Source organism: Pogonomyrmex barbatus, unplaced genomic scaffold, assembly GCF_055798465.1.
Source record: "Pogonomyrmex barbatus isolate J1 unplaced genomic scaffold, ASM5579846v1 scaffold10, whole genome shotgun sequence".
NCBI classification, from domain to species: Eukaryota; Metazoa; Arthropoda; class Insecta; order Hymenoptera; family Formicidae; genus Pogonomyrmex; species Pogonomyrmex barbatus.
This window is the reverse complement of record NW_028297099.1, coordinates 4,951,258-5,239,615: the sequence shown is the minus strand read 5'-3', so window position 1 is coordinate 5,239,615 and position 288,358 is coordinate 4,951,258. Positions and strand designations below refer to the sequence as shown.

Sequence of the window (288,358 nt, the reverse complement as noted above, 5' to 3'; positions counted from 1 at the left end):
CTTAATAATGACAGTGCTGCCGCGCGAACCTCTTTTAAATTTGAATCAAGCTGCGCGATTGAGTTGCTGCTCAGGTCCTTGATGTACCATCCCAACGGGTGCTTCGCATTAATTAAGGCGAGTTGCTCATCAATCTTATTTTCTCTTACGCCGCCGCAGTAGAAGGGAAGATTAATGTAGGTAAGACAGAAAAATGGAGAAAAACCGACGCGTATCCTTTCCGTAATTTACAGCCATAGACCAGGTCGCCGAGATGCCGCGCGTGTGCGTGGAAACGAATTTCAGATTCATGCAAATGATTTTTAAGCGACTCGTGCAAAATCTACGACTATTTGTGTTTCGGTTGGCCGCTTCGTTCGTAGCCAAGAAACGTATTTCTTCTCGTAATATTTTCGCATTACAATAAAATTAATACGCGAGGAACATCTCTGAATGTATAAATCGATGTACATATACACGCGACGTGTAGAGAAAGGTCGGCTTTAGCAGCTTATGATGACTATAATATCAGCGTATTAAGTGTGCATCAGCAAAACAGGTAGCACTTTGCTGCAACTACGCGTAGCAAATTGAATGAAAGTTTGCGCTAATGTTAAAATTATCTATTGCCATTATATTTTTTACGAGATGAGGCGTATTAGATTTCTGATATATTAAAAGGCCGCCGGCCTATCCAACCGCTCAAAAGCCAACAAAAAGTGGTACCGTAATTTATGTGGGCACATCAAAAGGATGTGAAATCGATGAATCGCGTCGACGAAAATTGCGGCTGTACTCGTATCATCGTTTAATGTATTCCATGTATATGTACATCATTCATTTTGTCTTAATGTATATTTAAAGAAGTGCCCTTCCGCACAATTTTGCACGATTCAAAATATTATGAATCCTAAAAGGACTTATTACCACTTTCATTAATTAGCTAAATTGACTTTCGAACGTACTACATGCTAAATTGGACTGCAACTGGATGTAAATATGATTGGTTTAATTACGATAATTATTATAGCATGCTCTCTATAAGCAATTGAAATCGAATTGATGCATGATATATGTATATATTACATATATTGCCATAATAATTATATATTATATTACAAATAATTAAATTTAAATACTTATTTATCGAATAAAAACTTGATATTTTAAAAATTTATAAAAATTTATTTATAAAGATTAATTTTTTATAAATTTGCGTACGTATTTGCGTGCAATATATTCTCATGTATATATTACGTGATATAAGTACGATTTAAATAGCATGCATTATGCAATTTTGGAAAATTCAACACCTTAAATTATAACGATTCGTTTACTTTGTTCTATGGGTACATATAACCAAGTCAATTTATAGACAAATGATTAATGTAGAACTATAACAGCAACATAAAGTGAATTTTGCAACATTATATACGCTTCTTTAAAATGTTAATATACGAGAGAACCGATATTGTCGTAGTATACTACAAATACGTTCTAAATGGGATAACTTTACTAGAGAGCGATATTCGTATGCGTAAATTGGCCGTATGGGATAGTGTCTTAACGGGCCAGGCGTAACATCTGATAGTTCAGTAAGTGCAACATTAGGGTTGAATATAAAGGTGGCAGTCGCCTTAGCTATGGACCTTGACAGGCAGCGAGATAATGTTCGCCGAAGGCGCGCAACGTCGTGCGTTTATCATTAAAAGCATCGAGGGGAATTTCGCAGTTTCGCAGTCGGGAGAACGAAACCGTAGACGTCTCCTATTATTCTCTATTACGTTCTATCTTATTACAGTACACTAAGAGGCTTCGCGTTTTTAAAAGGAAGCGTGTCCTCGTTTTCCGTTTTCTCGCTGTTTAACCACTCAAGAAGGAAATAGTGCCTATTCATTTTTAGGCACACCGCGGAGCCGCGCGATCAATAAACGTCTTCAGTGCGCAAGTGACTATTTAAACGCATTACTTATTTATTTGATGTGATCAAATGACAACGCGCCTTTCCCGACTTGTTATTTTGCAGACATTGTCGCTTTTCGTTATACATTACGTTCATTAATCGTTCTGTCGAAGGATATTTCACGTATAATTTACTTGTGTTACGGAGAAGTAAATTAAGAAAATTGGAAACATCACTTTGGGAAACGTCGATTATTATACGTTTTATGTAAATGAATAAAATAAATGATAAAATCGATTTTGTCATTTATTAAGTACCGTAAGTCTTGCTTATAATTAATTAATCATTTCCATTACGGGTGCTTCTATCGCAAGATTGTTCCGTTAATCGGATAAGAGAGTATAATCTGAAACCATTAGTAATTGAGATATCTATATGTACACACAATATATTGTATATAATAATTCTATTCTATACTCTCTCCTACGTATGTACATTCATTAGATTAAATCGATAGACGGAAGTGGCTTTGTTGTAAATTCATGCTCTGTGTTGCCATTGCCACAATACATCCTGAATCCAATAAATAGTACAGTGAGCAAATCATACGCAAGATTTCCTATTTGAAATAATTGTGTTAAAATCTATTCACATTGGCGGTCATACGCGAATAAAATATTTTCGATTTTACGGAACGGAGATAAATGGACCTTTTTTATTTTCATCTTATAAATCCACGAGACCCGTCGAAGCTGGCGTGAACGATGATTCCGAGGTTTTCTCGTATTCTCGTAAGCCCCGTGGCATCTTGAAATACACGTTAAAAGAGTCGCGAGATGAAAAGCGGCGTTACGGTCTTCGTTTCGTTTTTGATTGGTCAAACATAAATAAAAGGATCGCGTCTCGCACCGAGACGTCCGAGTAAACGTAACTTAATGTAACGTATCGCGAGGTCGCATTGCACTGGTGGTGTGGATAAAATATATTTTTGCAGCGGGGCTGGACCTTCACGTCAGTTACAGACGTACTTCGCCGCGATTGCAGCGCTTTTATGGACCGTTTTTACGAGCCACCTCTCTTTCTCTCGCTTTCCCCTTTTTACCGTGTACGAAACCTTCGCGTGCACACGTTGCACACGCAGTCAATTGAAACGCAAACACGATAAGCGCCGTCGATGCGCGCCCTGTGACGGATCTCAACGTAAATCGTATATACTCGCGCTGTTAAAAGCGGCGTAACATTTTTCCCGTTTTAACGCCTGCAAAATCACCCGTTCTCTACACGCCGTTCTACATTCTCGCGTATCGTTCTTTACATAAATAATCGCTCGTACGTGACCGTCGCGTATCAACTCTCGTTACAGATACTTGTAAAAACTATCACAACAGATTGTACGATCTGTCTAATGAAAAGTCTCGTTTATTAAGAACATTGTAAAACGTATCGTAGAATAAATTATATTTTACTTAAAATTTAATCGTCTTACTGATAGATGTCCTGCACGAAATATTTTTGTTTAGTACTTTAGAATTATCTTTATGATATGATACAGAAGAGGAAGAAAGGGATATATAAATGTGAATATATAAAATAAAAGGTATACTTTATCTGAAATATAAATCTGAATGTAGAAGCCATAAAAATTTATGTCTTCATATTATATATATTAATGATATATATTTTAAAGAGAAACAAAAATTTTAAAGAATATCTAATAAGATCATCGAAAATAAATAGAGATATATTAAAGTATTTTTCATAAAGATTTGCACAAAAAATTTAACATTGTTTTTATTCTTTGTGACATTAATCCATCTACAATATTATATATTTAGTATTTATGTAAATTATTTATCTATAGAAAGAATAATATTTAAACAAATAGCATTTCGATTTATGTATTACCTGTCTTTGATGTGAACTATAAAGGTATATGTATAGAAACTACAATGCCAATAGAATTGCAAGGCTGCATCGTTGTACAGTACGTGTAGCATCGTGGCAAAACGGGTACGGGGACGCACCACGCATCCGGCTTAGCCATCGTAGGAAACGTCGGTACAGCACAATCAGAATTGCGTTTCGCTATCCTTCAGGACTTACGAGATTGGCCAGGTGTGCATATGTGAGCCTATTGTGCGTGTTCACGAAGGCTGCATTCATACTATCATAAAAAAAGGAATTGCAAGCACTTCCTCTCTAAAGAGAGTTATTCCGGCAAAAGGGATTACAAAACGTGAAACACGATTGCACTAAAAAACGTAGTAGCACTGAGCAATAGGAAAACATTTGTATAATATAACAATGATATGCATGGAAGTGTTTTCTTAAGCAGTTGTTTTAGACATAATATATTTTTTATACGTTACATACACACATTTTCAACATTTTATATATATATATATATATATATATTTATACACATACATACATACATACATACATACATACATACATATATATATGTCATACATATACAAACTTGGGGCGTAAATCAGACATAAAGCATATATAGCGTATAAAATCATATGATCGTGAAACAGAGGAAAACTCTTGCGTTTCCAGGATTTCGCCTTTATCATTTAATACGAACGAAAGGTTCGGCTACGTTATGTTCGGCTACGTTCGGCTAACTCGATGAAAGCGCGAACCAACCCCACGGATTTCCTCGTTGTTATCCTTTCCTAAACAAATAGCTTTCGATCGAAAGCTCGTAATCCCTATTCACACTCCGTCGTTTACGTTGTTTTGCCTAACGGTGTGAATGTCGCTTAAAGAATCGAACGGCGAAACGTGCCTCGCGGACTGGACCTGGCGCGCGACTATAACCAGGACCTTTTATTGCCACAACGAACACAGGGAGGTTTATCCGTAACGCCAGGGTTACGTCGATGTACCGTGGATGCGCGACCGCGTCCATCTCCAGGTAATAAAATCGCGACAAACTGATTTCAATCAAAGCCGAGGGGAGAGGACTCCGGCCAGCCGGCTTTTTAAACCCTTTAAAACCCTCTCGAGCGCATCGAGCATTTTCAATCCTTTCCATGCACGGTAAATAAAAGTTCCGCAGGCATGTACACGTCGATTTCGCATGCGGTTGTGTGTCGCTCGCGTTTTGCCGGACACGCGGGGGGAAGAGGAAAGGGCATAAGTCCCCGCAAAGTCGGTTTATCGTTTTTGTTACCGCGGTCGTCTCTGTGGCTCGGACCATTTACATATTTCGAGAGTTACTCTCGCAGAAATTTGATTGCTTTCACGCACCAACGAATATTAATTCGTATTCGCTTCTCTACAGTCCGCTGATTATTCGCTTGGTTTATCGCGCCAGTATTTCTTCGGCTTGTTAAGCCCTTCTGCCCAGCGCTAATTCGTGAAGATTCTTTAACATCGTAATGCAATCATGAAGCGTGCGCAACAATACATATGAACAGTTACAACAAAAAGATCATTGTTTATATCCGGACTATCGAGATTGCGCTAATCACGATATGTAGGTCGGATATAAACGTTTAACGGAATAATCAAGAAACAAAGGGTTTCGAGTGTTTCGTTTTGTAACTAGTTCGTCGTTCGCACGAATAACGTACAACCAGTGGCGGTAACAGCGGTAACTGTTATGCCCAATTGCTCTAATTGCTCAGAAAGTTCACCGCTCGAGAGTGTTTTGGGGTCGAGCGAGGGACACGTATCGTGATTTACGTGAAGTTCCGCGCAGAAAAAAGAACTTGCCGTCTTAATTGCTCGGCGGCAACTCGCGCACGACGCGCGGAACGCGCGTGTTCGACATGATGTAATAACCGTAACTGCCTCTCCCATTAGCGGCTCAAGTTCCTCATTCAAATGGCTGCCGCTTCATATCCCGATCCAGTTTAACCCGACCTTAAGAAAGATCCTATTAGTCTCGCCCACCTGCCGCCAGCATCCGTCCCCCTTTGCGACCCGTTCCTTCGCGGGGATCATTGCGTGCGAGTTAAGCGAGTTATGTCGGTAATTCAATGCGGCGAAATTGAATGCGTCCCTCGACGCAGGAGTTAATCGACATCTCGCGAAGTGCGCTTTGTCGAGCAATTCGACGAGACGTCGACACGAATTACTCGGAGCCGAAAATTATGTCGCAATGTGTGCGCGCCGCTCGCCGGGGGATGTTTAATGCATGCGCTGCGTTTTCGCCGGATATTCCTGAATTTGAATCGACAGATGATCGACGATCAAAGAATATAATATTAAGCGGATATAATATTAAGCAACGCGCACCGTGGAAATGTCTTATAAAGTATCAGCTTTCACGAAACTAGAGGGCGAACAGCCTTTATTTTACGATCTACCCCTGTTTCTACCGGTCTAACATTTTGCGAAATATGCACTTCTTCCCTCTTTCGTTCGTACTCCTTCAACTGTTATACGTTTATATCCCTATCGTCTCAGCGATATCTATCTATTGACGATCGCGAGATCTTTTTTCCGTTCGTACCGCGTGTTCCGACTTATATCTCCCTCCGGCTCTGTCATCTAGCTCGATGAATTCGAAACGAGGGAGAAATTCGTGGATGATATCGATCTTCGCGCGCATAGTTGACGTTATTTATTTCGTGTCTTCCGCGATCACTCATTTCACGGTCCCGAGCGTCCTCGATTTTGCACGACGGAGATTGCATTTAATTAAAACGCATGGCAATGGCGCTTGTTTTCGGGGTCGCATCGGGATTAATAAGTCATACACCGTTACACAGCGTACACAGCGATGGCAATTTTACACAGTGCACTTGATTGTAAATCGTAAAGTATATTACAGAGGTCTTTCTCTCCGATAGAGCGTGGTCGCGATTATCGTTCGTTACAATGTCACGCGCCGCTCGGCAAAAAGTTTCGTAACAATAACCGTTATAAATTACTGTCACGCCTACATGTACGACTGGCTACATCCGCATGTACACGCATAGGATAGATATTTCTCTTTCTCTCTCACCAGGGATTGCAATGAAAATTATCTATTAATATCCTTTGCAAATTTTACGCAAATTTTAAAAAGCCATTCGTCTTCTTCCCCTCTGCTCCTATGATTTACAAATGTTCGAAATCAAGAATTAGCCTCAAAGTTTGCTGTCAAAATGCGTCAACGTTTTTATCGTGAAAACGCGCACAAAAACTATCTTTTTAACAACACGCGCACTTTTTTTTTTATTTTGCGAAATCCCATCCGTTCCGGCCGTAACCTTCACAGGGACGGACATTTGCGTTTAATTACAATTGCCGACCACCGCGTGTTTTTACAGAGGTGGTCCCGTTCGCGCACGCGAGTCCGAGGATTAATAAATTACAGCTCGGCGTCGGTGATGCGCCCGGCATTTTTAACGCGCCCGGGATTAATCCCGAGTAATGTCCCGCAAACTGTGTGACACGTGATCGAAAATAAAACGCCACCGGGCGTACTTTTCCTATACGCACCGGATATTTTTATGGGGTGTACACCGGGTTTTATGGTCCGTGCATCGTGAATCACTGATTCCCAGCCGAATGTCCGGAAGCCCCGCTACCTCGCTAGGAGAAACGAGCGAGCCGTTAACCCGATAGTGCCTTTAAATGCCGTCGTCACGTACGCTGGTTCAAAGCTGCTAACGAATTCTCGGCTGAAATTCGTTGCACGTGAACGGAAATGCGCGCAGCAGCTGCGGCGGGAAGCGATCGCGCATTCTTTCGGATTGCGAATGGATCTGCTTCCGCAGCCCGTCAAACGGGATCCTCTGAAATGGAAGGAACGGCTGTATATCAGCAACACTATTCTTTCCCTCGCGCATTTCGGGAAAAAATTCATCGTTTGCAAGTAACACAAGTTATCTAGGTAAAATTTATTACAAATTTTAAACATTTAAAACCTAAGAATTTTCCATTTGTCCCCATCCCCTTTTCTCTCTCTTTATCTATCTATTATCGTAATTTTTTATTTTATTCTTGCATAATACTAAATGTACAGTTATGCATGTTTGTGTAATCTTTAATTTACGTGGTTAAATATTTATTCGCATACAGCATATCGTTTGTGGATAAAACATTCATCACAATGATACCAGCGTATTGCCATTATTTGTTGCCATTATTTTTTTAAACGCAATGTCGAGAGCCGTAACGATGGGTCGAAATCGAAACATGCGGAACATTCGATTGGAATAGAAAGTTTGGTACTTAATCGCGCGATTAAATGACAGAATAATCATAATGCAATAATTGTTAAGAGCGATTTGCTTAATCGGAACATCGAGTGGGGTGGCCAAGCGCAGTACGTACATATGTGATGCCTGCGCGGAAGCCAACCGGGACAGAGTATGCCAGGTCTGGAACAGCTGGAGATTAATGGCTGGCCAAATGCGTGGAGTGTATGTTGCCGCACTTTGTGCGTCCAGGGCCTATATTGCTTCCCCGCCGCTTGCTGCTTTTACGTAGATAAATGCGAACGATATGGAAGACTCACAAGCGAACAAGCTTGCGCCGCTGTTTCCGCACGATGGGCCGTTGTAAATGAACGTGGGGAAAGAACGAGATAGTAATTTCGTTTTTTTATACGATAAAAATACGCGTCACGAAAATGAAATCTGACCGTCTCATCTTAAGCTCGATCTAACGTCCGATAACGTTAACATTAGGGCCGCGTCGGTTCCGAGCGGCTGTAAGCATAATTTGTTCGCGTTTAATATTTGATAAACAAGGATAAAGCGCATGCCATGAGCGCTTTGAGCACAAACCGGAATGTAGTTTAAATTTTATGGGGATCTGGATACGCGTGGCTTCGATGATTCTTCCTGCGAGAAGGAAAAAAACGGAAAAATATCCGATGTCTATCGAAGGTAATATTGGCCCGTCACGTCGGTAAATCTATTACGTGATGCATCTATCTCTGTGCGGAAGTAAGTTAGTGAACTGGGGCATCAGATAAACGCAAGATCGTCGGGTGGTTTAGGCGCGAAGGAAACGATGATACTCGTTATCGTTGCTCTTCTTGTTATTTTATATCGAGCCGGCCTGCGATGAACCGTACTTTTTCACACGATTCGTAAGACGATCGATCGCTTTATCAAAGCAATAACAATAGCATATTTTACAACAGAGTTTCTTTTTCCTCTTGAATGAGCAGTGTACAGCATGTTCAATGTAGATTCGCGTAGGGAATGCTTCTTTGAAGCGAGACGATCGCGCGGCGTAAATCACATATGTTTCATGCATGCGTGTCACACTGTTCCTCGACGATATCGCGCCTTATCTTCGAAAGTTCCATCAGTTCGCCGACAAGAAAAACTACTCACTTACCGTTTTCTCGAGTAGCCGCTTCTTCGCATATCTTATGCCACGTCGAGATCATTCGTGAAGCGACACTTGTCGGGGCATTATTAAAAATTCAATAAAGAACGCTCGTAAGAAAATGTAATGAGTGAGTGCCCGACGAGTGCCACGGAGTGTTTCGCTATTCGCCTTATTCACCTTCGACTTATTCATGCACCCGAGAGGGAAAGAACGAAAAGAGAGAAAAGGAGAGCAGCTGACTATCACTTGGCGGATTCTATCCTATGCAACGCGATAAAATGCATCGCGGGGGACTATGGAAGAGAATCGTGGAGAAATTTCCTAGGATCTCGTTGCATTCCGTCGCGATTGGGATCTTGCCGCGCGCATAAATGTCGCGCGTAAAACACGTGCTCTCGGTAACGACGGTTAGCGAAATTATCATTGGTTTTCGCGGTCTCGCGCCCGCCCGGGACCAATTTTGCGCGACGCTAATTGTCGACAGTCGGCAGACACGCGGGCGTTATTCCCCCTATTTAGTTACCCCGGCGAATCAATGAGACAAATTTTGAGGGTAAACACGGCACGCGGTGCGCGTTGCATTAAATCAAAATACATTATTCAAAGCGTATTATTCGCGCTCTAACTGCGAACGTGATAAAACGCGAATTCGCTTGTTGATAAAACAAGCGCGCGCGGAAACGCCGTTATGGAATCGTTCCGTGCGTTACTGTTTTCCTTTACTTGCTGTTTGTCCGTGCGTAACTGGTCAGCGTTGTTAATAACGTTGTCGTTAGCGCACCACCGTACGACATATGCAAGATTATTACGACCGTAACGATTGCTATCAGCTATTGCCACGATGTAACGTATTTCGCGGAATTTACGGGACACGTAAATGTTTCGTATCATTAGAAAGTGGAATTAGCATGCCAGCGTAGTTCCCGAACTCCAACGGCAATGCGATTTAACTTTTGAAAAGGAGGATATTAAGCTTTTACACGACAATGGCTGGTGTTCGCGCGGCGCTCTATGCAATGAGATTGTAATGTTTCAGTAAGCACAGCTTACATTCCGTCAGTTTTTCTAAAAATAGTCGGCAAATTATTATATTTTGTTTTCCTCGAGATAAAGATCGAGATAATAAGATGTAATTTAGTTAGGAAACTATATTATTAGTTACATAATGACTTAATTTCTTTTGTCAATGCGTTCTGACATGCGTTCTAGAAAAAGAATTTTCCGTCGTTTTCAGTTTTAATGTAAAAGTTAAACTTGTGAAAACGAAAGTTAGCATATTTTTATAGCATATTTTATAGCATATTTTTATATTAATGATTGTAGATAGAATAATCAAAAGTCAGGAAGTCGATAATCAAAACTCTACCATGATTGTCATGATTGTGAACTCTATCATGATTGTGAAAAACACGCAGCGACCGATTTTTTTCGCATTACAAGCGGTACTTCCGGAAGTCCATTCCGCACACTGTCGAGCATCCACGGAAGATCTCCCAGGACAATTTTGTCGGACGATAAAATCTGCAGCGGTGTAAAAGCTTATTCCCGTTCATCGCAGGGCGCAAAAATACCTCGCGAACTTCCCCCGGGAATCCGTCTTAAGGACGATCTACCGACAATTCCTTGTCAGCGCGTGCTCTGGAAATGCGGGAAAAGGGGCGCGTGCTCAAAGGGACGACAGCAAAGGGAGACTTAAAGAAAGATTGCGAATGGCGAGGGGGAGGATGGGGCGCGAGCGTAGGACCGAGAGTAGCGATATTGCTGCAGCGAAATTTTCGACGTTTGGCACGTAACTGCGTACTTTATAGAAAAAGCTTTCTACTTTACTGGCTGCTCGTACGCCGCTCGGCGGGTCTCGCACTGCTTTATTGCACATTCCGGCACTTTCCTCGTAGGTTCGGCGTGCCTGTGCATCCACCGCGGGGGTGGTTCGCGCGCCTACGGGCGGTTGCGCGGATAGAGAGAACGTGAGCGGGGGAACGTTGAAGATATAGGCGTACACCATCCGCGGCACTTATCCAAGTTTTCAAGGATACCGAACATTCGGTAATTGCGAAAGTTTTACGCCTTAAATTCCGGCTCGGCTTCACCGTCCCGCCTACTCACGTCGTCGCTGCTAAATTCTCATAGCGAGGTTTAGCTCGTAAAACGCATTTCTACCGGAGCACACGGATTACGCGGATCCTGAGGGAAGGATTACCGACAGTGATCCTGACAGTCGGTGTTGTTATTACGCTACGCGATGATGCTTCCCGCCTGCGTTTCTCCGCGCTAGATTGGTCGGGCAGTCGTATTCCTGTGATCCGCCCCGTTACTTCTACTTTATTCCCTTCGTCGTTACTTCTTTGCGTCGATGGAAATTTTTCGGCCTTGACGACGACGTCGCTTTGCGACGACTTTGCCGCTTAAGCTACTCGAGAAGTTGGCGTCGTCAATTTCTTCTCTCAAATGTTCATATTTTCGCCCTTATTTTTTTATTTTAGGACTTACTATTTACGCGAAAGATAAAGTTACACGTTGCTGACGACATAAGATGCAAGTGAAGGATTTCTTGCAAAGATCAAAGAATTTTTATGTCTAATCTAATGTATGTAAAAAATATAAAGGATGTCTCTTTTTATATTTCTGTTTTATCCTACAGTAATAAGTGAATAATTTTTAGAGTTTTATTTACGTTCGTGTCATGTGATATTTCTTAAACATTTAATTACATTATCATTCCTAGAATATCTTCTCTCCTCGCAATATCGCAATCCCAATCCATTAAGCTTTCCGAAAGGTTATTTTTTTATAGATCGAACGTCTCGGTTGCTTTTCTCTTCTGTTAATTTCGTTGACGTCCTAAGACAGGCAGGGAAGTCGCGGATCACTGAATTATGGAAGTATTCTCTAAGGCTTTCGTGGGTCGGAACGTAATTGCCGTGTCACGGCAGTAATGACGGGCGAATCGGACTTTTTGCCCGAAAATCCGACGTAGAAATGTTTCGTTCATTTTCTCTCGCATTCCGTCTCTCGTTCGAAAAACAAGTACTGAGGGTTGGCTGTGGGGAAACGAAAAAGGACGCGAAGATTGACCACTTCTGGGACATATCCCTGGCGAAGGATAGAAACTCGGTGACTGCGTCGACAAATCGCACATCACCTGCGATCGAGAGCTCTACTAACGTGGGAAATAAAACAAAGAAACGAGAGGGGTCCATGATTAAAGATGGATTCATGAAATACTTCGGTCATTGTCGTAGCAAACTTTCGTGATACTCAAATTTTTGCTGAATTTGGAAAGGATATTTCTTTGTTTTTGACAGTTTTATGTATATATATCTCGGGGAGGATTCCCCATTACATTTCGTTGTTCGATTATGCCTCCACTGAGGATAAATTATTGGCTTTAGACTCTACAAAGTTGCTTCTAGAGGGAATCCGGCAAGAAAGAATAAAAGGTACTGGAGTTATAAATACGAAGTCGTGGAAAATTGGAAAAGTTTCGACTTAGCGCGCGGTGCATCGACGGTTTCCTGCGCGACTATCGTTGATATGTCGCCGACCAATCGTTAAAGGCGATAACCGGACGGCGTTATCGCAGGAAGAAAAATTTCCATCGGTTATCGCGGTGTCCCAGCTCCCATTACTTCCAGACGGCTGCAAAAGCCGTACGTTTACTCGACCGGCCACTGATATATTTCTGCGATTTAAGTTGCCTAATTTCCGTACATATTTTATAAATTTCTATAGGTTACATCTAGTAAAGATCCACGTATCTACATGAATCCGCTATTTACTCATCTGAAATGTAAAGTTGCACAAAGTTTTCGGTAGCATTCATTGTGTTGAAGCGAATTAGGAAGATTATGCATATGCAGATAAGATTTCAAATAGCATCCCTCCTACTTTAAAGAACTTATATTCCAAAAGAATGTAAAGGCGATGAACGAGTCGCATAAATTACGACCGTAATCGATGTAAACGATTCGACGCGAGGAGCATCGCAAAACCGCATCTGCATCGAATTACGTTGTTCCATGTATAACCGTATTCTCATTTCGTCATCTGATTTATCGTCATGTTACTTTAAGCGGCGCTTTAAAATATTACATGTCGATGCCGTATTTTTGTACCGTCCATTTGTATCTGCCCGCTCTCCCGTGTAAATAATGTAAAACGAGCAAAATGTTTCGATCGGACGAAAATATGGCGGACGAAACGCATCTCGTAAACCGTTTTTGCAAGCCGTGCCCAGCTCCATTCTGCTCGATCCTTTATGAAATGTTGATGCCGGTCGTCGTAAAATCCCAGGATTGAAAACGGACGGTCTCTGTTGTGAGATAGTATGTAATGCTTGCCTTTACGCGCGAATCACATCTATTCTCATCCCGACGTGATGATCCTCTTTTGCGGATCATTAAAATATACTCGCAAACAGCTTTCATTAATTCGTGATAAATTGGTAATTGAATCCGCTCTTGCCGTCGGCCGTCGTGCTCGCTGACGTCCGATTCGTTACAGATTCATTAACGTATGAGCTTTCCTGACTCCCGTAATTGATTTACGACTGCGTCCGAATTCCACTCTCCGCATTCCATCCCAGTTATTATCGGCGCAGTTTGCAACGCGGCCATTATATCTCAACCATCGCGTCCGAAATTTCAGAAGGAACTTAGTCGTAGATAATTCGACAAGTTTGCCGTAAGGATAGCCTTAATCTGGTTGGTCCGGTGTATAGCTCTTGTCCTCGCCCGGGAAGTCGCTCTCGCATAATCTACCTAGCTCTTGCTCTCCGCTATCGTGTACACCGTGACGGCTCCGCCAAATCTTCTCGTGTCGCTAAGCCACTGATCGGAGATTGCGGCGTCGCCCATAGCTTCTGAGGCAACGCGAGGGAAGCCAATCAGAAGGAAACCGTGAATTTATTATACCGAATTCGGCGTATCCTTGTTTGGTCAGCTCTCAAGAAGCCGAAATTACTTGCATCGGCATGGGAGTGCCATTTGCACGCGCGTAAGCCACCTCGTAAGCTCCGCCGCCGAAAGCCGTCCGAACGCGATCGGTACTTCACGTCCGATCCGTTTATCGATGCGATTATATTGATCGACCGATGTGCCGAGAGAGCCGTATCGTCCATGTAGACGGAGTCCGAGTAGAAAAAAATTACACGCAGATCTGCTCTCGTCTCGAAACGAAAATGTGATCACGTGAGACTTCTAGCGACGGCATTATTCGGACACTCTGGGAAAATAGAAACGCGCTTTTTCGAATTCGAGGCTAATCCCATGTAACTCCTTTCCAGTGTCCTCCTCTCCGAATCAGGCCGCGCGCATGTGAACGTACGCGCGCGCGCACGCGAATAAGCTCGTAATTAAAATCGTACTCGGTCGTTCGCGTGTGTTTCTTCGCCGGCTGGACACGAACACGTTCTGCGAGAATTTCAGCTGACGCGGAGATATCTCTTCTCGTTACATCTATCTGGCCATCTTTCTAGATCCTCTTATCCGCCTTTCGTTTGTAAGTCGCGTCACAGCGCAGATTGTCCTTTCACAGATTCACCTATGTGACGCTTAGAGTATAATGTTGGTTTTAGATTCACAATTACGATATTACAAAATATTTTCAAAATATTTTCATACATGCATACACAAACAGTTTGAAATATAATATTAATTTCCTAATGAATGAATGTGTTATCATTATAATTAACGTAATTTTCAGGTAAACACACGTAATTTTTTCTACGTAACATATTTACGTGGAAAAAAATTTTCATTAAAAGCCAAAGTACGTGACAGAATCAAAAGTTTCCGCGGTCTTCCCTGAAAGCATGCAATTAAGTAAGCTTGCAGCGTAATAATTCGAAATGTTAGATAATATTTCCACGTATTGTGCAAAAGCTTTCTCCCTCTCTCTTTCTCTCTTTCTCTTTTGTCATTCGGGTGGCATCCAAGGATAGTATAAGGCAAAGCCCGAAACTCTACGCTCGAAATCATTCCAAGTTTCCCGTGTACTACGAAGGGTGTCGGGTAGCGGGGCAAGATTCCGATTACGTTCTACCTCGCTCGGTTCGTCGACGAGATTCCTCCGACAGTTGTAGCCCCGGGAACGTCTACGCCCTTCTCTCGTAAGTCCACGATCCCGCCTGTGGTGGACTACGTAAGGACGACTGAGAGAAAGAGCGCGAGAGACCATAAAGAGGATACTTCCTCGAGGCACGCAGACCGAATGGCGGCAAAATTCGTCTAAATTTTGGCCGTTCGCCTCGCTCAGAATCCCCATGCGTTCTCCTTGCAAGCGCGAGACGTTTACCGGAAATTGCGGATGCCGTCTTTCCTCACGGAGGAAAGCGACCGGACGCCGGTCACCGGGCACGAAACACACCGAGTTTCGCGGTGAACTTGACAGTTTACACACGCGTGCACGTGGTCGCGCATAAGCCCGCACGAGACTGCGCCCGATTCACAGGGCGCTCTGTGTGGTCGCCCGTGTCTATTCTACACAGCCGTTGCTCGAGTGCATTAATTAAATACATTCCTCCCCGGTGGCGTTTCGTGCACGTCATCCTCCGTCCGACCGAATGTCCACCACCTTTGATTGTCCACGGAGTTCCTATTGTGGCCGACGAAACTGTCTCTATGTTGTGCGAAATCTCGTGGGTGATCGCTCGGGCGCGGCGAGAATTGTTTTGATGAAGCTTGCGCCGTCCGAGTTCATTAGCGGCGCTAACTGATTTCGTACCTCCCGTGGAGGCTCCTCCGTTGGAGTGTGCCGCGAGTATGACCGGCCGGCAATTTTCGCTAATGCATTAACGCGCCGCGCAGTTTTCGGACGACTGCTATCCCGCAATCGCCGTGGGATCGCTTCGTACTCGCGTTCCTCGCGAGCCGTCGCTCGCGTGCTCTTTCGTGTCTCGCGTTCGCGTGTCCCACATTACGTACAAATTATAGGCATTACTTCTCGTGTCGGTCCACGTTTAAGATTTCCCGCCGATCGATACGGCACGTATAGTACGAGGTATCCGCGCGGCTAACATGTGATTTCTCGCAGAAACATTGCGTTTTCGCGTCCAAGATGCTATCTCGCGTCCGGAGAGTCAAAATATTTTACAAGATGAAGATAAGCGAACCGATTTCACGAATTCAACGATAAAATAGGCAAGAGGCGAGACGTATAATGAACTAACAAGACGCTAGGAACAATGAATATTTTACGGAAAATTAAATAAGGAACTGCCAGGGTTGGAAGTATAATAGACCGTATCTAAACTATTTTCGTCAAGACTTACCGTGCGAGAATACGAAGCGTTCGTTCGTCGCTTGCTATTGACTTTATATCCCCGGCAGGGAGAAAGAGAGAGAGAAGGGTGGTGGGCAATTGCTCGATACGCCATGGCGTTTAATAAATGAAAACGCACGAGTAGAGCAAGGCGAACGCGGACGAGAGGTACCGCCTTTATCTTTATTTTAGATGAAGTCGTTTCACGTGCTTCCTCTCTCCTTGCCCTCGGTCAAGCCTACGAGGGGAGTCGTGAACGTATTTGCGGCTCTTACTTACAGGACCGACACCTTTTCACGGTCGTTGGCAGACCTTGCTCTCCTGGGGCGTCGGCGGCACCGTCGTCGGTTAGGTGCATTATTAAATACGGTCAGACGATGGCAAGCGTTAACCGAGTATAACGAAATAGGCAGCGCGCGAGACATAGGCAGCGAGCGAGCGAAGTCGCTGAATATTCAGGCACAACTAGCGTCTGAACACTATATTTCAGTGCCGTCTACAGACGTTTGCTCCGTGACTATAAGTTTCCAGTTAGAAACTTTCTCGGCAGAGCATAAAACCAATTTATACTTCAACGAGAAGTCCACAAAGAAATAGCTTAAGCGCGCCACAGTGAAATCACGTTGCTGAAGCAGTCAGATCGATTTTTTACACGTTCCTCAAAGTTACATGATAAGTTGAGTGGACGATCGAGATGTCACATTTCCGGTTAAACTCGTGTAAAAGTGGTCGGTTTAAAATAAGAAAAAAAAAAAAATAGCGTGTGGGAAACGTGAGATGTAAGATATCACATATCAAGATTTTAAATTGAAGAGAATAAAGACCATAAATGCGAATAAAGTAATTATCGCGAATCATCACCGTTCGCTCTTGCGGAGGTAAAATTCCTCGGGCGTGTGAAACCCGGTCCCCCGCGTTTCTCTGACGCTTTGGGTGCGGAGAACCATTAACCTGACACGCAAGTGGCGTTTTTCGTTCTATAGGACTGTAATTAAAAATTCTTGTGTAGTTTGAAAGTGGATTCATACGGAAGTTCAGCGTGTTGGCAGACCAAAGTTCCGCGCTCGCCTGCAAATCGTGGCACTGACGGCTACTCGGCGCCATCGAACTAAATGATCATTAATTGCGAGCTCCGGGTACATTATGGGAGTTACTTGAACGACAGCCATGTCGCTAATATTAAGTTCCTTGGCAGAAGAATGCCGGTATCTCGCTCAATTATAACTTTCTGCGAAACTTGTTTATTAGTGACACGAAAAATTCAGATTTATCTTTGCCACTTTATGTTAATATATCTATTATTTGATAGTCTCGAGAAAGTTTAGCTGCATCAGAATCTTATAAAAAAATAGGACAGAAATAATATAGAAAGAATCCGATCCGTCTCTATATTAGTCTCTGTATTAATTTTATGAAAAGTTTTATCCGTTAATCTTTATCTGCTTCTGCATTATAATTCAAAAATATAAAACATAATTTAGTAGTTTTTTTTTAAAAATATTTTTCTAAACGTGTACAAACGTTTCTAAATGAAAACTATTTTTATTCGATTACATTATTTTATGTATCGAGATTATTAATGTTTATACATAAAATATGATATACAAATTGATTATGTTAACGATTTGCAATCAAACAACGTTTGATTTTTGCTTTATCTGCGATAATGATTACAAGTAATAATTAAAATTATATGACCACTATGTCTTGATACGAAATAATTTCAATTTGATACAGTAGTTGTGAGAGGTGACGATGTAGCCAAATTCAATCATACAATGTAGCATCACTTCGCCACTACGGGCTCGTTACTGTATCATCATCGTCGGTAACGAGCTCGTATCGTCATTACGTTCACTGATTCGCGAACCGTGATCCGTTGTATTGTTAGGTACGAGATATTCCGAGAGAGAAATACAGGTAATAAATAATTACTCAGTACCGTCTTTGTTATCTTGTTTGTAAGATTCGATAGGAACGCTCTTAACTACATAACGCGTAAATCTCGTTAACGATTTCAACTTGAATTAAAATGAGCTTTGAGTGCCAGAAATAGAAATATAAAATAAAACAATTAAATTCGTCGAGTAAAATAATATGGTATCTCTCTTATAACATTAACAGTTATGTTCGTTCCTCATATAATATTTTATAATAATATTTTATAATAATTGTTAAACAAAAATGTACTTGTATATTTTAAAGAAATTTATAAGAGCTATTTATGAGGCAGTAAAGAATCATTGTATTGCGCTCGTGCTTAATGGTCTGACTCTTGATTATTTCAACTTATCTTGTGTTCGGGGGGTATATTTTGGCAAGTGAACTATGAGTAAACAACATGACGTCAGTGGAACCCAAGGTTGAGCAGGTGCTGGCAAACGGGAAAGAAGAAGAAAGGGAAGGCGCGCGAGGATGCAGGAGGGAAACCCCCGGGGGTGGCTCATGCGCGGGCGCGGCTTTGCGGGTCAGAGTGCGTCGGGTATATAACCGGGCGGATGCCGTCGTCCCTTAGTCTCGCGCTTATCGTCGTCGCGGTGACCCGCTCGAGCTCGACGCCGATTGTCCGATGTCGTTACCGTGACCTGTGACATTTCGATGTGCGGTGCGTACCGATTTGTACGCCGTGTCGGTCGGCAACGCGGCCGATAGTAGACCGTAGATGGTAGATCGTCAAAAGGTGCCTGCGTTTGTTTCGTCTGAATGAACAGGGAAACGCACAGCTACCATCTCCGATGATATCACTGATTAGGAGAAATTACATTTTTACACCTGCAATCACACATTTTAGCGTCTTCGATACGAACACATGCCAGGCGCTGTCGCGTGGCGATCAAGAATCAGAGATCAATAATAAAAGATGAAGCAATTAGATAAAAAGTAGTGAATATTATCTATTTCAAACGGTCAGAATATCATGCATTTCATGTAAGATATTTTGATAAATTCGAACGAGATCGGAGATCGAATATCTCTAACTCTAAAGCCTGCTTATATTTTTTTACCACTCGGAATTCTCTCATTCCTTCATCAGAAGTCATTCAATACGGTTTGGCGCGGATGAATAAGACGAACATTAAGAAACGTTCGTCAGCTACCACTTAAACGTCGAGAACGTCCGACTTTTCATTCGAGTGTCATCTCGTCGGAGGCAAGCAGTGGGAACTAGTGGGATCGTCGGGGCATTCGATTCTGGCCAAGCGAAAGCGGAGAAAAAAATTGTCGTAATACTTGTCTAAAGATTGAATTCGACAGTGCGGGAGGTGAAGCCGGAGAAAGACGAGGAACAAGAAGAGGCGGCCAAGTGGCAGTGGCGCCAGGGGAAAGAGATAGTGGCGAGAGCAGCAGGAGGTTGGCGGGAGGTGAAGGTGCTGCCGCGGAGGATTTCAAGCCGTACCCCCGGCGAGATACGAGCTGCTTGTATAGATCTATATGCACAGTAAAATTGTGGCGACGGAGGAACCTCGGTTGCGAATATCTGGGTCATACAGCCGTCTTCTCGGCGTTGCAGCTTGTTCTCCATAATTTTGTGAAATTCCCTCGATGCGGCAAAAAAAGTGGAGACCCATCGGTGACCAAAGGAGCTCTTACCGTTAAGATTACTCGAGAGACACGACAGTATAGAACGATAGATGTAACTGCGAAAATGTAAAGTAACGATACATCGTTGCGCTTAACGTTTCGCGAAATGAACGATATGTTGAATATTAGATAAGGACACACGGAGCACGAATATCGAGCGAAATGCATAACGCTGCGATTTTTTGCGTAATTGAAAATCCGTTTGCAGAGTAGATGGATAATGGGTATCGAATACATGACCTGCTGCGGAACAAAGCCGCAACCTATAGAACCATCGCGTTAATGCCACTTATGTCTGAGAGCGGTAAGTGAGCTATAGATATATCGCGTTTTACTCCGCCGAGAGAATCCGTAATGATCCGCACGGATCAGTGATTTGCAGCTCAAGAGTGAATCGGCCCGATACCGCGCGCGATAACGAGCTGTTACATCGTTACGCGGTTACGTAAAAAGGATCCACTTGGATTCCCACGGGGACAATTGCCGAGAAAAATCCACGCGAGGGCTATTATCCGAATCGTGATCGTCTCACACGCGACAACTCGTTACTACCTTTCATCTTGAACACGCTCGAGCCAACCGACTCGATAAATAATGAACTCCCGCAGTCATTTGTCAAGCTCACCGGGGACAAACGAACGTTCGTCGGGGGTAGAGTCGTCGGCCTAAATGGGAGAGATCAACGGAAGGCACCGATTAGCACCGCGACGTTTCGTGTTTTATCGCTAGTGTGTTACACAAGAATCATGTCCCTTTGACCCGGGAGTCGAAAAGTCAACGGTGTATAAGCGATCGGTCTTTACGATTTATTACGCTCGCAAAGTGATATATCGATGAAAGGAGCACCGAGCTGGAATGCCGAGTTTCGTAATTAAAATGATGGTTAGTAGCGATCCTTTCGAAGGGACGCGGAACGCTTTTCGATCGTGAACTCTCACCGTGAGCGTTCGCCCTAGAAATGCGAGAGTCAGCTGATTCGGATCGCGATCAGTGCAGTCATACCGGGCAGTGCGATCAGTCGCGCGGGAGATAACGGTGCCCGAAAAAACGACTTGTAACTTCATGACAGTGCTCGCACTCGAGACTCGCGGACGAACGAACGTGAGGTCTTATCTCGTGCGTGGAATCGGGCAACATCGAGCAACATGAGGCGACGAAACAACGGTTCCTCCTGCTTCTGCCAGACGTCTTCGATCAAGAGAAGTGGCCGTGGCGGATGCAACGAGACTGAGGCGAACGAGCCACCGGGATGGTGCATCTACGCGGCGGTCGCGCTCGTCGCGGTCGGTTGTTATCTGAACGCGCTCGACTGCGACTTCGTGCACGACGACATACCGGCGGTAGTGAGGAACAGGGATGTGATCGGCGAGGCATCGTGGAGCAGTGTGCTCAACGACGATTTCTGGGGTACGCCAATGGAGAGCCGCAATAGTCACAAGAGCTATCGACCTTTCACCACTCTGACGTTTCGGTGAGCCAATATTTCTCTCACGTTTATCGAGCTCTTTGTTGGAGCTGTTTGTTTGAGAATTAGATAGATAGAGGATTGACTTGGTTAGGTCCTTTTTAATGCGGGAGCTTTAAAATGACGGTTAAAAGTAAAGCCATCCGCGATCGGGAATTGAATTACGTTCACGCGGAATTATTTATGATCATCGAAAGGGTTCGAAAGGATATTTCAACCGATTACATGATTCGTCCGTTTCGCTATTTTAGGTATATTTTAGGTATATTATCACGTTTTGATTTAATCGCTCTTCTCTTTTCTTCTTGCGGCTCGTTTGTCAAACCGGTCCTTTAAGACAATCCATTAAACAGAAAAGTGAATACGATTCGGTACACGGTCGTATCCGTCTGGATAAAATAAGACGGCAAGAAATTGTCTCGAGAAACGTGTCTGGTCGCCTGACGTTCCAAACACATGACACGACCACGTAGTTCGCAGCACTGGCCTCGCCGTTCTTATCGGGACATCCTGTATACATATATGTATACGTGTGTATATATATATATATATATATATATATATATACCTTCATGTATACATACATCTGTAGATACATAGCCGTATATAGGTATATCCATGCAATCGGAGATGCACCTTATGGTCGTACCACTAAGGACGGATCGGCAAGAACCGTTCTCTGACCACGACGGAAGCGACCGAGCATACGGTAGTGTGTGCAATAGCGTGTCGTGTAGAGCACACGAAACTTTCACCCTCCCTCCCTCCCTCCCGCCCGCCCTCCTGTCCATCCTCCTACCCGCTCTCTGCCCACCGATTTGATGCATGGATACCAGTTTGCCACTCCACGTGCAATACTGCATATTGGCTGGTATTGGACGATCCATCACGCCGCAAGACACCGGCACATCGCTCATCCACCCTTAACGCTCCAGATGCTGTTGCCAACTTCGACGAGGTGTGCGGGCGCGAAATGCGCGCGGCGCGCGGGCGGTTCGTTCGGGGGAAAGAGAGAGGCGCCGGGTGTAGGGCGAGGGCATAAACGCGCCTTCACGTTTCGCGCGTTATCGGAAGTGGAACGCATCCATAATCCCCGAGGCGCGGAGACGCCGGCGCCGCGGCGCGCCGCGAACAGCATTCGTCTCGTCGAGAAGACGAGACTTTAACGATCCGGATCGCCACTGACGCGCTGCGGAGCCGCCCTTATATCACGCGGGGGGCGATACCCGGCATCTCTCATTGTTGCCGCCACTCGATTCGCATGAGGAGAGGAGTGGTTTATGCGCGTGCGAAAAATGCGCCGCTTATGCTGACACGCGGTTGAAAGGATAAGCGAAGATTTATGTGTCAGCCGTTTAAGGCGAGAGTTGTCTACCGCGCGTAGATATCAGACAGTTGATATATCGTTACCTTTGTTGTTCATTTGACGTGAGAAGTGCCATATATATGTATATATATATGTGAGCAAATTACGAAGCTTTATCTTTTTTAATAATCTACCTGAGCGTTTTTATTGCGTCTGTGATAGTTACGCGAGTTACAAGAGCTGCAAGAAAGCAAAAGGGAAATCGATTTCAAATACGCTGGATTTTCTCTGTTCGTCGATAACTCGCACCGATAATTCTTTCTACGCCGGGAATCGTGCTTTGCATTCACCGATATATACGGGAAAGCTTTGGACAATTCCGCGCGTCTTTTCCGGGCGCATATATGCTCCATTTTCCATCCTTTCCGTGGCGCATCTCTTTTCATCGCCCGCTCTCTTTATTGCTACAAAACTCTGACGGCGCTCACGGTATGCCGCTTTGAGAATTCGAGTTCTCGAATGAAAATGTGCCGGGGCGACCCCAAAAGTCCAGAGTGCATTCGTGGCAGTTGACCCAACGCCTCCCGCGTGGACCGCTCTAAAGTTTCCGAGAGATTCCCGGGCATTTCCTCGAAGCAGTCATCGTATTCTGCCGTGTTGGCATATATGTATATATATATATATATATATATATATATATATATATATATATATATACTTTCATACGTTTTATCTCATCGATATCATCGCGTATACTGACTACGCCCGACCCACAGACTGATAGACGTGGGCAATCTTGTACTCAACGTGTGGCATATCATTTTGTAGATCGCATCAACAATCGTTCTCCCGTGTTTAATTCGCGTGTTTGATCGCTTTGCCGACGTTTTTGACGCGACGGGCGCTAATTGAGATGGTATCAGCCGCGCGCGGGGTGTCTTATCGCGAAGGGATATTTGGAAAGCAGTTGCCCACGGTTATTTACAGTTTCCGAGAATCGCGCGGGCACGTATTTGATAGGAAAAATGGGATTTCATGCGAGTTGTACGTATATTTCAGCTACTTCGTTTCGCCCGGAAATAATTTACGGGTGCGGTCGAGCGTGAGTCTTTGCCCCAGCGTCGAATGAATAACGCAGAAAGCTCGCCGAGCGATTCGTTTCCACATTTACGAGAAGGCGAGCTTCACGGGTTGGCGACCATGTTAGATTATTACGTCCGCAAATAGAAACGGACTGCGGAGTACGCTCCAGATAGTTTGATGGAGAAGAAAGGCTGGATAAAATCAAGTAACGCCTTATTACCTCGACTGAGAGTGCATACAGGTGTCTAATAATAATAATAATACGCAACGCTTGCTTATCGAGATTGCGCCAAAATAGATTGCTCTAATACGGGCGCCGATATTTATGAAATGCAATTAGCGTTTATTAGCGAGATACGTAAAGTATCAGAGTTAACTATCATTTCCGATTAAAACTAAGGAAATTAGGTCTAATATAAAGTCTGACGGTCTAATATAAAGTTACTAGCGTGCTTTTCTCCGAGTTAAAGTCCAGTATGCGAGAGCGATTATTGAAGCTCTGCAAACATTAAATTTACCTATCCAATTAACGCGGCACATTCATTCGCGCGATATTACGTTATTTACGTTCAGTTCAATTAAGAGAAATCTTCCTGTCCTCGGCGTGGCATAATATTCGTGCTTCTCTATTACGTTCTTTCTTCTTTAGCGGATTTACCAACGCGTCTAGTATGTACTTTGATAATACACACACCCACTCGTTCTCTCTCATCGAGATCTTTGTACTCGTACAATGACGATCGATATAATCGCGTTCGTCGCAAGTTGGAACTTATATCGTTTCTCCGGAGATTTTTCTTTGTCTCATCACTTGTGGCTAGGAATACTATGCGCTTTGCGGCGAGCTGTCGTGGCCAAAAACCGTGACGGCGAATATCCACTGATTTTTCCGCGATAGCCAACGGCTATAAAGCGCATCATCTGAATTTGATCATCTCCGTTTGGTTTGTCCGTATTGAAACACGAGCTATGAATTTTGCTATCTCTGTCGATGGTTTCTCTTTTAATCTAGATATTTTTTTTTATATCTCACTATTTATATCTCTCACTATTTATATCACTGTTTATTACGAGACATTAAATGGCGCCAATTGAGAGGATAGTATTTCCGATGAATAGCATCGGTTAATGGTTTATTTAAGATTTCCTTGTAAGCATCTATCTTTTATTGATTGGTTCACGAGGTTGTTGGCATTTTACTAGTATTAAATCACGATCAGCAGCTAAGTCCGTTATACGTTAGCTGATGATTTATGAGTTGGCCGACAGTAGCAATGGGCCACGCTTTGCGGCCGTTTCCTGTGAGGGAATAATTATTATTAAATTACTTGACCAGGACGCAACGTGGGGTGGAATCTCGTTCCACGGCGCTACTGACACGCGTGAATGATTGTGCTGCAAGCTGTAATTTAGACGTGCGATATAACTTTGTGTTGCGCAGCACCGTACGTCCCACATTCGATTATGCCGTCGTGTGATCCGTCGACTATGATATTTCATTTAGTCTTGCGATTAACTCTCATTATTGATAGAGATAGAGATTGGAATTTCACATTATCATTGTCAATATTTGATTTATAAATAATGTAGCAATGTCCACTTTTGAAGTGCGCTCAGTGCGCTCAGATAAGATATTTCTCCCTTGAACATGTGCTAAAATACGAGCACATTATCGCATCAAGACGCGAGCTGACATATGTCCATGATCTTCTTGTGTTATTTATATACTAAATAAATAAAAATTTTGCAATATTGCATAATCACTTAAATAGTAATATTAAGATGAGAAATTAAAATTTTTTTGGTAAGAAAAATCTCAATATTCTATATCGTTAGTCTTATGTTAGGACAAATTGTATTAATAATTTCTTTCTAGAATTCTTCTAGAATTATTTCTTTAGAAGCACGAAAATACGTATTGCCGAGAAAGTAATACAAATCGTATCAATAATTTTACAATTTTAAGTCAAAATTATGAATATGCAAATCTGATAATTTTTGAATAAAATTGAATAATTGAATTGAATAAAATTTGAATAAAATTCTTTAATTCTATTCTATCCAAAGTTCATGATATGAAGAATTATACGAATGATATGAATTACTCTAAAAATACAAATTTACATATACACATTATCTATTAAACCTATCTATTAATTCATACGAGAAATTTTCTAAAAAATGAAATTTTATAAATTTATAATTATTATTAATACAATTTGTCCTAACATAAGGCTAACGATATAGAATGTTGAGATTTTTCTTACCAAAAAAGTTTAATTTCTCATCTTAAATTAATATTACCATTTAAGTGATTATGCAATATATTATGCAAAATTTTTATTCATTTAGTATATAAATAACATAAGAAGATCATAGACATATGCCAGTTCGTGTCTTGATATGACAATGTGCTCGTACTTTAGCAAGTTCAAGAGAGAAATATCTTATCTGAGCGCACTTCAAAAGTGAACATTTCCACATTCAAGTGTATCGTGTTTCCTTCCGGTGTTCTTCGTTCATGATGGATAGTTTTTCCTGTTTTATTTGAGTTATTCGGGCAGGACAATTTCATGAGCGAACTCTTCAGTCCAAGTGCATTCAGGTCGTACTTACATTGTCAATGCGAAGAGGGACATTCTAGTTTCAAACGCGACGAGAATATACTATTTTATGTATCTATGAATGTTCTTTCAACTCAATCGTGGCAAAACCGAGCGCGCATTTATCTTTTATGAGATGTACCACTTCCGTGTATTGAATCGGCGAACTTTGAGTTGTTACAAGTAGGCTGCGTTACATTCAAGAAAAAGATGAGTTTCGTAAATCCTCCGAAAGAAGAAAGATCTACCATTGCATTTTTAGTTCTGTAAATTTAATAGTACATTTCTTATTATAAATTATTAGAGTCAAATTTATTTGCGCTCAGAAATATTTTTGTTGAATGTGAAGTGTTGTGGAAAAATCAGTCAAGGATCAGAAAGGCTCGTTAAAAATCATCCCACTTTCCGCAGTGAAAAGGCTTTTTATGTCATGGATATTTTATCTATTCCGATGTCTTCGGATGTCTGTATAACATCGCGTTCATTTGGCCGTGAAGCTCATTTCCAACGTAGCGAGGATTATAATATTTCCCTTCGATTAATCGTATAATCAAATGAATGCGCACCATTAAATTTTCGTCGTTTGATAAAGCATGGCATCGTGATCGAGAAATGGCGAATTAATCAGATGCGACGTACAGGTGGTAGAAAAGATAATTCGTTTCCGCATGGACGCGTCATTGGGTTGTGGCACGTCGGTAGGCTGCCCCTATATCACTGTACTACTTCGTGCTGCACAGTGATTCATCTAAAGCGTTTCGTGACTCGTGACTACCAGAAGCGTGCCGTGAGCAAGCGCTGTAAACTCGTTCACTCGATGGTGCACGTATATTAAAGAACACTTTTCCCGGTGCGCGCGCCCGAGTATGCACAGGAGAGCGTGATACTTCGTGGTTTGAACACTTTATTGCGCCACTATATAGACACGCATAATTTTCATTGGCCTCGATAGACCGCTCAAAAACGACGAATGTTCCGCCGAGTTTGAGATAATTAATTAATGATTAGTCGTCGCTCGGTCCTCTCGCCTAAGTTTTCGTTAACGCTGAATTATTACGCGCTAATCACACTATGGACTTCTTCTTTAGCTAATTGAGCGAGGCAAATAATACAATTAATTATTGAAAAAATTTCTTATAAATGTAAAGTAAATTTCGAATTTAAAACCTGTAAAAATGTGTAACTTTCTCGACATTTTTTCGTTGTTTTTTTTTTTTTTTTTTTTTGAGATTTTCGGATTATAAACTTCAATATTCATCACGGGCTATCAGCAATCTGTTTACCAATAGATTAAAAATATTTAAAAATTTATTTTATATACGAACACATAACTTATTTATTAATATCAATTATGATATGAAAATATCACATATATTAAGTATAGTGAATAGTACGCTAGTTAATTACATGTCTTTAAGATAACTCTTGCAAATTACGCCAGCTTTAAATGTGCGTGTACACACATAGCCTGACAGAGTTATGGAACGAGGTGCTTTGCAATCTCCTCCGCTAGATAGTTAATTACTTAATTACGCCGTCGTAATTAGTTCACAGTTCCAAAGTCGGGCGTGCCATAGTTACCTGATTGATGTATCACCATAACAATAAATCGCTTCCTTATACATATGTGTGAATATGAAAAACGAGAAAGAATAAAAGTTCAATATTGATTTAATATTGATAAATTTTGTAAATAATTATTTTTATTAATTTATTTATTTTTATTAATTTCTTATTTTATTTATTTATTTATCTATATGAAATTGGTATATAAACCAATTTAAGCACATAATAAATATTATTGAGCATTATTTTTTATTTGGTATATTACATTTTTACTGCAACTTTATATTATAAAAATTTTAATCAATACATAAAGCATAATTTTTCAAATATTGCATTAGGGAAAAACTTTTTAATGAAAAATTAATATGATGCAAAAAATTTGATTTATTATATATAACAACATATTTAGCACATATAATCAATCCTTTTTTATGCACGGACAAAATCAATGGTTTTATTCGCTCGAGTTATTTCCATTTCAAGGTCTTTAACTTCAAGTTTCGATTCAAAGAATTCAATTACTTGTCTTTATATAGTACAAAGATAACATCTAAGAGAGAGAGAGAGAGAGAGAGAGAGAGAGAGAGAGAGAGAGAGAGAGAGAGATCTAAGATAATACATTTCTAGATAAAATTCTCTTACACATACAAACAATTTTCTTAAAATTTATATATATATATATATATATATATATATATATATATACTCGTATATATTCAGATATAATGAAAAGAAAGCGAAGTAAATTTGAATGCAATAGTCGGCCCGAACAATACAGAAAACATTCTGATAATGAAAGAAAATTAATATTTATGTACAAATAAATGTGTGTGGTGTGTGTGTGTGTGTGTGTGTGTGTGTGTGTGTGTGTTTTACATACATACATACATACATACATACATACATACATACATACATACATATATATTTTGTAATTTTATTGCTCTTACATCTGTATGCGTTATTTTTAATAATACCATGCGCTTCTAAACGTATAAAAATAGAAAGATTTTTTGCATCCCGTCTCTCCGTATTAAGTTCAAGCTTTTTGTTTGAAGCTTTCATCATACGCAAAAGTGTCAAACTATTTTTTTATTCGCATTTTCTTTTCTTTATTCCGACATAAAGTTTGTATTTGTAATACATTAATGTCCGGAATATCAGAAAGATGTTAAATTCAGATTCGAGATAATTAATACGTTTTCACAGTAATAATGAGATATCTCATTAAATGTGTATTAAAGAGTGTATTAAATATTAATTAGAATAGACAATTAATTATTTACTGTATTGTCAATACAGTAAATAATTAACTTTCACATGAGAATTATTTTTATAATAACACTATAAAATAACACTATAAATAAAAATAATATTACGTATCATAATATATTCTGATCGTCTCTAAATCAAATGTCTCGAAAGGACTTTTTATTTTTGTTTTTAAAATTTCTGGGAATTATGATATTTGCAACCATAGACGTCAAAATGCTCATTATAATTTCAAATGCATATAACGACTCTCTCTACATAACAGCTAAAATATTGTGAAATCATTTTGCATTTCTCATTTTTTGTATTACATTTTCACGGGGAATTAATCAACGCAAATTGTTATCCATAATGATGTCCGCTGTCACATATAATTTGTGTTATAAAATTTCCAGTAACATCATCAGATGTTACTGTTAATATTAATAACTAATATTAAAATTAATTAATCTGATTAAGTTTAGTTTATATGGAAGTAATAAACCTGTATGAGAATTCGTAACGTTTTCGACGTGACGCATATCAAATTTTTTAGTATCGTCAATCTTTCTCTATTTCTTTTCCATATGATATCAAAAAACCGAGATAACTTTCGGTACAATGGAACACCCCTCAAAAGAACTGATAACGCAGCGGCCGCAAAGAATAGCAGACAACGGACAGGAAAATGTAGTGGAATGCAAAAGCAATAGTATATAACGTTCACAAGGTGAGAAAGATTCATCGGAAAAACATCGCCGAGAATTCGAGTGAAATTTATACTTGCGTCGCACAATCGCAAAAATGACATAATGCAACAATAATCCTTTGTACCGCGGTTGATCTTCACGAGACTTACTGTAATGGATCGTACTCGTTTCTATTTCCGACAATCCGGGTCGTTCCAGGGAAATTGGATTTAACGCGTGCCCTACGGCCAGTTTTCTCTTATCCGGCGTTTGTCTTTCTTTTTTTCCTTTTCCCACAGGCGCGAGCACCAGCAACGTCTCGTGATATTACTTGTATGTTGCAGTAAAGCCCAGGAGAAGCGGAATGTTATTAATCTCGGGCAATCGTAAACCGAGTAACGTAAAATATATGATAAAATATATGGCCTCTTGTCGTTATAATCCTGGTCGCGCGTCGATTCAACTTCCGCTCGGCGTTACCATTCCCGTGGTCCGCGCAATATCGAGTTGCTCGAGACGAGCTTCATTAGGTATTACAATATAACGGCCCATCTCCCGTTATTACACCGCATTTTCTAGCGTCATCCTTCGTCTTTTTTTCTGCCTTTCACGTTGACTGCCGTCGCGCGCGTAGCGGGATAACAGGGCTGTTATTAAACAGACAGCGTAACTGGGCAACGAAAGCTGCTCTCTTAGGGTTGGAAATACGATGTTCATAATAGTAGGCGTAATTATGACGGTGGCAAGAAAGATGTCGAGAAGTTTAAGAGTTACGTCGCCCTTTGGAGTTTTATTTTACACTGCTTCTAAAATTTTGGCAATAATTCTCGAACGTTAAAGATAATTTGGTAATTTCAAAGAAAAAATAATATATATATATATATATATATATATATATATATATATGATATTTTATTCTTCAATGATGAGTTGCCATTAGATTTATGAAATAAATGATTGAGTATCCTTTAAATACGTAGCTTTTTAAATATATAATTATAATAATTATATTATAGAATTTTGCTACGTGTTAAATTCATATAATCCGCTTGCACATACAATAGCAAACAACTCGCGAATAAATATTAATTTCTTTTAACGATAACTCACATAAAATGTGGACAGCGATTAATAACCAACACATCCATTACTCGTTCAATCATCTGATGCAAACTCGAATTATACGTTGTAAAATCCCACGGGAATTTGACGTTTTTTATACGAGACTATGAATATTGGGATAATCGCACATTGGATGAATTATGCTTTTCGATGAATTTATCGATGCATTTATTCTTCGACATTTCAACGTTGCTATAGAAATACGAATAGTGAGAATGATAAGTTATTGGCATAATAAACTATTAAACTTAATAAGAGGCGCTTCGTAATAAAAGTTGACCATATAATAAGATATATCCCTCACGAAATGGCTTATTGGTTGTTGATGTTTACCACCGATCGTGGTTTTCGTACACTTAGGGTAGAACAGATTGCCTTCCTTTTACCGCAAAGAGAGATCGCCAAAATATGGCACTCTCGGTAGGTTTTTTCGACCTACAGATATCGTTTCGTCCCTCGGGAAGGATATGGTCGCGGTAGGGAAATGATGGCGCTATCGAAATCGAGGATCTTCCGTTATGGAGATCGTCGGGACGTGACGGATCTGCATTTCGAATGTGACTAGTCACCGTATCCATCGACAAATGCACAACTAGCTTCCCCATCAACGTTTCCCATTATATCGAAATTGCAGCAGATTAGGTAACGTTTGTCACTTGAATTTCTCATTCATCTCTATGATCACGTTTTCAGGGTTCTACATATTTAATTATCTATTCCTTTATAAATTGACAAAAAAGTTCGCGAGTTAAATATATATATATAGTATATATATTCTGCAAGTAAAGATATTTTTTTAACTCGTGAACTTTTTTATCTGAAATATTTAAATTGTATTTTGTGTGTGTGTGTGTGTGTGTGTGTGTGTGTGTTTTAATATAAAATGCGAATTCTATTTCTTTTTTAAACTCGCAAAGTGTAGTTGCTCCGTTTCGCTTTCCTGGAATAGATATGTTAAAAATGTCGTGAGGCCGCTCGGTTTTCGATGAGAATAGGGATAGAGTTGGGGCAGCAATTTACGTTTAACCAGCGCCGGGGCGTAATCTGTTTAAACCCCCAGAACAATGTACGAAGGGCAAAACGTTATCTACGGAGCTTAGCGAGGCTCAACACTCGCAAACAGTAAAACACGAGGTGGACAGGAGGTTGGTGTTGACGACGACGTTGCCGGCAGGCAGCTTACATCTCGCCTACCTGGTTATTCCGATTGTTCCGTTATCACACGAAATTCGAGTAGAGAATTATTTGAACAGTATAGTCACTAAATCTTTTAGGCAGATCTAGAATTAAAGCCAAACATCGCTATGTACGCCTGAGATTTTTAATGACAATCTTTTCTTAAAATATAAGTTTAAATTGCCGAAATTTTTGATTCTTTGAGATAAGAAATTTTCATCTCAAATATATATTTATTTTAATATGATAAGATAGATCTTACAATCTAAATATTTCAGACAATTAAAATGTGTGAATTAAGTATCTTTTAATACCTTTTTATTAAATAAACTAATAATATTCTGGAATTTATAAATGTGTAGCATTTCTCTTTTTCTATTGGCTCTAGAAGATAATGCAATACTATATTACGATTATACTATTAATTGGAATATTTATTAAAAGTGAAACAAATTGTGAGAAAACTGTGAGAAACAAGCAGTTTCAGAATAAACGATTACGTTAGTTGTAAATACGAAACTGAATAATCAGGATTTCGTGGCATCGAAATACCTCAGATGGTTAGAGGATGAAATCGACGTGGTCAGCTGGATTAGGTCTGATTCGATTCTGGTGTAGCCACATGCCAAGATCCATTTCCTTCGCGAGGATCGGCCGTTCGCGAATTGGGCCAATATCGTCGGCGACTATTCTACTCGTAAGAAATGGAAGAGGGCCAGGAGTGTCATCGAGAATCCTCTTTAGAATTCCGATTCTCTGAGTTGATAGTGAAATGATATAAGCGCAGAGAAACTCAACCTCGTCCAACTTTCTCACATGAGGAAATCAGTATATAGGTCAATGTATATAGTTTCAATCGTTTGGAAGTTAACGCCCACCGTGACTTTTAATCATTTCAGATCATTCGATAACTTTTTACGAAGCAAATTATTTTATTAATTTGTCGATTAAATATCAGATAAATTAAAATACAGAGATATATTATAATTCTATTTTCACCCAACTGTTTCTTCAATAATGATTTAAATTCATCACATCATTATATATATATATATATATATATATATAATTGAAAGCGCATCATTCACATCGCTTACATTTCGAGTAATTAACGATAATCACTCATGCAATTAATCCTAGTAAGTTCCAATGCTGTCATGCGGCAAATCATAAGATCGAATTTCAATTTGTTGTTTCCGTAGAAATCTAGAATCGATCCGATCAACTAACACCAAATACATCGTACACAGTCTGACGTGCTTACTATCTCTCAGCACGCCACCATATCATTACATGCTGCAGATCTCGTACACACGTACATATACATAGACACTGTGCCAATGCCTAATCCAAACCGGTAATTGTTTTTGTACCCTCTGTGTCAGGCAATTATCAGCTGATCCAGAGAAGCACGCGTAATCAATTATCTTACACTGTTTCACAGTAGGCATCAAATATGCTGTACACATATACGATTGTTACATACATTTGTATAACATTTTACATTTACATAAAAAAGTCTTTGATAACGTTAATAATTAGAAATTTAATAATTAGAAACAACTTTGTAATATTGCGCCAAAATGGACATTAAAATCTATCATGGCGTTCGAATATTTGAAACTTAAAGTAATGCATCACAAAAATGAAGATAGGAAAATGAAGATAGCTGATAGAATGAATATCTTAAATGTTTAATGCGTTTCGCGCGACTTCCGCCAAAGGCGGCGACGATGCAATATTTCGTCGCACAATAACATCGTATTTACGTAAGCAAATTCCTAGACTCTCATCGAGAGAGCTTTCGAAGAAGAATTTGCATTCATTTGGAAGTAGCTTATATACCACTTGCTGGAAGGCCCGTTCCTTTTTCATGCAAATTCGAAGGACTCCGTCATCCCAGAGGGGATTTCGAACTCTCCGCGTTACAAAGTAACAGTTAACTTCCCTTTCCATATCCGTGTAACTTTCTGCCGCAACTTTAGAAATGTTAAAAATATGGACATCGCCGACGCGCTCTTTCGTTACTTTCCAGGAGCTTTGTCAACTACCGTCAGCCGTGGATTAACGCATCTTCATAGTTTATACTTAGCAAAAGTACGTTCTTCGTGGTATCCGCGTCATTATAGTCGAATTCGCATCGCGCGCAGAATTCCAAATGGGAGAAACAACAATTAACAACGTCATTCCGAATGCGCGTGATGTTATTCGAAGACACGTATTGCCTACAGTGTATTTCTGAATCCGTTTACGATCCTTTGATCATCCTGCATATGTTCAATAGATCCTCATATACCTTCTCTGAAATTTATGGATGCCGGGCTCACTAATCAATGCCAGTAAAAGTACGGGGGGAGGAATTGGAATGTCGGGGAGCGCCGAAGCGCAATCGAGTACGGCGGAATTCGCGCTCTCTAGGTAGTATACGGCTATCCACGAATCACAATGAAACCGGCAATGACGTATGACATCGTTTCCGGGTGGTCGTAAAGGGAGGTGGAGAATGAAAAGCACGCGGCGGCGATATCTGAAACGTGTTTCGCATGTACGCGAGAATAACGATCCAGCCTCGGCTTCGACTCGCGGTCGTTGCCTCGATAATTGGATGCGCGTAATTGGCCGAAATGGAGGGAAAACGGTATCCGCCGGCTATCCGTATCCGTTGTTGCGTTTGGGCTATGATGTAACATCGACACGGGCCTACGATCGTTAGACGGATATATTTAACGATCTAATACATGCATCCTGAATTTTCGCTGAGTTTTAGTATAAATATTGATACGAAGTTACTACTATACTAGTTAAGCAAATATATCCAACGCACTATTACATGTATTCTGAATTTTTCGTTATATGGGTTTAATATAAACGCGAGAAGATATTTTTCAAACTTTGATTATTATTTAAACGTTATTCGATATTGTTGATCGAAATATTATAGAGGATTAGTTTAAACGATACAACTAATTAACTCGCAGGGGATCGTTTCTGAATCGACTTATATTTTCTTCGGAAGAGATTATTCGAACGTGATCGCGGGATGTAAGCCGCCGCGGGCTTTTTACGATCGACGTATTTATGTATAGGAGGATTTAGACTACCGAACTTCGTAGATTATGCTAACGAGCTTCTGTTCCGATGTCCATGGCATCTTAACGTGTCCCACCGCATTATAAGTTCCGCAGGAAAGTTCGAACTTCGTTTAGAAACTGGGACCGTTTTGCTCGAAACGTCACACTTACCACTGTTCCTGTCGTTGCACCATTAAGAGACATTATTCCGACGTTAGCGCGCCACCCACTGACTCCGGTATCGTTATATCTATGCGCCTCAAAATTTTTCCGCCGTTAAACAAGTCGATTCGGACTCGGGCGTTGTAAAGATCCTCGTTGTACTGCGCAACGTGTCATATCGCCATTCAGACCGTCGGAAGCTCCAAGAAGACACTGGAACACACCGATGTGCTCTACATCGCCCGATCGGCGAACGTAGCCAGGATTGGAGGCGAGATTTTTCTCATATGAGAATATGTTACGCGATAAAATCAGGACGAGGAAACTTCAGGTACAGATCCTAGCTATCGATTTTCACATCGCCGGAGCTATCTTTAAACTTTCTATATTTTCATGACGTCTCTGATATTCTGATATTGCATTTATCTAGCGTTGCAGCGGAGTTATACAAGAATCTTATCCTCGCTTTTTGTCGTTTATATGTGAACGGATAAATCATCTCGACGAGCTACTTACATAGTCCTTATGTGGCGCTCGTCGATTTTTGATTACACATCCAGCACTTTGTTGTCTCCGCCATTCGCGTAATGAACGAAGTTATATAAGCTGTACTACTACGGCTGGCGTGAAAGGTTTTCCGCCTCACCGCGAGTAAACCGGCGTTTGCTGTGCACTTTTGAAAGTAAACTTTTCGCGGCGTCAACAGCTGTCGAGAAGTCCCAGTGCGAAGTAATGAATTTCGCGAAGACAGCCCGACTTCGGCTCTTAAAGCGAGCGAGGGTTGGCAATAAATCTCACAGGGCTGCCCGGCATGCATCCAACAAATCTCGGCGGCGCGCGGCAAGATTTTCCCTGCCGGCAATTCGAAAAGTGGAGTCGCGAAAAAAGCTCTCACACTCTCTTTCTCTTCGCGCACTCCCGAGCCCGCACTCAATATACCCGGATCGTACGGACGCAATTCTCTTTTCGTTTCGCTGACCGCACTCTCGAAATCCGCCTTTTTTCGGATTTTTCGTGGAAACGTGCTCTGCTGGAGAATAAATTTCCGACGTTAGAGAACTATATCGTCGATATTGCGTCGACAATGAATTCTTTCGATGCAACAATTTTGGCTTCACATAGCTGGCACATTTTTGGAAAGTTTTGGAAAATTCCTGTTGCATCGGTGCAGGCCATCCACGCTTCGGGTATGCGTTATAAATTTGATTAATAACTGAAAATTGCACGCTTAAATGTGTATCTATGATCGAGTTATATCATATGAGCCATATTAATATATTAACGATTTTTAGTTTTAATATATCTCTTTAAACTCGGTGGAAAATACAATATAATTCGTAGTCATCCTTTTTGATTTATATTGTAGCTGTGCTTTTAAAACAAAACTTTTTGATGCAAATAAATACTGCATTATTTCATAACAAACGATAATAACAAGTACTTGGCTGTCATATTAAATGACGAAAATCAAAGCATAGCAGTTATTGGTAAAAAATATAATATCGTTACAAAAGAAGTTTCATATTAATGCGAGATACGATTTCAACAAGCAGTGCGTTTAAAATCAATTTCTCTATCTCGGTCAATAATACGCAAAATTAACCTAGATTCTGGTTTAATGTACGAGGTATCGGTAACGTGCGTGTGATGCGTGCGTATATGTATGTATATATGGCGCGCTAAACGCGCGCTACAGTAATTTCTAATTTGGTAATTCGGCTCGAGAAATGATCATTTTTTTCGACCACCAGCTGTGCGAGATCGCTATTTTTCACGGTGGAAGATTTCCAGACGCCACACACGTACCGTGCACCACACTTTCATCCGGTTCTACGATGAAGAAGCGCCGCGCCGCGCCGCTCGTATCGCGCTCTCATTAGAGGACATCCCACACGTAGCCAGACACGTGTTCGCCCATATCCGAGTTTACCGAGTTAATGGCTGCATGGCCATTAAAGGTTTTCACCAAAATCAAAGAATTAGATATCCCTCCTTTTTTTCGGTATTTATGTGAACAATCATATCTTGAACTTTTGTCCTAATTATGCGGATAGAATTCACGACATAGATATCATAAGATCGATACTTTGGGGCTAATGAGCACTTAGCCGTCGAGGAAACGGCGGAGCAATTATGTTGAGATTAGGGTTGAAAAGCATAATCACAGTAGAGGCAGTTGAGAGGATAGATCACACGTCATAGCAACGAGCGACGTTTCGTGATCCCAAGTAAATCGACCGAACCGTAACCGCTGGGTCAGAGTCCTGATGGCGCCGTCGTCCTTCTGCTGGACTCTCGTACTTACTACGCCGCTCCCGCTTACGACACCTCTCATTGCCTTCCTTCTCCATGGCACCGGTGTTACCTCTAATTAAGCGAGAATTACCTACATCGTGTCGCCAGTGTCCGTTTCGCAATGTCCTTCCGCGTAGTCTGCCTCCAACTGTCACTCGCAATGCTAATTGTCGTGATTATTAACTGTGATATCCCTCGTCGATAAACGCGCTCTGATGGCATGTGGGTTCACATTATAGATATTCAAATTCCAAATGTACAAGAGTCTTTCTGCATGCCTATGCTTGGTGAGATTTAATGAGAGTTCTTTAGAGAGATAATACTCAAGCGTGACTAGTTCCCGAATAATTCTCGATTAAATGAGTCTCGAAAGCTTACAAATTTATCCACGTTGACGCAAAATAGTATGTATAATCCCATCTAATTGGAAGCACAATAAAGGCTACGAATCGCAATTTATCAACATTGCCTTTTGTACTAATAAATCTCCGTACGCGGAGTATTTTATATACAAATATCGATAAGCAAATATTTCAATTCATTCTTTATAATTAGTCGCGATATATTGATGGTGCATACGGAGATGTTAATTTAGTACAACTAAATTTGATTGATTGCAAGTACGCGTAGGATATTAATGAAAACGTTACCGTGGCAATAACAAAATTTTCCTTCTGTGTCTGAAATGCATGTAATCGATATGCATGTATACATGCACAACCGTAATACCGCACTCGTATCTCGACGTAATGTACGTATCCCTACGATAAAACATAATTATATCGCGTATAAATAACTGCGGACAGTGCGAAGGGGATGAGAGGGGTAAACATCGTATCTCTTCTTAGCGATATGCAATATACCGCTTATACAGTTATAACTTGCGCGTAAACGCTTCGACGGTTTTGTAATTTGTGGGGCCGGAGGTTGGGTTTAAGAGTTATGTCTGCCGTTGTGTTGTTCCAGTAAGTGCTGGGGCGCTGGAATTGCCGCGTAAAGGATTTAATCCTATTTCAGATCGAGTACATTAACGGGCGCGGCTGTCCTCGCTCTCTATCACACGCACTCGATTTTCTTTATTAAAGCGCGCTTTATCCGCGAGATTTTACGCCGCGCCTAACACAATGCGCTTAACGCGTTGCGAAACAAAGAGCTCGGCAGGTTGTAGCGTTGATACTTGAAGAGACAACGATATTAGTTAGCGGCTATTAAAGCACACTCCACACTTTTTTTGTCAGAACATTACGCTTCATCTTTCTGGACAAGCTGATAATCTTCCATGTATGGCGCGACCGAGGCGAGAACGTCATTTTCACCGTTATGGTTTTTAATATTTCGTGAAAGATAAAATTTTCGGCGGTGATGCGTTAGCTTTTAATCAAAGCCGGCGCAGGTGGTTGTGAATGCGAAGGTGAATGCTCCGGCGGAAGGAATATTATTATTATGTGAGCGTAAGGTGTGATACGTCGAGCGCATTAGCGGAACTGCTTGCTGCCTCTCGTTAACCGTTGCCCGTTACCTGCTCTTTATTAACGCACACTTTACACCATCGTATTTACGAAGGTTGTCCTTTCGCCTTAATTCGAAATATTACGTAATCCCGTTGAGAAACGGCGAGGTGGAAATTATTTATACCCGACAGCGCCATCCCGACGTACTCGAGGAATAATGCGTTCGGGGCGTTTTTAGGTACTACTTGCAGAGCGCATCGTCCTGCGAATTGATATATTACGCTGAATCGTTTTACCGCTTGGGTTTTATCTATGGTAGCGCACTGCAAAACATTTTCTCGCATTAATACAGCCCTCGAACGAAGAATCATCTCCAATTTCGCGGCGGGCGCCAGTATTCTTAACGATTTCCTAAATAGTACATTTAAATAGCATTTTAAGAAGCTACACTCTTAATATTGAATTGTGTACTATCTCTAAATTCGAGATATTAATTTCTAAATGAAAATGATATTTCAAATAGGATAAGAAATATTTTATCGATAGGAAATATTTTTAGTGATATAAGATAATACAAGATATGTGCATGAGATAATAATAAATATAACGATTCAACTGAAAATATCACTTTTATGAACTGATGGTCTTTCTTTTATGAGGTAAAATGTACTGGTTTTACAATATAGTGTTAGTACTTGTTATTGATTATTTCTAAAATAAAGTCTAATCGAGAATAATAGTGCTGCGTGCGCTGTCATAAATAACATATGTTATTATAATTTAATACATCTCGTGCTCGTGCAATTTATATTTTTTCCACAATAGAGAACTTTTTATTTCAAATTACATTTTCTCTTTTATTTTTATGTCCCTTGTCATTATGTAAGATTTTTATTTCAGTGTATACCTTTAATTTTTGACGATACAAAGTTAAACATATTACAGAACTTTATCCATATTTCGATACTGAAAAGAGACATTCTATGAAATAAGAAAATGATTTACGTTGATGCATTTTATTTGATAAATCGAAAATAATCATTTTCTTCTCGTAAACGATTTTTTTTAACTTAGGGGTATGGCAAGTCTCTTTTGACTTGAATAAAATCAGACATCGATGAAAAATTCGCTATGAAATCGATTTGTAAATCGTACGTACAATTCCTTCTATATTCCCTTAACGAATCAACTCGCCGGTACGCGAGAGCTTTCCAGACTCGACATAAATCACGTTCATCACTCTTGGCGTGCGGGCGATACGTACGTGATTAAAGCTACCCGCGATCTCACATGAGGGGGACCGCATTTTGGCCGTTTATCTCAACGTGTCGTTTAAAGCGTGAAACCGGCTTAGGCGCCGCGGTGCTTTACAGTGAAAGATAAAGGGGCGCGCGTACGTGTTTTACGTCGGTGCGGGACGTCGAGTAATCATGTCGCGCTGCTACTCTCGTCACTCTTCCTCCACCTGCGCATCCTCCCCCCCCCATTGTCGCATCCCCTTCGTCCTGCGCATCCATTTTCCCGACGTTCCCATCCCCGGTGCGCGTTCGCCACCGAACGTCCCTCCCTCCCGCGATCCGCGCGGCGCCAAAAGATTATGCTTTTACCTCCGACGTCGGCCCATCCTCGGACACCGTCACAAAGGCGTAATCAGCGACGTGTTACACGCGGTAATGGGCGAAAGGAAGAAGGAAGTGACCGCCACTTTCAGTCCCGTTTCACAAAACGACGACAAAAACGATGTCCGGCCATTATCCCCGGAGGCCGAGAGAGACCGGCAGCGGTATCGTGGATGAGTTTCAGCTACGTTACGTGAGTAGAGTTCTATCGTGATTTCTTGTCTACGCGTTTCTCGCGTGCGTTCTCTATGTTATTAAAGGGCGCGTTCTCTATCCTATGCGAACCGAAAGTTTATACACGCGATGAACCTTTGTGTTTTCCTTTCCAAGAGGAATTCGCGTTCTTGTATATTTAACTACACAAGAGCTCGTTATACACGCCCGCGTGTATTATGTTAAGGATAAATAATAATTCCTCTATATGGAGAAACACGATATTTGGAAACAGAGATTCAAATCGGTATAATTCTCGACCGTAACCTGCCTGATGCCTGCAACAAATAAATGTAGAAGTTATTTTCGTACGTTTATATAAAGAGCACCGCTTTCCAATCTTTCCAAGCTGATGAAAGCTTTGATAAAAGATTTGAATGGTAAAGATATTCATGGAATATAAAGCTTTTTTTACGCGGCCTGCGAGGCACTGATTATGAAATATTATTACCAAATTATGCAGGAGGTAAAACGCCGATTTGGAAATGTGTTTCGTCCGTTTTATATTCCGTATAATTAATAATCGTCGATGCGGCGTAAAGTTTGCGATTTCACAATACGTAGGACGTATGTACAAACTCGACCGTTCCAGGATCACGTATGCACGATCGCGGTACTTGCATCATGAATAATTTCTCATTCTCGTTTGCATGCAACGAGTGAGGTTTCATAAATTATATCAGCGCACTTTTCTCTCTTTATACGGCACGGCGTAACGCGTTCGCGTTTATATGCATCATCGTGGCAACATGTGTCTACCGAAGGTACTAAAACCCATGCCCATTAAAATGGACGTGCCGGCTAAAAGGGTTCCCCGGGAACTGCTGCTCTCTCTCCTTTCCTATCTTCTCCACCTTCCGGTCCGCTAAGAGACGAATGCAGCATCCCTCCTGAAAAATGCATTCGTTCCTTCGCACACATCCGCGCGCATGTACATCCGCATTGCGTTCTGTGCCGTCTTCGTAGAATCCTATTGGATTCGTTCGTATACAGGTAGACTTTTCTCTAAGAAAGAGCATGCGCGACGAATATTCCTCGTGGATGTTCTAAATGTCTTCAACCGTGCTCGAATACCATACTCGTGCGCGACGCGAGTGTCTTCTGCGATTCTCCAAAAAAAAAAAAAAAGATTAAAAACAACACTAACCATCCGCCATAATGTGTCTCTCATCTGAATTAAAACAAAGTATATTTTTCTAACGAGATACGATATGCAGACACTGTAAAGTGCAATTGTACATAAATGCACATAATTATTTCTTGAATTTTAATTGTAACTTGTGATATTGATATTGATCCTCAAGGCAATGCAAATGTCTGTAGTCATGTTCGTTGCTTTTTCGATTAACATTAAACATTCAGAGCAATACAATGAATAAATCGATGGGTAATATGCAAAACTAGAATTAATAGCATTTAATACAAAACTATAAATTGATCGCATGGAATATTTATGATATGAATCGCAATGTATATTGAATAAATTATATGCACTTACATTACGATATACATTATCGTGCATATTGTTTTTATTTTTAAATATCTATTAATGTGTCGTTACTGTTTTTGTAATGCATATTATTAAACCGCATAAACTATTGCCATCTAATAAATATAATAATTAAATAGGGCGGAATATTGTTGCAATTATTAACGAACATATCGCGAAATAGCCAAACACGCTCATTATATATTTAACGTCATAAACGTTGCTCTTTGATAAAATGAGATACTGCAAATAGGATCGCGGAATCTATATTCTGTTTATAATCACGATGTCAGCTGTTACCGCTAATATAATAAACACATATAAAAGAATTTAATTTTCGCTCCATTTCGCGATCAGCGCGATGATAGCCAAATTGCGATATCCTCCGCGCCTTGTGTCAAACGGCACACTGGCCGGTCTAATTACAGGATTAAATTTGCCGTGAATTTCCATCTCGCGAAAATTCACGCCGCGTCCGTGATTTTTGATTACGCGCCGGTGCTGTGCGATAACGCTCGCAAAACGGGCGGGACGCAACGCCGCGCAGGTGAAATCGTTCGAAAGAATTTATTTCACCTGCACGAGTGCACATCCGCGGCTCGTTCCGCATTTATTCCGGCTATCGTACAGAGTGCGATAATCGTGCCCTATAATAACAATTGTATCGTTTCGCGTGGCATTTCGGTTATTCGTTGAATTTGCAGCATCACCACCTGCATCGATTTGCTATCGGCTGCTCATCGGCTGTCCCGGCGTAACTCAACGCGTGGAAGGTGCGAATGTGTCGGGAAAAAATATAGTTATGGGCCGATCGAGAAAATTTGGCGATTTTTTTTCTACTCACGTTCCTGCTTGCGTTTTTATAAAGCCGAACTGCACCATCGGTGCCAGCGCATACGTAATCGGAGGCGCGTCCGATTGTTTTATTTTATACCCGAAAATTCCGCGCGTTGCACTATCGCTCGAGCAAAATACAATTATGAGATGCTTCGGTGCGTACCGATGTTTAGCCCGATATTGATTCGACGCTGCCTGTTCAATCAATTCGTAATTTCGCGAGCGTTTTGCACAATTTCTCTCGTGCGCATTACGCTTCACGTAGCGCAATACCGAAAATTCTTTTGGAATCTTTGCACGGTAATGAAAAATATTTCACGGTGCCGCTTCTTGGTAGGTAACATTGTAACGCGGAAACATTGTTGACGTTGAACGAATTATTTCCGAAACAGTTTCCTCGGTCGTGTCTGACATGTCCGACCGAAAGAAACGCCCCGGGTCGAAGCCGTCACGACAACGGGGTCGAGAGGTTTTTGCGGCGACATCTAACACGAGTTTCGTGTGTTTCGCCGTGGAATGAGAATGGAGCACCGGGAGGAGTAAGACGCGAATTGGTTTTCCCGGCTCATTTTTCACGCGGACGTACACCGGAAAATAGACTGTCGCCACGCGGACCGGCCGCAATGTCGCGCACAATACTACACGTTCGTTCTATTTTGGCAAGTCACCCGTTTCAATCAAGCCTAAAGCTGAAAGGCACGCTGCGGGTGATCGTCGACGTTGGTTCTTCTGATTACGATGGTGGATAGCCACGATTAACGCGAAACGGGGGACATTGCGATTCTTTGCATGAGGAAAGTAAGAAAGACGGATAGGAAAGCGACGCGAAAAAATATGCGATCTCGGCGATTCGTACATCTGTCATTCTTGTGAATGTCCGTTGTCAGGAGTATGAAAAAGCGAGAAGATTTCGGTTCTTGCCCCGTCGGAAATAGCAGTCCGTGCGAAGAATAAAACCGGGAAAGCTTTAGACTTCTATTATATGCAAAGTATTTAATTGTTATAAGAAGCACTTTCTTTGCAAATTGTACGCTATATTTCTATGCTTCCGCATCAATTATACGTACTTTTCGTTGTGCCGCATTGCGAATGTTGCGAAACGAATGTTCAAATAATATTCTCCCGCTTGTCGATATTGTGCCACAACAGCGCTATTCTGGATTTTAATCAAGTTGAAATACATTTCAAAAGCTTCTTTCATATTTACATTGGAAATAATAATGTATTAAAAGACCGCCTTTATTCGCGCACCAGGTAAATACACCAAGTAAATTTGTATCACGAGAAAATAATGCGTTACGTGAGAAATACAGTCTGAAAACATTAAAATAACATTCACAAGCAGAGAAACAAGTGGATCGTGTATTTTTTTTATTTACACCCTTCTTCGGTAGGCACGATTTATGGTTGATTCATTCCAGCGCCCGAGAGAGAGAGAGAGAGAGAGAGAGAGAGAGAGAGAGAGAGAGAGAGAGAAAGAGAGAGCCATCCTAGCGGGTATAATTAGCCGTCTAGCATCACCAGGGCGTTGATCATCTTCGGGCGGTCACCAAAAAGGATTTTTCTGAGGGATATAGCGACCAAGCGAATAATGCGACTCCGAGGAATCGTATACCTTAGCGGGAATTGTTTCCACGGTCCGTAGCGAGAGCCGCTCCGCCCATCGTGATTCTTGGCAAGCATTGTTGATGAGAATGAACGATGAAATGGCTCGCCGTGGTCTGGCGGTCTCTGGTCGTAGTATGGAGTCGTGCGGTTGATGAATTGGCGCTGCGCAGACCCTGTGCCGCGTGTCCTCCCCTTGAAGCTCCCTTCGCCACCCATCTCCGGTTTCCCAATCCCACCGCCGATTCCTCCTCGAAACCCACCCCATCCCCGCCACTCTCTCGTTCCTCTCTTTCTTTCCTATCCTTTTCACGGACCGTCGCTATTATATCTATTCTTCTCTACCATTATAACTCTTCCGGGAATGTCCGCAGCTTCTCTCGCCCGCGTCTCTCACCGGCTCCAGACCTCCACCCCAAACTGCCTCCTTTTATAATTGTTTTCCACGATATCTCTCGATTCTTTTTAACACGATCACCTTTACGCGACCGCCAAGTTTTCCCGCATGTCTGAAGCTGCGCGCTACGCCGGATCCTAATGCGACAAACGAGCGTGGGGATAAACCTCGAGAGGGGTTGAAACAAGTGTTGGCCGGGCTTAATCCTTTACAGTGCTAATGCGTCAGGATACACAAAGACGCGCAACGGTAAATCCGCGATGAAATCTTTAGACAATTACGCGATACGACATAGCGCGTATGGTCGGTTTGGTGAAGGAGGAATAAAATATCACATGCTTTCTTGTATATAGTTTGAATATAGTTTTACATTATTGATACGAAGCAGTTAAAAAACTAATAATTATTTTATTTGCTTGTATCGATCCCCAGTTGTATATGTAACATTGTGCAAATTGCTGAGGTAAATTTATGTTTATTACGTAGTCACTACGTGATCTACGTCTAGATTACTATGTCTTAATTGCATATAACTAGTTTATTTAGATGCAATCTCTCGTTTTTGTTTAGCATCGCATTTCAGGAAGCGACACTTTAATTAACTTCTGTCGATACGCGACAGCGCATGCGTCCTTGTAAATAACGATAATGCTGATCCGAGTAATATCTGCTCGTATTCTCGTATCGTATATAATGCCGGTTCGTAGATTATTTGCCTCCTCGTGCGAGCGCTCGTTGTGTGAAACACGAGGAAATACTACGAGAATGAATTATTTGGCATACAAATCAACGCGATAGAAGATAACCAGTAATGAAACCCATTACCCAGGTGCAATATTCATTTCTCACTGGAAATAATTATTTTTCTAATTCATGCAATATTCTCTATTATTAAAAATTAAATTTAGCATTAACGAAAAATGTATGAATTATATAAAATTACAACAATATAATTACAATTTTCCATAAGCTACACAAAAAAAGGATAAAATCCAATTTTATATTCTTTAATTTGTCGGTTAAATCCTTCGGGAACATTGCCTCAAGCGAAAGAAACATTGAAAAATAAGAGGATAAAATCTGATATTATCCAATATTAAATCACTTTTGGACAGGCAAAAAATACGGGCGTAAAACAGTAGCGCTGACATTTTAATATGTCAAACTTTAGTTTACTGTACAGCAATTTTTCATTTACTTGTGAATATTTTACATCGCATTCTCGACCGTCGAGAAAAATGCATTACGCATAAATTTAGATATTCTCATTTTTATTTTTATTTAATATAATAATGCTAGAAAATAGTTCTTGTTAATTATGAACAAATAAAAAAATTATTTTATTTGAAAAGTTAAAGTCTTCATTTATTATAGCATTATACATATATTATTAGGTAATTACTAACATTATTATCGTTCGCTTATTATCTTCTTTTTTTGTAATCAAAGTTTTCCTTTTCGGAAAAATGAATATATTGTCGTTTTTGTCGAAAAATTTAATTATGGTGGATATGATAACGATTTTAGCTGCAGTGACTTTCGTATGGTATAGTTTGGCACATGTTTTACTCGACACATACACACGCGCGACCACGTTCATTACACGACGTCAAACTTGGCGCGATGACACGTTGCGATAAGTTCTGACAAATATTCACGCGCCCCCTCGGCGCATCGTGTGTATACGTGGCCATAGCCGTGATCCAAATACCACCATCAAACCAGCATCACAAGTCGTTAACGCTTCGGCGAAGGTGTTCACTAATTAAAACGTTCCCCCGTATTTGGCGAGACATTAATTTTGCGCGGCAGCTAAGCGTGAAAATTATTTGTTAAAACTCCGTTCACATTGTAAATATGGAGATATGCATCTGTCCCGCAACACATGAATACGTCTCAAAAAGATTTGCCTAATATATAACGACACGATGGGGATAGCTAGCGATAGTTAGTTCAAATTTATGATAACGGTAGAACCCATTCCTCGCTGCACGTAATTAAATGTTTTAACTCTTTTTAATTGAAATTTAGAGTTGGATGTAAAGTTTCGTATACGAAATGGCCCGAGTTTCATTATACTTTTTCTTACTTTTGGCCTTCCTAGAAACTTCTAGTTAATTATCACGCGTGCGAATCTTGCCGGCTGTGCATCGAATAATACGATAAAGCAATATTATTTACTAATTATACCAAGTTTAACGGCGTCGCCAGTTCAAAAAGTACAAACCAGACCTCATTAAGATTTTTCTTAGCAATAGTTTTGTCGTTGTAATATTATTGAAAAGTATCTTAATATACGTTTCGAAAAAATTTAGATTTTTGGAAGATATTTTAATAAAAAATTTAGAATCAATTTCTCCTCCAGTATTTATTGTATATTAATTTATAGTAATATAAAAAAATTTCTGAAAATATCTTAAAGGGATGATTGTTACTATAATTGTTCACGATTTTAAAGATACGTATTAAAGAAGCTATCGTACATGCATCTCGATGTACACACGTTATTGACGGTTGATGGGTCCGATGGCCTAAGAGGAAAATCGTGTCTGCATGTGTTAGTGACATCGAGAGCAAGCCTTTGATTTTTACGCCGGTTCATGGATGCACACAGGCATCGCCCTTGGCGCTCTTTGCAATCTTCCCTTTTTCCTCTGGCTTTTTTTCCCTTCTCGTGAATTAACCCGTATATGCAATCACGTTAACGTATCGAATTTAGCCGTTGGCCGTATCGACATTCATGGTATCCGCATTTTTATGCAGTAATAGCTGTGCTGCAGCAACGCCATGCTCGATACAGACGTTAGACTTAACGAATCGATCTTCGATAGACTGCACAATCGCCTTTGCACAATTGCAAGCGCGCAAGCCTCCAAGCGTGTGCGACGATACTTTGATTACGACTGGTTGCAATCATCCAGGGATCCATTTGAGAGACGGTGTGTCGAAACAAACAGAAAAAAGATGATAAAAGCCTCCTCTTTTATACAACTCCGACGTAGAGTACAATAGTGTCCCCGAGCATATTGTAAAAAAGTTTTATAAATAACTAAAAACTTTGGAAATAATTTTCACTGCTCCGTTTCCGCGGGCATTTAAAAATATTTCCATGTTTTTAAAAATATATGATAAGATACGATGTCCATGATCCGATACGCATGATCGTAACCTTTCCCTTCGTGAATAGGTTTGCATCGATCATAAGATTTCTGGAGAATTTGGGGTTTAAGCTCCAGGGTCTTATTTGCGATGTGAAAATATCAGACATGAGAAAATCACGTGGGTTTTCGCCGGAGATCAGTTTGCCAGGCCTAGCAGTCTTCCCCTGGCGTTTACCATAAAGGCGGCAAGGAGTCCGCGCGCCTTTTTCTTCGGCAATGGCCATCCATTTGTCAGAGATGCGTTTTACGGGCCATTCATCTGTCTGGTACTGGCGATTTATCAGACCGGGCCTCGACGTCTACAAGACTGGAAACACAGATTCCGCGAAAATCTACGAGCAGGCTTATTCCAAAATCCTGAAAACTTTGCCTGGTGAGGCAAAGTAATATTTTTTCGATGATGTTACACGTATCCACTAAAATTCAGCCAGGCGGAAATCGCCGTGCAGAAAAATCGTCCTTTCGCAAATAAACAGAAGAATAACGACAGTCAATACTTAACGCACAAGGGTGCGCGTCTGCGCGTGTGCTGAATCATTTATCAAAAACTCTGTACATTTCTTCTCGCATTCAACGTATGATGGAAGATGCGGGAAAGGGCTCCACTCATCGTTTAACGGTTCTACTGCTCGAGTGGGGCAAGCAATTCGCTTAATTGAAACTCACCTTTTTTATAATGAAGATTAATGACTGTCAGTACAACGGTCGACTGATCGATGGGCTGAACAATCCAGCTCGGAGATCGTGTTTCGAAAGTTTTGACGAAAATATCTCGTTATTGCTCGCCGCGGGAAATTTTCTCGTAGTCGACAATATCCTCGACATTAAATATTTTGCACGATTCGCCGAGTGCTATCACGAGATAGACCTGCGTATGTATCGCGATACAAAGTTATATATATATATATATATATATATCGCCATCCCATCCATTAGATGTTTGTGGAGTTTAATCGAGCCGTCGTCGAAGTCACGTAGCTCGCCGACGCTGCAGAACAGATCGTTTATTGCGATTCTCGGCACCCAGGGTGGTTATACGAGCACGTTAAGTCATCGTCTTCAATTAAGGGTAATCGGTAAATTGCTCGCCGCGCTTCCCATCCACGACGGGAACGGCCAGGCAAGATAGAGGAAGAACGTCGCGACTTTTCTCGAAGATACGGCACGAATTTTACTTCTGCTTTCGCCTGCACATTTGCATGCACTAAACCTATCTCGACGTTTACGATGCTGCGGCGCGATGATTCAGGCTAGGCGCTTGAAAAGAAGTAGGGGAAGTTCGGGTGAAGTTTGCTATAGAAAATTTTCTCCCTGGTCTAGAAGAGGATTAGATCTTTTTGCCCTTATTGATAACAGGAACGGGAAAAATTCGAGAATTATTGAGAATTTGCTTGTAATAAAAAAATGGTTTAAATCAAGAGTTTTGTTATAGTAAAATAAATAAAATTTAGAATCGCAACTGTATTTGTATAACAATTACATCTTTTGGATTACTTCCAATTTATATCAATTTTCATTTTCTTGTACATAACGTTTCGCAAATTTCGTTTTTTTGAAATAATATTTTTCTGCGATTGTATCATTTTTAAATATTTCCAATATTTGTAATTTCTTCTATTACAATTATAATATTTTGTAGAGGAACAAGTTGTTCTGAAATGTTCTATATAAGCAAATGAGATGTTTTCATTCGCATAAAAACCTTCTTTATATTTTGTTTTTATTACAAATATTATTTTATATGTGAAATTATTACATATTTATATTTATTACGAAGCCTTTCTATCGGTACTATCCACTCAACTATAAAATATATTCTCTCACTTCATGTTTTACAATATACTTGATACTGTAAAATATTTCAAATATATGTAAGTTCGCGTCTCTCGATTCCACAAAATGCAACGTTCTTTCGTCCCTTTGATACCGCGGAAATAAATCGAAATTCACTTGTGCATTCTTCTTTATTTTAGTCGATGATTCTCGCCTTTGTCTATCGACAAAGGCGACTTTCTTTTTACTTGTCGTCTGTTCTCTCACTGAAAGATCACAATCACGCAACAAAGTGTTTTTGAGACATAGTTTACTTACAGATAATAAATCCATATCTCTAAGTTATATTCATACAAAAATCAAGTTTGATTAACATTAATAATATTTATAGATTATGTAGAATTTGACATTCACATTTGTGCTAAATTTAAGATGTACGCTATAGTTGTCAGTACGTTGGACAGCACGAGAAAGAAATTACGATCATAAATGTCGCTCTGACAGCGGTGCCTCTTTTTGCTGCCGTAGCGACGAGCGATTAAGTCTTGACAGCGAAGAAAGGAAGGTGGTACCGCTACGTAAAAGGGAAATCTGGTTTATTAATATGATGAATGGTAACCACGGTGAAGTTTCTATGGGGGCGGCGTACCGTATTGTATTATTCCACGTAGTACGCCAAGGCTCTGCGTCTCTGACGAATACAAATCGTCGCTCTCTCCGTTTCCATTCGACCATCCTCTACAGCGGTTCTTGCGCGTCTTCTTTCGCGCGGGGAAAAGATGAAACCAGGTCCTTGCTACTCGGTCTTGCTCCTGGAATGTGCAAGATTTATTGCGAGTTTTTCTTGCCGGGGCGATTCGTCGTTCGCGCCGTATCACTTCGCGTCGCAGTTATCAAGCACGTTTGCGTGATTTTCGAACTTTCGCGTACGTGCGCGAGGAATCGCTCCAACATTTTTAGGTCAACATCCAGCCGAGGTGCATTCGAACGACGAATGAGCGCACCACGAAGTTCGAAATTGATTTCGAACGATGTCACATCTCGAGGGCTCGCGCGAAGTTACCCTCGTGGTCGTTAACAAATAAAAGCGTACATGGCGATGGTAGATAATAAATCATGACGATCGAGGATTCACTCTGGATAAACCACGGGACGCCATTTTTTACAAAACCACTATACTTGGAGCGACTTGCTTGCTTATTCACAGACGGTAGTTCATAATCCCTCGTAGCTTTCCGGCTCCATTAGAAGCGTTCAATCATAGATATGATCGATCGTACGTCAGCTTTTTCCGTCCGGGAGGAAAACCCGCGGCTCCGCCGCCGCATGAGGCTTTGCACTCCGATACGAAGACAGAAATACCGGGTAAGCCGATGGTTCTTTCTGGCCGCGGTAAAAGAAAGAAGAAAAGACATGCGGAAGACGGAGTAGTAAGTGGTGCTTCGCTAATGCAATAAGACCACCGAGCTCTTACCTTCGTTGCGCGGCGCAAGAGAACAGCGAGAGTTATTTCATTGGATCACTTGATCGATTACTGTCGACCAATAAAGTTGCGTCGTGTCTCATTCGAGTTAATATTTTAGTATACGATGAAACATTAATGAAAGTCAGACATCGGGCAAAAGAAGCTTCGTTGAACTTCATGTTCATCAAATTGTCACGACTTTCAAAAACCATTATATTTCATCGAGAAATGGAACATAGACATTAATATCATTTATAATTTTCATGGACGTTTCCTTTAAATATTTACGCCAATTTTAGAAATTGTATTATTGGCATAATTCCGATTCCATCTAGTATCGGTAATCGAATTTTGTAATATTCATTCTATAAACTTTCATGCTTTTCCGATTAATAGACTATTGGAAGTATTTAATAAACTCACACACTTATCTTCTCGTACAATTTTGCTTTATGATAAGCCACAGATATCTTCTTTAGCTCAGATGTGCCACATGAGCATAATATATGAGCATAATATACATAGACTATTGCGACAATAATTGCATATTGCTAAATCATACATTGTTTCATAATTTATTTTCATTGCACATCAGTCGGTAGAATTTGTGCAAATATGCTATTACAGATGCTGTTTACGACAATTATTCTCGGTAGTTTAAATATGACAACAGGTCGAGAACGCGAGTAGAATGGATTGCTTTATAAACTTTGATAGCCAGTATCAGCATGATCAACATGTTAGGAATATTTGAATAATCATTGCAATTAAAAGTCTGTCCAAAACTATGATAAAAAACGACAAAATAAACGATAAAATTAACGAGCTCATGAATTAGATTAAATGTAAACAATATTATCTCGTCTAATATGACTTTTAAATATTCTCATTTCTTCTTCTTACCATGTGGTTCTCGTAAAATATTGTTACCTAAATACAATCGTTAATAATGTCGACTTATCGTAAAGTGTAAATTGTAGGCATAACTTTTATTTCAGACTAATTTAGTTATCAGATCTAAAGTATTTACTTATCCGAAGAGTAGAAGTTTCCACCTGATATTCAACGACTCGTGAAAAATTAGTCCGTAAATCATTACTTCGTGCGGTAAACTTGTCGTGCCTAAAAGGGTCACAGGGATTCCCTGATTCGTGCGAAGAAAGTTTCCTCTTAGTGGATCGTTTGCGCCACTGGTAATAGTTCTATCAGCCAGATTTGTATTTGTAGAATCAAGTGGACAGTAATATCCCCCGCTCGATCCCGAAAACTGACAATTCTCACGAACGACGGATTAAGAGAGTAAATCGCGTTGTAACTGGGGCCGGATTCGAAAGGTAACGTACCATCAGCCCGTTTTATTAAGGGAGATTAGTAGCTGTGAAGCTTTTAGCGGGTCCGGCCTTAAGTGAAAGACGAGCAGAATGACTGCCGGGAATGATTGATCGCGTCACGCCCACCCTCGCCGTTGACCTTCTTCCGAGCGTTCTTCTCCTTACCGTCCCTTTCCCGAGCAAACCCTCAAGAAATATTCTTTGACACTGGATAAGCTCACGCTTAAAAAGTTTCTCAATCTTCTTACTTTCTTCTTTTGGACAAGCCTAAGACTTAAGAATCACATCCATATCAAAGTTGTTCAAAGTATTGATAATACACTAAAATAGCGAATAGCGCTTAACGAAGAATTGAGATTGTCTTTTTAATTCCAATCGACAAATTTAATTTTCTTCCGTTAAACCTATCACCGTTTCGTATATATTTATCATAATTATCATTTTTTGAAAAATGTATGTACTTATACACGCTATTTTTCATGAAAATCGAGGAAAAATTGTGGCATGAGAGATAAACGAGAAATATTTGAGAGAGAATTCAGTTGAAATATTCAACGAGATCGATACGAGATTTCCGTGGTTTAATAATTCTCACGCTCGCAGCAAAATGAAACTCATGATTAAAATTGATGGCAACTCGATTACCCTTAGGCTCTATCGTCAATAATTGTAGGGTAGTATAATTGCAAATTAAATTGATTGCTTCCATTGACAACAATGCACTTTCTATCAAAAACATCACAAATATTTTACAATATCAATAATCTAGAACAAGAAAAGCTAGAATAATTAATTTTAGGTTTGGTTATAAAAAAAAAATAATTTCCATCATAAAATGTTCGATCGATTTTTCTATGTTATTACATCATAACATCGAGAACGAGTGACAATATCGCAATTAAATATTCGCTATTCATCTTTTATTATGTTTTTTACTATCTAAGAAGATGATGGTGGAAGGAAGCGAACATTAATAATTAATGGCACGACGTTCGTCGTGAACGGTGACGTCGGCAGACCCTCATAATCGCTCTTTGCGGTTCCGTTTATGTACGCCTTCTATCTGTGATCGAGAGCATGGCAGGAAGCGAAAGGACTTCCCTTCGCTGAAGAGAAAAATTGCTCGTTCCTGGAAATGCCACCGTAATTTTCCATACCCTTAATCCCCACCTCCCTTCGCAAGGGCTGAGAAACTTGCAATGAACCATGACTTTGTCGACAGAATCGACGTGACGTTTCCTCGAGCTTCGGCTGTGTGATTTCTCGTTTTCTCGTTCCACAATCACATCAAAGAAGAGGAGAGGAGAGGAGAAATTTCCTGTACGCTTACACGAAAGAATGACTGTCTCATCGATTTGTCCTACGCGCAGATTTCCAATTTCGAAATTATTTCGAATTGACCTCAATATTACAAGTATAGAGAAAGGTTTGGAGTTTCAATGACACTAAACGAAACAATTTATCATCCAGAAACCTTTTATCTAAAAGCATGAAAATCTTTTAAAGATTATTTGTCATTTAATTAGCAAAAAGTTAAACTTTTTATTAAAGTATTGTTATTTGTCTACGTATAAAATTATATATTAATAATTTAATAATTCAAACTTTTAAAGTAGTTACAGCTCTCGATCCTTGTGAAAGGTCTATGGTTAAAGTTCTAAACTTCTCAGACCTTAAATCTTTATCAATAAATTCGCACATTATTTCCAATATCTTTGCAAAATAGTTTTCATTCTTGGCTGTTATTGTCAGTAATGCAAATACATCGATAAAACAAACGAAATATTTTTAGCCAGTTGAAAGTTATTGCGGCCATCTGTCGATCAAAATTCTATAGACTTAGATCTCAATCAGGACTATGTGAAACAGTATCAAGAGAATTCGATGTCATTCCTGTGGGAATATCGCCGGAATTGAGTCGTAACGATAACATATCAGACTTCCTCAAACTTGGCGAGAATTGTCGACACATTTGACATCGGAAGTCTATCTGTTCGTCCAATCTACACAGATGGAAGACGATCGCGATCCGTCTGTCGGGGGTTAGGATCGATTCACCAGGACGTGACCCAATTCATATCGCGTTACCTTTGCCGGATGAGCACGTCTCGATTCTCCGTGCAAGCAAGTGAGAATTCAGCAAGATCCGAGAAACAAACCGGTCTGAGAGCTTTCGTTATAAAAAGAGAATTGTCGTAAATTAGAAACGGAAATCCACACAAGTGCGATAAACTCGACATAAAGAACTGCTGATTATTTGCGTTGAGGAAAAACTATATATCAAAAACAGCAGAGCAATCGTGCATGATGAAAAAAACCGAGAAGACGGGCATAATAGCGCTCGTTAATCCGCGCTGTTAACCGCAAATTGAATCGTACGCATTTCTTAAGAACAACCCGTTGCGTCGTTGACACAAACAAAGCTCGCAATTTCCCTTGTCTCGTCGTTTTGCCCAAGCGCGCAACGCTGTCGCCTCGGTTAAGAAAAATAAGAAGACGATGCCGCTGCTATCCATCCTCACGGAACTAGCTTGGCTAATGAACACAAGTTTTCTGAAGTCGCTCTTCAGAATGTGCTTTTATAATAAAATCGATCAATACATACCGAGAATCTTTTAATAATACATAAATATATAAAAAAAGTCAAATACCTTTTGACTTTTTATTTTTAACAAATATATTAATTGTTAATACTATAATATTGGTATAATTTTGCTTTAAATTTGCGATACTGTAAATATGTGAAATTTACCTCACGCTAATTAACACAGGTTTGCAATAAAGAGGATCGATGATTAACGACATTCTAGTGCTATTAATGTCCTTTTGAAAGCAATAATAATTATTATGAGAATCACAGGTACCGTAATATAATTAATATATTACTACAGCTTCGTGCAATTTATGGCTATGTAAAATAACTGTGTTTTTTGTTTGCTAACAATGTAGCGTGTGTAGTGCGAGAAGTGATATTTACCGCTGCTTTGTGAAGGTAGATTTAATGTATGCATTAAATCTGCGAACATGCGAGATACAGAATAACGTAGCAGCGGTAAGTTATATGACATTTAGAGGGACAATTTACAAAGGGAGCGTTGTACTAACTGAGGTGTAAATATAAAAACTTTATTCAAGCCCCCCGTGCACGACAGACTCGTAGTATGATATTGTAAAGCTAACAAATCCGCACTTGAATGCCAATTATATTCAATGCACCGTGCACATTAAATTTTCCGTATTCAATTTATTAACAAACAAATGAACTCAAATATTTTACAGACAGATTTTCAATCTTCATATTTATTTAAATATTATAAATATTGTAAATTCAAAATCATTTTATGATGTTATGAAAAATACAAATTAAAATCCATTTGAAAATACAATAAAATACAAAAAAATTATAATATAAAATTACAAGACGAAATAACAAATTTTCGAAATTACTTACCTTATATAACAATGGGCAACAAGTAGCGGGAGCAAAATGAGTTAGCGGGATGATGATGAACTACAACAAGAAGAGTGCAGTCGATTTAGTCAAGAAAAAAGTATAAGAAGTGGGGACGAGAAAGGGGGACAGAACCGGAAGAAAAAGTAAGAAACTCTTCGAGGAAACTGTGGTGCCGATGAATCGGAGACCGCAGAAATGAAAATTCCGGCCAGCTCGTCCGTGAAACGCGGTCAACCGTCCGTGAGGAAAGAAATTACCGCGGAAAGTTTTAATCGCTAATTACGTCTTCGTCAGGCTATATACTATGCGGCTGCGGCGGTCAGGTCAGGTATACATCTTTACTTATGTGAAAGGCACTGGGCAAATTCCCTTATTTCGTGCTAGCGGTGGCGAAAATAGAGAGGTACCCAGACGGATGTCGGGTCGGGCGATGCGAAAACTTCCTAGACACGTAGGAACGATGTGTCCGTCGTTTTAGTCGTGCAGCACGGCGTAATGACGGCGTCGTGAGGGTTTACTACGTGCAAACTCGCTGCAACGAGTTGGGGTATTATAGAAAAAAGTTCGCTATATTGCGGTGCACCTCCGACGGTGCAGCGGCGGGTTTCCGCGACAGAGAATCGCGTGGCGAATTTCCGTGAGCTTATAAGCTCCAGCTGACACGCTGGACGAGACGTAACGAGAAATGTAACGACTTGCATGGGACATGCGGAAGAGTATTGCTAAGAATGTGAAAACTTACTCCATTATCTCCAATTTGTCTTAACTGAGATATATACTTGCGTCTTGAACTCGCATTTTGAAGCTAATTACTAAGCGAGTAAATAATTTCTTTTAAAACCGCTCGATATTAAAAATGTATTGATAAATAAGATAATGACATACAAGTAATAATTATTTTAATTAGAAAAATACAATAATATGCATGCTTAGAAATATATCAACAAGATATAAAAATTTCTCTGTTCTTTTTCAAGTGCGGAAGTCGAGATCGTTAAATGGTATATGTCTTCAGTTATTATCCGGTAATTTTTCATTGCAGAGTATACTTCGAGCGTAAATCGGCCGATAAATGTCCTTGCTCGTTACGAACGTATTTTATCGCGGGACAGTAATACAAGGTGCATATAGACTTAAACACGCTGTAAATTTATAGATAATTTTTCATAGATCCATTAAATCATGTCTAACGACCATGTGCTACGTTAAATGAATCGTGTGTCCGTTACTTACATTAAAGGAAAGGAAATTGTTTCTTCTCATTTTTTTTAAATACTAAAAGATAAATGAAATTTTTACGTTAATGTGTAAAATATTTAATAGGTTATTTTTCTAATTTTCTAAGAATTCTCGTAAAACTTCTAATAATAATTACAATCTACATTTAGAAATTGATTTTGAAATCTTTTAACCACTTTTTGAATCTTTTAACTTGATTGATATTGACCTATATTTAATAATGAGAGTTATCATGAAGTTGATTGCACTTAATACAAGTAATATATGAATATATCTCACAATGGTTTGATAATAGTATTGTAGTATTCTCCCTATTTTAGCAGAACATCCGTTTCCAGACAATACAAGGTACTCAAGATGAGAGTTCTCCATTGGTTCTCGCATAATGAGAATGGCCTTGTTTCGTCTCTCCACTCTGAAGGGCTTTGATAAGAACGTCTCTGGGTGTCCAACTGGACGAAGGTTCATACAATGAAAGTAGGAAAGAAAGAGATAGAAACAACATATGCCTTTGTGTTTTCTTCAGTTAACAGAATTAATTAAAAGAAAATATTGCACAAACATTGCACAAACATTTAAGCCATCTTATCGGCTTAATATAAAAACGCGTCAAATTTTAATCTTTTGTTAAAAGAAATATCAATCTTGCAAGATATTTATTTATTGATATAATGATTAAAGACACAAAAGTATTAATTGATGATTATATTAAATACTTATATATAAATTCACTTATACTTAATCTAATTTTTGAAATCACAAAAACATTTCACGATAATGCTTTATTCTAAAAAAATAATTCGTTACGGACTTTTCATGTTGTTAATTATTTATTTCAATTTATTATTTTTTCTCTATTCTTTATTAATTAAAGCAAGTTTGTCATGTTGAGATATTGTTGACAAAGAGACTAATGTATCTCTAAGAACAAATAATTTGAAAGGGAAGAAAATATTTCCTGTTTAAGGAATTGTATTGAAGTCACTTTCAAGAAGATCGATGAATTTTACTGAAGTTTTTGTTACTGCTGAAGGAAACTTTATGGTATACCACTATCGCTATTTTATATCAAATGTTGTTCACCACCATCTCCCGAGTTTGACCATTAGTCGTATTGTTTTCATCCTCAAAGTTACTTTAACTCTTATAATAAAATAGGCTTTTCTCACCGAACAAAGTTAGCATTTATTTGAACGATTTGCTTTGATTATTCCGAATATCGAAAGTTTCTTCTTTGATACGATATTTTTCGGTTAAACATATATTATAACAATGATATGCGTAATTGCATAATGCATAAAAACATGTTTTATTCTGTATGCTATTTTTTTATTTATGAAATTATATTATATTATAGTTGCTTTTTTCATTACAATTTGCTTCACAGAGAAAAATAATAACATAAAATAATAATAATTTTTAACAAGCTAAATGACATCTAAACATAAGATGTAAAATGTCATAACAATGTCTTGTCGACATTTTCATAAAACCTCTTTAAAGTGACAATGTCTTTTAATCGATTTCAAGATATGTTTTCTGGAACATTATATAATACCTCAAACGTAATATAAATAAATATCTCAAACGTAATATAAATAAAAATATAAGAAAAGAATTAGTATCTTTTTTTGTTATTTTCTATTCTTTTATAAAAAGTAAAATCAATATGTTTCTCTCTTAATTCAATATTGTATGATTTGTTGAAAGTTTTATACAGAATTTTAAAGCGTGCTTGCCTTCATCGATCAGTCATTCATTAGTTAGAAAAGTTAGAAACTTCACGAAAAATTAAGAATTTTCTAACAAATAATTCCTCAACTGTTGCCGCATTGAATAGTTCTCTATTTCGGTTAAACTTTTAATGACCTTTATTTTTATCATTTACTTATTTTTCAGCACCTTTTTCGTTCATTTTAATGTGATATTTTATAAATTTAGATATCTTGATCTAATAAATTATTATAAAATGCGATATGTCAGATAAAATACTATAAAAATTAAAAAAATAAGTTTGTTTAATACAAAAAATTTAAAATAGTTTTAAAAAAAATAGTGCATCTTATCTTCAAACTAGTAGTTTTAAGTATTTAGAAAACATGACTGAAGGAACTTTACTCCATTTAAAATTTTTTTCTCAATTTATTTTCTAAGTTCTAGGAGTTTAAAACTATTTTTTTTATATTATTGAGCAACTATTTAAACAAATTGATCTATCGACAATATACCGATATATATCCTGCCATAATTTATTTCATATTGACTTATTTTAAATCTTTTTCCATAATACAATCTATAATTTAAATTTCCGTTTCGAGATAATATTACATATTGCATTAGCTTGCGAATAAAAATATAGAAATACAACATTACAAATTATTAAACATCCACCTTGCAAAACTCATCATAGCTAATATCTAACTAAATATGGCCACAATTATGACTCTCTGCCGGATGCGGTAATAAATTCAATAATAATCCGATGCGTTGACAAAGCCGCTATCGTTGCATAAATACGGTAAGCACGGTAAAATACGAAACATTTAACATCCAATATATTGCGGTTTGTCACATTATTCGACGGATTCGCGATAGTCTGTCGTTGATGATGAATGACAATGGGATTTTTCTACGAGAAGGAAGAATTCACGATTTATTCTATAGATCGCGCGATCCATTATATTCCGACTTGAGGCTTAGCATTGTCCACTGTATTTTTAGCGGCATTCGAGCGCACGCGAAACTTATACGGAATACGAAGAGACGTCACAGCGAGCTTATTTTCTCATGGGACGAAGTTATCTGTAGACGAGAACCAGTCTGTTCCTCTTGTGAGCCTAGTTATATCTTGCCCGGAGATGTATTTCAATTCGGTCGAAGATACTGTCTCTGCTATTTCATATGGATCTCCCTTCTTCTCCTTCACCTCCTCTCCTCCTTCTTTCTCCTTTTCCTTCTTTTCTTCCGGCCTTCTCCTGGGAGATGTGGATCCCGCGAAGGATTGTGCGTGGGTTGTGCAGGGGTTGGAGGGGTGGTATACGCGAGGCACGGAGGCGTTTAGTTCGGTGCGGCACTTTATCCCTTAAATACCCAGAGGTATTCTTCCCACGGAATTGTAGGTCTCCTTCTTTCCCTCGGCTCGCTGAATGGCCCTGGATATCCTGGGAGGATAGAGAAGTTACCTCCGCGCTCTATCTCTCTTCTCTCTTTCTCTCTTTCCTTTCTACCCGTCTTTCTCGCTCTCGTGCCTTTTTTTCTCCGTTTCTGCTCGCGAAGCAATTTATACGCGCCTCCGCTTCGCAAACAGCCACCCATTACTCGACGACGATAAAGCTCCCCGAGCTTTGCGAACGCGTCCGATCTTGCATGCGCAGCCGCGAGTTTCGTATGTATTTCATGAATGTATTGCATTGCCCACGAGTTAAGAATCATAAGGAACAACTAAGAACTCATCGGTTATACGTCGGTTATATGTAATATATATATATATATATATATATAAATTCTCGCGTTTTCCCGATCTGTATTTTGCGCCAATCATAATCTCGATATTCCGAGTGTAACACATCGCATGGATCAAACGTTTAATTATACAGACGCTACTTGCGTGAACTGGTTTCCTCGATAAGAAAAAAAGCTGTATTAACGTGCAATTGAAAAATCTACTTCGCTGTACACATCTCGCTGAATCTCCACTCTCTTTCGCCGTCTCCCCCACATTTCTGCTCTTATCATGTATACTTTCCTTCTTCGTACGACATTAAGGGCACGCAAGCGAAATAGTGTAATGATACACCACGAAATCTAAGATATATCTCGAATGACGAAGTTATGGTAACGATTGGACCTTTTCTTGAGTTTTCTCGATCGCACATTCTCAGTAGTGCATTTGAAAATATAATATGTCTCAAAATATAATACGTACAATTTTTAAATATAATTTTATATAAGTTTTTATTATTATTCTTCTTGATATATATATTATAAATTTATATAGATATGAAATTCCATAGTTCATTGTGAAAAGCGTATTCTGTTGACCCACGTAAATATATATAGCTACTATTTTGTTAGCTGATTATAATTTTATAGCTCAACTCGATAAACCTGGCACCATAAACTTAAAAAAGCCCAATGTACATCGTATATGCATGCACTCATAAATCCTTATACCGTATCGTATATCCTTACGGTTTATGATTCGAAGCTTGATTGTTAAGAGATAGCTTTAAATCAAAAGTACTCGTTTCGTTCGAGACATCGTAAATAGAAGAAGATTACAAATATTCCTATATCTTTAGTAATTAAAGAGATGGAAAATTTGATTTAGGTTAACTACATCTTTATACGTAAACGAGATCTCGGATTTATTTTTTGCTTTTTAACTAATTTAATAGGATAAATATTTTCTTACGTTAGTTCTCTCATTAAAGAAGGAAAGGTTTGATTAAATTTTAATTAAAAGAGAATAAAATGTGAGACATTTATTAGATGTAGAACTGAATATATTCGCCAACTAAATTTAACATATACTTGAGTGATATATTTATAAGTGTTTAAATATTTATACAAAAAAATTGTAATTTTAAATGTTTTACACTTAATAATTTCATAACTCCTTTAACAATGTAATCCACAATGGAATATCCCTCGTAAAAAATCGTACTTAAGAATGTATTATTTACCGTTCGAGTATTTGCGTATCGACCATTTGTCGTTTTAAGGATATTCGCGCGACACCAACCGCACTGAATTCGATAATAAATCCCACGTTCCCTTCCTTTATAGCGCGCGCATCAACCACTTCAGATATAAACGCCGAGATTCTATTACGACGCTATGGCGGCGGCGCGGGGCCCTTAATTCCGCTCGCAGTTTCGCCGTACGTTATCATCGTGCCCGCCCGCCTATCCGCCGGTGCACAAAACGCGAGATCGTTCAGACGTCGTGTTTAATGCTCGGGGCAGGAGAAACCTGGAACGCGATTAATCTCAAGGCACGAGAACTCACCCGGTGCTGTGTTCCTTGCACTGCAGCGTACGAGGTTGTAACGATCGCAGCAGAGACGAGCGCATCCGATGCCGCGCCTCGCGCAGCGCGAAATTGTGGCAGCTCATCTCTCTACGTATTTCTCTCTCTCTCTCTCTCTCTCTCTTTCTCTCTCTCTCTCTTCTTGGTTATGTGTGGCTGTGTCCCACCCTTCGCGTTACTTGTATGTGAAAAAGCGAATCACCCCGTAAAGCTTCCGGCGAGCTGATTGTGTACCGGCGATAAAAAGAGCGACAATTAAAGGCGACTATAAAAGCGGCTGCGATCCGATGATCGCCCATCTATACGATGTATACGCGATATACCGTCTATAAATTTCAATGAAATTTTTACAGGTTGGACGGACGAAGGTTGGCCAAGAGAGGGAATGATTCCACAAATGCACGTCGTTTGCATTCAGCGACAATGACAAATTTAATAGCCGCGTTTCGCGGCCCGCCTGACAATTACGCTGACACCATGCATGTATGAATAACGCTATACAGTCCGGCCAGTCTGGTCATCGGACGCGATAAAAAATGATTAGCGCGCGAAGATTATATCGCGATGCGACACGGCTTTGTCATTTTCACGGGCGCGTTACGGGGTGCGCGAGCTCGCATATAAAGAGACCGTATAAATATAAAATATATGATTGCGATTATTTGTGTGTAGTCATGGACACGCGAATGCAGTTGCGAGCCACGCAGCAGTTGTGCATGCTGACACAGTTGCATGCCAATTCTTGATTAGAAAACTGCAGCTAATCTGCCTTCACCATTTTATTGCAAACTTACGCGCGCAAAATCAATCGTTGACGACCAATCGAAATTGATTTTCTATCGATCGACGCCACTTGTTTTATGCAATTGCAACAATATCGAGTTTTCCATTTACGACTACTGATTTTACACGAGTGGTTTGTACCGTTAAAACTTGAACGCAATATGACGCAGACGACCTTCGTGACGGATTAGAAGCAAATCGGATTACAACAAATCAGTGGGAGCTTATTTCCCCGAAACATCATCAATTGCCACGCTCTCCTATCGGCCGATTATTATGTCGAATTTAATCGAAGAGCCCTCGAATTTTACTGATCACAGAATTCCAGTTATTATATCCCTTGTTGATCCCGTGAAATGTATGAAATCTAATTTATCGCTTCTAAAAGGGATTAAAAATTGTATGGATAAAACCGTGCGTAATAAATTGTCTAGTAACGCGTTAGACTTTTTGCGTCTTGTTGCAAGAAGAGCTTTTTCCTTTCGTTTGAACATGGTTTAATCTGTTCCTTAACGACCTCGGCTATGGGGACACGCTCGATCGGCAGGTTAATTTGGCCGCAATGAAACCAGACCCGGCCATTTCCCAACGGATCCCAATACAAGGGATTTGGAACGAGCCGTAAGTCGGATTTTCGCTTAGCGATATCAGCTACGTCGCACACCATTGATTGGTGGCACAATTCCAAATTACCCTTTAAAACTATCCTATTGCTATCTAGAATCGTCCGTAGTGTCAATCAACAGTATCTTTTTGTTGCTTTTTTGTTTTCTATACACGTTATTTACTGAATACACAAGGAATATTTTCAAATGAACTTTTTTTTACAGTAACACGTGAAGTTGTAACAGTTGTAGCGTATGTCTTTTTTCTCACAAGTTTAATATAAAATCTATACGTTTTGTTACAATGCTAAGTAAAAATACAAATTAAGTTTTATATATAAAATAATTTAACATATTATATATATAAAATGGGAATATAGTTACTTCGATCGATAATGTAATTTTGAGGCCCAATCTGGATAGGGATGTGCGGCTTAATGATTACAAGATATTAGCTAGGTAACTGATGCATGGCCTTTCTCAGAAAGTCCTTCATCATGTTCGACGTAGGTACACCATATTTTCCAATATACAATCTGGAAAAGGAATGGGGATGGTCCGTTGATATATGGTACCATTCAAGCAGTATAAGCGGTCGTAATTCATACCATTATCAGATCCGCGTGGCTGTGTAAGCGGATCACCTATGTAAGACTGGAGAAAGTGCAGGGTTTGAGAAACAAAAGAAGACCAATAGAAGATAATTGATTGTCCATGACAGTCTCTTGCCATTCTTCGATCTTTCAGATCGCGATATCGCATGACACACATACACACACATATACACGCGCGCGCGCGCGCGCGCGCATACATGCATACATAGTCATATTTCTATTTCGAATATTAGAATCGAAAAGAAGATAAGGAAGAAAATAACGGCGGATAAAAGCTCACGTTTATAAGAATTGCAAGAAGACATAAATGTATCCCTTGAACATAAAAGCACGTCTTAGGGCGGGCAATATCTCGTGGATATCGATCGGTGTCTTCTAACGTGTCCAAATTTTTTCGTGCGCACAACAGAGATCGAAGTCCCGACGTGTCCGTGATTTATTTCGTTGGACACTTTGCCGGGAGGAACGTGACTGGAAGTACGGGTTAGCCAGTCCCTTAAATCACTGAAGCAGCACTGGAGAGTCGAAATCGGTATCTTGGCTGCTATATTCCGCGCACGATTGAGCCCGAATGGCATCCTACGATGCTCTATCATCATGCCTTTGTCTTGTGGCTGCAAACGATAGTCCCCAGCAAAGTTAGAGCTCAACATGGTCGTCGAAAAGGAAATGAGATTCGAAATACGTGCGTGATTATTAAAGAATCGTCTTTGAATATTTTATAGAAGATTAAAAGAGTTTTTTATTTTCTCTGAGAAGCGCGAAAAAGAATATCAAAATATATTATATAAAATGTTATTATAATTAATGAAAATCTCCTTTTAGCCCTTTCTATACGCTGACATATTTCTAGGTAGATTTAATAATGATAGAACTTCGTGACATACGGGCGGTGTACTTCTCTTTCGTGAAAGCGAAAGAGGATATTAACAAGACGAAAAGATGGAACAGTCTTCAGCGACATAGTAAGGAGGGGAAAGAGGGTAAACTAAGCCAGCGTGATTTAACGACATCGTTCAAGATTTTAATACCTCGTTACGAAGAGTCCGATCTTTCGACTTTTTACGATGCGACGTCTTTAGGGAAGTATGAAGTCCTTTGAAGAGGCCCAACGCTGAGCATTTCCTCGAAAAGCTCGCTCGGCGATTCATCTTTACAGTGACGGACTAAACTTCATTAGTTAATTACGTGCCGGAACTTCGCCAAGATTTTCTTTTCAGGATGCTGATCTTCGCCGTGCGACTCGTGCAACACGAGTTTCTGCGCGCGAGGCGATGTCTTCACGGGCGCGTTATTCTGGGAAAATGAGTGTCCGATTTCAGAGGTCTCTCCGTGATTAAAGCCTTTCATTTAACTGGCGCGAGAGCCGTTCGTTTCGTTCCGAAACACAAACGCAAAAGTGATAATGACGGAACGGTGGGAATAAGTATTGATCGCGCTCTGCGGCTGGCCAGTAGTTACGGGCCGGTGTGGTCAAACAGTCGTAATAGAACCGGTCGTGGTTAGCCAGTAGTAAGAGCGTACCTGCGGTCAGACAGTTAGTATCAGGTCCCGCTGTGGTCTGATACGAGCAACCGTTCTACTTCGTCATACTACTGCCGTTTTGAAACTTTTGATGGTTATATCGTCAGTGTAATTTTAGTTCGAAAATGCAAAAATGCATATTATATATGCAATCCAATTATAAAATATTTTTTTTAGAAAGAATAACTGTTATATAAAACAAATGTGTAATATTTTTCATGTGTATAGCGATATTTTATAGCTTTTCATGCTTTCAACACATATCAAATAATTTAACATCAAAATTTATAATTTATGTTATCTATTATATTTGATACAATGTAAGAATATCGAATGTATTAATACATTAATAATAATTATTATACAATAATAAGGGGCAACGGCCGTAACGATAATAATATAGTTAATTTAAAATAATTCAGATGATAATATGGGACAGAAACTGCAAAAGTCAAGTTTGTTTCTCAAGGAAGCGTCGTGTAGGAACAAAGCCGATTAAATTTAAATTGGTTAAATGAGTAATTACGACCTGGAAACACAAATGATTTTTTTACTTTGGAAGAAAGCTGTGTCATTTCTAAATGTATTAAATTAAGTTTTCTCAGTTCAGCGACAGCGACGTTTTTTTTTAGTTACATGAAAATGTTTATATTTTATTATCTTTGAATTAAGAAGTGTATTAATAAAGATTTTATATAAGTTTTATTATTTTATTATTAACAGTATTAATAGTAGTATGTACATAAGTGTATATAATTACTGGTCTATATAATATAAATATACATACATATCTCTCATTATATGAAATAAGATATTCCAAAAGCAGATATTCAAGTTAATAATTTCCGCGTTGTTTGCGCATAGATAAAGAGAGTCTGTAATTATTTTTTTTCAGTCTGTAATTATTTTTTGCTCTCTTTTGTGCGTCTGAGCGAGCTTCAATGATGACATGAATAAAAGATATGAGAGGAGAAATTCACGTAGAGTAGAAAGTTGTGCCGACGAAGACAAATTGCGTTACAGAATTCTTCAGGGGAAAAATATAAATGATTATACGCAAAGAGCGAAGAAGAATGAGGCTGGAAATAGAGACGTTTGTAATGTACGGCGATTAATCTCCGTGTTTTTTCAGATCGAAGACAGACATCAGCTGTTAAAATATTTATGTATTGTTTGTTAAATAATATCGATATACGTACAGAAATCGAAAAAGATTGCCACATTGACATAATTATTTTCATCGACTTAATTTTGCATCACCGATAGCAAAATATGTTAATGTCTGGTTATTATCCAAGTGTGATAACGTAATATCGACGCTGCAATACGACGTACTTCATTCCATAACAGGAATGCAGGCGCACGCCGCTGTGCTTGGAGAAACCAGTTAGAACAAACAAGAAGCTCCTAAGCATACAGCCCTCATACTCTGTACTTCCAGTAGTTGCGTATACCAGAAACTTGCAAACCGTGGATGCGGCAGAGAAACAATAAACTTTGTTAGTAAGTAGATATAAATGCGAAAGTGCGGTCCGCGTGTTGATTTTTAAGCGAAACTTGAGAGCGTCGATAAAATTCTTGTTTAATCAGTCATCTCGCAAAGCAAATTTGCACCGTTCGTTTTAATTTATTGGATAATAAAAAGAATGAATATACAGAATAATAACTGGTTGGATAATAACTTGTAAATATAAGTAGCTTCGCGGTGAAATCTGCGCTCTATCCTGCGATCGACGTATGCGCGCTTTTTGCTTGATCTAGAGCCAAGGAGGAGACAGGATACGCCTCCGACAACCTATGATCCTTGACACCTGGAAACGAGCCAAGCGCAGGTTCTCCGAGGGCGTCGAACTTATGCTGCCGGCAGGCTTCCAAAATTATAGCTCGACTGCGTCAGCAACTACCGTGTTTGTTTTCATCTCGATGTCGGCACGGCAATTCACATATACTCTTCTATGTTCTTTACGTCGGTCTTATTTCTTCAGTCTCGCCTGTTGTTTCGTGGTGGCGAATAATTTCTAAGCGATTAACGAAACGACTCGATGGAACAAGAATGAGAGATAATTTGATATGCGATTTTTATACGCGCGTATCAAAGGTTGATATTATGTTTGTTAACGGGCGAATATATAACATCAGTTACTTTAATCTGCTCAAAGAAAATGGCATCCCTCGGTTAGTTGCGGCGAAAAGGGAACGGTCGGAATGGTTTTCTAAAATCCGATTACTTCGGCCGACTTAAGCGGATTTTCGTGGAAACTACGTCACGCCCGCGTTTGAAATCCGCGTTGTGCTCATAAACAAAAAGGTGACAGGATTTATCTTCCGGCGTTTCTTTGTATCCGGTAACAATGAAATTTGTCTCCTTTCTTACAAGTAAGAATGATTTTGTGTAGATGTCGCAGAGTGGTCCTTTGATGCAGAAATTGCGCTCTATGCAACAAAGGCATTCTAATTTTTGCTTTACTTTATTGATTATACTTGTACCATACACACGAATTGACAATATAATAATACAGTCAGTTTATATTTATTCAATATTGCAGAAATGTCATTTAAATTAAATATGCAATGTCGTGTTTCCAAAACGTCAATTATCATTTATATCGAATATTTGAACATCTTCTAAATAAATTTAATAAATTTCTTTAATTAATTTCCGTTACTTAAAAATATACATCCGGTATTATTTTCTTTTCTTAGCTTAATTTAACGAGCTAATAGAATAGCTTGCTACCACTTGTGATCTGTTACTCATCAGTTTAACTAAAATACCGCATAATTTTTCTATATTGACTCGAGATATTTTTGGACGTGCTCCATATCAGCGACTTGTTAATATACCTAATATAGGTTCCGCTTGAATTGATTTTAGGTTGAACTACTTGATGGCGGGTTTGAGTCCCATGTGGTATCACGCCACGAACGTCGCCTTACACGCCGCCGCGTGCATCTTGGTCACCAGAGTGAGTCTCGTGGTAGCTGCACTTCGACCAGGATTCGCAGCCCTCGCCGGGCTGCTGTTCGCCGCACATCCGGTACACACGGAAGCGGTAAGTGACAAGTGACGAGATATCCCGCGAAAGATACGCGAATATTTTTATCAAATAATTTCAGTTTTTAGAACGAAAGATCGCTATCACCGCGAACGCTTTAATAGCTCGTCACTCGTTTATTATTCTTCGTAATTATTTTGCGGTTTTGTTTGTTTACCGCTAATTAATATTCAATAGCATATTCGCGAACATGTACTTACGCATTATACGGTTCACTGCACAATGGCAAATTTACCCTAAACCAAACAAAATAACAAGATTAGTAGAGTCCACTCGCTACGTAACCGCTTTGCGTGCGCGAATAGAGTCTGACTGATCCGCTTTTCCTAAGTGCATAAACGTAATTAGCCTAATCTTATTATGGCTATGATCGTGACGAACAGAATTTGAAGTGTTCGTCCGGAGAAAGGGGAGAGAGAGAGAACGTGAGAGAGAGAAAATGACTGTGCTTCAAGATAGACTTGTTTTTGCTGTAATCAACGTTAGCGCTTATCGGCCATAAGAGAAACAATTAGTTAGGACGTACGCGCACTACTTTAGGCGAATCGTAAGTTTTCTTTTGAACTGTATAAACTGGAGAAATAGTATTAAAGCTGCGAGCTGCTTCCATCAAGTATTTCTGCACGACATCAGCGAGAATGATAAACTTCGTCGTTAATAATATTACCCTACTTAACCCGCTTTACTTAAGCATATAACTATAACGCTTTGTCCGCCGTTATTGCACAAATTATGTTATTATGTATTCATGGAAATGGAAATTTATAGAGCGTTAGATTAGGAAGTTGAGAAACGGCATGAACAATGCGTCAGTGATTATAATACGTTCGGCGAATGTCGAAGTTTACGTAAGTTGAGTGGCTTTTTACATTCCAGAAGGTAATCAAGGAAATATGTAAATGTTGCGTATCGATAATTTTATATATTACCTGAAAATAATTACTTCAGAGAGTTTACGTACGATGGACTTTTATTTTTTTTCATTTTTAATCGACATTAATATTCTGGTGGAGCTCACCTTTATTCGCGGCTCGACGAATAAATCATAAAGCGATACATCATGATCAATGCGCCGTAATTTTTTACAATTATGAATAAGCAATCACGAGAAGAATGTATGGGAATCAGATTGTATAGATACGCAGATAAAGGCGAATTCCGCGTCATTAGCACGGGATCGTGCCTTTTGAGCGGAATTACTGGCGGCACACGACACTGGTTCGCAAGTCCGGTCTGCCCATTACAAGCTCGCCCTGCTTGCCGGTCACGCACTGCATCCTGTTACATCACGTGCGTGCGGTATTGCATGTATGTTACTCGTTGCGTGCACGGCCAACCCTCGTTGCCAGTGTCACTATGTATTGTGATATCATGTTCATGTCGTATACGGACGGCCAAGTCAGATAATAACGTGTGCTCGGATCAAACGCTCTGCCATCCGCCGATTATTTTTGCGCGCGGTGAAAAGTATGCAAGTATCCCGCAATCTTTTCGTGCATGTAATAAAATTCGGACAATTAATTTTTCCTACATTACTGTTGCATGTTAACATTTTTGTTTCGTTTTTAGTCGCTGCACCACCAGATAGTATCTGTAATATCTGATTTCGCGAATATTGAAATAAAAAATAATCAATGCTCTGTTTTTAGATTTGAGAATAATAGAGAGATATATATACGATAAATATAGTGAATATTCAGATATCTCGATACGCAAATTCGTTCATGCAAACTATTTTTTTATTCATATTAAATATTAAAATATGTCCACATCAATCAGTCATCATTGTGCCCTTATCGTTATAATCGGCACAAAACTTCTTGTACGGTATCGTTAAAAATTTCTACTGTATTTAAATTTATACTCTCCTGTCACGAAACGTTCATTAACTCGATATTAATAAATTATACCATACCGTGTGTGATATCACGAATATGCACAAGTATCGGAAAGCTCGTGTCTCAATTGAAAAGCCCGATACTAAATGATACGCCGCGGTATTAACCTCCGGTTTATTTGCGACTCCCGTTTTGCTCGTCACAATGTACGATCTGTTGTCATCGTAGCTCTGACGGCAATCGTTGATTCCCTGCCAATCAAATCAGTTAGTATTCTATTTGCCGAAATGATCTGTCGATGAAAGCATGACGCCAGATCCTGGATTAAGTTCTTTATTAAACCTCTGAAAGGAATCTCGCATTAATTAAGTATAACGCCATAGAAGCGTTTGGCTTTTGGTCCGATGTAAACTGGCCTGAACAAAGGACGCGTTTGTGAGGATGGAAGAAGAGGGAAGAAGAGGTTATCGGAGAGAAAGAGAGAGAGAGAGAGAGAGAGATCAAAAGGAGAGACAAGAGAGATCGCCGATCATCCTGGACTTTGTTGTTCAGTCGCCGAACGTGGAAATCTCTACGATCGATCAATTGCTATGCTCGTGTTGCTGTTCATTACATAAGCTGCATTCTACTCGTTCGTACGATCTACATGTTCGTACGATTAATTAATTAGCAGGAGACCGTCAAGTATTTGCATCGGTGAAATAACAAATTGATCTTTTTTATAATTATATACGACGAAGTTATCATTATATTCGACTGATTATTTAAAAGGTTATAATAATCTATCTTATGAATCAAAAAAAGAAATTTTAAGCTTTTGATTTTGAAGTAAAAAATGGATTTTTCCGTCTATTGAAAGTTTGTAGCAATACAGATTTTATGGATTAAAAACTGAACTAATTAAACATTATTTCCGATTCACAATATACATTGCATAATTTATGTTGATATGTATATGTTGATTTAAATATTATATATTATTACTCACAAAATACATAACAAGATTGTGATTAGATATCGAATTGATCTTCAAGAATTTAAAGAATGTTTACATGCAACCATTTGAATAATACGTTAAAGATAATAAATAATCATGTTTTCGAATTGCAACGTTGTTACGTATTTTGAGCAAAAGATTGCTCGTCCATTATTACAATTTTTTCTTATTTGTTGATATAAAACACTAAATATCTATCTGTAGCTTAATTGGGTGAGCGTTAGAAACAATGAAATATAAATTGAATTACATAATATTCTTAATGTTTAAAAATCTTACTTTATTTTAATATAATTCTAAAGTGATGAAAAACACTGTTAAAAATTTTACTCCAATAAAAAGTATTTCTGTCATCTTTTATCATTTATTACTTCAGCTCAATATGAAGTTTCTTTAAAAGATAACTAATAGAACGGAGAAAATCTCGGAAAAACATCATCTTTTCTTCAGAAGTTCATAATTGCTTTAAGACTGCTTAATCTCATCTTCCATTTCGGTATTGTATTCGAGTTATTCGATAAGATCTTACGATCTATGTATCTTACAATTCTTTCCCGTGTTCGCAATCAATCTCATATCGCTTCTGGCTATGAGTCACTCGATATCATGATTTGCACATGAAATTGGATGCATCGATTTTTCGCGATACATCCATCGATATCGGTACTTGCGATATCCGATAGGACAAGTGCCGTGGGCGAACGACAAAAGTAGTCTAGATTAGAATTGGAACATTTAGATCGTGCGATATCGCTCGGAGGTGCCTCGCAAAGCTATACCGTCCATTTTGTAAAATCGCCGTCTATCTATTCAAGTCGGAAAATGTATTCAGTCGGCTAAGTGATTCGGTTGAATATTACTTTATTATCTTACTCACACACCTTTTGTTCTTCGCGTACATAAACCTGCAAAGAAGAAGAATAATTCCTCGAAATTACAGCTATTTTATCGGATTAAAGCACACTCACTTTTTCGTACAATGGTACATGAAAGTCGCTCGATTTCACCTCGCTATTAAGCGAGCGTAACGAAACGATTTCCATAAGAGAAAGTGTGCATTAAACGGCAGAAAAACGGCATTCAAAAGAAACCACCAAGATAAAGCTTTGCTTTTACAAATAATGTCTTATATACCATTATTTACAGCACAATAATGTTCCTTCCTTCATTCGCTGTATTCTTTTTTTTTCTTTAGTATATTTTTGCGTACGTTACGTTATACGTATATAATGGCACAAATTACAAACAAAACTATTATATAACAATATATTGCTTTTCACTTTATCACGAAATTTAACTTTATCACCTGACTTTAATCAGACACGATAAAGAAAAAGCAAAAAGAACATCTAACATCGCTAACTCTTTGCACATCATGTGATAATAAGATTAATTAGTTGATGTAAATGTCGAGTTTATACCTTCGAGCATTTATGTTGTTTATTTCATGGAAAAATATAGCTAGAGGCAATTTACAGTGATAACAAAACTCAACCATTTACAGTACGGTATTCGTTTTTCGAAGGATGTTTGAAATGGAGTTTTATATTTAGAAATATGAACAGAATATTTCTTGATATTTTACTGGATAAATAGTGTAAATACATAAATCTCACCATGAGAAATGGATAAATGGCTAATATTTTTGCAACAAAGCGTATGTTTATGAAGGGCTTGTTTTAGACTCAAAACCTAGGTTTTTGCTTGACATAGAAGCTTCTGAAAACTGTTTAGTAACATTGTCTTTACTCAAAGCGTCCCTCGAATTGAAAAAGAAAAACGTGGTTCTTCCGGTGTGCGCATGTACCATCGAAAGCAAACGGGTGGGCTAAAACAAAATACGTGTTCCGTTTCACGATGCGCGGAAAAGAAGCCGCTGCCTCGAAACATTCGCGGAAGAGAAGGAGAGCAGGCAGAAATAAAGAGGAAAGACAGATCGAGCGAAATACGTCCCAAATGCTTTCTCTTTCTATTCAAAAGATCTAAAGAGCATCAACGTGCATACCGGAATGTTTTCTAGGTATTGTTGGGAAAAGGAAAGGGGGCGGAAAGCGATGCATTTCCGTTAAATCATTCGTAAAATCGTAGGTGCCTCCACGACACGATGCAATTTTCCCGATGCGAAAACGGAGGTATTTCTCCGCGTGCAACAATCCTTGTATTCCAAAAAATCAACAGAATTATCCACAAAGATATCGTTTGTCCATAAAAAGAAAAAGGTAAAAAAATTTGACATTACGGATGCGCATGAAAAATTGTAACAAATCTTATTCTTATCCTTTCTGCATATGTGTGTGTATATGCGCATGTATAATCTAAATATTATATCACAGTTAAACTATTCGTAAAAGCGGCGAAGTTAGCATCCTATTTTTAGAATTTCTACTGCTTTTAAAAGATCAATGCTGAACAAAAGATACCTTCTAAAATCCATTTTCTTCCTTCAATACATAGCGAAAATCACAAAACTTTTTCACCTTATATTGAAAACGTGTTGTTGAAAATTTCACAATTTTTTAAAACATTTAAACTTGGTCTTGAAGCTCAAAATGGACAGACCATTCAAAGCTGTACATATACACTATTGCTATAGTTTCTAAAATTTAAGAAGATTTTGATTCTCCGTCTTTCTTAATGAAGAGTAACAACTGAAAATTGTACAAGTCCCGGAAATTGTGTCCATCATTCACTGCAACATGAATATTGTATAATATAATGGATTCAAAGCGATATATATTCTGGGATAACTGTACCAAATATATATGATAGTCCGATTACTAAATTAAGGGAAGCTCAACCGATTGATAGATTAACAAAGTAATTCGCAAATCCCTATAAATTACTGATAACCATAAAATTAGCATAGTTCTTATAAATTATACATTACATCAACAATCGGCTGTCAAAATTGATTGATATATAATCTATATACACACACGCGCGCGCGCGCGCACACACACACACACACACACACACACACACACACACACACACATATATATATATATATATATATATATCATGTATCATTTGAACATACTTATTGATTTATGCATATAGTATCAGAAAATATACAAATATATGGTATATATAATAATATCGTGATAATAAACGAAAGAAAATAATAACATATGACCGAATTTTGATACGACAGCATTTTACATACGTGTATCAATGACTAAATAAATTCGAAAAGGATGAAACTAGAAAAATATTATTAGGAACAGAAAGGAGATACGATGGTAACAATGTTATTTCCGAAATATGTAATAAGAATGCAGAAAGAAACTGTAAAAATGAAACTAAGAAAATATGAAACAGCAATTTTGTCTTTCTGTGATTTAAAGTAAAAGTCAGTCGCCATATCGAAAGAATTGCAACTTGTTGAAAGTGTACGTGCAAACGGCATTGCGTGATGGTCGACGATGTCAGAGCATGACCGTAAAAATTACAACGTCGTTGAGCAGGCTCCAAGATCTTGTTGCTTGGTGATAGCCTTGCTTAGATAGCCTATTATTTTAGTTTATAAATCTTTGCATTTAATGTTATATTATCTTTTACTTTCCATTATAAAAAAATGTATATTTAAGAGTAAATAATTCATGAAATTACACTCGAAAAAAGACGCAAAATTTGTTATATTTGATTGCAACTTATTTATATGAATTTTATTTTATTTTTTTTTTTATGAATGAGATATTTGATGATTAACAAAAAATTACAAATTATACAATGTATGATATAACAAAGAATTCGATAAAAGCCATTACGTGATAGACAATTAAACAAGTTGTACGTTGCAGGAAAAAAGCATATTATTACTTATTACATACATTTTCATCATGTCACAAAAGCCATGAAATCCCAATGAGAGTAATGATAAAGGGAGAAATCGCAATATTCAAGAGCAAAATTTCAAGAGCAGAATAATTATTCCGCTGCACGCTCGAGTCTGTTAATTAAGTACGTTCACCTTCGTCCTTTCGCGGAAATCAAAAAGGTTCCGGGAGACATATTCATTATCTCGTGGACCATCGATTTCGACGCTCTTACCCAAGGGAATCCGCGGGCGTCGGTCGGCCAAGTCGGCGACGACCTGGAGTTAACAGCGCGAGTTTAAAAGTGATTTATCTCTGATTTATGGAGGGAAGAGAGCACGAGGTACGCGGAAGCCGAAAGTTTCTCGGCTTCTCGGCGACGAGGCGGAAAGAATTATCGGCCGGGCACAATGGACAGGCGGTGATATGATCGTTTACACGTCGAATCCCGCGGCCGTCCGTTCCGCACGAAGACAAAAAGAACGTCGACCGCCTTCTTCGCCTTTAGGCAAGGAAAAAGTATTGCGGCTTCTGCGAGCTCGGCGAATTTTCAGAGTAAAGCCGCTAAAAACGGAAGCGCCATCGTTGAGACGATGCAGTTGAATTTTTACGGCGGGAGAAATTCGTAATGAAAAATTTAATTCGCCGAGGAAACGGGAGTTATTCTCAACAGAATATTTTCTACAGTAAGCGTTTTACCTACTCCCCGCTACATCGCTGTTCGTTCTCCGCCGGCATTTGATATTTTTCGCTCGAAGACATTCCTCCCGACACGCCTCAGAAATAGTTCGTTCCTATATATAGTTCATGTGTGTTGTACTTTGTATTCCGCAGCTTAATGAAGAAAACTTGATGTAAATGGGCCAACGTCAATGCAAGTCCCTACGTTCTTATTGCTTTAGCGTGCGGTATAAACGCAATTTATCTAAAAGCACTTACACATTATTGGCAAGATTCCGCCTCGCTAGTTCCCCTTGGCCGCGCGTGCGTTTGCGAAATCCCGCAGTGAAATATTCATGGCGATGGTATTCGCGACTACCAGCAGCGTAATTCCGCGCACGATTCGTGGGACGTCGATTCAAAGTAGAAGAGGTAACCTCGTTTCACGCGGACGAAACTTTTCTCTCCCCGTTTCCAGCGGTGTTCCTCCCTCTTTGAGCTGACGTCGAAACGTTACAGGAAACGTGTCGCTCCGTTCCCAAAGGAGTTTCGTCGAGGTTCAGAAAATATCCGTAAGTTGGTGATGCGAGCAGAAACATTTGTCTATGATCATAGTTCGAGGCGCATGCAAAAGTGCAATTCCATACAACATACATCCGCGACGATGAACAATAAAATAAAGCAGAATAGTTTATTAAGCACAAAGACTCGCGCTTTGTATCGTTGCGATTGCGAGGCGAACGCGTTCAAAACGGCTTCGTTACACACGCACTCGCGTGTTTGCGTATGCATTTGTTGCGTCTGTTGTATGTCTTTCCGTTCCGTTCTTCTCGTCTCCTCAGTTCGACGCTAGGAACAAAAGGATATCGCTGGCGCACTGGTGTGTTTCACATCGTCATCTCTTTCGGAAACAGCCGGAAGTAGGAAGGTATCAGCTGGTTGAAGTCTGGAGCCGAGAGTTCCAAGTCTTGATTGCACGATTCATAACGCTCAGAATCCGGGCGTATCCGTCCCACCCATCCCTTAATTTTCTCCATACCGGCCTTGCCCTCAGCTGCCGCGTGATATGGCACGACGACGATCTTCACTTCCGGACGAGATAGCTCGCCCGTTACGGTCGAAACTCGAATTTGTGTCATTCGGGAGAACGAGTGAGGATTACAAATCAAGCGGAGAAACGAATGAATAATGAGTGTCGGGACCATAGCACTTATCATTTTAAATGTAATATTTTAATTTATCATTTTCAATGTACGATTTATTCGCAGCGCTAGAAATATTTCAGTAAGATGTCTGGAAGCGTATTTCCGCATTAGCGAGATACCGTTTGCCAATCCCTTCCGTTTGCAATCTCAGAAACATATTCTTTTTTAAAGATGTCGGAAGGTAGCTGAATGAAAAGTTACGAGAGCGACGGTTTAAAAAACTCCGCGTAAGGTGGAGCGCAAGCGGCGACCATGTAAGAAGCATGTCTTCCAGCTTGCTCGGATGTAACGGATTAAATTGAGGGAAAAATTGAGCCAGTCCTTATTTCAGTGTGCAATGTTTTGTAATCTGTTAAAATGGCTATATTAAAATGGGGTAATGTACTGCAGTTTAATTTTCTTTTCTCTCTTCATTTTTGCGTTACGCCCGGAGTGCCTACATTTTCATGTCTTTGTTCCGCGTTGTTTGTCAGTTCTCTTTCCGTGATGTAGAAAATTCCGCGCTCAACGTATACTCAATATACACGCTATCTACATATAGATATATGTCCTTATAGATATATATGTCCTTTGAGAGCGAAATTTGCTGAACTTTCACAAGCGTTCTGCAAACAAGATCGTAGAAACGATCATTCTCACACAAGCGTTTTCTCGCATATTTTCTAAGCACTTTTTTTTTTTAACGAAAAAACGTAGCTTGTAATAATAATAATATATATTTTTTTATCTACCTTACTGCAATAATCAAGAGAATTGATTATTGAATTCACTTCTGAAGGAATAGGAATATGAAGAGAATTTTTGCTTAAACGTAACCTTGCGAGATACGTACAATATGAATACGTCATGAATGTAATGTAGACATGCGAACTGTCATTTTCTTTGAATAGACCATAAAACAAGGCGAACGTGTCCCTTATTTGGCTTTAGAGCGTGGATGGAGACACGTGCGGCCAATTGAAGTTCCATTCCGTAAAAGTTGCTCCGGTAACTTCCTAGCGACCTCCGCTCCCGGACTCAACTCAAGGAGAAACCTCTGACGGTAATTGAGGACAAATAGAGAAAATACTTTTGATAGTGGCCGCAACGACGATCATCCCAGTACGAGCGGTTAGACGTTTCATTAAAGGATATTGCCGTTGCTCAGAAGGAAGAGGGGAAGGAAGTGAACTTCTTAAGGTTGCAGCTTGCTGGGTGAAATTTGACGACGGTGGGTTAGTGAACGAGCGAGAAAGTAACCCTCCCCTGGCAGTCTTTGCTCGAGAAATCTCCGGCACGACGTCAACGATTATTAGATCCTCGATGCGAGGATAGTACTCCGATCAGAAATGTCAAATCGGATCAAAAATTAATTGAAATCGAAGATTCCACCAAGAGATAATTGTGTCAAGTGTATCTCGATAAAAGATACGTCTTTCGATTTTTCTTGTTTACGATTATATGTCTACATTCTATTATTTGACACTGTCAAATTAATATGGCTTTCAGTAGAAATGAATCGATTTATTATTATTTGCTTTCAATTTCAGGCGTAATTATATCACTGTTTTAAATTGAAATAAAAAGAAGAATTCACTCGCAAATAAAAAAAGGAAAAGCTAAGAGAAGTCGAATGCCTGCCTCTTCTTTTCCGCCGTTTCCACTCCGTTACCCGTTCGTGCTGCCAACAGCTGACATGGAATACAGGCGAAGTTAACAAGGTTGTCAGAATATCGTTCAGAGCATTGAAAATGGAAGTACAAATGCGGAGTATCATCGCGTTTCGAATCGCAATGTAATGTATAAACGAGTTGATACATTAATATTATAAGTATTACTTATGTTATTAGAAATTATTAGGACGGGAGAGATACCAGCACTCTTTCTCATTATCGTTTCGGCATTTGTCCACTTCGTTAGTCTTTTGTAGGGCAAGTTCGGAGGGGTTTAACGAAGTCGTCGTCGCGACGGAGAAGAGAATGAAGCTAGCAGTTCGTAAGAAGCCGGGGGCTTTATTAAAGCCTCCTATAATATTAAAGAGGCCGGGAGACTACCGGCGTCTCGTACGTGCTTATACTGCACGAATATTACCGCAGTCTCCAGAACGCATTTGGAATATACCAAAACCTGTACGTTCTTGTTATACTATGAGATTATATAAAAATATGACTGCATTATTATACGGGAATATATTTCACTGTTACACAGACATATAAATTTACAGAGAAAAATTATTCTCTCTCTCAGAATATAAAAAAATGTGTTCATTATAAACACAACGTGGATAAAATATCAAAGTAATATGCGATATATGGTATATCCTAACTGTACCCGTATTTCGCAAGGTATAATAATTCAATATAAAATTCCGTAATTTAATCTTTTCGTTTTTCTAAGTGTAATACCGTGCGGTTTCTTGCTCGCCGCAATCCCAGGATTATCGACGTCCGTTCGGTATACGGGACGGTTGATCGTAAATGAAAAGCATTTTCATTCAGCCTCGCTGTTATCTACGCTATCGTACGTTATCTACTTTGCAAGCATGTTTATTGTAGTTGACTCGTTGTTACGACGCGAGGTAATCACGCTACCGTGTACGTTTTAAACGGGATGCTCCCTCTTGGATGTCGTTATACTTCACGGCAATGTTCCCCTGCGCGAGAAGCGTTTCGTCCTTCGTGCTTCAGTTACAGCACGAGAACCGAGTGACCGAGCTGTCGTTTCGTGGTTACGACGTCGTTGCCGTATCGGCGTATATTGCCAATGAAAGAGACCTCGAATCCTCGGTACGCGTCGGTTCCGCAGAAGGGATGAATTTTCCGAGTGCGGAAAGGGGCGGCAAGCCCCTCCGGGAGGATGGGTTTATCCGCAGAGCTCGGTTTCAGGCCAAATTAAACATGAAGCTGCACGATCGTTTCGACTCGCGAAACGTTTCCTTCACAGGAGATCCAGCGTCACGGATTGAACCAAGGAGCATGCGTCCTCTGCCTCGTAACGCTGTGCTCGTATCTGAACGCTTAATTTTATATCACGATTAGACCGAATATATAGTCCACAAAGTCGGAAATATTAATGTCGGCAGAAAGGGGGACAGCTATATCTTTATCTCCGTGTTCGCGAAATGCAATCGAGAGTAATTTAATGAATGTTACGTAGCCTGTACGAACGCGAGTTAACTGAATCGTACGGAACAATGGGACGTGATATTAAAATAATGGTTTGATTTACTTGCTTTCACTCGTCAAAGCAGAATATTCGCGAATCAGCTAATTAAAACAGTCATACTCATTATGCGCCCTATCACAGAATAATCTTTCGCTAATGTACAATTGATTGTGACGTTAACCCACACGGGAAACTCTGTATTACTGGAAATTTGACGCGTGTTGCACAGCGTTACGCGTCATCGTTGATACACATCACTACTTTTCTCTCCTCTTCCCATGTTGCCTGCGGTTTACCGCGTTGAATAATGATATTAATTAATTGTGGGAATATTAGTAATACGCAAGCATAGACGTGTTCAATTCGCTAAACAAAAGTGGAACTGAGTGTAAATGCAGCAATAACATTCAGAAATGCGACAACATTGAATTATTGATACAAAGCCTTACAAAGTCACGCACAGAGATGTATGTACGTGATCTAAATCTAATAACTAATAAATTTTGAAGGATAAGATAATATATGGCATTGCTAGTCAGACAGAATATTAGATGCCTTATAATTTTTAATTGAACTTATATCTATAAATTTGGAACAACTGTTTATACCGCGGACTACATGCCATTATTATTAACAGACTTCTAATGCAAAGATAATAAATTAATAAAGCGATAATCAAAAATCGATAAAAAATACGTCTTTTTTTCTCCTTATACGAAATTTAATAGATTTAATTTGATAGATTAATTTAATGGATATTATTTTCTGGACGTTTTCGGGAAATAATAATATTGAAATAACATTAACAGTTTTATAACATTTCGTATAAAATTTGCATAGATAGATACTAGTCAATTATAAATAATATATGAATAATAATCTGTATATTCAAAAATAAGAAAAAAATATAATAAGAAAAAAATTTAAAGAAAATAAGGATTTCCAACTACTTCGAAATAACGAGCGAACTTTCAAAGAAGTGCGGCGCTTCATATAATCAATTAGAACTCCAGAACGAGTGAGATGCTAATGAAAGTTAAGTATAAACTAGAGCAAACTATCGAGTTGAACGAACGCATCAACCTTCATTGGCTTATATCTATTTGTGTCATAAATCCTTTGATTCGTAGTTATTATATACAAAACATATTCACATAATAAATCACAATTTTAATATATTCTACAATATCAATAAATATCAGTAAATATGTGTCTCTATTGAGTTTTCGGAATATGGATGGAATATAGATGGAATGCGAAAAGGATTGTCAAGTGGATTGAAACAAACGGAATCTGCGACTATTTCTCTCTTTCTCTCTCTCTCCCTCCCCCCCTCTCTCTCTCTCTCAACGTATAATATAAACGATCTTATCTTTCATTTATTCACTACATCGCACATTTATTTCTTTATTATTCAACTCATCGTTTGTAGTTAGAACAAATGCTCCATTGGCCATTTTTTTTCACAATTGACCATTATCCTTTGCAATAAATCTGATATCGAGGAGACGCGTGAAGGAATCTATCGCAAAGTGGTCATCGTAATCTCTGTTATCTTAAGCAGACCCTTCGGTTATGGTCCCTTGCTTCTAGCGGATCCTGTCTCGGACTTGACGTTGACGGAGTATTGTTTCCCCGAGCAAGATTTCCTTCGGGTCCACTTGCTATAAGAGCGTGAGCGACGATATGGCAAAAAAGAACGAGATTGTAATGAAATGTCAACTCGGTGTTTATCTTCCGCGGGTTTTGTTTGAATTGTTCGATGTTTGTTCAAGTATTCGATTAAGCGTGCGATAAAAATAAAAAAAAAATTAATATCTTTTTCAAAGAGAACGTTTTAAATGTTACATTGTTAATATTACTATGCTGCCATGTTTATGCAAAACATCAGAAGTGCATCGTGTATTTTGCACATATTTCACATATTTCGTATTTGCATACAATTCACGCCAAATTTGGAAGATAAATGCTAATTGTTATTTCTCCCGGTGTTGTTTTGCTATAATTGAATGATTAATTGCATCCCCCTTTTCTCGCATCGCTGAAAGCGTATATTCATCAATGTCTCTCGTACCTATAATTACAGTTCTCAATTCAATGATAATGTCAGTAATGTCTTTGTTTCATCTTTGAATTATTTGTCGAGTACATCGAAATAGATCACTAGATAAGATATGAAATGATATGAATTTATTATAGTTAATATAATCCATTTATCTTCACGTTGCATAAGTATAAATTATTTCAAATATTTATATCAAATAAAATTAATGGTGTTTTAATTTATAATATTTAATAAATATTAAATTTGAGACTTATATCAATAGTCAGAATGTTTAGATATATTATTTTAATTTAAACTGATAGATTTAAACAGAAACTATCAGAGATTAACAAACGGAACTCTAATATGTCCGTTCAAGAAGAATTTTATATCAGAAATCCGCTGATTTCTCGTTATCCTTGCCCTGCAGTTTTTGTTTCCTTCGCAGATCGTATTTCTGCGAGTCCGTGGAATTAATTCGTTAAGAGGTGTGGTTGGCTGCCCCACCGTGATAGACGGGGTTCGTAAATTTTAGAGGTACACCTGGTACTCTAACCCAACAGGGCGGAAGGAAGGAAGGAAGAGAGATGAGTACGATGGGTAAATCCAGCTTCCGGTAGCAGGTCGGCTTCCCTGGCTGAAGTTGATCCTTGAGAATGTCGGTTATTCACTCGTGCAGGGCTGTCAATAACTTGGACAATCTTAACCCCGCCCGCACTTTCTTTTTTCTTTCGCACTTTCACATACTTGCTCGTCTTGTCCATCATCTCGTTTGTCATGAAAGAGATCTTTGGTTTGGCTTCTTCACACATCTTCCGGATCAGCCTTCTCGTTTTATACCGCTAAATCCAATATCAGGCTGTCGCTTCGTATTTTCCGTGAGAATCTAAGCGTAGCCTTCGCCTCTATTGCGCTTCTACTTTTTCCCTTTTATTCCTAAGACAAGAGCGATCTAGGCAGAAAGTTGCTTTCATATATCGTAACTTGTTGAGTGAATAAAATTTTTGAAACTAAGCTGAAGTGGGCGCTTGAATTTTTAACAAACACAGTGTATAAGTATATATATGTACATATATGTACATACATATATGTTAAAGATAAAAATATTCGTATCTAGTACTTATATATATTGCAGCAACGTCGCTCATATCTCCCTTCTTTTATTATACTTTATATCGTTTCATGTTGCAGGTGACTGGCATCGTAGGCAGAGCGGATGTTCTAGCGTGTATCTTCTTTTTGCTGTCCTTTCTTGCCTATCATGGGTAAGTTGCTTAATTTAATAATTTAAATCTTTTGATCTCTGAAACTGATTCTCAGCATTTAATCTTTTCTATTAAAATTAATATGTTTAAGCTTAATATGTTTAAGCTTAACTCATATACGAAAACATAAATGTTTGTCATTAAATTTTAATCTACATATCTCTTCGTTTATGATATTACATACAAGTATAAATTTTAAAGTTACACGAAAAAGGATTTACTACGTTTTAGCTAGGTTGGAAAAATATTCCGCATTCACGCTATTTCACATTTATATATTATCTGAAAGTTAGGATATAGTTGATATACCATACTCTGTAAATTGCGGGAACTTAGGGTCTGCGCATACGTCAAGAATGTCGGGCGACACTTAACGTCGCGACGACGCCAGCCTGACGCCAAAACAGCGACCCATTCGTTCTCATGAACATGGAGTCTCTGAAAATTATAAACTAAACTAATTTACTCTACAAACTACTATTATAGCTACGTAGGATCGTAAATATGCTCCGGGTTACTCACATCGATCTTCAACGCGAGGACTAAGAAGAATGACTCATCTGCACAAAACAATTTCAATTATGTTTCTAAAGAGACATTATTCTCGTAATATTCATTTTATAACTTTGGGGTCGTGAGTTATATGTCGTTACTTCTGGATATAAATTTAATGAATTGTGGGGAAGCTTGATTATGTAAACTCTAAGCAATTTATATAATAATCCTGCGGAAAAATTTAACACGATGAAAAATCTGTAGAAATGGATTTGATTATGAGAATGTAAAAAACTTCCGTGGAGGTTATACTCCAACATAAAGGAGCGTTTGCGGAAGACAAGAAGGTAAAACCCCTCCGTTTGTAGGGCTAGCATCGGACGGCAAATGGCTGGCGGAAGGGTAAGATGCTCGTCTTCGAACCTAGGAAATTGATTACTCTTGGCTGCCTTTGACTACTCTTTCTTCTTCGTTTCCTTCCATCTTTATCCCATCGTTCCATCGCTCTCTATATATGCTTAGATATCTTTTCTCTTTTTATACTAGTATCTTTCAGATCTATCCGCTTTCAATGCTTTCAATAATTTACGTCTCGCATTTAAATCCCTCGGCGATTAAATCGAGCGGTGATTAATTCCAATTATACATTTGGCTTATTGTCAAGACTCTCGTTCTCTCATTCTCACAATTCTCGATGGCTTTATTTCTTTGCAGAATGAGTATATTCTCTTTCGCACTTTGCCATTATTGCGACGAATTAATCTTACTTAGGAAGCTTCGATGTAAATTGTAAAAAATACTTCTATTTTGTCACAAATCTTCTACCCTTTTTACGAGTGAGTTCTCGTGGAAACTACGGTCTTGTCTCGACGGACAGTTTCACATTGATCTCGTTGTTCCTAAAATCCCGAACGACATCTTGGAACAGATCTGTCATTCAACGTAGATTGATGTACATACCAACCTACGTAAACGAATAAATCCTACATGTCTTTGGATCAGTATTCTTGGTGAGAATTGTTTCTCGATACTGACATTTCTATTCGATCCGAGGAGAGGAAAATATATTGGAAATATCATAAATATGTCATAAATATCTGTGACAGAAGGAACGTAATCATAAAATTATAAAAGTGTTTTCCACATATGGAAACTTTAAATTAATTTATTTACAATAATTTATTTTTAATAAAATGTTATACAAAAAATTTCAAATCCTAATTAAACACACATATAATTTACATATAATTTTTTTTATCATAACCCGGCTTTATATTTTGCATTTTCTTGTAAAAATGAAAGAAAATTAGCCTAACTGAATTATTCATATGTTTAAATTACAACACAAATCTATACAGTTATGATATCTAAATGAAGATATAATTATAAATACTTGAAGTGTATACTTGAATAATACTTAAAAACTTGAATCATAGAAATTGATCTATATATATATATAAAGATATAATTCAATAATTATAGAATTTCTAAATATTTGCTTCTTTTATAGCCAGCAGACAGCTTACGTATGGTCCAGCGTTTGCCTAGGTGCCCTGTCGATGCTGGCGAAGGAAACTGGCGTTACTGTTCTGGCACTAAACTTTCTTTACGATCTCTGTCGTTCCTGGCATTCAATCAAGAGGTAAGTGTTTAAGCACTTGGCATTGGAACGTGGTATATGTTCCGGGGCGGAAAAGTAAGGTTTAATGTTGTGAAGTAAACTTTAAATTGATATAGTTATCTTAATTTTAGTTACTTATAATACATCAGAAGTATAGTAGGATTAATCTGGGATATTTGTATTACGTTTGAAAAATTAGATATTAGATGAAAAAGATAGAAATTTACTCGCTCTTCGCCGAAAATCACGTACAACGACAATAAAATTATCGTGAGTTCTATGTCGCATGTCCTAGAGCGATAAATGCTTCTCGTGACGGTAGAAATGCGGCCAAAATATTTCGGCGTGCTCGAGTTCGTGTCAGAACGCAAACTCTTTTCAAATATTGACTGGGTGCACTATTAATCATAATGATACTGTACTGGTGCAATATTCAACACATTTTTTTGTATTCTCAATGGCATACGTGTAATATAATCTGTAATACAGAAAAAGTCACTGCACTACTTGGAATATATATTTTTCAGGTCTATTTCGGATTTCAAGTGGAACGATGATTCTAGATATTTTTCAAGACGTGCTGCAGCATTACTTTTTTCGGTAAGTTAAGATAAATTTAATAAAATAACTAATAAGGTTACGTCTCTATATTTATTCGTAATAACATGATAATTTACATAATTTTATTATATCACTTTTCCTGATCAATAATACGCGATAATTAAGTGAAATAAGCGCGATAATTAAGCGAATTTCCTGATCAATAATACGCGATAATTAAGCGAATATATCGTAACAAAATCTTGTGTCTCAAAATAGATTTTCAATTTACATTGTCGTAATTGTAATGTGAACTATTGAATGTAACCAATGATATTCCCAAAGGGTCAAAAAAAAAAAGAATGACTCTATGACGATATGAAATAAGCGGGTAATGGTCAAAGAGGATTGGAATCCTCTTAATGCACCATGTACATTCAGTCATGCGGAAGTTCATGGAAGTCCCATGGGGTTATCAGACGAGAGCGTCTGGCTTTGTTATTATTGTATTAACGACAATGTCTGCACTTCTGGTATCCAGAGAATTGCTGGATGTCCATGTCTATATTTATTCATTTAGATCCGCACACCCTCAACTTATCACGTAACTGGATTAACGGAAAAATCAAGCTTCACTAAGCCTCGATGACAATCAAGAGAGAGAGAGAGAGAGAGGGGGGGGAGGGAGACTGAAAAAAAACGTATTGTATTATATAATATTGATTTATCCTTTATTCAAGAAATTTATTGAAGATGAAAAGAAGAAGAGAAAAATCTTGATGAAGTGGCCGGACTGTTTGCAAATGTATACTCGCGTACTGTTATAATGTAGCTCGACCTAAAAGGGATTTTTCTAAGTGTTAAGAAAACACGATCGTCGCTCTTCTATAATCCACGGAATTAGCGCGGATCCCCTATTCCGTGTCCGCATCGTTAATTCTTAACGACCGATATTTTTTATTTTTATCGCCAGACTTGTAGTTAGACACCGATGTTTACAGCAACTCGTGCCTTAAACAAATTTAACGATCGTTACCATAGATACACTCGACGTGGAGAATTTCCCGCGGAAAATAAATAACATTCTCCCGAATTGCTATGCAACAAGACAAACTGTGCAGCAAGCGAAGCGTGGGATGAAATAGCGGCAGTTTCAAAAGATCAACAGAATGATATATGATTCACATAAATGGGTATTGTATAACGCTTGGCAATCGAAAATATGGCACGGACTTGCCATCGGCATTCACGATAATAATCAGCTTTCTCGCAATTAATTTTGTTAAGTGACGGCAATAATTAAATGATCAATTTATCTTCCTTTAGTATTCATTAAACATCAAGTTAAACCTCACATTTTAACCTGAATATATTTCAAAGAAGCAGAAAACTTGCATGGTTCAATATCGATCGAATGTTTTTTGCGTTTAATTTAGGAATTTCTTCCTTGAAACTTAATTTTCAAACAAGATTTAAAGTTTTTGGCGAATAGTAAAGCTCTTATAAATGTTCTTTTTTTGTAATAAAATTCACACAGGCGTGAAGTGTCTTGAATCTTTAAAAGAGAAGTTAAGTGGTAAATTTCATCGATAGAAGATGTGAATTTCTCGTATTTTCGGCACGAATCTATCGAGGTCATGCTGGTCGATCACGACAGCGTAGGGTGTAACCTCTAAACGGAGTTTACGAGGTGCTATTAAATTCTCGGCGCTTTACTATCGTTGATGTTCATACCCAAGAAACGCAGGCTCTTGCGGCACCGGCGCTCATCGTCTTTATTGTCGCGAATTAATTTAGATGGCGTCGTATTAAGTACCCTTGCCAGCACGGGGAAACGTTCGATAAAGATCCGAGGGTAGCACATCTCTTAGTTATGGTTGCAGTATGCATCAATTATTAAGCTGATATAATATTAATTAATTATCAAGAAATATATTTAGCGATCATAAAATGATACGTGATCGAGTAACAATTATATATTTTTAATCTTTCTAATAATTATTTTACAAAAATTAAGTTTCCTACAAATTTCTATAAAAATAATTTTGAGTTTTATAACAAAATTCCACGTTACGCAAATTTTGTATATAGTATAATTAGACAGTAAACTCAATTGTACAATTTTCCTTGGTATAGAAATTGCTAAATAATGTATTTTATCCTTAAGACGTATTGTGATAAGTCAAGGTAGCACGACCCATCACGCGGGCCAATGCGGGAATAAAGGTTGCGCATGGAAAGTATTTTAACCGAACACGATTCTGAGTTATGCTAATTTATGCCGCCGAACGAGGGAGGCGTACTTGCACACGACCTACCCGCACACAGTTATCTACATTTCCCGGATCTCTTCCACCCATGTCGTTTCCGCCAGCATCCCATGGCACTTACACGTTCTCAGGTACGTCGTTCTCGACGATGCTTCTCGGTCTTTATCGTCGAGGAAGACCACTAATATCTCTAATAATATAATATAGAATAGAATACTATACTTTAACTAGTGTTAAACGTAGTTTGTCAGATTTAAGGATTCCTTTATTCGAATAAATTGAAATAATATCATGTTTTACAAGATAACGTTTCATAGTTTATAAATAATGACAAATATACTGTTACATTCGTACATTTGGAAAAATTTAGTTTTGACATTTACAGAAAAATTAAGTAAAACCAATTTTTATTCTTGAAGAAAAATTTTAAATAATTTATAAATAAATTAATTTTAAAATACTTTCAGTTATAAAAATTCACTGTATTGAAATGTTATCCTGCTATATCGAAAGATAAGACCAAAATCAAATACCAAATACTAAAGGCGTATCAAACGGCTAACATCTAAGGTGACAAACCTTAATCAATAGGCCAATCCATTAGGTACATGTGCTGTTTACCGATTGTACATTGTTATCTGATTGACTAAATGTTTAACTCTCGTTTGTCTTACACTCCCTTAAGATACTGCGATCAAAGACAAATTATGCTCGAAGCTGTTATTACCTGCTATTACTAGATAAGAAATACATTATCACGATTGGTTTCTACTTGCGTCATTATCGCATTAATTAGTAATATTTAACTAAATATATTAAACAAAAGAATATATCTTTGTAAAGAGAAAAATCTTAATCTTGAAAGAATATAATTTTGCAAATATAATTTTGCGCAATATATTGTGATCCTTATAGTGATTTACATGACATTTTATTTTTGTAAAATACACTGATCGTTTTAATAAATTTATTAAACGATCAATAAAGTAAAACTTAGTAGTTTAAAACAAATGGTTTAATTAAAGAACACGAAAGTTGAGCTAGATATCCGTACTGAGTTTTGTTTATATAATTATGAGATAAATAACAATAATATAAAATTACGAACGATTCGATTTTATTATCAGTTCATCTTCAGTGTATTTTACAAAAATAAAATGTCATGTACATAAACCTAAAAGTAAAGATATAAAAATTGTCAGTAATTTATTATTTTATCATTAATAATAATTAATATTGTTACTGTACATGAACGTTATATCATAAGATATTGCGTGTATTTATCTACAGTTAAAAGTTTGCAACATTGAACGAAGCTGCTTCGATGTGCAATGCGATATTTCGTGCACATCAGATATTTATCGGAATTGAATTTCCGTCCCGCTGACCGTATTCCGTAGGTCAGCCGGCTTCCTCGTGGTGGCGTAATACAATATTCCAAGAGCTTTCCATCGAAGAACAAGGCCGGCATCGGTGTCGGACGTTTCGACAGAACGAGGCGTTTCGATGACGGCGTTACGTACACACGACGTGTTCGTACGACCGCTTAGGATGGACGCTATCCTCGTCTGTCGACTTCGATTCTGTAGGATATGAATACCTCGAATTGGCAGATATTGTCCGGCTCTCTAACCCTTCCAGAACCACTCACCGCCGTGTCTGTCCGCCGACAAGAATGCGAGCGAGAGAGGTACCGACGTACAAAGGCGAAGAGACAGTGAGAGGGCCAGCGACGGCCCCGGATAACTCTGGAATAAGGGATAGAGAGTGGTCTATCGGAGGATGGTACGGACGTCTATTGGGTTAGCGAGCTCTGCGGAGGACGTGACGGAAATGTGACGACGGTCCCGTGTCATCCCCTGCGCGAACGTGACGACATCTTGGCGTAGGAGAGACTGCGAAGCAACTACGTTTCGTTCTTTGCTATTCAGACCCGCGAATCGCGTTACTTAATTAAACCATTTAGGAGAACGTGACTGGTGCGTCACGTCGTCTAGTAATATTATTGTAAGACGTATTATTAGCTTCCTCGCTATGTATCTTACAAATGGTGAATAATTAAAGTGGAAAGGAAATTACGTATTACATGGCCACGACATACGAATGTGCAAAATTTTGCCTTTGCTCTCTATTAATTTTTTATCCATTATTTGATTCCTCTCTGGTTCACTTCACAGCATTGTAACAATTTCTATGGTTTTGTATTTATATCTTTACCGTCAATGAATCAATGAATTTCGATTTGGGGAAGGTTTACTTGAAAATAGTAAACTTCATTTGTTTGTTTTATTTATTTGTTTTATTTCATTCTACTGTTACATAAATATAAAAATATAATAAAAGTTTATGATTCTATCATGATAAAATATAAATATAAAACGTGAGAGTTGCGATTATAAATAAATGCAATACGTTTTAAACGAAAAAGAGGCACTTGATTTAATGCTATGATTGATATTTACACACATACATGTATATCAAAGATTTTCTATATTTTTTCTAATTACTAGCGCTGAAAATATTAAGAAAGCAAGTTAATTGGATTAGTTTAAATGTCAGATCAAACGTAGAAGTTTTCAGATTTACATCTGTTATTGTCTGAATATTTCCATAAACGTTTAAAAGAAAAATGTTTCTATATAACAATAGGAAAATTTATTGATTATTTAATGTTTGCAGTTTATCATACTTCTTGTGGTACGGCTCGCTCTACTTCATGGTACTTTGCCGAACTTCTCCGCACAGGATAATCCAGCTGCTTTTCATCCCTATTTCCACGTCAGGTGAGTATCTGTATAAATCCTTTATGTTACGCGAGTCGCGACGAGGAATCCTATTACAATGTTTCAAAACTCGCAGCGATTGAGAACGACTGGAAACTTTATACCATTGTCCCTCGTTGAGGAGTAACGTATCGCGTATACGTGAGATCAAAGTGTTGGATGACAATGGAAACAAGACGACTTTATCCTTTGATCTGATTCAGCCCGAATTCACCTCTCGTCCGGTGCTTTCAGCAGTTGGAAACATTTAAACTATTTTGATTGTTTATCTCTCGCACCTCTGCGAAGAAATGTTTTCTTAAAGTTAATCGGATATTTATCTGATTACATTTACAATTAATTAGTTTAAAATTAGTTTGAAATGTGAAAGAATAACTATTTACATGTGTATGCAGATATTTTATCAATTACGTAATCGCTATAAACTAGTATAAAAAAATAGAGAAGCAGAATACTTTTCTATACAGTCACATTTCTTAGATCTATTTCTTAATCTGTCTTTCTTGAGAAAGAGAGATTATCTTAGAAAGTAAGTTTATTAGAGTCTACATAGATATCTTTCATTTACTTCAAATACTTAAATCCAAATATTTTCTAATGCTATGTTCCGAAAAAAGCGGTAGTCGATTATCTGCCAGAGAAAGATTTCTCGATTCTCAATTCGTGCCCTGGTTAAACCGAAAGTCTCGCGTCTCGCGTTCCAACTTTTCCACTCCAATTGCCCGCTTGAAACAGATTCGCGACGCGTCTCGTTGTGTCGATTCGTACGAGTCTCACCGTCAAAGAGTTCGAGCACGATGGAACTTTTCGATGCTACTCGAAAAATCTTTCAGTTGATTTCGTCGAAAACGGCACTGGCGATACCGCAATGAGGATTTGCAGTTTTAATCCACTTGACAATCTCTCGAGACATTCTCTTTTAAGTTCTTAAAAGTTTTCTTGGTGGCGCGTTATAGGCGTTCCGAAGGAAGTTTCCGAAATTGCGACGTACGCCCACGAAAAATTTTCTAATATACGATCCGATTTTACGGCTCGCTGAACATGTCCAGTAAATCCGATTCCGCTATATCCCGTAGTTCAACGATATCGCATGACCGCCGTATCTATTACGTCTCACAAGGAAACGGACGTATCTCCTGACGTTTCACGTAGATGGAAAATGGAAATGGTCGCGCGATGTGATTCTCTCGACGCGACGCCGCAGAACTTTCGTTCATGACGAGACTACAAAATATATTCACCTCATAGTTCTTTTATGGCGAGCATTACGAGACGAAGCGGCCTTTTTCACGCTCTCGTGAAAAATTATCTTAATTACAGAAGCGCATCTTTCGAAGCAGTCATAAACCTGCAATGCAATTAGTCTCCCTGCTCTAGAAAATTAATTAGTTATACCATTACATTTTCATGATGAAAAGCCGAGTTTCTATGCGTTTCTTTCATACGTGGCCGTGCAACCCGACCGTAAGATTTCTCTTTCCAACACGACTGACGGAGGAATGCTAATTAAATATGGCAGTCTGTGCTTTTGTTTTTAATCGACGATGGAAATAGCTCTACGAAAAACAGGTAGTTACTGCTTTAAAAAGGGAAGCATTAGATAATTATATTGCGAATTTTTTTTTTTTTCGTTTAGCTCTCCTCTTTACCAATTCTGACATATAGAAACATATTGAAGCCAAGTTCTGTCCTTTCGTGAAAAATATTGCTAAATTTATTCATCTTTCTTCCCCGGTACAATCTCAGCTTTTCACCCTCTTCGCCTTCCTATAGTCGAGTGAAAGGGAGAAACGGACCAGAGGAAGAGAGGATATTAGGTGAAATACTGTCTGCTAGAAGCCGGGCGGGAATATTTTACGAGATGTATAATTTGGCTGGATGTACCGTCATTTCGCGGAATTTACGATCGCGCAAGCCTACGTCTCGGAGCAGCGTTTCGGTACGGCGTTCCACGTCGTTCAAAATTCTATCCCCCCACCGTTATTCCACCGGTCCCCGAAATATCCTCCTCGTCGGAGCGGCACATGCGGCGCATGCGGCGGCACGTGTCCTTTGGTGACACTGCAACTTGAGGAGATTTGCCGGCAAGATGTCGTAGGTCGCGCGCGTGGAGTTTCCACTCTAATGCAGTTATACGTTTACGAGGTTCCGGAAATACCGGGCGACATATTTGCGATCGCGTGTACCGCTCGGCCGCTCAGATGGTTACTCGGTTAGACCCTGCCGTAGGTGCTGCCGCGCGATTAATACGGTAATTTAAGTTTAAGCTTGTTAAGCGGGCGACTGGCGCGCGCAACTCCGCGCGAAGCGCTAATCGCCGCTAAATAGGCTGCGATATAAATCATCCCGCGCTCGCCCGTTATTAACGAGAGCCTCGCAACGTTCCGCTCGACAACGCGCAATTACAACTTTCGCTGTAACGCGGGATGTTTCATCACGCCGCTTCAATCTCTCGCTTCGCATAAGATCCGCATTTTTACAAGATTCGCGCGATGGTAATCCTTTTATCCGAACACGCTATCCAATTTTTACGAATGCATATGCAACACACGTCAATTAAAATCAAGTGAAGCAACTTTTCGCGATCTCCCAACTCTAAACTCTAACACAAGTGTCGTAATAACGATGTCGAGAAAATCTTGTTCCTCTATATTACTCGGTCATAGATTTAACATAAATCTCCTACGATGATTATGGCAATATCTTCAGACGAGTTTTAGGAGATACTCGCTGTCGGGAGTAGTAAAAGAGTATGTTAGAGATTTTCATATCAAGCTTGCAGAGCACAGGATAAATGGAATCGTTAAAGGGTCCTTCCGGTTACGACAGATTTGCGTATATATAGACCGTGCACGGTCTTCGCAATAATTAATTCTACGTCGAGTCCGTTCCATCGTACCTTGGTCTATTGCTATACCCATATGCAATAATATTATGGGTGCCGTATACGTGTCATGTTCACCATAGCCTGTGCCGGCTTTGCCGTAAAATATTAACACGTGATAGTTAGGCTGCATAAGATTTCACGACAAGTGTTACTTACGTTGTAGCGACACTTCTCTCAATGATGTCTCTGTAAAATATTCTATCCTATATCGATTTGTCTTGGAGTGTGATACAATCTGTAAAAAGTGAAAGAAGAATAAAGATATAAATAGTAAAATTAGATATGACAATAGTCAAATTCAATCTCGATTGCATATTTAGTATGATAAATTCATTGAGTTATAGATGTCATAAATAGCAGTCACGTGATATAATGATGTAATCATATTTTAATAATTTTAAAATGCAAATATATACATGTTCATTCTGTTGTGTATTATTTGGATATTTTAGCATTTCGTAGCGTGAGTAAATAGTGAACGATATTGGCGGATAATTCCTAACCATTATTATGGTAGAATTTGTATTGTACATCAAATAGAGATACGTAACATCATTATGATACGATAATGGAACTTCGTAGAGGTTACTGCAAGACCTCATTGTGTTCTTTAAATCGCCGCAAGAGTTCATTGGAATTTATGCAGCATAGTAACTTGAAACTTCTTCTTTACGTTTGTATGTTTGGAATACCCTCTGGAGATTTATAAGTTTATAAAACAGCTTACCTCTTAGGAACTGCGGGAATATCTCGGAAAACAGAAGGAATACGCTATAAATGGTTAACGTAAGTTTCCTCATAAAAAGATTGTTCCACTTTCCTCTCCGTTTGATTTCTATATCTCTTTTGTTTCTTACGGTATCGTAACGTGCACGCATAAAAAAATTTATGTGCCCCTAAAATATTATGCAACGTTTACGATAATACACATGAAAAGAGTCAAATTTATAGAAAATCCTTTGTCCCGCAAATTTGAATTACAGGCTAGAAGTCCTTGATACCTGACAGAGTGGACTTTGAACAACTTTTATCAATATCTGCTCATAGAGAAGCGTTAGAATAATCATGCGCAATTCTATTCAATCGCGTGTTTTATGCACCGAATGAATAAAGTAAATTCTCTCTTTTTTTTTTCGACATTTACTTTATTCAATGTATGAATGACAGTAAATTGTCGAAATTCGAAATATTCTTAACAATGGGCGATTGCTGTCGACTACGCTTGTAAATTTTAAATCGGGCAAGAATCATTGGACTCGCGCTACAGTCCATTGAGAGCTAGTCGAACCATGTTGCCGCGTATTGACGTGATTTTCTTCAAGGAGGATGTCGAAACTCACTTTCATATTTATGAGTCGTGTTATGCGAAAATGCAAACGTATGCAGCACCAGTCATTTACGGTGCATTGACAATCATGCATGGGCGATGGAACTTCATGCATGTGATAACGATAGAGTGTAATATAACGCCTCTCCCTCTCTCGCTTCTATTCCATCGCTGTATGTATAATAGCATGTCTTTATGACGTAATCCTTTGACCGAGAATATTGTTACGAGAAAATTTGTATCTGCGCACTCACGGCCATTTTCCTGAAAGTCCTGTTCAATCATCTTTGAAGTATTACTCTCTGTATTTTAATATCGCGTATCTCAATTTGTTCGCACAAAGTATTTTGCTGTATATTGCAAATAGCGGCCTTTGAAAAGAAGCGTCAAAATACTTTGCAATGCTTGTTATTTCGCTCTGTCTCCATGGATCCTGAAAGTCCTGTGGATGGAGAAAGTTCTGATGCGAGATAAAACGCCGAGTTATACAAAATATGATAATTCCAATTTGATCGAAGACTTCAAATCTCTTGTTAGACTGATCTAACACAATGTATAGAAGACATTTCTATCGATCGAGAGCGATGGATGGTGGAACTTATATTCATTGTTTCCCGTTCGGGATAATCCATCGGAGCGTTAAATCAGATCAGTTTTCGTGCAGACGTCTCATTGCCAAACGATTAATTCTCATTGCCAAACGATTAATTCTCATGATCGGAAATTTCCGCGGTAAATGGCGCTAAGCTCCAGCCTCTTCTGTCTCTTCTTTTTTCGTCAAAATCAAAGAAAAGTGGCTCTCCATTCGTCAATTAAAACTGACTGGAATCTATTTTGTTAAATAATGTATTTTACTTTTTATATACTTTTTATATAGTTAATAATATATCCAATATATTCAAATGGCAATAACTGGTTATCGCAGTGAACTGTAATAGTTGACGAAAAAATGCAGGGTATAAAATGCTCGAGCTTCAAAGTTATGGGAATATGTAAAACCGTTTCTCACACGTTAACCTTAAGAATAAGGCAGATTTACGGTTTGGGGCGTATTTTTGTATGCGGATATTCGCACACCACGCTCGGTTAATACCGCTAGTCAACTACGGACATATGCGCTTTTTTCTCACTGTAAGTACTTTCCCGTAGCAACTTCGTATACTCTCATTATAATTTATACCCTATTCAAGCACCTGCGCCCCTTCCCGGAATTCCACCCTCATCCTTCCCCATAAACTCGTGTTGTGAGTTCGCCGTAAAGATTGCATGATAATATACCCGACGTAGATAATTAACATCATTTATGAAACGCCTAAAACTGACGCTGCTAAGTAACTACATGAGTAAATGTTTTTCTTCCTGGTTAGCAAACAAAAATACATGTATCAAAAGAAAGATCTTCCTCTCTAAATTACGAAAAAATAACCAAGTTACTTATCAAACAGGTGAATACATGTTGTAATTAATTATGAGATAATTTTGTCTTATAAAATCTTAAACACAGTTTAAATGAATTTTCAAAACAGTGACTTTATGATTAACATAAGCATATTGGCTTTAATTATGTAGCTGTATATTGAAAACGTACGTAAACGATCACAACGTAGTTATCCTATTTTTCACAAGATCAACGAGAATATACGCGGGCAGAGAACTTTCTGGACAGTGAAAATTCTGGCATAGAGATAAAACGCCTCTGACAAAGCTACTGCGACGACACCGCTGAGTGTGCGTAATTAGTTATATCCGGAGGGTCTAGGCACTGTTCTCTAACGAATCCCCCGCGGTAGTAAATTTTATACTTCATATATGAGAACAAAGCAACAAAGATATCAAACAGCTTTTGTGACTCTTTTCCTCTTTCACTTTTCACATCAAAAAATTTGTTACTGGCGTTACCGTTAATGGCGTTACCATCATTTCCTTCAACATGTTTCTTCCTCAATGGAAATTTTCTTTCCCGCGTCTCATACGTCTTATAATTTTTTAATGCGCCTCCATTATTTAGATAAAATTTGTGTGTGAGAAATACAGACAAAGTTTATAAGCGTGTCGTCTTGGAATACAATTCTTTGCTGCATGGTCTTTCAACGAGTCACGTTTCAGCTCTTCTCAGCTCGGGCAACTATGAGACTAAACGGAAAGTACACGTCATCTGCGACGAATAAAGACAAGAGACAGGAGGAAGAGAACGTTGTCGTAAAAAGAAAATGTCGCCGCGAGTGTCGGCTGCGGAGTATCCAATTAGCCGATGCTCGAGAGACGAGTGGATATTTCGAGACTCGAGAATGTCTGTAGATATCTTGGTTTGCTTCATAGATAGGTGGCGAACTGTAGAAGCGAGTTCAATAATGGTTTCTAAGATTACCCTCGTTCTATAAGTCTTGTTTTATTTTTTTTACTTTCAATAGACGGCGAAAAAAGAAATAAAGCGGAGCCTATAAAGAATAAAGTTTAGAGTATGATAAAAGCATCCTTGACATTAAAGGATCCACCCATCATTTGGACTACTGCGCTTTTTCGTGAAGTGTTACAGTTTATTATGCGCGAGAAAACTACTTGATTTCACTTCGTTGGTTCTCAATAGTTTCGTTCTTTCTCTATTCCTCGTTGTCGCGATTGTCGCGACTTTACTCAAAACTTTTTTACTCCTACATACAATGAAGAAAATGTTGATGATCGTGTAGATTAGTATATCGTAAAAAACTAGCAAATCTGTCGTTGACGAAAGAACCGTTTTATCTAAGAGTTAAACGTTTGAGAATGACGTTAAATCTATTGCTCACGGGTGTGTACAGATGTGTATACCTATCGAGTAAACGTCGAACTTTACATGCTCCGACGAAATTAGATCTCGTTTGATGTCGCTTACGTGAACAATCTTCAGGAAGCATCGACGTGATACACATGAGATGTAAGTCATTCATCGTGCAGCTTTCACGTACGCGCACATCTGTACGAGTTGCGCAATGACGTTAAATTATCCATTAACCACTTTAGAGGACATTAAGTCGGTACGGCCGCGAAATTTCGTCGCTTCACCGTATACGATGCCTCAGAGGCAGATCCAAGGTGCCTTAAAGATGTAGAGCGCGGTTAACAGCACGCATTTACACCGAGCTCCGAAGCCGCGGAATGTCTCAGACTAACTGATACGGCATGACATAAATTTCCTATGGGATCTAAGAGCACTTTGGGTAAGCCGCATCGTCGGCTTTCTTACGTAAACGGTGTGTACGTATGAATGTGTATGTGTATCATTAAGTTATCGTGTATCGATATGTAAATATAATCGATATGTAAATTATAAGTCAATTATATATAAGTAATTCATCGTGTATGTTTTATTGCGAGACATTGACGATTAGAGCGTGATATTCCGGCAGGCGCATATGATAACATTACATTAGAAAAGTTGTTCTCTAATAATTCACAATGGGACATTAATGGATTAATGTTGCGCCCTGGATGATGCTTGAATGTCTTTTTTTTCTTTCTTTTCTTTTTTGACGGGAAGTAGAATTAATCTTAACAGCTTAAGAGATTTCTTGCCCGTAGTTACTGATGGTTCTGTATTAGTTTTTCCGATTTACCATCGTGTCACCGATATTTCACTTGAGAATATTGCATAATACAAAATGCAACTGGGAGGGGGTGAGGATTTACACGCTGAATATTATTGTTCTACTAATATACACGGGTTTATATGCATGCGTATAACAATATAAAGCAACAGAGTACGTGTACGTGTATTATTGCATACAGGGAACATTAATTTTAAATATTACAGACAATTACAAAGCATTTATTAAACCGCTCGGAAATACTTCCGAAAAATCGACTATTTTTCATTACAATTACTTACGTTCGCTACGTTCATTCAGACTTAATAAAATAAGTATCGCATAAAATTAATATCAACAAATATCGCAGCGTTGATATAAAATATATTAAATAAATCCGATTATCGTATATCCAGATCACATACATTAGTTTGTAGTTTACAATAATCAAAGATTCTTGCATAAGTCTGAAATTTCAACGCTTATATAAATAAATAACGAATAATTTAATATCTGTATATCTAGAAAATTAATATATTTTATTTATGCATCTAGAAATTTAAAGCTTCATTCGCTTACATCATTTTCTAACGGCGATAAAACGTAACTACGCTAATCCTTTATGGGTCTATCACATTCAAAGGGATACTGTCAAAATAGGGCAGCGCATCGGTGAATGCTACTCTTTCTTTCATGAGGTGGGAATAGGATTGTAAACTTGGAATCCTCGGAGACCTTGTTCGTGTATATCGTTATAACACGACGGATACACGAATGGCTGGATATGGCAACGAGACACCGGGGATGTCGTTGACAATCCCTCAACGACATATCTGATATATACATGGCTACGCGTTGAACCCTAGCTGTTTCACCGAGACCCGAGACCTCCGTACGTCATCATCCATACCGACGTCTTCCATTCATTACAACGTGCAGTTGGAGAAATATAGATACCAGACCGCAGAGGAGAGGTGCATGCGCGACGAGAGGCGGCAATCGGCGGTGGAATAGCTAAATCGCAGCGTGGCTTCGTTGTACGCGTTTCCTGAATCTATTCTGACGCGTCCGTACGTAGAACTGGATCGTCATCAGTTTCCGTATGTTAGTAACCAAGATTGACGGCGTATCCTACCGCGAGCGCGAGGCGATGTGCTGCTTCGCCTTCGATCAATCAACCCTGCCGCTTCCGACTCCACTCGTTCGTCAGTCGGGAGGGAGTGGAAGTCGAGTGTAAATTACTGCGAAACGGGTGTAGCTTACGCCTTACCTATTCTAGCTGGGTGGCTGGGCCGGGATTGCACGCCACAAATTATCTGCGTAGAGACCCACCTACTAATTCTCTCACTTTCCGCTGCCATCACTGTTTTCTGTTTTCCCGTCTTTCCTTCACTTCGCTTTTACGCTCACAACAGCGCGCCGTTTCCAGAAGTATAAAAGTGAGAGGAAATTTGCGGGAACAGTGTACAGGCATACGTGCATTATATTCTTAGTGCACTGATAAATTAAAAAATTCTCTCCTTCTCTTTCTTCAATTTATTTTACTGAAAAAAATATGTATGTGCCTTATCACATTTTGCATTTTATCTGTAACTCTTTAAGCGGAATAAAATACATAGGATACGGAAAGCTTAAAGTAATTTTGGAGAGATAGATAGTCGAGTGCTTAATGTTCTCGGTAAATTACACGAAACCATATTAATGACTCTAGCCTCGGCCTTCGTCACAAAGTTTGAAACTACTACGAGAGTATATCAGAAATAATGTGTGGACATACGTGGCCAAAGTTTATACGTGATTGAGCTTAACTACGGCAGCAAAATTTATCCTTGCAGATTAGACTAATTATATTAGTGTCTAATAACGTCAATGTGTGATATATTTACCAATTTGAAAAAAAAGAAATATAATTTTGTTTGATTAACAATGTATAATAATATACTAAACGATTTAGTAGATATTGCCCGACATATCATTTATGAGCAATGAAGCATATAACTATTACATACTATTCTGCAAATAGCATTTCAATCCAATTTCGTGTTACATCAATTCCATCTGATCACAGTCTATTGAGCGCACAGTGAGTTCACCAATAAATATTGCCTTGCCAATACATGCATTACATGAAGTATAATGTATATGTAAAAGATAATCGAGAGAAATATATACTCCTTGAATATATTTAATGAAACGTAATCAAATATCATATCGTTTCAGCAATTAAATACACGTGCAACACGTAGATTAAATAAATAACAGAGACAGTGCGAAGCAAGAAAATCAATTTTACGTAGAGAGATACAATAATGAATGTAATTTCTTTTGCAAGCTATTCGATCGAATGCTCTTAATTAGCAGGAATCCTTTATGAGCTCGTCGGGATGAGCACACAGACTGTTTTTCGCGTTTATATTCTGAAACACGGCTCTAAGCAGCACCGACGTTATCGTTCGTTCGTAATTATTCTTTTCTTTACGGTCTGGAGGAGAATTCTGATGCTCTCGTGTACGTTCAATTAAAATAACTTGCGCGAGTCAAACTAATACGAACGGGGCCATTAACGACGAGGGAAGAAAATCCGATTTCCGAAGTGCAATGTCTAGACGACACGGCACTGCAGCACGACGAAAAATCGGAAGCGTAAAAGGGCGAGTGTATTTGAGCGGAAAACGCGGATCGGGTTGAATGCAATATCTACGTATGTCATTCCTGGCTTCGATCCATTTCTGTTTTCACCGCGACAATTGATGATTAAAGAGGAACTGAGGATGCTCTGACTCTCCGGCGCGACGGTTGTCATTGCAAGTAAACCATTAATCTGATTTGATGGAGATAATAACAGCGCCGATGGTGGTTTGTTTCGTGATAAAAATGATTACCTATAATGGTAGTCTCTGGTGGTTTAATGATGAGCCCGATAACGAACGGTGACAAACCTTTCTTTTTTGGATTCTCTATGACGCGCGTTTGTACCGACAGATCGTCAATTGAAAATCAAACCGCAATATCGTAGTTCGCGTATTCGATCATCGGGATTAAATTTGATGACAGAATTACTACTATACGCGGAAACACACAGTGAATCGAAGCGTGATATTGTTCTCTTTGTATCACTGGCAAAACAGACTCAAACTATTAAATATTAAAGAAAATCGATACTCTTGCGCAGAAAGAGAGAGAGAGAGAGAGAGAGAGAGAGAGAGAGAGAGAGAGAGGGAGGGGAGGGAGAGGGAGAATAATTCGGGATGCCATCCGTGTGTTGAATAATTCTACGTGGGCGTGGAAAGCACGATAATTATGATAAACGTATGAAACGTAACGTGCGATCAACTCCACACTTTATTAATGTTACATCGCGATGAAACGGATGCACTTCAAGTTGAACACATTAGACATCGCAACTTGGCGAAATCGAAAAAGATAACGTCACTTACGTACGTTGGCCCGCTCGATCACCGCTTGATGGGCATCTTGCGAGTACCCGGAGGTACTCGGGGAACAATACACTTCCGACGTGGCTGACAAAGACGCACGGCGCGGCGTATAGCGGAGGATCGGCATCGACGGGAGGAAGAGGAGAGGAGAGGACGTACGTTTGATTCCGTGTGGAACGGCGCAATACATCTCTCCTCGGTTTACCGGTCGCTCGCTGAGACGGAAGTGTATCGTGCCCGACGAAGCGGGCACATCCGGCTCGCAAGATTAATTGCCAATAAAGCTCTATTACAGAGATCTCTTCCCGCACCGTCACTCTTCTCACGATATCGCGTCGTTTCCCGGTCAATCGCTCCGTACGCAACAGCGATCGTCGCATCGCCTCTTTTTAGAGATACCTCTGATGAGAATAACGAGATAACCCGAAAATTAGATTATTCAGCGTCACGCTCTTGCGAAAAAAAGAACGAGAGAACACGCGGAAGGAACGCGACGCGTAAAATTATTGATCGCGTAAAGGATAATTTATGATAGAAACGGTGTAACATAGCTCAGAGACGCGCAATTTATTCCTCTCGGTTATAACGATTCGCAGCGACCGTCACGATTATTCACGCAATACGAGCTGTCTCGAAACAAAATGCGCTGTCTCGCAGGAAGATTGATAATTTATTATCCCGCTGGAGCGTCTAAATTTAGTCTACGTCCCAGGAGTTTGATATTAGAAGGAGCTGTAGAGGACTAAAAGGAAATACAACGTACAACACGAATGCGCATCGACAAAATGTATTTTATCGCGTGATAAAGTTATTTAGTTTTATTTTTAAAATACGTATTTGCATTTCAGTTAAAGTGTTTTACATTTCAATTGATATAGTGTGAAAAGCATTACCAACAAATTGTTACAGGTACATGCATATATTTTTAATTACATGATGCATGACTTCGCGCTTGAAAATTGCATTTATGCAAATGGGGTGACTATCTGAAAAATTTGACATAGAAAAATGATGCCAGTTTGCGTGCTTAGAATCTGCGTGATTATGCATGCAATAAATCTCGCTTCGAAATCGCCAAGTGAATGCTTAGGAACACGTGCGAATCGATCGTGGCCTATCTTACACCTCGGGCTGGTAATCGAGGGAAATTGCTTTCATCTGAATTCAAAAGCATGTACGGGAGATCAAAATTCTTACGTGCCGGCGATGACGAAACGAATGGACGATGGTGCGAAGAACTTATCACGCGAGCGTCGATTAAAGTTTCCACTTTGCACCTGGTTTCATGAATTTCTCAACCATGATTGATCGTTTCGAAGCGCTTTGAAATTGTCATCCTCCCTTCGGACACATTCTAGGCGAATGTTAATAAAGGATGACAAGTACATCTAATGCCACTGGCAGCTTATGAATAATTTCTATATTAATCTCAGCTTTGATTTTTCTCTTTCTCTTTCGTGTATGAGATATAGATTTGCTATGATTGACACAATGCGTGTAATTTGAAAGCCGACAATACTTCAACGTAAGAATACGGGCGGAAAACTTTACCGCTTATGAGCATCGACAGAATCGATACCCGCATATCACGAAGGTGTAGAGAAAAAAGAGGCCGGCTGAATGAAAGAGAGGGTAAATTGATGGAACGGTACGATTAAAAGCTAATGACATCGCGTTTCTACGCGAATGACGGCTTCAAAGGAAAGCTTTTTCTAAAGTTCGTTGGCTTGACAAACGATCGTAAGACCAACAAGAAACGATGTCTAGCGCGAACCATCTTAATGAAATGGTCTTAATTGAACCAATTGATTAATTTTCCTGCGTTAAAAATGTAAAAAATGTAAAAAATTTTTAATTTAATATACTTTCATTAATAAACAAGAAATAATATAAAAATAATAATAATGTATCACAAATTTACAAAGAAAAGTAAAGAGATTAAATTAATTCAAAATATATAAGACATAAGAAATAGATTTTTTTTGTCATCTCTTTCACTTCTTTATGTATTTTCTGGTTTACAATTTATTTATTGTTCTTACATGTTTGGCAAACGAAAATAGAAAAGCGTCTCCAACTATTACTACTACTACTATTACTACTACTACTACTATTATTACTACTATTATCTATTACTATCTGGCGCACTGCGATGCAAGTCTAACTCTGAAAAGCAGATATTTATTTGGGTGAATCTGGAAGTCCATGAAAGTCCACAAATCTGAGAATATCCTTCCTAGATTTATAGCAATCTCTGTAATACCCGCGATTTCCAAAAAGAGTGGACGTGCGGGAATATGTCACTCTCTGCAACCGTTTTCTCGGGAAAATCCTACTCTTTCATATGGCAGTACGTGCGTCGCACTTGACATATGCCACAAATTATTATTTTGACATTTCAGATCGCCCCTTATTCCTGCATCAGGCGCTTCCTATTCCCGTGTCTCGCGAACTCGTGATGCAGGAACTCTCATCAATCATTTCAACGAAATGAAAATATAGATGGCCGGCAAGAAAAATTATGCAGAAAAAGGACGGCCGCTCAGAGCCAAGATACATTATTGCCTTTGTTTTTTCCGAGTTACATTGCGTTTTTCACTTCCCGACTGTCCAAGAGATGGATATTAATTAGCAAGTAGCAGTACAATATACGTGCTCAGGCATGAAATAACAAAGAGATAAATATCGTTAAATCGCGGAACATTTAGAACAATCGCGCTGCGCAGAATGTAGATTTTTCTTGCGCCAAGGGAGCAATTAGGGAGTCTCTCTATATTTAAATTTTAATGCCTCTCAGTACGTTTTGATGTACCATTTAGGGGAAACAGTGATTCATTAGAATACATTAAAAAGTCATATTACCGGCTGAATATACGTTATCAAAAATGGCGGACAGGGGAAATTTATTTAACTCGCGATGATATATAACGATCGCGATGTACAATAGCATACACCGTTATAAATTTCCATCGTATTTCCATCGTAATTTGTGATATTCCTCTCTTATCTTTATACATAGATAAGTTCGCGCTTTTGTATCGCAACTGTGTATATTAAGAGAATGGTCTTTAGGATCTCTTATATCTCACGTTCCATTTCTACTCATTCACTTTTCGACTATCCGGTGAATAAAGCCGATGCTCGGTGTCGCTGCATCTGGCGCCGGGAACAATTAGAGGGACTTATGAGCCATCAGAATTAACACTCACAACGGCATGGGCGAATATTTACCAGCGCGTTATGCCGCCCGTAGTGTGCGTGAGCTTGTTCGCGAGACAATAGACTTGCCGAGTAAGCCGTCCCGAGAAGCGCGACGATATACCGAGAATATCCTCGTCGAAGATCGCACAGACGCTTGCCGTGGAGATACTAGGGGGTGGGCATTATATCGGTGATTATATCGGTAGATGCTGATAGTGAGAAAATGGAACCTCGATGTCAGCAACTGGAGGATACCACTCCAGGCCCATTGGCCGATCTCTTCAGCTCGTGCCAAGAGGACAATACCGGTCGCGAGGACCTTGCCTTCGTCGTGACAATCGGGCGGCCAATTTTCCTCGGAAAAAGACAGGCGTCGGGACAACAATTTCGTTCGTCAGTGTCAAATAGAAGTGTAATAATTTCTCGAGCTAACGAGATCAAACGAATAGGATTTTAATAATTATATAATATTCAAAGATGTTTTATTTTTAATTTAAATGTAACTGTGTGTATTGTATCTAATTATAATTGTTCTTGATTTCAGATTATTGACTTTTTGCTACTTGGCAGCGTTGAATTGTTGGTTGCTTCTGTGTCCAGCTATACTGTCCCATGATTGGCAAATGGGATCTGTTCCTTTGGTTACGTCTTTTACGGATACCAGAAATCTAGCCACCTGTACATTCTTCGGCGGTTGCCTGGTTCTCACGTACAAAGCTTTCACGGATTTCGAGGTAAAATTTGATCTGCCAAATCATAGATTGTGTGTAGTCAAACTATAATTAAATATTTGCATATAAATTATTGTGAGCAATACATAAATATTCTTTCAAGCATCGAAAAAAATCACTTACTATTTTCTCTCTTCGATATAATACTTTAATAAAAGATTTAATGACATTATAAAATTTATTTTGTTTTAATTTTATTTTGTTTTAATTTTAAAATACAAAGAAAGTTATTCTTGTCAAGTGGTCGGTATTGTAAACTCACCGATGTTATCGGTCACTTTATGAAATCGTAAAACGGAATGACCGCCAGTTATCGTCCGTGAAATGTCATCCCTCGATTAAACGTTTCAACTATAAGTACGTAACATAAGAAACGTAGTACTTCGATACGTGTTGGCAACGGTCCGACAACAATAAAGTTCTGCTCGGTTCAGAGAGTCATTAAAGAAGTTCCATAGTAACTATACGATACAAACTTTAAGTCAATCGATAAGCGCATATCTCGTAAATTACTTCTGTTCTCTGCGCCTTTTGGATCATTCGTAACGATAATTGAGCCTTCGGCGTAATGACCTCTTTAACGTTCGCTGTCGGTACGTGGTCACTTTTCCTCAAAGAGGTCATATCTATGCTTTTAATGTTACTTCACACGCTTGACTAGCCGCCGGCGATTACCTAGCTCTTCGCAGGCACGAAGTGGAAACAGACGTCTTTTTCTTGAATGGGGTCATCCTTACTCTTACGCTTGCAGTGTATCAGGCATTTACGAGAGAGGAAAGATTTTTTTTTAAGTATAGTTGTTCTCTGTTCTGTCATCTCTTTTTCTGATGTATACATATTTACAGTTTCATTACTTAGCGTAATCGCAAGATTTTGCAAATTTGTAAAAGTTTATTTTACAACTTTTTCATGATTCAACATGAATATTAATTTAGCAATACTTTTTCCAAGAAAACAAAGCTAATGAAATTATATTTTTATGTAGAAAATGTGTTTTATACGTTGTATAAATAATACCTTTTTAAGATTTCATTTAAATTTATGGTGCAATATAAACCACATTCATTAAATTAAATAAATTGTTGATATTGTACTACTCAAGATAATGCTCCTTCTACTTATCAGAGCTTTAATATCTATCGACATTATCGATACTACTTTATCATATATAATTTTTATTAAAAAAATATAATAATCATGTTTAACAATCATGTAATATGCCTGCAAATATAAAAAATATTACATGTAATATGAGATAAAAAATTTCTCAAAACGTTATTATTTTTAATTCTTATTATTTTTTAATCTTGTCAATCTACATGCAATATTTTTCTTGAAATTTTTTTCTATAGATATTTTTTACTTTTCTCTTATATTCATTCAATACTCTTATATTCATGATTTTGTACAATTTGCCAAGAAAATATATTGTCTACTCGTGATTCAAGATACAATTTGAACAACAATAGTTTCGAATCTTGTTTATTTATGTTTTCAATATTAGTCGAAGACATTGCACTTGCAAATATTATAATATTTGTGATAGCTTCCAAACTTCCTTTTATGTTATTAACAATATTTATATTTTTATATACTTTCTTTCATTCGGTAATTTACGGAACTGAAAAATGTTTCTACTGATTCTCGCTGACGTTTTGAGCCCTGCTTTGTCTACACTTTTGTATGTGAATTGGATAACGATACTACTATCATTACGCCACTTTGATGTTTGTCTTCGATAACACTAGTGCTCGTTTCGTTTGCCGACACAGTTACATTTACAGCATTTGCAAGGTAGGTTTTTTCTAATACATTCTCATTTTCCACGCATCATGATCAAAGAATTCTTTTTCATCAGCTCGTTTTGTTCTTCGTTTTTCAAAAAATTCGCAAAATTGCTAATTTTTCTAAGCTTGTAAGAGTGTCTCTTTTTTTGAAAAACTATTTAAGTAGTTATTACTTTTTATTTATAATTTTGCGTAGGAATTTATCTTGAAATTTGCATTAATTTATCTTGAAATTCGTTCCAAACTTTTTTCAAAGACGTCTCTGCTGACATCGCGACGCTTGCAGCAGCTTTCAAACTTTCTTTTACAATATCGTTAATATGTTCATGTTGCACTTTTGTACATGAGTTGGACGATGTTATCTTTTCCGATAACTTTGAACGAACATTTCACATTTCGTTACAATTAATTTTTTCTTTCAACAAGAGCATATTTAAAATAATTACCTTGTCTTTCTTTTAAATAATTTAAATTTAATTCATTTTATTGCGGCTACAAGTCTTTTTCTTTGTGTTATTTTTATGTTTATCTTTTTCATTATTTATGTTACAACTAGAATATTATCAAGAAAGTGATAAAACATGATCATAGTAAAATTACGTTGGTTTATTAATTTTTCTTGATGCTTTTATGATGATTCATAGAGTTCACGACTAAAATAATCATTTTCGACTTTTCGAATATATTAATGTCATCAAAAAATATCTCCTTTTTTCCCAACATAATTAACTTCAATTTTTTCCAACCTTATGAACTCTTTGTATTAATATTTTAACATTATTATTACACAATTACTATTATAGCACGATTACTACAATCATCAATATTTTCATAAATTTGTTATTTATATATATATATATATATATATATATATATCATTATATAAAGAAAATGAAATGACTCACGCGAGAAACATAATATGAAAAAAATCTGAAAAGAAGGTCATTAACTTCTTCCACCAGATATATTCACAAATAATAATCTTTGACTTCTATTAAATTACATTTTCTATTTTCATATTTATTTTTTTAAACTATTGAAGAGAAACTAAATAGCCTGTAAATAGTCATTCTGCGTTTTCATCAAGCTGAACGTTTTCGATCTCCGCATTAATATCATATGTGTATCCTAATTCTGTTTTCACAGCAAATACTATTAAATACTATTATTGTTCCTTTTTTTTTTATCTAGATCATCGCAATCGGTTTTAACGAGAATATCCATGTTTGTTGAAATTTTATATCCCTTTCAATATTCGATACAAATACTCCCATCTGTTTTTTTTCCGATCGGATTTAGGTTCCAGATAATTTTTTAAATATAAACTTTTTTTCGTATTTTTCTCTTCTGTTCAATGTCTTTAATTCATACAATGCTACGATATAACGGACATGACGCGCACGAGCTTTCAGAATCTGTGAATCTGTGCCTGTCCATTTTATGTGTTTTCATTTTGGTATACTGTTTCCTGACTGTTCACCTTCTGTTACATGAAAGTGCACATGCGTGTACATACGTGTGAAGATGCATGTCGCAGTCCGACTATGCTCCCTTCATCTTCGTAAGATAACGATCCGTGCGTGTCGTGTGATAGCATAGGTTTATGATGCATTTGCCTCGTAAACATGCTTTTCTCTCGTAAACTGCAGAGGTAATCTGCAGTTTAGGCGATGAAAGTTTCTGATATTTCGATTTATGCAATAACTTCGTACGAACACTCTCGGCATTCACGGTGTCAACCGTTGTGGAGTTATGGCATATTAAATAGATATTTTATTTCATAATGATACTGATTTGCGGAAATCAGTGATTACACGAGCAATCGATATTTTCGATTTCAAAACGTTTTGTTATTTTTGTGTTACAGGATGATTATTGAGAAAAATTATTAAAAATAAGTATCAAATTAAAACTCGGTTGACAATCAAATTCATTAAATCATCATTACACAGTAAATTGTTGTGCTGACTGCCATTCTCTCTTTTGATTGAATCGATATTTTACGGATAGCAACACTTAATTATTTAAAACCTCAATGACCGCTGTTTTTCGGATCTCTGAATATATGTCCTTTTTACGGAAATGGACACAGAAATCTCGAAATAAATGTTTCATCGCTCACATTATTTAGCTTACCTACGTATTATTATTATTATTATTTGAGTTTTTTACAATGCAGATGATAAGAGAAAATATAATTTCTAATAGAGAAAAAAAAAGGATAAGACTATTAAAAGCTTTAAAATATATTATTTTTTCGTTAATGAATTTTTGAAAATTGCCGTCCGTTATGGTTAATTATTGGATTTTTATACTTCCATTAAAAACATTCTGTTTTTCCAAAAATATCGTGGATATTGTATCGTTTTAAAGCATTACATATAATTTCATTTTATTTAATTTTACCTAGATAATTTCTCCAAAAATATTTTTATGTTCGAAACTAATTACTCCGTAAAAACTCATTCTATTAAAAACATTCTGTTTTTCCAAAAATATCGTGGATATTATATCATTTTAAAGTATTACGTATAATTTCATTTTATTTAATTTTACCTAGATAATTTCTCCAAAAATATTTTTATGTTCGAAACTAATCACTCCGTAAAAACTCATTGTTTGCATGTTTGAACTGTTTGTTTCTAATCTAATTAAGTTACAAAACTATTCAAAATAAAGCTAGAACTCTCAATAATTAATAAATTTTCATAAATTAATATGCCAATTTGACACACGAAATATTGTTCGATACTTTGGAATTTATCTTTTGAACAAATCGGGATATATCGCTCCTTGAATCATTATTTATTATACATTTAAAACTTGTGAGTGCACGACTTAAACATAATTTTATGAGTATGGTGAGTTGTACGTAAAAGCAACATAAACTTGCCAGTATAACATAAACTTTAATCGAATACACTTATCCGGTAAAGATGACGAAACTTACGTAGTTTACTCGAAGAGATTTTGATGCAGTAGAGTTGGATGAGGATTTAATGAAAATTTAAACTATATTTATCAACGGACATCTAAAGTAATATATCATATTTCTTGTTCTTTTTAGCAACAGAGGCATCCACCTCTTGTTCTTGGCTGGATGTTTCTCGTGCTGCCGTTCCTACCTGCGTCCAATCTTTTTGTTACTGTGGGTTTTGTTGTGGCGGAGCGAGTTTTGTATACACCGAGGTAATTTTGTTACAACATTACACATTCTAACATTAGCACAATGATTATTACAACAAGCGGTATGAATTCCTCATATACTGTTACAGCGTCGGATGGATTATTTTGATCGTTTATGGTATGCAGCTGAGCTGGACTGCTGTACCACGACGAAGAAGCTGGATCACTACAGGCGTAGTTCTCATGCTCGTTTTAGGATGTTTCAAAACGGTTCTTCGGAATAACGATTGGACATCTAGAGAGACTTTAATCAAGTATGTGATTATTTTACGTGCCATGTATTTTAGTAACTCGAATCTTTTAAGTAGAGAAACTTTTCTTGCCGATCGATCATATTATGGAGTATTCGTTTAACTTTGAATTAAATCCTCGCGCTAATGACAAATATAAATAATATCGCATGCAATTGTATCTGAACCTTGCAATTACGATAAGAATGATTTTGTCACGCGAAGACATCGTGGACATTTACGACGAGTGCCTAGTTTCTTAAACAAGGAGACTGGCGTGATGCCAGTAGTATGTACATTAAAGAACTGGAACATTAGTGTGCAGACGGCGATTGGCTATGTATGGGTCGCAAAACATACATAACTAACGTAGATATGGGATGACGAGGGTGGTAGGATCGTGTCGAGGTCGAGAGGATGGTCTCATCTGACCTCAAATCGCCTTGTTTCAGAGCGGGTCTGCGGTCTCTACCCTACAATGCCAAGATGCATTACAACTTTGCTAACTTCCTTAAAGACACGTCGCAACCAAACCTTGCGGTCCACCATTATCAGTTGGCTCTCTGGTAAGTATGTGTTTCTCTTTCTCGCACCGTATATAAACTCTCCAGATACACGTTGGAATAAGAGTAATTTACTCTGAGTTTATTTACTTGCATGAGAACAATGACAAATATAACTACAAACCTTTGAGAGTTCTCTAAGATATTTTTAATAAATATAATTAATAATTGAGAGATTACTCACTTCTGAAAATATATATACATATATTTTAGGCATATTTTTTTTTTTAATTTGATAAATAATTACGATATTTGTTTATTAATAACAGAGATTTGATTAGATTGTCCTTTTATCATTTCTATCTTAATAACTGTTTTATGTTGTATTCGGTTAGTATATATGATTTTATTTTAGTTTTTTTCTTTGATATATTTTAAATATTATACATTATAGAAGTAAGTACATTTCGATTTATCATTTTTCGATAAGCTTTCTTTGACATACTACTTATCTATAAAATAAATGGAATCGTGTTTATATATATGTATATATATGTTGAAACGTGTGATAACATAATGAAAACTGAAGATCACATTATATTCCAATATAAATATTATATTCCAATATAATTAAATCAATAAAGTTTTTTATTATCTCATAAATTATTATAAATCTTATTAAATTGTTACCAGCATTGCAACATGTGAATATAGTATCCCTTTTTTCATTCTATTTTCAAATCTTCTCTCAGTTTCTACGAAACCTATTTTTATCGAATACGAGAAAGATATTGCATGTTAGAAATAGAATTGAATTACATTTACATCCAAGCTCTTAGATTCAAAAGTTAACAAAAATGAATGAATTGTCATTTATAATAACAGACTTATTTAATTAAATAATTATTTAATTAAATAAAAATTATTTAATTAAAGAATTATTTAATTAAAGAATTATTTAATTAAAGAATTATTTAATTAAAGAATTATTTAATTAAATAATTATTTAATTAAAGAATTACACACACAAATAATATACATTTAATTAAAGAATTATTTAATTAAATAATTTAGGCAAATCAAACTCATAAGTTCAATAAATTATATTTTACAAGAGAAGTTACATAGTTATCTTTTTAAATTGGTGTGGAAATTAAAAATACTTTTAGAATTAAGAATTTTATTGCTGTATAATCAGAAATATATGTAAATATTTTTAATATAAATAAAATAAATAAATTTTTAATATAAATAAATAAATAAATAAATTTTTAATATAAATAAAAATAAAAATATAGAGTATATTAAATAAAATAAAAAAATAAAATATAGAATATATTATATAATATAAGATACTTTGAATATTATATCAGATCTATAGTTTATTTTTTAAGCAAACGTTTCCAGTAACATACATATTTAATTTTTATTGTTAAAAATAACTATTAAAAAAATCAAACGGTAATATCGTGAAAAACTTTTTCGCATAATTTAGTGTTATGCGTAAAAGAGATAATCTGATTACATAAATATAGTTTACTAAAATAAGTAGAATTATTTGGAAATTTATTTTCAAGTATTAATGCGAGACTTATTTAAAAATTATTCGAATCGTAGAGGAAATGATAATTATTTTATTATGATTATCATTACATAATAAATTTATTGAATTATATATTTTCGAAAACAATTTTGGAAGAAAGTCTAGTAAACAATTACTTAAAATAACTAAATTATACATGTTTCTAATATTTATCGTGATATATCTATAAATATGTATTGCAGCTATTTGAGATATTCGTCGATCAGAAGAAAATAATCTCGAATTTGTCTATTAAATAATCGATAATCGGTTATCGCGAATAATCGTTTTAAACAAGAGTTTGTTGAGTTATTATAGATCGAAATTCTGTAGAAAATCTCTCGTTTATTTCATTTTGTACTTACGTATCAATTTTGATAAAAATTATGGATGAGTAGAGATCAAACACAAATTCATGAATATGAATTCTGTTTTGTAAAAGAACGTGTCGTGACGGTGAATACACACGCTTGTGTCCAGCACAGTTTTATAACTTTTATAGAGAATATCTCATGAAAGGAGAGAAAAAGTAATTAAGAAGATTTATTTATAAATTTCAGCATTACTGAGGAATTTTATCAACTTTCGGCTTCATACTTTCTGTAACTTTGTAATAATTCTTTCATCTTTGGGATAGATATATACATGACAGTAAATTAATGCATAAACTCACTGGCACAATATAATTGCAAATCCACGATTTACATTTTTTTAACCAACCCACCAAATGCTTGTTTTTTACCTCAGGTTTTCACAATTTCCATAGAATGATATTATCACAGAAATCTTTTGAAATAATTGCATTTATATTGTATCGCTTTATTATCACGTCTTTATCTTAATTTCTCTTCTGTGATGATCTATTTTCACTTACTTAATTTATATTCCGCTGTGTGTAACATGACAGAACAGACAGAATATCATAAAAGGGTAGTCGACGTAATACAATCTTATTACCATATGCAGACTCTTTTCTCTGCTTCTCAACGACTCTTTCTACCCTTTTCCCCCTTTTCCCCATTGCGTTTCTCGTGCACAGCACGAACAGAGTCGCAGCAAACCGACAAAAGTGCATTAATTAGCCGTAGCTCGACTGCGCTCCAGATGAAGTGGTAACCAGTCGTTCGTTTTTTTCCGTTGCCCTCCTCTCTCTCTCTCTCTCTCTCTCTCTCTCTCTCTCTCTCTCTCTTTCTCTCTCTAGTTATTCATATCTCTTCTATACTGCTGTCTGCGCGTTTTTCTCCTACGTGTATTTCGCGAATTTTGTTATCCCATCCGGCACAAGAATCGTTCGGCAAGAGTTATCGTAGCGTAAAAAATAATCTTCTGTAGAAAAATAAGCGTAATCGCACTTTACATTTTTGCAACGTGTACTTTTGCGATGTGGCACGCTATTCATCATCGAGCAATCGTCTGCGGTGTACCAATAAATCGGGTCGACGCTCTCTGTACATATTAGCATATGCCAGCCCTACGTGTCACGACGTATTTCGCAACATCGCGCGCAGATTGTTTTATCGTAATAACAGATTATTTATCTACGCGAATGCAATCAGTCCAGTAAACATATCGAGGAAATGGTGACGCGGTGTGGAATAAAAACTTGGGACAGATGAGGAGAGAGATGAAGAGGGAGAGAATTGGTCGGCGCGACAGCAGCTGCAGCCGTTGCGTTGCAGAAGCAGGCAACTGCAGTCGGATGAAAATTGCATTTCGGCGATATACCCGCGCTTGTCCAGTTCGCTCACTTGTAGATCTCATTTCCTACCTACGTTGAGCTCTCTAGCCGTTCTATGCAGGTTGCACCTCTTTTTTTTCTTTGTTCCTCTCTTTCTCTCTATTCTGCATCCCCTTTTCTGCCACTTTTCGTTACCATCGCTGCATCGCATCCTGCAAATCGACCAGTATTGGCTCTGAAAAATCGAACTTTCAACTAACTGGCAATTTCCTCCGCTTGTTTCCTCCGCGCCAAATCGTCACATCGTCGCTCGCTATTTTAGTCAACGCATAACGCGATGCTGGCGATCGTAGATTGGCAAAAGACCGCCTTTTCTCTTGTTTATCCCCGTGCTCGAAATAACATTTTACGATTGTATTACTAAACGTGCGATTCCATAAAACTTTGCTCGAGAATAATGATTCGATTCTCCTTGTGAATTCTGCGTTTCTCTTCGTCTCGCTGCGTCTCATTCATTGCCTCCAACATTTCGCTTTAGTTTTGATCCTCGCGCGACGAATTAGTTTTCGATCTGTCGTACGAAATTTCCCCGAGGAAACCCACGACGAAGTTTCTTCTCCCTCTGGAATATCACGCTGAGTAAGTAATTTAAAGTAGCCTGAGATTGACCTGGTCCGTGCACGAGTAATAATTGAGCGTCACCGGAAGAACATAGAGTTCTCTCGGGGTGTTCCAAGACAGTGCTTCCTATTCCCGTCTTTCTCTCCTTTTCTTTCTGTAGCACTTATTGCATTTGAAAAGAATGGTGCGAGGTGTTCTGAGAATTATGAGCGAAGGATAAAGAGGAAGGCAAAATGAAATGAGAGAGAAGAGGCGAACATACTCGGTCGATGAAACGTCATGAAATCGAGGTAAGATGCGACTTTTCTGTTCATTCGCTGGAAAAAATAGACCGTATCATGAAAAAAACGCATTCCTTCACTCTCTTTTACTCATCTCCTCTTCTCTCTTTTCGATTATTTCGGTTTATAGTCACGTTATTCCCCAACGATCTTTTCGCTTTTTTGGTCAATAATTACGAAATGTTAAAGCTTTATTTCGTACTTTCCTTATATCAACAGATCTTTAATCATAATTTTGTATGTCTTAAAAAATTAGAATTACTCTTTAATCTCTTAATTTTTTAATCGAAATGTCTTTCGTCTTAATAATAATGTATATATGTGAGTATGTGTGTGAGTATGTATGTGTGAACATATAATATATTTATAAAAAACTAGAGCAAATATTAAAAGTGCATACAAAGAATAATTTCTAAATATTTTTACTTTTTGAGTTTTCGAGAAAAAAAATTTTATTTTTCTGTATAAAAGAGATAATTAATTTAAATGAGCATCGCGGAAATTTGGATGTATCCATAAAAATACATTAGCGCTTTCAAAATTTTCGGTTATAGTTGATATCATTATTTATGATATGTGGCAAAACCAGCATTGCGCCATTTTCAGATGATGCATTGTTGCTGGACCATAGATACCGGCCATGGACGAGATATATAAACCATCAGAATTTTACACGGACATTATACAGCCGTATATTTACGATAATGCATTATTTGATTGCAGTTTTACGACGCCGTGCTTTTACTATTATTCAGCCCGGAGCATAAAACCATGCTCGGTGTGTGCAAGTTCTGTATCTCCCAGTAAATCAAGTGCGAAGGAAATCCCTTGAATACGCTGATCCGCAATAAAAATTCTCGGGACAATCGCTCGTAGAAGGAAACATTCAGAAACGAGTCGCGGTGGTATACGGTGGTGCTTTGTCTGAATAATATCGATGGTCTAACAATAATTTACTGCGTATTTCTCCCTGAGTGTATTTTGCAAGAATCATCCGCAATATAAAGCTATTCAATTAATATGAATGGCTTTTTACATTTGGTTTATTTTTTCATCTAAATGAGAGCTTTCGCGTTGACATTTAATCGTTCAACGTGATCTTCCACAATGACGACTTTTTTTAAAAATATAAACGGAAAAGGTCAGTTATTAAAAAGTTTATTGTATATACTTATTGCGCAGCATACTTATTAGTTCAAAAAGCGCAACTCTCTTGTGCTCAGTACAAAAATAATGGAATAAAGCTACCATAACTCAGTTTGCATAAGACGCGGTTACGTTGCATAAGACTGAAGCTATACGAAAAAGTTCGTATAGTTGTTTAGTAGCGCTCGCTGTATCCTAAGTATTACGATTTTAATAATGTTTTACGCTTTAAAGCTCGTACGTATTTATAAGGTTCAATTTATAATGTTCAAAATAATACTGTTATCTTAAGGTTTGCAAAAGTATTCTACACTTTAAACTGAGAATGTTATTACTTCCTTATTATTATACAGAATATTATACAAAATACTGTTATCGTGTTAAAATGTTTTTTTTTTTTTTATATTATATGTGTAATTACTGGACTCATATGAAACTCTTTCTTTACAATCTATCGGATCGATCAAAACGTATTGAACCAACATGAAACGTACATGTATACAATGAATGCGGTGTAGAGGGTGCTATGAAAAGGGAAGCCGTGCGGTCAATTTATCCACCGACGTTTCCGACGTGCGAGCAATGCGAGCCTATAGTTTGCTCATCGATTCTTCGTGGTGCAACGAAGCGACGGCGACGCTCCGTCATTGTTTCACGTTCGCAATGAGATATTTATAGAGAGCAATGTCCTAGCAACATTCAAAATTAATTCTAATTATAATATTTATAACATACATCATTCAAATTTTTCACCAAAAAAATCATTAGAATTATTTTAATATAAAGCATGCAATGTGATGATAGAGCAAGATAAATAAATGTTAATTTTAAAAAATTATTTTTTATGTTTATTTAATTGAATGAACAGAATGTATTTTTATTTGCAGTTTTATTTGCAGTTTCGTTTATGCGGCAAAATTGATATGATAAAAGATCTGATATATATATATATATATATATATATATATATACTTTTCTATCCAAGTTCCTTATCTCTTTCTTTTTCTCAATCTTCAAATGTCCAGCATCGTCTCTGTCTTAACTTTACGATGCTCTGCCACCATAAAGCTAGTGTACCGAAAATTACGAGGGGGAATCGTGCAAGAACTAAGCCGTCTTAGATTAGCCACGGACGAGCTTTCTTTTACGATAAACACCAACAGTACCAAGTTGCAATGCGATGACTTCGTTGAACACAGTATTCGAATCTAAATTTAAATTTAGTTTATAGCCTCAATGTCCGAGATTATCGTTTCTTCTTTTCTCAACATAAAATTCAAACGTAACTTTTAAATTAACATCTTCAAACATTATAGATTGTAAATGTTCTGTTTTTCTTTTGAGACATATTTCCCAATTTATTTCTTACCACTTAGAAAAAATTATCTTAATGTTGGAATACTTTCTTAACTTCGAATAAATATGATTCATTTATGTATATAAATTACAGAATATATTTATTGTAAACAGAATGTATATATTTTATTTTATATATATTTATTCATATATTATTTATTTGTCCTAAAAATAAATTAATTTCTAATTTTTTAATACAACAGCGTTAAAATTAAGCGCAGTTTTTTGTAATTATCAAGTGATATTTAGTTTGCAAAACCATACTAAATTCAAAAAAAGTTATCAATATATTCTGTTTAATATATTTACATCTCAACTACTTATATACTCTTCTCGTTGTATCGTACAATTTGTGGTAACGAAAAAAGTCTGTCATGTCAGATGTATTAAATAAATGTTAGACAATACTTGCAGTACAGTTCGTATACTTGGCAATTTCAACTTCCGGGAAATGATGCTGCATGGGAAGGCGGTCGGCGAGGAAGGATCTATCTGGGGAACATAGTCTACCACACTTTATCTCCTTCTTATAAATGAAACAGGTTATTTATTATCCAATAAAGAGACACTCCTGGCACGCGGCACCCCGCTGGATACTTACGGGGGTGGCAACCCCTGACGTGTAAATATCGAGGTTTCTCTGCGTCCCTCTCCGGAGACCACTGTACGGCGTTCCATCTTTTACACTAGTTTTCGACAGCACATATTCCGGACGTCACGAGAAAATCTCGAGTTGAAAGGAAGGAAAGAGATCCTCGATGGACAATTATTTTTCGCTTAATTATTTTAATATTTTGATCACATAATTGTCTTTGTACGATCTAATAATTAACTATTAATATATCAATGTATAGAATATTGATGTATTTCATTGAAAAGTTATTAAAAAATGCTTAAAAAATATAAATTCAGCTATTCTTTTTAATATGAAATTTTTATAATATTATATATAACAATTTATTTGAAAAATATAAATAATTTGTAACTTAGTAGACTACAAATTGAAAACAAAAATAGACTAAACTGGAATCAAGCTGAATATTTGTGCTTATTATTATATTATAAAAATGTATACATACATGGACGCAAACATTTCAACAATTTCATTTGAACTTATTTTTAGTAGTAATACATTCTATATTATTTAACCTGAACAATTCAGCATTCATACGGACACAATCATAAATATACAATGACACGATTATATTAAATTTTCACTTTGTAAATTCTGCATTGGTCGTATCTTCCGGATGGATTACTTGCTAGAAACGTGTGCCGCTTTTGTGTGCCGCAGCACAAATGAAAAATTGTTGCGCAGCTAAGCCATTCGACAAAATGGCCTTCATTAAAACTTTGTACAGCTTTATGGAGGCGACTAGCCCGAGGTTGTTTTGCACACGGTAGTGAGCATGTTGCATCGAGACCGGGCAACGAAGCGAGCTGATATAGCCTATGTAGATTGCGAGATATGAAAATCCGGGATTATCAAACGCTTTGCCTGCCAAGCATGAAAGACGCGACAATTTAATCACATGCGCTGCAAAAAGCCTCGCAAAGCGACCCAGTACGCAAAGTACGTCCTCTTCGACTTTCTTCAAGCCGTGATTTTCAAGCACATCCGTTCGCATACGCTCGCGCACACACGCGAAAACTTTTAACGAAGTTTGCGAAACGGCTGATTGATTTTCTCTTAACTCGATCTCGAATTATTCTCAGAAACGTGCGATGCATCAAATATCGCTTCGAGATTGACCGGAAAGAAGGCTGGGAATATCTTTTTTCTCTCATCTTCATAATTAAAATAGTTAAACTGATATATAAGATATAAGGATAAAGAAAACAACGGGGAGATGGAAGATTATAAGTGAAGATTAATGAAAGTTATAAATAAGATTTTTAGCTGACTGCAGCATTTGTTGTCGCGTATGAAAATTATCTGCAGAAGGATTTGACCTGACATATTTCAACCGGAATAACTCGGAATAAAGTAAGAAATTAATTCTAGAAAAAGATGGGAATGTTTTTACATAATTTGAAATTTAAAAGAAAGTTATCGAGCGTGACCAGTAATTTTTTCCCGCGAGAAATAATGACTGCGGTCCTTCGTAATCGTGTCATTTGTAATTTACGCTTGAAGAATGTGCAGATCATCTCTTCTAGAACGATTTCTTCGTCACGGATGGTTTGCCCTTCTCGTTTCCTAATTGATCCTATTAAGACATCTTTCAAACAACTCAGATTTTACGCACCGGCGCTTCTCCTCCGCGGGATGTCACTTTGGCTAAACGGCAACTTCCGTCAATTCTTCACAAAAGAATTCTCATCGTATTCGACAGGACAATGCTTTCCCTCGAGCCGTGCCGAGTTTTAGCAACTTCTGAATCCGTCGCGATCCTCGACCGAATTTTCTTGGAAGAAGACATGCAAGCTAGCTACAACTTCTCGGATATACCTTCTCGTCGTTCTCCATTGCCTTGTATTCTCACTCCCCACGCACACTCTTAGTATTTTCACGGATTGTGACTTATCCTCGACGAAAGCAACGCATATCTTCCACGCAATCCTCTTCTCCGGAGGCAGAGAAGCCAAGGTACAAGGCATGTCTGCATTTTAAGACCGGCGGAAGAAATTCCAGGGAATTTGATAACTACCTATATCCATGATCGCGTCGCGGTGTCTGCGACAAAAAAAATTTCCATTTCGTCGTAAGCGCCAACGCTGCATCTCGATAAAGAATTTTGAGCAATGGTAAAAGAATATTTCGTGCAATTTCTCGTTGAATTTATCTTATCAAGAATTTTATAAAGTATTATTCTCCGTCAAGAATAATTATATCACAGTTATACAAATGCATATATGGAAATAGAACTTTCGCAAAAAATGATACATATATATATATATATATGTACATAGAACGATGACTGAGTTCTATCTTTTTCTTCGAAATAGTATCGAGATAGTGGCGTTAGATTTCCTCTTGGACTTTTATCGGCTTTTCTCATTCCGCTGTGTAACTCTTACGCGAATCCTATCTCCGTATTTTTCTTCGCCCTTGACGGTCCCTTACCGAGTTCTCGGAAGTAACCCCTGCCGGGCCGTTATACCGTTATACTGCTACGACATCCCTGGATTCAGCTTGGTAGATATCTTCCTCTTCTAATATTTTCCGATACAGCTACGCGTTGACGTTGAGCCAAAGTCGCGCGCAATATGTAATACATCCAATTTCTAGTTTTCATTTAATGTCATTGCTGCAATATCTTACAAGCATTATTCATGACTTACGTTTATATATAAGAATATTTCAAAATCGAAATTATATCTTCCAGGGACAAATATTGGAAAGTAATCTGAGAGAAAGTACATTTTTAAATGTGCTACGGCGCTTCTCTTCAAATATTTTAATTACATTCCAATTTCAGATGGTTGAAAGTTGTAAAAATAGATTGAATAGATTTAAATCTTTATTATAATATACTTATTTAAATTGATAAGAGCTTTAATAAATGTGACAGCTATATCTATTAAACAAGAATATCGACGGATCATTTGCCGAATAATATCTCCAGTACGTTTTGAAAATACGTTCGATGGTGATTCGTAGCCGGAAATACTATTCCGTTAGAATGACAAACGCCAGCAAAGGCTAATGGATTCGGTCAGAGGTAATTCCGATCCATTATCTCGCTTGTAGAGCCTCCGTCTCGCGGTCTGTTCAATTTATCCTTTTGTTTTCTTTCGCATTCTGTTTCTTCTTTTTTTAGACGAATTCACTCTGCTCTTCTCACCATTCTTCTTCCTTGATTCTCCAATTGTTCGCGTTCGATGATTCATTTAAGTAATTTCACACCGCGTGCGATTTATAGAACTGTAAAATTTTTGATAATTATTAAAATCGTTGGATAACAATTAATATCGTTAAGATAATTATCATTATAACAATTAAATCAAATCAATTAAATCAATTTAATTAGATTAAATTAAAATTATACATAATTATACATAATATTAAAGAAAGTAAATGAAGAATACTTTCGAATGAAAGTAACATCATTTTTTAAAAGTATTGACGATTACTTTTTAAATATTGTGTAAATTATAGAATTAAATGTGAAAAAAATAATTTTGTTTGTTCCAGGCTTTGGCCAGGATACGCCAGTGCACATAATAATCTTGGAACTCTAACGATAGACGATCAAGCGGAATACCATTTTCTAGCAGCTATTAACGCTCAACCTGGTCATGTAAATGCTCATTATAATCTCGGACGATTGTACAGGTCAGTGAATGAATAAACACTTTCTCTCTGGGAGGATGGTACGCATTATATAACGTTGCGGATTATCAGTTGCTAATATAATTAATCAATTGGTCCAGCCGCCGGTATGACTCATTGAATCGCATTATATCAATTAATTATTAGGAACTGTTGGTTGCTCCTATATGATAAAAGTATCTCCCCATCTACTAGTTCGCCATTATATCAACGGGTTATCGACCCGGCGCGAGCCGCATTTCCAACGGTAAATTTAGCATGGACTGTAATTCCGGTGGCACGGTTAAAATTAAAGTTTAATTAACGTCTTCCTACTTGATAAATTAAAATTTAATTAAGGGCAGAAATGGGACACACGCGGCTGGTCGATGCGTACATGTAACAATTTTCCGCTCATTGTGCGTAAATCGTGAAAACAAGCGATCTCATTTATTTCTCTTCCTCTTTCTGCTGAGAAATTTTATTTGAAACCTGCATATATCCGATGAAATATTTACGCAACGACTAATTAAATGTTTTCAGTTTCTCATTCGTTTTTATTTATATGTGTTTTCTGTATATTTCTATTTACAATAACTTTTTTTAATCTCTAAAATTATTATTATGTAAAAAATGGAAATTGTAAAAATAAAAATTATTTTCAGCTCTTTTTATTAATAATGTCATACATAGAATAGTCAAGAAAAGACATTTGATATAAAGAGATTTTTAACTTATTCTTTATTTATATAAATTATAACTTTTTTATATACTAATTTAAATATTTAATCTATAATTCAGCGATTAATCATTCAATCAGCGATTAACTATTATTATCTAATACAACGATTTTCCATGCCAATCTTATATAATGACATAACATAACGAAATTATATTTCTATAATATAATAACATCGTTTTGTATCAGAAATAATACGTTTTAACTCAATCCGTTTTTATTATAATTTCGATATAATATAACGCGTGCCATTTATATTATATAATTGATTTTATAATGTATATATTAACGTTTGCATATTGAATAAATTATACAATAGCTCAAATACATGGAATCTGATGCTGTGCATGTACACATTTTACGCATGAGAAATTTGGTGCATATACGACGTGCGTTATAATAATAAGGTGACTCTCTTTGAAATAGTAACTATGTATGCGCGCGTAGACCGTGAGGCACATGCCTTTGTTTCCGTTTCCGTTTTGATTACAGAGATGCGCGTTATCGTTGCGAATGCATTATTCATGTTATTGTTATAAGAAAATGCAGAAAAATATACAAAACTATTATTGTTCTTAAAAATATGCGAAGTTTCCCTTAATTTGTTTATTTCTCAAATATATTATTAAAGTGATATCATACAAAATTTTATTTCCGATAACAATTCAATACGCGTCAATTAGGAGAAAAATATTAGAAAGAATAACAAATAAAAAGGCTCTAATATAATGTGATATAAGTATATATTACATATTAAAAGTATGTTTATTGCACATCTATTTTCTTGAAAGATTTCAATTTCGATTTCCGAATATTTATATATCACGTTAGTATATAAAACATCTCTCGCGATTCAAAATTAGATCGTCTCATCGGAAATTTTAGTAAACAATAGCATAAGATACAACATACAAAAATAATTCATAACAGAACCCATTTCTGAAATATTTTGAATTAATCGAAGGTATATTTTTTATACCGATGGGTGTGCATCTGTATAAATGCTCTTTCATCGGTTAGTATTTCCTCTTTCCGTCAGATGAAAACGTCGATAGAGCGATATTGGTAAAAAGCATCGCTCGAGCTATGGGCGTAAACAGTAAAAACGGCATTGTCGATCGGCATTATTGGCCATTCTCTGACAATTACCGAGTCTTTTGTCGGGCGCAAAGTCGATTACATGAAAGCGCACGACTATAATTCAACCGGACGCGTTCGCGAAATTGCCGTTCAATTTGTACGGGAACGCCGAATTTACCGGTGGTACCTTTCCGTTGCTCTTTTTAACGTTGGCTTTCCGTTGGCCCTTTATCAGTCTATCAACTTACTTTGAAATATGTAGCATTTCTATCATACAATAAAGCGCCTCAAGCAAGAAATAAATATCCACGATATTAGTGAGACATACCAGCGGACAATCGATATCGAGTAATTAAATAATATTGCTTGAACGGTATGCATGGAATTTATAATTGACACTAATTAGAATCGAATTGCTTATTACTAATTAAGAATAATAAATGACAATCTTCCAATTATATTACATTACTTTATTCGTTTATTATATCCTATTGGAATCTTCTGGTGTAGCTTTTATTTATATACCTATATAATATGGAAATTGTGACGCACGTATTTATGTGTACTCAAATAGCATATATTTAGTTTGATAAAAAAACTCTTGTAAAATTTAAAAAATTTATTAAAAAAAATTATTAAAAAAAAATATATTGGTTAAATATAAAAATTGTATATATTAAACATCATGGCTGCGTGCTATTAACACTATCGCGTCGATTTCTATCCTTGACCTTTACATTCAATAAACGACAAAAAATAGAATGATGTAATCATACCAACAGCGACCTCCTTGAATGTAGCCTATACGATAACTTGCACTCACGTTCGTAAAAATTTTGTTTTTAGAAGAACAAACCGAACTGAACAATGCATCGAGATGCTAAGAAAATGCGTGTTGCTAGATCCGGCATATGCGCCGGCATTTAGAGTTCTGGCGAGAATCGCTACCGGTCCTGCAACAGGCGAGCTCCTGAGGCACGTAATTCACCTTCAACCACGAAACCCGGACGCTCTCGCTGAGTATGCTTACTGGTTGTACAAGAACGGTAAGTTGTTAAATGAAATAAGCTCGGAATAGCAAGTGGAAGACCTTCAAATCCTCGGTAGGAGAAGCACTGCTTGCCTGGCGAAAGTAGAACAATCTCGTCGGAGTTACGAAGCGGTTTGCATGATCGCAACCCTAAATTTACCCTCGCGCAAACTTGCTTTGTCTCTTTCAGGCAAATGGTTGCCTTCGCTCCGATACTATTTCAAAGCAATGGAGATCTTTCCATCGCACAAACCGTCGCTTATTGGTACGCTCAGGATTCTGAGGTCGCGAGGTCAATGGTCCAGGGTACACCAGCTCATCATCAGGTGAGCATTCATTACAAACTAAAAACAGTCGAAATCTCCCCCCCCCCCCCCGAAAAACATACTCTGTAAATTTACTATGAAGAATAATACGCTAATAAGTTTCTTCTACACGTCTAATCGCGCAAAAATTTGGGAACAAGCGGAGCGTTGTCCCATTAAATCCATTTTCTCGGATTACTTAAAATAGCATCAAATCTACATTCCAGAGAATATCGCCGCAATTTGGGATGCACAATGTAATGTCCGAATTCGCGTAATTTCCTCGGCGCCAGCGCGAAATCGTGTACAAACACGGGCTCTTCCGCGTGTTACGAATTCCGTGCATGCGACGGAGCATGGCTTCGTCGCGCGGAAATCCTTTCAATTTCAGATGGGCTTTACAGCGTCGCGCGAATCGAGCGGCGGGCTTATTCGCGCGGCAAGTACTCGGTACGTTAGCGCGCACGTCGATTCGCAATCAGTGGACGAATTCAATTTTTTCCCGGCGGGCTCTCCGGACTCGATCTTCGTTCCGCGCCGGTTGATTAAAAATTCCATGCGATTTTCGTATTTCACGCGAAATATGTTGAGGAATAAAATAAAGAAAAATAAAAGAAAGAGAGAGAGAGAGAGAGAGAGAGAGAGAGAGAGAGAGAGAGAGAAGGGAATGGGAAAATAAAAACAGATTCGATACTGTCTCGCGAGTTGACGCGATCGTTCTGTCTCAATGGTCGGGTTCGCCATCGGCCGTTTATGTACGCGGCACGTCTACGTACACACGTAGATTATACGATAACAGGCGCGCAAGCGGCTGGTCCCCGTGTTTTCGCTACTACCGCCGTCACCCCGTCACCCCGTCACCCATTTTTCCACCCTCGCACTGTAATCCTCCCGCGTCTCGCTGTGTGTGCAAATAGCGCCTATAAAACACGCACGGTAAATTTGCCAGCGATTCGCACTGTTTTTGTAGCTGGTGCGGTCTCTCTCTCTCTCTCTCTCTCTCTCTCTCTCTCTCTCGACGGGCTTGCCAACGACGAAGAACCGCGGCGACGAATCGTCGTCCGAACATATACGAGTTTTGCAGAGCCAGAGATAGGCACGTAGGCGTGGCTCGTGGAATGTAGGAGCAACGGGGCAAAAGGGGATTAAATTTTGGAGAAACAACGCTCGGAGAGGCGCCGGCGGACAGGCGGTCGAGCATCGAACTACTTTCTCTCTTTTCTTTCTCTCTCTCTCTCTCTCTCTCTCTCTCTCCCCCTTTCTCTTTCTCCTTTCCTCTCTATGTTGCTACCACATGCGAAATTTCAATATGCATCGTTTGACAGATGTGGCGCCTGGATTTTAAATGCAAATATAAATCTCCCCATAGTCCGTAACGGATTGGTAGAGTAAAGAGCGTAAAGCATATAGTTGTGTGTAGTAACTAAAGGAAAATGGAAAGAAATTTTAGATTGTACGAATTGTCACTTTATACGAGATCGAAATATGTAAATATATGATAACAAGCAATTGCTCTGCTACCTGTTGTATTTATATTCACTTAGATTTTACACAATGGGCTAGATATTTTGCATGTAGACTTGTAAATGATCAAATTATGCAAATAATATTCAAATAACTATATTAATTTCTCTATATAGAACAATTACTCCATGTTTAATTAATATCCTTACAATCTGTGTTTTCTGGAGAGCTCAACTGAATATCGTTCCATACTTCCGCTTATAAATACATACATGTAATTATCGTAAATTTACATTTTATTTCACCATATTAATTGATTCATCTTACGGATGTATATTTAACTTATGTATTATTCGCAACGAATGTGAAATATCCGCTGGAAAAAACATGAAACGCACATTTGTTACTGATAGTGCATTCAATAGCGACGGTGCAAATCTGGAGTTGCAGGAGAATTATATCATTCAGAACATTCTTGTCCGTCAATAAACGTGCGAGACGAAGTTTGAAAGGCATTGTTCGATACGACGTTCACAAACGACAATATAGCAACTTTGTTTAATTATATTATTTCGAATCGCATCATCGTGAACGGGAAAACGTGCCGCGAACTTTTTATAGCACGAGGGTGCTTCACGTTTCATTTATTTAAAGCCAAGCAGAGGCGAGCTCCCAGTATTTCCGCTTTCCATTCCGTATGCGATGGTCGGATTAATTTCTCATAAATCGCCTGCGGTTTTCGTTGATTGGGTCACGGTTTCATTTGTGCCTCGCTCCAGGACACACCGTTTCCGATCTGAAGTAATTAAGTGTCGCGATCGGCACGTAGCTCAATATCGAATATCTCGTCCACGTCCGCTTTTATGGACATACAATATCATATTGACATTGTCGAGGAAACCATCCACTGGACGTGTGACATATTACGATATCATTTTGACAAAGTTGCTCTCTCTCTCTGAAGTAGGGTATAAATCAATGAAGATATATCTTTTCTAGAATACTTATCACGCATAATTTAAATAAAGATTTTTTTTAACATAAATTTAAATATATGACCACATGTTGATATAATAAAAGTTAAACATAGTAACATATTTTAAAATATGAAATTATAATTATCTAAACTTTTTGTAAAGTATACATTTTTTTCATTTATACATAGAACGTGATATTTTATCTTTGTCTAATAAAATGTAATTATTGTCGAATATATTGCAAACATTATATTGGTGTATTTTATATGATAGGACATGCAACTTAATAATAATTATATAATTATCGTACCATTTATGACAACAGTAAGATGAGAGAAAAATATTATGTTCGTTCTCTTAAAATATTCTATACTTTGTTCGATAAGTCATTGAAACGGACTATAGTTTGTTAGGGATAAAACCTCGTAGTCTCTGGACGCAATTTTCTCAGCCATCGACGAAGGTCTTTCCACTACATTATCGTTAACAATGAAGCTATGCTCCATAGGGTGTTCGTGCTTAGAATGAACATTATGGAAAAAATGAGAAATGAACCTGTCAGATACTTATAATCGTTTCTTTTCAGTGTCATGTTCTTGTTATTAAGTATTTTTATAAAAAATATATTTTAACTACAATGTAAGTCAATGTAAATCTATTTATTTATTCTTATAATTAACAAATTTATAATGCTGCATATTATTTTAATTTCATAATGATATAAATATTTGATATTCGCATGCAAAAGTTGTTTTGCAATAATTAAACTTGTGAAAGTGAATTTATTTAATATCTTATTTTATTTATTAATCTTAATTATTAATTAATCATTTGTTTTAAGTGCAATCGATAGCTTTCTACAATTAAGTTAACAGCGATAAATTTAATTAAAATCACGTCTGTTGTGTTAAACAATAGGGAGGGATATAACAACTACCGGAAATATCGCTGATTATCATCACATTCTAGAAGCATAGCGCATTTTCTCCATGAATGTGCTAAAATCGTTTGATCATCGCATGTGAAATCGCTTGGCATAAATATTTTCTGTCCAATGCATTTCCATTTCATATAAAGAATTGTACAAACGTCCAATTTCCGAAACATTTAGCTAAATTACCGTAAAATGCAGAGTCACGCGCAGCGAGCGCCGAAAGTATACGTTTGCATGAAAATAATTTTGAAATACGATCTCATTTAAACTTTATCGTTTAAATTTACTTATTTGCCTATCATTAAATTATGCTGATTCGAATAATTTGAAAACCGAAGCGTGGTGCGCGCATCGAGATAAACATTTATTGGCTCATTAATTAGCGTGGAAAGATTGTAAAACTTTTATTGGACATAAAGAGATTATTTCATAAATGAGCAACTTCTACTTGAACAAAATAAATACGTCTGATCGCGCAAGCTAAAATAAGAATAAAAATTCTAGATGACATCTAGAATGAAGATTAACGTAAAAGTCGATGGAATGATTGCTGCTACTGGAATGGAAATGCGTTGAATTATTCTCTTCCTCGCACTCTTTTTTCCCTATCGGACATATAAATTTAGAGAAAAGCTCTGTACGGGGGATAATGCCATGGACGCAATAACGTCGTCGTCCCCGCGTTAAGCGCTCGACGAACTGATAAATCGAGAATTTACCGATGCTACCTGCATTCATGTAGGTCTGACTGACGAAACGCAACGCGTACGTTCGCGCAAATATTTCTTTTTTTTTCTTTCTATTTCATGATAAATATGAAATAGAAACGATTGTTTTGTGTCGCCAGTTTCGTCGGCGATCGTGAGTCGCAACGATGCATCCCCACGGTCGTGACGAACAATCCGCTGTGGTCGAGATCTTTTTCGCCTAACCTGTAACAACAGCCCGGATGCGTTAGAATGCGAAAAAGAAATGCGCGTGTGCCACAATAATTTTGAATCAACCTTCGCCACTATCGTTTCCACGAGGCAGAATGCGATATTACACCGACGTTCCGACTGGTGCGCGACCGCTCCCGGCACCGACGCTCTCTATCTTCCGCTGTAAATAGCGATTTTATAATTCATGGAACGCCGTGTTTCATCCGGTTCTATCGGTGAACCACCGAACGGCCGATATGACCGGTGGTAGCCGCGCGTTACCACCTCGTTACAACCACAGTTGAGTTAGAGTTTATTTCACGCGAATGTCCGTCCGAGATACAAGGCTCGCGGTTGGCTTTAACAATGTTCACCGCAAAACTTTAATTCTGCAGAACTTTAATCTCTAAATCCGCCAGCAAAATCATAAGTGATATTTGCGCGGCTATATATAGTGGTATATAGATATCTACATTGTAAAGCAAATGGATGATCTTCATTTTTACTCGTAGCGACATAGAGGCGAAATGCAAAGTGTTATTTCAATATCAAAAAATAAAATTGTCGAAATTGTTTGAATCGGTTTTAATGGGTGCTAAAAAAGTCAATATCACAGCTTTTCGAATTTTCGTGATAATTCTTCGTTAGCCGATATCTTATTTTAGCTACCATTTTTATTTTGATATTATTTAAAATGAAATTGGTCATGTTGCTGCAACTGCATGTTGTAGCAGTAACACACGACTATCTCCCAGCAGGACATACGATCGATCACGAGCGATTTCAAACTGATCCGATGTGCTCGGAGACACGTGAGATTGCTAAGTCACGTTGCGATTACAGTCAGTTCGGACTAGCCGAACGTCAACGTTGTCGCTGGCGCGGGTCGATATCAGCATCGATACTGGATGAGGGGTGAAGCTATTAGATATACATAGGCACGCGTTCGATTAACCGGTACGAAAACGCTAGTATTGTCATTGCTTCGAACCTGCTCTAACTGCGTCCGCGTAAATGTTACGGCCTTGATAACGATCAGGATTATTCGGGTGACTGAATGTGCAGCCGGGACAATACAGCGTTCACTTTGTGACACCACAAGATTCATTCGCTTGCGAACGAGAGCATTAGCTGTTGCGTTACAATTATGTGATATTATGTTTATGACGCACGACGAATCAAAGCCATATTTTTCTTCATAAGTGATAAACCCGTGAGATTTACAGCGCGATCATTTTCTATATAAAAAAAAGTGAAAAAATATGAAAATTTCATATGCGTTCTTTCACGTGTAAAAGAATTTTTAAACCGTTAATATCTTGGTAGCGAAGCTATAACGAGAGCAATTTGTAACTGGTTAATGCATAAATTATTTTTTTATATGTAAATGATTATAATTAAGAGTACATTATGAAATTATCAAGTATAAAATATGGTAGTCGAGTTCACAAGTCAAATACACATATATGTATGAGGTCGTGAACTTTTGTATCATTCTCGTCTATCAACTTCCCGTATTCCCCTCTTTTACGCCTCGTAAATATGATACTCAGGCGTAAGCAGTAGGGATGAACTTGGAGCGCCAGTGACGTGTAAAAAAGGGTATGTCACTTACGAATTTATTTTATAGAGGGTGCAAAAGCGGATGGTGTTGAATGGTGACATTGACACTACACTGACGCGAAAAAAACATGCCGATGAATGTAAAACGTGCGGAGGGAATTTTAAAGAAGAAATAAATCCAGCAATTATCGATTGTTAATACACATGCGAGACAGACATCTGAAAGGAATGCCTTTGCTCACAAAAGTATTTCGAAGCTTTACAACAATAATTTCACACAACAATGAAAGCAAAGGAATATGAGTTATGTAAACGTGCCAGCGAAATTTTATTTTCCTCTTTGTTTCAGATGGCATTTAATGTTACGAGCAAAACGAGGAGGCTTCATCTATCGCGGGGATTTGTACATTCGTGCGTGGGAATTACAAAGCGAGTCTCGTCAAAGGGCTCATCAACATCAACGGAATCTTTGTATATCGGTTAGTAGTTCTGGCCATACAAGTATCGCGTGTGTAGCGGCAAAGTTCTGCCGTTTCTCTTGCTGTTATCCGCTATCTTCGTGCAATAGCCTTTGTCTGTTTATCAAAGTGGATAATCTTAAAAGTTATTACTGGCACGATATGATATGCGATTCTAGTCTTCTCCACTACTGTTTCTTTAGTTTCTATATCGGAAGACTGATTAAGATTCTTCGGTCATGTCGTATCCCCATAATTTTAATTAAACAGATGTAGTTCCACTTACTCTCTTTTTCTTTGTTCCTCATCTTTCATTCTGGTCTCATTTCAACTTAATTTCCTCAGGTACGACTTGTTCTGCTCATTAAAGATTTAAGCACTTGCACATTTAGCTACATATTATCCTCTTACAATTTTATCTAGATTAAGTCGCTTCTGTGATCATCATGTGCACACTGATTATAATGGTAAAGATACCTTTTTTGCTAGAACCTTTACGAAATGGCTTCGAAAATAGCATCTTTTTCTCAAGTTATGTTTAAAAAGAAAGATACATTTTTTTCTTCCATTCAAAGAATTTATATATGCAAAAGAATATGATAATACGAAATAGATAATTTTGACCGTAATATAAATCAGCGTGGTATAATAGAATTTGAAATGTTGTGTGAGATGTACGCGCAAAAGTAGCGTCAGCTGTCATAACGTGAAAACATGAAACATGTGGAGCAAGTAAAAGTTACCATAACTACATAGTTCTGAAATTTCATTTAGCCTAATTAGAGTTTTCTCTATTTAAATTGATATCCAGTGTTAATATTCTGAGCTATTCAAAGGCGGTGATACTAATTAACCAGTGCTCTTTATCACTGTGTGTACTATTTAACTTTTGCAGCTATATATTCCTACATGAATATGTAACAACATTTGATATTAATTTTGCATGTCGATAACGCTCGTCGAAAAGCACTTCGTATTCGTTGCAAGTACGTTGGAAGTGAGTTATCGCGCGCAGGAGTTGCCATTCGTATATATACACGCTGCTGCGCCGCGGTAATCCGTAAATCACGGGGAGATCGCAAATTTCGCTGGAGTATCGGCGATTGTCTGTTGTAGGAGAACGGATGTTCGAGGCCGCGCGTGGCCAGCGTGTCGGTGCAGCTCGAACAAGACAGCAACAAGTCGGAACAGCTGCAACGGGCGCCGCGTTGTAACGTGCGCGCTTGCAGACAGCCAAGAAAAGGGAAGGCACGCGTGACCGCGCCCACCCTGCTCGTGCAAAATTTCCTGGAGACGCTTTAGTCCGCCCCAATCGGGGAACGGGTCTACCTCCTGCTCGTTCGCCAGCTGAAAACGAGTCGCGGAAGGTGAAGAGAGGAGCGGCGATGCTCCGACCGCGTAGCAGCCTCGTCCGACGATCGTCAGTGACGAAGAGAGTCCTATTATAGTGGAATGCCTGAATATTTTTCGTATGCCGTGTTTGTGTGCGCTATCCTCCGCAAGCTCGATCTCGTCGCGGATCAATCACGATAACGAAATGGAAAAAAAAAAAGAAAAGGTACGCATGTATCGTTATCGTTTATATACATATATATATGTGTCCTCGCGTTTTTCGTGGCATCCTGTTTATCCTGTCGATCGGACAGCGACGATGCGAGTCGCGATCTCTTCGAAAATAATGTCGCAAACGAAAAAGAAGAAAAAAAAATAACAGAAAAAAAAAAGCAAACAGATGCCTGCTCCGTAGATAACTTTGGCTTGGAACGTGATTGTGAAAACGTTCTGAAATCGTTCACGCTAGGACAAATGACAATGTGCGCTGATGATGAGAATCGAATGCTAGAATTAAATTTCTTGAAAATTATTTTGCCACTTTTAAATTCATCATAAGAATACTTAACGAGAGAGGACCAAGGGAGATTCGAGCGATTAACATGCGACGAACGATTATGCGAATTTTCTCGCGTATTGATTAAATGCATAATCAGATGTGACATAAAACCGTGTGCGTTCAAGCGTGTATCTATCTATACTTTTGAAACATGATAATTGTAATTGGTAATATAGTTACATGTAGAATGACGTGTTTCTATAAATATTTGCTGTATCTCATGTGTGCTTTCAACGTTTTTATGATATCCGTTTTGATAAAGGGATAAAACTGCCATTATACATGTAATAGAAATACATGTCAAAAATACAAGGTGTTTCAACAAATAATATCACAATAAAAATTGAGGATTCGTGAAAAATATTATGGCAAAAAAATTTCGATGGGCAAAGCGAAACGTATAGTCGTTTCAAAAATATTTTATATGAATGGATATCATCATATTAAGAATAAATCGATCTTCTTAAAGAATCAACTTGTAAACATTTATAATTTTTATTGCCAAAAAATATATACACATACACATATACATGTACATTCAAGATACACACTATATTTTTTCTGTCATTTATACGATGAGGTTGAAATTTATACACGAAAAAATAAAATCATGACGTCGAATTTTATCTTTTTCATGGCAATGATAGTATGAGATAGTATGAGGTAAATATGGAAAAACTTTCTCGAATCATACTTTGTGTTCCTCTCTCGTAGACACGCAATTTTACGCACGTACATACACGGTGCCAATACTAGGGTAATGAATGTGCCGCTAATCTGCGGCGTTTGGTATGGCTTTTGTATGAAAATAAAAAAAAAACAAACAATTTTAAAGAAATACATTCTTCGATGAGCTTGGTATGGCAACGTTCCGTTGCAAGTATATCGCAAAGAAGACTTTTGCAAAAGTTTTCAATGTATATGAATTCATTATAAAAAATTCAATTTAATTATGTAGTATTTAACATTAGGTACATATTTATTTAGTTATTTTAAAACTTATATCAACACAATGATCATCAATAATATCGAAATTGTCAATTATGTAAATTATTTAAATTAAATGAATTATTAGTGATAATGTTTACAATAGTTTATAAAATTAAATCAATTATTTCGCAATTAATAATTCATTATATAACTATTTAGTAAAATAAATAAAATATTAATTTATTGATATTAACACAATGTGTGATGGATTTTAGCAATTTGTATGTCACTTTACGAATACTTGCAAAACTTTGCTAAAACTTAATAGAAGACCAATGTATATATATGTATACAGAAAAGAAATGTTACATCGAAAGTTTTGTCGATGCTTATTAAACTTCTCTACTATAAATTACTGTCATGTAATATCGTTATAACAAACTCGAATAAATAAATTTTGGCCATCCGGTTACAACGGCCTGTGGTATTTCGCAGAATCACTGTGGATAATGGAAAAAATGCAACGAAACGAGTATAAGATCTAAATTATAATGATATATGGAAATGATAATACATATGTATTAAGTTATATTTTCAGTTATTACATCTTTCTATTTCTTGTTATTCGTAGCTGAAATTTTTATTTCAGTATTTTATTTTAAATGATAAACATTGCATAAAACTTATCAAATTTCCTGTGTTAATTGGCATTTTATAACATCAGTTGTCATCAGTTATTAATATACAAAAATACATGGATTATACTTATTATTTATACTTATTATAATATTTTTAAATTGAATGTAAAAAAGGAAAAAAATAAATTCTCGTTTATGTTATTCTATGTCTTGTATTAAAAATCAAATTTAAATTGGAAAATAATTTATTTAACAAAAATATTAACATAATGTATAAATACGTTAATCGGCCAACGTCAATCAGAGTTGCATCAATTTTGCGCAAGCATAATACTATCATTACAACTAAGGTATGAGGAATCAAATTTTTCCTCGTAAAAATTGTACGGATGAAGCTATTAAAATAGGAAGTCATAGGAGAGTTGCTCATTAGCTAAGGTAAGAAATAAAAATACTTGGAGGCTAATACGTTTAATACGAGGTATGGAAGTGAGCTGAGTATTCTATTTTTCGTACATTTAAGCCTTAGGCGTTTCTCCAATTTTAACGGAAAATAAGCATTTACCACCAGCATTTCATTATGAATTCCATGAGATAGCATAGTTGCATATATAAAAATTATATTATCTGTGACAGATACGTCTATTCTGCTATATTAGTGACGAGAATTTTGTGATATTACGTAATTGTAATTAAGCGTCGGAAAGATTCGACAGTTAAAAATAATTTGCAATTCATATAGCTGCAGGAATTGAGCCCCGTACTTTTCATATAAGTAAATGTTAGCAAATATAATTCAATATATATTATGATATATTTTGTTTCTATTATATATGGGAATCCTTTCTCCTTATCAGGACAGTTGGCCGATCGACAAATCTAACCATCGGTTGGTCTTATCATCACACGAACGGAATTAACGGGTAGAATATTTCGCTAAGAGGTTACTGTTATCGATCCGTTCAATCCGCACAGACGAAAACGGGAACGTTTAAAAAAACGAGATACAAAAAATGTAAAATTCGCAGTATTGGTGCGGAAGTTTGATATCAGAAATTGAACGTGGGGCCGTGTATAATTAGCCGCAATTTGATTAGTCTAGGTTACTACTCGATAGACCAGTTTGTATATCTAATTACGATACGTTATTACTCATACTCATTGTGAATAATACAGCAATTATAAATTATCATAATAAAGTGTATGTTTATATACATATACCTACGTATGTTTGATTTATGTGCTGGTATCCGACAATATTGGCGATTCCAGACTACCTATACCTAATCAATTATCCAGTTTTCCCCCGTTTAATTATGGTCGTCCGGCCAAAATTGCGGTCTCGTCCGACCAGGCTACGGTAAATTTACAGATCGCCCTTCCTCCCACAAACATGGCAAGAATAGATCGACAAACTTTAGCCGGAACTAGCATGATAGCACGGCCATAATTTTCATTAAGTACGTAACGTGTATTTACTGTTGCAATCGTTGTAATGTAGGTATTACGGATATGCACTCACCGAAAAGATCGTTTATTTAACATCGTTAACGAGGCGTGTTTGCTTATATTGAGAGAATCGCAAAATTGCATTCGTGCAAATATTCCAATTTAAATGAATTTCATTTGATTTGCGTGAAATACATTTTTTATTTTCGTAATAAATTTGTCTGTGCGCGCATAAACAACAGACACATACACACACATTCTCACATATACCAGCGAAATGCGAGACGGAGGAACGACGAAATAAATAATCGTGCGCGATTCTTTTCATTTTGCGAGCGAATCCATGCATGCGCATAGCTAGCACACACCTGAGCAAACCAAGCCGTGCGCAGGTGGTTTTGAAGAGTCGCTGGCATTATGTTCGGCTCACAATGAGCGCGTACTAACACTCTCACTCTATAGTCGGCAACGCCTGGAAATAACGGAGCCTACCGCAATGTAGAATTTCGGTGCCCCGGTAAGTATCGTGTAATTTTAACGGTAATTGCCGGCGGTTTAAGCGCGCCACAATTGAAATAACCCTTATACCACCACTATCATAAAATGTCGACATAAGGGGTGTGAGGGTAAGGATGGAAATTTTGAATTTTATGGTGTTACGTCGCAGACTATTTTTGTCCGCGATTCGCCATTTACCAGGAAACGTTATTTACATAATAACAACTTTGAACAATTTTCTTATGCCGAGGAACTTCCTATGCGACCTCGGTCTCGAAGATTTTCTAAAAAGGGTTGTACGCTGCATTCCAGTCACGTAGAGCTAGCAAATTGCTTCTCACCGAGATCTTTGAACTTGTGCAAAATTCTTCTTTTATCATAACGTCCTTCCATACCATTAAAAGCGCTGGAGAGGCACGCACTCATTCTATGGTCAGCGATAGCTATTTCTCTTCTGCACTTTAAGTTTGCTCAATTGACTGTTACGGCTCTATATCTCATGTCTCCGTAACAAGAAAGCGAAAGCATTTACAGATGGATTGCGCGCTAAGTCGCGCGGTTTGTGATTTACATCGCGCGAAAATCGGCTATCACGTTTTCGATAGGCGGATTTGCCGATAATGGCAGATGGATCTGCATGATCCGGGAACCAAGTGGGAATACGAATCCGGACATTATCCTGGCGCATCGTGACGGCTCGCTAACGTAGAATGGATGCATGTACGTCCCGCTTGCATCGAGTGCAGCTACGCGATTTGTATTCGCCGAACGTCCCGGGATACGAGGGTCACGCCTTTCTCGTGCCTAATGACCCTTAACCCCTGCCTTGAAGCACGGGATCTTTTAAAGGTTGACAAGTACCGCCTGGGGATATGCAGCCGACAGCTAACATCGTGATATCCGACTTGTGTATTATTACAAAAGACAATAGCCATCGGCTCAATGGACGAATGATGTCGAATGATATTATAATCTTGATTCATCCTGTATATTCATGTCAACCATTAACATCATCGATACTCCCCCCAGATCATCGGCGAAGCTGATCAAATCATTTTCGCGATGTACGCTCGCATTATTTACGCGCGGGTTCGCGCGAAATCCTTGACCAGCCCCGTCGATCTATTATCTTCGTGTAAAGCGGATTTACGTACGAATACAATCGGCCGGTTAAATTAACGACCCTGTACTTTCCATCCCGCCACATACATAGCCGTGATGCATCGTCGTTACGATAAAACTCTCCTGGGAGGCATGGGCGCTGGAATAAAGCGCCGCGATATTAAATCGCGACTGCGTCCGAGCATTTATTTCTATCTAGCCCCGTGAAATGTTCGTAGGTCGCGACGTTAGATTTAGATTCACGAAGGGACGAGTTCATGTTGAAGCGAAGAGAAGAAAATCAATGTTGCCAGGATCGAGAGGAAAACGAACGCTGATACACGTGTGTACTTCGTGCCTGTGCGCCAAGTTATTTTCTTTTATTATCGTAACATTCCTACGTGTATCGAATACGCACATTGTTTGTCGGCCACTATGCCTTTCGGGGTATTTTATTCGTTCGACGCCGTTTTATCCCCATAGCCGGTCGATAAGATGGACGAGAGGGTGATCAACCCAAACGACGACGCTTTCCTTTCTGTCGCGATGAAAGTCGGGTGATAGCGTCTTGAAAAGTATACGGCAAGAATTTTCAATGGCACGAGTGGATGCGAATGGACTGCGTAAAGAGTGAAAAGATCCGCTCGGAGATGTCTTATAAATCGATATTTCGATGAGCCGATGCGGCGCGCAGAAATATTTCGTGCGTGAGTGTAAAATAATATACAATTGTAATTGCGAGGTAAAATTTATTATTTTGTTACACAACTCTCCCAACGAAATTTACGATATGCAAATCTATTTCCGATATTAATGTCGAATGCATACCGCTGTGCTATAAATAAATTTTTAGGCTGTTGTAACTGTGTTCCGTAAACGATCGATTCATTGCTCCGTTCTTCCGTTCGCATCAGCAGATTTATGTAACAGAAAATCATGCAACTTTGACGTATAATTGTTCGTAGAATTCCACGTGGGAATCAATTCGTCGACTTATATGCAAAAATCTGATTAAATCACCAACAATATTTTTATTGTACGTTTTCGGTATGTTTTCTAGTCTGTACGCGTAGTATCAAAATGTCGATTTGGAAAACGAAACTCTATTTTGGCAGATACAACGAGGGCTCAGCTCGCTCGAGGAAAGGACGTTTTATATTCTATCTACGCGTGTATCTGTGCACCGATTGCAGACGGGGAGAAACCGTAGGATTTCAATTTTGCCGAAAAGCAAATATTGTTGCTCGGTCACCCGAGTCGAAGATCCACCTCTTTCTCTCTTCCTCGCAGCGCTTATTGCACGTTACGTAAAGTCAAACGTATACGGAACGAAATGGTCAAGGATGAACCGAAGCACGGGTCAGACGGGTGTATCTCTCCCTGGTTTCTCGCCAGGAGGCTGTCACGTCTTCGCGTAATTAAACTTCCGGGTCCGTCAGAGCTGAGATCCATCCAAACACCATCTAGGAGCCTGCAGCAACTGCCTTTACCCGCCAGATTCAAAGCGCATGTCACGACGAGAAGTGAAAAGGAGGTATATATTTTGCGGCAGCTTTTAATTTCGGGTCTCACTGTCATTGACCGTCTTAGCACTAGCTCGCGCTACAGAAACTAACCCGATTTTCCTTTGTTTCGCGTTAATTACTAAATGAGCTGAATAATTTCAGCATGATATTACAAAGTTCTTTAATCAAATTCCACCGTGCGCTCTGACTAGCGTAATAATTCGGAAGGTTTTTGTTATCCTGACACACGAAGGTTTTGTACAGTTAAATTAATCAAGCGTTATATTATTAATGGAATGTTAAGCGAATCAATACTTCTCCTAACAAGATACTGCCGTGCACGATAACTTTTTAATCAGGAAGAATATTCGAATATATTATTTAGTAGATTTAATTTCATAACAATGAAGGTCTTAATTTTTTTAGATTTTCGTAAAAATATCTTGTGAAAGTGTTTAAATAGAAATTTAAGTTCGGAGAACGATAGAAAAATTAGTATATGACATCATGCATATATCAAACGAATCGATGGAAACACGAGAAAAGAGTCGCTCCAATTGCAAAGGAGTCGGACAGGAAAATGCCGGTACGCTAATGAGCCGTTAATGGTAAATAAATGGACCAGCAAGCTCGCCTGCATTGCACCAGCCCATGGGATGTGACGTCAGCTCTACGTCACCGTTGATTAATGAGCGAGCTTTGTTCCTGCCGAGGTCAATTACATCCAACCCATCCTCGCGTTACCCTTCCCACTGCGAATTCACGATTGCAGGCTGCGCCTTTTGATCTAAATTTCTTTCGTATGACAGAAATGTGCGTTCGCTCATGGAGGGAAATATATCTCGTTGAAAAAGCAGGAAATAAAAATTCGCTTTTCACGCATGAAATATATCGGATTACTTTAATGAGATTTCCGATTATACATATATACTGTTATAATTATTATAATAAATATGTTGAGAATATAATATCAATCATAGATTTGGTATTATCGCGCGCGCGTGTGTGTGTGTGTGTGTGTGTGTGTGTGTGTGTTTTTTTGTTGTGTGATTGTGTAATTTGTTAACCAGTTCAAAGATTCGACAGAAAAGTTTATCGCTACGCGAAAGCCCTTAAAGGCTCGATCACTAGGTTAGCAGATAAAAGTTTTACGTGAAAACTCGCGGACACGGTGAAACGGAGTGTATTCGCCCATCGATCTTAGACTTTCGAACAAGCCGCGGTCGGATCGAGAAAAATGAGTCTTTGTGAGTGCACGTGCAACGGTGCTGTTTGCGGTTAAGAATGGCGTAAGGAGCGAGAAACGAGAAAGGAAGAGGAAAGTTGCCGCGTTAGGTAGCCATGGCAGCGGATGAGATTGCAAAAGCATTCCATCGGGGTGTAAATCGATCGATATAAGTTCCAGCCGGTTCGCTCTCCGGCTCAACGAGAATCATATTCTTGGAACGAATTATCGATTTCAAAGAATATAGCGAACGCAGGTACGCAAGAAACATGATCGCGTGCAAGATGACTTTGAAATCGTTATTAAATCACATTATAGACGGGATTAATGGTTTTTTTCCGATTTTTATCTTTATAAAAATGTTGCAAAATCAAAGTTTTTCAATATACGTACAACTAAACACAGACTTCAGCAAAATTAACTGTACTTCAGCATAGTAATTTCCATAGAAATTCCGCGGTACTTTGTATGACAGTATCCTCGCAATGCTACCGGCTTTACGAGATCACATGACTTTATATACGTTTGTATATTTTTGTCCCGAAAGTTCACAATACCTCTTTGTCTTTTTATTCCATCATAAAATGCGGCTTGCGCTTTGTTATTTAAAAGCAATCATGAGATAATTGTTTTTGAATTTCTTTATGGATAAATTAAAAATTATTTTACATGTAAAAATAAGTGACAAGAAATATTTTATAAAACAATATGTATATATAGTGTACTACAATTGTAATATATTACAAATGTATTACAATAAAATTATCTTTGTTATAATAATTTTCATTTTCGACAACTTCATAGAAAGTTATATAAAACGTTAATTTTTAAAATTTCGAATACTTTAACAAAGTTCAATATTTTAAATATTCTTTTCATATGTGTATAATTAAATTCCATTTTAGCTTATTGAATTTAATATACTAATGTAATAAATCAGCAATTATCACAATAAAACTTTTATAAAATTAATATATGATATAAGTAGTACTTAAATAATTTTCATATCAAGAATTAGATACGTGATATTGGATATATATATATATATATATGGTTGTTGAAAAACTATTCTATATAAAAAATTATTTAAAAAAATATATATAACAAATAATTTAAAATAATTTAAATTTAAAAAAAGTATAAGTAAAAAAGAATGCATATTAAAACTGATGTATTATTTATCAGATACAAATAAAAATCTCGCTTTAATTTATTTAATTCACGGAGATGAATATATATCATTATATTACGAATATGCAACCATTAATAGTTTATTGAAACGTTATCATTACTCGGATGCGACACTAAATCATCGTAAATAAATGAACAGTTAGAATTAACCATAAATGAATGAAGCATAAATGACTTTACTCACCGCAGCCAATACACTGCTCTCGCGCCAGGAGACCATTCACACAAACATGAATCATTCGAGAAAACACGGCTAATCACGATCACGGCTACTAATTGTCATCCGATCGAACGATCATCCCTATTGACAATTTCATACCTACGTCTCAGTATGCAACGACATCGACACAAAATAGTTTTAGAGAAAGTATTTGTCGCTTGGCCATACCTTCAATATGCTTTTCATTCGATTGTTGTGAAACAGTTCGCGCAAACAATAAAATATTTCGTCCCTTTGTCTCGCAGTTTCGCAATTTGTAGACGCATAAGTGAAGCGATCGAAAACTTCGCGACAGTTAATTATATCGTCGGCCGAATAATTATGATACGAGCGTTCTCGAACTATCCTTCGGTTTCTTCTCGAAATAATTGAACACCGCGAATCGCGAACGGTTGTTCGCTAAATTAATAAAAATTCGAACAACTTTCGATAGCGTGAAATATTTGTGCGACGTGTTCCGCTAATCAAATGATGGCATAAACATAAAAGGCAGCCTCAGCGCGTATAATCAAGGTTATTGTTGTTTTTACGTATATTGTTGTCATATCGCGTCTTATTTTCTGTATTCCGCAGTTCGTGATCGACGTGTCTTGTGTGAACATCGTCGTGAGACGTGAGTTGGTTCGAGCCATAACCTTTGACTCTGAAGTACATCGATTGTCATACGTGTGTCGAGAAACTTCGCGAGGATCGATCGAAGCGTCAAGTGATCGATGGTACAGAATGATCCGGGAGTGTCGAATGAAATCTGTGTTCTATGGAACATTGATCGTCCAAGATATAACGCAATAACATAATTTGCGCGGGTGCACTGACTGTCATTATGTGACAGTCCGAGTTACAACGTAATGCAACGGGATGTTGCGGTCGCTGACATAATTATTTCGCGAATGTATCATCTCGAGATTCCATTTTGACGCTAGTGACGATCTTAGTACTATTTCATCTTTGTTGTTGATTAAATGTTAAATAAATGATGCTCACGAGGATGTAAGCGCCAAGTGAAATTACTCTCTTGGAATCTCCAAGTGATCTCCAAGTCACTCCGCATTTCTCGCGACTTCTCGCGTGGATTAAGAATAAGCTGCTCTCGAATGTATCGGATGCCGAATCGAATATCGAATAACATTAATTGATATCTGGTTGGTCACTCGCGATGGGAAACTATATTGGGAAACTGACGCCAAAACCATTTGAAGCCTGATTTTAGTCGCTGTACAAAAATGACAGAGTAAAGTAACAAACATTTAACATAATTCACTTTGTTGTTGTTACAGATTCAAAATAGAGAAATGGTGTGCTTTAATAATAGCACGATGGAATAATTGAAAATTCTCGTTAGATATTTTCATAAATCGATTAAATGTCGAAAATAATTTGTTTACTCTAAGTTATCCGTGATCGTTGTTAGTCTGTTATTAATGTATATTTTTTGTTCGTGTCATGTGTAAATGTGTGAATGACTGTGGCGATGATGCATCAAGTAAAATATCATCGATTCATCGGATGGTGAGTAAATTTATTTATTATATTCGCGGAATTAATTGGTACGTGGCGATCATCGTGACGATCTCGCGTTTACAAACGCTTTGTCGATAGGTCTATGCAAACAAATAATAAATAATTATTATCTCTGAAGTATGGAGTGTCAAGTAAATACTATGTCACAGAATTAATTCCGCTTTTATATAATTTTTAGATAAGAATTCGGAATTTTGCATTCGCATTAATTTTTGTGATCATAATGAAATATTTACGTTAATGAAAATTCAATTATGTGATGTTTATTCAAAATGTAATTCTTAATTTATATAGCAGAGATAATTTTACACATTTAGAATTGTTTTTAAGTTTTTAACATCAATCATATATCAATTATTTAGTTTTTCTATATATATTTATATATATATATTTCTATATATATTTCTATATATATTTCTATATATATTCTATATATATATTTAATAAGAGTTTGACATTTCACATATTTTCGTATTCTTTGTAAAGTGACCTCGATTTGAACATTGCGATTGTCTTTTGTAATATTGATGAATTATATTTGAAAAGCAATTTGTGAGTATAAATCATATTGACAAAATGTAACGAAATCAAACGGGGAACGTTTGGCATTTATCAAAAGATTAACTATCATTACTCTTAAACAGAGATTAGTTTGGAGTAATAGCGAACACTAATGAAATAATACTCGGTTCTGGCGAAATACTCCGCAGTATCCGCTAACTCTCGTAATAGTACTCGGATGTGGTACATCAAAATTCCCCAGCGGTATATTCCTCGAATATTATGCAGCAGCGGCAGCAGCAGACAAACTCGCCGTTTAGCTTTTGAGTGATGAGAGATTCTAGCATCGCAAAATTTCACTATTTGCAACAAAGAAAAAAAAAAGAGCAAAATTTTCCACTATGTTTTTTTAAATATTTCGCGAAAGATGATCTTCTATCGATCTTCTAACCAGCTTCTGATCTCGAGTATGTACTCCGACAGCAGTGAGTCTCAAGAGAAAATCTGTCGTGCGAATTTCACGCTTCCTGCTTGGGTCGTTTCGACGTTCCCACGGCGATTTCACGTTACGAAACTTTGATGGCTGCCATGCCTACCACGGGTACGATAACTTGTCCAAGATCCATCCTTCACTCCCGAAGAGTTGTATAGCGAGTTTGTTCTATCGAATTTTCAGCGGCTCCGTACACCGCGTGTCTGAGGTAAGAGGAGCTTACCAAAACCAGATTACGTCTTGCAGTCAAGGAGAATGAAAAGAAAATAAAAATGTGGGCGTAAAGTCCAGAGTTAGATAAACGTGCTAACAAGAATTTGAGTCGAAGTATGAAATATTCACTTACTTATATTTTTATTCGGGGTACATATAAATTTCATAAAATGCTAATATAAAATTTCATGATGCTATAAATGCGTTGGAAAAGTTATATCTCTTCGAAATTAGATATTTATAGCATGGCGTATATTTATATAAAGCGGATTATGAAAATGCACAATGAGCTGACAGTAAATAAAATGGCGATTGCGCACAAAATCTTATCGAACAAGAGCATTTCGAGATATACAAGTGCTCTATAATCTATAATCGTTTTGAAAGACTCTTCAGCCTTGGCGATCGAGTTACTCGTAAATGCGGTAACGTGCAAACGCGCTCGGCCAAATGCATTCTCGTTTACCCCGTATAAACCCCTTGATCATCGCCCCTTCTCAATTCGGCATCGATGTTTTATTAAATCCAGTGCGATGTTTGCGATTACGCGAACGTTCCGGGTACGATTTTCATTGTAAAACGCGATAATCGTCGTGCACTCGCGTGTGTCGGCAAATTCATTATTAATTCTCACCTCGGCGCCATGTTATATTCCGTGCAATAAACGAATCGTGTTGTCCTCGCACGTTGTAACGCCCGCGTCGGCGCGAATAATCTGTTCGCGAACGCGACCGCGAGCGCGAGCTCGTTTCTCTCGCATTTTCGAAAATCGTTACGTTTCATGCAAATTCCAGCGCGCGATTTTCCAGCTCGGACCGGCAAACAAGCCGCGTCGCGTCGGTAAGAGAGGCGCGAATATAATCTGCGCGACAGGAACTCGTGGATTACTCGTTATTAATTTTAATAGAATTTCCGCGCGCGCACACAATCATAACGAGCCTGTCCGTGGCCGACATAAATCGCGCTCGCGTTTCTGACCCACGGTTATATTATCACCGCTATCGCGTCGCTTCCGCGTTTATGATGATAAGCGTGTCACGCACCGTTCCGTTGTGCAAACCGTGGCAACGACGATTCGATTAGCCGGCACGATAGCCCGCCTTTTCGATAATTTATAAGGGCGCACGCGAACATCGCCTGGTAGGACTGCGGTGCCGCCGTCTCTACCATGGGTGATCCATCAAATTTGCAAGACCTCCGCTATGTACGCTTGTATCTCCGCGGCAGGTGTGCTCGAAAAGCCTGTGCGAGCTTAATCGATCGATTCTAACTGCTAACTCTGCAATCGGTCGCGCGCAAACGGAATATCGCATGGAATATTAAAATACATTTGGTTGGGTGAAGTCGCCCGCCGGGATAGTATATATTCCTATCTCACAACCTATTAATGTGCTTATTTTATAAAGGACAAATATGTTCCGTCGTTTCTCCTACCGGAATAGACTTCTATTGAATATATTTTATAGTTGATTTTTTAACAGCAAAAATTCAATAGTATCAAGTCGTCATTTTTACCAATTTTTTAATCTTTTATATCGAAATCGAATTATTTTATATTTTTATTATATTTAATTTAATTTAAAGTTAAATTGGATTTCTGTTAAAATTTTATTTAATATTACTTTTATATCTATTCTCCGTTGACAAAAATATGATTTTAAGTTTATCAAAAAGAATCCAATGTTAGTAAAAATAATAAATGTAATAGTCAAAGGGCACTGCGTACATTAATCTTTTGTATCTTTTATCGATATCGAAGCTAGAGATGCGGCGAGAGATTATTGCGTGCCTATTTTGGTCACTTCGTAGCAACTGCTAAAACGTGCCATGAAAATAAACGATATAGTATCCCGAACGTGGCTTTCGAATCAGTACACCCTTAGTACGCCCTAGAAATCGACATTTCCCGACGAGAAGGGAACGTTGATGACGGCTACTGTTTGCGAAGGCTATCGCTTGGTTTCCACGACAGCATTTTCTATATAGAATAGGCTGGGTGGAACCAATGGATGCGGAGAGATATGTATTATGCATGTGACTGGTTGATCCGTGACCCTTGCCTTCTCATAGCCCTTCTTTTATCCTTACTTGCTCGCTCCTAGAGTGGCTTCGTCGTATAAGCGACTACTATTTTTTTTCGGTGAGCTACCTAAATATTTAAAGGCTTTTATCGTGCATTGGCGAGGCATACGCGTTCAATAGTATATAGTTTAGTATATATAGTACATTTAGTATAATATTATAATATATTTAATTATTATAATATATTTAGATGGCGAGGTGAGCTTAGGTCGGCAAGATATCTAGTAAAAAATCGTGAAGAAAACTTTTCGCGGGTCATGGAAGTGAATCTATATATTACGAGATTATATTTCTGAATAATATTCGAGGACATTGGAATGTACCATCGGTTTCCATCGGTAAGATATGCAAAAGTATTATGTATCGAGCCAGAAGACAGGCAGATTGAAAGCAAAATAATGTATTATACCCTGGATTATTTCCAATATTGACGATAGGGACACAGGAAATTGAAGAGGGATATACGTTACTGTAACGGTGAAAATATGATGATTTATCACAATTTAACTGTGAAATATTATATATTTTCAACTATTCTTATTCAGTCAATTTAAATAATGCAAATGATATTACGCCATCATTTATCAAATAATTATGTAATTATTATTATTGAGATTTTCATGATTGGCTTCATTAAAATTATATTAGATTGACCTAATTAGCACAAGATTTTCCTTAGAGGAAGAATCTGCGTTTATGCGAATTACCGAGGAACGGCTAGATAATGGCGTACCGCACACAAGTAAGGAAAGAGGTCCATTGGTGAGAATCGCGAGGTCATTAAAACTTTGCATTATTTAGACTTCGGGTTAAATTACAAGTCGCATTCTCCCTTGGCCTTCGCTAAGAGGGCAGAAATGCGTCACGGTATTCTCTTTAGCCGCAACAAAATGAAAGTTTGTGAAACGTTTCTTTAAAAACTCGCCGCAGCTTTTTTTGCATTTCTTGCATCTTATGGTACAATATTAATTTAATTATATTAACTTTGAAATAAATTTTCATGTAATGCGTATACATATATATATAATACAAACATCTCTTTATTAACAGAAAGTTCTTTCATTATCGATTCAAGAGATTCATGATACATTATAAAAAGGATCTACCTGCAATCTAATTTGGTTTGGCCGCTCTCTGACTACGCATATTTAAGTGGATATAAAGTAACTTGAGGGATCCTCAGCTCTCATGCGGCACGAGTAGCATTTACATTCTGTATCCGGCGGTAATCATCTCGAGCCCAAGATCCTCTGTTGAAAATTTATTCCGTGTAGGATACCTCTGACTCTGAGGATTATGTGGTTGCATCAAAGTTAGAGTCAAAACCATTACGGCGGTCGGTGATGAGGCCCATTCGGACGACAAGGGACAGAGAAGGGAAATTCTCTTGTCAAGTCGATCGGTAAGGCACGGGCAATGAATACGAAATCGTTGCTGGCGATTAAAGGGAAGGAGACGCAAACGAATTCTCTCACACAACCGGAGATTGTTGACGGGTAGCAGGCGTCATAAAACGCAGATAGTGAGAAGCATTCGCGGGACGGCGCGTTGAAAAATGACGAATTAATGCACGTCCCATCCATATTCATTTGCCGATTAGCACGCGGAACCTCGTTAAACTTCTCGCTCGCGAAAGATACGCGATAACGACGGCACGCGGTCGTACGGCAATGGAACGTCGCGCTGTGTGGAATCCGAACCGCGATATTGCACATCGCAATGCCGTGGATGTCGGGCTGTGGATCGATTTTCGTTACGGCCCGGCACCCTGCCGCGCCTTCTACATAGGAACTCGGAATATTCGTGAAAGTGTTCTCGTCACCTTAGACGGTTTCCGTGTCATGTCGTGAATATTACTGAGATGTACTACTGGTTCACGGCACAGATTGCTCGTCTCTCAGCAAGTCATATATGTATCAAAGATTGGTACGTATGTGGATATTTCCTGTGCAAAGAAAAAAGCTGTACAGATTGTTGATTTTATCTAAATTTTTCCAAGAGATGCGAGAGTACGTATGACATATTTTAAAAAATTTTTTTATTTTTATATAGGTATGTTACATTTAAAGTAATTGATTGTGTTGTTGATTTTATTCTCTTTACAGACGATTATATTTACAAGTTACAAATATGAAGTTTTACTATGCTTTTTTGAAAAAGCCAAATTTGTTGAAGATTGCTGAAGAATGTATAATTCACAGAATATATCTCGGTATTTAAAAAAGTTTTGAACATTTGACAAAGTTTCGTTCTCGTTATCGTATTGCAAGTTTTTTTCTCTGGATTTTGACGAAAACTTTTACGGATATTTATATTTTTATTCAAACGCCATATAATTTCAGAGAGTAATTATAAAAGATTATAAGTTTGCGAAACAGCCGCGATAGTAAAATGAACAGAATAGTAGCGGGGGTATTATTCCGCTCGCTGCTACATCCTTCCAGATCCCCCGACCATAAAAAACTAATTTATTCTCAAGAAAAGAGTGGTAAGGCCAGAGGGAGATGAGGAAGGGCATGGTCGGCCTCGTGTCCTCAATGGCCCTTTCGTAGGCTGCACCGTTTCGTACTGCAGCCGAGTACGTAGGTATATCATTTTAAAGACGTGCCGCGAAATAAGTTTCTAAGTAGTCTGCCGAGAGTTTCGTCAGGACTGCGTTCCCGTCTAAGTAGTTACCAAGTAGTTTGTGCTGCCGGAGTCAAGCCCTCCCCGATATATTATGCAGGTGCGGGGATACTCCACTTTTCTTCGCGGTCTCTCTCTCTCTCTCTCTCTCTCTCTCTCTCTCATTCCGTCCTGATTTTGTTCTGCGTTTCTCTTCTCTTTCTTCCTCCTCTCGCTTTCCTTCCACCCATCCGGATACTACCTGCTCGGCGTTCTTATTCCCGTGCCTTCCTGCCTCGTCCTACGCGCTTGTTTCTTCTTTCTTGCCGTAGTAACTATAAACTTTATCAACAAACTTTGACCGCGAACGCTTGTAACGAGGTGTTAGTACCGAGATATCGCGTAGGAAAACCCTCAAAAAAACGCTATAGAAACTTTCGAGGCGGAACGAATAAGATCCTCGTGATTCGCTTGTTTGCGATACAAGTTATTATTCTATTAGAAAAATTGCATCCCGAGGCGACACAGATTTTCTTTGTAAAATGAGTAGAAGATGCCGCGTTTCAAAATTTATTTACTGCTTACGATGATGTTTCAAGCAGATGGCACAAAAAAGGGGAGCGAAACCTCGTAGGGGATGACATAAATGAAAGACGGTTGAGAGATAAATAGGACCTTTCCATCCGGCAATGGTATCTTGGCGGTCAGCCATCTGGCAGTGCTACACTTTTATTTTCGACGTGAAAGTTTAAATGGTGGGTTTGCCGTTGCTGTTTCTTCCGAGATTGACGCCACTGCTGTGCTTAAAAGCACGCAGCAGGGAGTAAAAGTATACTTATTTACCACAGTAGCACTCCTGCTGCCGGCCAATCGTAAGTCACAAATTGCTGACTTCCATCACGAGTTCCATGTGATTTATCACGGAAGTAACGGCGAAGGTTCCGACCGTAATAAGTGAATTTTTATTATTCAGAGAAATAAACGAGCAAAGTTTAAAGCCACAAGTAGGTTTATTTGTACAAAAATTAAACTTTTTTTCATATTCATTCTGTTAGTTCGTCTATTGGGAGAATGTGAAATTTCGATAATTCATTTTTGGACAATTGAAGAATGTCGATATGAAAAAAAAACTTCATTGATATAAATTGAATTGAATAGTACCGTCGCATTTTTTTTTATCGTAGATATCGGGGGAAAAAAGATAATCGAATTGACCTGATTTTCATTGTGTACATCGAACGAGTGCGCAAACGTTGATCCACAAACGATGTTTCCTTTCACTTCGCGACTCGTTGTTGTGTTTCTTCGCAAACAGAAATCACTCATGGAAATTCGCTGTTTTCGTTCTCTCATATTTACCACAATCCGCGAATTAATTAGGTGTACACTCGAGCGACCAGACGAAGCGATGTTTACGAGAACGCGACAGGAGCTCAACCACCAAATGAACCAACTATCGAATATTCGTTTTGCTATTCTTTTAATTTCGTGACTCGTCGGTGGAACAGCTAAACCCTACGACGGTAACATGGAAATGCGAAAACGAATTCCGTCTGAACGTCGCCACTATCGTCGCCAAAGAATTTACCTCGAAGGAATTCAAATATATACTAAGCATCTCGACTCCCGACCGGTAACCCTTTCCTCACACCACCCACAATCCAACAACCTTGGCGCGGCATGAAGCTCCATTTACCTCGGTTCAACCCCCTACCGTTATAGACGAACCACAGTGCGTCCGCAGAATCCCGCACTATAGAACATTGCCGGCTCGATTTGCCATGTAAACGATAAATTAACGAGAACTGTCGATCTCGTTCTCATTTATACATTCTAAGAATTGCTTCGTATCAGTGAACATCTCTTCATGTTCTTCTTCAATTAGTAAAATTAATTATCGATAGAAATAAATGATGTACAATAGTGAAATACATAGCGCAAAATAATAAAACGTTGGAGGAAATAATAAACGTTAAAGGAAAGTTAATTATTTGTTCCATAAAATTTGTAATTACAAAAATATCGAAAATAGTATATATAAAAATATGTACAATAGAAATTGTGATAATTATGTACAAATAAGTTTTATAATCTAGAAATTTACACGTCATTTGCACGTGATAAAAATATACATAATAAAAACTGTGATAATTACAGGATGAGGTTTTACAATTTAAAAATTCACACACGTTATTCACATTAATAAATTTTTAAACACTTTTTTGCACAAAAACGCGCATAATAGTATTTACTTGACGTTTTACGACGATATCAAAATTAGAAGATAAAATATGAATACATTTCTGGCATACACATCCATATACACATCATACTTGCACATGCACTAAATGTTGGTTGAGTTATTGTATTCGGCAGTAAGGAATATTCGCGTGCTTTGCATCAAGCTACCGAACTGCAAGCTGCGCTTTCATTTTGTGCAATTCCGTTTGCATATAGACACGATCCTTGGTAACTGTTCCATGTTATACTGAATTTACGATCTTTGCGGTAAACGTTATTCGGGGTAAGCTCCTTCAACAGAATGTACTTATGTATGAAATTAGTTTTTTTGCTAAAAAAATATTTTAACATATGACGTATTGAAACATATTTCTTCCCATTTAAATATATTTGGATTGTATGAGATACTTGATGTGAATATTTAAGGATGACACCATGTCTTGCAAATTTTTCAATGTTTTTTTATAATATAGTAAGAATATATTTATAAAACTTTTCTTACGAAATTTTATTAGATAATATACAGACTGTAAATTCGAAATGAAGAGAAAAATATACAATTTTATAATCACAAAGAATACAATTGCATTTCTCTGAATACATTACGAAGGCAGAAACTATTGAAAACTTTGAATCGTGTGGTGCAACTTCGAGATGTCTTCTATATATGTCTTCGAGTTTATATCCCAAATACATATGCGAAACCATACACTTCCGGAGGCACGCTACTTCAAACATAACGCATATATACACGTTAGACACGTTAGACAGTGCATGGAAATTCAGTACACGTGTTACTCACGCGGAAGTCATACATATTACTGCGATGTGAAATAACTTAACGAGACGTTACTCTATTTCGTTAATAAGTTAGCCTAAAATATTAATAATTTTATGAGTTTAATTCTAAATTTATTACAAATTTCTTTAAAAAGTTATATAGATTGTAATCTGAATTACAATTGAGATCTTCTTTAAAATGCTTTGATAAATGTACTATTATGTACTATATATAAATGTAATCATTTTTTTCTGTCACGTAATACATGTCTATCGAATATTTTCACTTACGTTAACAACATCGAAATCACTTCAACCGTAACCAGGATGCAAGACATGTCAACGTCAATCTGATGAAGTCTCGCAACGCCTTACGATAGCTAAGTTAATCTGTTCGAAGCTCTCCTCGCATACTAAACAGCCTCTTAGTGCGAACAAGATGTTTTACTGAAGTGCCGCTGCACAAGCTACTTAGGTATGTAACACTGCGTCCCAAGTTCGTGCACGTCTTTAACACCAAAGCAGCTGGAAAGACTTACAAAATTGTCCCTCTTTACGTTTCGGCATAATATTTCCCGCATAATATTTAAATAGCGTAATAGCGTAATTGTTAATATCTTATAAAAATCATTTGTATCTAAAATTAAGATAGCTTCGCGATTATTATACGTTTAAAATTATTCTGTATAAAAAGTATAAAATCTAAGGTAAAAAAGGTCTTTTGATGTGATGTCAACAATTAAAATTAATATGTTATTTGCACACTTTTCCATGGATGCGGGTAGAGAAGCGAATGTGCAAAACCACGTACATTTGCATATAAAAAATCAGAAAGAAGCAATATGCGGGGGAAATGCAAATATTCACTTAATCTATTCAAAGCTACTGTTCCACAGAGATTGACAAAAACCCCTGTAGCCATTTAACAAAGAATACGTTTCTTTTTGTCTCTACACCGCTCATTGGCCGTTTTTCCTATATCGTTGCTCTTTCAAAAGCTATTCTTTGTGGATTACATTATCAAACAGATGTGTGTATGTTGCATCGTATCTACCGTGTACCTGTCGAGTTAGAGATGGAACGATAAAAGAACAAAGGAGGCAGAAAATAAAATGGCCTCCGCTTAACGAAGGCAGGGTGTGCCGTGATTGATTCACCCTGTGATTGATAGAGAAATCTGGAAGCCCGGGGACAGAGGCATTCATGTCCCATGGCTACTGCTATAACGTATGGTAGACTGATAGTGATGGATCATAGTGGCAAAAGTTCTTGTTAAAGTGACTATTCGACCAGGTAATAGATGCTGCGCAACACGAGGTATATTGGAACTGTTTTGTAACGGTTTTTAACAGTTTCTTCAAAGAGTTGGTAGCAGATAAAATTAATTGAATTTTTTAAAATGTTTGACCATTTTTAAAAATATTTCCGAAAAAGAATTACATCGATATAGGTTGTAGTTTTAATGTTACATCCATGTTTTGTAGATGCTTCATTGCTAAGACAATATTGTTTGTCATTGTAGTTTGTAACTATCACGTTCGAAAATATGATATAAGTTTTGCTGCTTCGTGACTCTTAAATTTTGAAAGAACTTGCGTGAATCGTCATCGTAGGCAGGAGTTCGTTTTTCATCCAAAACACGTTCTCATATATGTCGAAGCGTTACGTGAGCCCGATATTTCGTCCCAATAAAATCGTCATGGTTGATGACAGCACCATGAGAGAAATAGAGTGGCGGGGAAAGTGGCGAAGGGGAGGTGCGACAAGGCTAGGTATAATCCGCAGCTCGTTGCGAAATAAAATATTCCATCGATCAACGTCAGTCAAACTACAGCGATCGCCAATTTATTCTAGCCAGAGTCATGCAAATGATCGAAATTCTCGATAATCAATCAGGTACAGCCCGCCAACTATTAAAAACCCGTCATCTAACGCACCGCATCTATTGCATGATCGAGCCAGCACGCCGTCCACGGTCGTAATCATGCGACTGCATTTTATTTCGTTCTAATCTAAACATCATTAAAAAGAAAAAAGTATTTCCGCGATTAATTGCGCCGTCTCGCTACGGTGGTCGATCCGTGATTTTCTATGCTGCGATAAAAATACCGTAGTGTGAAGTTTATTAGAAAAACACTAATTTTCTATTTCATATTTTAAATCTAACTTGTAAATACTTCGCAGAAAAAACATTAATATTGAAACAAAAAATATTTGAAAAAAAAATATTTTAAGCTTTTTTAAAATAATAATTAAATAAATTAGTAATTAATCTAATTTGTCAAGTAAGCGCATTGTTCAAGTTACTTATCATGATTATAAGATTTTTAATAAATGCACTCATTTATAAAAGCCTTGAAAGAAGTTTTTAAAAAATTTTTATGAGTCCAGTAGGAATGTTATTGACTATAGCTTATGAATAATGTTTGCGTTGATCTAGATTCTTGGACAATGCGAACTAGACTTCCAAGAATTATATGTATGTTTGTAGGAAAACGTTAATCATCTGATTGTTATGTTGATGGCTTGCAATAGGACGATTTGCCATAAATCGTTTCCGAGAAAGTCACATGTAAAAAGTTGACATATCATTTATAAAAAGGTGGAATCATTTAGGTGTGAATCAGAAGCATCTGATTAGAACAAATGTATACAAAATGGGTACATTGTCAACGATAATTCTCAATTTTATTTTTCCAGTGCGAAAATTTCATACATATAATGCGAACATACTTCTAATCTTAAAAAAATTAATGATACTTTGTAATTTTAATTAAAAAAGAAAATATTGTAAAGTGATATTGATATTTTAGTTTTAAAGTATTGATTGTTTTATAATAGAGTGAAACATTAATTTAGATTACTTTTATATCTTCTTCCTTTTTTTTTTTTTATTATTTATACAAACATCAATAAAATCACAGGGATTTGATCTATTAATATACATTACATTTAAAGATTTGATACTATAATAATGAATTACTAATGAATTACTTTAAAATCACAGGGATTTGATCTATTAATATACATTACATTTAAAGATTTGATACTATAATAATGAATTACTAATTGAAACTAAAATTTATACTAGTAAAATTTTCAAATAATTTTATAATCATTTCAATCAAATCGTTTTTTTTAATCAAGTTTTTTATGTACTTTTTTATACTTAGTATTAAATAAACATCGGTGAATATCATTCTGAAAAGACATTTAAAAGTGATTTATTTAACAATTACATTGTCGATCAAAGTAACGTTTTCACTGACATTTGCAACTATCTTTATTTTTAATTTATAATTTGCCCATTGTTAGTCTGTATAAAAAAATATATATCTAAAAAATTCTAATATAAATTCCGTGCACGCAATTTTTCTTTTTAAATTTAATACTGTCGTTACAAAATCCATAAAAAAATTTGCATTTGTTCATTGATATGACTCTATTGCTAAAATATTGACATAATATATGCTTAACAGACATTTTCCATATTATATTATATGATATAATTTTAATGAATGAATAAACTATCTTCTTATTATAAGTTTTCTAATTTAGTTCTTCAACTTTATCTTATTATAACAGACAGTTATTTGGTTAAAGAACACTACAAGATCTCATTTTTACTTATCTTATCTTACTTTCATTTTATTTCATTTAGGAAATAGTAAAAATTTCTTATATTAGACGTGGCAAGCAGTAATATAATTCTATGAAAAATTTTATATTTTTAATTAATCGTAATTTTATGTTCTATATAAATCTGTATTAGATGTTGACTTGTTGAAATTTAATAAATAAATCATACTTTTATTATGCAATTTTATTATTTTAGAGAGAATTTATTGAAATAATAATGTCCGCGATTGTTGATTAGCTCTTTCATCGAAGATTCTAACTGGATCGATATTTCTGAGATCTCCGATTTCGTCTTTGTTAAAGCGATGGGAGAGCCTATGGGTGCCTCTAAGACCAAGACCGTGAGAGATGAGGGGTATTATGGCTCAAGCCTATCGGATAAATGGGGATTCACGCGTCGTTAATACCACACTGCTACCCTCGAATCTACACAGGGGAGCAGATGGCATCGATTAATCGGCTAATTACTCAAACATTAAATTCACGATACGATTTAATTAAATGAAGGTTGTTGTATAAATGCATATGCTCACCCTTTGCTTTTCTCGTTTTAATCGCTCAGATGTTTTTATGTTAATGTTTTTATGTTTAATGTTTTTATGTAATATAAAAAATATGTTTTCTTTTTATGAATATTAAAGACTCTCGATCAGTTGTTATCATTTTAATATTATAAGTTAATAAGTAGATGTTGAATAATAATAGAATATGGTATTCGAATATGATCGTGTGTCATGTTATATTTGCCATTGCGATTTAATTAAGAAACTTGATAACGTTTATTTACGATAAATACATAAAAAAATTTGTACATTAATAAACAATACAAAATAACTTTTTTAGAATGATATTATACAATTTTAAAATTCATTTTAATTAATTAATTTTAAGCCGAACAATTTGCTTGTTTTCTTTAAATATTTTTAATATTTATCATATTAATTCTCATATTCTCTGTATATTTAATTGATTGCACAATTTGACATATAATTGCATATCATAAAATAAGTGAATATTGTGTGCGTAACATAGTTCAATGTAGTCACATAATACGGCCAAAATGTTTTAATTTGAATATTTTTTTACCCAGAACACTTGCATACTATAAGCTTACCATTGGAAAATATTGAATAACATAGTCTCATTTATCTGGAATTTATCGGAAAATATAAAATCGATTATATCAATTTAAGTTAATATTAATAAAATTTTTAATGTTTGGAAAAGTGGCTTTTATTATCATTAATTTAATTTAATATACTGCTGGACAATGCAATTATGTCGTTGAATTTACTCATTTTTGCCTTATTAATAAATGAATTTGACAAGTAATAAAATTTTCCAGTCGCCAACGTTTGAAAATTGTAGCATATCTGCACACGGAATATAAAATTATAACGAACTATAAGTCTAGGGAAGTCTTTTAATAGAAATTTAAAGAGTCTTGAGATGTTCTTTAATTATTCTTAGCACAATAAAGGCGCAAGAACGAATAAAGACAGCTTCATAGAATAAATGATAGACTTTGCGTTGGACTTTGTTACTTTATTTATGTTCAATGACTTTTATGGATCAAACATTATAATTATATATTTAATATAATTATATAAAAGTATATTGACATACAGTATATATATATTGACAGACAGTAATTGTCAGTTTTTTATTCACAAATTATCTCTATTAATGTTAAGCAAATTTATTCATATTATATATATATATATATATATATATATATATATATATATATATATATATATATATTTATTTATTGCAATAAATTTTATTTATTAATTTATTGCAATATATATATATTGCAATAAATTTGTGGCACTTTGAAAACAGCTTCCATAAAATTATAAATTTAATTGTTCTAGTATTAATGTTAATATACGAGTCAGTATATTTTCGCGTGATAAATGAGACACATCTCTCCATCGCAAACACATTATTCGGCAAATTGTACGGATGATTCATCACGAATGGTAATTTTCTCGATCAATAAATCCGAATCGTAAGACACTTTTTCTACGTTCAGTTGAAACTATGATTCCTCGATTACGCTGTAAATAATACAATAACGTGAGGTATATACATTTGGTATTAGTTGAAAGCTGCTTAATATTTTAGCATGTTTATTATAGCGGTTTAACGGTAACCGATAGTTTACTCGGAAATTTGGACCTAAATAGAAAAATCGCGTTTCCGCGTGGCTTGCATGCCGAAATGTACTCGGCGTTTGCGTACACATAAATACGTAATGGATGTCTACTACGTCACTTACGAAGACATTTAAACGGTTGCCCGCATGTTGGGCATGCGGGCTCCACCCGATAGCAATTTACATGACCGTAAGCAAATATTCTGGATGTATTGACTGCCGAATATTATTTGCAGTTAGCGGTGTCTAACGCTGACGCAATTCCATTGTAGACATATTCACGTGTAGAGAACCAGTTGGTATAGCCGCGTAGCCAATGATTAATTACTTAACGCGTTATGTCGACAAAAATAATGCGTGCCAATAAAAGCGGCCATTTAGCAATGAATTTTCATTAGTTAAGCTATATCACGAATACGTATACATACTTCATATTTGCACATTCATCGACTTCTGCTGCGTATTTTATATTCTTGCTGAATAAATATAGAATGTTTATTATTTTACATATGATATACTTTTATATGAATATATGATGTGCGATGTTAAATATTACGTCGGAAATTAATAATTTCTATTTTTGCGTTCTATTTTTACGATGATATGTAAAGATACGCGCGCTGACTTTTTTTGGAAATTAATTATCTTTGTAAGCATAAAAATTTATCTTTTTTCCTCTAGGAACAATTGTTACTGATTTCATATCATTGACATTAAGCAAAACGGTAAATCATTCTTCGATAAAACCGCATTGATTTGTAATAATGATTAATTATACAATGTACTTTATAACACCAATCAAAGAATATTATCGGAGTTTATGCGTGTTTATTTTCGAGGAATGAGCAAACACGAACGTGTTTGCTGAATTTTATGGCGCGGTAGGTTCGCGAACGCGAACGAGCCAGTGCTACATGGCGTATTCGATTTTGCTGCGGTCGTCATTGAATTAATGCCAACGGCGCAAGTAGATACGAAGAACGGATGCAATCAATGTCGCGGTCGTTAATGTACCGTCTAAACTAACTGCGTCTGCAAGCGCCGACCACAGTAGTCGGAAGTAATTCCTTTCGAGAATTTGCGAAGGGGTAGCGTTGTCCGCTTAGACTTACATTAGCGCGGCTTATGTACGGAGTTAACGTTGATTGCGTTCACGCGCGACGTTTACTTAGCGATGCTTTCGTCAACTAGGGAGATATTGCACGTGAGACAATAACTTGACACACACACACACACATAGTTACGGCATATACACGCAACGTCTGTTGTGTCTACGAAAATTAAAGGTTTGATTGATGATTGCAGCTTTTTTTTTTTTTATTTCGATCCAGCATTGGAATGAACGTTTTTCTCAATTGCACCCCACATACATTTTTTACACATTTCTTTTGATTGATAGACTCAAATCGTTTAAAAAAAGAATTATTTTAAAAAAAGCAACGCCATGATTATTTGACGAGTTAACTTGACAATTGCGACATTTTATAATCGATATTTTCTTATTCAACAATATTATATATATGTGAGATCGAAGAATAATTTCGTAATTGATATCTTTAATAAAACGAAATATTTGTAAATTCTTCAAAGGATATTGTCGATTTATACATAATCTTCCATAAAGGAAAATTAATAAAGCGCTTCCTTTTTTGTTACAGTTTTTATAGCTTCAATTAGAATTGCATGATTACAAAGTCGCTGATAAAATCGAGATATACAGATCGGATCATAAAAGTAACGAGTGCACAAATGTTGCCAATTTCCTCCTTGGATGAGCAAAACAGATGCTTGTCGTTGATGATTGCAACTTTTTCTTTTTTTATTTCGATCCAACGTTGAAATGAATGTTTTTCTCAATTTACACTCAGCATACGTAACATTTTGGAAACGCGTGAATTTAGCTGCATTGGAAATCATTTCATTACTACGATACAATACTTATACTTTATGACTTTATTGTCGTCGAAGCATCTCACAATCTTGACCACATTTATTCCACAGAATTACAGAACATATCGTGAACTTTTGTTTCGAATCGATGCAATATTAAGTAAATAATTGATTTCCCTTTTGAAAAGACAATTTTTTCATCATTCTGAATTTTGTGTCGCTTTGGAACATGATTAAATTAAGATAATTAAATCGAGAATAGTCTGAATCATTTCTTAATTGATCCAACTATCCTTTTTTTATCAATTAAAAGTAAAATACAATTCTAATAAGATATGGAGTTACCGTTATATTACAGAAGCTTGTTCAAGTTATCTGATTATAATCATTGCGCAGAGATTTAATTTTACGATTTTACGCTACTTTCCCACGACCGCGATCAGCGGTAATCATACCGGTGTAAATAGCAAACGAAGGCAATCAATTGCCAATTGAATGGTCGTTCCCTACAGTACGTCAATGTACGGCATCGTCACTGCAGCTATCTGTCGACTCACCAATTCCATCAGGCCGAACCAGCCAGCCGTTGCCGCCTCATGTGCGACGATTATTTCGCTTGGCAGTCGCTGTACTCGGTAAAATCCCATTAAAATACCAGCTCATTGCGTATTATCACTGGAAATGTGATTAGCGTGTATAAGTATATACATGTATAAGACAGCGTTGATGGCACTTTGGCGTTGTTACACGGCCACAACAATGCTGTTTATCTGATATCATTGTTGATTTCGTTGTTGTTTCTTTGATAACCGTGCTTAATTATCATACATTGTGAATATAATTCTGAATATAATGATACAGTATGTCTTTTTATAATGTAATGAAATTTTTCAAAATTCATACATGTAAGAGAACTCATTATTCTAAATTATTACAATAATATTTTTCCCTGTATTAAAATATTAATATAAAGTAATAAATAAAGGGGTTACGTGTGCGTGATAATGAGCATTTTTTAGGCATATTTTTAGTTTGAATTTGTTGTTTAACGCATCACAGTAGAAATAGCAATGCATAGCAATTTATATAAAATATTCAAACTAATTATACAGAAGAAGTGAAACGATCGACTATTCGAAGCACTTGTTACAAGCGCTCGTTTGAAGGCCACTTACGCTTCATTGCGCAGGCAGCGGTTTGAAGTAATCGCTATGTAAAAATTTGCGAGCCACAAGAGAGTAACACGCGGCTTTTAAGCATTCGCCACGCCGTGAAAGCGCCCGTGAGTTTAAGAGAGAAAATTCATTGCCGTTAAGCGTGTTATAAACAGCTCCCCAAGTAAGAAGATGGATGCGATAAAAAGAAATCTCTGCGTCGCTCGTTTCGCAGTTATTAACGAAAACAACGAGAGTTCTCTGTGGCAATGTTCATTAGATAATTAGAAACTCTGTACTTTTAATAAGCTTTCTTTCTTCCTTCAACGATATCGCAAGACAAATTCATTTCGGCTAAAAAAAATCTGTCTAGATCACGATAGAGGCGAATAACTATTAACAATCCACCGATATAAATCCATCGTAAAATAGTTTTACTTTTCCGAGTGGTCATCGTAATCGATGCGTTAGCGACTTTCACGCTTTATTTCCAACGAAAATATATATACCGCGCTCTTTCTCTCTTCGTCTCCGTCGTTCTCCGTCGCACCTTTCTCCATTACTATCAATTTAATCTCTCGCTCCTAGCTGTGCGTCTCTTAATCCGTTTCGTCGTATTTCCCGCGCTCGTTTACGTGCTCCTTCTACAGCACACTTGGCACCGTCTACGAACGCCAATTCCGTATCTCAGATTGGCTGTTTCGTTGCATCGTAAAGTTGCATCCAGCCCGTGCGAGAGGCGCTTATTTAAACGACCGTAAAGATCGCAATCGCTAATGTTTCCCGATAAAAAGAAGCGTACGTGCATTACCTGCGAGTATGAGATTTCATCATTGCTATCGACCACACGCTTTTATCCCGCGTTTCTTTCACAGCGCGATACTTCGATACTTCGCGTCTAATATGGTTGCCCGGGCATTGCATACACACACACACACACACACGCGCGCGCGCGCGCGCGCACGAAACCATGTGCGTCCGTACGTGAATGCCTTTTCCACTTCACGGCAAAGCGCATCGAATCGGAAAGTATACCGGCGAGCACACGAGGCTAACGGAAAAGTCGAATTATCGTTGCTAGCATGCTATCGAATGGCTTTCCAATCTAAGGACGTGCTGTGCGAGGATTTCTCGCGAGCTTTTAACCGACAAATGAATTCGAAGAGGCAGGCGGCATTCTGGGATATTGTCGTCGATCCCGGACGGTACAATTTCCATGAATGTTTTCGAAAGACTCGCAGCCCTGTATGGGATTCCCATTTTGTTCCTTGTCGAGTTTATCTAGGACAGAGCCTATTGCAATCGCTTTAAAAGCTGTAAGATTTGTTTTGTTATGAATACGAAGATCGTTGTCGCGTTAGAGCTTTTACTCACGATTAATGGATGCCGAGGGAAATAGGTAAAATGATTGATCTTCTCGGTGGCATTTTAAATAGAAAAGTTTGCAATTGGTTTTAATAAATTTATCAGCGATTTAGTAACGATTTTACTAACGATTAACTTTGTCTAAAAATAAGGTTCTTAGAAGCAAGATGTTCGCAAATTTCGCTTATCAACGTCAGAGATTAACTGAATTATGAGTGCTATTTATCGTAGAAATATGATAAAAAACAATACAAAAACGGGATTTATTTTTCGGTAACCGTGCGTCAGTAGAGTGCGTGTTATCCCGTGGAAAATAGCATCAATGTTGACGTAAGCGCAGTCATTTTTAATCCTATAGACGACGTAACAGCAATATCGTGTATCGGATCAATCACTGCCAATAAACGGCGCGGTGCAGCGGCGACTGGAAAGCAGCGATCTATGAAATGCATCGATTTCATAGCCAAACAGCGTGTCATGCCCGTCTCGTCGTTTATAGCATCCGACGTTCGCAGACGTGACGGAGGAGGTTCGGATGCAAACGGCGGTGCTGTTCGTAATAACAGAGCGCCGAAAGTCCGGTCTGGCACAGAGATTCTGACCGGTAATTTGAGCCAAAGTCGGAGTCGAAGGATTAATGGAGATGCGGTAGCGCCGGCAAGCATGCCTTGGCATACTGATGGAGCGTCGCAAGAGCGAGAGTTTCTATCGCTCGGAGAAACAGCGGTTTAGTTCAAGGAGGATGTAACAAAGAGGATCGATGAAGCGCCAAGGAGGAGGAAAAAGTTATGCGAGGAGAAGTGTCGTAAAATTCGAACCGAGTCTCTCGCGGATATCTCCTTTGACTTACGTTGGGCCTCCGATGTCGCTTTCTCGCGCTTCGTTTTGTCCGCCGCTCGTTAAAGCTGATATCTAACTTTCGTCGGATGCAAAAGTTCGCTTAGGTATTGCAGTAAAGTAATAATAAAGGATCACCGATCTGGCGACTGTAAAATCGGCACATGGAGCGTTGTCACGCTGTGCCGGCGCCGCGACAGCTTGCCCTGGAAATATTCCCGGATATTCCCGAAACTGGAATCGTAAGCAGGAATATGTAGAATCGACACCATTTTCGGATCGCGCGTAAGATAAGTCGTTACCGATATATGAGAACTACGCGTTTCCGGGTGGATGCGCATCTGTGAGGATAGCGAGTGGCTCAGCAGCGGGATCTGCTGCCAACGAAGGAAAACGATACCGGAAATTGAAAACTGGGTATGATGGAGAATTATAAATAGATAATAATTTTAGCGATGAAGTTGAAGACATATTAAAAAAAGTAAAATTAAGATGTTAGAAAGTTCGTAGGAAATATCGATTAAATTTTACAGAGTGACACTTGCTGTCGCGTTTATATTAAATTTCTAATAAACTTTTGCAATATAATTTGCTAATATTATGATTATAGAAATTCGCTTATAGAAATTCATATCTGTCGCAGTAAAAATTGGTTACATGTTGTCGGGATGTTGCTCAAAATGCTTTTTGAATCTTTTTTCCTTTCATCCTATCGAATCCGCGTGAAATCCACAAATTGCAGGCGAGTATTAAGTTCAAGCTTTATTACAGTAGCAGTTGGAAGCGGTATTATCCTTGACAACTTCACCGCTTCGAGAGGAGATCGCGAGAAATGAAGGCCGATGGAAGAATCACAAGTGGAACTTGCACCAGCGGCGATTGTGGAAGCTTTCCTTTTTCGAAGCCGTATGAAATGGCTTTCGTATTTCTAATATAACGAATTTTCAATGAAGCATACCATTTTACTCGATTAAGCAATATCTCCCATATTATAAATTTAAATCACTTTTTATTACAATCTTTTTAGAAATTTATAAAATTTATAAAATACGATTTTATAAAATTCAATAATTATTTTGTAATCAGAATTTAATAAAAGTTGAATGTTCGTTTATGTCATTTTGATCACTTGATTTTTGTATCATTGAGAAATTTATATCGGCTAGGATATTACATATTATCAATATGGCTTTTTAACTAAGGTTATTTTAGCGCGTAACAATTGACATATATCGCACGTTCTCATTGTCGACCAACTCCAGGTTGCAATCTGAAAAGTATTTGACATCGATATTCTTAGGATAACCTCAGTCGAGAAAGGCAGAAAGTCAACGATCAATGGACAAGTTACGGGCAAACGGAAATCCACCCGAGTGTACAGAGGACCCGATAGATTCCACATCGACGCATTGAAATTCAGAAGCGTCAGTAGCCGTGCGAAAGTCGCGACGGTGCAATGAAAAAGCTCTTCTTCTCTATCGCTTTCCCTCGCGTGTCCAGGGACCAAAAGTCCGCCGCTCGAATCTCCGCAATACGGTTGGGATGGCGGGGAGGGTAGGAGAAAGAGAGATATCCGCTCACTTCGCGATTGGAAACTTCTTGATGCACTACGGATACGTATACTCTAGGCTAGGAAACTGTGCTCGAATAAAGTCGAAAGGGTACCGGGGACTCTTATTTCATTGCGCCTCGTGAAGCGTGCCACGCAAAGTTATGCAGTCTGCCGGAGTGCTATCGGTCGATGTGTCGGCTACTAGTAGGACCTCTCGTAAATACTCGCGCGTATCCAAGAGAGATGGATAACATATTCTAGACACGCCCGACAGCATCGATATCCTTGATCCGTGTGTCTGAGATAGTAGAACTATTTACTGAGTTTACATAATGGGACCTTCGGCGCGCGAGATAGACAGGAGATCGTTGATTCTTGTTTGTGAGGATTACGGTATGTGATAGCGCGTGTCGAAATCTCTTTTGAGCAAAAGGTTTCTCTCTCCCCCTGTCTCCCCTCCTTTCTCCCTCTTCCTCTTTGTAACGGTACAAAGTCACTTTTATTGCATTCACTGGACAGATTGAGATTTACATAAATATGCATATCATGAATTTCGCTATGGGATATTAGCTTGTGTCACGGAAATTCGAGTATACATGTGTATATAATCTGGCAACACATACGCATGTATCATTGCGTTTCATGTTTCACGTTTATATTTCCACATTGCTGACGAGGAACAAATTCGTGCGCTCCCCTAAACACATTGTGACATTACTCTTCCTAATGACTCAAAGCTGGTTTACAAATATCTTACAAGGAAACGCGAGTGAACGCGACGGGGATCCGTTACAGAGACGGCTGAACGTGGCGCAAGAAAGATTACAGAGATTATTCGAGAGTTTCCAATTTGCAAGTACATTCAATATCACACCGTCTCGCCTCTATCGCAAGCGTACGATGCTGCGTGTTGCGATAGGTCATTTATATCCCACATTCCAATTTTGCTTCATTTGCGCAAAAGATTGGACTTTAAAAGAATTCAGCTGACGCGAATACGTTTACGATGCATTCCAGAAAACAATGCAGAAGAGAACAATGATACTATGTAGAAAATGCTTCGTCTTTCTCTAAAAGTCAAATGTTTGACAAGGATGATTTAGGAAAATGTAATTAAGCACGCATTAAGATTATTTTGTAATATGAATTTTTATCATTATCTCTTTTTCTCTTATTGAAAGCAAGTATAGCAGAGGAAGAAATAGTATGGGCCTCATTCAGACATTAAGGATGACTCGTAATGCTTAAAGGAGCATTCCAAGAGAGGAGGAAAGAGAGCGAACTCTTAACTACAGTTGTAATAAAATTGCGAAGCAGCAGCTCGCAAAGTGGAAAGTAGGTGTAAAGAAGGAGGCGAGAGTGGAGATTTTTCGCAGTTACGTCTAATTGTAGCGGCAGGCGAGGCGGCAGAAGCGCACAAGGAGAAAGAAGAAACTTCGTCATGATATTTTCTTGCAATTATGTTCCGAGGCCGGTTACGAGCACCGTGTCGGAACATTCGGTGTCTCCATTGTCAGTTAACTGAGCATCAGGCCGTTGGCGTGTGCGCGCGCACGCGCGCGCAACTCTAAATTAACATTAAAGAGGCACGTTAAAAGCGTCGACTTCGTTAAAGCTTGTCGAGCGTTTCCTGCTGCTTTTGTCCCAGTAATAGAGTATTAAGTAGCCTGAATCTGATAAGGTCATTTCTGCAGTCGCACCGTCTTGCCGAGTTGCAGAAAAAAATTCAGCTGCCGAGTTGAGGCAGCCGGCGAAAAAAAAAGGGGGGAACCCTAACGTTCGAGACAGGATCGAGCTTAATTTAAATTAGATCTTATCCGTGACGCTATCGATCGCACGCGTATACGCGGGAGCGCCGTTCCTCTCGAAATTCCTCGCGTTTTCGCGCGCATCTCATTTCGCCGGGCGAAACGAACCGACAAAGTTCCCGGCGCCAACTTTTGCGTAGCGCGAGTTTTACGAAGAAGAGCTCAGAAGTTTTTCACCCCGTGAGCGGCAGAGCGGATTTTCTTAACGCTTAATTACTTCTGGACTCCGCGAACATACGGCGTATTTCGTTCGATAAATCAGTCAAGTCTTTGCCGCTTCCTGTACCATACTATCATACACATTTATATTCTTGAGATAATTTTAGAAGAATATGAATAACTTGGTTCACAGTGACGTATTTGATTAAATAATAAAGCCACCAGAGGAATAATCTGTGCAAAGTTCAAAAAATATAAGTCCAAAATATTTGATATTCCGAATATTTGTATAACTAAATCGCTCATTTAATCGATTAAATCAATTCGGATCTATCATTAAAAGAGTGATTGAATTTTAGGATCAAAAGGAATTTGTTAGTAACGAGCGAGCGGGATGAGTGATCGTTTGAAGCAGGGAATAAATTTAAATCAAGCTTTATCCGCAGCGCTATCGATCATGACCAGCTTTCGGAATACTTAAGGCTTTGTTCGCATTTAATTTCGCCGTCAGCCTCAACTTTTTTGCGGGAAGTTTTGATCCTGCGTGTGCCGAATTTCTTAAGTCTCAGACTCCTTTTTGTTGAAACGGATACGTGATATTTGCAGTTTTATTCCTATGTTACTTCAAATTTCTTTAAATTCAGACCAATGAATTTTATGTGTTAAATATTATGTCTTAAATAAATGTAGTTATTAAAGGAGCTAAATTGAAAAATAAGAGAGACGAAAATACGTTTATTTAATTTTAAAAAATCAATTTAAAGCATTATCTCTATAATCCTCCTTTTGTATTATTAAATCTGGAATGACAATTGTGCTTATGAAATATGTTTATTATAATCGTTATAAAATCGTTCGAAGCATATGACAATAGGGACCGCAAAAGATCGTTATCACTTTAAAATAATTTACCTTAAACGACAGGAAAGAAAAACCTGTCTGAATTGGGTTACCCCATTGAGGAATGAAGGATCACGAGAGAAAAGATAAGAAGAGAACCAAGATCTCGCTCTCTACGGGGTTAGAAACGAGACGAAACACCGATAGCTTCCGAGAAGCCGAGTTGCGAGGATCTGAATCAGCTAGGAAAAGTGTTTAGGGTCACAGGATGCGCCCGACTGCACCGGCAAATGAGATCGACTGAAAACTCTTCGAGAACCATCCAAACCAATCCTCCTGGTGGAATGTATCACTTCGGTGTAGACGCGCACGATTAATGGGTTTCTCTTGGAAAAGGATCTCGTTTACGTCGGAGAAAAGTACGATAGAACCGACAGGCCAGGCTGCTACCGATTTGGCTTAGGAAAATGTGTTTTTTTATTATACAAACATTCTTATTTTGCGATGAGAAATCTCTCATCTTTTTCTATGAAAAACTATCGATTATCATGATATCATTTTGTTTGAATCATTATACATATAATAATATAAATAGAAATGACCAAAATTAATACGTCCTTTAAAAAAACATTAATTTATTTATCAATTTGAAAAAAAAAGAAAATTTTTATAGAAATACAGTTATTTATATAGAATTATCGTAGAAATTAATAATTTATAATATATTTACAAAATTTTTATGTAAAATTTGACATTTTTTTAGAGTGAAACTAAGTCTCTTAGTTTTGCACTATATAAAAGTATGCACTATATAAAAATAGTGGCAAAGTAATCGGTCCCGAGTCGGAAAATTTATTTAACGATTGATGAATCAATTTACCGTAACTTTTTCGTTGCCTAATGGCCTTTACTTAACCTAACGCACAATTTACAATCCAAGTTTCTATTGGACTTCCAGCAACGTGTCCAAGTTATGTTTGTTAGGCGTAACGAGCGGTTGCCTTGAAGTTTGTCCGAGGCGAAAGTCCCATAAAGTCGTTAAATTATAACGGGAGCACTTCCACGGACATTTCCGAATATCCGAGAATTTCGCTTTATGGACGATGCTAAATGTAGAGAGAAATTCGGACATCGATTATCGAATGTCGATTAGGAAGCTATACGTGCGCACATATGCCACAAACTATGGTGACAAAATTATTCCATCAGTAAATATCTGCATTTTTAATAGAATATATTTATTACGATAATTATATTACAATAATCATTTTATGTTAAATGTAAATCCGTATGTCTAATAATGCCATTAAATAGAATTTTTCAAAAATATTATTAAAATATTATTCTAATTTACTCTTATTCAATTTGTTTCTACAAATACAAATCGTTATTTAATTATCTCTTTTCTTCGTTAAAATTGTGTACTACTAAATATAATGACATTTCTGCGTAATATCAGAGTTTGTATTGCTTGTATTATTGTTAATTGTTACACGTGTATATTTAATTTTAATTAATTAGGGATGTTTGTGTAATTAACAGTTCAAAGTATTCATATAGTACGTATATAGTACGCAAGTTAACTTAGTCTGCTACATCATATTGATAATTAATTATAATTATTTTGAAAATATCTCTAAATTTCTGTAGTCTTTATTAAATGAATAATAAACATCTTAATAAAGAAAAATACAGAAAAAATAAATTTTTAATTTAATTAATTGAATTATAAATTAATTTTTTAATTAATCTCTCTTTTCCATTTAAGTTAAGTTTTTTTCGTTTGTCACAAAGCTATCTTATTTTACCGTATATTAATCTGATTGCGTATCATCTTGAGGTGAAAAGACAGATAAGAGGAGAGTGACCAGCAAGAAATAGCTTTGTTTGTTCACAAAGAGTAATAAAAAAGCAAGTCATACAAAGAGGCACTTGTGTACACATAACTGAATTTACTAAGCTAGAAAGAGTAAGCGAGAGATGTGGAGATCACTGGATGAGAGTATCGGTGAACATGATAAAGGAGTGTGGTCCGGAACTAGAGAAGAGCCAAGCTGTAGCCGTTGCCCGTTGAAAAGACGAAGATGGATCGCATCACGTTGAATTCCGGAAGAACCTATCCACCTTCGGCCTGCCAAGTTCCGCGAATATAGTCTTTCCTTTATCTTTCCGATCGAACTGTGAAAAAGTTCGTGATTTGATTGTAAAAACTTTTTTGCGTCTCACATATATCGTCCGAGTTTTATTTACCAATTAGAAGTTATCGTTTGAATTTGCAAAAGTTTTATTATTTTATTCTATTGTCTACTTCTATAGTCAGTTTTGAATTTATTACTAAAACAGCGAGTCTCTATCAGTAACACTAGTAAAGTACATCGAACGAATTAAGAGATTGCACAATTCTTTTATCTCTGAAATATTTAAATAATAAAAAAGAAACGAGAATTCTCGGACAGTTAAACACCTGACTCATTGAGGAATGCAAATTTCGAGAGCGTTTTAATTAGCCATCTTTCCTTTTCGTTGGTGCGGGGCAGATCGTTTCGTGACAGGATCTGAGATCTAAGTCGAAATTGAATTTCGCCAAAGAATGAGAAGAGTTCTTCGCGGAATCGAATCAGGGAAGATCGTCCTGACATCTCGTTAGATGGAAAATTCCATCGGATATCAAGGAGGACGAAAATGTTCGGTATGGAAGTTATGTCATCTCGCTCTCTAGTTACACGAAGGTAATACGATTTAATTCAGAGTAACTAGAACCCTGGATGTTAGGTGAAAATACTCTGAGATTCCCTTCAACTGCCTGATAAAATCTACGAAAGCAGCCGCTTTCTCGATAAATCGCCATAGTTCAGAAGCGCCGTGTAAAGTCGTGAGAGTCGTAGGTGAAAAGTTTGCGCTTTCATACATACATAGTTCCTTTCAAGGAGGTAATAAATAATTTACCTTTATCCAGCTTCCTCGGATTTAATAGCTCTTGATAACAAGCGATCGATGAGTTATTTTTCCCCTCTCATCCTCTCTTTCTTCCTCTCACATCCACCATTCTCTTTCTCTCGCTACAATTTCTATCACACATCGGAATTATGCATGAAGGAGAAAAGGGAGGTTCCGTGAGACGAGAAAGGACTACTAGCTCTTGTATCTTATGGAGTATGTTGCCTGAAGGATGGGAAGATTCGAAGAGGCGGGTGCAGCTATCGCAAAAAAATATCCTATTACGAAGGCACCATTGGAGATGCACAAGACTTCGTCTTTTTCCTACGAAGAATGGAGAGCGCGATAAAACGGCGTTTGAAAAGGAGTGACGGATAACACAAGTGAACTAAGACATGTACGTTCGATGACAGCTACATCAGAATAAAACTGACTTCTACGAGAGAATCAATTGTCATTATTCTTTATCATTATTGTTGGTAACGACATTTGTGTAATATTTATTTAATAGTACAAATATATCTACTTTCCTAATACTCATATTGCGATGTATCAGTAATTTATATCATAATGACCGATAATAAAATTTTAAACGGTAATAAGGAGAATAAAATATTAATTAATTGCGTTGTTCCTTAACTATATTGATAAATTGATAGTCACGCTTAATTCTTAACAGATAAATGTAGGACACAATTTGTTTTGATAGTGCTAATTTACTTTAGCACTATAGTATTTGGAAATGACTGATATGTATAGATTAAAAGAAAATATTAAAGGTTTGCAAACTTTGATAACGAATAGTTATTTTAATATATATGAGAGCTATGAAACGTTAAATTTTACATGACTATATATCTCTGGTTGCTTAATTAGAATGAGATGGTAATCGTAAATAATATTGAACACAACATCACTTTCTGTCTCATTAATCATATAATTTATGATTCCGTAGATTTTTAAAAAATAGATAGATAAAAAATAGTAAAAATAGTAAAAATAGTAAAAAAATAGATAGATATGGTGAATAGTTTTCTACACAGTAGCACAAATTGTAATGCTTTACGCCTGATGAGATCGCACAAAGTCAGTGCAGATATCGTCTTGAGAAATACTACCATATTTCTCGAACCGCCTTCCCCTCGAATCCAATTAAGCTTTAAGAGTTTTCAACGTGTCCATTCCGAAAATTATACCGCGATAATTTCTTTCAGTACTTAAATCGTTCAATTAGAGCGATTAAATAGTCGTGAGGTGCGTTCGATTTAAAAGTTGTTCTTTATATACTTCACCAAAAATAATTAATTTATATTTAAATTAACAATTTTAAATTTATTACTAAATTAATAATGTTTAATTTATTAATTATTTATTTTATCCATTAATTTAATTTTTATATGAAACTGTATCTTTTTTTTTGCTTTTGCGAAATCTGTATTGAAATCGTATTATTTTGTTTGTAATAAATTCTCTATGTACGAGGTGGAAGCATCACGAAATCCACTGATTTTTCCGGTTACATTAACGCTACATTTAATTTTGTGTTACCACTTCATTGACTTGGACAGTGGTTTAGTCGAATAGCAGTACCGTTTACGGGCGCGACGATGTTCAGCCGCAAGCTCCATGGCGGAAGAATAGACGTGGTTACACGTTGGTCGGTCAACTCCGCGCGATTGTGTTCGCGTTCTCTCCGTGTGTCCTATATAGTGAAATAATTAAAATTGCTTTTGCGCCATAACGACCTCGCAAATTAGCAGCATAAGAGAAGGGCGGAGGGGGAAGGAGGATAGGGTCAAAGGACGCCTCTAGGACCTCTCACCCGGTGAAAGTAATGGCACGCCAATTCGCAACGCGCTGACCTCGGGCAAAACTGCAGGGCTGCACCGTCAGTGGCTTCCGGAAGAGCGGAAGTGCCGAGTTCGCCCACCGTTACACCGCGTACCGCACATACCGCAGCAGTACTCAGACGCCTCTCTGCAACTACTATTATCTCTTCTAAACGATTTGTTCGATGCGGACTAGCGCACTGATAGTCATACGAGGGAGGTTAGTCGCGGTCGAGCGACTTTGGATCGTGCAGTCGGATAAGATTTTATGCATTTACGATGTATGCATGACAGAACGGTCGGAAGTGCAGGAAATCTTCAAATTGATCGTTTCATTATTTTATTGCGTGTGTAAATGGGTTACATCGCCTCGACGTTTTGTTGCATGCACGATGGCTATCTATAAAATCTTTCTGACACTTCAACATTGAGGGATAGTGAGAGGTATATTGCGCAAAGTGTAGAGCTGAGGTTTGGAGAGCGTTATCGCGTGCAAAAACTGAGTTTTGTGAATTTGGATGATAAATATGGGGGAAGAAGCGATTACGGAAGACGAGGATGCGTCTCATCAAGAATATCGCTGAGACGATCTTCCGTCGCAGTTAGTTTTTGGTGGTTTCGCAGCGGAGGTTACCTACACAGAGTGGGTAGACGATGCATATATTTCCATTCAACCCAGTTACCGTCGCGGAGGACCGACGTGGAGGAGGTGAGAGACGCATTTGTACGTTAAGCCGCATTTGCACGTTGCCAAGCTCTCCCCAAACTACTCCGGACATTGTTTGCCGTTCTGGCGGTGCCGGAATGGGGAGGAACGAGGGATAGAGTAGAGATCGAGATACACACAGAGGGGAACAGTGCGAGCGGGAAACCGAGACGGAGAAAGGCGGAGAAAGGGGAGCTCGCAAACCCCGGATTCACGAATTCGATCCGCGCTACGGGACAGAAGCAGCTTGCAACTTGCGAAACTGCTAGCGCGACGCGAGACGCTGTTATTACGCGACACCAGCGCAAACTCTGGTAACCGTATGGAGGAAGTGCGCGCGACTCGCTGGACCATGTCAAGTAAATTGCGGAGACTGCGAATTTTACGTAGATACGTCGCCGACGTGATGACTCGAGTGAAAAGGGTACTTGCATTCCTAATAAAAATAAAAGTTTACGGCTTGTCTTCGCATGTTTGAATAAAAAAAGATAAAAGTTCAAGCTTGATTAATTTATTAAGCAAGATTAATTTATATGCAAATTACGAAAGCGATACGATAAAATCTTGGACGAAACCTACTTTTCAAGAATATCCTGTGTAGCTTTTACCGAGAAATGTCAATAATGCAGAATACCTCCACGAAGCAGACCTCGAGCAGAGTTAAGCGTTGCGACAAAGTGACCTGAATAAACTAGATGAGAATAAACTAGTGATCATAAGTCTATAGGAAATAATGTATTCTTTTTTGTCGACTGGGTGATTAGCGTATGATGAAGAGTGTACTGCCACACCTAAGGTCTAACAAACTTTACTTTTCGGCAGACTCAGCTTTATTTTATTCCGCTTTTGACTCGCTCTGTAAAGGAATAGCTATTAATCAACGTGTTCCTTGCTCTTGGTAACTTTTAAGTTTTTATACTTTGCCGCCGAAGTCAGTCAAAGACATGCCAGTCAAAACTTTCGTATTTGTTATAAAGGAATGATAATTTCTAAGCATAAGACAATTTGAATTTCTTAGTTTATCACATGTTGATTAGACTTCATATTAATGAATACGCATAAATAATACACATATATAAGATACACGTATCTTGTTCGTTCTTTTTCTCGTCGACAATATATTTATTTCTAATATTTTACATAATTAATTCTGATAAATTTATATAGATAAAGGCTAATTAGTATTTGTAATTATTGCAAATTAATATTTTTAATTACGTATTTTTTAAATTGTAATAATTTAATATCCAAAATGTAATATCCAAATAGGATAAAGTGTCATACAAAGCAATTTTTATAAATTCAATGATAACTTCATTATTTATGTCTTTGCTATAATAATTTAAAAAGACAGCGTTTAGTTGTTTCAATGTGCAGACGAGATCTAGGTATATACATAAATTGTACTTTATAACCCTGACGAAACGAAGACAACACATATATGTACAGGATGAATCAGAAGTTGTATACTTTCTTTAAGTTAAAAGAAAAGAGAGAGAGAGAGAGAGAGAGAGAGAGAGAGAAGAAAAAAAGAAAAAAAACAAATAAAAATTGACGGCATGCATGCGCGCTTACGTGTGCATGTTTAATGTGGTTAAAGATAAGAACTAGGAAAGCTTTTCCTAGTTCTTATAAAACACAGATATGTTTAAAAAATAATTATAATATAAAATCGTTATTAAACGATAATACATAATGAATACAAAGAAATAGGTGTAAGAGATTAATTCAAAGTATATCTTCTTTGCAAAGTTCTCTTTTGAAACTTGTTTTTCAAGATATTAATTATAAAAAAATAGGAAATATTGAACCAAATGTTGTTCAGAAAATAGCTTCAAAGTTGTTTGAGAATTAATTTTTGAGAATAGACATATGATACACCCTGTATGATACATCCCTTTATCGGTAATGTACATATCGATATCGTAGGCGCCGAATACATTAAGATGTCTGCCTTGGTCTATACATCACATGTGACGAGTTCAGAGTAACGTTTACGATATATTCGTCGGAATGACCGTTTTAGCGCAGAAAATAGCAGCGTAAACGTCTATCTATATTATCTTTCGTTCAACGATAAAGTGAAGTCTAGATAAAGAGGCAATTTGTAGATAAATGAGACTCAATTTGTCTTAACATAGCATTAAAACTATTTTATCAAGTACTGATTAATACATTTGATACGCCAAACAGAACGAAATATAAATGACTGATGGCGCACATTAATTTTCCATTATTATATTTTTTGATATTTAATGATTTTAAAATACCAATATTTTTATATAATTGTTTATTAATTTTGATTAATTATAATTAAATTGTATAACATGAAAAAGAAACATGATTTAAAAGACTATATTTAATTTTTAAGACTACATTTATTGTATATTTTTAAAAGAAGAATTTATTAATGCAAAAATACACAAATAAATATATTTGAAATATGCAAATATATAATATTCAAGTATTTATTACTGTTCTCTATAGAATTCTATTATCTCTTATTTGATAAAAATTTCACTTGGCGATATTTGTTTTTAATATTTGCTTAAAATGTATAAGATACATTTAAATGTATTAATGAAAACAATTATTAAAAAATGTTGAACATGAATTTGTTTTTGTATTTCGACTATGAAACAAATTCAAGTGTATCTTTTGCGAGATATTTCAAGATAAATTTGTATTCGACAGCTATTTATTTATTCGTTTTTAACAACACATTCAGATGTATGTTGCGTTTCTTATCACTTGCAATCCTTTGTGAGGAAAATAGCAAGAAATTTATCAAACGGTATAACTCACAATCTCAATCATTAACATATACTAATTTAACATATTTTGGGCAATCTATTGCTTCAACGCATTTGTATTTGTTACGCTATAAGTTTGAACAAAAAAATAAACGTTTCTCGCCAAACTTTTACAAGAAAAGCATCTTCCATGTTCTCCAAGTCCACGAGGAACGATCGATACTTCCCTTGAGGTGCTCTCGCTGTTGCTACGGCTATTATTACGGCAACAACAAAAACGGGATACATGGATGAAAGTTGATCGCTATCGGGTATTACTTCCGCATCCATATATTCATCCATCGTGTTCTTTTGCACGATGTACCAGACACAGAAGATCGCGTTCGTAGAAAAAATTCGATTTTATATTCATCGAAATTTGTGCTCTGTACTTGTGCGTTCTAAGTACGTAAAAAAGAAAAGGAATAGCAAGAAAATAGGAATATAAGCGTTATAGTTAATTATTTTTATTTCGTATTATAAAATTATTTTAATATATAGATATATTATATAGATTTAATATATAGATATATTATATAGATATATACTAAATATTTCGATCAATTATTTGGACATTTATTAGTAGCGGTGTTACCAATTACTGTAAACGTCCACGCGCTATGTTACTATTATATAATTCAGGATTTTATGCGGTGGATATTATGAATTTGTTCGAACATCAAAGACCGAATACAGCTCGTATTATTCTTTAGCAAAATGAAGTGGAATTAATGTCAAAATATATTATCCGTTGATACGTTATATAAATAGTTAGATTATATACATATATATATATATATATATATATATATATATATATATATATATATAGATTTTGAATTGTATCAAGTGGAAAAGTTTATGTGCATTATAATGAAATTGTTAACTATGCTATTCATTTTTAATCTGTTATCTTCAATAAGAAAGCAAGTTCCAATACCGCATGAGAACTCGCAGCGCAATATTCTGTTCGTCGGGAATGACAGAAATAAAAATACTTCCAATATTCTATCCTTTATATCCGACACGATTAAGAACGTCCATTTAATAACTGTAGGATGAAAACTTGGAAGGATTGCCTTTCGAATTGTAAAGATTAATAATGGTCGATATCCATCCAGATTTCCGAAGGAACTGGGACATGAGCGCGAAGAAGGGTAAAGAATGAACGTGAGTAAGACGAGTTTCGACGGAGCCACTCGGAAAGTAATTTGTTCGATGCTTAAATGAACAGGAAGAATCGTGCGTTCTTACGGAAGGTGAGAAAAGGGCGAGGCACAAGGAGAAGGAAGAATGAAAAATTAAAGAAATAGGTGGAATTCTACGTGTAAATAGGGGAGAAAGTCGATGACGACTGCAAGGAGAGGAGATGCAAAATGGCTCTAGTAAGGTGTACCAATAAAAGCGTACTGCCGCGCCTTCCGCCCATCTCGTTGTAACACCTTCATTTCCAAAGTAAATGAGGGCGAGCCCTGAACGCGCCGCTACGAAAACATAAACAGCCGGCGCGGCGATAGAACGAAAACGAGAAGGAAAGACGCTTGAAAAGATTCCTCTTTTCCTTGTAGTGACGTCGGTAATATCACTATGTAAAACAGGGACAGAAAGCGAAGATGTTCCATTAGAAATGATTGAAGACACATTTATCTTTCTCAATACATTTTATGTGCTCGTTTCTATTCATTTTATCAGCTAGTTACAATAAATGGAAATCAAATCATTTCCTAGAATTAATAAGATAAAGACTATATAGTTAGAAAATTTTTGGAAAATTTTACATGGACATAAGTCAAATAAACCCGTTTGAAATGTTTTCTTCTTTGTTAAAGAAACAGAATTTAAATAAGTATTTACTAATCTAATTTTATTACAATATATTATATATGTTTTTAACTTTTGCCTAACTCGTTACATTCTGTTTTACTAATTCTCTATTATAATTTCCATAATAAATATTTCGTAATTATCAAAATTCTCATGAAACTTTCGTGGAATCCGTTTCAATGCACAGAAGCAACATGCGTTGACATGGCAGCGCATGAAATAATCATGTAAACGTCATTATACTAGAGAAACTTTGCGCCTAGAATAATAAGGGAGTATAAATGCAAATGAAAATTATGAAAATGAGTTATTAAACATGCATCATTTTCATACGAAATTGGAGTGGATTGAGAATTCTCATGATCTACGACGTTGTAGGTCCTCTTCCTCTTATAGTCGCTATCTAAATAATTATCATACATTCGAACAGAGAATAGATAGCATAAGATTATCTTCCAAAGAAAGCAAAGTTAAGAACGTTTATATTGTTATTGTTACTCGATATCATGTAGTAAATTTCGTTATCATATAGCTTTTTGTGTCTTTTTTCACGCAATCAGGCTGCTGTTAGCGCGTGAGCATTATGGACGTATAATCGTAGAAAACCATCGAGCTTGAGAGGTTCTGTCAAGTGTTCGGCAAATACGTCGACGTGTTTGCCATCATCTTAGGGGAAAATTTGATTACTCGTCTCTCGTGTCGGCTGACGAACTGGATTGACGTAAATCTCCTCTATACCTTGTCTTTTATTCGCAGCAAAACAACTTATGAAAAATTCACGATCTTATGACAGCCTTATCGATTAATGAAATATACTCCATTTGCTGTTGGAATTATTTTTGCAAATTAAACAATTTTATTTTGAGTTTTATTTTTATAGAATAATCAGTTATTAAATATACGAAGAAATTTTTGAGGATTTAAGCGAGAATATAAATTTTGTAGCATCATACGTTATAATTATTTATAACGCGACTCGAATAGTTGAATTGTCGAATCGAAGCGGTTATATTAAATATCAGAGTTAAAAGTTGTTTATTATCATTTTCTAAATGTGAATTGTTACGCTCGTCCTATTTCTATTATCTAGAATGTCAGATTGGTTTGTTCGTTTCAAAATAGCCGTACAGAGTTTGCATTGCATTGCGTAACGTTACATAAAGTTTATATCATGGAAACGTAGCGTGTACGTCACTAATGTTAAGAGTGTAGTTACAGTCAGTAGTAGATTCGTCGTAAAGCGTCAACTTTAGCTTTAGATATTGCGCCGAAATAGTGCAGTGACGCACTAGTAGCTTTGAAGATATATACAACAGAAGATATATATATATATATATGCAACATGTAGGTACGTACATACTCGCCGATGGAGCAGTAAATATTCTTTCTCATGCATTATGTAAACGCAGAGTATCTTGTTTCCTGCGTTACCGCGTGCCCACGAGACCTGATTCTTTATGACTGCTCTTTCTTTTGTTTATATAGCGGGCTCGGTGCATCGACGACGCGTGTTGCACGTGCGCAAACCATCGTTAGTGTACCTGTAGAGCTTTCACGGAATGTAACAGTTTCACTTGTTCAAGATAGCAAATCGTGCGGTATCGATATGATCTTGATTGCAAAAGATATATTCCAAATTGCAAATTTTTGTGAAGTTTTATTTGACGGAGATAACGTAAATAAAGTTTGCTTTTAATTAATGTTAATAAGCAATAAGTGGGAAAAGAAAAAGATTGTTGCAAAACGAAAAATATTATTGCATTGTCATTTGTAATAACGAGCAATCTCAACGGAAGTTAAATAATCCATTTTTCCAAGTTCTTAATCGAAATGAGAGTACGATTATGTATTGATATTGTCGGATCCGTTTATGAGCAAGTGTGTAGACAGCAAATACATGTGCATTGAAACAATATAAATCAGGGCATAAAAAAATCGATGAAATGAGATTATGTTCCTTGGCGAAATTCCAACTTACCGCGTTCACAGCGACAATCTCAAAAATGGAAATTCAGGAAGGAAGTTTGAATTAGTTTCTCCTTACACAACAATGCGCTGTCTCTTTATCAATAAATAATAAGCGGAGCAAATATTCCCAAGTGGAAAGTTCCTAATTTCGAATAAGGCACATTTCTTACGCTCTTATTCGTTTCCTCGTGCTTCGGTTTACTTCTATTACGATTCTCACCGCTCCTTTCGTTCGCGACACCAAATGCAACTCCTCGCTATTTGGTATTCGAATTGCCACCTCCGGCATCAGTCAAGATTTCTTGCACGTATATCGCCAGGTATTCACCTCGCTGATATTCAGCGCCAAATATCGCTCGTGCTTTTTATGCAAAACGCCAAGTTTTATCGAACCACGGGAAGCAAGGTTGGCTAACACATAGGGACAAGTCCGTCCACGTATGTCGCCTCCAGAAATGTGTAAACAGAAAATATTATTCGTACTTGTCGTTATTCGTTTAGTGTTTGACATATTTTTCTGGGCATTGCGCATATATTTGTATTCTAAATATTGTATTCTAAATATGATCAAATTTATTATCGATAGCAATTTTTTTCATCATTGTGTCCAACAATATATATTTAACAATGATATTCAACTTTTGCATAATTTATTATTATTGTCAGCATCCTATAAATCTCGTATGATTTTTTAATCTGCGCAGACTGCAATACGTGTAGTATTGCTATCTAAACATGAGATTTGTGTAATTTATTATTATTGTCAACATATATCTTAGGTCGTGCATGGTTTTTTTATCTGCACATATTGCAACGCATGTAGTATTGCCATGTAAACATGAGATACTCAAATCTTCGAGCAATAACGCCAATGCAAACTTGGATATGCATATAATACATCGCATGTGACGCCGAGCACGAAATCCTCGCATCAACGTATATATAACTTTCGTTGTGATCTGTCACGTTAGTGTACGGTATATCATCGTTGCAAAGATAACGCAAGTATATACAGGTTAAAAACATAACTAACGCTAAAGTACAGATATACGAAGTGTCAAAATTATCTATAAATTATTTGATTAGCTTACAATTTTACATAATATTATTAAAAATATGGAAAAGATATTAATTTAATTAAATTAAATTAAATTCAAATTCAATTTCAAAGCTTGCAATTTTACAACACAATATTATTAAAATGGAAAAGATATTAATTAAATTAAATTAAATTCAATCGTAAGTAGAATTACTAATTATAAATACTGAAATATTATTAAACTGAATTAGAAATATAAGAATTTTGTTTTTCAATCTAGTTTTTCAATTTTATATCAAAAGTTTCCCACTCTTATTCTCATTAGAGTACATTTATAATTATCAAAATATTACAAATTAAGAAATTTTATATATATTAAGATACTTTTGCAACCATATTTTTATTTGCAAAAGAAATATATCAAGTTTACTAGAAATATGCAAGAATGATAATCTTGTAATACCTTATATAAAGTAGAATCGAACATACAAATTATACAATTTTTTAAACGGTGCTTTTGTAAAAATTTGCTTGGTATTAAAAAAGACAAGGCTTTATATTAATCTAGATAAACGATACATTGTCCTATATCAAAGTATATTATCAACGTATTACTAAAATTCTGTACTCACTAAAAATAAAGAAAGCCATCGTACATCTTCCTTAACAGTTACGATCTTTTTTTCCTGTTTGAGCGTATTAAGTTATAAATTATCTATGCAGCGCTTGGTTTCCTAGTTGCATCAACGAGAAATATTCTTGTGAGATATACATAAGAGGATGTGAAACATGGAAGCGCACTTAACGGGTAGCGATTATATTCATATACCTCCTTTATGCAGATGCCTATAATATATTCAATGTGTGCGATATTTCTATTTAATATGATGTAAGCATTGATAGTTGAAAATGATGATCAATATTGTGATAAAAATTTTACTGTAATAGCTATACTGAAAATAAATCAGTAAACAACAATCGATTCAAGTAGTTCATTTTTTAAGATGTAACATAATTATTCAATTACAATATAAATTGTACTTGTTAGTTATTTGTTATGCACAAAACTTTATTACATGTTATTGAAAAAAATTTTATTTCTACTGTATAATCATCCGAATGCCTATTAAAAGAATGTTTGTCGCGCCGAATTTCAGAAAGTAGGTATTTGAAAAATTCATCGGCAAGCGAATGTATAAAGCTAGATATCAGTGACTTTAATAATACTATACTCCATGAAAATCCATGATCGGTTTATGTAAAAGCTTCTCAGTGCTGACAATACTAACTTACTAAATGAGACATGCAGGCTTTATCTTATTATCACAAGGGTCGGTATTCGTACCACGAATATCACTACCATACATTGATGCATTTCGAAATGCAAATTTCGTTCTGTACAATGTAATCCGATTGCGCAAGACATGTAACAGCATGAATTTGCCTCGCAGTTGAAACTTAGAAATGATCAAATCTTTATTATATAAAAATAATATTAAACGTAACATATTACCGTTTCCAAAAATTGAAAAATTTAAAAATTCCTTAGATTATCATTACAATGTTACTATTTTTAATTTAGAGATAAAGTAAAAAGGTGATATTTATTATGATGATAAATTGTAAATAGTACAGTAGTAGATGTGTGCAATCAATCCTTTTTCATTTTGCAATTAAAATCATTAACGTAATAGTCATATAGTTTTTATTTAATTTATTCCTGTTATTAAGAAAATATTGCTGTGCTTGTTGTTTCGACCGTCAAATATTACTCGATGACACTATTGAAGAGGAAATAAAGGTGAAGAAGGATTCAGCAAAAGGGGATAGTTTTAATTTGTGGATAGGAACAGTGGCAACTGCCGTCTTATTGGCAACTTATATTGGGTTTCTCTATTGCTATGATCAAGGCCAGACTCCACTGTAGCCACAGTTCTGGACAAGAACGATCGATTATTTCCTTTGTCCCGCACGAAGGATCCTCTGAGATCCTTATTCCGTCGGGACTTGCTTCCTTGTTGCTCGCAACAACGTGGAAAAATAAAGCATTGGCATTTCTCCTGATACAATCTCTCATACTTTGAAAAGGGAGAAAAGTTTCCCACTCTTATTCCCATTAGAGTGCACTTACTTGTGTTTCGTTTTTTACAGAAAGCCCGTATCTCTAGAAAAGTTAGATGTCTGGATTAGTTCTTCGTATATGACATTTTAATTAATTTCAAATCTAAATTTACTGTTAATATAATTATTAATATATAGTATTGTAACTATAATGGGAGTTAATTAGCTGACATAATAGAATTGAAATGCGAAAAGAGTTGTTATTATTTATGAGAGACATTGAGATCTTAATTATTTATTTGTGCTTTGTTATAAAGCTTCGTTATAAATAAAACAATTAATAATTTATTAATTGTAGCATAATAATGTAATTTAAATTTCAACATTTTCATTTCTACATATTTTTATTCTATTTTTTACATACCTGCCAGTAAAAGGAAGATGTGCGCGCATCAGCGCTGTGTGTTTATCGCATTATAAGAATAAGTAAACCATATTTACATGGAAAATTTTGTCGTAATTCCGCCATCTCTGCGAGCGCTTTTATACAATTCAACACGCTTGAAAATATTTCGGAAATTTATGCTTCATAATAAGCTGACGAATTTGCGATTATAGCGTTAGAGAAATTGGTCCATTCGGTTTATTATCCGAAAAACCCTTTATTGACAAAACCGCGATCGCGATCGCTCTCGTGTCCATAGTACTAGAAAGCCTCTTAGTTACCACAGCGATTCGTTTTCATGCGGCGCTCATGTAAACCCGGTCCTACTAAAACTCGATAATACCGCAACAAGCCTTTCAACCCGATTCTCCGACGTGCCGCTTCAAAGAGCGCACTCGATTCACTTTTTCGTTCGCCATCGATCGAACGCCCTGTGTGGTCGTCTCCCGAGAGATCGTTCCATCGAGATTGTGGACGATTCGGAGAGGTGCCTTCGATCGTACCGGGAACAATGCTTAAGTGGCTGTTATCGCGTTTGAGCACAAGCCACAGGGCGTTCCTGACCCATTTTGGGGAAGGTCCTGCGGGATGCAATAATGTCGTCTCTCCTTCGCGAGAGCACGTATCTCGGATCCTGCCGGCGAACGGCGCAGTGTAATGAGAATTACATTGTGCATTATCGTAAACGTAGCCGCTTCTCGAATGTCCCCGAGGTAATTATCCGGCAGTTGGAGAGGGCAGTTGGACAAGTAGTCTGTGTTCTTCGGCACGGGCGCGCTCGATTATCGGAAGTATCTTATACGCGTACAATTTTGGCCGTTATCGGCGAGATCGAACTGTACGTATCTTCTCAAAAACGTGAACGTAAAATGTGTACATTTATTCGCGGTACTTATCGCCGCAATTGCACCGGATGCAAATCACGCAGCATAGTAAACTTATTCGCGTGTTGACGCGACATCTTATAATATGCGGAAGAAACGTGAAATTGAATTGCGTCTATGCAGAAAAAACAGTAGGCTTGGCCAAGAGTTGTCCAAAAATGAGGGTTATTTTTAACACACTGATTGTCACGCGATACTCACCATGAGGGTTGGAGATGCCTACGTTGTAACGCTCCCACGGGAAATCTATTTCATTTCGTGCACGAATTATATTGCAAAATAAGCAAGTCTTATCGTTTCGCGTTTCATTGCAAACGATGCTCTTTTCCATTATAAACGCGAATTGCCTTCGGATTAAATCAAATCATACGTCAAATGAAAAATTATAGAATATCGCTCAATTTGTTGTAAATAAATTAAAAGACTTGCACTTTTTAACGTGCGAATAATAAGTGCAAATGCCCGATACAATTGGCTAAAGCAGCGATTAAATAAAATATAAATTAATCTACGAGTGTCGCACGTTATGTATTCATTGTTTTCTCCGGGACGCAAACTTCACCGCTTTTCTTTCTCACGAACTTTCTCTCACTTTCAACGGGAGAAGAACGAGGTTTCACGTTGGTGGTTACGGGACGAAGTACGAAACGAGTTCGAAGCTCGTTAACATGAGAAAGCACGCGGGATCGGCAAAAATGTCGTTTCTTCCGACCAAGAGAACAACGGGAAAATTACGTCCAGCCATTTAACTGCGACGTTTGCTTTCAACGGCTCGCCGCCGCGCCGCCGACAACAAAAGGCGAGCGGAATAAGCAGGCCTTTTATTCTTCCCGTGGATTTATGAATATTTGCGGAATAAAAGTATACCCGAGAGCGATATATATCGCTTTGTAAAATGACCGCCGACGTCGCGTCGCTGTTCGCGCCGCATGCCATGCATCGAAGCGTACGAAGCAACGATAGTCGAAGTCTACCACTATGGCCCGCAGACTATACACCGTCCTAGAAATTGGATGCAGGGATATAAATTCAGTCCACCGCCGTGCTATTCTTCCCCTTTACATCGAAACATCTCTGAAATTGGTTCGATGCACATAGAGTGTAACTAACGTTTCTTGCTGTCTCCGCGCGGCGCGCATTAGTTTTCTTTTGCATCTGCCGGAAATTCGACTGAACTAGATTAATGATAAATCGGGAAATATCGGAAAAAAAACAATGTTTTATTTGTTTTATTGGTGTCTGCTAAGTTCAAGAAAATTACCATGTTAATACGTTAAGTTTTTTATAACTCAGTAATTAATAAATTAAGTAATTCTTGTTAAGTGGAATATATTATTCGAATTTTTATTAAAAAATTGATTTACTTGTATGTAATAATTGAAATTTGTATAAATTAATTGCATCTTTAAACTTATTATTATTGTATTTATTTTGTAGTTTTACTGAAACCTTGGGAAATTTATGAGAAGAATAATATTTTTTGACGAAAAGTTTTTTTTGACGAAAGATTGTAACGGATATACTGAATAATTTGGGCTTGTGAAAATGTCATTTTGTTAATGATACTATATAAATGTAATTATGAATTTCGGAAAGTTCGCGTGACTCGCATCCATGACGTTCGCGATGTTTGAAATTCGGTCGACATTACCGCCGGCTACTCTTCGCGAACTTTCAAATAACATTCCTAAACGTGAGTGCATAATAGTGGTGTAAATGCTCTTGCATACGATGTTACTATAGCGAAACTGAAATTCCGATCGAGCGGCAGTTCGCTGTAATCGACTTTGGAAATTTTATCGATATCTATCATCCAGAGACGCAATATATATATGTGAAACATTAAATTTTAATGATTTTGAAGCCATTTCAATAGTTTTATGGCGAAAATTACTTTAGTTCAGTTTAAGTTCAGTTTGCTGCGACATTAGTAAACATATTATGATATAATATCTCGATAATTTCTCTCGTTTTTTATGATATTATATGAGAAAACATCAAATTTCTCACGAATAAAAAATTCATTATTGTATACGAAATTCAATTATTTCCCCGATATTTTTATTACGTTAAACAATTTTTATCGTTCAATAATAACAATTTACTGCTATTCAATTTATATAATTCAAAGGTTTGCTCTGCGATCCTTCAGCATGATACATTATTGTGTACGTGCAGTATAAATACTTAAAATTTCCAGAGATAAACTTTCTGGAAGTAAGGAGAGTTGAAATAAAAATCAACGAAATAATACCGAGAATTTCACAAAATTAAATTTTATAAATATATTTTTTCGAAGCGTTATATTTGATATTGAAGTCAAATATTTTGCTCTGGCTTCTTTTGTTTTTTGTAACAATTCTATCGAAAAAATAGAATGTGCAGAAATTTCTCTTTGTGCAGTATAAAATCTTCCTATTTCATGTGCACAAGGATTATAAGACCGGATCATCCATGTTTTTAACTACGAAAAAAACAATGTTCTTTTTATTTTTAAAGTTTTCCAGTAATCTAACTAGAATGAAAATATTTATTTAATGTACATATACATATTATAAGGGAGATACAGTAAATAGAGACACAGTAAATTATAATTTTTCTGTAAAAATAATACTACATTTGTAATTAAATGAAAAATGTTGACTACGCATAACGCATGTTTCTTTCTAAAATATATCCGATTTTGTGATATATATAAGCTTTTATGTATAATCATCACATGTAGATATTTCCTTTTTTAAGAAAAGTTTTATTTTGCGCTTAATTATGTAATTCAATGTAAATTCACATTTATTATTGCGATACGTTTTTTATGAAGTGATCTTCGGGAAATGTTTTACAGTAGACATAATTCGGAAAAGACTAATTCCGCGAGGGACGAAAGCGGAGAAGCGTGTCATGGATAAAATTATCTACTCTAAGATACGAAATAATGCCATTCGCTCCGTGTAAGATGAACCACCATTTATTAGCAATGTCACATTCTTAAGCGCCTCGAGTAACTCGATGCCGGCACGTAGAAGTCTGGAAATGAACTCGCCGCGTATTCGCTGCTGTCATTTCAATCGTTTTGAAACTGAAAATATATTTCTCTCTCTTTCCCTCTATAGCACCTCTTTGTGAAATAGTAATATAAAAGTCGCTAGTTTATATGTCGCAATTGAATGGTTTAAGGTAAATAGCATACTGAGTCGTATAAAGAAAAGCTTTGTAAAAATTTCATTTTAATATTATTTCTTTTCTATTGTTATTATAATTATTATCGCAATAATTTAATTCCATTAAATATCATAATTTTAGTAATCTTTAAATAATTAAACGAAATTATGAAACAATTCTACATATTAAAGAGAATAATAATATATATTTATTACATGTTAAATAAAAAGTTAAGAAAATACTTAGAAATAGTGATAATATTGTATTTTATTAATAATTCAACTCTTTTTTTCTTTTATAAAATGTATTATAAAGATAGAGTATTTGTTATTCAAGATTTCAGTTATATTATGTAGAGTAGATTGAGAGAATATATTGAATTATATCTTGATATAATAAATTCAATTGATATCATAAATTACTAATATAAATCTGAAGAAATACGTTGCAATATGCAAATTCCGTTACTTCGCTAAGAAGCAATTAATATTTCGCTGCGTTGCACTAAACGTTTGCGCGATTGTGGTTTACCCTTGTATTTTGGTTTATTTATACAATATTTGTTAAGTGATTGAGTAGATTAATTATCGAGTGTGCGGTCGGCGGTGACCTCGTCGACGTAGTACAGACCGGTACCCAAATATGATCGCCGATGCTCTATACGCCGCTATCGGTTTACAAGGGACGCCGCAGCTTCCGGAACCAGCGTTGTTAAATCGAGAAAGCAATTTTACGAAAATCACGATTTGGTTGATTCGTGCGTCACGCGGACCACCATGTAATCCGTGATTATCCGGTGCGCTCGGCCTTCTCGCGTAATCCATGCAATTATACTAGATCTCTCGGCGAATACCGAAAATTCCTCGCGGCTGGGGAAATGAGAGAGCACACACAATGGAAAAGTTTAAGTGGCAAACCAACGGCTCGTTAGCCGGCGCGGAATGCGCAAACAGAAAGTACCGTGAAGGCTTTTATTGAAAACGCTGGTTACCGTAATTGGATGTAAGCATCATTCACCGTATAACTTTATCCATACCTGCTAAAAGTATTTAAATACAAACGGGAAATGTGCAAAACTCGCCGGCGTAACACGCGTGTAATACGAAGCGAGTACATAGCGACGAAAATAAAATTCCATTTGTCGGAATTAGACTGCAAACATTTAAATTTTCGGTGCAGGTATAGCGCTCGGCACATATCCGCGGGAGTCCCTTTTATAAAGCAGTCCTTTTTTAAACCAGGTTTTCTTCTAAACAGAAGTAATATTTTAGACTACGTGCGTGCGCATATTTCTCGTGAAAGCAAGTTCTCGAAAAAGATAATATTACGGGAAGTTAAAATTATATACAGAGAAAATAGTATTTTCTGCATATCTACTTTGGTACCGACTGCCACTGTGCCGCTACGTTTCTCGTTGTATCAACGCTGTGGAGAACGGGGATTCGAGAAATTCTGAAACTTCTCATTCTGGCGGAGTATTGATATTATCTGTATAATTGAAGCTCGGTTTGGAAAGATACAATTATTTCATTTCCTTCAGCATGGATCGAGTTCCGTAACACGCAGCTTCGTGTAATTCGGCTTTCTTGCGGCAACCACGCTCACGAAGTTCCGGCAACAAGTTACAACGTTCGACTTCTAGCTCGGTAACTTTAAGGGTGAAGAACTCGAGACGCGCAACGTGTCAGACACCATAGGCGCTCGCCTGATTCATGGTTGACTTCCCGCCGTGTAGGAGTTGCCCCTTGCTAATCTAAGAAGCTGATCATCATGCATGCAAGCATCGTGTAATTAACCGCGGCAGAGGTCTTCTGATGTTCGTACACGGAGAAAAACAGAGCAAATTGAGACTGCGGTCAGGCTAGCGATATAACGCATAATTTTAAGGATCAACAAAAATTTCATCAGATATCCTGAATTATTTGGATCTGCAATAATTAAAAGAAAATTCCAATTATACGGTTAATTGTGTTTAAGGTGATAAAATCACTGATCTAATTTAACGAAAAAATAAATAGAAGAAGCACGCAAGGGAGAAAAGGATGCTAATCGATATGTTGAATAGAAAAGGACAACGTGCTGTCGTGCCGTTCATGCAAGAAGAGACGGAAGAAACGATGGACGGGAGACGCACGTCAGAGGGTGCACGCCGCTCCCGTGTTATGGCGAAAGGGCGGAAAGGCGGAGGGATATAGAGTGGGCTCGCCCGGGCACGACATGGCCACCCCCTTTATCAAAGGCCTTGGCACTTTGCCACGTCGCAGCGCATAATGAAGCAGCACGTTGGGCTTCGGTTATACTGGCGCCAGGGTCCGTGTTTTGCCTCCCGGAGAATAGTTTATTGTGCCGCGCTGCGTTGCGGCCCACCGCTGTCTCCTTCCGCACTGGCAGTTCTGCTCGCCTTGTCATGTACGATATTCGCATTAGTATTAAGGCGTTTAATACTAGCGGACCTTCCTTTGACGCGGAGCGTGCACTGAGCGATCTCCGTAGTGCGATAACAGTTTGGCACCAGGTGTCAAATATATCGATTACGTTGAATGTATTCGTATTTAAAGTTTGATATGAAATTCAATATGGAATGATAAAATATTTCACAATATTTCCTTTTAACGACAGATTAGATAGATTTTTAATGAAAATCTCATAGATGATCGTCCATTTTAATAATATCTAAGGATTACATATTTTAATTGAATTTAAAATTAATTTCCTTTTTGAATAATAGATTTTGTTATTTATTTAAATCTCCAAGATTCAACATACTAAAATGTTTCTATCATGGATATATAATTCAAGACATTAATATTTCGATATTATCTTTTGTTTAACTTGATTTGTAAGCTTTTTATATTTGTGCAGTTTCATCAAATTCTGCGTTATCTAATTAATAATCAATTAATAAATATAAACAATCAATTTAAATGAAATCATCCCGCAAAAAGTAGCGGTATAATCATAGAGAATATCTCGCATACGAGATAATAACGTTCTATGAAACATAACTTCGTGATACACGATTTCCATTAGCTTAGATTGGTTGAAGTGACGTTTCCAACTATTGTTGGAACGTCAAAACTTCCTCGAACAAAGACGGACATTAATGTCCGTTTATCTGCTAATCGTCGGGACAGCAGTGAAGCGTCATGGTTTGTTAGGCCACAGTTATATCCGCTTTGTATTCGAGAGTGTGGTTATCGGAGGAACTGTAGACGGCATAACGAGAAGGTTATTATCCAGGCCGCTTAATTTATGTAAGTAATAAACTCATGACGCCATTATTGGCTCTGTGGTTATATAAGCATAGTGAATATATGCTAGGTATTCATAAGTAACGAATCTCGAAATTTCGGTAACTGTCATTTCGAACAAGCGACATCATATCAATTTGACGAAATTGCAAAAATATAAAAAGCTTACAAATCAAGTTAAACAAAAGGTAATATCGAAATATCGAAATATTGATGTCTTGAATTATATATCTATAATAGAAACATTTTAGGAATTATACAGGCAATAATTTTTAATTTTAAACACGGTCGAATAATTTGATATAGTAGAATTTTAGCGCAAGAAACATGTTTTATTGATTTTATTAATTATATTAGAACAGAGTTAAAATTTTCTCGCTAATTAAAATAATAACTTCTCAGAATATTGATTCAATACACATGACAAGAAAAACTGAGTGTTGCAATTTACTTACGTCAATTTCTTTATTTTCTTTGTAAAAAAGCTTAATACTTAAAACATAGTATAATAATAAAATATATTTAGAGAAATTGCCTAGAAAAAAATATTGCAGATATTTTGTATGCACATTTAAGATAGGCAAAAACAAGAGAACCATTAATGAATCTAAAATTTCCATTCGAGGCAAACACGAACGATTCGACTTGAGTAGTTTCCCTGTTAACATACCAGAGCATATTTTGACAACGCGAGCTGTTGGCGGACTTGCGAAGATGCCGTAGTCGTTTACCTTGGCGACTTGAATTATGCAAGTTAGTCTCGACTACCAACCCCACCCGCGGAACGTTCGTTCGTTGCGCCGTAATGTGAATTTAACCGGAACTTTGCAGACGATCTAATTAAAGAGTAAAGGACCAAAAGTACTGCTCGATACTTTTTTTTCAGTATTTAGATGGAGATTTACGTCACGAACGAATGGTGTTCGTTCATTCGAACGAAATATCCGACTTTCAACATTCTTGGGACTAACTGCTGTGATTAAGAAATATGTATATATAATTTCGTAGTGGTATAAATCATCGCATAAACAATAATTTAACATCGTTTAGACAAACGCTGATTAATCTGTAAGCACGATCGAAAGACTAGACTGAGAAATTACATAGCACGTATACAGACTTAAAAGCGATACATGCACCGGGATCTTTATGAGAGGAGTTGCAGCGATAAGACGGCTCCGAGTTTGCCTCGAATGTCGGATAATCGGCACATGAAGCTCGGTTTAATGCTATCTTTAAGATGTGATCGGTTATCCACGTAGAGCGGTAGTACTGTACTCTATTTTCAAAAGTTTTGATTCTTGTTATCAAAGCTTGGAGTACGTACATACTAGGATATATTTGCTCTTTCTGAAAGGATACCTATAAATCTAAGGAGAAAGCCCCAAATGGATGGGACAGTAAAAGGCAGCGTAAGTAATATGAGAGTAAACAATGGATCTGTATAACTCCAAATTGATATCATAATGGGAGTAAGAGTAGATAAATGAAATTTTGCGTTGGAACTTCTATGACAGATGGTCTCGCATTTCCCAGAGAAAATATCTTTTAAAATTGAATATCAGACTCCGGTTTCTCTTCGCTTTGCTACACTGTCTTACGACAGAAAACGCATTCGTCGTACGGAAGAATAAGAATTCGCAAAGCTTCTTCTTCTTCGATTGTGAAAATATAAATTAAAGAGCTATTAATTTACACGAAATAAAATGATTCATATAACTAAGGTATGGTTATATCGCAGAATTCTTTCGTTTGAAACGAAAATAGAAATTCATTTCGGTAAAAATCGCAAAAGCGAGAGAACTTCTATATTCTATATTCGGTCTGAGTGAAAATTGGAATTTATAAGCACAAACTACTTGGCATGCCACTTGGTTCGATTTTCTGCCACGAAAGAGAAACAATCCTAAAAAAAGAAGCAAACGAATGTGACATTATATCTATTCTTTCAAATTACTGTCACGCTTTACGAACGGTTTGTACAACACACCGAAATGCATACAGGATCCACTGATCCACTTTCTTCACGAAGTATCGTAAAGCCGCGCATCGTACGCTATATCGAGTACGCGCCTTATTCTGTATCGGAAACATCGGAATGGAAGAAAAGAAAGAAAGAGAAAAGAAACGTTATCTGGTCCCAGCAACAAAGTTTTCGTGTTTCCACAACGTATTTTTCTGTTTAGGTTATATAACCCGACCTCACCTCAGAGCCGAATGTTTTGCGGAGATTACCTGTCAGAATACGTATTTTCCACTGGCGAGTAAATTTCTCTTCGGGGTGAGTCACAAAAATGTTTCAATGTAACAGAATAGTCCACTTAGTCCTCTTTGAAATTGAGCATCTTAGTCTTCGTCTTATACATTTATCTGTATCCTTTTAATTTCACACAAAGCAAAATCTCTTGTATTATGAAAAATCTCGAATTATAATGTGAAAAAAGAGATGAACAAATTTTTCTTGAAAATTATTGTGTAACTATTATATTATTCAATATTTAATCATATTAACATAATTATAATCATATTTAATATATTCATATTTCTTATATTGCAATCTAACAAATTTTGCTAATATAAAATCTTCACATTAACAAATTATAGTATAAACAAAATATTATTTTTAAAATACTTGTTTTATTTATTGATAAGAAAAATCAATAGTTTATAATAAAAAATATTTTTCACATTAAATAAACATATTTTCTAATTTGTTACAATTTTGACGGTAATTTATTTATGTTGAAAAAGAAAAACGGATAAATTCAGATAGACAAAATGATATAATATGAACTGGTAATTATTATAATAAAGTGTATTGTTCAAATATTCTCGTAGTATAAAATAGAAAACAGAGATAGAAGAAAAGAGATAAAACACGTGCAAACTATAATGCTGTCTCGTTCTTGTCTAACATAGAATCGTAACTTGTTTCTAAGTTCTCTCGAAAGTGTCAGTCTCTTGCGACAAGGTAAACCATGAAGTGATAGAATTACGAGTTACGTTCTGGTACTCTATATATTCCTCTTTGACTGCAGTCGAGATATTGCTTCATCGGAAGTTCAGTTGATTGCATTTGTACGACATATTCCTCTTAATGCGTTATGCTTTGGTCTTATATAAGTTACCATTTAGTTTAATAATATCTTACGTACGTGGATTTTAAATCTCGATTGTGCATAAGATATAATTATTCAAAATCTTTCTTGTCTCTATATATTTTTACGTAAATTATATATTGGATTTTCATTAGATATATATGATCATGTATTGCATTTATTATTTGGGCTGCCATATATAATGTATATATACGTTTCTAATATCTGTTTATCAATTATGATGTTTGTATATGAATGATAATTTTATTTTTCTTTAATCTGCATTTATATTCATTGCTTATATACATAGATAACTGAAATGATATATGAAACTTTTAGCTACATTCATATAATTGTAAATAAAAAGCTGATAAATCTGTTACATGTGATTATCAAGATGTTATACACACATAATAATTGCATAAGTAGAATTTTGAATAATAAAGATGATCTATTAGTTAGTTGCAATTATAATTAAAATTATTTTCTTATTGCAAGATTTTTTAAATCTATAAAAATAAGAATATTTATATGTTTAACTTGTATCTAGAGTTTCTTGTTCACATCTTAAATGTAATCTTAAAAACTTGGTTACAGAATTATTCATCTCATTTCTGTGGTTATCGGGTCAGACCAAATATTACATTAAAACTTTCTTCTATAGTTAACAGCATATTTATTCAATCATACAATTTCTGAAAGTCTAGAACGTATCTAGTCTCACAAGTGATGGCAAACAACGAAGACTATCCAACTACAGACGCGAATCATATTTTCGATTTCACCGGTTTCGCGTATATGGAGAAGTCCAATATGCGGAAATGTAGTTATCTCTTCGTACAACAGAGCCGTTTATCGTTTAACAGAATTCAGCCAATTACGTTAAATGAGAAGTACGTAACAAGGTTTCGAGAGATCATATTTCTTTTTTTTTTTAATGTGATTATACTATTTCAATCGAATACGTTCACAGTTCACAGTTTTTTAAATTTAAATATATATATGTATATATATATATATATATATATATATAATAATTGAAACTAAACGAATAATGATATTTGAATAATGATATTGACGAATATTGATATTTTAGTAATAAATGTTTTTAACGATATGGATATGAAAGATTATTATTATTTATTATAAATATTTTATATAATAGCGATGTTTTATTTTATTATTATGTAGTTAAAATAAAAGTGTCTATAATATCATAATTATATCAAAATTTTATTCAAAAAATATTTAAAGCGAAATTATTTATATTGAATATAATTGTTGAATATAATTATTATTAATGGCACGTATAACTATATGATTACAGTTCGATAAGACATATGCATGGAAATATTCAATTTTCGCAATGATCACAAATTGCCAATAGTGAAGGTCGCAATTATTAAATACGCAATAGATGATAATAGTTTATGTAAATGTATTGTTATCATTCATGTATAAGTCTTAAAAATATTTTTTTACCGTTTTTAAATATTACAAAAAACTTATGTTTTCTATAAAAAAAATTTATATTTTCTATGTATTTTGAAAAAAAATGGTATAATTATATAATAAAGTTCGAAAACTATAAATTTAAATAATATTCATTTTTACATATTATTGCATCAATACAGTTTTTAACGTTTAAATTACCCAGATATTATTTAGATTCAAACATTTAACATATTAATATATAATGTTGTTTTATAATATAATTTTTTTTAAATAAAATTAATTAAAATTTTTTAAATTACTTAAATTTTATATATATTATATACATGTTAAAGCTTGTATATGTATATTATACAAAATAGAAAGAATGTAAAACATGCATTATAAATGTCATATATGTTTTACGTTTTATATTTATCCCCAATGATAGAAAATAATTATAAAATAATTGATTCAAAGAAATACATAAGAAAGTTTAATTAAATCATATTATAATTATTATATAATGTAATACATCATATCAAAATCATTACAGTGTATATGTAGCCATTTATATATATAACATTTATATTATTTATATTATAACATCTTACACACACACACACACACACACACACACACACACACACGCGCGCGCGCGCGCGCGCGCGTACCTGTATTCATATATATATATATATATATATATATATATATATATAAGATGTTATATACGAAATGCTGGAGAAAGAGCAATCTTTATGAAAGAAATTACTATTTATAGAAGAGTTGCGAATATAGCATAATAGACAGCGCACTGGTCTACTGGTATGTTAAAGTATTCGATTACTGGCCAGCCAAAATATTTATGTTCGTTTCCTTTTGGAAGACAGTGGCAATCCACTGAGAATAACGTCTTTACTAAAAATTTGCCGTTCAAAACCGGCGTTAGATTGAAGATGCCATACATATACCTGTAACAATCACCATGCGCACCACAGATAGACACGGACAATAGGAAGGGAGGATATAGGAAGGAGGAGGATATAGAGGGGTTAATGCTTATACGATTGATAATATTCAACTGTCATAGTTAGTGACACTCAGTCGTTTTCATAATGGCAAGATATTCATTTTTTAGAGTTACTTTTAGCTTTACTTTTGTCATCACGTATGGCTTTGCTAATGACACATTGTCTTTTCCCAAGGATTTTCTATTTGGCGTATCTACTGCTGCTTATCAAGTAGAAGGAGCTTGGAATATAAGTGGTACGTAAAGAGCTTTTGTTCAATGATTAATATCATTTAATTGTCTATGTATTAAGAAATAGATACATAAGCAAATATTATGATATATTACATACAAATGATTTTGTCTAAATTTTTTAATTAATTTAGTATGTGTATTTAAATTCGAAAAGGTAAAGGCATAAGTATTTGGGATCGATGGACACATGATCATCCAAATCTTATACGTGATGGCAGCAATGGTGATGTGGCTTGTGATACTTATCACAAATATAAAGAAGATGTACAGATATTAAAGAACATAGGTGTACGTTTAAATATATTTTATCAGAAACGATATATTAGACATTAAAATATAATATTTTAGGTTGCCTTTTATCGCTTTTCTCTCAGTTGGACACGTATTTTACCAACTGGTTATCCTAATAATATTAATCAAGAAGGACTCAATTATTACAAAAATCTTATTAATGAATTATTAGCGAATGATATTGAACCATATGTCACTTTATATCATTGGGATCATCCAGACATCTTTGAAACCATGGGTGGATGGACTAATGAAATGATGGTTGAATGGATATCCAATTATGCAAGAGTTGTTTTTAAAGAGCTTGGCCCCAAAATTAAATACTTTATAACTCTCAATGAACCCGGAATCTTTTGCGATCACGGATACACGACAGGCATAAAAGCACCAGGTATATTTTATTTATATCAATTTAATATCCAAAAATACACGTCTATCGAAATTTGCTAGATACTTTTTAAAATAAAATGTTCTTATAGGAAAGAAATTGGGCCGTATTGGTCAATATCTTTGTGTGCATAACATGCTGAAGGCACATGCCAGGATTTATCATATTTATAATAAAGAATTTCGGAATCAGCAAAAAGGCCAAATCGGTATAGTTTCATACGGCGAAGGCCTATTCCCGAAAAATGCTTCTGATATCGCAGCAGTAGATATAGCTTTCCAATTTATTTGCGGATGGATATACCATCCTATTTTTTCACAGACTGGTGATTACCCAGCAATTATGAAAACTCGTATAGCTGAGAGCAGTAAATTAGACGGTTTTCCAAAATCAATTTTGCCAGTATTTTCACCAGAATGGGTGCAGTATATTAAGTAAGAAATTTACAGCATAAATAATATAAATATTGTATATAAATATTATAATTAATGACAAATTAATATCATTTCTCGACTTGTATTATCTTTTTCATTTTTAAGAGGTACATCAGACTTCTTCGGAATAAATATTTATACTTCAAAAATAGTAGAAACGGTGCCACGAATTAACGGACAGCCATGGTATGAATATTCCGGCATAAAAAAAAGTGTAGATCCATCGTGGCCAAAAACCGCGCTACCTAACTTCAGGGTTAGTTAACATAGAAGATGCATATTAATTGCGTGTATGAAATTAGCGGATATCAATTTTCGCGGGTTCGAAACTTTTGTTTGTATAGGGTTTGCTAGAAATTTATTAATTTGACCCTAATAACACATCAGGCACAATTAAGTCGTACAGATGGTTTAACTTATTATTATGAATAATTCATTCTGTGAATTATTCATAACCTGTATTCAATGCCATAAATTGGAAATCAGAATCGAGTGTATTTCAGACAAATATGCAATTCTGATAATTTAGTTGAATCGAACATAACTGATGAAATTATGATCCATTACAGAAAAATTAATAATTAACTGTTAAATAAACTTGCTAAATATAATTTGTTACATGTTACAAAGTAACGAATTTTTTGTCACTTTTACGTTAGGTTAATTATATCGATATTATCTTTCTTAAATATAATAAAATTAATAAAATAAAATAATTTTTTAATTAAGTATATCGATGCGAATAAAATATTATTTATGTCTGTATATAACAAGTCATATTTCAAATATTAAATATTTCAGGTTGTTCCTGCTGGATTTCGACAACTTCTTAATAAAATTACAACTGAATATAATCGTCCACCTATCTTCATTTTCGAGAATGGTTTCTCCGACTCATGTTGTACTTATGATTATGCAAGAATATCTTTCTTAAATTCTTATATGAAGGAAATGTTAGCTGCCATTAAGAAAGATAATTGTAATGTGAAAGCATATACTGTTTGGAATCTCTTTGACGATTTTGAATGGGAGTATGGTTATACGTAAGTTATTACATTTGATATATTTTTATAAATACTTTTTAAATAAATATATATTTATACAAAATTTTACTTTTAACAGAATACGATTTGGATTAGTAAGTGTCGATCATAACGATCCTAATCGAACAAGAACTCCGAAATTGTCAATGGATTGGTATAAACAAGTTATTAAGTCTCTTGAGAATTCTTGAAAACTTGAGAATTCTTAGATAGATAAATATATAAGATAAATATATTTTAAGTTAGACCTACAAGTTAGATAAAAGACATAAAATTATTTAGTTGAACATTCCGTTATTTGTCTGAGTCTCTGTTATTTCTAAATTAATTGTTTATATATTATGTTACATATATATTTGTTCATCTATGAAAAAAAGGAAACACTAAAATATTATAAATAAATTGTCTAATTGTCATTATACATAATCTAATCTATAATCTATCTATCTATCTATATTATTTCTATTTCTATGTGCAATATAATCTATATCTTAGATATAGATTATGCAGAATGGATTATATTGCACGTAATAGAAATAATTGAGCATAATCATAAGAATGATAGAAATGTCATAAGTAATATTTTTTTTTATAATATATGTGTTAAGTTTATTCTGATCTACGATCGGTCGAATTGTAAAAAGCATCGGAACAACCATAGCAATCGCGATTCGAGAAATAAACGAAGTACAGGTTTTCAAAAAGGAGTAATCGCATGCTATTACTCTCGGGAAATATCTTTCACCATGTTCAAAGCGAAAACCTTGTCAAAGTAACGAGTGCGCTTTCAGCAGAACGAAGTAACTCATTATGGCATATAGTTTATTATTTTTATATTTTTTATTTTCGCACGTACCTTCTCAATCTAGTAAATTTCAGAACGAATTCCGAACGATTCTTACAATAAATATAAATTTGAAAGGAAATGAGCAATTAAAATAAATTTACCAATCTAAACAAATATTAAATTTATTAATTGTAAAATATTCATTTCAAGTTTTTTATAATTACAGTCTTATACAATTTGTTTGATAAGCCCAATATTGTTGATTTCAATATCTATTTTTTAATAAATGTTTTATATATGTTTGTCAAATTTGTCTGAAAAATTCCGATTTATTGTGAAGATATCATTGATTTTATTACTTTAGAATTTCATATTTTAGAAATGATTTTTGTAACTTATAATGTGAAGCTATAATCAGAAAATGATAGATAACATGAGGAACGCGTTATAATTCAAGAAAGACTAACGGTCCATCTTCGTTTAATCCATTGCCAGGTTTACTCTTTTGCGCTGGGTAGATTGTATTGCCAGTGAGTGAGATAAGGCGTTAAACAAAAAGGCGTGTAGGTCGAGGGGATGGCGAGGGGATGACGCTGCGAATGCTTTCTGGTGCCTATCTCGTTTATACAGCTTTCTATGCACACCGACCCGGCTAATAAAAAAAAAAGAAGGAGGGACGGAAATAACAGATCGCGCTTCGGCAAGCAGAATCTCGTGTAATTACCCAGGAGCGCCGTTGTACGTTGCACTCGTATCACGTTCGTCGATGCTCCGTGGAGAATGTACTCAAAGCCCGTTAACGAAAGGCAAGCGCGACGCGCTAAGAATGGATCTTCAAGATCGATGGCACCGATTTACTCGATATACACATAATTAAGAAAAATGTCTAATTAATGGATCTAAATTTTGCTTTACTGAGATATTTAACTACGCTTATCTTGGCGCATAAATGGTGAATGTCAAATACGGATAATGTCGGTGCCAATACCGAGTGCACGTTATACCGATTATAATCGACCATTCGTCAGCATTCCTAAACATCTTTAGTCGTTCCGAATATCGGCTCCGCGGGTGTTAATTGTACCCATGCGCTATGTATATTCCGCATCATCCCCATGCACACAATAATTTACGCATAATTGGTACAATTTAGATAACTCGTGGCGGTATCAAATTATACCGTGTAAACACACGCGAGATCGTCTGCGCGTGCATAATCCGTAACTCGATAATTATGTATTCGTACATATTAAACGGGCCGCGCGAGCCGACTCGACAGTTTCGACGAAGTACTAAGAGGTGTCTAGACGGGAATATGCGCCAACAACTCGCGCTGCTTGAAGATCGTTTACATTCTAATGTAAATATTGTATATGCACAATATATGCATGTGGACCGAAAATCCGTGCCTTGGAATCCCATGGGTAAGATTAGCTGTGCACCGTACGGAGAGCCGAACAAATTTGCGGTGGCGGGATGAGACGAAGGCGCCGTTTTCGCGATTAATTTTATTGCCTGAGTTAGAATGGGCGATCAAATGATGATTCCTCGAACAGATCTCAACAAAGAAGAGGATGGCAACGGTGAAAAGCTTAGGGGATACTTTTTCGTATGAATTGATTCGCACAGTCATTTCGACTTAGTAAACCCAGGGACTTTTCAGCTCAATACACTGTGCAGACATTCGCGTCTACACATCTACACATCACATATATGTAAATATTACATATATTTACACAGGATTCGAGATCAATCATTTCGGGAGATGAATAGGAATCCAAAAATAAGAAAGTTGATCTAAACATGGATCCGAAAAGATATTGTTATCGAGTTATCGAGTATTTTTAAGTTGAAATTTGAAATTGCTTTCGAATTTTTTTGTCAAAATTGAAAGAACAAATATTCATAAGTGATTATAAGTGATTATAAGTTTAATAACACAATTAAAGTCAAATAAAAGTTGCGGACTGCTTTAGTATTACTCAGAATGTATAACTGTAGTAGTTCTGATCTCTGTCAAGAGATGCTAAGCGAGCTGTATCTCCACGTATATTCTGTGTAATGCTAAAGCAGTCTGCAACTTTTATTTAATTTTAATTATATTATAAAACTCATAAAGACCATCTCTTCTTTCAATTTTGACAAAAAAATTCGAAAGCAAAGCAATTTGATATTTTAACATAAAAAGCTGATAATAGCTGATATTTCAGATCTGCCTTTTCTTCCAAAAAATATATGGATTTTACAAAATTGCATATATGAAATTTTTCTGTTATGTTTTCCATAACGTTTGAAAATCTTTTTATAAAAACATAAGTTAAAAATATAAATTGTCTTAGTCATACCTTCTAAATTTAAATTTTACGAGATATATATATATATATATATATATATATATATAAACACAATTGTTAAAAAATGCTTAAGAATCATATAAAAAAAATAACAAGAATACTGCGCGTTGAGAGAAAACAAACAGAAAGATTTTCTTTCTTTCGAAAAGAAAATAATGGCTATCTCGCGAGTAACCGACGTGCTTCCGCTATCGTGAAAATAAACCGATTTTAACCGTAATGCGTTTAATCATCAAAGAATACTTGTCACAAATCATCTCTGTATACGGTACTTATCATCTATTCCGGTTTATCCTGTGTTCCGCGATATTCCAACTTCCAGCACTTTGATGAGAAATGCGGAAGTATCGCGGAAACGTCGAGAAAAGTGACGAGAATAAGAAACTCCGATTCGCTCTCTTTCACTCTCTCTCACTCAGAAATTTTCCGTGAATCCCGAACAATCCAGTAGAGTCGGTATGCTAGGACGGACTCTCGACAGCAGTCGCTTTTGTGCCCCAGGGGATAGTGGGAACGTCGAGGAAGAGGCCGGCAAGGCGCCGTGAGAGGCGAATCCGTACAACGATGTCGACGTAATTGTGTAACTTCGTGGCTGCGACGTACGAAACAATAACCGCTGGCAAATCGCATCAAACAATACCACGGCAGATTGCATCTTCCAGGGTGCGACGCGCGTCTCTTCTTTTTTCGCGTTGATCTCTTTTGTCCTTGGTCCTTACGTCGACTTTGCCGTGTCCTCTTAACAAATAACTGTACGCCTCTATCGTTCCGCGAAATCGTGATTTTCAAAGGTTACCGCCTTTGGTGAATCGCGGCAGAAAGGAGCACGGAGAAGGTGGCGGATAAAACGCGTTATCGGGTACAGAAACGATTACGCTTCCGCGCGAGTTTCGCGTAGGAAAGAGAGCGAGGAAGCGCAAAAGGGCGCTCGAGAAGAAAACGTCCTTTTCTATCGCTTTTTGATAACCTCCCAGGATGCCGTCCTTCTAATAAAAAGAAGTCTTTCCGTTAATGGAACGAGAAAAGGAAGAGGAATATAAAGCTGGTAAAAAAGTTTCGTATACATTTTTGCTATAGTCTATAACATTACTATATTTCACAAATATAATAAAATAATTGATATTAATTTATTATTGGAAATTAATTTATTATTGGATTTAATTTATTATTGGAAAAATTATAACAAATATTTTAATTATTATTATGTTTAAAGAAATGTTATATTTTCTTATTACTTAACATTAAATAAAAAAATGAAGCTAAAGTTTTTAATAATTAACGTGTTTTCATAAAACGATATGTCAACTTTACACATAAAACAAGAAAATATAATTTAAGTTTAAACATATTTGTTTAATAGAATTTTTAACTTCATTTCAAAGAGAGAGAGAGAGAGAGAGAGAGAGAGAGAGAGAGAGAGAGAGAGAGAGAAATACATTTTCATTGTTTTTATAATAACTGTCCTATGCATTATTACACAAAAATCAGACATGCTAGGATTTTCTAGTATGACAAAGTAGCAGACATGAATTACATTTCAACGACCAGTTATTGATGATAGAAATATAAATTTAAAACTGTGTAATCCGATTGCGGCAATTACATAATATCATAAATAAACAATAATATGCATATTTTCTTTAGATTTTAATTTTATCGGTGGATTATTTTCAACATCCAATTTCGTTTCTTTTACCCAAAAACTCTAAACCCTTCAAAACTCTAAAATACGAAAAAAAAATTGTTTTAAGATATTACGGAATTTTTTTATTTTATAATTTTCTTTAGAAACTTCGGAAAGGTTTTGATTATGTTCTGAAAAAACCTCTTTGGTGAACTCTTTAGAATATCTAAAATTCTAATGGATTAAAATGGATTTTTTCATAAAAGGTATTTTGCAAGTTTTGATTATACAGAATTGATTGATTGATTATACAGATTGATCTTAATTTAATATGAATATTTTTCTATATCAAGTAAATGTTTATATAGTATTGATTTGGTATTATGTCAGTCGGTAGTGAAAACATTTTTTTACATTTTTTTAGGACTTTTTACATTACTTTGGGACTTTGAGTTACAATTAATTCGTTTAATTTGAGCGAAAAATATAATTTACTTGAAATTGATAGTACATAGCGTTTACATATTCGACTGACCGTAACAGACTAAAAAAACTTGAGGAATCGATGGATTAAAGTTATGAAGATTCGTTTCTTTTATACCTTGTCTTTTTTACTTTCCTTTCTTATTTCCTTTATTTAATTACGCGGGCAAAGTCTCCATTTTCTACCGTGAGGAAATAAAATATAACTATTACTTTGGACCATAATATGAAATAATGTTTTAAATGTGAAATAAAATCTATGTCTATATAACTTTAGCTGAATTGTATTAAAAGTAATAATATATATGAATTATTAAATATATTACAAAATTCTTGTTTTTTTATTGTTGAATCTTATTGTTCTTTTTTCCGGTTAATACTGTAGATGAAACACTAATAGTTCTATGAAAAAAAAAAATATGATTTCTAGGTTTTTTGACAACTGCGATCGACTTATTTGTGGATAATAAGTATATTAAATATTTAAAATATTTTTAATAGATATACATAGACTATCATAGGAATACTGAACTAATTGTTATCATATTTACAAACTCGTAAGAACGCTACTAAAATTCTTTAAAATGCGATATCTTGATGTCGATATCGTATGTTTAGATCTTGAATGTTAAATGTAAGAATGCGTTTTCATCTAACTCTATGATGTTGGATTTTAGTGTCATAACGTCAGATGAAAAGTCAGCTTAATACTTAAAACTCGTGAAGTTCGTACGTTCTTCGTAATTTTTTTTATATTTTTTTATATTCTGTGCTCTCAATGAAGTATCATGGAATTAATCAAATATGTAAGAGAAAGAAAAATGTGATAATTTTAATTAGTTTGGTTATTAAACATATTGCAGTAGCAATTATTTGTATTTTTTATTTTATTTTCTCTATTTCTTATTTGTATCAATAATTACGTCTATGTATTGTAATAAATCAATCAATGATCTTGCGCTTTTAAATAAATATATATATATATATATATATATATATATATATATATATAAGTACATAAATACTGTGTATTAATAAGAATTTTGTTTTTCATGTTTTAAATTAATAAGCCTTAGATAAAAATTTAATAAGCAGTAATTTATTAGCTATTTTAATGACAGTTTTTTTCTTTTTTATATATCTTATACTTTTCTGTTTTTAAATTTTGTAAAACAATATTTTTTATTCTTATTTATTTGCAGAATATTAAAATCTCTTATTCAATTTTTCAAATATTTACATCACATACGAACATGGCTCTAAATAAGTTTCTACTACTTCTATTTTTATTATTAATGGAATATAATTAGACTAATTATGTCAAAATCTAATTCATTTTTTTTTATTACTTACTAACATTTTTTTACGAGTAAGTATCATTTTTAACAATTTATAAATAACTACTATACCACAAAGTAGTATCACAAATATAAAAACAGATAAAATTGCTATAACATCTATATCAAATTTCATATACCAAAGATCATTAGCGATACTGGTATGAAGATGAAAAGCACCCTTGTGACGAATAACAAATTCAATCCACCAAATCACATGTTCCAAAAGATCATAAGGTTTGTCTTCATTTAACGCTTTAACTTCGAGAATTCTTTTTTTATATCTAGAAAAAAATTTACATTTCAAAGCAATTATGATAAAATGTAAAATATTCTATCTAAAGGAGCTAGTTCTATTTTACAACTGCATTTTAATCATAATTGCAAAAGAATTTTGTATGCGTGCTTGCACATGAGTGAATGTGTATTATGAGATAGTATTGTGTAATAATTAGATTGATATACAAAACTGTTAATATAAAAAAATTATTACTTTTCATTGGTTAACATGTCTATTATACTGTTATTTAAATATTCTTTTGACATATTTATAATGTTTAAACGTTTTCCAATTCCAAGATATTCTAGTCTATTAAGTTGAGCATACTGATCAGCTAGCACTGGTAATCCTAAGACCGGTACTTTATAATAAATAGCTTCTTCTGTACTCTGAAGCCCACCTTGGTATATAAATAATTTAATGTTTGAATGGGCTGCAAAATGAAAAATATAGAAAAATGTATGGTTAAGTGAAACAATATATATAAATATAAACTTTAGTTATAATACTTCCATAAATTTACCAAGGACACTTTGCTGCGGAAACCATTTAGCGATGTAGACATTGTCAGGTTTATTTATTAATTCATCTTCATATTTCCACAAAACTTTGCACGGCATATTTGCAAATACATCACGAAATATTTGTTGTACGTTATTTGGAAATGATGTCATCATGACATTTGTACCTAAACTCATATAAATGAATCCATTTGGTGCATTTGTTATAAATTCCATCAAATCCTGAAACAAAATAGCTATTTCGTTACATTTTAAAAGAGAAAATCTTAACGTTTTTCAATATATAGAAAAATTAATTTTAGATACAATGAAAATAATATAAAATAATTGAAATAATGAAATGTCATTAATACGTTTTTTGAATACAGCAATTACTTTTGGTAAGGCCATGAGTTTTTTTGAAATATGAAGATTTCCAAATGATATAACATTAGGTGCTTTTGGCCTGGAAAACGAGAGAACTTTTTGCTGATTTTCCAAAACAATACTTATATTTCTTTCCATATCACTTATGTCCGGGATATCATTTCCAAGATATTTTTCAGCTATTGCCTGATGCTTAGGATAATAGTGATAGATTACACAATATATGTGATACCACTGACGAATAAAATTTCTTATCCTTTGCCATAATGAAAGATTAAAACCAGTATCAAGTCTCATTTCCCAAGCAGAAGGATGTGATGGCAGAACAGGTGCACCAAGTAAATAGTAATTATTATTCGACAATTCTAATGATGATATACCTGTAAATAAATATAAACTTTTAAATGCAATCAATTTTTTGCACATAGACTTTATTTTTAAAAATTATTATAGAGACTTTATATAAATATGAACATATAGGAGGTTAACGAATTCTGGTATTAAAAAATATAATTTTTAGCTTTCTTAAAAATTTTCATTAAAATAAAAGAATATTAAAGCATTATTGTTTTTGTATGTGTAACATTGACCTTACCTATAAGCGGTGCATTAAATCTGTGCGCTAATCCGTAAAAACTAGGCGTTAAAATAATCTCTGCAATTACTACGTCAAATTGTTGATCATTGTTTGATACATATATCTTACGTACTTCTGGATGCTTATAAATCATTTCTGATATTTCGAGACATGCAGGCCATGCTTGTGTACGTAGCACATTCATAAAGGAGAGCTCCATCATTTTAACGAAGTCTATTTTTCTTGATATCTTGTACGTAGAATGGATGTTAATTTCTGTCAAATTTGTTAAACTAGGATCATTGATCGGATCTGTTGTTATAAGAACTACGTCGTGTCCTCGTCGACTCAGAGTGGTCCATATTGCTCGATAAGCAACTTGGTGACTGTAAGATGGTAATGGCATAATCGCCAAAATCCTTGCAGTCTCTATCGTCACGACAATGCATAAAAAGCATGTCATACAAAATGCGAGTTGTTTAATTGACTTCATTTTCCTGTTATTAAACAAAATTCAGTATTAATTATCCTTATTGGGGAGTCCGCTCTTATTTGTATAATTGTTCTGTTTTCTTGATGTTAAAGAATATATATCTATTTACGATAATGAACAAATATGTCTTACGATTATCCGTAAGCGTTGAAATATCTATAAATAAAAATATTACAATTCAGTTGTTTTCGTTTAAAATGCAAGTTAGATCTATAATACACCAAAACACCATTTAATTTTTTTCCATTTACAAAAAATAATACATTGTACGACGTTGTTTTTTACTCAATGCACATTAATAAGAGAATGTGAGTTTTAGACTATGCAGAAATAGAAATGAATGTATTTCCACTGTACAGATAATATTCATGCTTATTAAAATAAATAATGTATGTGATAATAAGATATCAAGCAAATATTTTATTTAAAACAGATATAACATAATTTGCATTTACGTTTAGAATACAAAATTTTTATTTATAATAATGTAGATTTATGTAGAATTATTATGTTTTCTGAAGAATCTATTACGCTACAAATTATTATGAAGTTTATATAGTTATTATACAGTTTATATAATTATAATGAATTTTAAAGTTAGAAAAAAATTTATTAGGATTTTGTATGTTCTTCAAAGATTTCTAGAATTTTGAAAGAAATTCTAGAATTCCTTAAAAGAAATAATTAACAGTGGAAGCATAAGAAATACTATGTAACGAATTGTTGGTGATAGAAGGATTACTTCATGACATCTTTTATTACTTGAAAATTTTTTTATTCTATAAATCTTTATACGTATGTTTTTGGAAATATTCTGATGAATATATTTCAATAATAATTTCAATTTTTTGAAAAATTGTTTGGGGCATTCAGACTTCTAATCTGTATCTTTTGTCAAAAGATTTTGTACGATTATCTAACTTTAATATATGAATTTTTATATAAATATACAATTTATATAAATATTTGTGTGGTATTGAATTCTACATCGCCTCAATCGGTAATGATAACATTTTCTTACACTTTTCTATGCAACTTTGAGTCACATTTAATCTGTGTTTAGGCAAAAAGTTGAAGAAATTTATTTGAAATTAATAGTATATCAATTTTAAGTATATGGCACATTGCGTATATATTCGACGGACTGTGATAAACTGAGAAAATTCATGAAAACTTGGTGGATCAAAATTGCGCTGATTTGTTTCTTTCTTGCCTCTTCATTCCTTCCATTTTGCATATTTTCTTGTTTAACACGAAGATTAGATCCTATTTCTATTTTTATCATAAAAAATAAAATTTGACTGCTATTTGTCGCTGTAATACGAAACAATGAACGATTTGTTCATCAGAATAATAAATATCTAGATATCAGAATAATAGATGTCAAATATTTAAAACATAACAGTATTCGTAACTTTCAACATATTTTTGGATCTTTGTAATTTTGACAATTCAAGCATAAATTTACAAATGACAATAGATCAGTGAGGCGGAATTCTTTCGAATTAATGTTGTACATATCAGTACAAAATTATCATTTCATGAAAAGATAAAGAAATGTCATATATTTTAGAATATTAAAAATCAAGGTTAACATATCATTTAAATTCATGAATAAAAGAAACTATTAGAAAACTTATCAGTAAAATGTTAATGTTTTTTAAAAATAATGAGCTGAAGAAGATAATGAGGAAAAAAATTGCGCTATAATTTTGTTATTAAAACAAATTTTTTATAATTGTTATTAAAACAAATATATATTTTTCCTGTAAACATATAACATTTTAATAAACTGAATATCGAATACAATTATTATTTGTATTATATGTGTGGTTATATTGTATTATATATGTGTATGTTATATTATATACGTGGTATTCCTACATGATATTTTGATAGAAATTATTCGCTAAAAAATTTTTTAAATTAAAGGAAATTGGATTTTTATTAGATATTTCTGAACAAAATTATTCTTTTATAAAAAAAAAGTAGAAATAGGGCGCCTAATGTACGTACAATATATCTTTAATTTGTATATCGTTATAATGTTATAAGATTTTGAAATTGGAATAGCTTTTAGTTTTCCCAAAAATTTTCCTTAAAATAAAGGAAATACTAAGCATTAACATTTTCATGTATGTATATATATATATATATATATATATATATATATATATACACACATGAACGAAAAATAATTTTATATATATATATATATATATCATTATTTTTACAAAGAGTATAAATTTGTATGTTAAAGCGTACAAGCTGTCCTGTTTTTATATCTTCTACAATCATTATATCAAATTTGTAATTTCACTTTCATATACATGTTCATTTTACGTATTTCCGCTTATAAATATTTTTTAATATTTCAAGAAATATATTTCTGTATACTCAACAACCAGCCATGAATGGAACATTATTTTGATGAAATTCATGTTTTCTCATTTTGTGAGAGTGTTGATTTTCGTCAAATTAATCAAACTAGAATTTGATTTATTGTTATAATAATGATTTCTTATTCTCGTCAACTCAGAATCGTTCATACTTTGATAAGGAATTTGATGACTACAAGATGAATGAAATAGTAATGGAATAATGAAAGATTCTTGCAATCTTTCTACAATTAAATGTACAATTAAATGTAACGTTATATACATGGTTTGCTGCGTGTTCTACATTTTTGTAAATTAATCTTATTTTTTTTTAAATTATAAAAAATTTCTTAATATTTCTTAGTATTTTGGATGTTCTTTAAAGATTTCTAGAATGTTTAAGTACTTGTAGAAAATGTTTTATTATTTAATATAGGCATGGATACTATTTAAGAAATTGGAAGAAAAGATTTGATTTTATGACATTCTGTATTATTTAAAAAATTTTAAATGTTATACTTTCCTATATAAGCTCCTGGAAAAGGTTGATCAATGTATGATCAATGTATTCGAATTATTACTTCAACTCTTTAAAGAAATCTACAATTTATTTTAATATTGATTATGAAAGATAATGTGAAAGATAATGTAATTAAATGAAAAATACTGCCAATATTTTTTATCTTATTTTTTTCTTTATCTATATTACTAATGATTCCGCTCATTTTCTGTACAATAAGTAAACAAACTTGCGCCTTTAATTAGATATTATGATTCTTTGTTATCTATAAATTATGACGAACGAACGATTTGTTGATGATGACGATAGATACATTCAAACATTAAGTATAGAATGTATATAAAATAGCGAAAACCTTCATAGAAAAATCCCATTGTCGAGTTATAATATTTTGTGATTGAATTTCTTAAAATGTTACAGAACTTTTGAAAAATGTTACAAATTTTAAAAATTTTATTTTATTTGATTATTTATTAATTAATTAGTCATATTTTATTTTCTACGTAATTATTCATATGAATAATTAAATAAGTTGTAATAAAAATTGTTTTATATTAATGTTTCTTGATAAAAACTTTAACATTTTTATTGTTAATGGTATATAATTAGATTACGCATTTCAAGCATTAATTAATTTTTTTTTTCATAACTACTGACATCTTTCTGAGACCAAATATTATTTTTAACAATTTAAAAATAATTATTATACCACAAAAGAATGACATAAATATAACAATTGATAATATTGCTATAATATCCGTATCGTATTTCTTATACCAAGGATCATTGGCAATACTGGTATGAAGATGAAAAGCACCTTTATGACGAATGACGAACTCAATCCACCAAATCGTATGTTCCAAAAGATTATAAGGTTTATCCTCATTTAACGCTTTAACTTTCAGCATTCTTTCTTTAAATCTAAAAGGAAAAAATAATAAGAGAATTATGTCAAAAAACATAATATCTTGTCTAAAAGAAACAAGTTCTACTTTGCAACTGCATTTGAATTATAATTAAATAAGAATTTTGTATATGTGAGATAGCATTGTGCGACAGTTGGATTGATAAGAAATGGATGAAAACTAAATGTAAATAATGATCACCCTTTATTTGTCAATATGTGTGTTATAGCCTCGTTCAAATATTCTTCCGATATATTCATAATATTTAAACGTTTTCCAATGCCAAGAAATTCTAATCGCTTAAGTTGCGCGTGATGATCAGAATATATTGGTAATCCTAAGAGTGGTACTGCATAATAAATAGCTTCTTCTGTGCTTTGAAGCCCACCTTGATATATAAATAATTTAATGTTTGGATGGGCTGCAAACAGAGATATATAGTAGAGTATGATATGATGGTATAATGAAGAAATACGTGAAAATATTTTATTACTGTATGTAAATTATGATACTTATATAAATTTACCAAGAACGCTCTGCTGTGGAAACCATTTAGCGATATAAACATTATCAGGTTTAATTGTCAATTCGCCTTCATATTTCCACAAAATTTTGTATGGCATATTTGCAAATACATTACGAAATATCTGTTGTACGTTTTTTGGAAATGATGTCATCATGGCATTTGTACCTAAACTCATATAAATGAATCCATTTGGCGCATTTGTTATAAATTCCGTCAAATTCTGAAACAAAATAGCTATTTCGTTACATTTTAAAAGAGAAAATCTTAATGTTTTTTAACATATAGAAAAATTAATTTTAGATACAATGAAAATAATATAAAATAATTGAAATAATGAAATATCATCAATACATTTTTTGAATACAATAATTACTTTTGGTAAGGCCATGAGTTTTTTTGAAATATGAAGATTTCCAAATGATATAACATTAGGTGTTTTTGGCCTGGAAAACGAGAGAACTTCTTGCTGATTTTCCAAAACAATACTTATATTTCTTTCCATATCACTTATGTCCGGGATATCATTTCCAAGATATTTTTCAGCTATTGCCTGATGCTTAGGATAATAATGATAAAGTACGCAATATATGTGATACCACTGACGAATAAAATTTCTTATCCTTTGCCATAATGAAAGAGAAAAACCAGTATCATGTTCCATTTCCCAAGTAGAAGGATGTGATGGCAGAACAGGTGCACCAAATAAATAGTAATTATTATTATATAATCCTAATGATGTCACACCTAAATGAATATGAATATAATGAATATAATAAAATTTTTTCATGTAAAATTTATTTCAGAGGAATATTATGAAGTCTTTATATAATATAATGTAAATAAATGTTATGTATAAGATGATAAAAAAATTATTAAAATTATTAAATTGGAAAAGCATCTAGCCTTCCTCGAAATTTCATTAAAATAAAAGAAATATTAATTAGGTTAACGTTTTCGTATATACCATTTGTCTTACCTATAAGAGGTGCATTAAATCTGTACGCCAAAGCGTAAAAGCTAGGTGTCTTTATAGTTTCTGCAATTACTACGTCGAATTCTCTATTGCTCCCCGATATATACATCTTACGTACTTCCGGATGCTTATAAACCATTTCTGATATTTCGAGACATGCAGGCCATGCTTGTGTATATAGCACATTCATAAAGGAGAGGTCCATTGTTTTAACAAAGTCCATTTTTTTTAATATCTTGTACGTAAAATGGACGTCAATTTCTGTCAAATTTGTCAAACTAGGATCATTGATCGGATCTGTTGTTATAAGCACTACTTCGTGCCCTCGTCGACTCAGACTGGTCCATAATGCTCGATAAGCAACTTGGTGACTATAAGATGGTATTGGAACAATTGCCAAGATCTTCGCCGTCTCTATCGGCGAGACAATGTATAACAAACACGACATCCAAAATATCATTTTGACTTAGCTATAACTTTCTATCAAACTTTATGTAAATTTAATTATTAATGCCGATGGTTTTTTATTCTCATTTGTATAATTATTTAATTTGCTTATTGTATAAAGTACGGATACTTGTTTATATAATATTGATATTCAAGTATTATTTGTAAGTGTTGGACAATATTGCAATGCGATTCTTTTCAACGTTCACGTGGTTTATAGCAAATCACCGCAAAACAGTGTGGTTTCTTTCGAAACCCGCGGAATAAAGTAATGAAATTAATTTTGGCCAAATGCGAATTGATAACGGTATATAAGCCTTATGACATGTAACTACATATATATATATATATATAGATGTACTTGGCTTATGCAGATAATATTCGTGATTATTAAAATTAAATGAGATATAATATAAGATATATAATATAATATGAGATATGCATAAATATGAAATGCCAAGTAAAGCATGCTATACTTTGGACAGGTGAATAATGTTTGCAGTTATATATTCAAAATTTTAGTTTAATTATTAGCAAGGATGATAATTATGATTAAACTTAATGTTATCTACATAACTTGCTGTCCTACATTTCTGTAAAGCTAGCGTCACTTGTTTAAAATTGTGAGAATTTATTTCAGCACTCTGAAAATTTCTAAACAGTTTTATTATTTTTAAGTAGACGAAGTATTGTTTAGAGCACAATATAAAAGACTTAGAAGGGAGAAATTAAGTATATAACATTTTTTATTAAGTTAAAAAACTTGTATTTTTATAATTCTGTTTGTACAAATTTTTGGAAAAGATCTGCTTAATGAATGTTTAATATATTTCAAAAGCTAACACAAATCTTGAAAATATTTTACAGTTTATTTTAGTTCGATTGATTATCAATTATAATATAAATGATAATCACTCTTTGTATTTTTTATTTTATTTTGTATTTTTTCTTTTTTTTTGTCAATCAAAATTAATTAATTAAATTTACATACATCAATAATAATTACGCTAATTTCTCGAATAATAGATCATCATGCACTTTTTAGTTAGATATTACGATTCTTTGTTATACTTAATATAATAAATAAATGATTCGTTAATAACGGATGGTTGCATTCCTTAAATCATAATATATAAATACTTAAAATTGTGAGAACTTGCGTGCAGAAACATATTTATTATTAGATATGCGTAATTTTGATAAATCAAAGATAAGTTTGACGATAATGTAAAAACGTTATATAACTAAACACAGTTTTTTATGACTTAATGTTACATATATTAGTACAAAATTATCATTTCATGAAAAAGTTATTACACTAAGGCACAGTTGATTTTTATATGTATGATTGTTTTAAGTACAATCTTAAAATATTGTAACTTAATCACAAAGATATATTAGCATCTTAAGGTATCACTTTAAAATAAAAATGGCTTAAGCATACGCATGCCATATTAAAGAATACTAAATTTTATTCTTAAAGAATACTAAAAAAAATATACGCATATTATTTTAATATTACAAAAAAATGAAACTGCTATAAGTTGAAAATATTAAAATTTTTTTTTTAGTATTGAGATAAAAATTGTACTATGAATCTAATATTGGAATATATATATAATATCTATTTAAAATTTTAATGAACTTAGTTGAATAGTTATAATTGTAATGTACATAACATATTGGTAGAAATGTCTATATAAAAAATTCTCTTAGTTATAATACATTTTAATAAAGTTCTTAAATTGCTACACAAAAGTTGCGGATAAATGTTATAATTTCGAAAATTTTGTCTCTTTGAAAATAATTATTTATTAGTTAATGTATTTTATATTTAAATTTTAAGAAGAATTGATCAACATACTATAAAACAATGATTTTTAGAAATCATAGATGCTCACTGCGTGAACTCTATTTATTTCTTAAACAGATGGAACAATTATTTTATGGAAAATTATTATAATACTGTTACATTATTAACCCCTTGACACACAACTATTAATTTGATATGCAACTATCAAAACGATCTTCGCGATAAGAATCGCTCATGAAGTGAGCGCAACAAAAGAACCAAAAGTTTAATACTGCTTTATTTCGCGGATAAGAGACAATAATAAACATCGCATCGTTATATGCGAATAATTAACTTCACGTGTCTTTTTTAAAAATAGATACGCGAAATGACATATTATATAAAATTGACTTTTTTCGAATGCAAATTAGTAAGATTTATGATATGCTACTGCGTATATAGATTCTTGAATTATACATATAGATAATAATTGTGCTTATTAAAATTTCATAAGATAATATATATACATATAATATATTATAAGATAGATATGTAGTAAAAAATATCAAGTAAAGTATGTTATATTTAAATGCTATATGATTATACTTATATACTATATACTATATGGTATACTTTCAAGATGTGATTATGTTTGCATTTATATATTCAAAATTTTAGTTCGTTTATTGGCAAACATGAAAATTAAATGTAACATTACCTATATATCCTGCTGCGTTCTAAATTTAAATAAATTTAACTCCATTTGTTCCAAATTTTGAAAATTTATTAGAATTTTGAATATTCTTTTTAAAAGAGTTTTAGGATTTTTAAATTGTAGAGAAACGATTGTTAATCAGTTAATTACATTTATTTATTCATTTTTATTGCGCTCAATTTATCAATGCTTAATTTTTTGGAACTATGCTGTTTATTTTTATATAAACTTTATAATTATATTATTTTTTGAAAATACTTAAGACATTATTCAGACCTTTCAAAAAAATGTTATGTTTGTAAATTTTATTTCTTGGAAAGTTATTTATTAATGCATTTTATGTCTTATTTTTTATAATATATACATACATACATCGTATGTATGCTTCTTAATTTTTTAGTTTTGGGGCAAATTATTATTTCATACTCTCAGAATATTTGTAAAATACTTAAATCCTTTATTTAATCAAGTTAATATATACATTAAGTGTGAGAGCGTGCTTAAACAATTGTTTTCTATTATTTTTAATTTTATTATCAAATATATAGTTAAGAAATATAATTAAGTGCGTATAAAAAAATTAATTAATTTTTTTTTTAACAATCGACATTTTTCTAAAATTATATATTATTTTTATCGATTTATAAATAATTACTATTCCGGATAATAATATTATAAATATTACAATAGATAGAATTGCTATAATATCCATATCATATTTCTTGTACCAAAGATCATCAGCAATAGTAGTATGAAGGTGAAGGGCACCTCTATGACGAATGACAAACTCAATCCACCAAATCATATGTTCCAAAAGATCATAAGGTTTGTCTTCATTTAATGCTTTAATTTCAAGCATTTTTCTTTTATATCTAAACAAAAAAATTTATACCTTATATAAGACAATCATGATAAAAAGTAAAATATTTTTTCTGGAAGAAGCAAACTTGCAGTATAATTTTTACAACTATATTTCGATCATAATTATACAAACATTTTGTCAGCGCGAGATGTTGCATGACAATTAGCTTATATAAAAATACTTGCGTAAAAAATGATTACCTTTTATTATTCAACATGTCCATTATAGTCTCATTTAAATATCCTTTCGATATATTCATAATATTTAAACGTTTTCCAATTCCAAGATATTCTAGTCTATTAAGTTGAGCATACTGATCAGCTAGCACTGGTAATCCTAAGACCGGTACTTTATAATAAATAGCTTCTTCTGTACTCTGAAGCCCACCTTGGTATATAAATAATTTAATGTTTGAATGGGCTGCAAAATGAAAAATATAGAAAAATATATGGTTAAGTGAAACAATATATATAAATATAAACTTTAGTTACAATACTTCCATAAATTTACCAAGGACACTTTGCTGCGGAAACCATTTAGCGATGTAGACATTGTCAGGTTTATTTATTAATTCACCTTCATATTTCCACAAAACTTTGCACGGCATATTTGCAAATACATCACGAAATATTTGTTGTATGTTATTTGGAAATGATGTCATCATGACATTTGTACCTAAACTCATATAAATGAATCCATTTGGCGCATTTGTTATAAATTCCATCAAATCCTGAAACAAAATAGCTATTTCGTTACATTTTAAAAGAGAAAATCTTAACGTTTTTCAATATATAGAAAAATTAATTTTAGATACAATGAAAATAATATAAAATAATTGAAATAATGAAATGTCATTAATACGTTTTTTGAATACAGCAATTACTTTTGGTAAGGCCATGAGTTTTTTTGAAATATGAAGATTTCCAAATGATATAACATTAGGTGCTTTTGGTCTGGAAAACGAGAGAACTTCTTGCTGATTTTCCAAAACAATACTTATATTTCTTTCCATATCACTTATGTCCGGGATATCATTTCCAAGATATTTTTCAGCTATTGCCTGATGCTTAGGATAATAGTGATTTAGAACGCAATATATATGATACCATTGACGAATAAAATTTTTTATCCTTTGCCATAATGAAAGATTAAAACCAGTATCATCTTCCATTTCCCAAGTAGAGATATGTGATGATAGAACAGGTGCACCAAGTAGAAAATGATTATGATTATACAATCTTAATGTTGATACACCTATAAATAATTATATATATTACATATAAGTAATGCAATAAACTTTTTACGCATAAAATTTATTTTAATAAGGTATTAGCATGAAATTTGTCTTTAAATGGAAATATAGATGTTAAAAAATAGTAAATTTACGATATTTTTTAACTTCGAAATTTTTATCGAAGTAAAATGAATATTGAACAGGATAACCATTTCGTACATGTCGTTATTCTTACCTATAAGAGGTGCATTAAATCTGTACGCTAAAGCGTACAAGCTGGGTGTTAGTGTAGTTTCTGCTATTACTACGTCGAATTTTTGATTACTATCTAATTCATACATCTTACGTATTTCTGGATGTTTATAAATGTTTTCTGATATTTCAAGACATAGATCCCATAATTGTGTGTACTGTGTACTCATCCATGAATGGGACATCATTTCGACGAAGTCAATTTTTCTTATTATTTTGTAATTGGAATGGAAATTGATTTCTGTCAAATTGATCAAACCAGGATCATCGATTGGATCTGATGTTATAAGAACGACTTCGTGTCCTCGTCGACTCAGAGTAGTCCATATCGTACGATAAGGAATTTGATGACTGTAAGATGGTATTGGAATAACGGCCAAAATTTTTGCAGTATCTATCGTCGTGACAATGTATAAAAAACACGTCATCCAGAATGTCATTTTGACAATTGGTTTCATCTTTCTGTCAATAATATGTGAGACTGAGTATAAATTTTATCACTGTTGTTGACAACTATTTGCTCTTATTTGCAGTCTTAGTAGTTCCGTTTTTCTATTACATACTTATTTATTTGTTTATAATAATCGATAATGAGCAATATGTCTGTTATTATAATTACCTATAAGCATTTAGCAAGGTTAAAATGCGATTTTTCTCAAATATATAGTTGAATGTTTCTAATATTTATAATACATGGTTGGTCTAAATCAACACCATAATTTAGTTTTTTTTCGGAAATAACCGAAATGTTAAATTGTACCTGAAATTTTATCGAAGTTGTTTTTTCCAAATATACGAATTGGTAATAGCATGCTCTATGCTCATTATGATATATAACTGCATATATGGATATAGTTGAAGTGTGTAGGTAAAAATGTCATGATTGTTAAAATAATACATGATAATATAATATGAAATATGCTTGTATATGAAATATCAATGAATATTTACAATAGATGTAACGAGACTATTTAGAATTGACATAATAAGGTTTTCATTTACATTTAAAATACATTTTCAAAGTTTAATTTATATATTTGCAATACTAATAATTGTTAAACATGACATTATTTATATGATCTCTTACATCCTAGATTTTTATGAAATTAGTTTCACTTTTTTAAAATTTATCAAAATTTATTAAATTTATTAAAATTTTTCATATTCCTTTAAGAATTTTAAAATTTTCAAGTGTTTATAGAAAAAAATATTACTGTTTAAGAAATATTTAGTATGAAATATAGTTTTAGTGTAAGAAATATTATTTTAAAAATAATAGAAGAGGGATAATTTTATAATTTTTGATATTTTTAATGCTGTTGTTTTTTATATAAGTTTTTGCTAAAGTCGTGGTCAATATGTTCCAAAAATTACTTCAACTCTTTGGAAAATTCTTTTGAAACATTCAGAAAATTTTAATTTTTATTAAAAAATTGTACGCTAATGCGTTGTAATAATTTGGATTACACAGTACTGTCCGAATGTAATACGATAGTTTTTTTTATATCAGATAAATATTTATATGATTTTCTTAATTCTCAATCGATCATGAAAATATTTTCTAACATTTTTCTATTGTTATATAATTATAATTTCAAGTTACAGTTATTCTATGTTTGGGCGAAAAATAAAATAAATTTGAAATTTTCTTTCCGAAATACTGGATTAGTAAAATCATCATGTTTACGAACATGCATTGAAAAATGCTAAAATTTCTTTAAACACACAATATTTTGATATTGATGTTGAAAATCGGATGTTTATCGAATGTTGAATATTATACTTAAATTTTACAAAATGCCGTGTGTGTGTATTCTTCGATCTTTATTTTTTTTTATAATTATGATTTCTTGCACTCAATTAAATACTATGAAATGAATCGTAAAAAAGAAAAAAATATTATAATTTTTTTTTGTTCTGTTTCAATTGGGTTGATTAACAAATATAATGCAGTAAATGAACGACATTCTTTATATTTTTTATTTTATTTTTCTTTTTTTATCCGTATCAATATTAATTACGCTCATTCTTTGAAGAATAAATGATTATCTTTAATTAGATATCACGATATTTTTGATCTATAATCCATGACGAATGAACGATTTGTTCGTAACAACGATAGATGACTATATTAAACATATAAGTACTTAGAAAGTACTTCGTAACCCTACGATATTATTGTGTCTTCGTAATTCTGACAACCTGAAGATAAGTTTGATAATAACGATAGTAACGTTATGGCGAGAGGTGGTCTTTTCTGAGTTAGTGACGTACATATAGGAGTCGTAATAATAAAATTCACATTAATCTTTCACGGAACATTCAAGGGAGTAGAGCAGAGAGAGAGAGAGAGAAAGAGAGAGAGAGAGAGAGAGAGAGAGAGAGAGAGAGAGAAACGAAATGGCATGGCGCTCGTGCTTCAGCAGAACTGTGGAACTATTTATGACTTCAGTCCATTTGTCGAATGTCACGAGGGATTTCCGGAAATTGCTTTAAACGCGTAATGGCACGTCTGTTTTCGGAGTTTACCGGTCGGGTTACCAGCTGTCATAATAAAAACATTGATATCGTCCGCGATGGCACCGCCGCTGTGCGTGACTATTGCAAATCGACGAAAACGATCGGTAGACGCCCGGCAAATAGACATTTTTTTCACTCAGATATAAAACGATCCCCGATAATATGTACTAATATCTAAAATACACTCTGTTTTTAAATTAAACTCTTTACGTCGACTATCTTGTTTTATGGAAAATAAAAGTTGGCAGAAAATATTATTTTGATTTTTAGATTAAGATGGATTCTTTAAATCTTTGTTCGAGTAATTGAATAGATAATTGAAGATATGCCATAAAATTAATATATAAATATGAAACTTTTGTAACACACATATACACATGCGTATATCAATAATATCAATAAATTGGATTTATATGCAATAAACTTTATTTATAATAAGATTTTTAATAGTTTTTAGTGAGAATAATTAGAGACAATGAGGTATGTAGTATGGAGTGAAATTATATACGCATCAGCAATTACTTACACTTAGCGTGATAACAATATGATCTGAAGGCATTCCTGGTACTGCCTGAATTCTTTTGAAAGTTTGGCGTACGTTTCAACAAAGCTGAAATTATTAACCATAACTTCCACATTGTGTCTCGTGCAGAACTGGGTAGCATAATTAAGAGGACTCCCACTGTCGTTGACTAGCACGTGACTCGACCTCGGTACGGCCTGGCACATACATTTACAGCACGCAAACACCGACGCTGTGAAACCGACGACGTGTCTTAGGTTCAGCTTTACTCGGCTATCTGGATCTAGTTACGAATTTGCATTATAGGATAGATCGTTGGGAGTTCTCCGCAAAATTGGAAAAGCTTTCGTGCATTCGCTTCAATTTTTGTCGTGTCGGTTCGTTTAGAAAAGAAAAAAAAGGTCTTTTTAAATTTTTAAGTAAAACTTAGGAAAGAACTCATCTCTAGAGAAACGCTGATTAAGCTCTCGAATCCAGGATGCTGTTCTCTCGTATTCATTTTTCTATCTCTGATGCGTTCGAGGATTCTCGCTTTCGAGATATAAGATAAAACACGAATTATATACGCTACGCTGGTATTTGAAAAAAAAATCATATACGCGAATACTGGTGGTCATGAACACATTAAAATCTCGCGATGCACGAATTTCGTCGCGCAGTCGAGACGCTTCACAGATGATGGGTTTGAAATGCAGGATGCGCGAAAGCATTGCCAGTGCACCAGTCAGGTGCGGCGCGTTGACGCAACGTGAGAATACAGACATGTTACAAGCAGAACTCTTAACGTCGCCTTTAATACGACAGCGGACGGCGCACGCAACGCGTCGCGGTTTACTACAGATATTTATTCAGTAGTACAGTGTGAAGAGGGTCATCCAGGATGTGCGGAAATAGACGACGATACTAATCGGGGGAGTTGGAGGGCTTTAAAAGCGCATTGGGTGTGGTGAACGAAGAGAGGAGAAGATGGGATGGCAAAGGGAGACCGTGGGCCAGCCCGCGACTATCGCATTCTGTAAATCATGTATAATTGTAATTTATACCGCGCATCATCCTATGTTAATTATAACGGGGCGCAGCGTCACGCCACAACGAAACGAGTTTACGAACGTGCCGCAACGGTAGGATTTACGAGCTTCGCGGAGGGAGAACCAGGACATATATTCGGTCGCATTCGCTCTCGAATATTTCCCTCTCTTTTTCCCTTTCGTTTGTATCTGACTTTTCTTTTCTCTTTCTCTCTTTCTACCAGTGCGTCGCGATATCGTGGATAGCGATGAACAGCCTACGCAAACGAAATGAACGACCTTCGGAGCTTTTCCAACCTAGCAGATAAACCACGAAATATACCGTTGTATTCTGTCTGAGGATTGTCATCTGACGTGTATGTAACGAGTGCTATGAGATACTTGCCGATGACTGTGGGATATGAGATATGAATTACGAACGAATGAATGTAGTTTTGTTTCTTTTCTCGCAATTTCGCAATTCATTGAAGACTAAAACACATGCACTACAGATTTATTTGCAAACATATGTTTTATGAGTAAAATTTTAATTAGAACTTTTTTTATATCCATACATGGATGAGAACCATAAGATGGAAGAGCACGTAATGGGCAAATCTCAAACTATAGATTACAGAAAATTTAATGTAGTGCATATTCGGTCTAACACTATGATCTTGCCATGATCATACTAATAGATTTTCAACTTTTTCACAATTTGGTGCAGTGATACGAACATTTTTAATTGATCGAACTAGATTTTTGTAATTCCAATTTTTTTCTTCATCTTTGCCACTTGTATTCACTTGAATACATTTACGGCGTTTGGACTTCGCTTCGCTTTAGTCCAGACACGAGTAACGTACTGCATATAAGCTCATATGAACGTGAATTCGAGGCAATCGGCACGGAATGGCGTAAGAGAGCACTCGAGAACTCGCGAGCTCTAGCTCCCGGCGGTAAATGGCGGGCGAAGCGCCGGACATTCGATGCCTCCGAAGCTCATCGATTCGCAGCTGACGTGTACAAGGAAATGGCATTTAACGGATTAAAATCAGCCGTCCGGAGAGCTAACGTGCGAGAGCCTGATAACGGCCGATTGTAGTTAGATTTTTGTGCATTCGATTTTTTTTACCGAGATCGCCGATCAGGCGGTAACACCCGACTTATCGATTTCGTTATAAAAGCCGTCAACCAATACGAGCCATTTTATTGCCTGTTTTGCTGACAATGAAGATTAGAATTTAGAGAAAAAAATGTGGTGGATTATAATTCGAAGAAATTATCTAGATAATTAAATTATCTATTATATATTTATGAGAGAAAATTATATATTTTTTTTAAATTTTACATATAAAAAACTGTTGCTGGAAGATTGTACTTTTATTTATTAATCTCGTGTGAATGTATGCAGACATATTGATCCTTGAATATCTGTGAATAATTTCTTTATGTAATTAAAGAGCCTAATGATTTTATCAAATATTAAAATTAAAATTTAATATTAATAAATACGTTTTCTGGAAAGATACGAGCCGATGTACTTCATCATATTTCATCTCGTTTTGAAGGATCAAAGTTGGACATGCCGTCGACCCCTGAAAAAAGGGTTAACGGAAGTCGATGTTATCTATATGAAATATACCATTGTAGAACCGCACAATATTTTACCTCGCAGCGATGCCTTTTTTCGCATTCGGCGATACTATATCGAGAAGCATAACGAGATTTTGGGATCGATGACGCTAACCATAGTCACCATCATCGAATTTGCTAACGAGACCCGTGACGATATACCATGCCATCGACTCAGCGGAACTGTCATTAAAAAAAGCCAGTTATAGCGGACCGCCTAGGTTGGGAGAAAAACACGCGGTCTCGCGATTGCGGCAAACGAAGCCACTTTGAAACGGCGAACATAATCGATACGTCTGCCGTACGGGCAAACGAAACGGATGGAAAAAGCTGAACGCGGATTAAGCCGCGGCGCGCAATGTCGTTGACAATTCAGCGAAGTGAAAATGTTTTGCCGGCATATCTGGTTGCGCCAGCTGTTCTGTATATAACACCATCACACCGATAGTTGCGTGTATTGGAAAAGATAATTCGATGTGTAACGAATTGCTCTTTGACGAACTTTCATGTTTCTCGCACTTTTGTAGACTGTGACCATGTCGGCTAGACAATTCGTACACTATTTTGGCAATACCTTGCAAATTACTTTCCCGCAAAGGTTTATATAAGTTATTAATCAACTTCAATCACTCAAGATATCTATTTCCTGTTTTAAGCTGGCAATGTATTTGTAAGAGATTTTGCTGAGTTCCAATTTTCACATTTTCTGAATATTATTCTGAATATTGGAAAGCACTGTCAACAAATAACCAGTAATGATAAATCTGATAATAATTAATGGTGTAATTTATTTATTTTGCTTTATTTATATATATCTGAAATAAAATTACATGTAGAAAAATATTAATTGAAAGTATAATTAATATGATTATATTGCATACGAAGTCAAATTGTTTACAAGCCACAGTATTGCAATTTTAAAATTATTGCTTCTATTTATAATTATAATTGTGTTGATTTTTAACGCAAACAACAGATTCTTGGAAAAAATTAACATATATGTATGTAATGTTTTTTAACAAATGTCACAAAATTTTAACATTATTATATTGTTTTGTGTAATATATTACAGATTAATAATTTTTATATTACGTAAAAAAAAACAGATTTTTGAGAAATAGATGATATAATTTCAGCACATGTACTACTTTAAATAGCATAACTTTTGTTGGTGACGCTCTAATGCGACATTGTTTAATCACATATAAATTTTTACTGTAATTTACTTTGACTTAATTACATGCATTATTAATTTTTAACAGAAGCATATTTGATATAAAACCGCTGTCGTATATGACCGTAAATATAAGAATATTTCATTGTCGAATTTCATTGGCGATTCATTAATCTGCTCAAGAAGTATTCATCAATCAAAATTATTTATAAAATTAACATATTCTCAGTTATCTACTAATATAGAATTAATATAATATTGATTATTATATATAAATATGTATTATAAACAAAAATTACGATTATAAACTAATCTTATAAAGATAAATGATACTACATGATAAAAATAAATAATTTTATTTATAATTATTATAAGTTTTAGATGATTACTATATAAATATTTAAAAACATTAAAATGATAACTATTTTAAGACTAAATATATCTGACAACATTAATTATTGTGCTTATCTTTATTTATAATCTTTCTTTAATTGAATTCTGACAGTTGTCAGTCATTAAGATAATTTGGCAGCTAATTGACATTCCTTGCGAAGAATACTTGAGAGAAGAGTCATATTATTCAACGACCGAACTAGAATTGATCCAGTTATGAAAAGGTCAATTTCACCGCGTCGAACCACTAGCGTCGTTAAATCTGATTGCCGCAGCGTCACAATTCTTCTCGGCGGTGGCCACCGCGCATTCACGATTAACGACGAATGCATGCCACCCGCGTCTGCATTCTGTTTGGCCCGGCGCTAACGAACTATGAATTCCAAAAGTAAAGAAGTAAAAACCAAAAAAAAAAAAATAAAAGGAACACAAAAGAGGAACGGGCGACAGAGCTGTTATCCTTCATGAGCCGCGACAGCCGAAAGTGCGGTTGGAACTCTATGAATTATTCACGTCTATTCTTCGTCCAACCGATTCCGTACGTGCAAGAGAGTCGGAGCTAGCGCGACGTGCAACTGCAAGTGCCCGACTTGTGCAGCTGATTCGCGATAACGACGGTGCCAGATGGAAATTCCGTTCGCCTGCCGTCCGTCCAGCCGGCCGTGTGCAACTTTGGGAGTTTCGCACACGCGTGCCTGCACGCGCGTGTGATGGCGCGTGAAGTTGCGAGAGCGCTGCGTGCGCTCACGCCTCCGGTCGTCGTGTAAATTGGCGAACGTAAATACGCGATCCACACGCTTCGTACCGTGTACACGTACATACACACGGAGGACCGGTTGGTTTATCTGAGGCATAACCCAACGACCCGCATTAATTGTCGTCGTCAATCAGAGGAAGCCGTCACCACTGACGGAATGCGATTAATATCGATCAGCTTGCGTCTCTACCGTGAACGAACGATATCGACCTTATGGAGAATCGAGTTGCTCACGGTAATGATTTCCACACGATGTTTATGAGGTTGCGAACGAAAATACATATGAAAGCACATAAGCAAGTTTGAAGGATTAATAGAAGATTCGCGCATTTTATTGTAATATACTTGTTTTTTATGATTTTAAGATTAAAAATCGAAAGTTCTACATTAAATAAAATCACGTCCTTTGAAATTTATAATTTATATGCTCATATTATTCAATGATATTACAGTCTTTCAATGTACCGTTTTCGTTCACGATCGATGTCAGTTCATTAACAGCGTTAGTATAATTATAGCGAGAGGAAAGTTCACCCGAAAATTTCTCGATGGATAAAGATCTCCATTTGAGGACCGCGATCTCTATCTTCTGACACGTGAGAGTCAAAGATTCAGTGAATTTCTCATCGGGTTGCGGTAAATGGAAGCTGATTAGAAACGACTCGGCGAAATTATCTCCATAATCCGTTCCCAACATGGATTGAAGAGATCGTACTTAAATAGGATTTACTTCTAAATTTAAAGGCGGGCCTTACACCCGTCATCTTTGGCTGATCTCCATCGGTATTCTCGAAATGTTGCTGATCGGATTTTTATTTTTGTCAGGCCACGCAAATTGCTGAGAAAATGAGTGATCGACAAATGTGTGAAAGAAAAAAATTAAAATGGCGATAAATTCGGTCGCGATAAATCGTGCACTCTCCAGAAATTAATTTTACAAGAGACCAAGTCGGATTATTTAACGAAAGAGGCATTAAGTGAACTCCCCATTTCATTGTCAAACTGGATTACGTAAGCTACATTCTTGGATGGGCTTATGCAGGAATTATAACTATGCGATAATCTATGCGAAAATAGGATAACTCATACGGTTATTAGAATTTTAAATACGAGACATTTTATATTTCGATATATTGTAAAATTTCGTGTGATTTTACATACTTTTACATGACTAAAGTCATACTATTAAATCTTATTACATTGATTATAAATGTTGATTATAAATGTTCTGAAAATAAATGAGCATTAGCTGAGACGTATTTGGAGTAGTGCAAGAACAGATTTGCATACTATCTATCTAATAAAGAGGAATGGTAATTCAGAAAGACTGATGTGGCATAACAATACACATTTTGTTACCAAGGAGAAATGCAACGTAGAAGCATGGAATGTATATTAGACGCATATCTAGGCTATAGTATAACTTAACTTCTCATTAACCCAAATATCTCAACAAACAAACTCGAGTAACGATACGCTTTATGCATTATCATATTGATAGTGATACATTTCTCTCTTGCTTGTCTTATTTATTATTCTGCACAAGATATCTCAAAAATAGAGCAGTCCGTTATCGAATTATTTTTAATTTTATAATAGCTTTCCTATTTTTAATATTTCTTTCATTTAAATATACTAAAAAAATGGCATAAAATTAATTTCTCGAAAATAAAGCAAAGAATTTCTTTTTAAAAGTGGTCTAATTTTACCAAATTTTATATCGTATTCTATGCAATGTGTCTATTCAATGTCTAATTTTATAAAAATAGTAAGGATAACGAAAAGAATACTATAAATTTATCGAATTTTAGAAACCGTTGGCGCCAAACGGTGAGATTTCGGTAAGTAAAGCTTTAAAAATATTCTCATATTATGATCGCCGAGGAATAGAGGTAAGTGATTTGAATTATAGTTGATAACGAATGGCCGATAATGGTGGTTTGTTTTATAAGATCTCGTGGAAAATTATTTCAATTTTGCGTGCATTTTTTTTTTTAATATTATTGATCAGAATTGCTACTTACGTCACTTGGCAATATACGCAGACTTGTCGAACTCACAAAGTTAAACTTAACCATTAAAAGACGCCGAATACTGTAAAGTTATAAACCGTAATAAATCGTCCCTAATGTAGGTTAACGCCAAAGTGAAAGAATTATCTGCCGAATTTACGACGAGCTTGTTGCCAAAACCGCCGTCGTAAAGAAAGAAGGATCCACCCCTCGGCGAGAGAGGGTCGGGTATCCGCGACGATAATGGACCCATACTATCGTGGTATGGGTGGATGGGTGCAACCGAGGTGGTTAATTTAGAAAAGAGGATTGTGCCATGGACATAACATTTGTAATTCTTAACAAATTCTTAAGCGAATGCTTCGGTGAACTTAGATCGCGAAAGTACATTTTTACGAAAGAAAAGAGTAATACCAACAAGATAATAAAATAACAATCATTAATTGCTTTATTGAATCATTTTTTTATTTTATTATTCCCAATCAGTGTAATTTTTATTTTATTATTTCTATCAATGTAATAATTATTGTTTCTTTTCTATTTTACATTCGGTGATTATTGTTACAAATGATTATTATAATCAATATTTATTGTTATAGATAATTATTATTAAAAGCAACTATTATTACAAACGATTATTATTAAAATTGACGATGATAATGATTATGATAAGTGTATAATAATATTATTAATGGACACATCTACGTAATAATTAAATTATTACAAGATGCATAGCGCAATTATTACGCTATGTACATATTTATTATTTGATACATATCAAATTTGAATTACACAACTTTCCACTTCTTTGCTTTAATATGAATATGCTCACCTAAATTTACTTAACATTTTATCTTTTCATTATTTATTAATGAAATGTAGTAATCAACGGTGTGATCATTAATCGTACAAATTATATTTAAATATAACAGTTTTATAAAAAAGTTTTACATATATATAGCTTATACATACACACACACACACACACACACACACACACACACACACACACACACACACACACACACACACACACACACACACACACACACACACATATATATATGTATATATATTATATATATATATATATATATATATATAATTTTATATATATATATATATATATATATATATATATAAAACACAAAAATAAATAATTGAAGAAACTATATTTAGGTTAATGATTTGTTAACTTGATAAAATTTTAATTCGAAATATTTCATAAAATTAAATAAAAGTGATAATCGAATTATCTATGAATTTAATTACCTATATCGTAAATAAATATATTTATGCACTTTTTTGCTTAAAATCTCTACAGGATAGTAACATCTTCTTTTTAATTTATATTAAATCTTGTTTATTATTAACAAAGCATAATAATAATAATATAATCACGTTAACATGATTACGTTAATCTTGATTTATATTTTATAACGTCTATTATTAACAAATTTTTTTCTAGACAAAACAAAAAATTTTTATAGGTTTTACTATTCTAAAAAAATATTTGATACATACATATGAAAAAGGCAAATATGAAATCGATCTAATAAAGAACTCAGTTATCGACATTATAATGCATCCATTAAAACTCATCTTTGTTCACGGTTAATCGATCCCAATAGTGCCATGTAAAAATTAACATTATTAATCATCGCGAGGAACGACAGCTTCCTAGTAGACGTCATAATTATCAACTTTGCGGAATAATTATCGCGAACCACGAGCCCGAACGGATATGCGACGCCATGAACAGGAGGCGAATTGTTCCTTTCGTCGCGTCAACGTTACACGACCACGCGACTGTTTGGACGTTTCGCGAAATAACATCGAAGGTTGGGGGATGAAGGGACGCGGGGAATAGGGTGCGTAAATTACGAGGAGCTTGTTCGTGCCGGCAATAAATCATAGGGAGGCTGACAGGAACCCGGTCGCGACACCGTTGCACACCGCCCGTCGATTTAAAGTGTATACGTGTGTGTCGCGAGTATTTCAGAATTCGAATTTAGGAATGCATCGACACAGGGGAGAGATGAGGGCGAGCTTCGCTTGTCAATTAATTCCGTAGCTTTCCGATATCTCGTATTCGGCATGCGCATTGAAAGTATGACTTCGCCGATTAGACTCGATTCATCTCATCGAATTCAAAGGAATTTATTCCATTATTCTCGCGTGTTATTCGATGGTTTCAGGTGATTGCGGCGGTTGGTAATTCAAGTAAATTAATAATCCAATTTGAAATATAATGTTACTAATAAAGATTATTAAAAATTCTCGAAGAAACTTAGTTGTGATTAATCAACTGTATCAAGGTACATGAAATATTCTAAATCTTTATTATATATATTTTTGGTAGAAAATATTTAAAAATCAGATCGAAATAACGATTATGTTAACAACAAAATGATATTGACTTATATAAAATTAGAAAGATTTAATTACAAACTTAATATTTCAAATGAAGGGCTTATTTTTATAAGTATGCTCTTTTATTAACAATTTTATTTCAAACAGGAATCTAAACAGGATACCGTTAAAATATACATGTACAATCTCGGAATTGCGATAAATTTTAATATTAATTTCATAGAGATCAATCCGAGGATCGTCAATTACTGTCGCGTCCTGTCTGCGACAGTTGCGTCATCCTTCGATTTTACTGGCTCAGCCTAACTAATGAAAATCCTCGGAAAAATTGACTTTCACCCTACCCTTCCCCCGGTCGTAAAACCTTGGAGACGAAGGATCTTCTCGTAACCTCAGCTTGCTCCCACCCACGTCCGTTCTACAATCGCGTATCCAGAGAAGAAAACTCGAGAGAAATTCAATCTGGTCTATGTGACTAATGAACGAATAAAACACTTCTGTCTGTCGCGTTTCATCCTCTCCTAGTCGCGTCTCCCTCCGGAGAAATATACGCGAAAGAAAATTTGATGGGCTTTGAGCAGTGAAAAGCTAATTTGCAGCGGAATAGCATTACGATTCCAAACTAGTCTTACATTTCTCATACAGACTATCATTAATTATCGCGACATTATCATTCTTCCGCGCACAAAGTAGTCCGATATTCGGTCGACTTTGTCGTATCATAAGCGTTTCGCAGTGTCGCTTCGAAATACCGTGATTAAACTCGGGCCCGTTACAATCAGTGTAACGACAATGGTGATTGTAGCACTCTGTAAATTAGCACATTGTACTATATCGTGCGACGAAACGTTTTACAACTCACGCTGCGTTTAGTCCGATGCGACGATATTGTACGCGTAACAATCGTAATTTGAAATGTTAACTATAATTTCTAACAGCTAAATGTGTATATCGAACGCTTGAGAATGAAGAGCAATATATCTTGCTGGGCAAAACGGCAAGTTTTACAAGTGATATAGTGGCATATTCTGTGCATGGGGATAAAATATAACTTTTAATGAAACATCAGCGTCAGACAGCGTCGATTTTTGTTAGAGATCCCCGTAATATTGTTGCTATAAATCACGTAAAAATGCAGTTACAACGACAAAATTGGCGATATTTACGATATTGACGAACGTGCTGACGAATTATTTACTATAAATCAATTTTGAAAAAAATAAAAAAATAAATCGGAGTGCAAAGAGTTTGGAATTTCTCTGACGATGATAATATCTGCGATTTAATACTGTTCTTTTTATTTCTGGCTGAAGCACAGTCGCCGTAATTTTCTTCGAAAAGAATTGGATTTTTATCAGTGTTTAAGAGTAGATATTCAACAAGAAAACTGCTTCGTGAAAAATATGCTTCAATGCATTATTGGTATTTGTTATTTCCTTGTTTTGTTGGCACTCAAGATAGAATGTATGCATTCAAGGATAATATTTAAAAAAAGTTTTAAGCATATTAGTCATTTTCAAAATAATAAAATTACATATTATTGTATATATTTTCGAATACATATCATGAAAAAGTAAACTATAATTGATAATTTATTTTTATTTTTTTTTAATATATTTTTTTTATGTTATTTACATAAATTCACACTACATAAAAGCTTTTTAAAGACAGGGCGATATGAATTTCAAACATTATGAAATAGTCCCACATAACACCACATTCTGTATGTTATCTATTACAAATATTTAGTTTAAAATGGAGAATAGATCGCTTGAATTTATAGCAATGTACACGCAATAATAAAACGGTTGCTTATCTTCGAAGCCCCATGCATAGTTCAACTTAAACTAATGCTTCCGTAATGGAGATTTCGGAGCCCGCTATTATCTCCGCGAGTCAGACTTTCGCGTCGTTTGGAAAGCCATCGCGGTACTTGGATATCCGCTTTCAGAGAGAAATTTTACTGACTAATAGCCGTCGTACTGGAACTGCAGCGTGGCGCGTCCGATTCGGCAGCAGCCGAGAAGTACGGCCTTTATTTTATCGTAATAGCCGATCGTAATAGCCGGAGAGAAACTTACAGTTTCCTGTCCGCTGCTTTGTCTCACAAACTACCTCGGGTCATTTTTAATGATCGGCAATATAAAGTTCGATGTGTATCGAGTCAGCGCGAACGCCGCGTGTGCGTGGAAAACGAAAGACGACGATTCCGTAACCGCCGTCACTGCCAGAGGCGGAATGGAAAAGAGAGACTGGAGGAAAAGTTTCATAGGGAGTTCAACACTTTAAAGCGGTTTCCATGCGAGCACCGTCCTGCGAAAACGAAATTTAAGGGTCACTCGCGGATAGCGATGGCGGAGGGGCTGCGAGGGGAAGATAATAGGATAAAGGGAAGTTTCTTTTAGAGCGCGCAGGGAATTCGATGATGTTCACAGTAAGGCTAGAAACGATCGTTCTCAATTGGCTTTGGGAATCAGAAAAACGCATTGTGTGACTTAGAATCGCGACTTTTCGTATATGAAAAAACATCGTATGTGTATTAGCTCTATATAAAATTAATAAATAATTTGCAATAAAAATTAATTTAAACTGTTTTACAAATATTAACTTAGATTGATTTAAATTAAATATCGAACTAATTATCATTTAAATATAATTTAAAAAAAAATGTGATAAATTTTTTATTCAATATATAATGCTTGCTACGTACACTAATTTCTAATTACTTAGACATTATTACTTGAATGTTTTCCCTTAGAGAAAGATCTATTTCAAAGTGTAACAAGAATTTCATCAAAGTTTAAGTGGTTGAAGTAGATGGGATCTTGTATCGTCTACAGTTTTATCACAATCCACTTTTTTCTTAGCGAGAAAGCGATTTACGTGCTAGCGTAGAGGACTTACATAAATATTTATTAGTACGTGACGTATAGTTTATAATTTCCAGAAGCACGTTTGGCTTAGACACTAGGCACGTTCGTCTAACGCATTGCCTACTAGGAGTCGGATGTATTACTATCTGGTATAGAACGTGGTCAGACTACTGTGTTCTGTTAAAGTTTGTTCACGTTTATGATGATATAAAGTTTAGATCGAATTTAAACGTTATAGTTTGCAGATTTATAGCATTATATTGTAAGCACTCGTATTAGTCATCATTATTTTATTCGTCTCTCGTGACTATACGCGTACTCTGTGGTTGTTACGTAAGTACATCTGGATATAGTTTAATATTTTTAAATACGTATTGTCTTAAACATGTATTGTCTTTTTTAATATTTTTCAGAAATTTTTTAAATTATAAAAAATATTTTAATCATTTTTTTAACTTATGGAAATATGTTTATTATATATTTAAAATTGAATTATTTAAAAAATTAATATTTAATAAAATATTTATATATATATATATATATATATATATAAAGATATACATTTTGTATTATTATATCTATATCACATTAGACGTATCTTGATGAGTGACTTCTTCGATTGGCGATCAATTAAACGTAGCAAAGGGGGTGTAGGTAGCACCTGTAAATGAAAAATCTATTCGAACATGAACGTACGTTCGCATCTGAACATGACCAGTTGAATCGATTGGCAATCGGATTAATAGCCCCTGGCAATGCTCACAGTTCGATTTCTATACGAACACAAACATATGTAATTTCAACTACACTGAATGTATCTACGTTGATAAGTATGATAACACGAAATACCCTCGCTGAAAGAGGCATCTAATACATGTATAACATTATTTTATTTTTTGTAATGTGTAACACATATCATTTTTATCATAATGTCATTTATAGTGTGTGCAATGCAAAATCCAACATTTTTATTCTTTATTTATTAATGCAATATTAATGGATTGAAAGTTGCCAGAAACATTAAAAATATATTTAAATTTATATTTAATTTATATAGTTATTTTATATATTTATATTTAATTTATATAGTTATTTTATATATTTATTTAAATTATATATACATAATGACGTAGTTTACAAACAATATTGTTATTTATTATAACAATAACAAAATATTCTATAAAATTTTAATTAATTTCAAACACACAATTTTAATAAAAATTATGCACAATAATTGAACAAATCTTCAAAAATGTCGGAAAATATATCCATTAATCCAAGAGAATTTCAACAAAAATTTTATTAAAAAAATTTTGATGTGTTATGTAAGATATATATTTTTATAAATATTTTTGTTTTCAGAAATAGAAGAAATTCAATAATTTAAAGTTGAAAACTTACTGATGTTGCGTTTAGTTGAATTAATTGTGGGTACTGCTTTAATGCTTCTCCGCGCACATTAATGATCGTTTAAAGGAAGATCGAAGTGCTTTTCTTCGTGATAAAGAGTTTGTGTTCCTCAGTAATTATTCGATAGTTGTAGATTTGTAAGGAAAATCATAAAGACAAAAACCATAAAGAACAATTCTACCGATAAATACTGATTACGGACGTTCGAATAGTCTTGCCGAGTGATCGTTGTCGGGCGAGCAGTTTTTTCCGATTCGCAGCCGAAAGTTTCGAGTGGAAAATATTGTACTCACCTAACCCTTGCTAGCCAAGCGATTTAAACGAAGTGGCTAGTGAAAAGCCAAGCAGAAAGTTAATCGAGTTTTGCCCTTCTTTCACGAAATAATTTTGTTCACAATTGTGCGGCGAAGCTTTTGTAAAATTTTTTCTCTCGCATTGAATAGCAAACTTTACTAAATGTTTTCTGAGACTTGTGAAGAAGCTTGGCGGACACATTTAGTCTAAAATTAATTCAATCATTTTTTTCTAAAAATAGCTTATTAAAGAAAACAACTATATGCTTATTAAAGCTTATTAAAGAAAACAACTATTGCTTTATTAAAATTAATCGATAATCAACGCAATTACAATGTGCAAGCGAGATGTCATTTATGCGCTTTCGATGCGTTATAACTTCAATTGAATGAACGTTGAATACATTATGCACCAAACTAAGTTCATCCTTCGTAATTTTATAGTGATTCTGGCATTAATTAAAACGAGCTTCGTCGTTAGTTGTGAAGAGGCGCTCTCGCCGTGTACGCATTATTTTGACTCGGCGAAATTGAGATTTATTATTAGCTCGTGTCAGAAGAGAGCGCGTTACAACGTATTACTTCATATTTCTGGATTAAGCTCTCCCCACTACTACGGGAAGCTACGCACGAAACAGCCGCTTATCATGCATCTTTTATCGTACGCTCCATTTCCTGCTCGGAATTTTTCCGCCTTTTTCCTCTCAGCCGTACGTTGATCGCTGTTCCTCTTAACCGTTCGCGACGAAAAATGTGGTTTGTTTTAGCGTAATGTAACGGGAAATTTAATGGAAATTGCTCCGTTACAGCGTGTATAATATATGGCCTCTGTGTGAGCTTACGATCAATGTATCGTAATAGATAAAAGAAGTTTGCGGGAATATCAGATCAAAATTTGCTCAACTCACTAATTGCTTCTTTACATGTGCCCTCTGTAGTTACTGCATATATGTGTATATGCGTGTATATATAAACGTTCGTACGTACATACATCTGGATATGTACATAGTGTAATTTCGTCACAAGCGGTGCGAGGCTGCCCCATTATAGGTATCATAGCTCTTGGATGTTGGTGCCCAACGGGAATCACGATATCTGCAGCTGACTCGGCACAAAACGTACTCTAAATAATTCACATTTAATTACAGCCCGTTCCGTTTTCGTGATATGTAACGGCCGAATTTACTCTACCCGTTAGCTACGTCCACCCTCTCGGCATTAAGCCAATATTTAGTGATTTCATGACTTTTTATATGTAAACAATAAATAAACCTGACACTCGGAGAAGCACGGTCTATTATACTCGCGTAATTATAAAATATCTTTGCAAATAAAAATATGAGTTCAGCAGTTTCGTAATTCAAGTTCTTCCGTAAATGGAAGGTTTACAACAAATTTAATATGATAATTGCCTTGCATAATTATGACGATTACAAATATTTATAGCTATTGAACTTACAAATCATCGCAAAACTACATCTTTTCATAATTCGTATTTCACAAATCGCACATAGTTATGCAGCAAACATTTCGTAGCATTGTAATTAGTTTGACATTGAAATCGGATAACTACTCGGTTACTCGTCATTAATGCTCACTATAACTCGCAGCGAGTTTAACGGAATATTAGTTCGCAATCAGTTCGAGAGATCGCGACGAGATGCGCTTCCATGTATCTCGCGTATCAGTCCTAGTCAAAGTTTCTACCACTCTACAGAAATCGTGTATTCAACATGCAACAGACACTATGCACGGGAATCCCCAGCAGAGTTAGTCGGGACTAAGTTTAAATGTCTTCAAGATGTTGGTACTGACCCACTTGCGCGTAGACAGGCTAACCATTGGCTTCGCTCGCTGTACTTCATCAACGGGATATGTTCAAATAAGCTCACCACGACGAGAACAATGCAGCGCATTTAAAATGGACTTGGCAGTTGTGGCATCTGATGGATTCCCTTTAATATATTCTTAACACAGAAGTTACGTTTTTTCATTAAAATTTAAAATAATAGTCAATTATATGTAACATATCTCTTTGTTTTTCAGAATATTATATTAAATTTAAGTAATATATTTGAAATATATATAATAATTTAATATAAATGTAGTTTCTGATATATTCATAATGAATGATGGATAATGTGATGTCATGAAATTGATTTTTCCTTAAAATCGTTAAAACTATAGACACAATTTTCCTAAATTGCGAGTCTCAGCACGAAGTAATTACTGCCGTGTTTCACCTTCATGCGATATATGCACTTGTTGGTGTACCGGATAACTTTAACACAGAACACGCATACTTTGAATGCGGCTTGTTAAAAGTTTCCTGGTTAGACGGAAATGGATTTTGCATTCAATCGTAGGCGCGCGACTCGTAGGCACGAAACAACTTTACGATGTCGACCCCGTCTCTAATTCTATGACGATCAAATGACGAAGAAATCTAACCAGACCTGTGACAAGAAAAATATAGTATTGTTTTCGATAAAAAAATTACGTATAAAATATTTAACATTTTAACTTTCCATCAGCGATCATATTTTTACTCTTTTCATCTGCAATCTGAATCTTTTCATCTAGCCCAACATTTTTTACTATTCCAAGCTTTTAAAAAAAATCTGGAAAAATTCAGGGTTACTTTCCAACAGCTCTATTACATTAGAAACAAATAGATTTTTAACTGAAATGTTAAAACCTTTATTTAACAGAAATTTCTTTATTTTAGAGAAATTTGAGAGTAAAATTTGGCTTATGCCAAAAAGAAACTCAGGTTGCAAGTGGAGGATTAAAAAATGTTCGTATTGAAGAAGTTTAAATTACACTTTTTTCAGCTTTTTTACTTGATATATCTAATAATAGTTAACTAAGGAAAAAATTTCAATAAATTGATAAAAGCATAATTTTCCTTTCACTTTGAGCATGTATATTTTATGAATTTTACGTAAGATAAACGGAAAAGCGGTAAAATAAAACGTTCGTAGTTCACATTCGCATAGTTCACATTTGCAAGTCAAACTTTTCCGCGTGTCAGGACGGTTTTCGACATTCGTAGTTAGATAAAAAGACAAGAAAATATTACGATGTGAGAATTAACGAGCAAAAAGAAAAAAGCGGCTGCGTCTCATTCGTTTCCTTAAAACTAAAGTAGAAGGGAGTCACCAGATCGCTCATAAAATCCAGCCTGGCACAACGCGATTTATGCTGGCGCTGCCTAAGGATTATCATATTTCCCTCGACGCAGGAAACCCCCGCGCGAGAAAGTGTCGGCCGAGATTGCGCTCCGTTATCGCCTGCGAAATGGTGACAGCGATGCAAAGGGACAAGTGGCGGCAATGGAGGAAGTCTCTTAATGCGTCCGTAAAAAGCTGCACGAGAGAACAGTAATCGGTCGGGAATAGCTTTATGATGCTTCGGCGAGCAACAATATCGCGGTAACCGGTGGTAACGTATCGAGCTTTTTTATTTCGTTGAAAAAGACTTCCGCGAAGCGACACGGCATGAACGATCGCGAAAGAGAGAGGGATGGTCGTTCATAAAGAAAGGGCTGTAAAAAAATCGACCGATTTATTAACGTGCCGTCGGTGACGGCGTGCGTGGCTACGTCTAAGTTAACTCTTTTGACGGCACGCATGATCGCTCCGGCGAGCATACACGGACGTCTATGTACAACACAACGCGATCGAAACTTTTTGCTCGCTCGCTATTCTCGCGTGATATCAATCCGCGCTCGCTCGCTCTGTTTATGCGAAACGAACCATTTACTTTGTGTCACGCGCGCGCATGCCCGCGCCCGCGCTTTTATAGCGACCGGATGTATTATAAAGCTCTTCGAAATGACTTTCGCGAGGGCACGTTCGACTACGATCGACACACAAATCGATGAATGTCACGTCGTACCGTTGACATAAATGCCACCTACATGTAATGCGAATCGTAAAATATATCACTTGGCTAACGAGTGTAATACCCATTACGGTAATAGCGCTGTTTGACATGCCACTTACGTGCCGAAATGCAGCGTGGCACTTGAGTTCTCAAACGCAAAGGATCGCTCCTGCAAAAAGCAAGGTAACTCATAACGACGGATCTACAAATGAATGTTGAAGCGACAGAAAGCGTAGAAGTGGAAATTGGCTCTAATTAGCAAAAGATGGCGACGATTTGATACGTTTGCGCGGCATGGGCTGCTTTTTAAGTCTGGACTCACTTAACTGGACCCTTTGTTAAATGAACGTTGTTTAAACGATAACTCGATCAAAAGAACCCGGTTGAACCGAACAACGGCATTTAATTAACAAAAGTGCTCACTGAGAGTTTTACCGCCATCCCCGACCCCTATCTCAGAGGGAGACTCACTTCGAATTCTTCCGTTCTTCTCACTCTCGCTCGCGCCTTCGCCCTCGTTGTCATTCTTACCCTCTGTTCCCTCTGGTGTTTCTCCACCAACTGCCGGAGAATAATTGTGAAAACGTAGTATCACCGAACAATCTCACCGGATTTTACCCTCTTTCACTCCTTCCATTCTTCTATTATAACCGTTCTGTTCCTCGTTTACTATTTTTTTCCTACTCTCATCTATCACTTTATCTTCAGAGACATAGCTAGCCAGTTATACGATTTTAATAATATTTTTGTCTTGCCATTATTAAATCGGCTGATTTGTATAAGCTTGCGAACAATAAACTCATATGTCTTGGTAGGAAAAAAGTCAAATAAACAATTTATTGGATGCTCGTGTTCGGCTAGCACTTAGAAAAGGCTGTATCTAGGAAAAAATTTGATTATTTAAAGAATTGCAAAAAAATGGAATCTGGCAACACGCACTTATTTGTTTATTGCCTTGGTTCAATAAAACATAGTATATTATGCTTATTTATGTAAAAAAATAGAAACTGAGCTTGGAAACAAAAATTCTTTTTGTTCGCTATCGAGTGATCTCGAAAACATTTCAGTAGTTAAATTGCAGTAGTTTATTTTTTCATATTCATTTTATAAAATATTGCAATGGCTACAAATTACTTTGTCATAATTCGTATTGTAAAGTGAAATGAACTTTATTGTTAGTTAGTCTGTATATAATTGCAAATAATTGTTAGGCAATAATTGTTAATTGTTAAGCAGATAAAACTCATCGAGATTATAAAGACGACGAGTTTGATCGCAGGATTATATTCGTCAAATTAACGAGCATCAAAATCTGACGATTTATAATACGATAACTACGTGTGAAAAATATCGATTGGCTCATACAGATTGATGGAACGGATGAGAAACGCGTTGCAAGTTCGTCTTAAATCTTCTCGACAGCGAGTAAAAGTCATGCACGTCGTAAAGTCGAGCGAGCTTCGATAAAAGGGTGAAGATGAAATGCTTGCACATCGATTTGTTTGTTCTTCCCTTAAGCGTTCCCTCGGAATGCTCTGCAACCCTTCTGTCGCATCTCTGACGCGTTTGATTCCCTTTGACCTTTTTTCTTTGTTACTTCCGGTAGAATCCGATTGACATAAGAATCCTACTTAAATCTCCCACTTGTGTCTCCCTTCAGGATTCGTTTTTCTATACTTACGCTTCGCTTGTTTCAGTTACGCATGTAGATACGTTTTGCTTTCATTTGCGCTTTGATGTTTTTCTTGCTCCTAAGAATAACAATCCTCTCTGCTTGACAAAGCGGCAGAAACCATAATTTGTCTTATAATAACGTAACTTAATATAATTATTATAAAATAACGCGTTATTTAAAAATATTATATATCAAAAAGAAACACACTACGTGTTGTAACTCGTTTTTATATTCTTCAAGGAAAAATTGCGCTCGACATTAAAAATATCTCTTTTGTATTTTATATTTATATTTTCTGTTTTAAATAGAAGATGCAAATGGCGAAAATATTTATGACATAGGAATATCCTTATCTTCAAATAGATTCGGAAAATTATGTTTTATTCATTAGAAGTATAAATACGCGTTATGATGTTTATTGATATCATGCCTTTTAACACCGACTGCGGGTATACCATTAATTTGCTCGTTTACAACAAACACACAGAACCGTGCATCGTTTACACGGGCGATCCCATAACTGCGAGCACCGATTCATCATCGACCCAAACATCGCACGGAACATTTCGTTCCATACCGGGTATTCCGAACGTGCACTTTCCGCGGAATTACACCATCCCTTCTTAAATCGCCCACCCGGAAAGCGCGGAACGAATTTCAGTTACCAGCCTTAGCAAATATTCGTTCAACATCGTCGACGCGCGATGCAACTGACAGCAAAAGCAGACGATTCCTGGAAACTTCTGCGAATCCTACCCACGTACCTCGTGGCTGTGGCACCTTGTGATTTCACGATCTGCAATCTCCTTTTTGTTATGCTCGACGAAAATCGCCCAACGTTGTGCGAAGCTGTAGGAAAAAATCCCAGGAGATGAAACTTAAAAAGATCTGTTCCCTTAGAGACTTATTTTCGTAACAGAGGAAGCTGAAGGAAGAAGGTTGCAGACAAGATTGGGAAGATCGAATGAGAATAAGGCGAGAACAAGGATCTTCGAGGGCGAATATATTCGACTTAATGAGTAATTTAATCGCGATTCTATCTCACCGTAACGATTGCATAATTGACCGCGTCTTAATTAAGATATGCGGACCTCGTCACAGCTGTTAATTAGATCCCGACACATCATCGTTCTCATGCACGCAGCGAATTTCTGTACTGAATATAGTACGGATTTCAACGTCTCACCGGTTCCGTTCGTAAAGGGTTGCTGTGTGGGTGTTCTGCTGGGGGTGGCGAAGGAGAAGCATCAGTGGAAATGGTACGGGCTATGAGTTCCAGCCGGAGTTGCGAGTGAGTTATGTCTCCTCCGTGAACTCCACGCTTCATCCAAGGTATTCCTATTCAATTTAACGTATCACGGCAGTATCTGCTAATTTCCTCTTATATCTTACGAATTTCGTTCGCCTATTCCCGCTATTCTGCCCGGCACCTATCGTTCTTTTTGCTCACCGCTGAGCTTTTCCTGAAAGGTCCTTTCAAATCTGCTTCTTTTGTGCCGTTTTCGGTTGCTTCTTCGTACGGACGAAGGGTAAAAAGCGTTTGCACGAATAAGAGGAGCTTTTTCCGCAAAACTCTTTGGTTGGCTCTTTATCCCGGCTGTTTCTCGAAGCAGAGAGCGATTTCATGGGAAAAATGCGTTTTAGTAGGTCCCCGCGTTGAAAGAAAAGAGACAATACGCTAATGCTAGTATATTTATCATGAGAATATATAGGTAGACACTTATTTAATTTCATACCAAATTCTGAGAAAAATGCGCGAAAACATTATGAAAAATTACGAATTAACGCGTTACATTTGAAGATATGTGACTTTAGAAATCTGTGTTGGTAATATTTTATACAAGTTTACATACGGAAGAACCGCAATCGTCGACAGTGCGCTGCGCGATTTATCGTTGACATTAGCGTCATCAAGAAATTCAGAGCGAGACGAGATTAAATGTTTATTCTGTTAATTGCTCCGCTGGTAGCTCTCATCTATAGTAGAACAATTATTCGTCCGTCGATTGAAATTCTGCGGTCTTAGCCGAAAGGTAATTAACTTTTAATCGAGAAAGTTCAGTGGCTCCGGGTTACCCCGTCTCCGAATTACTTCTTGCCTATTTCTCACCGTATCCTTCCCTCCCGTCGATCCTTCCTCAGCCGGGCTCCTGCCACTCAACGTGTCTAAACGTCCAATCGAGAAACGTGCGCGCTATGCGATATATCTCGACTATATACTAGCTCTTCTAAGCTCTTACAAGTTTCGGCGTTCTAGCTGATCGATGCGCATTCCTCCTTCGGCAATGAATGTAGCGGATCGCATTATTCGCAGGCTCGCGCGCGCACGCTTCACGGGTCGACCTTTATTTAAAATACAACAAATCCGCGCGTCAGAGGACGCTCCAGCAAAGTGATAAAGGGCGCGCGACGTTTTACGGAACACGACCAAAAAATACAAACGGATATGCCAGGATGGGACCTCGCGCGCAATTGCGCCGTTTCGCCGTTACTTTAGCAGCCCGCCGCCACCAAAAGCGGATCACTCTCGCATTCAGGAGACACGTTATCACGTTTCGCCGCATCAACGGAATTTGGAGTATTTTCAATTTCCCACGGTGCACAACAACGAGCGAGTGTTGATACGAGTGTGCGCGAATCTCGTAGACGAAGCCGCGGCCCGTAGCCGCCAATAAAGGACAACCATGCAGAATCGCATACTGCTTCCGGTGAAATCGGTCGTCGCGTGCACACGATGTAAACGAGAAGTCGCATCCACGATATTGTCCCATCAGATTGAAACGCTTGTCCAATTACAAAAATTCGAATTCGAGCCACGTATGCTTTCATTGCATTCATTGCTGTCTTTGCTTCTTGACGCGATGCAATTTGCAATCTGAAATTCTCGTTGTAGACGTGATCTAGACAAACGTACGCCGCACAGCGAATTAAGAATAAAAAGCGATTATCATGCCTGTAATGAATTTACAATATTTTATTACAAAGTCTGAATTCTGATTTGGATAACGAGTAATTTTATCAATAGATTCACATTATAAAAAGAATAAAATAAGATAAATCTTATTCTGTGATTATAATACATAATTTAATTATTCTGTTATTAAACGTTTAGTGCATACCAATTTATGTACGATGCATAAGATTTTTGGCAGTAATTTTTTTCATTGGAATACATTTAAGTATAAATCCTACGGATCGTGCAATTGCTTCGCAAACTTTTATTAACAATGAAAGAGCATCGGCAACATTCGCAGCGGTATTCTCTTCCCCGCTCCCTTCCCATCAGATCGGCTCGATCAATCGATGAGTCCATCGACGATGAATCGAAATAATCAAGTACAGATGGATTTGCATACAACGCGAGAGTCGGGAATATCTCTGTAAGTTGCAGTGAAAGGATTCCTGATTGCGTACCCCATCCTTCTATCTGGCGAAGGGACGCGTCCCTACCTCTTTGATCGAACGTTGCCTCTGTTCTCTTTATCGAGATCGTATTAGCCGAACGAGGAAGAAAGAAAAAGAATTCCAATATCGCGCAAAAATTTGTCTCCGGACAACGTATAGTCCGCTCGAAACGTTAAGCCGGATTTTTATTTCTCGTTCGGTACTACAAACTCGGCGTGAAACAGTAATAAGTCAAACTAAAACGAGGTATATCCGCTCTTCATTCTGAAAGCTGGATTTGACTTTAATTTTGAGATTTAAACTAACGAATACAGCGTTGAGTTTTTATCAATGTTAATAGACGTGTATAGCGTGTTAATCGATTCCAATTATTAGCAAAATTATATTAATTGTTTTTCTGTGTAAGATAAAATTAACGGTTTTTATCCTAATATGATTAAAAATAGATACAAAATATAGTCTAACAATCTTTCTCTTTTCTTTTAAATTAATAAATAATAAAAGTTTGAATTGCATGCAAAAGAGATAGATAATAAAGAGCTTTCTTCTTTAATTTCTTCTTTAATATAAAATAATAATATAAAAATGATAATATAAAAAATGAGTAATATAAATGTATAAAAATGTATGTTGATTTTACATAATATATTATACAGAAAAAGAGAGAGAAAACATTCATATAATATTTTTTAGATAAATATAAAGGCAACACATTAAATATTTCAAAATGCACATCTGAACTTTTATAATTTGTATGAATTTTTTTCACGCCTTTTTGAGATACTCGCAAAATTTTATGAAATAGCTCTTATTATGTTGGCTAACAAAATCTTTTTCACCGGTCAGGCCAGTAGCCGCTATCTCCGAGATTTATTTTAATACGTTCTCAGAATAGGAGATTCTTGTAGTCTCGGCACGAAGTTCAGTATAATTACAAAGCAGATAATAGACAAGGCACTCTGTCAAGAGTCGTATGCGTACACGAGATATTACGCGTTTTTAATCTGTAAACGAATGAGAATGAAAAGACGGCGAGAATAAAAGGCGTCGCATTTAGATTCGCTCAGTTTTATTTGTTGAAGTGATATATAAGTATAAAGAAGATCGCTTAAAGAGAAAGAGTGAAAGGCGTCGGGAATTATATAAAACGAATAAAGAATGAGTAAACACGTTCTCGGTATCAGAAAGGGAAACAGAAGGAACGTAATAGAATACTTTTTTATTAGATGAGATATATAAGCAACTTTTGACAGAAATGCATGGCAAAGAAGGAGCACTTTTTCCATGGCCGATGATTCCTTCGGGCGACCTGCTCGTAAATATTTGCTCTTGCGTTAGTACGCAAGGTGAAGGCAAATTCTGAACCAGGTCGTAATTATATTTGCATGATAGAGATTTGCATTCGTCTGGCGTGTTTAATAAAATTTAAAAAAATCAAGGAAGAAAGACGGGAGAAACTCTTTAGAGCAACCCACAAAGTTGTTGGTTAAAAGTTATATCGTATGTAAATGAACAAGAGAGCTATGCATGTGCGTAGTACATAAGCATTTCAACCAATGAGACATTCAGTGTAGGTCTGGATTGTTTTATAAAGTTTGCTTTGAGTATTACATAGCGGTAGAGATGCTTCCATATTTCCATTATTCTAATACTTAAACCGTCGCTTTTCGACGACATTTCTATCGTAATATTTTATCATTTTATAAAATTAAATTTTGCATTAATCTTTATCTCGCGAGTGTTTGTCTTTCCTTGAGAAGTTAACCGCGAGATATATCTTTTAATTAATTAAATGTCAAATATTTAGTTGGAGACGAATGCAAGCAAATAAAGTGAAGCGTGAGAGATAGCTGAATTAAAACTGAACGAGGCATCAAGATTTTTATTTAAGACGGCTTACGAAATTAAATGCTCGCGCTTTTTATTTGAGATATCCCCCGTTTCTCCTTTTATGCTCAGTGATTTCGTAAATGAATTTTTGCGTCAAGAATACCAATTACGTACCGAGCTAACTACATTTCCAGAACGTTCCGGTTGGAAACAGTCCAATGCCGCTCGGCGAGGTCTGCCAAGTGCGTTAAAATCTATCGATCCACAAATTGCCGCGCGAATCCATTTAATCTTCGCCGTTGTAGCTAGAATGGAATAAAATAGACTAATAAGAAAGCGCTTTGCGGAGACCGTATTAGCACCAAAACTCCAAGATAATTCTGTGGCTGCGCCGATAAAGCTCGGCTTTCTTTTCCGTAATAATGAGCTCAGTTTGCTTTTCAAAATGCTGCTGTTAATAGCAAAAAATATATTTATTTATTTTAAAAAAGATACATATTTTGATCTTGAATTTTTTCAACCTTTATCCAAATCACTTTTTTTAAACTCAGTTATGAAAACTATCCTGAAATGAAATAGAAAATGAAATAAAAAAAGTCAAATTATTTTATTTCAATCGTTTTATAATATAATGCATTTACTAACTGGATGCATTGTGAAAATCAGATTTACATTAACAATCGACGAGTATAAACGCAAACAAGACGCATATCGCGCAACGAGATGTTGCTGTCGTCAGCATTGCGTCCGTATCGCGAATTGCATTATCGTCGTGGCGCGATGCAACATTGACGACAAATACAATAAACACCGAGCCGTGTTGATGATAATGGTCAGATCACTTCGTATATTATTACGGCGAATTGAAGCGAACGGGCATTATACGCGAACGCGTCAGAAATTACGTCGCGCTTCGCGCGTGAACGGTTTTGTCGTCGTACGACGCGTCGCGGTTGCAAAAGCCGACCTACTACCGGTGGCTCGGCAAAGCATCGAGCAAAATTGCATACGGTACGGGTAATAAATGAGATTTCAACCGGTTGAATGCGAATAAACGAAGCGCGCCACGACGATGGTGGACCTCCGCGAGGCGGAGGGAAAAATCGTCCAGAAAATTGACATTGCCGCTGGTCGTGCGCGCCGATCTGCGCCGCGGTGTCATTTTCAGCTTTCCCACGGTGTGGGCGAGGCGAACTTTCCAATTCAATTTCCAGATGGGTCGCACAAAGGCTTATTTATGAAACGTTCACCAAGAGTGGAAGCGAGCGCGAACGGTCCTTGTCGGGACACGCGCAAAATGAACGAAGAGGAGGAGAGCTTCTCTCCTCTGGCTTCGATAACGCGGCCGATGCTGGTCTCAGGGTCGCTGTTAGTAAAAGATATCAAAATAATTGAAAAAGTTTAAATAGACTTCAATGTTATTTACGGCGGGCTATCTAACCCATGCCGTTTTTGGTCCCTATGTCCCTTATTTTCGTACTAATCGTGCCAGACCGACTGAAAATTTCTGAATATCACTCAATGCAGTAATCGTCTATCCCTTAATTATTTTTATTTATCACCAAAAGCTTCTATACAATTCAGCTAGCATTACAAGAATAAAACACATAAAAACAATTAGAATTTTTTAATTTTAATTTTATATCGTGCAGTTAGATAAATCAATTACCGAAATTTTAATCGATATCCTGATTAGTTAATGTTTCGCTTCTAAGACAAGTACAGCGTTTGCGCGACTATATGTTACAATGGCGATGAATGCCATAGTCATCGGCGCCATGTGTGTATTTGTGTACGTGTTCGCGATTCGCATACGTTTCACACAGACATTTGGAATGGCCGTAGATATGTATTCTGCCTAATAGTAAAGGGGTTCCCTAATTGTTGCTGCAATGTTCATAGAATACGTGTGCTCGGTGGGCGGCGTTTGGCTCTGTGTACGTGCGCGATGTTAGCATCGTATACATTATCGTGCTATATATTCCTTGGGGCGAATATACGTGTTAATGGATCCTTGCACTCTGAATTAGGTCCATCTGCCAAATGGACGCGCAGACCGATGGCAAAGGAAGCCTCATTAACCGGATATTCGAAACGCATCGGTCATGTTGTTAACAATAACAACTGACACTTAGCATCATTTCTGAAACTAATTGAGTTTTGAATTTCTACCAAGTTATCAATGTAGTGAACGACCGAAGATATTATCGAACGTACACTTTATGTTCTTATATAGTGATATATTTTATTAGTGATATATTTATACAATTATAAAACAGATATTTAATAGTTTTTTTTGTTCTTATTTTATAATAGTTTTTTTGTTTAGTCTTCTTTTACTTTTTATAATTTAATATCTCGTAATTCTATGAGTATGCAAATGAACATAATGGATCTCGAGATGCAATTTCGTATATCTACAAAATCCATTTCACTTAACCACCAGTTTTATATTCACAGCGTTTCTGCCGAAAATTGCCCTCACTTTCTTCGAGTTTCTTGTTTCTCTACTTTTCGTATAAATGAGTGTAGTATGATTGTAAAATCCACATGCAAGTGAGGGATGAAAGCGGTTCACTTTCACGACTATTTCACATAGTTTGATATAATATTTACTTTGTAAAAGACATTTATGCAATGATAACTTGTTCTTTTAATTTATAAAACTTAATTATGCCGTTTTCATCTTATTTCTAATCCATTTACGAAGTGGACATCTATTTCCTATATCGTAATACGTATATACCTTCTTTGAAATCCATCCTATAATGATTAAAAGAACGCATAAAACTGAAAATGATGTTATCGTCAGGAATACGATAATGTCGAAATCGAATTGCTGATACCACGCGGTATCGACTCCATTGAAACGTAAATGAGGTGCGCCATTGTGACGCATTACGAACTCGATCCACCATATAATATTCTCTAAGCTATCATAAGGCTTGTCCTTTGTGAGAGCACGTAGCTCTAACATCTTATCTTTGTATCTGCAAATAGAGCACCAAATATATATGTCAGTTATTACATGTAAATAACACAATCATTATTTTCTATTTACGTGGAGACGATTATTATCATCATTTACATGCACGCGCTCGCACGCCTAAATAATCGACATCGTAATTACCCCTTATCATCGATGACTTCCAATATAGCGTCGTGCAATTCCGATGTCGTAAGCTGGACTATGTCTAGGTATCTTGCAACTCCCAGAGAAACCATTTTCATAACTTGGCACACCTGATCGAAGAGAAATGGTATTCCTATGAGTGGGACGGCGTAATGAACCGCTTCTTCGGTACTCTGTAGTCCGCCTTGATAAATGAAGAGCTTGATGTTTGGATGAGCTATAAAAACATAAGAGAAGAAAAGAGATGATTAATAAGCTTGATATTAATGTTTAAAATGCCAGCTTGTCTATTTCAATTTACCCAGCACACCCTGCTGCGGAACCCATTTCGAGGTAAAAACATTTGAAGGAACATCGAAGTTATCATTCTCGAATTTCCACAATACTTTATACTTCAAGTTAGCAAAGGTATTTACAAATATCTCCAGAATTTTCGGCGGCAATAATTGACTTTTCCTGATTGATCCCAGACTAATATAAATAAAGCCATTTGTCGCTTCATCCAAGAATTTTTTTAAATCCTATAGAAAATGTTATAAAAAATATTTTTTTCGCATTATTCTTTATGCGTTCTTTATTGCTATTACATATAAAATATCATACTTTCGGTAACAATGGCGGTGTCTTTGCAATATGTATTCCGCTGAAATGGATAACATTAGGTATTTCGGGTCTCGCATATGCAAACGATGGTTCTTGATTGATCAAAATAAGACTCATATTCTTTGCGACATCGGTAATATACGGTATATCCTGTCCAAAATACTTTTCGGCTATCTTTTGTTGATTATATATGAAATCATTATACCATGAGTATATATCCCACCAAGTATTGATGAAATTCTCCAATCGCTTCCAAAATGATAGGTTTAATCCTGTATGATTTTTGAGCTCCCAATTCGAAGGATGCGATGGTAGTACAGGACTGCCCAAATTAAAACGATGGTAATTTTGCAAACCCAAAGTCAGAATACCTGCGATTATAAAATTTATTGGGTAAATTGCGTACACTTTTATATAAGTCATAATAAAATTAAATAATTTTATTTAAATTTACCTATTAAAGGAGCATTAAATCTGTGCGCTAGCATGTAGATCGCAGGAGTAAACATTTCCGTTATCACCGCATCAAATTTTGCATTAGTTCCTTTCGCGTAATATTTCATAAGATCAGGATGACTGAGAACATTATTCGCAATATCATGACCCAGCAACCGTGCTCTTATCTTCAATTCTGCTAATAGTCTAAGATTCCAACGAACTTGACTTATGTCAATATTAGCAATTTTTTCATATTCAAAACTATTTAGTTTATTTCTGTGGAAGTGTATTTCCGTGTAGTTAGTTATATTAGGATCGCTTAAGATATTAGGAGTCAATGTGACTATCTCATGTCCCCGCTTGTTCAAAGCAAGATTTATTGTTTGAAGTACTATCTGATGACTATATGATGGAACTGGAGTAATAATCAATAGCCTTTTACTGCAAACTAGATTACTCATAACCAGAATCCATAAAATTGTGATAATTGGCGAAATACTGATAATCAGTTTCATTCTATAAACAGAATAGGAAAGAGGATAATAGATGATTATACATATTTAACTTTTGTTCATTGTAACATGCCATATACGCATGCTAATAAAACGATAATTTATCTTGCAATCGGCAAATTGTGAGATAGATATGTGCATTGTGTGAAATGTAATTATTTTCATATTTCTAGACTTTCTAGAATTACATAAATCTTTCAAAATAATATAAAATAAATTTTTATACGAGTGAGAGAGAGAGAGAGAGAGAGAGAGAGAAAAAGAAAGAGAGAAGGAATATAAATGTATCAACAATATAGTAATTAATATGTTTATACATACATATAAAAAAACGTCACGCGATTGCACACGCGCACAAAATTATTCTTTTTTATATAAAAAAATATAAATGTAATTGTTTATATTTTTATAACTAGTGTTTAATACTTGATTAAGCTAAATTTCACGTACTTACGTATTAATAAGTTGTGTGACTTGTTTTATTATTTTTCACAATCGAATTTGTTTTTAACAATATACTAGCTGATACTTAGATGATATCACTTGAAAAGACGTATCTCGACTAAATTGAAGAAACGAAGCGGTAATATTATGTACATCTCATTAAATCCCGTTTTAATTTATGATAATTCTCTCATGATTATCAATGAGTTTTGATTCTTAATCAAGATCATTTATTACATTTAAAAGGTTAAGTGTAAAATATTTTTTAAAATCTATTTAAAATGTAAATTTTTCAAATCCATTTTAAATATAAGTTAGATAAATAGGTATTTTAAATAGCTTTTAAAATGGATTTTCTTCATGTATGCAGTTCATTTGAGTATTTGAGTATTTATTATTTTTACTTGATAAGCACGCTGTTTGCTTTAAACAGCAATTGTTTTTCAAAGATATTGTTGTGCATATTTCAACGATTAGAATGCATAATCGTACCTCCATATAAACGTTCTACTGACGACAAGAGCGCAGTATTACATTTTATAAAAACTTCTTTAACCATAGGAAATGCATTAAGCGAGTCCAAACATGTATCTTCATTTTGCAAATACTGCAAGCATTGCAATTTAATCGTATTTTTAATGAAAGTGTTTGCAACACTTTCATCGGAAGATGATCCCCCTTTAAAAGCAAAAAAGCTTTTACTATATGTGACTTCGGATACATTTATCGAATCTCAAGTTTTTGGCACATGGGTTAAAGATTCAGCTTTATTAAAAAATAATTCTTTGATATTATTTCTTTTTCCTTTTGATACTCACTGTAACTTAAAAAATGGATAGCTAAAATAGCATCGTTTATTTAAAAATTTTTTATTTAAAAATTTAAAGGAAAAATCAAAATAATAGTTGAATTTTTTGTTTAAGTCTTCTAGTACAATTACTAATTTTGTACAGTATTTTAAATGCTGGAGTTGCAGCTTTTGTAACTTTTTTTGCAACTTCTATAGTGGAACTGGTTTGCCATAAAACAAGTTTTTCGTCTTGTAGCTTATCTAAAACTTTCGCGATTGATTTGACGCCTTCAATGTATTTTTCTAAGAATTCCAAGTCACTGTCCTTGAATTTTGATAGTTTCAAGAGATACGGGTAGTGTCTTGACGCCAAGTTCACGCGCAGCGAAGTCGCGTAGAACGGCGGCGAGACGCCTGTGACTATCATTACGCTGGACTCCGAGATGAACTCGACTTACATTATCTCAGCAACGGCTAAACCGAATGAATTCTAACTAGACTTAATCGATAACGAAGCATCAAATTATATAATAAAAGTGTTTTTAGTTTTTCTCTATGTATTGTGCCTTATGAATAGAGATATTGCAATGCAAAGTCAAAATATTTAAATTTTAAGAAATGTCCACGTCGTCGTCGTCAGACATCTCTCTGTCCTTTTCTCTCTCATTATCTGTCCTTTTCTCTCTCACTTCTCTCACACCAATGTAACTTTTCTAATTTCGACACTAGAAAGCAGTATTTCTATCTCTCGAGGTCAAATTCACGCGGAGCGAAGTTGTATAGAATGGCAGCGAGATACATGGCTGGCTCATTATTACGCGAGATTTTTTAATTATATAAGTTTAAATAAAAAATAAATAAATAAATAAATAATATTAAATTAAAGAATAATAATAATAATAATATTTAAAAAATAAATAAATAACATAATATAATATAATATAATAATAAAGTAATAATAATATAATAATAATATATCAAAGAGAGAGACAAAGCTAATTTTTCGGTGAGTAGAATCTTGGTTGCTAAGTTCATATGAAATAAATTCAAATAAATTTCAAATAAATTTTATATTTTTATATTTTATATTTTTCAACTACGTGCCGCTAATTTTTTAGTAGATTAAAACATAACATCTGTCATTCATCTTATTAAAACTTATTATTTCAATTTAATAAACATTTAATAAACATAAATAAAATAACACAATAACATAATTACATAATTTAATTAACATTTTTTACATCTTATATTTTAACATTTTATTCAACATTTTTAACATTTTTAATGATCGAAATACAACTATTAAATGGTTCGATGTTAATCAGATGCGATATAGAAAGTTGAAAAGTTATAAGGATATTGAAATTCTTGACAATGAATCTACAAATATATTTTGTCCGTCTGTAATAGACCATCATCCAAATAGAAAGAAGAATTAGAATTAGAACAAAATTACTTTTTAAAAATATGACGCCAAGTTCAAGCGCCCTTTGTTATATTTGGTTTATATAAAAAAATATAGTATTAGAATTTTAATCTAATTAAATAAAAAAATTTTACGATATTGAATTGAAATTATATAAAAAGTCTAGTTTACTTTTATTGGTGCAAAAAATGTGAAATCAAAAAATTGAAATTAAAAATTTCTTATAATTTCTTATAATATAAAAATTTCTTATAATATAAAAAAGAATTTACTAGTGAAATAAACCAACTTTTACTCTTATTAAATAAAGAAAACCTTGCGATCATAAAATCATGTTTTAAATGTAAATTTTTAATGTAGAGCGATCTTTTAAGATCAAACTGACGCACAAAAATTTAGCGCGCCCGGATCGCATTAAAATATATACCTACATACTTACTGTTATATTAACTTATCTATAATTATAAGAATATAAATAAAAAATATTAAAACGTATTATATTTCAATTTAATAAACTGTTATTCTATTCACTTATTACATTGTTCATTACATTGATATTTGTTGATAAATGTAGTTTTAATTCGGGTCGCATTAAAATACGTACACACATATTCATTGTTATTTTATATATATATATATATATATATATATATATATATATATAAATTTATTTTTTGGCAGTTATAAGAATATAAATAAAAATATTAAAATCTATTATATTTTAATTTAATAAATTGTTACTCTGTTCGCCTATCACATCATTTATTTATTGTTAACAGTAGTTTTAATGCGACCCGAGCGCGCCAAGTTTTTGTAGGTAAATTCAACGTGATCATAGAAGAAATTGTGTTCTGAGATTCGGGTCCTTTTATGCATCAATGACACTAAGGGAAACTTATAAATCTAGAAAAATCCATTTTACAAATAGTTAAATATATAGATATTTCCACTTCAAATGTAAAATGGAAATGGTTTTTCAAAAAACATTTAAAATGGAACTATTTTAAATGTTACCAGCTCTGACTGATATACATGTATGCATACTGTAGTGGTATATATATATATATATATATATATATATATATAATCTGACAGGTAGACAGAAAATATTCAAAAACTAAATATTTATTTCTAAAAAAATTACATCAAATAAAACTATTTTGATATTAGAATATTGTACATTTTAAAAGTTTTCCTAATGTAAAGCATAGATTTATGTTACAGTTTTCTATATTTATTATGTAATTATATAATCATAATCATTAATATAATAATTATATAATGACATAATTACATATCAGTTTTTTTTTAAATACTTATCTGTCTTAAATTATTCTTTTTCTTTTAAAGCAAATATTTTATACATTATTTTTTATTGATATAAAAGAATATTAGAAATATTAAAGAATCTTAATCTCTCTCTCTCTCTCTCTCTCTCTCTCTCTCTCTCTCTCTCTCTCTCTCTCTCTCTCTCATTTTTTATATATTAAAGTAATGTAATATATTTCAAATTTTATTATTATAAGAATGTAACAGAATTTCTATCAAAATATCAAATATCACATATTTTTCTAATATTCTGAATGTAGTATAAACTTTATTCTTACAAATATTTTTATTGTTTTATATATATATATATATATATATATATATATATTATAACATAAAAACATCATATGAGGATAATTTTGCTCTGTTAAGAATCTTTTATAATTTAAATTCTTTTTTTCTGATAACTTTTAAATAATTAAGTCATAAATTAAATGATAAATGTATCCCAGACGAAAATCTAAAATCGAAATCGAAATATATATAATAATGAAACATCTTCATAAAATATTTTTTAAATATTTTTTAGACATCTTTTGAAAATATATTTTGAGATATTTTTTAAACATCTTTAAGATATCTTGTTTATCGATTTTGAAGTTCACATTGAAATAATATCATTTGATGTAAATAATAATCGTAAATACTAATAATTGATTGTAATTAATAATTGATAATAATTTTTAAGTACTATATGCATTTTAAATATGAATTATCACGGATAGTATGAATTATTAATACACATAGCGTGACTATTACATTTTATGAATGATTATAACTCTACGTGTACGTTTTTTTGATTTAAATGCAATTTTTTAATGGTTTCATTATATAACGTAATTTAATCATCGGATTCTTTGCCCCAAAAATTATAATAAATTATAATAAATTATAATAAATGATCTGTTTTACTTTTCTCAAGCATAAAAATAGATCTTTTTATAATATCCTTTTCGATATAATTTATTTATTGATAATAAATATTCGCTTATATTGATTGTATAATTTAACTACATTTAATCACGAAATTAAACTTCATCAATTTTAATGAATTTCAATTCTTCAATTTATTCAATTCAGTAAGTTCCGTCTTTAAATCCAGGTTGCTTGCATTTTTCACATCTAGACCTCAATATATCACAACGAAAAAGAGCAAACGAAATAAGAGAAGGGTAGCGAACTGTGAGACAGCGAAATCCAATTCTTTTACCGATTAATATTGTCTGTTGCACCTGGAAACATGGCGAACATGGTGTATCGGTAGTACATATTCCAACATATATATATTCCAACGTACGCGGAAAAGGGAAGACTGATTTGTTCGTGAATCATCGAATCACAATTTATTTATCAATTTATAATATTTTTCTGTATTATTTATCAAAGTAATTATGAAAGTAAAGTTGAAAGTAGTAAATCTTTCTTTAAAATAAAATAAGATTTTAGAAATGGGGAAATATCACTGATTTGCTTTATCTCGCAATGTAACGACATTTTTAAGAAATCAAAGGTTTTATTATAATTTTCTGTTTTGTATCTATTGATTGAGAATAATAAAGTGACTTCTATGTCATTAATTGTGATTATACTTGCTAAATTATACAATTATATGAAACTAAGCTACTTACAAGGAGACACACATATCTAGCTTACTAATATAAGCAATATTAATTGGCATGACTAGATGATGATTAATATGAGTAAGTAGATACAGGCTATTAAATTGATGAAATCTTATCAAAAAAATAAATTATAATAAAAGACAATAAATATAATTCTTTAATAGATTTTTGAATTTCCTGTGATCAAAATCTATATTATAATCTGTTCTTGATTAAACTGAGGAATTTTTCACTTAGCTTAATTAGTAAATATACATACAGATTAATTACAGAAATGGAAAATTGCAGGATGTTTCATCTATTTTACTTATCAAGAACATAAAAAAAATTTGTTGGTGTTAAAGAAAATAAGCTGAAATGTTCGATTATTTAATGAATGCAATCAAGAAATAAATACATTTTTGTTTCCTTATATTATTGTGCAATAATTACTGCGTCATTTGATCTCAGTTGTCTCTTTCATACATTATTTCATTATTTTAATTTCGAGAATCCTATTAAGTCTCTATTATTAAAACATATATGATCAGTAATAACAATAATAATAATAATTATTATTATTTTTATATGTTTGTTTCCTCGTCTAGTAATTTATATTTAGCACCTTAAAAATTTTTGAATATATCAAATTGTTTATAAAAAATAATATAATATTAAGAGATTATACAGCATATTGATAATGATTGTCGCAGATTGCACATGTTTTCATGAATTCAATTAGAAATAGACAATCAATTAACATAATTGAATATTGTCTAAGATAAACTTTATATTTTATATTTTAGTCGTTTAAACGTGTAAATATTCCAACAGCGAAATTCTTAATACAGTCTAACTAACTAACTAACATCGATACGCATGATTACAATCACACAAGGAGCAAGACTGGAAGTATCATGTCAAACTATTTCAATTCGACAAACAATTGCTGATATTAGCAGAAAGTCACTCGGACTGTCTTTACGATACACAAACGCATAGTTCTAGATATACAGATGTGTGTGTGTGTGTGTGTGTGTGTGTGTGTGTGTGTGTGTGTGTGTGTGTGCGCGCGCGTTGCGTGTGTGTGTGTGTGTGTGTGTGTGTGTGTGTGTGTGTGTGTGCGTTGCGTGTGTGTGTGTGTGTGTGTGTGTGTGCGCTGCACTGGGGATTGAAATTATGCAGATTAAGCTCGTTCACACCGTGTTCGAGAGCCTTGGCGAATGGCGGTTTCGATTGTACACATATGTCGCGAAATTGTTTCTCATCCTATATTGTAATCAATGAAAATGCAAGGTTCTAATCAAATATAGAGAAAAGGATATTTCTTTTGTACACAATAATGAGGAAGATCCAATATTAGATCATAAACCTAATAATCGAAATGTGCACTTTACATTCTTAAAAATATACATCTTAAATTGTTTTTTATTCTATTTCCCACGCATACAATGGCACGACAATACAAATACGAGCTTATCGCCGTATCGACCAACGGAAAGCGTTCATCCTTAGTCGATGCACGCGCGCCCGGTACGCAAGCACGTGTATTAAATGCGTTTCTAGTGTACGAATCAAAATCAAATCGAGCTTGGTACGTGATCGGATGGCTGCGGAGCTAGAGACGACGGAATCCTTCCCCGATCGAGACAACGACGGTTCCCCTAACTCGCCCCACAGTTTCTCAACTGTAATTTCAACTCGATAGTTGCCACGGTATTACAGAACTGCGCGTAGCTCCCTAACTCCATTAATCATTACGGCTCCGAGATCAGCTCAAGATCGTTTTTGAGAGGTCCGAACAGTTTCTGCTCGAATCCTAATCCGTCTTGGTTATGTTCTATCCATTTCTTAGTCTCTGACGAGAGAACGCGTGCTACTGCGAATATGGATCATCGCGTAGCATATCGATACAATATACGTTGGGAGATTAATTTTTGCAAGACTTATATATTAATGCATATTATATAAATCATATAAATTATAAATTTCAGTAAAAACAAAATTTATTATATATAACACACACATACAAAAGAAAAAAGAATTGAAATTTGAAGCAAACTTTCTATATAAAAGTATTATAATGCTTTTATATTAAAATTATTATATAAATTCTAGACGTAGAAATCAGAATGCGCGTTATGTTTAAAAAACAGATTTAGCATAAAGGAAAAACAAGAATAATTGGTTGAAGAATAATTGATTTCTTGCGAGTTTTTAGCGATTGCTTATTTCATGGCCATTTCTATTTCTATTAATAAAAAAGATATAAAAACATATGATAGATTCACTGTATAATCATGGTAGATTATATAATTGATATATAATTTATGTTCAGTGAATGATAATTATAGAATGTAATTTCAAATAGAAACATATTGTTGCAATAATCTTCCTGTGAACATTTATGTAGATACGTATAATTTTCATGAATAAACATTTGTAAACATGCGTATTGTAATAGTATTTTTTATAGTATGCATTTTGTATATTGTGTTTATAGTCACAATATTTGTGAGCTTTGAAAATATATTATAAAATATTAGGTATAATATATTATAAATATATAAGTTATAAATTAATTATAAATTAATTATAATTATGATGATGTTATTCTTACGAGCAGTTTTGTTTAACACGAACTAAAATGTGCAACATATGAACGAACAAAATTTACTTTTTTCAGTCTAATAATTTAGTTTATTATATTGCGTTCACATTAATAAACTTGAACAAGAAATATAAATTACAGCTTAAGATATAATTATGAAATATGTCTTATTATAAAAGACAGATTAGATAATAACATCAAATTCATTACATTACATGTATATATTTTATGAAAAATGTGTTATACTAAAAGTTTATATTTCTTCTATTATTATTATTTTATTATTGCTCAAAGATGAAGGCTAATTTATTATGTAATACATTTATCATATATGCGTCTTTTTATCGTACAGTAATAATTATAATGAACGAACAAGGTCCATTTCAAATTGTTCTAGAAATGAATCGATAGACTATTTCAGGTCGACAATTTGATTATCATTCTTAGGTACACTTTAGTTTTACCTTACATATACACGATAGAATGCTTCCACGGATCATTAGTGCTTTATGACGGTAGTTGATCTTGGAAACGGCCCAGCCTTGTTTGGCAGACAATTATCGATTCTATGAAACCCTCTTCTGGAAGACTCGATAGACGTTCCAGACGCAAAAGAGAATCCGTCTCTTTCCGCTTAAATTTGGAAACTGAGTTCAGTACACTCGCAACTCCGAGCAATCGTAATTTCGCAGGCAGCAGAAGTTTAGCCGCCGGGCTTTCGTTCGAGAGGTAGAGCTTAGAAGTCAAATATCGGGAATTTCATTTGCGCGCCGCTATGTATTATTCAATCGTACTCAAAGGAGTTTCCTCGCGGGATAAGCTGCCGTTGAACTCATCAATCACTGTTCTCCGCTCTGACAGACTATTCCAATAAGCTCAACTGTCGGGATTAGTACTTGTGAAATCGATGTATGTCATCAAAATGAACAAAAACTTTGTTTCAGACTAAGAAAGGCATTAGATACTCTGATCACTGTGCTTTATCGTCATGGTGTACATATTTAACAATTTATTCTCTCTTTGCTTTAATATATTGCAAAACGTTACTAGAGAATATACACGACTAACTTATAAAATATAAATCGCTGCATTAGCTGTTTGGAATCGTATGAATTAAAAGTATGGATTAGTACATAGTAGTATTACATTTAAGATGTATAAATTTCTTTATAAATTATTCTCATATTTTCATTAGGGCACAAAGCTAAACGCTAAAGTATGATATAGATGAACTACGCATGTGATATTTATTAATGTTTTATTGATAAAGCAACTCAAGTTTAAGTGTAGGTAAATGTTAGGGCCATATTAACATTTTGTATCAGATATTTTTGGCGCTGATGTCGGTTTGCATGATTTATAAGGCGGACAATAATCCTTGCAAAATGTGACTTGATCAATATAAACCTCTACTTCAGTATGTGGCTCCTTAATATGTTTAAAAACAAGTTGACCATCTTTTACATATTGATGAAAAGGAATCACACATACTCGTTTCCATCCAAAACCTTTCGCAACCTGTGCGATATATCTGTAATAGATGTGCTAATGTTAGATAGAATATCAGACTTCAGATTAATATTTATCTGAATTTATCAATTTAATTTTACATGTCGTAACCCGATTCGCATAATATAGTCGCACGGAGACGATACGTGATGTCTTGTATTAAATAACGCGCTCACATACGCTGAGAAGTGCATCAAGTCATCGCACACTATACTCCTAATAATCCTAATTAATGCGATCGTTATTCTTTTAATATGACACGAAGCCATACGTCAACTGTCTCGACCTCACTACAGCTTAAATTACAAGGTAACAGTTTCGTTGAACGTACGACGGAATAGAATTCGACGATCTTTCTCGACCCGTCGCGGCCCGCCGTGAAGATTACTCAAGATTCCGCCGAGGCGAACAAACCGCGCCGAAACGACTTGCATTCCTTTACACGCCTGCAGCCTAACCAGAATTCCACGGTCAGCCAGCTGGACTCACCTATTGTTGCAGTCAACACGGAACAATCGATAGCCGCAATCGCGCGCGAGATACCAGCTATCTAGCACGAGCTTTCTGGCAATACCCTGGTTCCGGAAATCCGCTCCGACCGCGAGATAGCTGCACTCGAAGATCTTGAGAACGTAGTAGTGCTTCCAGAGATTCGGCTTGCGGGTCACGTAAGCCTCGAACTCGATCACGTCGCGGATCGACCCGCATTCGCAGCACCTAGCGAACTCGATGAATCTGTCGGGATCCCAAGGACAGGAACCGGCGTTCACCGCGGCACCTACGATACAATTATCCTGGTCCTCGGCAATTATCGTCATACCCTCTTGAAGATCATCGTACAGAAGCTTCAGCAACGACGACGCGGGCTCCTGCTTGTCCAAACCAATGTTCACCATAGTTGGATCATCCTTGAAGAAAGCATCGCACATGAAGGTCATCACTCTATCGTGATCCACTGGTAAAGCCAATCGTGTCTTATAACACGGCTGATTCTGTAAATGATGTAAGAATGTACATACATGAACTTTTGCACGCTGATAAATGTAAGTATAAATCTCAATTAAGAATCTAGTATTTACTTTTCAACCAGTACTCCGCAGAGGAAATGTAAAAATAATACTTGTAGAACTCAATTCATTTTAAATTAGACAAAAAATTTGTTAAAATCTGTATTATATTATTAACATTCCTGCAACATTTTTATGAAACGTATATTTCAGATGAGATACTTACGGAATAACTTCGCATCGCCGTGTGTAAATAATATTCTTGGTTTCTAAATGTGCTGAAACATGATCCGTATTTTATGCCTTTTGTAACTGAGCAAATCAATCTTGATAAAATCAATGTCATATTTCTGCCACGGTGACCTCTCTGAACCTAAAAATATATGTATATTATTTAATTCTTTATTGAAATATGTAACAGAACATTTTCAGAATATCCTCGTGCGCATTTCGTGCTATCATTCGCAATGTCGATTGATATTTTACGTGCAATTTTTCGTTTTCTTTTTTAGGTTTTTATATATATATATATATATATATATAAATATGAATTACAAGATATTATTACGGTATTAGAATTAGAATTAAAAATGAAAACCTCTTATTTGATCCCTTTTGACATATTAATAATTAATGGTAATTCGAAACTACGTATCTAACAGTAAATATATTATTTATATCCTTTCTGTCATCCTTTTATGATATTCGCCTCTTTGACGTTAGTCACAAATTGCGAGACAAACGCCTCTAGAATGCGATTTTTGATTGATTTTTCTATTGTTTCATCGCTAGAGTTTTTCTCAGCGAAGATAAACGGATGACAATAAACTATCGCGGAAAGACGATCGGATCCCCGAAATCAGGCGTTCTCGAAGAATCACACGAGAGCATCGGACGTGCGACGGTCAAATAAAAAGGAAGGAAAGTAAGATACGAGGCGAACGTCCGCTTCCGAAGGATTGGAGATTATCAGAAGATAAATTGCATTTCTTCTCGGAGTAAAACGTCGCCGTCGAGGCAAGCCGTCAGATCTAGTTCTTTGACATAAATTATCCGAGAGCTGACGTTCGTTACGTACGCATCGAGGTTTCGCAAGAACGTTGATTGAACTACGAGCGAAACAGTGAAATAAAACAATTTATGTAATTAGCTAACGTTCGTTGTTACTTTGTTTGAATTCCACGTCGAATTCTACGGAAATTCGCAGCAGCAGTTAAAGTAGAACCGTTTCGCTTCCATTAAGAAGCATTCCAAGCGGTAAAACTTAACGCCGGCGTTCCGCAGTTTCTGGAAGACCAGGTCGGACGATAACTCAAACACGGCTCTATTCATTCATGGCCGTTGTACGAAGTGATATGGGTGGCAGCCTGCAGAGCGGCATCTGATTTATGTATTCGCGCCGCGTTCCACCGCTTCCGATATACATGCACCTTTATATATACGACGTATATATACTGGTATAGATACATATAATACAACCGTCGTGTGCGTATGTATACGCATCGATGGTATAGGAGAGGGTGGTAGCTTACGCGTGAATATACACACGTACGTACATAAGGTGCTCACAGATACATATGCGAGGACGGTAGGTGCCGCAGCTTATTGTTGATGAATGCGGGGAACCCGAGCTCACTGAGCCATGAAGGGGATGCGGGCTTTATACGTATATCGTAGTCAGACTACAGCGGAGGTGGTTGAGACCGATAGGTATACGTTACCGAAGTGGAATGCCCTCGCGGACTCCGTTGGCGATCCCGCCAATGAGAAACGTGGAGATATAATACAACGGCCTATATATGCATCAATTATGTGCCTAGATTCTCATTTCGCGGCAGGACCACTCGCGAAAGATTGCAATTTATCGGCCCAACAATGCGGGCATTGTTTAATATCCATTAACCGCTCACCGGCCGAATGCGGTTACTCTCGGGTCGTGTTCGATCATCGGTCGGTTGCGTAAATAAAACTGAAATCAGTGCCTCGTGAATTGGATAAATTGGAGAAACCAAGAAATTAAATTTATTGCTAAAATTCCTATTGTGATTAATTAAAATTTAATTAAAATTTAATTAATTAAAAACTTTTGTGAAAGTAAAATGTCAAGAAAGTAATAGATGAAATAAAGCCGTTATCACTTGATTTTATATAAGGGAAAAAGTTATAAAATTGAGATAATATTAAAAGACGAAATAATATGTTTATCTCTAATGGATTTAATATAAAATAAATATAAATACAACAAAAGAGGCAAAAGAGGACTTACGCTTACATAATTCTATATTTTATTAAACGCGCAACGTGCGTGCATACACGAAACACAAAGTGGAATATAATAAATGTACGCGCAAATATATGAATAAATGTACATTTGTTATAACATTTTTGTATTTATCTTTCAATTAATTAATTAACGGTTACTGTACAATTGTATGGCGACTCACGCAAGCGTCATATATGTTAATACTTGGGTCGTCGTTGCTGAAAGCTAACTTTCAACCCTTCGTTAAGCTCGTCTTTATGAATCCGTTCAAGTTCCTAAGAGGAATCCATCGTAGCGTGACCTTGGGCTTCTCGGTTCTCTCATCTTCTCGAACTTCTTTTGTTGGTTGGCTTCCTTCTCGACAAATCTGGAATCGTTGTTCTTGCCTTTTGCATACGTGCCTTCAGCAATGGCATATTTTTCACCGTATCGACTATGATTTTCAAAACGTCCACCTTGACGTCCATTATTATAGAAATCAGCATCCTTTTTGAGTTCATCTTTGTGATAAATGTTATGGTATCCGGTGGTGTTATGGGTCTTCTTGCTATCATCTCCAGTTTTGTAGGTAGTAGTTCCCTTCTTTTTCATGACTTCTTCTTTATGATTCTTTGCGCGATCCTCGTTTACGGAACGGCTTTTACTCGCACCAGAGACTTCAGTATACTCAGCCTTCTCATTCTCCTTTCTCCTGTCGCCCTTCGAACCTACCTCGAAGATAAAGAGATTGCTAGTACCGCGATCATCTCTTGCGACCTGTGTCTCATGCTTCGACGCAGCGTAATGCGCATCGTCATCTTGATCATATTCGCCAGATTTACCAGAACTATCGTCGTCCGTTGTCGAAGCTCGTAACGTCGCACTCTTGCGACCAGACGGGTCAGTTTGAGGTTTCGCAAACGCAAGCTCCATGTGAGTAACTCCGGGTGGCTTCACGCCTTTATAACCGGCCGGCAACATTTCCGCCTCAGGTTCTATGATCAAGGGTAATAAGACTGGATGAGCCCTCGTAACGATTGCTCTCATCGTCGACGATGATTTCTGCTCTTCGAACTCCTGACTGTCTTCAAGGATCTCAAATAATTTAGTCGCAGATAACTGTTCCTCAAAGTCATAGCTGTCAGCTGTTGATTTCGGATCGTACGATCTCGAGCTGGTAATGTACATCTCGTTAGCTCGGTCTCTTGCCGGATGCGCATAAACGCAGAGTATAGCGCAAGCGGCGTACCATCCTGCATAGATCTTCATTCGTTTTGTGGATACCCTCGTTGCTTGGAAGCCCGGGTAATCCAATCCAATCTACAAATTTGCTCAAAAATATGTGTATATATCTTCGAGCAAATCGATCAGGCACAAGATAGAGGCACTTCTGGTGCGACAACGCGCCGACACGTACTGTAATAATCGTGTAATAATACCAGCTCTTTTATATCGCGCGACAATCGCTCGGCCAAACCAAAGACCATCGATTTCACATGGCCTTAGTGTACTTAGCGTAGCGTACAGTCAATTCAAGATCAGCAGCGATTACGGTGTCAGTCAATCAGTGATGCAAAGCAAACTTGCGGGATTAAACTACAGTTTCAGAAAGAAGAAATGTTGCGAAATACGTCCTAGATATTCCTTATAATTTGTACAAAAGGAATCGAATAATTGTTGATCTTGGAATTTAAATTTCTTTGTGCATCTTTATATCTTATTAAACTGTCCCAGATATTTTTTGTAGATATTCGATTACAATCAAAGGAACCCTTTGCTCAATTTTTACGTAATCCTAATGAAATATTGACTAATGCCGTGGCGAAAGAAACAATACGCGCTCCGTATTTAAACACATCAAGGCGACCCTGAAACTCTCTATGGCTGAACAGTGTGTCACTTGAACGATGGAAGGATATACCGTCCTTCTAGCATGTATATATAAGGCGATAACGCGAACAAACGGATACAACAGTGTCGGACAATTCAGCCACGGGACGTAATAACGATTATTATCCGGCGGTATTTACAAGGACAAGGGATTTGGTTGTCATGATTGCGAATTTAGTGACGGCCATGCTGTTCATCGTCGGCAATAGTGCGTCATCGACGGGGACATCACACATGACTGTCTCTAAGATGAGAATAGCCGATCTCGAGACCTCTGCAAGCGGATACGCGTACAATCAGCAAGGGGGTCTTCCGGTCGCGTACATGCGGTACACCAATCACGGAAGCGGACGTTACTACCATGCACCGGCGCCAGTGCATTACGTCGTCGGCAGTCCTGCACCTGTTGCGCCTGCCGTTTCTGAAACTACGTCGTCGCACGAACCCGTTCTGCTCGCGTATGCGACTGCGAAGCACGAAATTGCACCGTACGTAGTGCGCCAGCCTTACCCGCGCGATGGATTCATTAATTATGGCGTGGGCCAATTAGCGAAATACGCGCAACCGCTTGAGCCGTCTAAACTAACTGCACGTGCATCATATCATGCGCCTAATACGTTTAAACCGAACGAAACAGATAAAAATATCGACAAAAGAAGTGACAATGAGGAGTACGAGGACGATTACGATAATGATAAGGACGAGGACGACGATAAAAAAGAGAAGAAAGCTCATGTGCCTGAAAATCGCGAAGAAGCAGTTGATTTTATAGCAACCCATCCTATTCACGGTCTCGACAACTCTCGTTCAGATATCGACGTTTCGTTCGAACTCGGCGAAAAGTATTCGGCCGCGCAGAATTCTGCTCATGGAGAAAAGGGCGACAAAGGGTACAACAAACGAGTGGAATTTGACGTGGGTGAACGCGGACAGCATGATAAAAACAGGCAGCTAGGTAAATTTATATTTTTTTTCAACATTTATTAAATTTTTTAATTCGCGTTTAAGCATATATATTTTTATATAAATATATTTATTCTAAACGAAATTCCGTTACTTTTTGTTGTGTTCTTTCAGAACATTACGATATCAAAACCGAGCATAAAAAAGGGCATAGCGATGTAGCTGGAAATTATGGACGCCATGATGAAAATGAGAATGGCGAAAAGGGTAGCAGCTATGGACAAACATCGTACCACAAAAAGGGACAAAAGACCAGTGGCTTCCATAAAGTTTACCACAAGGACGAATATAAAAAACATACCGATTTTTATGACGAAAATCATAAGAAAGGTTATTTTGATAAGTACTTTGCTAGTGACAGGAATCATAACACTACCGAGGGCAATTTCAAGAAAGGCGATCGTCATGAATTTGGCTTTAATAATGAAAATAATGGGAAAAAAGGATTTTATGACAAAGGACATACACAGAATCGTGATCAAGGCTATAATAAGGAAAGAGGTGAAAATTCGTTTCATAATAGTTATGAAAATTATAGTTCCGATGAAAATACGCATTTAACTAAAAAACATGGTAAAGTTGATTAACATATTAGATGTTACTGAATACATATCGATAATTTTATTTATTGCTATTTTATATTGTTATTTATAATATGCAATAAAAAGGAAATAAATTTTTTGGATTATTTTTATGAAATAGATTTTTATTATAACATTGAATATTTCACTGTAATATTGAAAACACCACTTGTTTTGTTGCATGTTACTGATGAATTATATTATTACGTTAGGATTAGAATAATTATCGAAAACATAATTAAAATATTAACATTGCGAAATAATATAGTTATGTAATTAATAATGTATGATGTATATAAGCTATGTAATGATAATATTGATTTTAAATTTTTTGCAAACGAGTTATGTAATAGGAATTTTCGAGATTGATTTAATTATTTTAATTTAAATCGTTATAAAAATACGAATTTCTAAATAACTCTTGACAAAACAAATGTAAAATCGTGTCAATTGCACCACTGAATGCGGTAACTGGCCAATACTATTGTTTTATGGAAATAGTATGTAACGAGCGGCCATATTTTCTTGTGACAGCTGCTACACCGCAGAAGCGTGACTGATGTAGCACAAAACATGAAACTCCACTGAATTATTACGACAGTTACCGATTTCATGACACACGTTACGGTTGCAGAAATAACTCAAATTTCATTTTACGTCCAATATGCGTTTAGTGTTATAAAAGTTTGATTAATGCAAGCTATCACGCATTTATAGAAAATAATAGTAACGCAAGAAAAATTATGATTTAATAAACGCAGATTATATTTTTTGCAATAAATTGATGTCAAAATTATGATGAAATAATAAATAAACAAGATATATATTAATATATACATTGAAAAAGTTTTATTCTGTCCGTCGACACTACAATAATCAATGCAGTATACTAGTAGTCAATAAACGTAACTCAACAAGCAATAATAGCGAAATTATAATTTTTCGTATATTTCGTATATTAATGTCCCTTTTTAAATCCCCAATGCTTATGATCTTCATGACCACCTTTTTTGCCATGATGATGATGATGATGATGATGTTCCTCATGTCCGCCATGGCCTTTGTGACCCTTGTGTTCGTGATGGTGAGATCCTTTCTCATGATGACCCTTCTTGCCATAATGATCTTCATGATGATGATGGTCATGATGTCCTTTCTTAAAATGGCCACCTTTCTTGTGTCCATGTTCATGATGATGACCACCATGTTCCTCATGATGACCATGATCGTGATGTTCATCGTAGAATTCCTTATCCTTCTTAAACTCATCAAGTTTATGAACCTCGTGATGTCCCTTTGTGCTGTGACCTTTACCAAAATGTCCCTTTTCATGGAATTTGTGACCTTTTTCTCCTTTCTCGCCTTTATGATGTTCTCCATAATAACCATCATCGTGATGATGGTGTTTTTTATGGCCTTCGTCTTCATGATAATGTCCAGAATGACCTTCTTTGTCATGATGCCCCTTTTCTCCTTTCTCATGATGATGCTCTGACTTGTAGCCCTTGTCGCCTTTCCCGCCATGATGGTGATGATGGCCGGAATGATGCTCTCCTCCATGGCCGCTCTCATGATGATGGTGACTAGCGGCTACTTCCAGATCGTCGTAATGTGCCCTACTGATCTCACGTGCGGTAGTCACACAAGTAGAGGCGATACACGCTGCCAACAGGCAGATCGCCGCCAATCTCATCGTGCTCGTGTTTATCTTTGTTTGATCCAATACTAACGAGAAATGTTTGACTTCGTCGCTGTGATCGGTAGATATGATTAAACCAGTCGCCCCGCTCGGATTATATATCGAGCGCAAGATAATCGATATGAGGGTAGCCAGAACTCTTTCTTGGCTCATTAGGTCGTTGCGAAAGCAATGTCTCCTTAACCTGTTTAAATTGTAATGCGGATTTCAGTAAGCCCGCAACAATCGCTCGGATCCATTATGTAATGTCATTGAAATCGTTGTCCTGCTTACTAAACTACATTTGTAGAGCCTAAATAAAAGCGTTTTTATCGTTTTTATCGAATGATATAGCATGTTGATTTCCAATTTAATGAACAGAAATTTATATAATTAATATATTTGAAACAAAGGAATGTAATATACTTATGATTGGACGTTATCGTTGCAAGCTGTTTAATAAAAAGAACGTTTAAATTATTGGAAATAAATAAACAATTATAAATGGCAAATATATAAATAATTCAGCTTTGTTATGCATTTTATTCTATTGGTTGTATTAAAATAATTTTTATATATTTCTTGATTCTGCTTTAATTAAATGATTTTTCAGCTACATTTAACTATATTTAGCTACGTTACAGATATATGATTTATATTTAAATAATTTTAATTTAATTTCTTAATTTAGAGATTGTTATTATTTATATTTTTAGCAAAATGTGATCAATTAATTTTATGAGATATTCTTCATATTATTAAAATTTTTTTCTTTTATTATTATATTTGAAAATTTTAATTTAAAAAATGATTTTATTAAATTTTTATTACATATGAAGGAAAAATTATATTTTTACAAATACATATATTTCATGTATGTATCAATATATGTATCACATATATTGCAATTTATTTAATATTTTAACAAGTTTGATATCTTTTAGATTATAAATTGTATAACAAAATGTAATTGTACGTATTTTAATATTTTATTCTCTTTTTTCTCTCTCTTGCTTTTTTACTTTTTACCTAACATTAAGTCTATTAAGTAATCTGAGATTGACGATAGTTCTGTATAACTAATAGCATTTTCAAGCAATAATACACAATGCGAATAAATGTTTTACGAAATACGAGTTCTGTATTGTGATCGAACAAGAGCGAAGGAACGAAAGCGATTACGTACAAAGCATTGGTGGAACCGCAGGTATATAAGCTTTGCTTTAAAGATTATTGGCCAGTCAATTGCAATTGTTGGTTCTACAAAGTTCCAACATGGCTAAATACGTAGGTCCATGCTTGTTTCTGGGATTGGCTGTGATATGCACAGTCATTGCCATATCTTCGGCACGAGATGTTCGAAGTATAAAAGGAGATTTGGAAGTGGCTGGTTCTCATCATCATGGTCATCACCATGGTCATCATGGCCATCACCATGGTCATCATCACGAACATGGCGGAGGCCATGAACACCATTCTCATCATCATGGAGAACACGGTGAAGAGGGCCATAAAGGTCATAAAGGTCATCATCATCATCATCATGGAGAACACGGCCATCATGGCAAGGAACATCATGAAGGCCATCATCACGAGCATGGCGGTCACAAGAAAGGCCATCATGATGAACATGACGAACACGGTAGTCATCATGAGCACGAACATGGCCATAAGGAATCTAAATTTGGTCATGGAAAGGGTCATAAGAAAGGCGAGAAGACTCATGGCTATCATCACAAATCCCATAAAGACGAATATCACAAGGAACATAAGTTCTATGATGATTATCATAAAGGTGGCCATCATGAGAAGCATGGCGATCATCATGAGCATCATCATGGTAAGGAAGGTCATCATAAGAAGGGTGGACATCATCACTCTGGTCACCATGAAGATCATCATGGAAAAAAAGGTCATCATGATAAAGGGCATTATGATGAAGATCACCATGGTCATCATGGCAAACATGGTCACGAAGAACACCATCATCATCACGAAGATCATGGAAAGAAGAGCGAACATCATGGCGGGAAGAAGTATGGTTTTCATCATGGTCATGGTCATGGTCATGGTCATGGTCATGGCCATCATGGTCATCACGGACATCATGGTCATGGTCATGGCCATCACGGTCATCACGGACATCATGGTCATCACGGACATCATGGTCATCACGGTCATCACGGTCATCATGGTCATCATCATCATCATTAATGATATAAAATTTGCCAATTTAGTGCGACACAAACAGAATAAATTGTTGCACCACTTGTTCCTTGTTCTTTCGTTGATTATTTTTAGGATGCCCAATAATAATGGATTTATTTCGTTATTGAGAAATTAAAATGTCTATACCAAATATGATTGAATATATTATTTCCCCTAAGAACTCCCACGATATTATAAGATATTACTTTTTCTAAGAATTTCATGATAGAATAATTTTATAATATCTATCTTATTATATAAAAAGATATCATTTTTATATCAGAACATATTTAAATTTGTTATAGAAACTTGTTGTATGTAATTGAATTAGTATATATGTTTTTTATAATCTCTATAATACAAGCGTAATAAATTACGCATTAAATGAATTTTATAATTATTTGAATTATTTGTTTTAGTTGTGTGTAAGATTTACACACATATATTATAATTAATATAATTTTATCTACATTTTTAAATTTAGAGATTAAATATTATCTAATATATTAGGAAGTCAGACTTAAATTTACTGAATTCACAAATTTTTTAAAATAATTATGTGAATATTTTTTTAATAATAATATTTATTTAATTTTAATGAGGTAAATATATAAATTGATAAAATGTTAAATTAACATATTTAACATTTTGAAAGATATTTTATTAATGCTTAATATTTTTTAATTCATGTTTAAGAGACAATTGTATAAATATTATATTTTTTTATAAAATTTAAACGCGTTGAATATTTTAAAAGTATTAAAGGGATATTAAAAATGTTACGTTAAATTTTTTTATGCACTAGAAATTAAAAGTTATAGAATCATTAAAAATATTTCTACAGATATATGTAATATGCAATATACAATAATATCCTGCTATTCCTCATATTCGGACTATAGGAAATGTCAATAAACAATAAACAATATAAAATTAATAAGATCGAAAAATTTTTTATTACTGTTTTAATAGGAATATTTATTTTAATCTTTTATATTTGATTTTAAATTTATACAATAAAAAACAATATTGTCATAATGTAACTTTCTATCATAGGTTCAATGAACTATAGAAAATCAATAAAGGAAGTTCAATCAGTATCACGTAATTCCATTTATATAACTTTAAACAAGTAGTAGATTATAAAATAGACTCTATATAATCTACCGCGACGAAGGAAATGAAATGGAACTCCCCGCCATCTTTTATTTATATAAATATATACTTTTTCTTAGAGAATTTGATGGCTCACTGCACTAAAATCGCAATATAAATAACACCTTCTCATGAATCGCTACATCATGCAGCTTGCACTGCTAGAAAACACTTAGATCTATTAGTACTAGATTAATAGGAGAGTTTTAGAATACAAGACTAGAATACTTTGAGTTTTAGAATACAGTCGTTGTTATCATGTTTTCCTTATATCGTACATTGCCACTAATAACAATTTTTGTGGCAATTTATGTTGTTACAAATTGCGTGACGACCGCACGTGAAATTACCAGAGATCATTATGATGATCTTCAGATAGCCGCCAGTCATCATCATGAACATGGTGGTGGAGAAGAGCATCATTCCCATCATCATCATGAACATGGTGATCATGGTCATAAAGGCTACAAACATCACGATCATCACGGGAAGGGTGAAAAAGGACATCATCACAAAGAGCATCATCATGGACATCACGAGGAGCACGGAGGACACAAGAAGCATCATCATCATGATGATGGTCATCATCACGAACATCATCATGGCGAAAAAGGAGAGAAAGGTCATAAGTTTCATGAGAAGGGACACTATGGCAAAGGCCATAGCACCCATGGTCATCACGAAGTGAAGAAGCACGATGAATACAAGAAGGACAAAGAATTCTTTGATGAACATCACGATCATGGTCATCATGAGGAACATGGAGGCCATCATCATGAACATGGACACAAAAAAGGTGGCCACTTTAAGAAAGGGCATCATGATCATCATCATCATGAAGGCCACCATGGTAAGAAGGGTCATCATGAGAAGGGCCACCATCATCATGATCATAAGGGACACAAGGGTCACCACGATCATCATGAACACCATCATCATCACCATCATCATGGCAAGAAGGGCGGTCACGAAGATCATAAGGAATGGGGTTACAAAAAGGGACATTAAAATTTGTTGCTACTCAGGAGATACCACCAGCTGCTTTTAAATAGAATTCTGTTACTCGTTTTTACTCCTATTATTCATGCTTTTTTCTCATGTTATACAATAATTGTTAGTTATGCATATATTGTTGAAATAAAGTAACATATTTAACATGTTTTTTTATATTGCACGCCATTTGCTATGCATATTATCTATATAAATGGTTACAAAATTCTATCGTTTATACAAACGATTACAAAATTTTTGATTATTGTATAAAATTTAAAAGTTTTTTTTCTATAATCAACAATATTACTTTACAATAACGTGAAAGCATTCTCTGCATTAATTACAAACGTACATTTTCTTCACTTAAATCGACATGTATGCGTTATTGATCAGCAAATTACGAGTACCGTAAATTATCAGCATACTTGGAATCTTCGCTTTTAATAAAAATTCCTACGCTCCAGCTATTTATCATATTCCGATATTAATAAACAGCATTAAATCTTTCCTTGGTTATAATACATTATCAGGCAGCGGTAAATAAAGCATATTCCCGCGGTATTACGTATTAATATTTAGTTCAGCGAACTCTTTCAGGAGTATATTATAAGCCATCTCGAATATTAAGTGTCTTACAAATATAAATTAATTGAAGAGAAATATTGCAATTGTCATACTAAATTGTCATATTAAAATATTGCAAAATTATATACGATATATAAAAAGATATTTTCTAGTTTCCAATTAACACTCATCGTTCATTAACGTACGCATTCTCAATCTGTTTTAAAAGATAATGGGCTATGATATGGGCTATGATCACTTTGTGCCGTTGTGTTTGCGTCGTTCATTGTAAAAATAGGCGGGACGAAAACGCATGGGGCCTACTATCGTATTCATTGCGTCGCGGATTTGATTAACGATCCCACCCCGTAGCAAATAAGATCGTTATTTCCATGGCGTCCGTCCGAATTGAATTCCGGCACCCCGGACACGGATTAACGGGGCTTTATGCACTTCTTTACTACCATATACGATGTAGCGGGTGTTCAAAGTCGTCCATTCTCCGCCGGAGATTGCATGCGCGCGGCAACGAACCTACTTGAAATGTTCCGCCGTGTGACAACTCCGGCGGCCGTCGAAAGAACCCGCCATTGTTTCGGTTTGTAATGCGTGCACGTGTAGGTGGTTTAATTAATGTAATTGAAGTGGCTCCGGTGTAGGGGGAAAAAAAGGTAAAGCACGAAATGCGCGTAAGCGTGAAGAAGTACGCAGCATCGTTGTGTTTTGCGACTCTGTGCCTTTTCAGGAAGTCAGAATAATCCATTAGAATATGCCATTTGACCAAATTAATGAAGACTCAAGAACATTTAACATTTGCATTGCATTCCTGCAATCTTTACTAGATTAGAAAAACAGTTTTTTTGTTGCGAACAAAAAAACAAAATTAGATAGAGTCTTATACTGCATTTTTTAAATTAATTTTATATTAAATGGAACATAATAAAGATAAGCTATTTCTTACGGATAAACAGAGGACAAGAGTTGTTTAACGAGATGTTGCCGAAAACTAGTTAAACAAGCTCTATCTTGAACTCTTGGGCTATCTTTGATAAAATTTTCACAAAGTCGAAGTAACCCTTTGAATAATAAATAATCTGCCCGCTACAGTCGTATAATGAAAATTGCATCGTGAGGCCGGGCAAGAAATCCTTTGATGACGTGAGCTACTAGATTAAATATTCGGATTAAGCTTATCTTGTTGGCGTATTCATTGTATCATAGTAAAAACCAATGTAATCAAATATGTTCATAATAAAAGCTTTACACGCCATTAGCCGCATATGCGTAACCGTATAATCTTATAATTTATGTGGAATAATAAATAGAAACAGAGAAAAACAAATTGTAAAGTTTTGTTTGCATTTATTTCATTTTAATCAATTTCTTTGTTTATTTCATTAAGAATATTTTTTTTTAATATTATTTGCGTATAATTGTGAAAATTTTTGTTGCTTATAAACCATTGTTAGACAAAATGATAAATTTAAATAAAATTTTTTTAATTTATTGATTAATTAATGAATTAATGAACATTAGTTATTTGCATTGCGAAAAGCAGTAATGATTTAAGCGGACATATTTTCGATTGGTTATATTATTCTATTACGGCAGTATAAAAACAGAAAGATAAGAGAGAAATTAAGAGAGAGAGGATGCATTTAACTAGATAAATATATAAAGCTAAATATCGATTAACCTCAATTACATTTAGATAAATATATAAATATTTAAAAAAATAGATAAAAAATATATTTAACCATAAGAAACGAATAATATCGCCATTTTCGATTAAGGCTGAATTTTAGTGTCTTTCACTTTTTGAATTCATATAATAAATTCAATAGTATTTACTTTTGCTACCAATAACATGCAATTATTTTTAATGGATTTGCGATATAACTGACTAAAGCGAGAATATATACCTCGTAATAAATGATTGATAATTAATTTGATAACATTAATTAAATAAATCTAAAAAAATTATTTATATAAAAATAACATTAATATCTTTTTTATAAAATAAATAACTTTAAAGACGTTTTAATTTAATTTAAAAAAAATTAAAGGTGTGAAAAAAACAACTAAGTTATTCTCAAACGTTATATAATATAAAATTCGGATAGTATAGTCCGACTATTTTTTAAACATGATGTAATATTGATCGTGTTATAAAACTATATTTCCAGTTTGATATTTTACAATGGATAACAGAGTATTACGTTGCACGCTATTACAAGAGAGATAACGCTGTAACATGTAGGCATATGCGGTATTTACCTACAAATTTAACGGTGTCAACTCGCAACGCGCGTTCCCGCGGCACATTAATATCCGGTAATCAATTCAATCAGCTGGCCAATCGATTAACCTCAATTATTGGTGCATTAATGATCTGTGCTATATGTGACATTAAAATTCATATTGCGAAATTGCTAGTATATTACTCTTGCCTGACAATAGAGATGCGGTACTGAAAAAAATTTGTTTTCATTGTATGAAAAATCAATTCACGCTCGTTTAAATCAATGAAACTTCTGCTTTATATTTTAGAAAAAATACTATTGATATTAAGTACATTATTTGCAAAATAAATATATAGTTTAATCAATTCAATTTTTTAGTTGATTTAGCAATAATGACATGTAATATGTAATATGTAATGAACATGTCTTCTTGATTTTTTTATTTAAAGTAACTTATTATAATGAGGGAGATCGGATAATTTGAGAACAATGACATGCTCGTTTTAGCACAATTGTTATCTCTGTCAATAACTGAAGGCACAAGGCGAGAAGAAATGGCAAAATTACTTTAGTTTGCCAATGGGAACTGGTAAAGAGCCGCCGAGAAAAACGATGGCAATAAATCGCGAGGAATCGATAAGGCGTAATATCACGTTGCCGTCTTGACTGTAATGTAGCTGCTGGGACAAATATGAGCTAGGGAGAGAAACTTATTTGTCCCATTAAGACTTGAAGGAGAAAGAAAAGCCAACGATCCGCAACCAAACAATTTCTTTGCGCGTATTAGCATTCGCACGTTTACTTTATATAAAGAATGGTACAAAATACAGAACCACGTGACATCGTCGCGTGACTGTGTCCGAAGCAGGTACATAAGCCGTAACTGTAGAACGCATAATCGCTTTTTGATACGTAATTCTTGAACGTACAACCCTAATGCCCTTTCTTATAGCCGTACTTCTTTCCAGAATGGTGATCGCCTTTCTTGCCGTATTCATCGTGATGGGAATGATGCTCCTCGTGACCGTGCTTTCCATGGTGACCCTTGTGTTCCTCGTCGTGATGACCTTTGTCATGATGGCCCTTCTTACCATGGTGATCTTCGTGATAACCAGAATGATGATGGCCGCCCTTCTTGTGATGACCTTCCTTCTTCTCGTGATGACCATGGAAGTCACCATGTTTCTCATGGTGCCCACCCTTATGATAATCATCGTAAAACTTATGTTCTTTATGGTACTCATCTTTATGGAATTTATTGTGATAACCTTTGGTCTTATGACCCTTTTTGTGGCCTTTCTTTTCACCAAATTTTCCACCTTTGTGACCTTTCTCGTCCTCATGATGCTCGCCGTACTTTTCGTACTCGTCATGGTGACCCTTCTTCTTGCCTCCATGTTCCTCATGATGACCGGAGTGATGTTCCTTATCATGCTTACCACTGTCACCTTTGTCATGATGATGATGACTCTTGTATCCTTTCTCGCCTTTTCCGCCGTGTTCTTCGTGATGATGAGATTCATGTTTGTGACCACCACCAGACTCGTGATGATGATCCTTATGTTTGGTCGCTGCCGTCTCAAGATCAATTTCGCCTGTCTCTGTAATCGATGACGATACCGCAGTAGGCTCTAAATGATCTACATGATGGTCATCGTTCTTTCCTTGTACATCACGCCGGCTGATGCGCGATTCCGCACTGGCTAGATCTCGGGCGTGACACGTCGTGTGCAATGTGAACGAACATATTGCAATGAATGGTAGAAATAACATCGTACCTCGCACCATCTCGATCGCACACGGTTTCGATCGGACTGATGACTGATGTTACAACGGTTGACACTTAAATATCGATGGTCCAGCTACTTCCGTCATGGCACGGCCGTCTGTTTCCGCCGAGTCCACTTTCATCCGCACGACCGCAAGTATTCCTAAATTTCATTCCAATCTCTGTTGGTACCGACGCAGTGGGGAGGCACACGGTTTTACACTTTCTCGCATCGCTGCACGCGATTATTCTGCTAAAATATTCCGTCGCGCTGTCTATCTCGCAGCGTTCAATCGGGTGTTAAAATATTACTCATCGAGTCCGCCCTCATTGCGATTTCTTGCTTGCAAAGTGACATAACAAATTGATTCGTTAATGTACTCCCGAATAATATTTATATCTAAAATTATGTGCTTTCAACGAACGCTCCAGAAAATAATGTAAATTTTATATTGAATTAATCATATCTCGATACACTACGTGAACGCAATATCTCCATAAAAAGTTGTATCCGGCATCAGGAAGAACTTTCCATTATCACTTTTTCCGCGATCATCGGTCTACAGGAACAATACCACAGAAATTTTTAGACCGCAACAAAATCGCATTATTGTTTTCGTATCGATTTGTTCCTTTTTCCATTTATAATTAACATTTATACACACCTTGACGTGATTAATTGGAATATAATAATTGTATTTATACTTTTACTTGTTTTTTTAAAAAAAGAATTTATTTTATATTTTATTTCGGGATTTGCTAAATAATCAAATATCGATGATGATATAAAATACGATTGACCGTTCTTTTTTTTACTTTTTTTCATCAATACCGATTAACTAATATATAAAACATGAAAATATATAAATGTGAAAACCCAGTTATAGCCATAGCCAAAATATCTATTTTGAATCAAAATGGCGTCCTGTTGTCCGACACATGCACGCGACCGATCAACACCTCGCGTAACGGCGTGACCTCAATCGATATTTGAAGTTAAGTACCCTACCAGATGCTCGCGCAATCATTTTAATTAACGTCATGACGTACAAATATAGGATATAGGATATGCATATGTCGCGCTGAATGCCCTAGAAGTGTTTTGTTATCACAGCACGCGCGTCATCGCGCTTGCTGGCTCATCGATAAACTGTCTAATTTTACCATTAATTCTATTACCTGCGACATAAATTCGCCTCTCGTAAACACAGTGCCATTTATAACGTCATAAGCCAAAAACAATTTATTGAGTTTTACAGACGTCGGCGACGCGTATATCACGCGCGGCGCTCGTTGCGCGGGTCGTTTCGCTAACTGTTGACCCATTTGTTCCGGTATCCCTGACGGTTTTATTAGATCATCTCGAAAAACCATCGAAAACCGAGAAAGTAATGGCCTCCGTGGTCTTAATCTTCCACCGATTCTGATGCCGATGGAAAGACGAAACTCAATATGTGACGCTATTCAATAAAATCACGAAGAAAATTTTTATAAGTGCTCTTTATCGAAATAAAAATTATAATCTTTAAATGTACAGATGATAATTCGATATCGACAACATTTTAACGTGTTGAATGTCAGAACCAAATAAAAAAGCGATAATGATGATCATATGCAATAATAAATAAATAAAGGAAGTAAAAAATAATGATATACAATGATTGTCGATATTGATTTCTATTGCAGATCTAAAGTATCGGCTCATTTTGCAGTCTGAAATACTGCTCGATAGATTCGGACTCTTTACGATCTTACTTGGCAACCACTTTCGATTGGAGATTGGCTTTCGCTGGTGTTGGCGCTGCATAATCAAGATAAAGATTGATTACTGCCTAGTTCCACGAAAATCCCTCAGACAGAGGGAAGACGAGGGATTCTGCCAAGTTCGATTTTGACTCGACGTCGTAACGGAGATTAGATTAGGTGGTATTCGTCGTAGATCTCGATTCAGATGGAAAGATTGCTTTGTAAGCAGATCTGAGGCGACATCGGCCCATTCGGATCGCTCGCTTCTTTGTTTGGTCAACGAGCTCGGTGAAAGTTCAATTAAAATCTAAAATATTATTGAAATCTTTATCTATGAGAAAATCATATGTAATTCATGACTCATCAAACATTTTACTCTCGCTCGGTTTGCGCCGTTCCCGAGAATAGTAATACCAGCCAACCATTAAGACTTGAAAAGTTCCCAGATATAGTTTTCATAATTAGAAATTTAAGCATACCATTAAATCTCGCGCTCATCTCGGCTATAATTCAACTAACTACTGATATTAGTTTTAATATTGCAAAAATAAAAGTAATGTTCCTGGTATAATATTTTAATTGTAAAAGTATAATAACAACGAAAAAAATGGCAAAAATATAAAAGAATTTTAAGAATTAAAGAATTCTTAAGAATTTCCTCGTTCGACATAATACTACTAAAATTGAAAAAAATTTTTTGGTCGATTTTATTAATAAAGAAGTAGCTAATACCGCAGACGTCGTCTATTTCGTGTCGCTAAGTTGTGAGGTGTGCAATCAGTTGATGGAACCCATTAGACCCCTTCCCTCTTCCCTCCTCCAATCCGAGGACCAAACTATCTCCTACATTCAAGTCTTACCTTCGCACCATCTTTTCTTCTTTCTTTCTTCCTTCCCGCTTTCTCTCAGTTCGTTCCCTGCGTCACTCCCATGGCGCATTCTCGCATGCTGAATAAAACCGTCGGGTTATACGCCAACGCGAACAAAAGGACCACGTGGCTGGCTTCTGGGCTGCTAATGAAATTGTTTTCTAATTTAAACCCGGAGGGACCACCCGACGTAGCTACTGTTCTACGGTCAAGAGCCTCATTCGAGCTACAAGCTTTTCCGACGATAGCCGCAAGAGAGCTGACAGTGATAGTCTCTAATTTGAGCTTCTCCTCGCCTTGCTCGTCTCTAAAACTCATTTATGCAAGCAAACAGTTGGTATTTTCAGCTGATCCGCTATTGCGATATTCTCTTTCTGATTGTACGTGATAATGGGAACGTATTGCAGCGAAATGTTTAAATAAAATGAACCAACAGTACGGTGCATACCATAATACATATTGATTAAATCATCAAATAATTTATTAATTATCCGCATATAGCACATTTTAAATATGGATTAAACCGATTATTTTCGCTCGATAACATATCTTTTCGTTTTAATTAATTTTAAGAGAAAAATATATACATATATTTCCTTAATTTCTAATTAAATAAACACAAAAGCACAGATGCAGCTGATAAAGCTGTAATTATAAAGTCAGCAAATTTAAATGTCCTTTTTTTTGTTAATGGTTAATTTAATACATTAGATTGCTCATAGATTCTAGAAAGTGGTTGAAGCGATAACAAACAAAATAATTCTTTGTCACGCGCAGCGTTTAACGATAATTATCTCGCACAATTAACAAACTGATTTTCCGCTCGGGGATGGGCAACCATCTGAAAAGTTTTCTCGTTATAAATAATTGCAAAATGCAAGCCACTGATGGATATTATGCACTTACACCTACGCCAGATCTAAAATAAATATATACAACGCGACATGGTTCTTGCGTGACGGATAGTAGTTTTTAACACTCACGTTTTTAACGTATTCGTCTTCTGTGTTAACCAGAATTATATTCTGTCGGCAATTAGCCGTGTCTATCGTATGCCAACTGAGTGGCAATATCTGCAATCTAGCAAGCCTTCGCCATTAAGCGCGTAATTAAACTGGATCTATAATCGGTGGCGGAATAGATTTGAAAACCTATTTGCATTTTGAACGAATTATACAATCGCGAAGCGAACGTAATTCAAAGCGTAGTTCTGATACAAAGACGGAAAGCAAATTATTGCTTCTGACCCTCGGGTGATGTTAAATTAGAAATTAGAACTATTCTTCGAAACAAACCAAACTACACTCGTACATTCATGGCCAAGAAATTAAACGACAATTTCATTAATAGCTAGTTTATGTAATAAATGTTGCTTGTAGAGTGTAATTTATTCGAATTAAATATTTGATTCTAGGTGAATGTTGTACGCAGATAAAATCTAAATCACGTTAACTTTTGAAAAATAAACGGCGTGTCGGCTACTGTGATATTAAGTTATAACTTTATTTCTCTTTTACGAGAAAGAAAAGTTCTCGTCTTTTTCTTCCATCATATTTCCATTCTTCGGTGTCTAATTAAATCAGTGACATTTATTCTTCGCAGAACAAGCGTACTCTCTTCGTTCGTATGCATCTTTAATTGCACATACACTGAGATGCGCTTTTGTTGAAGAAATGAACCACTTAATGTGGATTAACGTTTCACATATAATAACAGATGCGTATCCATTCATACCGTGAGAACGAACTATTTGCAACGCGAAATGTATCCCAAAATGGATTAGCTGTTGATAATCGATCATGCACGGACATTGCTAATGTAACAAGTTTTGCGGGCGGTAATTTCGAGCGTACGCTCGTACTTTCGCGATCGATCCAAGCGCGAAAGCGTAAAGGCAAATTTCATAACGGAAACCCTGTTATAATATTACTACAGCATTCGATTTGGCCGGCGGCGTATATCTCATTTTATATTATTTTAAAGCAACGCATTAATGCAAAGGATTTTCGCATCTTTTAATTAAAGTAATTGAAAGATCATTTGAGTAGAAATAATTACGCCACTTATGAATAAACACCGCTTATTACAATTATACAGATATCATGGAAAGATCAAAGTTAACAACCAAATTAACATACAATCGACAATGACACTTTATTAGCTATTAACCATAAATTATTATTACGATTGATCTATATTACAAATTTATCTGTGTAAAGGAAGTACTATCTGGTTGTAACGTAAAAGAAAATGTGTATGTGTGTTTGTATATATGTATATTATATAATATATACGCGCAAGCTATATATTGTTTTGTTTAAAATAATATTTATGTGCATATATGCACATACACATATACTGTTATTTTTCATGATTTATATTATATTTTATATACAAACAAAACACTAATTGCCATAATACTAATTTGCCATAATTACGGTTTAAATTTAAAAAGAAATGCTCCAATTTGGATAGACCATCAAAATGATTATAGTGATAAAATTAATAATGATCTCCCTCCCCTTCTTCCCCATCAGAACTGTAAGAACTATGCATTTCGTAAGATCCCTCATCACCATCTCCAGAAGAATATTTTTCGCTGTAAGATTCCGGTTCTTTCTCCGTATAATGGTTACCATAATGATCCCCATCATCGCTTCCGGTATAGTGTGAGTATTCGCTTGCTCCGTCATGATTTTCATCACCGGCGTAATCTGTGTCGATCATTGTACCTATAAAGTTTTTCATATTATATTAACTGCAATTTACAAAATTAATTATTTGTAATAATTATTTTAAATTTAAAAGAGTTATGTTATAGATTATCGTGATTTTTTACAATTTGATTCGTATATATCAGGGATAATTTTATTTTATTATTAAATTGATAAAAATAATAGTTGAATGGTATATATTTCTCGTAAGATAAGTAAAGCAAATAGCAATGTAAAATAGAATCTTTTATTGATTAGATTTCTCTTGTTTTCTTATCTAGGTCATCGTGATAATATCTGCTATTAATTGATAAATTACTTGATGATCCTTTACCTGCGCCTTCGTGGTCATCGTCTTTCTTCTCTTCGTTATGATGTTTCTCGCTGTTACCGTCACCATGGGCCTTGCCATAGGTGGTTTGCGTCTCAAATTCGTATTTGTCTCCACCTTGTTTGTGGAAGGTGTCGAGAGTCTTGTAGCCCTGATCACCTTTACCATAAGTTTCCTTCAAGTAACCCTTCTCACCCTCCGCATCACTCCCGTAGGTTCTATAGTAACCACCCTCGTCTGATTTGCCTAAAACCGCATTGTTGTCCGTCCTTGTTACGCTCAACAAGACATCTAACGCTTTGACGAAATTTAACACTTGATGATAAACATTAATCTAATATCTATAATCTAATATCTCACTGAGAGAGAGAGAGAGAGAGAGAGAGAGAGAGAGAGAGAGAGAGAGAGGGAGGGAGGGAAGGGAGAGAAAGGGAAAAAGTAAAAATATAAATTATATAATTCATTTTTTATATACAATATGTGTTGTTTAAAAATTGTTTAAAAATTTTTTTTATAATTATTAAAATCATAGACTAATATATGATGAATTATATCAGGATTGTTTACGACTTTCTAGACTATGATACTTTTGTATGCTATATTTTGTTAAATTTATTAGAATCACTAACTACAGAGGAACATACCAGATGCGTTTTTCATGAGTTTTTTATTGTCTTGTGACTTCGGCGTGTTACCAGCGCTCATTAGGTCTCTCATTTCCGCAGCAATTTTTAACGGCGCCGGTTGACGTACCTCGCGAATCAATGAGCCAACGGCGACGACATCGTCTTCGACAGTCTCGTAAGGAGCAGATCTAGCCAAGGAGTTGCAAACAAGCAGATGCAAAAGCAATGACACAAACAGTTTCCAATACATCTCGCAAGAGATTACTTTTAATCTCGTCGGTTTCAAAGATTCCTTGCCCGTTCAATCTATCTCGCTGAATCTTTTATATCACTCCCACCTTTTAGATAAAATCCTAACAGTAGCAGTAGACATTGCATGTATTCGTATCGATCTTGCAAGCCGTCACTGTGGCCAATCGCTTAAACGGGCAATTTGGCTTGCGCCTCGCTAATTTCGCAACATCATCCGCAGCGGTCGTCACCGAAGAAAAGAATTGTATTGTGCGAGCTCAAGATTTTTAGATCGATTATCGATCCAATCCTTCTATCGATCTAAGAAATTAGAAAGAAGCGGTGATTATATCACTCACCGTCGATTTATGTAAAGGTATATTTTCGTCATCGAGGAAGTCACGTTTTCGGGTTTCATCAACCGAGTTCATCAACGATGGCGTGGAATTGATCTATTGCGCTTCGCCGTTAAGTCAAAGTATTGGACAGCGCGATGTTATCTATACCGTGTGTATCGCATGAGTGATTTCGCGCTTTCCACAATCGCGAGCGTAAAAACTGTCTGGAATCAAGTTGCCGATAGCTGATAGAATTGTCTGACATAACAGAGTCTAGTACGTTGCCCTCTTAAAACATTATTCTGTTTGTGCTGCACTGTAAAGTTTTATTTAGAACTGAAAAATTAAGTTCTCTTTCTTCCTCTCCCTTTTCTCTCTCGGTATTTTATCGATAGAAAATATTTCTAGAATACTATGTATTAGTGTATTCGATTGTGTTCGATATACAAATATAAAGATTAGAATTCAGCCCCATGCTTCAAATTAATTTCAACGAATGAAATACTTTTGAAAAAAAAGGCATGATAAAGACTGCTGTAAACCATCATATTGAATTCACTTTGATATAGGATCTGTAAAGGATTAAATTCAGCTGTATTTAATATCGAGAATATGATGGGAAAACGCATTTGCGTTTTATTGGTTTTAACTTTGTGCATGTATTTCTGTGTTTTGATCCATACTAATATTTAACATAACGACATGAAATGTAATATGGGAGAAGCAATTAGTTCGGAATCGTTATCGCCAAGCGATGTTATATATTAATGACCTAGTGAGATCTCCAGTAATAATTATTATTCGTACTGGACGGTTTAGTATTGGATAAAATAAAAGCATTACGTGTATATGAGATCTGTCGTCGCCACGATCGGTATTCATTGCGAGATGAGAACGTTCGCTTTTAAAACCGTAACAAGAAAAAAACTGTGTTTTAATCGTGTTTTAGTTTTTATGTTTAACTCTACGTTTAACTTGCAATGCTCTGTGTACGCATGAATGCGTATACTTAAATAATTCAGGATTGGTCGAAAGCATCGAGGAGACGTTGAATAACATTTTTGCGACATATTATTTCACGATCGTTACATGACTGTTCCACTTTAATGATTATTAGAAGTTTCCAATAGAAAGAAAGATAAAGTTTTTGTCAGGAGAAATCAACACAAAATGGAAATGTATTTTGCTTACGTCAATTTGAGATATCTTCAGGCTTGTAATAATATTTCATAACACATTAATCCATAAATTGTGCTTTTTGATAATAAGTTGAACACTTCTTTTTTTGCGAAATATTGCACTTAATAGATTTTAGATTAATTTTTTAATAATTTATTTGAAAGAAGATAATTTATTAAAATTATTTTTTAACAAGGAAATTATTTGTTTCAGTTATTTAATTTTAAAAATTGTAAGATATAGATTATGAGTTTATTAATAATAAATTTCTAAATTTCTATGTAAACTGTTTTTGCTGTTTGCTGTTTTTTAATCTACTGTAATGAGAAAAAAATTTTAATTATTTTATTATTAAAAATTTTAAATGTATTATAACTTAATATATTAAATATTATTATATTTAATATTTACGTTAATTATACGTTTTTCTTATTTCTAAAAATTCTATTTTGAAGTGCATTTTTGAAGAGTTTAAGTGCATTATTAATAATAATGGCATAATAAAAATTAGACTGAATTATTAATATATTGCATCATTGTCTATATGTCAATGAAAATGGAGACCCAAGAACCGATTATTAATGTCAGCTGCTGTCAACGCAAGAAGCTACTAAATCTCAAACTTCATTCGCATTCGTTCACTTGGCGAGAGGCGCAGAAGACGTTAGGATGATCGTCACTTAAAACCATGCGACCCGTGTCGACGACGTTAAGCGTCTTAGATAGTTGCTGC

The 288,358-nt window shown here is 35.7% G+C and overlaps 14 protein-coding genes, 1 long non-coding RNA gene and 1 pseudogene across 23 annotated transcripts; 5 read left to right on the top strand and 11 right to left on the bottom strand.

Moving 5' to 3' along the window:
- Positions 1-18,935: 18,935 nt before the first annotated feature.
- On the top strand, positions 18,936-138,051 carry LOC105432591 (protein O-mannosyl-transferase TMTC1-like). 4 transcript variants are annotated; one of them, XM_089085457.1, is made up of 16 exons: positions 18,936-21,488; positions 69,273-69,450; positions 84,351-84,424; positions 86,430-86,561; positions 87,068-87,140; positions 92,030-92,133; positions 107,093-107,282; positions 112,134-112,255; positions 112,342-112,506; positions 112,935-113,048; positions 123,788-123,928; positions 126,570-126,769; positions 126,944-127,079; positions 133,266-133,395; positions 134,342-134,360; positions 134,491-138,051. In XM_089085457.1, exons 1-16 carry the CDS (start codon positions 21,163-21,165, stop codon positions 134,586-134,588), a joined length of 2,202 nt encoding a protein of 733 aa, XP_088941583.1. In that variant the 5' UTR covers positions 18,936-21,162; the 3' UTR covers positions 134,589-138,051. The 4 variants fall into 4 exon arrangements, 3 of the variants coding, with proteins under 3 accessions (XP_088941583.1, XP_011645768.1, XP_088941584.1); XM_011647466.2 differs by lacking the exon at positions 134,342-134,360 and having other exon boundaries at positions 18,939-21,488; XM_089085458.1 differs by lacking the exon at positions 134,342-134,360 and having other exon boundaries at positions 21,360-21,488; positions 69,251-69,450.
- Positions 92,029-104,963, bottom strand: LOC148937884 (uncharacterized). Its single transcript, XR_016141435.1, has 2 exons — positions 93,375-104,963; positions 92,029-92,413 (listed from the first exon to the last, which is right to left on the bottom strand). It is a non-coding gene; the product is annotated as an uncharacterized LOC148937884 (long non-coding RNA).
- Positions 138,052-144,467: 6,416 nt separating the features above from the next.
- On the top strand, positions 144,468-201,132 carry LOC105432592 (myrosinase 1). 4 transcript variants are annotated; one of them, XM_089085566.1, is made up of 9 exons: positions 144,655-144,670; positions 145,300-145,531; positions 198,492-198,552; positions 198,705-198,838; positions 198,899-199,232; positions 199,321-199,663; positions 199,769-199,919; positions 200,465-200,706; positions 200,786-201,132. In XM_089085566.1, exons 2-9 carry the CDS (start codon positions 145,466-145,468, stop codon positions 200,895-200,897), a joined length of 1,443 nt encoding a protein of 480 aa, XP_088941692.1. In that variant the 5' UTR covers positions 144,655-144,670; positions 145,300-145,465; the 3' UTR covers positions 200,898-201,132. The 4 variants fall into 4 exon arrangements, with proteins under 4 accessions (XP_088941691.1, XP_088941692.1, XP_011645769.2 ...); XM_089085565.1 differs by having other exon boundaries at positions 144,468-145,531; XM_089085567.1 differs by lacking the exons at positions 144,655-144,670; positions 145,300-145,531 and adding an exon at positions 198,129-198,404.
- Positions 201,133-207,033: 5,901 nt separating this feature from the next.
- On the bottom strand, positions 207,034-209,528 carry LOC105432634 (UDP-glucosyltransferase 2-like). Its single transcript, XM_011647533.3, has 5 exons — positions 209,054-209,528; positions 208,468-208,838; positions 208,095-208,314; positions 207,785-208,004; positions 207,034-207,575 (listed from the first exon to the last, which is right to left on the bottom strand). Exons 1-5 carry the CDS (start codon positions 209,526-209,528, stop codon positions 207,287-207,289), a joined length of 1,575 nt encoding a protein of 524 aa, XP_011645835.2. The 3' UTR covers positions 207,034-207,286.
- A 2,405-nt stretch (positions 209,529-211,933) lies between these two features.
- Positions 211,934-215,506, bottom strand: LOC105432635 (UDP-glucosyltransferase 2-like). The gene is made up of 5 exons (XM_025219715.2): positions 214,834-215,506; positions 214,231-214,601; positions 213,858-214,077; positions 213,533-213,752; positions 211,934-213,347 (listed from the first exon to the last, which is right to left on the bottom strand). The coding sequence occupies exons 1-5, from the start codon at positions 215,288-215,290 to the stop codon at positions 213,053-213,055; spliced, it is 1,563 nt and encodes a 520-aa protein (XP_025075500.2). The 5' UTR covers positions 215,291-215,506; the 3' UTR covers positions 211,934-213,052.
- A 2,714-nt stretch (positions 215,507-218,220) lies between these two features.
- Positions 218,221-224,018, bottom strand: LOC112552997 (UDP-glucosyltransferase 2-like). Of its 2 annotated transcripts, none has more exons than XM_089070305.1 (6): positions 223,179-224,018; positions 220,116-220,751; positions 219,530-219,900; positions 219,157-219,376; positions 218,847-219,066; positions 218,221-218,656 (listed from the first exon to the last, which is right to left on the bottom strand). In XM_089070305.1, the coding sequence occupies exons 2-6, from the start codon at positions 220,588-220,590 to the stop codon at positions 218,365-218,367; spliced, it is 1,578 nt and encodes a 525-aa protein (XP_088926431.1). In that variant the 5' UTR covers positions 220,591-220,751; positions 223,179-224,018; the 3' UTR covers positions 218,221-218,364. The 2 variants fall into 2 exon arrangements, with proteins under 2 accessions (XP_088926431.1, XP_088926432.1); XM_089070306.1 differs by lacking the exon at positions 223,179-224,018 and adding an exon at positions 220,752-220,900 and having other exon boundaries at positions 220,116-220,594.
- A 25,414-nt stretch (positions 224,019-249,432) lies between these two features.
- LOC105432636 (UDP-glucosyltransferase 2-like) lies at positions 249,433-253,144 on the bottom strand. 2 transcript variants are annotated; one of them, XM_025219714.2, is made up of 6 exons: positions 253,037-253,144; positions 252,091-252,590; positions 251,637-252,007; positions 251,335-251,554; positions 251,031-251,250; positions 249,433-250,890 (listed from the first exon to the last, which is right to left on the bottom strand). In XM_025219714.2, exons 2-6 carry the CDS (start codon positions 252,587-252,589, stop codon positions 250,572-250,574), a joined length of 1,629 nt encoding a protein of 542 aa, XP_025075499.2. In that variant the 5' UTR covers position 252,590; positions 253,037-253,144; the 3' UTR covers positions 249,433-250,571. The 2 variants fall into 2 exon arrangements, with proteins under 2 accessions (XP_025075499.2, XP_025075498.2); XM_025219713.2 differs by having other exon boundaries at positions 253,041-253,144.
- A 286-nt stretch (positions 253,145-253,430) lies between these two features.
- LOC148937883 (uncharacterized) lies at positions 253,431-254,247 on the bottom strand (annotated as a pseudogene).
- Positions 254,248-262,098: 7,851 nt separating this feature from the next.
- On the bottom strand, positions 262,099-263,547 carry LOC105432638 (arylalkylamine N-acetyltransferase-like 2). The gene is made up of 3 exons (XM_011647536.2): positions 263,533-263,547; positions 262,789-263,291; positions 262,099-262,321 (listed from the first exon to the last, which is right to left on the bottom strand). The coding sequence occupies exons 1-3, from the start codon at positions 263,545-263,547 to the stop codon at positions 262,099-262,101; spliced, it is 741 nt and encodes a 246-aa protein (XP_011645838.2).
- A 1,995-nt stretch (positions 263,548-265,542) lies between these two features.
- LOC105432593 (uncharacterized) lies at positions 265,543-267,019 on the bottom strand. The gene is given in 2 exon segments (XM_011647468.3): positions 265,543-265,902; positions 265,905-267,019. Coding segments are annotated over 2 exon segments (1,014 nt in total). The 5' UTR covers positions 266,818-267,019; the 3' UTR covers positions 265,543-265,801.
- A 459-nt stretch (positions 267,020-267,478) lies between these two features.
- Positions 267,479-269,075, top strand: LOC105432639 (uncharacterized). Its single transcript, XM_011647537.2, has 2 exons — positions 267,479-268,393; positions 268,516-269,075. Exons 1-2 carry the CDS (start codon positions 267,601-267,603, stop codon positions 268,986-268,988), a joined length of 1,266 nt encoding a protein of 421 aa, XP_011645839.2. The 5' UTR covers positions 267,479-267,600; the 3' UTR covers positions 268,989-269,075.
- Positions 269,076-269,757: 682 nt separating this feature from the next.
- On the bottom strand, positions 269,758-270,690 carry LOC105432595 (uncharacterized). The gene has a single exon (XM_011647469.3). It carries the CDS (start codon positions 270,673-270,675, stop codon positions 269,941-269,943), a length of 735 nt encoding a protein of 244 aa, XP_011645771.2. The 5' UTR covers positions 270,676-270,690; the 3' UTR covers positions 269,758-269,940.
- A 1,230-nt stretch (positions 270,691-271,920) lies between these two features.
- Positions 271,921-272,959, top strand: LOC105432596 (uncharacterized). The gene has a single exon (XM_011647470.3). It carries the CDS (start codon positions 271,936-271,938, stop codon positions 272,872-272,874), a length of 939 nt encoding a protein of 312 aa, XP_011645772.2. The 5' UTR covers positions 271,921-271,935; the 3' UTR covers positions 272,875-272,959.
- Positions 272,960-274,146: 1,187 nt separating this feature from the next.
- LOC105432597 (uncharacterized) lies at positions 274,147-275,704 on the top strand. Its single transcript, XM_011647471.3, has one exon. It carries the CDS (start codon positions 274,282-274,284, stop codon positions 275,029-275,031), a length of 750 nt encoding a protein of 249 aa, XP_011645773.2. The 5' UTR covers positions 274,147-274,281; the 3' UTR covers positions 275,032-275,704.
- A 2,888-nt stretch (positions 275,705-278,592) lies between these two features.
- Positions 278,593-279,726, bottom strand: LOC105432598 (uncharacterized). The gene has a single exon (XM_011647473.3). The coding sequence runs from the start codon at positions 279,609-279,611 to the stop codon at positions 278,757-278,759; it is 855 nt and encodes a 284-aa protein (XP_011645775.1). The 5' UTR covers positions 279,612-279,726; the 3' UTR covers positions 278,593-278,756.
- A 4,609-nt stretch (positions 279,727-284,335) lies between these two features.
- LOC105432640 (uncharacterized) lies at positions 284,336-286,552 on the bottom strand. The gene is made up of 3 exons (XM_089085558.1): positions 285,896-286,552; positions 285,255-285,497; positions 284,336-284,938 (listed from the first exon to the last, which is right to left on the bottom strand). Exons 1-3 carry the CDS (start codon positions 286,125-286,127, stop codon positions 284,709-284,711), a joined length of 705 nt encoding a protein of 234 aa, XP_088941684.1. The 5' UTR covers positions 286,128-286,552; the 3' UTR covers positions 284,336-284,708.
- Positions 286,553-288,358: the final 1,806 nt, after the last annotated feature.

Coding starts and splice junctions, on each gene's coding strand:
- LOC105432595 (XM_011647469.3), bottom strand. CDS start 270,675: ATGAGATTGGCGGCGATCTGCCTGTTGGCAGCGTGTATCGCCTCTACT.
- LOC105432634 (XM_011647533.3), bottom strand. CDS start 209,528: ATGAAGTCAATTAAACAACTCGCATTTTGTATGACATGCTTTTTATGC. Junction 208,005..208,094: donor TCCGCAGCAAAGTGTCCTTG/GTAAATTTATGG, acceptor TTCATTTTGCAG/CCCATTCAAACATTAAATTA. Junction 207,576..207,784: donor GACATGTTAACCAATGAAAA/GTAATAATTTTT, acceptor ATTTTTTTCTAG/ATATAAAAAAAGAATTCTCG.
- LOC105432596 (XM_011647470.3), top strand. CDS start 271,936: ATGGCTAAATACGTAGGTCCATGCTTGTTTCTGGGATTGGCTGTGATA.
- LOC105432638 (XM_011647536.2), bottom strand. Junction 262,322..262,788: donor CGTGTTGACTGCAACAATAG/GTGAGTCCAGCT, acceptor CATCTATTACAG/ATATATCGCACAGGTTGCGA.
- LOC105432591 (XM_011647466.2), top strand. CDS start 21,163: ATGAGGCGACGAAACAACGGTTCCTCCTGCTTCTGCCAGACGTCTTCG. Junction 69,451..84,350: donor ATCCGGTACACACGGAAGCG/GTAAGTGACAAG, acceptor TTCATGTTGCAG/GTGACTGGCATCGTAGGCAG. Junction 92,134..107,092: donor CATCCCTATTTCCACGTCAG/GTGAGTATCTGT, acceptor TCTTGATTTCAG/ATTATTGACTTTTTGCTACT.
- LOC105432598 (XM_011647473.3), bottom strand. CDS start 279,611: ATGGTGCGAGGTACGATGTTATTTCTACCATTCATTGCAATATGTTCG.
- LOC112552997 (XM_089070305.1), bottom strand. CDS start 220,590: ATGAAACCAATTGTCAAAATGACATTCTGGATGACGTGTTTTTTATAC. Junction 219,901..220,115: donor ATTTAATGCACCTCTTATAG/GTAAGAATAACG, acceptor AATTATTTATAG/GTGTATCAACATTAAGATTG. Junction 218,657..218,846: donor GACATGTTGAATAATAAAAG/GTAATCATTTTT, acceptor TTTTTTGTTTAG/ATATAAAAGAAAAATGCTTG.
- LOC105432640 (XM_089085558.1), bottom strand. CDS start 286,127: ATGTATTGGAAACTGTTTGTGTCATTGCTTTTGCATCTGCTTGTTTGC. Junction 285,498..285,895: donor ACTCATGAAAAACGCATCTG/GTATGTTCCTCT, acceptor ATGCGGTTTTAG/GCAAATCAGACGAGGGTGGT. Junction 284,939..285,254: donor CGATGACCACGAAGGCGCAG/GTAAAGGATCAT, acceptor AAAACTTTATAG/GTACAATGATCGACACAGAT.
- LOC105432636 (XM_025219714.2), bottom strand. CDS start 252,589: ATGAAACTGATTATCAGTATTTCGCCAATTATCACAATTTTATGGATT. Junction 251,555..251,636: donor CACCGCCATTGTTACCGAAA/GTATGATATTTT, acceptor CATTTTCTATAG/GATTTAAAAAAATTCTTGGA. Junction 251,251..251,334: donor TCCGCAGCAGGGTGTGCTGG/GTAAATTGAAAT, acceptor ATGTTTTTATAG/CTCATCCAAACATCAAGCTC.
- LOC105432592 (XM_011647467.2), top strand. CDS start 198,402: ATGGCAAGATATTCATTTTTTAGAGTTACTTTTAGCTTTACTTTTGTC. Junction 198,553..198,704: donor AGGAGCTTGGAATATAAGTG/GTACGTAAAGAG, acceptor AAATTCGAAAAG/GTAAAGGCATAAGTATTTGG. Junction 198,839..198,898: donor AGATATTAAAGAACATAGGT/GTACGTTTAAAT, acceptor ATAATATTTTAG/GTTGCCTTTTATCGCTTTTC.
- LOC105432597 (XM_011647471.3), top strand. CDS start 274,282: ATGTTTTCCTTATATCGTACATTGCCACTAATAACAATTTTTGTGGCA.
- LOC105432639 (XM_011647537.2), top strand. CDS start 267,601: ATGATTGCGAATTTAGTGACGGCCATGCTGTTCATCGTCGGCAATAGT. Junction 268,394..268,515: donor TGATAAAAACAGGCAGCTAG/GTAAATTTATAT, acceptor GTGTTCTTTCAG/AACATTACGATATCAAAACC.
- LOC105432635 (XM_025219715.2), bottom strand. CDS start 215,290: ATGATATTTTGGATGTCGTGTTTGTTATACATTGTCTCGCCGATAGAG. Junction 213,753..213,857: donor TCCACAGCAGAGCGTTCTTG/GTAAATTTATAT, acceptor CTCTGTTTGCAG/CCCATCCAAACATTAAATTA. Junction 213,348..213,532: donor CACATATTGACAAATAAAGG/GTGATCATTATT, acceptor TTTTCCTTTTAG/ATTTAAAGAAAGAATGCTGA.